Source organism: Eretmochelys imbricata, chromosome 10 (genome assembly GCF_965152235.1).
Source record: "Eretmochelys imbricata isolate rEreImb1 chromosome 10, rEreImb1.hap1, whole genome shotgun sequence".
Lineage (NCBI taxonomy): Eukaryota > Metazoa > Chordata > Testudines > Cheloniidae > Eretmochelys > Eretmochelys imbricata.
The window spans coordinates 68,675,608-68,955,252 of record NC_135581.1 but is presented as its reverse complement, the minus strand read 5'-3'; the positions used below and the strand labels follow the sequence as shown (position 1 = coordinate 68,955,252).

The 279,645-nt window shown below is 42.8% G+C and overlaps 3 protein-coding genes across 3 annotated transcripts; all 3 read left to right on the top strand.

Moving 5' to 3' along the window:
• The first annotated feature begins 67,038 nt into the window (after nucleotides 1–67,038).
• ABHD17C (abhydrolase domain containing 17C, depalmitoylase) lies at nucleotides 67,039–118,928 on the top strand. Its single transcript, XM_077828736.1, has 3 exons — nucleotides 67,039–67,996; nucleotides 111,655–111,834; nucleotides 117,443–118,928. Exons 1-3 carry the CDS (start codon nucleotides 67,434–67,436, stop codon nucleotides 117,660–117,662), a joined length of 963 nt encoding a protein of 320 aa, XP_077684862.1. The 5' UTR covers nucleotides 67,039–67,433; the 3' UTR covers nucleotides 117,663–118,928.
• Nucleotides 118,929–122,873: 3,945 nt separating this feature from the next.
• Nucleotides 122,874–196,254, top strand: LOC144271111 (cell surface hyaluronidase CEMIP2-like). Its single transcript, XM_077828218.1, has 25 exons — nucleotides 122,874–123,063; nucleotides 126,858–127,361; nucleotides 132,916–133,056; nucleotides 133,514–134,069; nucleotides 134,861–135,030; nucleotides 135,301–135,489; nucleotides 135,860–136,029; nucleotides 137,153–137,362; nucleotides 141,186–141,391; nucleotides 143,037–143,106; nucleotides 143,806–143,934; nucleotides 145,077–145,162; nucleotides 146,571–146,702; nucleotides 146,826–146,861; nucleotides 147,774–147,926; nucleotides 150,648–150,825; nucleotides 156,955–157,170; nucleotides 166,562–166,770; nucleotides 180,251–180,433; nucleotides 184,146–184,365; nucleotides 186,670–186,732; nucleotides 187,309–187,410; nucleotides 190,381–190,541; nucleotides 192,458–192,567; nucleotides 195,921–196,254. The coding sequence occupies exons 1-25, from the start codon at nucleotides 122,874–122,876 to the stop codon at nucleotides 196,073–196,075; spliced, it is 4,539 nt and encodes a 1,512-aa protein (XP_077684344.1). The 3' UTR covers nucleotides 196,076–196,254.
• Nucleotides 196,255–206,534: 10,280 nt separating this feature from the next.
• On the top strand, nucleotides 206,535–268,464 carry CEMIP (cell migration inducing hyaluronidase 1). The gene is made up of 28 exons (XM_077828304.1): nucleotides 206,535–206,592; nucleotides 209,683–209,835; nucleotides 210,519–210,657; nucleotides 212,769–213,005; nucleotides 214,398–214,577; nucleotides 220,204–220,274; nucleotides 221,385–221,480; nucleotides 222,124–222,245; nucleotides 224,594–224,735; nucleotides 225,804–225,995; nucleotides 236,228–236,403; nucleotides 237,173–237,382; nucleotides 243,708–243,913; nucleotides 245,618–245,687; nucleotides 246,543–246,671; nucleotides 247,956–248,041; nucleotides 250,880–251,011; nucleotides 253,069–253,104; nucleotides 253,212–253,367; nucleotides 254,829–255,009; nucleotides 256,883–257,098; nucleotides 257,799–258,010; nucleotides 258,459–258,644; nucleotides 259,835–260,039; nucleotides 261,041–261,127; nucleotides 261,456–261,613; nucleotides 266,124–266,224; nucleotides 268,337–268,464. Exons 1-28 carry the CDS (start codon nucleotides 206,535–206,537, stop codon nucleotides 268,462–268,464), a joined length of 4,065 nt encoding a protein of 1,354 aa, XP_077684430.1.
• The last annotated feature ends 11,181 nt before the right edge of the window (nucleotides 268,465–279,645 follow it).

The window sequence follows — 279,645 nt, the reverse complement described above, 5'->3', positions numbered from 1 at the left end:
TTGTCATCTACCTCAGAGATGAAAAACTTTTGCTTGATTGTGAAAAATCTCTGAGTCCTAAATATCTCAATGTGAACAATTCCTAATGCTCCCTTTGAATGGTAAATTTGAAATAGATAATGAAGTAACAAAGACTAACAGAGAAAAGGTAAGGTGACATCCAGTTACAGGGTCTACTGTTCAGTTTCAATGTCTTGCTCTAATCTTAGGTTTCAGAGTAGCAGCTGTGTTAGTCTGTATCCGCAAAAAGAAAAGGAGGACTTGTGGCACCTTAGAGACTAACACATTTATTTGAGCATAAGCTTTCGTTCTCTGAAAACAGATTCAGTATTCTGATTTCTTGGATTCTTGAGAATTTTAGGTCAGTTTGAATGTGAGATTATACAGCATAATATAGTCCTCTCTGACCAGAAGATTCAGCACCTTTTTTCCCCTCTCTTAACCCAGTTAAACTTGAATATGTGTACATTTTAGTACTGTATGTATATCTTGTGCTGTATGATGTGATTTCCTGTATTGGTAGGGTTTTTTTTTTTTTTTTAACATATGAAATGAGTCCATTCCAGAGTGTACCGAAAGGGGTGACAATGTATCGCAGAACTTAGATATTGCAGGATTATGCATCACTTTACTTAGAAATAACACTAATTGGTTAATTCTGGTCATTCTGATTTATGCCATATATTTACTTACGCAAGCTGTTGTTCTTTTTTTCATTGAATTTATTAAGTAAGACCTATATGTGTCTAATTTTCTCACTACCTGGTTTTATTTTATTTTTTGCCGTCTATTATTACATCCCCCAAAAGATCCTTTTATAAAATTACTGTACAACATATCAAGAACACTGTTTCAGCACCAGTTGCATTTCCTGTCTGTGAACCCCTTTGTTATATCTTGTGCGACATTACATTTTGACAGTTAAAAGAGGTGCCCTGTTACAACAGAATCATCAAGGCTCATTTACTGAGAGAAGTGAGCTAGTTTGTTTCATGTGCCAAACAATGTTGTTAAAACTAATTTGTAATAGGAAACAGCCAGTCAGGCCGTTGTCTGCCAAAAACACAGTGGAGTTAACTTGAATTTTTGCTTGCATGCTAAATTGCTGAGCATCCACCTACTTCTGTTTAAACCCACTGTATAAGGGTTTCAGTTCACTGGGCATTTTGGAGACTCGGGCCGTCCAGAAGGGTGCATGCTTTTCCATGGCTCGGAGTCTTGCTGCCTGGCTTCTCCATCAGAAACTTCTAGAATTTCTGTTCCTTTATTTCTTTTATCACATTAGTTGAGTTACAGAGATCTGATATAAAATGAAGATTTAGGGCCAAATAGTCCCTGCTTGGGGGGAAAATCACCCATGGACAAGAAACTCAAAATTCCCACTTGCTGAGCTTCTTTGAAATCCTGTGAAGGTTGCAGCTCAGCCCCCTTGAAAAAGGGGAAGAGGGTCCAGCTGCCTAAACCTGTGGATGCCCTGGGATCCATGCAAATCTCTGGACACCAACAAGAAGCCAGGGCCACACACCCAGAGGCCCAGTGTCTCTACATATTGCCAACCTACATGCTGCCATTGCCTGGCTACTTGAAGCTACCTCTGAATTCAGAGGTGTCTTCCAGCAGGGAGGACTATTGGCATGCACTGTGTCAGCATTGTCTTATGTGGCTAATCACTGGAGGTTCCTTGGGTGGATGACTCCATTGAGAGCAGCCATCTCCCTAACTCATGGCCTGCTCTGACCATGTGGGTCTCATCCAGAGAGACTTCCACAGGCTGGCAAACCAAAGCTAGCAGGCCACAGACACACTGCTCCCAACCCCAATCGTGTGACTGGGGCTTTTCTCACCCTACTCTGCTTTCTGGCAGGTCACAGAGTGGAGTAAGTGGTCTTCAGTGTTTAGTGAGAGTATCGCCTGCCATTTGTCTCTTCGCTTCATTTTCCAGGGCCAGTCCCTAGCCCTACGTGCCATTGGAGGGATGGTTTGTGTATATGTGTCTTTTGCTTGTATTTTTTAATGAAAACTGAATCTAGTTCAAAGCTAGATAAAGAACTGCAGAGGCCTCAGATCTCTGGACTGTACTTGTCTCAGCAGAGTCATCCTGTTTTAAAAATGGGCACCTCTTCCCCTGCCCCAGGGGATGAGGAGAATACTCAGCTAGCTGAGGAAACCGTGCACTTAAACTTTATTTATTTTAATACCTGGATATTGATTCTCTTGAAGCTGCCCCTGCTACCCTTCACTCCCATTGCGCGCACACTGCATGGACAAAGAACTGATCAGTGAGTGAGACTAGAAAAGCTCTGCTCCCTGTAGTTAGCATGTCCGTGGAATTCACTGACCCCCCTAAAAGATGCCTGTGTGGGTGAGTTGAGACATCTGGGCGAAAGGGAATAATAGTAAAAGGAGAGATGGATGATCCTGATTCTGTGACAGGTCTAACAACGGGGGAAGAAGGGAGTGGCCCAGCAATTTATAGCTCTTTATATACTGCACTGGACGTGATACATTCAGGATTTTTTAAAATATAAAAATGAGAATTTCTGTAAAGTGAAAAATGGATTGGTGTTCCTATGTTGCAGTCTACCTGACCGGTGTTCCTATGTTGCAGTCTACCTGACCGGTTGCTCTGCGTGTATGTATACTTTACTTGTTGTTCCTGAATTCAGTCTAAAATAATGTGTTTATGAAAACCTGTTTTTTCCAGCCCAGAAAAGTTTCTCTACATATCACTGTCTTTTTATGCTATCAGTGTGTAGAAGTAGGCTTATCAGTCAGTATTTGGTAGTACAGTTCGAAGTTCTTTGTTAAAAGATATTCAAGCATGTCTATTTTTTTAAAATACAGTATTACTAGTGCCCAAGGCATCAGTGCAAGGTCTGTTTCTTGTCTTCTTCCTCCCCATCCTTGTGGCCATAAAAGGGAATTACTGTAGTGTTAAAGGCCAGTCTAGAAGAGTGCAAGGCTTTCATCCACTTCACTTTGGGCCACAGTATGCCCCTGTTTATATTCTGATATCCTGAGCCAATCTTTCTCCCTGTTTTTCCGTTCTCCCTAAGCTCCCATTCAGCTGATTCCCCGCACAGTATCTTTACATTGCTTTCCCTGCGTTGGAAGGGAAGATGTGGGTGATCTTTTCTGAGGGTGCTGTTAGTTTCACGCCAGCAAGAAGGGAGCTCTTAAAGAGCATTATGGTTGGCAACCTTATTCCTGAGACCAAGTGAATAGTGCTCCTAGGGCTCCTGTCCAGTATGTGCTGCCTCAATGCCCCTGGCTGACTCTTTTGAAATCTCTTCCTCATTCTAATTCTTGTGGCAGCAAAGGCTGTTTTAGCATAAGTGGAGCTATAATCTTTGTTGTGTGTCTTGATGGTAATAAAACAACTTACATGTATAATGACTGAAGTTGCTAAGTGCATTTGAAAACTGTCCTCTTTTTATTTGTGCAGTTAACATAACGCCTGTGGTAGGTCAGCTGCCAGAGTTTGCAGATTTTACATGCAGATTTTTTTCTACCTGCAGAGTTGTGTTTTCTGACCAGACTGTATTGCAAACACAGTGTTTCTGAAAACAGTGGGAAATACATAACTGAAGCATTCTGCTTTTTAAACCAAGTGTGCAAGAAGCTACAAATGATAATGTAACAAGCTGAGGAAGTTACTTCAATGAGTAAGCTTATAGACTGGGACCATTTTCATATGCTGAGGTATTTACTTGTTCATATAATCAATCCTGTTTCCTGACATTAAGTATTTTACAGGACTGATTGTATTGCATAACTTGTTAAAGGCACTAATGGCAGTGCCAACAATTATACTTTAACCAGATGTGTCCATAACTAGCTTTGTTGCCTTCTTTTTCTTGAAGCCCAGTCTGAAACTGTAAATACTTTTTGCAGTACTGCCTTTTTTAACTCCTAATTACTTTTGGCACAGTGTTATATAGTGTTGGATTTACCCAATTGCTATAACATATATTTTTATACATAGGCGTACTCTTTTTCAAGAGTAATACAGCCACTTAATCATTAATGCCTTATCAGTGTCATAATGCTGTTGCTCTTCGGTTGGTTGGTTTGCAAGGTATCCAGTGGGTTAATTTTTAGGTCAGATATTTTCATTTTCATAGCAGTGCTCAAATTGGGGTATAGGGGATTGTGCTGTAACCCCAGTTTTCACTGTTGCCAATGGTGGAGAGGGAAGTGCATGAGGAGAAGGTCCTCCAAAACGGGGAAAAGGAGGAAAAAAAAAAGGGAGGGCGTACCATGACTTAAAATCTATAAGTCTATGACGTTTATGGGGTCACTCTCCTCCTGCTCCAAACTTTGAGCACATTTTCATGGGTTGACAGCTGCATAGATATGGACCAGTTTGCTTAGAGTCGTGCTCTTTTTTAAAAATAATTAATGCCAAAAAAATGGCTTCTGTTGTCAAGTTAGGCACTTGGTTACTTATCTGTTTAAACTCTTTATATTGCTGTGAAATTGTGCTGTGGATAAAGTGTATTTTGTACTTCTGAATGTTCTATATTTATGACTAACAGTTACCGAATCAGTTGTGTGTATGTATATCTAATAACTGCCTTTTTAAATTTCATTAAAATAAAACTGTCATGAGCTGTTATTAATTCATGTCATTATATAAGTAATTGGGATACCTGCTGGCACAAACAGAAGGCTATGTTACATCTGGAGCTTTGATATTCATGCTTACAAATCAGATCTTAGTTTTATAATGCTCAGTATAGAAACACATTTCGTAATCCTAGATCAAGAAGACTTAAGCATGTCTTCCTTACATAAATTTTGGCCAAAAACTACATTTTTCAACCTGTTCTATTTTTGTTCCCCTTAAGCTGCTGCAACTTTCATAGAGGACTTTCTATTGCAAGGGACCCCGCACCAGTGTGAAATTAATCCAGCCCTTTGTGTGTATACATACTTCAGTCTCCCATTGTCTATTCACTTTCTTTATGAACAGATTGGTTAAGCAAGGCTCAGAGTTTGTTTGTGCATTGATGGCACGAGGGAGCTGAGCAGTGAGTTAATGCAGTCATGAACTTTTCGAAAATCATTTGATGCTCATTTTTGTCTAAGAGGATGAGATGGCTCGGGAGATTGGTAATCGTGGGTTACAGAAACTTATATCTATCTCTGAGTCACTAGTGCTATAGCAGTTCAGGTCAGCATTATAATGAGCAAAAGTCGTGACCATCAAATGGCTGTTCAGCGGGCTTTGTGAAATGAGTTTGGTGATCTCAGTACAATACCCAGTGAGCCAGTGTCCAAACATCTCAACCACAACTGTCATTTCCTGGCCCTTTGGCCCACCAGAGAAAACAAGAAGTGTATACAGACTGAATTACCCTCTCACCACTTGGGTGGTCATCCCATGCGAGGGCTGGGGCATGTTGGTGAGTCAGCATAGAGAAGGGGAAGCTTGCATTGCCACTGCTGGTTTATAGCTGTTCTGGGGAAGAAGTGTCAATAGGGGACCTCTCATGAGTGTGAAATTCACACATCAAAAAATGTTTGCTCAGTGCATTACATCACCTACTGTCATTTCTTAATGGGGTTACATAATTCTTAACAAATAGAAGTGCCTGAAAAGGAAACTTGCAAAAGGTATTTTCCTGTTAGTGGAAGTTCTTTGCTTGTGTTCTTGGCTTCCCTCCGTCAGCAGGACTTTTATTTATGCATGTGAGGACTGTTTGCTCAGGAAGTGTTAGTAATGGATTTAGGGTGGAATTTTTGAAAGCATCTAAGAGAATTAGGCACCAACGGGAGTTGGAACCCAAAGCCCCTTAAGTGCTTTTGAACATTCCACTGTTAATCATTTTCGAGCATAGGCATGATGAATGGAGTACTTGGAATGAATGGGTAAGCAAGCGGATTCTGGTGTGGTTCGATTTTCCGATAGTACCGCAGTAGCACTGATTTGGTTTTAAATGATATTCGTTTGAAGGGGTAATATAATCCACGTTCTTGTTGGTTTAGTCAGATTAGTTGGTCAGAATACTACCAAAGCTTCCAAACCTGACTCCCAGACTCATATTTAGACACCTAGATACGAGTGACCTGATGTTCACAGTTCCATCAAGATTGGTGTCATGTTTCAGGAAATATTAGTCCATCGGGTTCCTCATTCTCTTCTCCGAACTGGGTGTAACTGGGACAAATAAAGGGTGAATTCCTCCATCCTGTATGCTCCAGTAGTCTGAGCTCCTTCCTGGTAGGAATTATGTGGCAGCATCTTTCTACAAGCCTCTGATTCTGTCCTATGTCAAATAAAATGGAATCATTTGAACTGTATTAATGGACTTTCTATCAAACCCACAGGTTGATAGGGCATCCTTTCATTAACTCTATGGAAAAATTAACTGTCTAATTGTGGAGTGACACTAAACACTGGTAATATACAAAATGTGCCAGTTTTTTAAATTGTCAGCCAAGAGCCCACACACACAAAATGCACAAGTGCAGGAGTGCCATAGCTATTATTGCTGTGGCAAAATGTAGAGGTCTAAGTATCTGATTGTGCCCACATTGCAGCCACAGTTTGCATGTGCAAATAAAAAAATTAAGCTGCTGTTTAGAACGGTGTCCCAGCATATAGGAAACCCCCTTGTCCCAAGTTAGCTTTTGCGGGTAGAAGGTACTTCTATCCTAGCGCTTATCACAGATTCCCATTTTCAGCTAAGAATGTAGCTTTTAAATAACTGCAACACCCTCAAAAACCCAGATGGATTTAAATAACAGCAGAAAAGTTTGGAGAAGTTGAATTAGTCTGGTGCACCCGACCATCCCTCCCAAATTTGTGAGCAGTTCACAACATTTTTAACCCCATCAGGGTTGCCCATGCCTACTTGCTACTGGCTTCTTCTCCTTGCTTATGGTCCAAAACAGTTAGTTCCATGTGTGGCCTAACAGACAGGTAGCTTTTGGTCTTCAAAATAAAATCATAGTACAGTAATTTCCACTTAAACCTGGAATTGCTGGCTAGACACTGAGATGTATTCTCTCTAAGGAACAAACATTTCTGCTACCACTGTGTTTGTGTGGCCAAGCAAATGACTGAGACCACCAGCTTGCAAAATAAACATACAGGAGAAAATCTCACAACCCACATTGCCTTCAGAGCATGTATTTGAGGGCAGAAATTGTTTGAAAGTATTATGAGCCATACTTAGAGAAGGAATTAGTGGAATTTATGCCAAAGTCAGATCTCCTCTCCTCCTTCAAAACTCTCTCCGTTCTCGTACCTTTCAACTTACCCAGGACTAAATGTGGGACAGTGTGTGGCAGAGACCCAAACTGAGGGATACAAAAAATTTACAAGGGCAACAGACCTTAAATGTTGTGGGATTCCTTCCTTAGTGTCAAATGGTTGCTCACTCTGTCTCATCTCAGGCTATATCTACACTACTAGCTAGGGCATTACCCCCGTGGCTAGTAGTGTAAATGTAGCCTTAGTGTCATGGTTCTTTATTTCTGGTATAAACAGTTCTCAAACCATAGAAGCCAGCAGACACCAAGTTTGTGTGGAACTTGTGGACCATATTAAATGATGTTCCTTGAAATGAGGGATGCTTCAGAAGTATCGCTATCCCTCTGCTGCCTGCCTTCCTCCAGAGCTACATGGAGAGAGATTCAGTGAGTGAAGATGTGGAAATCCTTAGGGCCATTTTGTGATTGGCCTTTGTGTGTGAGGGCAGGATAATAAGGAGCTTCCCACACTTTTGCACACCTGACTTGAGAGCCAGTCACAATTGCAGCCTCTGCACTCATGGACATAAGAATGGCCCTACTGGGTCAGACCAAAGGTCGATCTAGCCCGGTATCCTGTCTGCCGACAAATGGCCAATGCCAAGTGCCCAAGGGGGAATGAAAAGAACAGGTAATCACCAAGTGATCTGTCTTATCACCCATTACCAGCTTCTAGCAAACAGAGGCTAGGGACACCATCCCTGCCCATCCTGGCTAATAGCCATTGATGGACCTATCCTCCATGAATGTATCTAGTTCTTTTTTGAACCCTGTTATAGTCTTGGCTTTCACAACATCCTCTGGGAAGGAGTTCCACAGGTTCACAAGGGCCTGACCCTCTCCATATGTGCTGTGGAGCACACACTGCTGCAAAAGGGTGGCTAGAATAAGAGGCTGCCTGCACCAGCTGGCAGAGCAGGCCAGCCACAATCCTGCCCTGAACTCTCCCAGGGACAGTGTGGCTCTGCACTGCCCCCAATGCGGGGGCCTTGAAGACACAACCTAGCCCTTACTTAACCAAAAACAAAAAAAAGTGTTTTTGGACTTTTGCCTTACAAGGCCCAACTACTAACCGCCTCCCTCTCTCTCTCACTGATGCCCAAGCACAGGTGCCGTAATGGTTGGCCTTTCCAATCAGCTGGGACTTTTCCCAGGTGGCTTCCTCTAACAAATAGCACTTAATCATCAAACTCAGCCCCTGAAGATTCACACCTAGCCTGAAAAAGAAAAAAGTTAGGGCCTGACAGCCTTCATCAAGAGGAGAAAATGTTCAAGTGAAACAGGGCTGGTTTATTCCAGACAGCCCTGACACCAGAGGATTCAGGGCCCACAAAGGAAGTTTCTCAAAAAGGATTTTTTTTGTTTCACTTTAGTTTATTACATTTTTCAACTTCTAAAAAATGGCCCTAAGGGCGCTTTCGAAATGATGAAATTCCTGCAAAACTCTTTATTTACTGAGACTCTAAAAAGAAAGATCAAAGTGGTGCAATGCCATTAAATTATGATTCTATTGATTACATGAAGGTGCTTAAACTAAAGCGGTACTGAGATGAAATTTATTCAGCTTCTTAACATATTCTTCATGGCCTTCGTGATCTGAGGTCAGGGAGTTAATGGATATTGTTGCTTCAAATTATTTTCGTTCTAAATATTCATCAGATTATGTTAGTTAACCTAAATTTGCAGATCCTGCTGAGGGAGTGGGGTTCTGCACTGACCTACCAAATCTGACCTGGATATATCTTTTGGCTAATGAAATACAGTAGTAAATTTACAGAAGCAAGTATAATTTGTAGGAATAAACCTAAAAGGAAAACCTAATTCAGCGTAGAGGAGATACTGTCAGTTATAGAGTGCCATAGCTGTGCAGAAGAGCTCTGTGTAAGTTCAAAACATGTCTCTTTCACCAGTTAGCCTAATAAAAGATACCTCGCCCACCTTGTCTCTCTCTATATAGGTATGACACTTTTACAGCAGACTTGCAACATTCTGCATAGCCACTAAGCTCAGTCAAGGAATTTCTTTTGATGAGCATGTAAAATTTCATTCATTTTTTCTTCATCATTGTGATGGTAAAGGGCAGCTGAGCAGATTTTGTGGCTATGCTGGTAAACTGTCACTATGATTTTGCAAGCCTGCTTTAAAGCCATACATTTTGCTGATTTCTACTGCGTTGTCATCATTGCTGAGATTACGCTGAGCCACATTAATGTTTAATGTCAGATATTTAAATGTTTAAACCAAGACTCAGCCATCATAAGGCAGCTCATTTTTAGTAGAGCTGGAAGTAACGGAAACCAGATTCTTATTTTGTCTTTCTCTAGCTGTAGAATTTTTTTTTCTACTTGCCCGTCTTCCCAGATTTTATGTTACAGAGCCATTCAAGAAGCTAGAGCTAAGCATCTAGCTACAAATCCATTAAGAACTCCTGTCTTCCTGGATTCTTAAGACTGGGCTAAAGATTCCCTCCAGGCTAAAACTTCCTTGCCATTCAGATCCACAGCCTAGAAGAAAATGTGTCTCCAGAAACAATGGGGTAAAAGGCTTTTTAGAGTTTTCTTATTGTTTTTAAATAAGTAAACATGAACCAAAAACTCCATTTGCGAGGTTTCCGAAAAGCTTTGTTCATAGCTAACAAAAACAGCTTATTTCCTCTTGTAGACACCTAGAGATGGGGCTGAACCAAAACCCCACAACACTCGCATCATTTGGGCAATGGAGGCAGGGGTGAGGATTTGGAAGCTAGATATTAATTTCACAGCTGGCCTGTGGTCTTAACTCACACGTATGTCAAGCTGTTGATCAGCACAGCTGAGAGTGGTGGAGGCAAAACTAAACCACTTTGGGTATGCCTACTCTGCATGCTGAGCCTAATCTGTCTCAGGTTTGAGCCCAAGCCCCCCTTCTGTCCACACACACACACACACACACACACACACACACATCAGTCTGATCTGGGTGAGCAAGCACTCAAGACCTAGGTCCTAGGACCTGCTAGGAGACTGGGTCAGAGCCAAAGTATTGCTGTGACTCGGATCCAAGCCCTGTTGTTTCTGCAGTGTGAACATAGGTCAAGCTGCAGAGCTCAGTCAGGAGAGCTGCGCAGTGCAGTATGGATGCGTTAGCATGGCTGTGAGACCAGGTCCAGCAATTATAAGCAGTGCAATGTGGATGCTCAAGCTCAGGCTTGGAAACATAATCTAGGTCCCGTAGACCTGGGTTTATAATACAGTGTAGACATACCATTTTACACTCTCTCAGATCCTGAGCCAGGTGAGGAGGCTAAGCCATCTCCTGGAGCAAGTGAGAGCTGCCACAGGGCTGCTTAAGCATACACTGATTGGAGTGGACCCCAAAGGACTGTTCTGATGGGCAGGGAACAGCTGAGCACATCACATTCCAGCTCTGCTCCCTCTAGTCACTGTCATGTCCCTTTCCCATGCCCAGGTGTCCCTGACTCTCCTGGCTATGTTGGCTTTATACCATCCAAGTGTTCGCTCACAGCAGGGCAATCCTCTGAAGCAAAGTGACCTTACGGGGGTAGATGATCAGGCCCCAAATCCTTAAAATGGCCCCAAACAAAATCCCCTGGAATTGTAGGGGGGTTTCTAATCCAGATCTACATTTAACAGTCAAGGCCGATCCACCCCAATCTGTTTGAGTGGCTCTGTTTTTTTATTACTCTCCCAGAGAAGAGAATGCTTACGAAGAAGAAACAAACCAGCTGTAGCTTGAATTAAGTATTTTTCCTGGGTATTGTCCAATAATCCATCAAATAAAACCATTTTCACTGCACACTAAAACACAAGTTTAGCAGTTACCAGCCCTAACGAGTGGGAGAAGAAGTAAACAATGAAGGTGATTAGTGGGTTAGAGAACAATTTAGCTGCCAGCAAATGCCTCCTACAGTTGGATTAGTTTGATCAGCTGTACCCAGAAGCTATGTGGATTGGTTTCCACACAATTATATAATACTGTCTTTCTGGCTCAAAAATGAAGCCTAATGAATAATCTCCATGCTGTGCTATGCAAAATGGAACACCTGATTCAAAGTTACAAGACTCAGAATAACACTGTCAGGATGGGAGCATACAACCTCAGCCAATGTCATTATAGAGGCCCAATTCAGGAAAGCTTAGATCCCATTGACCTCAATAGGATTTAGGCATCTGTTTAAATGCTTTTCTGAATCTGAGCCATAATTATTTATAAATGAGATGGGGGCTCAATATAACCACAACTCAGAGTCACTGAGTAAGCAATGCACTGGGCATCTGACATACCCGCTAGAGACAGTCATTCTACAGAGAGCACAGCTCGGGAATGAATAAAGAGAATCACACTTGGTAAAAATCGGAATTGGAACAGTCCAGGGTAGACATCTGTGGTCACTCTGTGGCTTCTGCACTCCCATTGCCTGACAAGAGTTTACTAGCTTGAGAATTAAAATTTCTAGCCCCTTAGTGTGCATTTGTGCTTTTTTCCCTGTTCCTTTTGCTTTCTTTTTGTATCATGTGCATATCTAGGCTAAACGTTGTCACTGAAATGGGCTGGCTTTACACTTCACAAGAACTTTGCAAAAATGCAGTGATTTTTATATTCTTTTGCTGTGAAGAGGAATGCAAGCATGGTATGGCAAATGTCCAATCAATTATTTAAATTTGGGGCTGGGTTGGTTGGCTGTGATTGGTCATATATACATTATTTTAAAGTCCCTGTTCAGCTGAGTCCAGCCTTTGAGAGGTGGGTGTGGAAAAGAATTAAATGGAGCCACAGCTGTCCTTCACTGTACAGATTTAGGGATATATTTCTTACCCTCTGAACCACACATGGGCCCCCCTAAGTAAATCCACTCCAGAAAGTTACCTATTTCTACAGCACTTTGCATCTTCAAAGCACATTGCAAACATTAATCTTCACAACATCCCTGTGAGCTAAGTAGGTAAGTATCATTAACCCTATTTTACTGATAGGGAAATTGACATGCAGCAGGATAAGTAACTGGGCCAAGGCTACAAAGCAAATCAGTTGCTGACTGGAATTACAACTTGGGAGTTCCTGACTCCTAGATGTATATTCATTCCACTAGGCCAACTGCCTCAGAGAATCATAGAACTGGAAGGGACCTTAAGAGGTCATCAAGTCCAGTCCCCTGCATTCATGGCAGGACTAATTGTCTAGACCATTCCTGACAGGTGTTTGTCTAACCTGCTCTTAAAAATCTCCGGTGATGGAGATTCCACAACCTCCCTAAGCAGTTTATCCCAGTGCTTAACCACCCTGACAGTTAGGAACTTTTTTCCTAATGTCCAACCACAAACCCCCTTGCTGCAATTTAAGCCCATTGCTTCTTGTCCTATCCTCAGAGGTTAAGAAAAACAATTTTTCTTCCTCCTTCTTCTAGCAACTTTTTACATACTTGAAAACTGTTATCATGTCCCCTCTCAGTCTTCTCTTTTCCAAACTAAACAAACCCAATTTTTTCAGTCTTCCCTCATAGGTCATGTTTTCCAGACCTTTAATCATTTTTGTCACTCTTCTCTGGACTCTCTCCAATTTGTCCACATCCTTCCTGAAATGTGGTGCCCAGAACTGGCCACAATACTCTGGTTGAGGCCTAATCAGCACGGAGTAGAGCGGAAGAATTACTTCTCGTGGCTTGTTTACAACACTCCTGCTAATGCATCCCAGAATGATAGCTGCTTTTTTTGCAATAGCATTCGCTGTTGACTCATATTTAGCTTGTGGTCCGCTATGACCCCCAGATCCCTTTCTGCAGTACTCCTTCCTAGGCAGTCATTTCCCATTTTGTATGTGTGCAACTGATTGATTGTTCCTTCCTAAGTGGAGTACTTTGCCTAACCTGACGATTACTTTAGATAAGCTATTACCAGCAGGACAGTGGGGTGGGAGGAGGTATTGTTTCATATTCTCTGTGTATATATAAAGTCTGCTGCAGTTTCCACGGTATGCATCTGATGAAGTGAGCTGTGGCTCACGAAAGCTCATGCTCAAATAAATTGGTTAGTCTCTAAGGTGCCACAAGTACTCCTTTTCTTTTTGCATTTGTCCTTATTGAATTTCATCTTATTTACTTCAGACCATTTCTCCAGTTTCTCCAGATCATTTTGAATTATAATCCTATCCTCCAAAGCACTTGTAACCCCTCCCAGTTTGGTATCGTCTGCAAACTTTATAAGTGTACTCTGTAAGCCAGTATCTAAATCATTGATGAAGATATTGAACAGAACCAGACCCAGAATGGATCCCTGTGGGACCCCACTCGTTATGACCTTCCAGCATGACTGGGAACTACTGATAACTACTCTCTGGGAACAGTTTTCCAACCAGTTTTGCACCCACCTTATAGTAGCTCCATTTAGGTTGCATTTTCCTAGCTTATTTATGAGAAGGTAATGCAGGACAGTATCAAAAGCTTTACTAAAATCAAGATATACCATGCCTACCACTTCCCCACTATCCACAAGGCTTGTTAGCTTTCTTTGACAGAGTATCAGGTTGGTTTGACACTATTTGTTTTTGACAAATCCATGCTGACTCTTACTAATCACCTTATTATCTTCTTGATGTTTGCAAATTAATTGCTTAATTAGTTGCTCCATTATCTTTGCAGAAGTTAACAGAAGTTAAGATGACTGGTTTGTAATTCCCTGGGTTGTCCTTATTTCCCTTTTTATAGATGGACACTATATTTGCTGTTTTCTAGTCTTTTGGAATCTCTCCCGACTTCCATGACTTCTCAAAGATAATTGCTAATGGCTCAGATATCTCCTCAGTCAGCTCCTTGAGTATTCTAGGATGCATTTCATCAGGCCCTCATGATTTGAAGACATCTAATTTGTCCAAGTAATTTTAGATTTCCCTATTTTAGCCTCTTCTGATCCTACCTCATTTTCACTGGCATTCACTATGTTAGACGTCCAGTCACCATCAACCTTCTTGGTGAAAACCAAAACAAAGAATTCATTAATCACTTCTGCCATGTCCACATTTTCTGTTATTTTTTCCTCCTCATTGAGCAATGGGCCTACCCTGTCCTGGTCTTCCTCTTGCTTCTAATGTGTTTGTAGAATGTTTTCTTGTTACCCTTTATGTCTCTAGCTCGTTTGATCTCGTTTTGTGCCTTGACCTTTCTAATTTTGTCCCTGCATACTTTTGTTATTTGTTTGTATTCATCCTTTGTAATTTCACCTAGTTTCCACTTTTTGTAGGACTCTTTTTTTATTTTTAGATCATTGAAGATCTCCTGGTTAAGCCAGGGTGGTCTCTTGCCATACTTCCTATCTTTCCTACACAGTGGGATAGTTTGCTCTTGTGCCTTTAATAATGTCTCTTTGAAAAACTGCCAGCTGTCTTCTACTGTTTTTCCCTTTAGACTTGCTTCCCATGGGATCTTACCTACCAACTCCCTGAATTTGCTAAAGTCTGCCTTCTTGAAATCCATTGTCTTTATTTTGCTGGTTAACCTCCTACCATTCCTTAGAATCATGAACTCTGTCATTTCACGATCACTTTCACCCAAGCTGCCTTCCACTTTCAAATTCTCAACCAGTTCCTCCCTATTTGTCAAACTCAAATCTAGAACAGCCTCTCCCCTGGTAGCTGTCTCCACCTTCTGAAATAAAAAATTCCAAGAACTTGTTGGATAATCTGTGCCCTGCTGTGTTATTTTCCCAGCAGACGTCTGGGTAGCTGAAGTCCCCCATCACCACCAAGTCCTGGGCTTTGGATGATTTTGTTAGCTGTTTAAAAAAAGCCTCATCCACCTCTTCTTCCTGGTGAGGTGGTCTGTAGTAGACCCCCTGCCATGACATCACTCTTGTTTTTACCCTTTTTATCCTTACCCAGAGACCTGTCTCTTATTTCCATCTCAATCTCAGTCCAAGTGTGTACATTTTTAATATATAAGGCAACACCTCCTCCCTTTTTTCCCTGCCAGTCCTTCCTGAGCGAGCTGTACCCTTCCATACCAATATTCCAGTCATGTGTATTATCCCACCAGGTCTTTGTGATGCCAACTATGTCATAGATGTGTTTGTTTACTAGCATTTCAAGTTCCTCCTGCTTATTCCCCATACTTCTTTCATTAGTATACAGACATCTAAGATACTGATTTGATCCCCCCCACCCCCCCAGTTCTGTTTTGTCTCTCCTTTATCTCTGCTACAACAGCCAACGCAGGTACAAATACATGAAAGGATGGGGGGTTGCTTTACCAAGTGTGAGGTTTCAGAGTAACAGCCGTGTTAGTCTGTATTCGCAAAAAGAAAAGGAATACTTGTGGCACCTTAGAGACTAACCAATTTATTTGAGCATGAGCTTTCGTGAGCTACAGCTCACTTCATCGGATGCATACCATGGAAACTGCAGCAGACTTTATATATACACAGAGAATATGAAACAATACCTCCTCCCACCCCACTGTCCTGTTGGTAATAGCTTATCTAAAGTGATCATCAGGTTAGGCCATTTCCAGCACAAATCCAGGTTTTCTCACCCTCCACCCCCCCACACAAATTCACTCTCCTGCTGGTGATAGCCCATCCAAAGTGACAACTCTTTACACAATGTGCATGATAATCAAAATGGCCCAACTTGATTATCATGCACATTGTGTAAAGAGTTGTCACTTTGGATGGGCTATCACCAGCAGGAGAGTGAATTTGTGTGTGTGGGGGGGGGGGGTGGAGGGTGAGAAAAGCTGGATTTGTGCTGGAAATGGCCTAACCTGATGATCACTTTAGATAAGCTATTACCAGCAGGACAGTGGGGTGGGAGGAGGTATTGTTTCATATTCTCTGTGTATATATAAAGTCTGCTGCAGTTTCCACGGTATGCATCCGATGAAGTGAGCTGTAGCTCACGAAAGCTCATGCTCAAATAAATTGGTTAGTCTCTAAGGTGCCACAAGTACTCCTTTTCTTTTTACCAAGTGTGAGGTCAGTCTAACGAGATAAATCAATTAACAGCAGGATACCAAGGGAGGAAAAATAACTTTTGAAGTGGTAAGAGAGTGGCCCATTACAGACAGTTGACAAGAAGGTGTGAGTAACAGTTGGGAGAAATTCGTATTGGGGAAATGAAGTTTAGGTTTTGTAATGATCCAACCACTCCCAGTCTCTATCCAGGCCTAATCTAATGGTGTCCAGTTTGCAAATTAATTCCAGTTCTGCAGCTTCATGTTGGAGTCTGGTTTTTTTAAGTTTTTGTTGAAGAATTGCCACTTTTAGGTCTGTTATTGAGTGACCAGAGAGATTGAAGTGTTCTTTTACTGGTTTTTGAATGTTATGATTCCTGATGTCAGGATTGTGTCCATTTATTCTTTTGCATAGAGACTGTCCAGTTTGGCCAATGTACGTGGCAGAGGGGTATTGCTGGCACATGATGTCATATATCACATTGGTAGATGTGCAGGTGAACGAGCCCTTGATGGTGTGGCTGATGTGGTTAGGTTCTATGATCGTGTCCCTTGAATAGATATGTGGACTGAGTTGGCACAAGGGTTTGTAGCAGGGTTTGGTTCCTGGGTTGGTGTTTTTGTTGTGTGGATCATGTGATGTGATGTGGTCTGGATGAAAGCTGGACGCATGTAGGTAAATATAGCGGTCCGTAGGTTTCCTGTATAGGGTGGTGTTTATGTTACCATCGTTTATTAGCACTGTAGTGTCTAGGAAGTGGACCTCTTGTGTGGACTGGTCCAGGCTGAGGTTGATGGTGGGATGGAAATTGTTGAAATCATGGTGGAATTCCTCAAGGGCCTCCTTCCCATGGGTCCAGATGATGAAGATGTCATCAATGTAGTTCAAGTAGAGTAGGGGCGTTAGGGGACGAGAGCTGAGGAAGCGTTGTTCTAAGTCAGCCATAAAAATGTTGGCATACTGAGGGGCATTGCGGGTACCCATAGCAGTCCCGCTGACTTGAAGGTATAAATTGTCCCCAAATCTGAAATAGTTGTGGGTGAGGACAGTCACAAAGTTCAGCCACCAGGTTTGCCATGATAGTATCGGGGATGCTATTCCTGATGGCTTGTAGTCCATCTTTGTGTGGAATGTTGGTGTAGAGGGCTTCTACATCCATAGTGGCCAGGATCCATAGGAGCTAACCAGCTGCGTAAACATGTTGAGAGACAAACTCGAATGCCAAACTGCTAAAGCTGTGAAGGTTGCTTCACATGAGTCACAGCCAATTTTGTTTTTAGCCAAAAATCCCTTCTCCCCCCTACACAATCATTTTGCAAATACATCCCAGGCAAAAATTAAAAAACAGAGTAGAGAAGTAAAGAAAGGAAAAACAAAAAAATACCTCTTTGGTATTCAGGGCTAACAGTGACCTCCCCAAGTTAAATTCCCTTCATCAGTGATCCACATCAGTCCTACCAGACTGAACTTTCTGGACTGGCTTTATATTCATGGATTATTTCCAGTGATGGATGAACTGATGTTAGGAAGGCAGAAAAGCAGTGCCTTTGAAAAAACAGACGGTCTCCGTCTTCTCAAAGCTTCGTGACGTATTCACTGTTGGTGTTGAGAAAACACAGCTCAGCTGACTTCAACGGAATTGTACTCACTGACTCATTCAATGGTGATCGGGGCTCATTAGTTCCATTTCAGGAAAAAAAAATCCAAGGCTAATCCATTTTTTCCTTTCTATTTTATAGTGCCTAAGAGCCCTCTGTTTCCACTTCTTTACAGGGGTTCAGGCGTGGTCAAATAAAGAAATCCCATTCATTTAAAATCGCTCACCAAGAAAATTAAAGCAGTACACTTTTCGGAAGCTTTTTAAACGTCAACTTAGTGGTCAAATTTGAGCCATTCTGATATCATATTTCTGTGCTTTGCTTACACTCTAGAAATACAAAACTCTGGAACATCCACCATGTGGCAAATCCTCCAAAACAAGGGAAGGGTCCTGTTCTGAGACCCAGTGAAGGGGTGGGGGGCTCACAGCCCAGGCTTCAAACCCAATAGGAAGTCCTACTTCGCTATTTTTAGTCCTGTAGCTCAAGACTGAGTCAGCTGACCCAGGCTCTGGGACTTGCTGCCGCAAGTCTTGGGTGGTTGTTTGTTTGCAGTGTAGCTGTACCCTTAAGTCACCTTGTTCTGCCTATGCATTGCAAACAGCATGTCATCTTATCCATATGTATTGTATGTGGCACCCAGGTGACCCATTCCATATGTACAACAATAATCATGTATAATACAAGCCATATGTACAGTAACACCACAGCACTGGGAGGTAAACTCAGGCCAGAGTTTTAGCTTTGAATTGCATTCCTATTCTTGATTTAAATCAGACCCTAATACTATTGCAACACGGTTTTTATAATGAATTGCTGCTGTTTTCTAGTAGTAGTAATAATAATAAGAGGAAGTACAGCCAGTGTCATGAGTACAGTGCTATAATGTACACACATTACATATTATAACTGAATGGGGGAGAAATGGATATTGATATTCTTAATTCGGTGTTTTCTTGTTTTATTTGATGCCTTTTATGAGCATTAAAGCTCATTTCTCAATTTCAAACTATTCATATATAGGGAGAGACCCTTTCATCCTCGAGGAAGGTGCAGCCACTTCTGGGGTGGGCTGTGGCTATTACGAGAGTACCAAAAGCGTTGTTTTTTAGATAAGAAATAAAAAAGAAACTTACAGCTATTTAGGGTTTACCTCCGTGTCCTTTGGGTGCTCCACTTTCCTTATTTTGGATATGATCTCTCTTCTGGCTCAGTGAATAATCCAACTCAGTGAATTTAAACGCATCAGAAAGCTGGCTCAGCTAGAGGCATGGTGAGCCCTAGCAACATGTTACAGACCTTGATTCAGCAAAGCACCTCGGCACATGCTGAAATCCATCCCTAGTCAGCAAAATACCTCTTAAGAATGTGCTTAAGTTTTCAATGAGATTTAAGCATGTTCTTCATGGTAAGTGGTTTAAAAGCAACAAAGAAAAGAGCAGCATTATTTTTGCTTTAAATTCAAATTAAAATATAATACATGAAGGCAAGCAAGTGCAGATTGACAACACGTACAAGTGCTTATGTACAAATGCTAGAAGTCTAACGACTAACTATATACTAATTATTGACTAACTATATACTAATTATTGGTTGAAACTGTAGTAAAGAACAAAATTATCAGACATGGAGATGAACACGATATGTTGGAGAAGAGTCAACATGACTTTTGTAAAGGAAAGTCGTGCTTCGCCAATCTACGAGAATTCTTTGAGGGAGTCAACAAACAGGCAGACAAGGGTAACCCAATCAATACAGTATACTTGGACTTTCAGAAAGCTTTTGCTTTCTTAAGCAAAGTAGGCAGTCATGGGATAAGAGGGAAGGTCCTCTCATGGCTCAATAACGGGTTAAAAGATAGGAAACCAAGGGTAGGAATAAATGGTCAGTTTTCACACTGGAGTGACATAAAAAGAGGGACTCAGGCTGTGCCATATATTCATAAATGAGCTGCAAAAAGGGGTGAACAGTGAGGTGGCAAAATTTGCAGACAACATAAATTACTCAAGTTAGTTAAGCCCAATGCTATACGTGCAAAGATTTATAAAAGGCTCTCACAAAACTGGATGACTGGGCATCAAAGTGGCAGACAAAAGTCAATGTTGATAAGTGCAAAGTAATGTATGTTGAAAAGAATAATCCCAACTATATATACAAAATGAGGGATCTAAACCAGTGGTTCTCAACCAGGGGTACGTGTACCCCTGGGACATGTGCAGAGGTCTTCCAGGGTGTACATCAGCTCATCTAGATATTTGCCTAGTTTTACAACAGACTACATAAAAAGCATTAGCGAAGTCAGTGCAAATAAAATTTCATACAAACAATGATTTCCTTATACTGGTCTGAATACTATACCCTGAAATGTAAGTACAATATTTAAGAACATCAGAACAGCCATACTGGATCAAACCAAAGGGCAACCTAGCCCAGTATCCTGTCTTCTGACAGTGGCCAATGCCAGGTGCCCCAGAGGGAATGAACAGAACAGGTCATCATCAAGTGATCCATCCCGTCGCCCATTCCCAGCTTCTGGGAAACAGAATTGATTGATTTGATCCAATTGATTTTGTTTTATAATTATATGGTAAAAATGAGAAGGTCAGCAATTTTTCAGTACTAGTGTGCTGTGACACCTTTCAGAGTAACAGCCGTGTTAGTCTGTATTCGCAAAAAGAAAAGGAGTACTTGTGGCACCTTAGAGACTAACCAATTTATTTGAACTGATGAAGTGAGCTGTAGCTCACGAAAGCTCATGCTCAAATAAATTGGTTAGTCTCTAAGGTGCCACAAGTACTCCTTTTCTTTTTGTGACACCTTTGTATTTTTATGTCTGATTTTGTAAGCAAGAAGTTTTTAAGTGAGGTGAAACTTGGAGGTATGAATGACAAATCAGCCTCCTGAAAGGGGTACAGTAGTCTGCAAAGGTTGAGAACCACTGATCTAAACTAGGTGTTACCACTCAAGAAAGAGATCTTAGAATCACTGTGGAAAGCTCCCTGAAAACAACAGTTCACTATACAGCAGCAGTCAAAAAAACCCATGACCCTTAACAGAATGTTAGGAACCGTTAGGAAAGATATACATAATAAACAGAAACTATCATAATGCCCCTATACAAATTCATGGTATGCCCACACCTTGAATACTACGTGTAGTTCTGATTGCTTGAGCTCAAAAAAGTATATTAGAATTGGGAAAGGCAGTGCAAATGACTAGGAGTGTGGAACAGCTTCTATAGGAGGAGAGATGAAAAAGACAGGGACTGTTCAGCTTAGAAAAGAGACCACGAAGGGGGGATGTGATTGAAGCATGTAAAACCATGACTGGTGTGGAGAACGTGACTTCACAGAACACTAGAACTAGGAATCAACTGATGAAATAAGCAGGCAGCAGGTTTAAACAAACAAAAGGAAGCACAGTAATCCTGTGGAACTCATTGCCAGGGGAAACTGTGAAGCTCAAAAGTATAGCTGGGCCCAAAAAGATTAAGTTTATGAAGGTTAGGTCTGTCAATGACTATTAGCCAAGATAGTCAGGAATGCGATCCCATGCTCCGGATGTCCATAAACCTCTGACTGCCAGAAGCTGGGACTGGGCAATAGGGGATGGATCACTCAAAATTGCCCTGTTCTTTCCTTCTGAAGCACCTGGCACTAGCCACTTCAGAGACAGGATACTTGGCTAGATGGACCATTGGTCTGACCCAATATGGCTATTCTTATGTTCTTAGTTCATCTTTGAATGGCTTGCCCTCGGCCATACTGCAAATTAGAACCAAGGTTGCCATCTTTTGCTCCCACCAGTAGGCATTACTGTCTTGCAACGAAGTAGAATTTATAATCACTAAATGTATGGGATTCAGCATATATTATCAATGCAGTTTACAAGTAACTGAGTTTCAGTGATTGTGCTATGTGTATTCTGGCTCACCTAAGATAGGTAAGTACATTATCCACAGGAGCAGATTGCCACCACACATTTCAGCTTTTGGATTTTGCTAGCAGTCATGTTATTTTTATGTTGTTTATCAATGTAGCATAGTTCACCTAAATATGATGTTGAGGTCCCCCTCTACTTATGAGTGGCTTGGTTTCCATTTGTGTTCAGTTTCTATGCTGTTGATTGGAAGGTAAAAATAAGAAACAATCTTCCTCCATGTAATTTATAACTGATCAGTATTTGTCAACATGGGATTCTCAGTGCTCACTAGGGATTTTTTTTCAGTCTGCAGTCAGAGAGAGAGAAAGAACCAGGTGAAAAAGGAGTCAAGTCCAAGCAACACAAGAGTGCAAACGGTGCTGATTCATAATAAAATAAATGGTGTCCAGAATGGCAGGTGTGTAAACAAAGCAGCAAAACCTGATGCTCAAGGGAAACACATTGGGGTATAATATAGTGAAAGTAAAAATAAAAAGTGCCAGACATGAGAGCAGATTGTTTTCTCACAAAGCAAGGCACAGTTAGGGAAATCATGTGGCTAATTACTTTGTATCTGGGTTGCCTGCTTGGGTCATCCCATCACTTACTCATGGTTTACCTCCCTCATGCCCCTTTTTCTGATTTCTCATTGCCCAACTCTAATTCAAACAGGAGTTAATTCCAGGAAGTCCTGTGGTATGTGTTACACAAGAGGTCAGCCTAGATGATTACAATGGTCCCTTGCCTTATGAATCTATAAACGCAACGGATATAGAATACACCCCACTGGAGTGCTGTGAGGATTAATGAGCTAATAATCTCTGTTTACAGGGAGTTGAAAGGGGAAATGGAACTATAATGCCAAACAGTATTACCACTGAGACTGGACAAACTTTTTGCTCCCCTTACCCAGCTGAGCAGCCCAGTGGATAGCAGTAGGGTTGTTCAGCTGAGTCAGGCAAGTAGGATAGGGTCCCTAGCGTATAGATACTGCACAAGTGTAGAGGGAAGTAGACAGAAGTCACAGATGGGGGGCTAAGGAAATTGCAAAGTGTTTGATTCCCAAAATGACTCCATAACAAATGGATATTTATTGATGGTTTTAGCTGTTGAATGACACTCATGCATATAACTGCCCTCCACATAGTGTATAGACTTTTTTTTTAATTTGCTATAATATCTGAATAGTCAAAATAAGAGACCATATTCTGCTCTCAGTTATTCTGGTATAAATCCAGAGAAAGTGCATTGGGCCAGATCTTCAGCTGGAGCTATGCTGATTTATGCTGGCTGAGGAGCTGGTCCTCTGACGTTAGCCGAGTAACTCTGTGAAGCTCTGTGATGGGGAGTCCACCCCACACAAGCCATGAGCAGGTTGATGTGGGCCTGAAAGGGCCAGTTAACCTTAGATGGCCACCTGGAGGGGAACTAGGGCTTGATAGGATCTAATGGCAGATGAAGGGCACCGGGGGGAGGAGCTAGGCTAGGATTATGAGCCAGGAAGAAGCTATAGAGAGAGAGTTGTCAGTCACACTCTGGGAGTAGAATGGTGGTAAGGAAGGTATTGTGGGGTGGGGGGGGGGATACTAAACCCTGGGCTCCTAGCCCTGAAAGAATGGTCAACTCAGAGAAGTTATGGGGGAGAAAGCCTGAGAAGGCAGATTAGGAAGAAGCCCAGGGAAACAGCAGTGATGAGTGGGACTGGGCAGACCTTAGCTCCTGGTTATAAGGTCCCTGGGTCCCTCAGTGTAGAGGGAGGGCCTGGGTACTCCTGCTAGCCACTGAGAAAGTTGCATGGGACCTGGAGATGTGGAACAGAAGACTGTCTGAGGCAGCATTTGGACAGTTTGTCTAGGGGGACAACATAGTGATGTGACTGGAGGGCTGAGTCACAAAGAGGGAGCACCTTGAGTCACAGAGAGAGAGAGGGAGAGGGACCACAGTGCCAACAACTGATGGAAGGTAATGCCAGCTAAGGCAAAATCTAATTTCCAGACCTGGCCACAAGGAGGCGCACCTGAGGTGAGTGGACCCCTTGACAAGCCCCCATTTAACAAAGTACTTAGTGTGTGTTTAACTGCAAGCAACGCTAAAGTCCCACTGAAGTTGACTTATTGAACTTGGGCCTGAGAAGAGGAGGCTTTGGGCCAATGACTCCAGTGTGTGTTTGTTTTGAAAATGTGACTTCCTGAAGGACTAGATGGGATGGGAAAACTAAAAAAATCACAGTGCTTTTTTCAAAGCATGACATTTAAAAAAAAAATCCTCAAACTAAAACTTGGCTACTGTAGTAGAGCAACAAATACTACTGAGGGCCTGATTCTTGGCCCAGATCCAGTGGCAGAAAGGGGATGAAAGTCTGGCTTGAACAGCTAGCTTGGTATCCCTCAAACAGCCCCAGGCCACCCTCTTCTGGACCCCAGGCATATGGTCCTTTCTAGGGTGGAAAGAGTCAGGAAGCGAGGAGGTGATTTCCGGGTGCTGTGTGTGTTCCAATAATCTTAAGATCATTCCATTGGCCCAACATGTACAAGTTAGAGCAGCCTCAGGGCACTTCTGTAATACAAATAATAATCAGCCGTAATAGGTAATACTGTCTTTCTACAGCTTTTGAGAAAATATGTGGGCCAAGTTAGTGGAGTTCCAAGAAGGATGAGTTTGACCATCTGTTGCCTTCATGTGGTGTCACAGACTGCGGGCTAGCGACAAGTGAACAAATACAAAGTCCCTGGTGTGATGTTAAAGGCTCATTTGATTTAATTAAAAACAGAAACTGGCTATAAATCATCCTCTATCCCCGTCCCTCATTAATTTTGTAGACCAGTGGCAACTTACTATGAGTATATTAAACCAGTTAGTGGAATTCCCAGTCCTATGGCTGGACTTGGACCACAGCATAGATTCTAGCCAGAACCCACTCAAAGTGACTTCAAAAGAAGCCTCCACAATCAAGCCGGTAGCAGCTATGCTGAGGCTTTCTCCAGCTGAAATGGATCCTATGCACATTAGCTTCCTCCAGCTTTGGAAAGAGTCCTTGTGAGATGCTGTGGAGCCAATCCTTGTCATCGGTGATACGGCTGGGACAACCACATGCATAGACACTAGGGAGCCACTAGATTTAAGCTTTCTTTATTACATATTTGTACAAAAGCACTTGAGTTCTAATTAGAGGAGGCTAAAATATCCACTGTGACAGACCCAGACCAGTGGGATACAGGAGTCTGGTAGAAGGCAAATATATTGGCCACTGGATGAACAATTTTCTGTTCCCTGAGTGACCAGAACAATCAGGAACTTGCCAGAACCAATTAAGACAGGCAAGCTAATCAAGACACCTGGAGCCAATTAAGAACTTTCTAGATTCAATTATGGCAGGCAGGCTAATCAGGACACCTGGTTTAAAAATGATCTCCCATCAGTTAGTAGGGGGTGCACCAGGAGCAGGAAGTGAGAAGGTGTGCTGCTGGAGGAGTGAAGAGTTCAAGCGTGATCAGGCTTTAGGAGGAAGATCCTGCAGTGAGAATAAAGAAGGTGCTGGGGGGAAGGCAATGGGGGAGTAGCCCAGGGAGTTGTAGCTGTCATGCAGCTGATACAGGGAACATTGTGGACAGCTGCTATCCACAGGGCCCTGGGCTGGAACCTGGTGTAGAGGGTGGGTCCGAGTCCCCATCCCCCCCCAACTCCTGATCAGACACCGGAGGAGTTGAACCTGGTCTGTGAGAAACACCAGAAGGGAAAGTCTAAATTGGAAAGGGATCTGCCTTGTCCCCAACCCACTAGGTGGGACACAGAGACTGCGGAGATTGTTCTCCATTCCCCCCCATGCTGGCCAGTGGTGAGGTTAGCTGAGTGAACGGCAGGTTTGAGCCACTAACAAGAGTGGCCAAACTGAGGGCTGCGGTGAATCTCTGCGGCGAGCAAATCCTCCAATAAGCTCAGGACCCACCAAGGCAGAGGAGGGACTTTGTCACACTGGTGTGAGAAGTGGGATTGGGTGTACCGCGTGGCGGAAGAAGGAGGGTGTTTTTAAAAAAAAAAAAAAAGAGGGAGAGGGTTTATTTTATTTTTTTCACCACAATGGAGGACATAGTGCGGGCACTGATACAAGCCACGGCTGCTCAGCAGGAGGCTACCCATGTCCAGGCAGACGCCCAACAGGAGGCAGTGCGGCTGCAGCAGGAGACCAATCACTTGTTAATGGACCAGGCCGCTCAATACTGGGCTATGTTGCAGGAACTGGTAAACCAGGTGAAAGCTCTTACAGAGCTAAACCACAGCCATGATGGGATGCGGGTCATACGGGCCAGCAATTGGCTGCAGAAAATGATGAGGGAGGATGGCATAGAGGCATACCTCCTGGCCTTTGAGAGGACAGCCATATGGGAGTCTTGGACCCGAGAACAGTGGTCTGGCATCCTCTCCCCATTCCTGTGTGGGGAGGCCCAGAAGGCCTATTATGATATGTCTGAAGAGGCTGTGGCAGACTACCCCCAGCTGAAAACAGAGATCCTGGCCAGATCTGGGGTAATGGGCCCAATGGTATCATGAGTGGAGGTACCAGGACAACAGAACCCTGCGTTCCCAATTATATGACCTCATCCATCTCACACGAAAGTGGTTATGAACCGAGTCTCGGAGTCCAGAAGAGATACTAGAGATTTTGGTCATTGACCAGTACATGCGAGGACTACCGCCAGACCTTCGCACCTGGGTAAGCCAGAACAACCCCTCCACCTATGACGAGGTGTTGCACTGGTAGAGAGGCAAAGGACGGCAAGGGAACTAACCCGAACAGTTAAGGAAGAGGTGCCCCAGGTTAAACTAGTGGCACCGACCTCCCAGATCTCAGGCAACTGAGCCCCGAGGAAGGCCCAGGTGGAAAAAGAGAGGGACTGAAGGCCCACCAGAGGCCACCAAAAGTCAAAGCACTGAGGGCGAAGAGGATAGTGATGTTAGACTGACCAAACTGAGAGACCGGGGAACGCCTAGGGCCCCATGTAGATGTTACGCTTGCGGGGAGTGGGGACACATAACTGCACAGTGCCCCAATGCTGAGGAGTCTATGCAACATAACCTAGGCAACCAGGAAAACCCATGCTCCCTAATTCACATTGTGGGGCTTGCACTAACCCCACACAAATATACCAGTCCATTGAGGTTAAATGGAGTAGAGACCACAACACTGATAGATTCGGGGAGCGCCATCACGCTCATCTCAGGAAAGCTTGTGAAACGCAGTCAGTTACTACAGGCAAAACGCACAGGGGTGACGTGCGTCCATGGGACAGTTAGTTACTACCCCACCATCCCGGTAAATATTGGAAATCCAAGAGACAGCTACAGAGGTAGAAGCAGGTGTAGTGCTGAAACTCCCAGTGCTCATAGGGAGGGACTTCTCAGGATTTGCTGACTTACTCCCAGTAGGGGGATTGGAGAAAGGGGAGGACCCTGAAGCTAGTGAGGCGTCCACAGTAGACTGTCAACTCCCAATTTTCTCCAAAATTTCCCCAGACATTTTCTCCACTTCCAGGTGGGGCAGAAAGACCAAAAAAAGACAGAAGGGCAGCTAAGGCCTTGGGAACCCAAATACTGACCCAAAGCCAGAGGGTCGCTCTCATAGGTAGGCAGACCTGGGCAGTTGAAAAGGAGGCCGTCCAGGAGGGAGAAGCACCTGAGCCAGACCCCAACCCTAATGCCTCCGAACCGGCAGAAGCAGAGACCCATCCCCTAGAACTCGGGCAGACCAGCCCCAGGAGGGAACATTTCGGACGGGACCAAGCTGAAGATCCAAGGTACGACAACATTAGGAAGGAGGTAACAGAGATAGATGGGGTCCCCGTGGAAGGAAAAACCCAGGGACCCAGCCCCTACTTCATTATAAAAAAAGGATCTCCTGTACCAGGTTGCACCAGTACAAGGACAGAAGGTAGAGCAGCTCCTAGTGCCTCACAAACGCCAGAAGGCCATATTAAGCCTCGCGCATAGCCATCTTTTTGGCAGGCATTTAGGGGTAGAGAAGACCCTGGCAAGGGTCCTATGAAGATTTTTCTGGCCCGGAGTACACGAAGAAGTGCGGAGATACTGTGCCTCCTGCCCAGGGTGTCAGCTGCACAGTCCCCCAAGTAGATTAGATCTACTCCATATTAGTCCTTTGTGAAGAGGGGATGCCCCCAAAGACTGCCTTACCTATCAGAGGATGTTCAAAGAGTGGTGTTGCTCACATTCTTCTTCCTGGTCAGTGGCCAAGTCCCCTCTAGCAGGCCAAGTGGTGGGAGACCTCAGCATAATTAGTAATAACTCATAGACTTTAAGGTCAGAAGGGACCATGACCATCACAATCATCTAGTCTGACCTCCTGCACATTACAGGGCACAGAACCTCACCCACCCACTCCGGTAATAGACCTCTAACCCCTGGCTGCATTACTTAAGTCCTCAAATCATGATTTAAAGACTTAAAGTTACAGAGAATCCACCATTTACACTGGTTTAAATCTGCAAGTGACCCATGCCCCATGCTTCACAGGAAGGCAAAAAACCACCACGGTCTCTGCCAATGTGACCTGGGAGAAAACTCCTTCCTGACCCCAAACATGGCAATCAGATAGACCCTGAACATGTGGCAAGAGCCACCAGCCAGTCACCTGAGAGATAATTCTGTGTAGTAACTCAGAGCCCGCCCCATCTAGTGTCCCATCACCAGCCATTGGAGATATTTTCTGCTAGCAGTTGAAGATCAGTTACGTGCCATTGTAGGCAGTTTCATCACACCATCCCATCCATACATTTATCAAGCTCAGTCTTGAAGCCAGTTGGGGTTTGTTTTTTTTTTTGCCCCCACTGCTCCCCTGAGAAGGCTGTTCCAGAACTTCACTCCTCTGATGGTTAGAAACGTTCATCTAATTTCAAGCCTAAACTTGTTGATGGCCAGTTTATATCCATTTGTTCTGGGATTCACATTGGTGCTTAACTTAAATAACTCCTCTCCTTACCTGACCTTTATCCTTCTGATGTGTTTATACAGAGTAATCATATCTCTCTTCAGCCTTCTATTGGTTAGACTAAACAAGCCAATCTCTTTGAGTCTCTTCTCATAAAATAGGTTTTCCATTCTTGAGATCATCCTAATAGCCCTTCTCTGCATGTGTTCCAGTTTGAATTCATCTTTCTTAAACATGGTAGACCAGAATTGCATACAGTATTCCAGATGAGGTCTCACCAGTGCCTTGTATAATGGTAACAACGCTTCCCTATCTCTATTGGAAATATCTCACCTGATGCATCCTAGGACTGCATTCACCTTTTTCATAGCCATATCACATTGGCAGCTCATAGTCATCCTGTGATCAACCAATACATGCAGGTCTTTCTCCTCCTCAGTCACTTCCAACTGATAGGTCTCCAGCTTATAGCAAAAAATCTTGTTGTTAGTCTCTAAATGCATGACTTTGCACTATTAAATTGCATCCCATTTCTATTACGCCAGTTTACAAGGTCGTCCAGCTCATCTTGTATGATATTCTGGTCTCCTCATTGGAAATACCTCCCAACTTTGTGTCACCCACAAATTTGATTTGCACACTCCCACTTTTTGTGCCACGGTGAGAAATAAAAATGTGACATAAGACTGGTCCCAAAACCAATCCCTGAGGAACTCCACTAGTAACTTCCCTCCAGCCTGACATTTCACCTTTCCATCTGACTCATTGTAGTCTCTCCTTTAACCAGTTTCTTATCTGCCTTTCAGTTATCATATTAATCCCCATCTTCTCCAATTTAATAATTTCCCATGTGAGACTGTATCAAATGCCTTACTGAAATCCAAGTAGATTAGATCTACTGCACTTCCTTTGTCTAAAAAATCAGGTATCTTCTCAAAGGAGGAGATCAGGTTGGTCTGGCATCATCTACATTTTGTAAAACCATGTTGTCTGTATGTTATCCCAATGACCATTCCCCTGCATGTCCTTAACTTCTTTCTCTTTCAAAAATTTTTTCCAAGTCCTTGCATACAATTGATGTCAAACTATAAGGCCTGTAGTTTCTTGGATCAACTTCCCCCCCACCACCCTTTCTTAAAAATAGGGACTATATTAGCAATTCTTCAGTCATAGGGTATGACTCCCAAGTTTACACACTCATTTAAAAATCTTTGCTATTGGGCTTGCAATTTCATGTGCCAGTTCCTTTAATATTCTTGGTTGGAGATTATCTGGGGCCCCCGATTTAGTCACATTAAGCTGTTTGAGTTTAATTTCCACCTCAGATGTGGTCATTAATTCTACCTCCATATTTTTGTTCCCATGAACCACCCTGCCAATACCTCTAAGCTCTTCATTAGCCTTATTAAAAACTGAGGCAAAGTATTTGTTTGGGTGTTGGGCCTTGCCTATATTATCTTTAATCTGTACTCCATCCTCGGTGCTTAGCGGTGCCACTTGTTTTCTTTTTATTTATATGGCTGTAGAACCTTTTACTATTGGTTTTAATTCCCTTTGCAAGGTCCAACTCTGCTTGGCTTTTGGCAGTTCTCACTTTATCCTTACACTTTCTGACATCCAACAGGGACCTCGCCTTGCTGATCCCTCCCATCTTCAATTCCTTGCAGACTTTCTGCTTTCTCTTAATCACCTGTTTGAGATGCTTGCTCATTCAATCTGGCCTGCAGCCCTTCCCTACATTTTTTCCCCCCTTGCTTGGGATGCAGGCTTCAGATAGTTTCTGCAACTTTGACTTAAAGTAATTCCAAGCCTCCCCCACATTCAGATCCTTGAGTTCTTCAGTCCAGTCCACTTCCCTAACTAAGGGTATGTCTACACTACGAAATCAGGTCGAATTTATAGAAGTCGTTTTTTTAGAAATCAGTTTTATATATTTGAGTGTGTGTGTCCCCACAGAAAATGCTCTAAGTGCCTTAAGTGCATTAACTCGGCAGAGCGCTTCCACAGTACCGAGGCTAGAGTCGACTTCCGGAGCGTTGCACTGTGGGTAGCTATCCCACAGTTCCCACAGTCTCCGCTGCCCATTGGAATTCTGGGTTGAGATCCCAATGCCTGATGGGGCTAAAACATTGTCGCGGGTGGTTCTGGGTACATATCGTCAGGCCCCCTTTCCCTCCCTCCCTCCGTGAAAGCAAGGGCAGACAATCGTTTTGCGCCTTTTTTCCTGAGTTACCTGTGCAGACGCGATACCACGGCAAGCATGGAGCCTGCTCGGGTAACTGTCACAGTATGTCTCCTGGGTGCTGGCAGACACAGTACTGCATTGCTACACAGTAGCAGCAACCCATTGCCTTCTGGCAGCAGACGGTGCAATATGACTGGTAGCCGTCATCGTCATGTCTGAGGTGCTCCTGGCCACGTCGGCCGGGAGCACCTGGACAGACATGGGCGCAGGGACTAAGTTTGGAGTGACTTGACCAGGTCATTCTCTTTAGTCCTGAAGTCAGTCCTATTGAACCGTCTTATGGTGAGCAGGCAGGCAATACGGATTGCTAGCAGTCGTACTGTACCATCTTCTGCCGGGCAGGCAAGAGATGGGGATGGCTAGCAGTCATATTGCACCGTCTTCTGCCAAGCAGCCATGAGAGGTGGATGGCTTGCAGTCCTTCTGCACCGTCTGCTGCCAGCCAAAGATGTAAAAGGTAGATGGAGTGGATCAAAACAAGAAATAGACCAGATTTGTTTTGTACTCATTTGCTTCTCCCCCTCCCCTGTCTAGGGGACTCATTCCTCTAGGTCACACTGCAGTCACTCACAGAGAAGGTGCAGCAAGGTAAATCTAGCCATGTATCAATCAGAGGCAAGACTAACCTCATTGTTCCAATAAGAACAATAACTTAGGTGCACCATTTCTTATTGGAACCCTCCGTGAAGTCCTGCCTGAAATACTCTTTGATGTAAAGCCACCCCTTTGTTGATTTTAGCTCCCTGAAGCCAACCCTGTAAGCCATGTCTTCAGTCGCCCCTCCCTCCATCAGAGCAACGGCAGATAATCGTTCCGCGCCTTTTTTCTGTGCGGACGCCATACCAAGGCAAGCGTGGAGACCGCTCAGCTCACTTTGGCAATTAGGAGCACATTAAACACCACATGCATTATCCAGCAGTATATGCAGCACCAGAACCTGGCAAAGCAATACCAGGCGAGGAGGCGACGTCAGCGCGGTCACATGAGTGATCAGGACATGGACACAGATTTCTCTCAAAGCATGGGCCCTGCCAGTGCATGCATCATGGTGCTAATGGGGCAGGTTCATGCTGTGGAACGCCGATTCTGGGCTAGGGAAACAAGCACAGACTGGTGGGACCGAATAGTGTTGCAGGTCTGGGACGATTCCCAGTGGTTGTGAAACTTTCGCATGCGTAGGGGCACTTTCATGGAACTTTGTGAATTGCTTTCCCCTGCCCTGAAGCGCATGAATACCAAGATGAGAGCAGCCCTCACAGTTGAGAAGTGAGTGGCGATAGCCCTGTGGAAGCTTGCAACGCCAGACAGCTACCGGTCAGTTGGGAATCAATTTGGAGTGGGCAAATCTACTGTTGGAGCTGCTGTGATGCAAGTAGCCCACGCAATCAAAGATCTGCTGATATCAAGGGTAGTGACCCTGGGAAATGTGCAGGTCCTAGTGGATGGCTTTGCTGCAATGGGATTTCCTAACTGTGGTGGGGCCATAGATGGAACCCATATCCCTATCTTGGCACCGGAGCACCAAGCCGGCGAGTACATAAACCGCAAGGGGTACTTTTCAATAGTGCTGCAAGCTCTGGTGGATCACAAGGGACGTTTCACCAACATCAACGTGGGATGGCCGGGAAAGGTACATGACGCTCGCATCTTCAGGAACTCTGGTCTGTTTCAAAAGCTGCAGGAAGGGACTTTATTCCCAGACCAGAAAATAACTGTTGGGGATGTTGAAATGCCGAAAATGTATCCTTGGGGACCCAGCCTACCCCTTAATGCCATGGCTCATGAAGCTGTACACAGGCAGCCTGGACAGTAGTCAGGAGCTGTTCAACTACAGGCTGAGCAAGTGCAGAATGGTGGTAGAATGTGCATTTGGACGTTTAAAGGTGCGCTGGCACAGTTTACTGACTCGCTTAGACCTCAGCGAAACCAATATTCCCACTGTTATTACTGCTTGCTGTGTGCTCCACAATATCTGTGAGAGTAAGGGGGAGACATTTATGGCAGGGTGGGAGGTTGAGGCAAATCGCCTGGCTGCTGGTTATGCGCAGCTAGACACCAGGGCGGTTAGAAGAGCACAGGAGGGCGCGGTACGCATCAGAGAAGCTTTGAAAACCAGTTTCATGACTGGCCAGGCTACGGTGTGAAAGTTCTCTTTGTTTCTCCTTGATGAAACCCCCCGCCCCTTGGTTCACTCTACTTCCCTGCAAGCTAACCACCCTCCCCTCCTCCCTTTAATCATTGCTTGCAGAGGCAATAAAGTCATTGTTGCTTCACATTCATGCATTCTTTATTCATTCATCACACAAATAGGGGGATGACTACAAAGGTAGCCCAGGAGGGGTGGTGGAGGAGGGAAGGAAAATGCCACACAGCACTTTAAAAGTTTACAACTTTAAAATTTATTGAATGCCAGCCTTCTTTTTTTTGGGCAATCCTCTGTGGCGGAGTGGCTGGTTGGCTGGTGGCCCCCCCACCGCGTTCTTGGGCGTCTGGGTGTGGAGGCTATGGAACTTGGGGAGGAGGGCGGTTGGTTACACAGGGGCTGTAGTGGCAGTCTGTGCTCCAGCTGCCTTTGCTGCAGCTCAACCATACACTGGAGCATACTGGTTTGGTCCTCCAGCAGCCTCAGCATTGAATCCTGCCTCCTCTCATCACGCTGCCATCACATTTGAGCTTCAGCCCTGTCTTCAGCCCGCCACCTCTCCTCCTGGTCATTTTGTGCTTTCCTGCACTCTGACATTATTTGCCTCCACGAATTCATCTGTGCTCTGTCAGTGTGGGAGGACAGCATGAGCTCAGAGAACATTTCATCACGAGTGCATTTTTTTTCTTTCTAATCTTCACTAGCCTCTGGGAAGGAGAAGATCCTGTGATCATTGAAACACGTGCAGCTGGTGGAGAAAAAAAAAAGGGACAGCGGTATTTAAAAAGACACACATTTTATAAAACAGTGGCTACACTCTTTCAGGGTAAACCTTGCTGTTAACATTACATACATAGCACATGTGCTTTCGTTACAAGGTCGCATTTTGCCTCCCCCTACCGCGTGGCTACCCCCTCAACCTTCCCCCCTCCTCATGGCTAACAGCGGGGAACATTTGTGTTCAGCCACAGGTAAGCAGCCAAGCAGGAACGGGCTCCTCTGAGTGTCCCCTGAAGAAAAGCACCCTATTTCAACCAGGTGACCATGAATGATATCTCACTCTCCTGAGGATAACACAGAGAGACAAAGAATGGATGTTGTTTGAACGTCAGCAAACATACACTGCAATGCTTTGTTGTACAATGATTCCCGAGTACATGTTACTGGCCTGGAGTGGTAAAGTGTCCTACCATGGAGGACGCAATAAGGCTGCCCTCCCCAGAAACCTTTTGCAAAGGCTTTGGGAGTACATCCAGGAGAGCCACGAATGCCAGGGCAAAGTAATCCTTTCACATGCTTGCTTTTAAACCATGTATAGTATTTTAAAAGGTACACTCACTGGAGGTCCCTTCTCCGCCTGCCGGGTCCAGGAAGCAGCCTTGGGTGGGTTCGGGGGTACTGGCTCCAGGTCCAGGGTGAGAAATAGTTCCTGGCTGTCGGGAAAACCGGTTTCTCCGCTTGCTTGCTGTGAGCTATCTACAACCTCCTCCTCATCATCATCTTCTTCGTCCCCAAAACCTGCTTCCATGTTGCCTCCATCTCCATTGAAGGAATCAAACAACATGGCTGGGGTAGTGGTGGCTGAACCCCCTAAAATGGCATGCAGCTCATCATAGAAGTGGCATGTTTGAGGCTCTGACCCAGAGCGGCCATTTGCCTCTCTGGTTTTCTGGTAGGCTTGCCTCAGTTCCTTAAGTTTCATGCGGCACTGCTTCGGGTCCCTGTCATGGCCTCTGTCCTTCATGCCCTGGGAGATTTTGACAAAGGTTTTGGCATTTCGAAAACTGGAACGGAGTTCTGATAGCACGGATTCCTCTCCCCATACAGCGATTGGATCCCATACCTCCCGTTCAGTCCATGCTGGAGCTCTTTTGCGATTCTGGGACTCCATCATGGTCACCTCTGCTGATGAGCTCTGCATGGTCACCTGCAGCTTGCCACGCTGGCCAAACAGGAAATGAGATTAAAAAGTTCGCGGTTCTTTTCCTGTCTACCTGGCCAATGCATCTGAGTTGAGAGTGCTGTCCAGAGCAGTCACAATGGAGCACTCTGGGATAGCTCCCGGAGGCCAATACCGTCGAATTGTGTCCACAGTACCCCAAATTCGACCCGGCAAAGCCGATTTAAGCACTAATCCACTTGTCAGGGGTGGAGTAAGGAAATCGATTTTAAGAGCCCTTTAAGTCGAAATAAAGGGCTTCATCATGTGGACGGGTGCAGGTTTACATCGATTTAACGCTGCTAAATTCAACCTAAAGTCCTAGTGTAGACCAGGGCTAATTCCCTTAATTTTTTTAACATTAGCCCTTTTGAAATCAAGACCCCTAGTTGCAGACTTATTTTTGTTTATCCATCCATTCATGATCATTCAAATCAAAGTTGTTCTCTACAGCCAGTTCTTCTGTGAGGTCCTCACTACTAACTAATACCAAATCTAAAATGGCATCACCTCTTGTTGATTCAGTGACTATTTGGTGAAGAAATCTATCAGCTAATCACATGCATCAGCCAATGTATATTACGCGTGTCACTAAAACAAAAGTTGGTGATAAAGCAAATACCTCAGGATTGTGTGAAAATGGATTTCCCCTTGGGAAATATGAATGTATTAACGCAGCTGAGGTAGAAATGGTCCTAAGCCACCATTTTGAGCCAGATCCGGGTCTGGCTTTACATCTCCAAAATTCCAAGGATATTCAGAGCCATGCCATCAGTTCAGCTCCTTATGGAAGTGAGGGACAGCGGCAACATTTGGCTTCAGATCTGGATGTCCCCAAAGTTCAGGCTTATTTTGCCCTGGGATTTTGATTTGGGGCCATCTCTCACATAAATCAAGGCAGATTTGATTTCTTTCTCTCTAAGGTAAAGAGTGGGTAATGTCTGTTTATTTTACTGGTTACAACCTGTAACTGTAACTCAGGTAGGCATATAAGCAACATGTATAGTAAAGCATCTCCCATTATTTACTAAAGTCTGGATACAGTGAAGGAGAGCTGGGGACTCCTAAGAGAAAATAATACAGACATGAAGTTTTATTTCATTGAAATAATTACTATCTGCTGTCTCAGCCTCAGGAAACTAGGTGGTGACTCCATAAGAAAGGCGCACAAAAAAAAAAAAAAAGGATAAAATGACATGGCCCAGGAAGGAAATTGAATACATTCCCTGAAAAGTTGTTCATTCAGACTTTGTTCAGACCTCATTACCATCTGACAGCCCCGTGCCCTGATCTTAAACTGCAGTAGCCCTAAAGTTGTCTAGTTTTGCAAAGAGCAGGTAAGTTCCAAAAAGTGTGAATGCCCCTTTTGGATCTCAAGCCATTTCTTGCTCATGAGTGAGCGATTGTTGGTAACAGACATTACAAAAGTCATCACACACTGGATGTCAAGTATAGTATAAATTATAGAGGAACCTGATGGCCCATTTATTTCACTGCTCACTTCAGTGAGGTTGGTGGAATCTTTCCCTTAGTTGGTGTAGGAACAAGTTTGCAGATTGGCTGACGAAAGGACAGTACTTAATATCAATACACTTTTTACAGGGGGTTTTTCCCTAAAGGATATTATAATGCAGTTGCCAATGTTCACAAGGGTAGTAGAAGATGATGGCAATTATTCATGTTTATCAGGGCATATAAACCCTGGAGCCCTATTCTCCCTCCAGAGGATGCAAGCTCAATGGGAGTTTCTTGTATCCTGAGAAGGCTTGAAACTGATCAAATTCTAGGCAGCCCCGCCCCCCTCCCCCCCCCCCCAGCCCTTTCAGAACTTTTTGTACCAATTGATTAGTTTTCCTGAATTAAACAACCTTTTAAAAAAATGCAGCAGTAAGAGAGAAAGAGGAAGTCTGGAGGAGAGGATGAGGCTCAGAGAAGAGAAACATAAGACAAAGAAGAGCCAGGGTTGGGAGATCCAGCCAAACCAGTTGTAAATCCAAAACCATGTTTTCTTTATTTTACTCCTCACAAACAATTAACATCATCTATTTATTTTACAAATATGTTTCTGCTGTATTGAGTCATTTCATTGGGGAGAAAAATAAGGGTTCCCCCCCCCCACCAGTGTTTTTATAATGAAATATCCACATTTAAAAACAAAAAATTAAAAATCAAAAGATTTGCAAACTGCAAGCTTCCTCTGGATTCCCTCTTTGATCATATAAACAGGTGCCCGTATTAGGTGGCCTATGCAAACTTGCAGAGAAAGTTGTAATACCCGCCAAAGCATTAAATGCTGATTGCATTTTCACTGTAGTTACACAGGCAGACTGATATGTTTTCCAGCTTCTAGACGTCACTTGTATCAGTGAGACATGCCTGTGTGCTTGCCAATGCATTGGCCTTTTGCCTCGTTTACACACAAACTGTTTGGCAGCAATTGCTAATTTACTAAGCTGCATGCAGTTACAGTGTGGTGTACTGTGGGCAATACTGGCTATCTGCCCCAATGCCTGAATGTCATTGATCTTGGGAAGGGTTCTGGTAACTAGAAGATCGGAGCTCTTTATCTCTGAGCTACAAATGAAAAGCTGAGAATAAAACATTTGAACCATGATCTTTGGTGGTAAAATTAGAAGTCTGCAATGATGCCAATTTACTAGACCTTAGTGTATAATCATAAGTAACAAAAGAAACAAGGAGCCATGTCAGAAACCGGGCCAAGAAATGTGCTGTTCAGTGCAGTAAAAATGTGCAACATGGTGTGTTAAGTGTGCTCTGCTTTTTTAGAATTATACAAAAAACAACCACGTTAGTGGAAAAATAAATAAGACCTTTGAAAATCCCAATTCAATCATTCAAAATCATTGCATATGTTCCTCCTCCAGTGGCAAAACTTCCATTCACCTCAATGGGGCCAGCTTTTCACCCAGTGGACCTCGTTTGTTGGGAAAAAATTCACATCCTGGATCATTCTACACGTTGTTCTCCAATGTACAAGTGTATCTTCAGGAGGAGTTTGTACGCTGTGTGGTCTGGTACTTGTAGTCCACAGTGTATGTATAGTGACAAATTTGGCTTTTGAGTACAACAGTGTACATTAGCTTAATTCCAATAGAGCGAATGGAGTTACTCTGGATTTATATGGGTTTATCTCACAACAATATTTGGCCCCAAATAACCATGCCACACAGTAATAATGATAATTAACTCAGTGGGTGGAAAAAGAAAGGAAGATCTCACTGTGTTCTAATAAATGGCCTGATGAACATCAAAAGGAAGCTACTGCCCCAGGAGACTTTTAAATGATGTGCTGTGCCATGCATGACGTATGCGTGCCCCAGTTTTCTGTATCACCTTCCTTTCTTTTGTATCCGATGTTGACTGTGCTAACAATCAAGTATACTTTGACCTATAGTCTTGTGCAAGGTCTGGTAACATCTGGAAACAAAGTATCATCACGCTAGTTAAAATCAAATAATATACTGAAATGCTAACCTTGAAAATTCAGCCAGGCAATTCATCAGTCAATACCAGACATTTGGACCCTGCAGTCTGTCTTACTGTAAAGTGACTTAATATCAAAATACAAGAACCCATTATCAACAAAGTTCTAGTATTTTGTGTGTTACTTTTTAAAAAAATACAGTACACTGGTGAGTAATTTCCTCAAGCTATGACATCAAGTGGCTGTTTTTCTTACACATTGTTTGTTTTGATGAGTAGCCTTTAGGTGGGTATTCATGTATCAACTATTTTCTTCCTTTGTGAATTGTGGTTTTTTGCCCAGCAGTAAATCCAATTTCCAGAGGTAATCGGGAAACAACTCCTTCCAAACTACGCAAAAGATCTACTGCGTTTCCTGCACCCTTTATGTCTCTAATGCTAGTGGTTGAGTAATAGTTGGAGACATCAGTGTCTTCCATAAAGAAATGTGCTGACAATTGTTGCACAGAAGTTCATAAATTAACCTTTTTTTAAAAAAAAATCTGTTGTGATTTGTATGAGACTGTAATGAAAATCTCTTCCACCAAAAGCTTATTCTTTATAATAGCAGGATGCATTCTGTTTATGCATGTAATCATATTGTTTTCCAGCCGCAGCATATGCTGTCCTTCCTGTCAGTATAGCACATATAATAGTTCATTGTTTATTTACAGATTTCATATACAGTATAGACTTTCTGATAACTTCTGTGTAAAAGAAAAATATCTCTGAAATAATCTAGCATGATCTGTAAATTTACTGGGTACAAGCACTAGGGTGAAATTAGGGAAAAGTAAATGATAAAAGATGTATTGTTCTATTACTGTTGGCAAAGCAATGTATATTTAGGGTCACAGCATGCCCCTGATGGATGTTCAGAATGCCTCTTGACATCAAATTTTGGCACTGGTTCTGCAGTCTTTTCGCTAATAAATTCCCAGTTACCTAAAAGGTAGTCACATGGAGCAACAGCAAGATTTAGCCCACAGGATTCTGGCTGTGGGATTATGAGATTATGCCCCCTGTTAATGATCTGCTGGAATTCTGCCATCCTCCAAAATATAAATATGGCAGCATTAATGTTGATGACTGTGGCTACTTCCCTACCTAGATTAATTTGTATAGTTCATGGCTGTCTTCTTTTCTAGGTACGTGGATTTCTTCACATCAGGCTGTACTAATGAATGTGGAACAGATTCTGGGCTCATTTACACCAGAGTCAAACCAAAGTAACTCTTCTGAAGTCAGTGGACTGGATTTACACCAGTGTAACTGGGATCCAAATGTTCCCCAGAATAACTACCTTTGGGTCCCCCCCAACCCCAGGTCAGGCAAATTCTGAGCTGACATCCTCCTAGAAGCAATTAGCATTTCAATCATCTTTGTGTTTCAAGAATATGTTTCCTTTAATATTTAAGCTGTAAAATATGACAGGCGGTGCCAGGTGCATAGGATCATCTCATGCCTCAAGATTTTGTGAGGCTGTCAGGAGAAGCTGATAGCCTCCCTCATGACCTAAGAATGGCATTATCTCAACACGACCTTGTTAATAAGGGACTGGCAGGGGTTGGGGGCACATAGCACTGCCAGTGATGTCATTGTGAGTGGCACACATGGACCAAGAGCATGATACTGCCAAAGTAAATTCACTGTGATATCAGAGGTTTCTATTTGAAAACAGTGTGTATGGATTTTGATCTTCATTTCTGTTTCATTCAGCCACTAGAAGAAGCCTCAGTAACACACCAATAGCCACACCCTGTGAGGTTACCATACTCCATACACTGAGCTGTCAGGCTTATTTTAGACTTTCTTGAGCGATACCCACCATCAGACACTATGGATCAAATTCTGGCCTCAGTTACACCAGTGTAAATCTGAAGTATCTCCACTTCACTCAAATGAAATTAGTGGTAAAAGACAGATCAGAATGGGCCAAACACATTTAGGTGGAAGCCGCTATAGCTCCCATTAAAGTCTTTGGGTCAAAATTCAGAGGGGATATAACTAGTGCTGTACGGTACACATGCAGGGGTTAGGGAAGACTAGTGAGTAGCAAAGCAGCAAATCTTTTACCAATCTGGCATTCAGTGGGTATTGCAGAAAAAAACCCTGACGGGATAGGGGTATGTACAATGAAACAACCCTTCCCATCCCACTAATTTACATGCTGCTGTTGTTTTCCTGATACACCACAATTTCCCGCTTGTATATAAATCACATCCATTTTGCACACCCACTGCATATCGGATTGGTGGACATTTCATTCCTTTACCACTTACACCCATTTCCCACCTTCTTTACACTCTTGACCTGATCCTTAGCAGGTATAAATCATCAAAGCTTTACTGACTTTAATGCCGGTTGAAGTTCTGGCCTCCTGTGTGTAAATTACGCACCATTTAGGTCACAGATGGGCTTGATGTTCTTCTTACACTGAGGTCAGTGGGTCTGAATCTTTCACCCCAGGTTATGGTTGACTTAAATGAGAATTACTTGCTGGAAGGATAAGGAAGGCTCAATGGAGTTACATCCATGCAAACTCCTAGTGTAAATGAAATAGGATCAGGCCCTGTGAATTTGCCCCATGCTGCTTTAACTCAGATTTTTTGTTTGAAAAGCTTTTGGAGTAGATGAAAACAGCATGTCATAGCCCTGTAAAGATGGTCACATGTTGGCTGCGTCAAGCTTTCATGATACACCAATGTGGCCAAGATGCAAAAATAGTCTTGAAAATTACTAAGAACATAACAGCTGCAGATTATGCCAAAGCGATGGAAATTTGAACTGTGTGAAATCATGGAATTCCCACCCCATAAAATTTGCCTTCCTGCCAAATTCTATTTGCTTGCTTGTTTGCTGGCTTGTGCCTCATAACCAAGTTCATGTTTTGCAAACATTTCCATTCTCAAACCACTTTCCCTTCAGAATGGCTAAAGTTTTGCTCAGAGTTGTGATCGCTGTCATGTGACTAGGTCTCAAAGTCCTGATCCAGTAAAGCGCTTGTGCAACTCTAACTCTGTAAACAATCCTCTTCACGTCAATGGAACTACTTAAATATTTACAGTTAAGCACATGCTTAAGTATTTTGCTGACTCAGAGCCAAAATCTGGCCAATTTCTGCAAGTAAAATGCCCAACTATCCCCAGTTTCAACATTGTAATGGTGTGTAAGCATATGTATAAATTGTAAGCCATTTCCTCATTTGAAGTATGGGAAGTAAGAGTGATTTGTGAAGAAAGATCCTTCTGTGGAAGGGACACAGGGGACTTGAACTTGAATGATGAGGGTCAGTCACAGAAACTGAACAGAGTAAACACATACAATATTTAGTCCATTCCCTTTCCAGTGCAGGATTAATCTCTACAGTATATTCTCCAGTGCTTTGTTCAATCCAGTGTAAATGACTCAAGCAAGTGGGCTTTCTCCATTTCCGTTTGAAGACCAACCCATGTCCAGCAGAGTTTACTGGGAGGAAAACAGTGGGTTGACATGGTACACAGGGGTGTGTTCAACTGTACAGGAAGAAGCAGTCCTGAAAATGCTGGGAACGCAGTAGAGGGTTTTTTTCCCACATTGGGAAGATAATGATTATTAGAATGCAAGGAAGGAAATTTGGCTTTATCCTGCAGGCCTGTACTTTGATTTCAGTAGGCCTTTTAACACGAACATGGATTTGCGTGATAAGGACTATAATTTGTAATTTAGAATTATTTGTGTTCAAGATATATTTCACAGCTATTTTGTTTGGGCATTTGTACTATCCTAATGTACTGAATTGTTTGGGGGAGGAGTGGGGAGAGAAGTGAGGTGATAACAGGCCAGAGCATTGTGTAAATTAATATTGAAACTAGGCAGTTTTAAAATAATGGAAAGAGAATTATCTATGGTGACATTTCAAGATCTGTTCCATGGATTGATTTAATTTTATCATCACTTAGTGCAACCAATAAGTGCATTTGGAGGCATGCAGCAAATCAATTGTAGTACTGATATTCTTTGGGTAGTGATCTTTTCTTTTCTCTCTAACATATTGAATTTTGATTCTACAAGGGAGAAGATTGGTGAGCTAAAAGAAAGTGGAAATCTTAGTGGAATTAACATGTTTTCAGCATCCATCCCCAGAGTTATAACATAGTATTCAAAGAAGATTACAAATTCTTCTTAAACAATATTCTGTAACGGATCTTATTATTTTATTTAAGAAATCAGGGTGACATTGTGCTAGCTGTTCATACATATAGCCATACAGTCCCTGCTTTAAAGAGTTTGGGGGCTCAGAAGAGTTCATTGGGACTACTCACATGTAAAGTGAAGCACTGATATGTCTGGAGCAGAATCAGGCCTCGCATATGTAAGTGTTTGCAGAGTCTTAGCCTCAGTGCACAGGCCCAATGATGTGCAGTTCAAGACCTGTACAATGTTTACATTTGTCTTCACTATTCAATGAGTGGAATCCTGCCTCTTTTATGTGTCCTCCTGATTTTGTCTGACCTCTTTTTCTCTGCTTCCCGCTTTTGTGGTACTTTCCCCTCCAGCTGGAAGGGAGGAATGTACAGTAAGTGCAGCCAAGTCATAGAATCCTAGAATATCAGGGTTGGAAGGGACCTCAGAAGGTCATCTAGTCCAACGTCCTGCTCAAAGCAGGACCAATCCTCAACTAAATCATCCCACTAGGGCTTTGTCAAGCCTGACCTTAAAAACTTCTAAGGAAGGAGATTCACCACCTCCCTAGGTAATACATTCCAGTGTTTCACCACCCTCCTAGAGAAAAAGTTTTTCCTAATATCCAATCTAAACCTCCCCCACTGCAACTTGAGACCATTAGTTCTTGTTCTGTCATCTGCTACAACTGAGAACAGTCTAGATCCATCCTCTTTGGAACCACCTTTCAGGTAGTTGAAAGCAGCTATCAAATCCCCCCTCATTCTTCTCTTCCATAGACTAAACAATCCCAGTTCCCTCAGCCTCTCCTCATAAGTCATGTGTTATCATTTTTGTTGCCCTCCGCTGGACGTTTTCCAATTTTTCCACATCCTTCTTGTAGTTTGGGGCCCAAAACTGGACACAGTACTCCAGATGACGCCTCACCAATGTCGAATAGAGGGGAACGATCACGTCCCTTGATCTGCTGGCAATGCCCCTACTTATAAAGCCCAAAATGCCATTAGCCTTTTTAGCAACAAGGGCACACTGTTGACTCATATCCAGCTTCTTGTCCACTGTAACCCTTAGGTCCTTTTCTGCAGAACTGCTGCCTAGCCATTCGGTCCCTAGTCTGTAGCAGTGCATGGGATTCTTCCATCCTAAAGGCAGGACTCTGCACTTGTCCTTGTTGAACCTCATCAGATTTCTTTTGGCCCAATCCTCTAATTTGTCTAGGGTCCTCTGTATCCTATCCCTACCCTCCAACGTATTTACCTCTCCTCCCAGTTTAGTGTCATCTGCAAACTTGCTGAGGGTGCAATCCACACCATCCTCCAGATCATTAATGAAGATATTGAACAAAACCAGCCAGAGGGCACTCCACTTGATACCGGCTGCCAACTAGACATGGAGCCATTGAGCACTACCCGTTGACCCTGACAATCTAGCCAGCTTTCTATCCACCTTATAGTCCATTCATCCAGCCCATACTTCTTTAACTTACTGGCAAGAATACTGTGGGAGACCGTGTCAAAAGGTTTGCTAAAGTCAAGGAACAACATGTCCACTGCTTTCCCCTCATCCACAGAGCCAGGTATCTCGTCATAGAAGGCAATTAGATTAGTCAGGCATGACTTGCCCTTGGTGAATCCATGCTGACTGTTCCTGATCACTTTTCTCTCCTCTAAGTGCTTCAGAATTGATTCCTTGAGGACCTGCTCCATGATTTTTCCAGGGACTGAGGTGAGGCTGATTGGCCTGTAGTTCCAGGGTTCTCCTTCTTCCCTTTTTTAAAGATGGGCACTATATTAGCCTTTTTCCAGTCATCCAGGACCTCCCCCGATCGCCATGAATTTTCAAAGATAATGGCCAATGGCTCTGCAATCACATCCGCCAACTCCTTTAGCACTCTCGGATGCAGCGCATCCGGCCCCATGGACTTGTGCTCCTCCAGCTTTTCTAAATAGTCCCGAACCACTTCTTTCTTCACAGAGGGCTGGTCACCTCCTCTCATGCTGTGCTGCCCAATGCAGTAGTCTGGGAGCTGACCTTGTTCATGAAGACAGAGGCAAAAAAAGCATTGAGTACATTAGCTTTTTCCACATTCTCTGTCACTAGGTTGCCTCCCTCATTCAGTAAGGGGCCCACACTTTCCTTGACTTTGTTCTTGTTGCTAACATACCTGAAGAAACCCTTCTTGTTACTCTTAACATCTCTTGCTAGTTGCAACTCCAGGTGTGATTTGGCCTTTCTGATTTCACTCCTGCATGCCTGAGCAATATTTTTATACTCTTCCCTGGTCATTTGTCCAATCTTCCACTTCTTGTAAGCTACTTTTTTGTGTTTAAGATCAGCAAAGATTTCACTGTTAAGCCAAGTTGGTTGCCTGCCATATTTACTATTCTTTCTACACATCGGGATGGTTTGTCCTTGTAACCTCAATAAGGATTCTTTAAAATACAGCCAGCTCTCCTGGACTCCTTTCCCCTTCATGTTATTCTCCCAGAGGATCCTGCCCATCAGTTCCCTGAGGTTGTCAAAGTCTGCTTTTCTGAAGTCCAGGGTCCGTAGTCTGCTGCTCTCCTTTCTTCCTTGTGTCAGGATCCTGAACTCAACCATCTCATGGTCACTGCCTCCCAGGTTCCCATCCACTTTTGCTTCCCCTACTAATTCTTCCCGGTTTTTGAGCAGCAGGTCAAGAAGAGCTCTGCCCCTAGTTGGTTCCTCCAGCACTTGCACCAGGAAATTGTCCCCTACACTTTCCAAAAACTTCCTGGATTGTCTGTGCACTGCTGTATTGCTCTCCCAGCAGATATCAGGGTGATTGAAGTCTCCCATAAGAACCAGAGCCTGCGATCTAGTAACTTCCGTTAGTTGCCGGAAGAAAGCCTCGTCCACCTCATCCCCCTGGTCTGGTGGTCTATAGCAGACTCCCACCACGACATCACCATTGTTGCTCACACTTCTAAACTTAACCCAGAGACTCTCAGGTTTTTCTGCAGTCGGAGCTCTGAGCAGTCATATTGCTCTCTTACATACAATGCAACTCCCCCTCCTTCTCTGCCCTGCCTGTCCCTCCTGAACAGTTTATATCCATCCATGACAGTACTCCAGTCATGTGAGTTAACCCACCAAGTCTCTGTTGTTCCAATCACATCATAATGCCTTGACTGTGCCAGGACTTCCAGTTCTCCCTGCTTGTTTCCCAGGCTTCTTGCATTTGTGTATAGGCACTTGAGGTGACTTGCTATTTGTCCTGCTTTCTTAGTATGAGGCAGGAGCCCTCCCCTTTTGCATTCTCCTACTCGTGCTTCCTCCTGGTATCCCACGTCCCCACTTACCTCAGGGCTTTGGTCTCCTTCCCCCAGTGAACCTAGTTTAAAGCCTTCCTCACTAGGTTAGCCAGCCTGCTTGCAAAGATGCTCTTCCCTCTCTTCGTTAGATGGAGCCCGTCTCTGCCTAGCACTCCTCCTTCTTGGAACACCATCCCATGGTCAAAAAATCCAAAGCCTTGTCTCCAACACCACCTCCGTAGCCATTCGTTGACTTCCACAATTCGACGGTCTCCACCCAGGCCTTTTCCTTTTACAGGGGGGATGGACAAGAAAACCACTTGCGTCTCAAACTCCCTTATCCTTCTTCCCAGAGCCACGTAGTCTGCAGTGATCCGCTCAAGGTCATTCTTGGCAGTATCATTGGTGCCTACATGGAGAAGCACGAAGGGGTAGCGATCCGAGGGCTTGATGAGTCTCAGCAGTCTCTCTGTCACAACGTGAATCCTAGCTCCTGGCAAGCAGCAGATTTCTCTGTTTTCCCGGTGGGGGCGGCAGATAGATGACTCAGTCCCCCCGAGGAGAGAGTCCTTGACCACCACCACCCTCCTCCTCCTCTTCGGAGCGGTGGTCATGGAACCCCCATCCCTAGGACAGTGCATCTCATGCCTTCCATTCGGCGGAGTATCCTTCTGTTCCCTTCCCTCAGATGTATCATCTAGTCCACTCTCCGCATTAGTACCTGCGGAGAGAACATGAATACAGTTGCTTACCTGTATCTGCACTGCTGGTCATGGACGCTCCCCTTTCTTCTTCTGGCGGTCACATGCTGCCAAATTTCTTCACCGTCCTCCTGTCCCTGCTGCGCAGCCTGCTCTGAATCTTCAGAACATTGTGCCCATAGAAGCATATCCTGACGTCTGTCCAGGAAATCTTCAGTTTCTCTCATGCAACGCAGGGTCAATACTTGTTTCTCCAGACCTTGAACTTTCTCTTCCAATATGGAGACCAGCTTGCACTTTGTACACACAAAGTCGCTTCTGTCCTGTGGAAGAAAGACAAACATGGCACATCCAGTGCAGGTCACAACACTCCCCATCCATATTACCTTCCTTCTACGAGCTTCGTCAGGAGTTGTAGTAACTACTCAGAGAAGCTGACAAGATGTAAGCCTCAGCGGGCTCTCCCTGGGTGAACTCCCAGGCAAACTCCCTCTGTTAGCCTCTCTGCTGTTCACCGCTCAGCTGGTTCGTAGCTGACTGGCTTTTTATAACAGTCAGGCCCACTCAAGGTTCACCTGGAACAAAGCACTCCCAATTCACACTTTTCAAACAAACAACCAATCAAGCACACTGTCAAAGTGTCCCCACAACAGACATTCAGATACTCACCAACACAGCCTCCCTAATGCAGTCCTTAGAGTACCTCCTCTCAGACAGATCCCAGGCAAACTCCCTCTGTTAGCTTCTCTGCTGTTCGCCGCTCGTCTCACATTAATAATGTTGTTTGGATTGACCAAGCAAAGGGTGCTCAGGGGAAAGTACCATTAGTATCCTCCAGCCTCTTTCCAGCAGTGTCTTCGATGCCAAACTTACATCTCCCCATGATACCGCAACATATTGCCATTAGACCAGAATTCATTTTTGCCAATTACTTCAGACACCAAATGCCCAACTTGACTCAGATCAGTCAGATTACCTGTGAGAAGGAGGTAACTCATCTTGTTAACCTGACCAAAAAGAAGAATTGGTCCCAGAAAGTCTGTTCTGCAAGATGCTGAGAGACCTCATCTCCCATGGAGCTTATAGGATCTGGTCCCCTGTTACCTACTGGTTGTGACTTTAAGTGCCAGTGCAATCTATCTGTTAATTGCCCTCAAACACAGTGTAATCCTCACAAAATTCTTGCAATTACTCTGGATTCATGGGTGGAGGTCAATAGCAGACAGATACATGCTTTGGATTTTATCTACTTGTACAAATCCCTAATCTCTTCTCAGTAAATTACCGAGTAGTTTATCGGTAACTTGGCATTAGTCTTAAAAACCTCAAGACTCTGAACTGAAGATGGTTATTTCTATTTGTATTTCTGTATTTGTTGTTACTACTTTATTTAGCATGCTGGCAGGTTATCAGAATTAGTTTCGTTTGGCAGAATCTGTGGGTTCTAAGTACTTGAGGAAAAAATAATCACACTCCTTATCTGATGCGTTTCAGTAAACAGTGATTTCAAAGAAGCAATAGCAAACCCTTTAATAACACCCATCTGGCATGAAGATGCAGAATAACTATTAAGCTGATTTTTCTCTATTTCCTCTTTCGCTCATTTTGTCTTGTCTGGTTATGTATTTAACATTAATCCATTATCACCCCAAACTTGGATGATTTTTGTGGCTGTTTGTTATCTTCCACATTGCTGTTGTTTAATTTCATTAACGTTACTTCACCAGCAAATGACTGTGAACATCTCTATGTTAGCATATCCACTCACATGATAATAATGTGACTCAGAACACTGAATAGCACACTGTATTTTACACTTCATTCAACTGCACAAACTCCAAAAGACAATCCAACAGAGTTACACAAGGGTTAAATTTGGCCCTAACATCTTCTAGGTGAACATACTTTTCCTCCCAAGATTTTCATGTAATAACAGAAATAATGACAGACTCCCTATCCTTCCATGATTATAGCAGCCTAAATATGGCACTATTATACCTTTGTTTTAATAGCAGAAGAGAATCAGGCTCACTCTCTGTAAGAGACACAAGTCTTACTACAAGCTTAAGCAAGGGAAACAGTTTGCTTATGTGTTTTAGCAAGGTCTTTCATTGTTTTCAGCCCTCAAGAGACAGTAGGTTCAGAAAATAGAAAAGCTACTGGCACCTCCTACCACTTTACACTAGATTGGGATAATTTGTTCAGCTTTTCCAGCAAGTCAACAGAACAGTCACAGTTGTACCAGGTTAGAAGTCCTTTCAAATAAGGACACAGGACTACCCAGTCAAACCAGTGGTCCACCTTGTCCAGTGTGCTGTCTCTGACAGGGACCAGTACCAAATGCTTCAGAAGAAGGTGCAAAAAAACCTTGTAATGAACAATTTATTGACTAGTTTACCCACACAGGAAGTTTCTACTAGTTTCTACCCAGACAATTTAAAAGTTCTAGAGGGTTTGTATCCTATCTGATTCAATAGTGACAGTTTCCAATATCCCTATAAATGTCTAACTTTAAAAAAAAAATCATTCTAAGTTCCTGGCCTCACTTATATTGTTATAGGCTGGGTTAAACCTTGCTGAAAACAGTGGGTGTAACCGCCCCTTGTTACTGATAAATTTAAGAAACAGTTAAGTTTCTTTATGGACTCTGAAACAATAGCAGCCTCCACCCCAAACACATGCAAGGCACAGGTGAGCAGAGGGTTTTTTCTAGATATTGGTTTGTGAAGGTTTATGTTCCTGTAGAAGAAAGATCACACATGGAGACAGAGGCGGAAGCAACAGATACATAAAAGTACTTTGGCACCTAAATCCACGTTTAGGCTCCACAGAGAACCATAAAACTCCTGCTCGGCTGCTGTCTAATTCTGTAGGCACCTAAATTCACTTAGTGCCTAAAATGTGCTGTAAAAGTTCTAAAGGGGCCTAAGTTTCTGCCCTGGGCATGCACACTGCTGCCTCACTTTAGATAGCCAGGTGACTGTCTTCCCTCAGGCCCAGAGCGATCCAGGAACCTGATAGAGGGAAGATAGAGGAGCACATAACTTGCCGATGGGGCCCAATTTGGAAGGCAAGCTCGGCGGCCCCTACTGGATCAGGTCTCATTCAAAATCTGGCTAGAGCAAAGAGTCACTGGAGTAGGATGAAGGGACCTAGGATTACCAACTTTCTACTTGCACAAAACCAAACACCTGAGCCCCACCCCATGCCCTGCCCCTCTTCCGAGGCCCTGTCCCCACTCAGTCCATTCTCCCCTTCCCCCCGAACGCTCGCTCTCCTCACCCTCACTCACTTACTCATTTTCATTGGGCTGGCTCAGGGGGCTGGGGTTCAGGAGGGGGTAAAGATGCTGGCTGGGGGTGTGGGCTCTGGAGTGGGGACAGAAATGACAGAAATGAGGAGTTCAGAGTGAGGGAGGAGGCTCCAGGCTGAGGCAGTGGGTTGGGTGCGGGATGGGGGGGTGAGGGCTCCAGCTGGGGTGCGGGCTCTGATGTGGTGCCGAGGATGAGAGGTTTGGAGTGTATGAGGATGCTCCCAGCTGGGACCAAGGGGTTGGGAGGGCGGGAGGAGGATCAGGGCTGGGGCAGGGGGCAGGGGCGTGGGGGGGAGTGAGGGCTTCAGCTGGGGGGTGCGGGCTCTGGGATGGGGCTAGAGATGAGGGGTTTGGGGTAGGAGGGTGCTCCAGTCTGGGACTGAGGGGTTTCAAGGGTGGCAGGGGGGATGGTAGGGGGTCCTACCATTCAAGAGGCTCCTAATTTCTCAAGTGGCGCAAGGGGTTGGGGGATGGTAGGGGGTCAGGGGTGTAGATTCCTGGAGGCGCTTACTTCAGGAGGCTCCTGGCAGCAGCGGCATGTCCTCGCTCTGGCTCCTACACGGAGGTGTGGCCAGGCCGCTCTGCGCGCTGCCCTGTCTGCAGGCACCACACCTGCAGGTCCCATTGGCCGCAGTTCCCAGCCATGGGAGCTGCGGGGGTGGTGTTTGGTGCAAGGGGAGCATGGAGAGCCCTCTGGCTGCCCCTATGCCCAGGAGCCAGAGAGGGGACATGCCAGCTGCTTCCTGGGAGCCATGCGGCATGGAGGCTAGCAGAGAGCCTGCCAGCCCCGCTGCACACCGCCACCAACTGGACAGTCAACAGCTCGGTCAGCAGAGCTGACCAGAGCCACCATGATCTCTTTTCAACAGGGTGTTCCAGTCAAAAACCAGACACCTGGTCACCCTAATGGGACCCTGGGTCTCCAACCTTCCAGGTGAGTGCCCTAGCCACCAGGCTACAGAGTCATCCTTGTTCTTGCCTAGTGACTCTTAGTAGTTAGCCAAAGTGGAACAGCTTCAACAGAAGAGACTGGTGGAGCCCCACAGCAGAATATTCCATAGCTAAATGGTTAGCGCATGCTTCTGAGTGGTGGAAGGCCCCTGTTCAAATCCTTTCTCTCCACCAGGCAGAGGGGGGAATTGAGTCTCAGTCTCCACATCCCAACCATTGGGCTACAAGTTATAAGGATGATAGAAGCAGCCCCACCTCCTCCTCTGGCCCTCTTGTGCAGAGTGATGCAGGTGACTAACTCGTTCTCACAAGAAACAACTTAGAAGCCTAAGCCCCCTGGCTCTGGGAGGGGGGTTCCTGGCCGTAAAGCACAAGCAGAGCTAGGCACCTCCCAGCAACCCATACTTAGGTGTCTATCTCCAAGAGAGAGGAGGTGCTGAGGACACACCCTATGCACCCTTATCTCCGATTGACTAGTTTAGGTGAAACTCTCCACCTAGTGTTCTGGTTTTTGTGGCTAACATTGTAAGGTGTCTGTCTTTCCCAGTTTATTCTGTAGGAAGCCTAGGAGCCCAACTCAGGCTTTATGAATCACATTGTTATTCCTGTGATTTACTAGGCACCTAAAAGTTAGGAGTTGTGATGCTGACACAACACCTAAATCCCTTTGTGGAATCAGGCCACAGTCACAGAGGCACTGATAGCAAGATGCTGAAAAAGAGAGAGAGCTTTTGGGTTAAGTATTGGCTGAAAGAGGCTTGGAACAGTGAATGAAGAAACTATCTCCTGTTGTTTGATTCCTCCTTTATTCAAGGGAACAGGACTTCGTACATCCTTCATAAATAGGATTACATCAAATAAATACCTGACCTCCTCATCAATTTCTCCTAACAGAAACAACCTGCAGGTCTTTGAATTTTGATTAATCATTCACGTCAAAAAGGGGGTAACGATATTTTGTGGAAATGAGTTTCACAGGCTAATTGTGTCCTATAGAAAGCATTCCTTCTTATCAGTTTTAAACTTGTTACTAGATGTACATAATTTGTAAAGCACTGGAGATCTTTCAGGTAAAAGGTGCTATTTAAAGGTAAAATATTATTACTCCCTTGATGTTTCATAGATCTATGGATCTATGAATTCATAGGATCCTCCTGAGCTGTGGCACAGAGAGAAAATGCCATCCGTCAGTGCTAATTCTCTGCTATAGCAGCCGCAATGCTTGAGCCAAAGAAGCTGTTATTCAACCCACTCATCCCACTCATCAGTGATCTGTGAAATTCCTAGGATGGAGGAAGCTACACTAGGGACTTAAAACTGCAGTCAAAAGCAAAAAGTGTGTTGCGGTATATTTAGCAAATGGTAATGCTCACCAGAGAAAAATATAGAGAGCGGGTAGAGAATGAGGAGGAGGAGGTGAAAAATCCATTCATTCACTGGGAAGTTGTCTAGCATTTAAAGACATAAACAATCTTCCCTGAGTGTGAGCCAACTCAGATTCTGTTATGTAACTGTATAACAAATATTGTGGCTGGAGTAGATGCAACCAAGTGTCTAATACTCACTCTGTGGCTGCCTCCACATGTAAACCCTACAGTAAGCTCTTGTGCTTTATGACAGCTCTGGGGTGCAGCTCCTCAGCCGGTTTGAACTGTCACAGCTCCACTGAAGTTATAGGATCTGCTGAAGTCAATGGAACTATGACAATTTACACTAACTGAAGATCTGCCCTCGGTCTGTTTTGCTGGTCATTTGGTGGAGGAAGAAAAAGAGAGGCAGGAGATGTTTGCACATACCTCATAGTTGTTAATTAAACTAGAAAGCCACCAAAAGCTGCAAAGTTTGTCTCCAGATACAAACATCCCCATAATTAAGGGATCTTCACATCTGGATTTTAGTTTGACCTATTATTATATAAAGATGAGAGTCAGAGGATGTTTGGATTTAGGGATTTTGGTCTAGCTCCATCTCTGAACTAAATAGCACAATACAGAACAGAATGTATGACGTTACTACTTGAAACACTGGTCTCTACCATTTGAGCTAAAGAAGAATCCCCAGTACAGTGAAGTAATAGGGCTTATAGAGCATCCTGTTTGTAGGCCTGTTTCTAGGGTCAGCCAGTTACAAAAACTTGGGCAAGTCTCAAATTCCATCCATCCAATGAAATGTTAAATGGGGCATAAACAGACCAGCCTGGAGGCATTACACAACAGTGTAAGACGTTTTCCATTTTTCTCCTCCCACATCTCAGGCAGACTCATTGAGCTAGTCAGGCTCAAGACTTATAGGGATTCTGCAGAGAAACTGTAATGCAGGTTCCCTTGTTCTATGTGTGGGTCTGCCCCTAGTGTAAATTGAGTGGTCTTGCACTAGCCAGTGCGGGTGTGTACTTGTCACCACTGTCCTCTATGTTATGTTCATGACATACACTCAGAGAAGTTAGATAAAAACGTAACATACTCTTGCTGGAAGGTTGCAACGTAACACAACTTTATTTCTTAGAATTCAGAAGAATAACACACAAGACACCCTCCCACCCCCCAAAAAATGAGACAAAGCAGGGTACTCCCTAAAAGAGAGGCACAACTCACCCCACCTTACTTCAGACTGACTGCTGCTGGGCCCAGATCCTAACCTGCAAGCAAGGTCAGCAAGGTCCCTGAAATTTAAAGGGACAGCCTACAATTGTAACACAGTTTTCAAAACACCACAAACTACAGGATAGAATGTCAGGTAACTCAAGTTTCTGTGAAACACAGAACCCTCCGTTGCCTTATCTGCAAATGGGCTAAAAGCCATATAATTGCTGATGGCAAACGATTCTTCTTTAGTTCAATATTCCCATACAGCGCAGAACAGCATCAGAGATACACAGTGCAGATTGGAGCAAAGACTTTCACCCTAGCATGTATTTAGTTGTGGTTTCCCCATATAAAAGAGAAAAAAAGGCTGGCACTATCATTTGAGCAAAACCCTTTAACTGTCTGTGTCATTCAAACAACAGTAGGATGAACTCCCAAGTTCCTTCACGTCAAACAATTCCATATTCTGTAACGGTTTGCAGACCTGCTGAGGACTTAGCGAATTGTATGCAAAATGCTAGGAAGGACTCAAGGCTTTCCAAGGTCTGGGGCAATTCTGTGAAATTTTTTGTGCTCTTCAAAAGCCAATTCTTGCAAGTAAGCCCATTTCCCCTAAATTACTGCACATACAATAGCAGATGTTGTACAGCACGCTCTGGAGGGGGGGGAAAAAGTAATTTTCCCACTACTTTCCCATCTGATGGTAAGTAATATTTGTTTATTTTATTTTATTTTTGTGTGTGCTGAGATGAGTCAGAAAGAAGAGAAACCTTTTATCCCTTTAGGAGAGCATCAGTATCAACTTCTGCCATTCTTTCTGTAATCAATCAGCTCCTGAAAATTGGGGGGAGGAGTTCAGGAGGGTTGACATTTTGTTGTTCAATAGTGACACCTGCTGACTGCCTGGGAACACCTTATTGGAGGTCTCAGAAAACACAGTTCAGCCCTAGTGCGTGGCAGACAGCCATGGTGATGTGAGTTGTGTCTACAGAGGTGTGTGTGTGCATGTGTGGGAGGGTGTTGAATAATGAGCATACTAAGTGCTTGATAAAAGCACAGAGCTGATAAAAGTCCCTGCAATCAGTGCTGTATCTGTTTGCAACTCTGCATGTGCTACATGTGTAAACCATATTGAGTTGCTCCTCTAGACATTAGGGAGCATAGCTGGAGGCCCTTACTCAGGCAAATCTCCCAGGACTGAGTAAGGACTTCAGGATTTAGCCCTGCACAGAATGCACTATTGCAAAGATAGCGGCTGGGAATTCAAACTTCTACAGCAAAACAAATGGTGAGACAGTGCAGCTCAGCATCCACTGTAAACTGCTCTCAGTTGTTCAGAACTCACCCAAAATCATTCCCATTACTGCCAGAACTTCCTCTCCCTCTCACCTACGGCTGCCACAACTTCTGTCACTGGGGCCAGAGGGGAATTGTTCAAATGTTCAGCAGCTCTCTGCTCCTCCCATCCCTCAGCAGCTGCTTCTCTCACTGGGGCCAGGCTGCTCTTGAGCCGCTCTCCAGTCTCTCAATCCTCCCCAAGCCTGTCTTCCCTCTGGGGATGGGGAGATTTCCTGCAGCAACTTTTCTCTCTTGGGCAGTCTGTCCCTTCCCTTCAGACTCTTTTTGCCCAAAAGAGCATTAATGGCCTTCCTTTATCTGCTCCCCTTGAGCACTAAAATGGAGACTCAACAGGAAGGACAGCAGGTCATGACTCCCACTGAGGCCCCTCTTGCAGCCTGACACAGAAAAGGCTGAGAAGGGACAGGGAAAGGGAGAGGAGACAGAAGCTGGGAATGGGCGACATGGGTGGATCACTTGATGATGACCTGTTCTGTTCATTCCCTCTGGGGCACCTGGCACTGGCCACTGTCAGAAGACAGGACTGGGCTAGATGGACCTTTGGTCTGACCCAGTATGGCCGTTCTTATGTTCTGATGAGACTGACTATCACAGGTCAGAACGAGAGTTGGTGATGGAAGTCTGTCTGGCAGCACACGTCTTAGTGTGAATCTGGTGAATTTGCATCTCAGATTTACTTATGTTTCAATGAGTCGAGCAATTGTCTTTTTATTATTAGTAATTGGTGATTTTCTGTTTCTTATTTGAGGAATCTCTAGTCACCAGGTTTTCAGTTATTTTGGGAAGAAAATATACACATTTTTTAGACTAGAAAACCCCCAAGTCTACTTTTTTTTTTTTTGCACACACTTTTTAGAATAAAACTTGATTTGATGACAGTAGATTTACACCTAGCAGAATTTGGCCTAAAGTTCAAATGTGGAGTCTAATTTTCCTTGCTTTTAAGCATCTAAATGTCAGTGTGGCTGTTTCCACAAGAGTCAGCAAAGCTTTGTTGAATCTTGATAGACGGGAGTCTGCGTAAGCCTAAATGCACACTTCTGTTTAAATTACATGACTGTAACATATGAATGGAAGCCCGAGACTCATCTCCACTGACCGTAAAAACCTCCTGGAGCTGATTTAATGATGAAATGAAACAGAGTTATTCAGCGTTTTCCAAGAAGTGGGGGAAATGAAATGGTGCAAAAAAAAAGTAAGCCAATTGTCTCGATTTTCTCATAAAAACAATGTGACATATGAATGTGACTTCCACAGTTCTAAGCAATAAAACAACCCATTCTCCTAGTTTTGTGCTCTCAACAGGTAGGGTGTTGGCTGTTACATGCAGGTACAGAGATCGGAATCTGGTCATTGAGATCCACCACATATATCTAACAGAAAAAGGTTTCCCTATTTTTATGTGTGCAAGCTACACTAACAACAATTCTGGCTGTTGTTGACAAATCAGGCCATCCCCGATAACGAGCTGACATCTAGATCTAAGAGTGCTTTTCGTTTTCACTGTGGGTTTGTATTCTCTAGGGACTTAACTCAGGACTTGTCTTCACGTACAGTGCTACAGCAGCACAGGTGCATGGGTACAGCGATGTCACTGGAACACTTTAGTGAAGACGTTATGCCATTTGGAGAACCTGAAGTCTTTAAACCATGATTCTGGGGACTTCAATAGCTCAGATATGGGTTAGGGGTTTATTACAGGAGTGGGTGGGTGAGATTCTGTGACCTGCATTGTGCAGGAGGTCAGACGAGACGATCATAATAGTCCCTTCTGACCTTAAAGTCTATGAGTCTAACTTCTCCCATCAGCATAGTTAATTCATCTCCCCAAGAGGCAGTAGCTATGCCAAGGGGAGGAAACCCTCCTGTTGACATAGTGCTGTCTATATGGGGGTGAGGTCGGTATAACTACATCACTCAGGGGTGTGGATTTTTCATTCTCCTAAACAACATAGTTATACTGATATAGGTCTGAGTGTAGACCTGGCCTTAGTCACAGCCACAGGTTTCCGCTTAATGTGCTCTGTGTTCACACATCCATGCCCCTCTATCAGTGTTACTCTGCTTCATTGCCACCACTCCTGAGCTGTGGAGCAGGAGCAGAGGTAGCTATTAATGCTATTAACCCCGTGGTAACTGAACTAAAGACTTGTAGCCACAGGCACTCACAACAATTGAGACATGATGGTCCTCCAGTTCCTTCCCCTAGGCCTTCTGATTGGACCTGGATAGGGCCCTACCAAATTCATGGCCAGCAAAATGCATCACGGACTGTGAAATCTGGTCTCTCCTCGTGAAATCTGGTCTTCTGTGTGCTTTTAGTCTCTACTATTTCACGGGGGGAGACCAGCATTTCTCAAACTGGGGGTCCTGACCCAAAAGGGAGTTGCAGGGGGGTTGTCAGATTATTTTAGGGGAGTCATGGCATTGCCACCCTTACTTCTGAGCTGCTTTCAGAGCTGGGCAGCTGGAGAGCAGCGACTGTTGGCCAGGTGCCCAGCTCTGAAGGCAGAGCCCCGTCAGCTGCAGCACAGAAGTAAGCCTGGCAGTAGCAACCATGCCATCCTTACTTCTGCGCTGCTGCCTTCAGAGCAGGGCAGCCGGAAAGTGGTGGCTGCTGACTAAGGGCCCAGCTCTGCAGGCAACAGCCTAGAAGTAAGGGTGGCAAAACCATACCAGGCCCTCTTTACTTCTGCACTGCTGCTGGCGGTGGCTCTTCCTTCAGAGCTGGGATCCCAGCCAGCAGCTGCCTCTTTCCAGCTGCCCTGCGCTACCAGCAGCAGCAGCATAGAAGTAAGGGTAGCAGTACTGCAACCCCCCCCACAATAACTCAGCGACCCCCACAACTCCTTTTTCGGTCAGGACCTCTGAAATTACAACCCCCTGAAATTTCAGATTTAAATAGGTGACAATAATGAAATTTACATTTTTTGAAATCCTATGACCATGAAATTGACCGAAATGGACTGTGACTCTGTTAGGGCTCTGGACATGGACTATCAATCTGCCTCCATTTAGCTCCCCCCTCCTCTCTGCTCCGCTTCCTGCTTGCAGTTTTTCTTGCTTCACACATCCCCAGTGTTTGATACAGCAGAACAATATCCACTAACAAGCCACGTATTAGCATGCAGCCACCTGGCCACACGTTCAAGTGGGCAGACACATTGTCTCAGGACACCCTGAGATTGAAGAATGTGTTGTGCTGCTATGAATCTTGGGATATGTGCCCGGGTAGCTGCACTGCTTGTCCCGGCCAGATACAGCACCAGTGAGGATGCAGGGCAGGACAGCACGGTAATATGGTTGTGTTATTGCAGGTTAGGCTACCATGGCTTGACGTACCCTGTGGTTGCTTAGCCCATGCTTAACATGCAGTGAAGACATAGACTGTGCATTCTCTCTCTCCTGAATCTACATTCTACATTCAGATCTATTTATTTCTCACTTCTCTTGTTCTTGAGATTTTCACAAACACTTCATCCCAATTCTTCTCAATCTAGCCTTATAGATTTGTAGTCCCTTAAGTTTCATTTCCAACTGCATTGCTTACATTCTTAGGTCTGTCCTTTGTTGCTAGGATGCACGGCCATCCTCTATTACCACCCCTGAATTACAATTGTGTAGAACCAGGGCATGACTCCAGACTGCTGTTCTCTTGAGCGCTAAGCCAAGAGAGCAACTGCTTTGCTAGACTGGGGCTTATTAAACTCTTAGCTCCCCTGCCTGTTACGGTATGTGGCCATAGGCTATAGGTACTAAGGCATGCTGCCCATTTTTAAAGGCGCAATAAGCTATACTGCAAGTAGAGTGCATTGCCCCAGGCCCTCCTAAGCTATCTTGTCCTGTGTCAGCAAGATGCCTTAAGAAGACCTCTCTACAGAGCTAGTCCTGCTCCTCCTACCCCCACCCTGTGCAGCTCAGTAGAACAAGGAGAGGATTTTGCTTTAATTGAAATTCCTGTCATCAGTACAGATAACCTAAAAAAAGATATTGACATGAAAAAAGCAATCAAGAGCCCATCTTTAAAATGCCAGTTTGCCTGTGACAAGCACGAAATGAAGTCACTGCAAATCAAGATCTAAACCCTATTGTATATCACACAGCTGGTCTTTTCCCCCCTCCCCCACCTCTCACTACAAGTTCTAATGTTTGCACATCTTTGTTTTCCTGTTGACATTCTTCTCCTACTGTATTCACAGCAAGTTTGAGGATAGCTGGGTTTTGATTAAGCTCTTGCAAACCTCAGAGAAAGCTCTTTTAAACCCTGAACAGTGTACTTTATCTTGGACTTCTACCCTTAAAAGAAAACAGTTATACAAGTTTTCTAAATAGTTTTTCTGGTATTTTTTCCTATTTAACTCATTCAGATAAAGTGTGCTATGCACTTCTTTCCAAGTAGATGCTTGACCTTAGTGTTACATGTATTTACATTGCATCTGCAGATAAATCTCTGTGATTTTTTAAGAGTCCATGAAGGAGAAGCAGGAGATGCAGATGCCCCCTCCTGCCACAATCCACCTATAGCAGGGACTCTCAAACTGGGAGTCGGGACCCTTCAGGGGGTCACGAGGTTATTACATGGGGGGTCGTGAGCTGTCAGACTCCGTCCAAACCCCGCTTTGTCTCCAGCATTTATAATGGTGTTAAATATATTAAAAAGCTTTTTTAATTTATAAGGGAGGGTCGCACTCTGAGGCTTGCTATGTGAAAGGGGTCACCAGTACAAAAGTTTGAGAACCACTGACCTACAGTATATACTCTAAGGACAACCACTAAAATTTCTAAAGAGTGGCTAGGTTTTAAAACCACATAAAGTCAAACTCATCCCTAGGGTGATTGCATTGAAACTCATCTAGCATTACATCATGGGTGAATTTGGTTCAGAGAAATGGTGGCATCCCCCAAACTAACTAAGCACCTCTCTCTAGCGGTTGCTCAGCAATATTTCTTTTGCATTATAGGGTGATCTTGCCTCTCCAGACACATTTAAATTGCATCTCTGCATTCTATTCCCCCTGACTTAGTGCGTGAATATAGTACTGGTCCTGTGTTTTCTATCACTTCACTGCATCCCGGCTTTAGGTTTTTGCTCTGGCAAAATAACTTGCAGAACACTACACAGTGGGAATACTGGCATTTTTAGGCAAGTAACTCAGGAGTGGTACCGAGTTGCTTGTAAGCCTGAGCCAGGAGCTCAGACGTTATGGTGATGGGAAGCACTTTAAAAGAGAACAGATTACTTAACTCATTCTTGGATGGCAGTGGAAGCTGTACAGAAGGGGATCTATTTTTAATGTCTGTCATTATTGTTTATTTTAATATGCTTGTTTTCTTTCATAATGCTTTCTTTCTTTCTTTCTCATAAGAAATCAGCAGATTCAAGAGAATCACACACCAAGGCAAACCTCCACGAGGTTTCACACGATTCTATCAGTGCAGTGCATTTCTGTCTGGTCTAACTTACATCCCTCTTTTTATCAGATGGGCTTGAATCATGAAGTTTGGGTCCAGATCTGAATTGGACACAAATGTTCATGAAGGTCCAGAGTTGGGATTATAGCTCAGATCCTTCAAGATAACTTTGCCCCATAAAGTTCTGATCCAGATTGCGCCTTTCACAGATTTTAAGGGTTCGCATCCAGCATTCTGGATGTGTCCATTTCTATTTTATAGCAGAGCTTTTAAAACTGTCCAGTTCATGTCTTTCACTTTCCTTCTTCAGGGAAGATATTGACTTCCTACATTTCATTCAGATCTAGTCTATGTGGCCTACATTTCCAGAAGTGACTACATTTCAGGTGCCTCAATTTTGGGTGCCCAATTTGATACGCTTTAAAGGAAATGGATTATTAGAAAGTGTTGAGCACCCACACTGGAAAAATCAGACCCTTTTAATGGTTAACTCATTTTAGTTCTGTCTTTGTAATGTGTCCAGTACCATGGAATCTAGCAACTAAAGTTGTGTTATACACATTGGTTTAACTTAGTTTGAGGTTAGAAGAGTGTTTTCTTTGTTTCAGTTTGCATGGGTTCATGCAGCCTGAGTTTTGTTTTGGGGATTAGTTGAATCCTCAAACTCTTAAAATGAAGCTCATTGGATACCTGTGCTTCCCATTTGTGTAATACAATTACAGTCTTTTCACCATAAATTGGCCAAAGTTCACGCATAAGGTTCTCAAATTTCAGAAAGCACCTAATCCGCATTTCAAGTTCGTAATAATTGAAATCAGCTGTTACCACTCAAAAAAGACATCTTGGAGTCACTGTGGATAGTTCTCTGAAAACATCTGCTCAATGTGCAGCAGCAGTCAAAAAATCTAACAGAACGTTAGGAGCCATTAAGATACTATAAATAAGACAATAAGTATCACAATGTCAATAGTTAAATCCATGGTAGACCCACACCTTGAATACTGCATGCAGTTCTAGCTTCCCCATCTCAAAAGAGAGAAATTAGAATTGGAAAAGGTACAGAAAAGGGCAACAAAAATGATTAGGGTTATGGAACAGCTTCCATATGAGGAGAGATTAACAAGACTGGGACTTTTCATCTTGGAAAAGAGATGACTAAGGGGGATATGATAGAGGTCTATAAAGTCATGAATGGCATGGAGAAAGTGAATGAGGAAGTGTTATTTATTCCTTCACAAAAAGAAAAGGAGTACTTGTGGCACCTTAGAGACTAACCAATTTATTCGAGCATGAGCTTTCGTGAGCTACAGCTCACTTCATCAGATACATACCGTGGAAACTGCAGCAGACTTTATATATACACAGAGAATATGAAACAATACCTCCTCCCACCCCACTGTCCTGCTGGTAATAGCAGGAGAGCAGGAGAGCAGGAGAGTGAATTTGTGTGGGGGGGTGGAGGGTGAGAAAACCTGGATTTGTGCTGGAAATGGCCTAACCTGACGATTACTTTAGATAAGCTATTACCAGCAGGACAGTGGGGTGGGAGGAGGTATTGTTTCATATTCTCTGTGTATATATAAAGTCTGCTGCAGTTTCCACGGTATGTATCTGATGAAGTGAGCTGTAGCTCACGAAAGCTCATGCTCGAATAAATTGGTTAGTCTCTAAGGTGCCACAAGTACTCCTTTTCTTTTTGCGAATACAGACTAACACGGCTGTTACTCTGAAACTAATTCCTTCACATAACACAAGAACCAAGGGTCACACAATGAAATAAATGGGCAGCAAGTTTAAAACAAACAAAAGGAAGTACTCCTTCACACAATGCACAGTCAATCAGTGGAACTTGCTGCCAGGGGATATTGTGAAGGCTAAAACTATAACTGGGTTCAAAAAAGAGTTAGATAAATTGATAAAGTATAGTTCCATCAATGGGTATTAGCTAAGATGATCAGGGATGCAACCCCATGCTCTGGGTATCCTTAGCCTTTGACAGCCAGAAGCTGGGAGAGGATAACAGAGGCTGGATCACTCAATGATTGCCGTGTTATGTTCATTCCCTTTAGGGCACCTGGCATTGGCCCCTATCGGAAGACAGGATGCTGGCTTAGATGGACCATGCATGGTCTGACCTACTCTGGCTGTTCTTATGTATGTGACACAGTTTTGGGTGTTTGATGTGAACTGTTTGCCCAGCTCTAACAATTACATTCTTTTGCTCGGACAAACCAGGTGTGATTATTGTGTACGATAAATATTCTACACATTACTGCTGCCAGGCATCTTCTCTGACCTCATGTTCACTGTTTCTTTGCCTGATCTTTCTTATATCTGATGTTACAAGAAAGAGGAATGGGAATGGCAGGTATTCTGCCTTTGTAGCTGGCAGGACAGGACCAGAGGAACACAAAAGAAATAATAAATATCTAGATAAGAATGATGTGTTCTATTTGTTACTAAGGGAAGTAATGTAACTGTCCTGTTGACAGCTGTTTGCGGGGGCTCACCTCCACTCTTCCTGTGGCCTTTTACTGCCACCTTCACCAGTAAATAAATCTGACAGAAGTTCCGCAGACACAAATTTTCCAGTGGGCTACATCCCAACTCTAGGGGATTTAAACAGCTACCCAGTTATTAAACCCCAGCACATATCACTGCTGCAGGTCAATTATTAAAGTTCAGCAACGAAGCTGTGCTCTTTGTTCAGTGAATCTTAGTGTCGTGCTCGTTACAATGCGCAGCAGTGGGAACATCTTTGTTTACAGATCATTATAAAGACAAGCTCTGCAGTAACAAGCAGAAATATTTGTTTTTCTTGAGTGTTTTCCACAGTATTTGGTCAAGTAAAAATTATGCAGATACCTGCTGGGTGGAATATGAAAGAGAAAAGAAACAAACCAGGGCAAAGGAAATGCTGAGGGAAAAAGAGAGAGAAAGCACAAGAGGCAAATTGCTGAGCTAATAGTACTAAGAGGAATACACAGAGGAAAGATCCAGTAAAGCAGCTCTTCAAATAACAATTTCAGCTTTTGAGAATTGTAAATGTTAGCAGGGCACCCCCTGCCCATCACCCTTCTGCCCCTGACACCAAGGTGGAAGTGCAGGAACTGGTGTAGCCCACCCGCTGTATGCTTTCTGGGGACTCCCTTGCACGAGGGAATCTCCAGCATGGGAGCTGCAGATAGTTTCTGCTCCCTTTGCATTGCCTGAGCTCTGGTGTCATGAAGCAACTTTAACGCCCACACAACCCCAGATGGGGAATCCCAGTAGAGTCAGTGTAGGGGTTTTTACAAGAGAGCTCTATATCTGTGTATCTGGAAATAGTTAATGGATAAGGTGCTCATGAATATGTAGTGTCATTTCTGGATTTTGTAGGACCAATAAAACTTTTTCTTGGGCCTGCAAATGGTTTTCTCTGTGCAGCTCTTTATGTTGGCTCTTAACAGATGGTGTATCATAGGCATAGCTTGGGGTGAGGGAGCATGGCCACAGCACCATTGTACTCTGGCAATCCCAAACTGCTAGACTGGTCCTTTGGGGCCTGTTGCAGCCTGGCACAACTTAGAGGAGCTTTGAGACTGCTCTAAGTTGTGCTGGAGGCCTAACCAAGCCGCAGTTGGCCCTAGGATTAGGTAGGGGTATGTGTGTGAGCCTCAATTATGCAGGGTGCTGCACAACCCTCTCAGCATTGACTGCTATTCTGGGAAGATTAGGGTCATAGCCACATTTTGGCCAGGTGAACGGGTGCACAAAGGTGTGGATTAGGGTGTCCCTTGGTCTTCACACCACCATTGTACATGCATGCAAGAGAAGCTACAAGTCTCTTTTAGAAACTCAGGAATATTGGTTATTTGCCAAGTGAGTGATCAGTTTAAGTCCCAATCATTTTATTCCATTGAATGTTATATTAACTTTATCCTGTGCATACAGCTTGATGTGATATCAGCAGTATAGTATTACTGTTTGCCTTCAGAACTGCTTTCTGCTCCTTATTCTCCACCCTTCCCTTTTCAAGGTGATTTCCTTTTTTAGCTCCTTTTTACTAGTTCCTTCACTCGCCCAGCCCTATGCAATTGTTGTTTTTCTCTCGGAGACACCCACAGCATAGGAACTACTTTTTTTTGTACAAGAGATAGAGTGGGATTATCCTAAATGGTAGAGAATTTACAAGAAGAACAATGAAGAACTACTAATTAATTCCATGTACACAGACAAGTTCAGTGGAGGAGCAAATTACATGACACCTCCCATTTAGAAGAGGACACTTGACTTTCACTTTTATAAATATGACCTAAGGAAGGACTCAGGGTGGAGTGTGGGAAATGTTAGAGAAGGTTGGTGAGGTAATATCTTTTACTGGACCAACAGAATTTGGTCCAATAAAAGACATTACTTCACTCACTTTGTCTCTCTAATTTCCTGGAATCAACACAGTACAACAACACTGCATATGGGAAATGTTGTCTCTTTAATTTTCTTCTGTTTGCAGGAGTAATCTATTTATAATGTAAGTGCTCAGTCTTTGCTGCCTAGTTCCTCGCATGTCATAGCCCCTTTTAGATGTTTTAGTGATATGACGTGGTCCAAGAAATTTTACACTGACTTATCCCATGTAGCATGCCTATAGCTTAGTTGGAATCCAAACTTCCAACTTTTACCCTAGTTTCGGTGTCACTCTAGATGTGACACAAAAAGGCATTGCTGGACAGATTTCACCTTATTCAGAACTCAGCAGCCAGGTTACTTATCAGGGTCTGATGAGCCCACGATACCATCTCTGCACAAGAATATCTGCATTGTTTTTTTATAGGGCTTTGTATTATGAGATGCTGCTTATGGACTTCAAGGAACTGCACAGGATAGGTGCATTTAGTTATTCTGAATTTGCTAAACCCATACAGTACCAGCTATATACATTTTTCAGAGCAGGAGTTGCTTTTTATACTATCATTTAATAGCTGTCCTGAGTCTGGAGCCTGGGCTCCTGTGATGAAGCTGGAGCCTGGACTCATATGCTGCTTGAATCTCTCATTGTCTGCAAGATTACACTAAAGATTATTTGGTATTTATCAGTTTCAGAGTAGCAGCTGTGTTAGTCTGTATCCGCAAAAAGAAAAGGAGGACTTGTGGCACCTTAGAGACTAACAAATAAAGCTTATGCTCAAATAAATTTGTTAGTCTCTAAGGTGCCACAAGTACTCCTTTTTTTGGTATTTATCGTTTGTGGTTCTTTCATTCTAAAGGCAAGACACCTTTGTTTACATGTTTTAATTACATTTCTTAATGGAAATAAAACAAAACACCCCCCTTCCCCCAACACTGCAGACTTCCCAATAGTCCCAGATTTCACAAGACTGTCCTGCTTCGACCCACAAACGCCCATCCAGGTTGAAGCAGAACATTTCAGGTATTCAGGGTGGCCCAGAGGTTTGGCCCAGCCACCTCTCCATAGATAGGTGTCTGCAGCCCAGTTAGCCACTTGAAGGGTTCAGAGGTGTATGCCATTGACTTCTGCCAGAGGACTCATGTACTTAAAAGTTGAGCATGTGTGTAATATTTGTGGGGAGCTTTTAGAGATGATTTAAGGGCCTGTAACCTATTTTCTTTTTCTTTTCAGTGTCTCACCCTTAATTGCACGTATGCAGGGAAGCTGGAACAATTTTTATAGTGGGGGTGCTGAGAGCTATCGAACCCAACTGTATACTGTGCATATGCTGGAAACCACTTCAAGCCAGTTCCAGCACCTATGCATGTATTTATTACTGGGCTTGTGGGCCCTGGTGAGAGAGTCCAGAGGCCGCAGCTTCATTTAGGGGGATGGGGCAAACTCTACAAGCAGGAGACCAGGCAAGAGCCCCGAGCACGGGCAGCAGGATCCGGGCGAAGCAAGTCAGCCCTCTCCATGAAGAATCCCAGCGGGGGGAGGGGAGCCGCCGCCCGGACTGGGGCAGAGCTGCTGCCCAAAGCACCCTTTCTCCAGCCGGGGGGTCACACGCCAGCCTTGCCGCGCATGCGCAGAACGGATGGGCCGGGGGCGCGCGCGAGAGAGAGAGAGATGGGGGGGGGGGGCCTCGCACGTGACGGAGGCTCTCGTGGGGTTCTCTTAAAGGGCCAGGAGGCGGGTCCGACGCTCCCCACGCGGAGGGTCCGGGTTCTCTCTAGCGCTGCGGCGGCTGCTTCCCCCCCCCCGCCCCGCGTCTGTGCCCTCGCGCTGGGTTAGGGGGCGGCAGCGAGCCGCGCAGCGGGGCCTGTGGGCGGCCGGGGCCGGGCGCCGTGCCCCGCTGGTGTGCGCCGCTCCGCAGGTACCGGGGCGGGCCGGGCGGCCCCTGCCTAACCCGGAAGCGGTGAGGGGAGCCGGGACATGGCCGCTGCCCGCTACTGTCTCCGCGCCGCAGCCGGCGTGGCCCTGCCCGGGGGGAGCCGAGGCTGAGCCCGCTCCACGGCCGGGCGCCGCCTCCCAGCGCGGGCCGGGGGGGCGGGCCCCTTCAGCGAGGGTCTGCCTGGGGCGGGGGGGCGGATCCGCTCGGGGCTGTGTGTGGGGGGGGGGCCGGTCTGGCGACCGGTTGCAGTGGGTCGGTGTTTGGGGGTGGGGCTCCACTGAGGGGTTGCAGGATTGGGCCAGGCACTGGGTGCAGCGCTGGGCGGGTGCACTGGGCTTGGGGTGATTGTGAGGAGTTGCGTTTGGTGTCTCTATTATTAATTATTATTATTTATTGTTTTTGCAAGGGGGGGGGATCTTGCATTTAGTGGTGTCTGGGGGAGTTGTATGGGGGGACAGATCTTATTTCAGGGGGATTAGTTTTTAATCTTTGGTTTTGGGGCACTGAATCAGATGTAGATTTGGGGGGCTTGCTTATTTATTTATTTTTTTTTTAGGTGCTCCAGAGTAACCTGGGCTGTGTGAAAATGACTAAGTGATTTCAGCCCATTTGATGGGGTTGGATTTATTGTAGGATTAGTAGTAGATTTTGAAGGAGAGTTTCTTGCACTTGAGATATATTTTGTATTCCTTTCCCCGCACACTAGGTGGATTTCTTAGATTTGGAGGGCTGGACTGGTTTTGGTGGCTTACAGTTTTGGGGGGACAGTTGTGTTTTGGGGGTATTGCTCTCACAAGGCTGAGAGTGGGTTGCTGTGGGTGGACTCTGAATCCCCCTCCCCCCCCCCCCCCAGTGTGAGTAAATTTTTATCCAGTGTCACTGATGCCAGAACAAGGCCCCAGAATGAACGGTTTCTCTCTGGGCGAGCTGTGCTGGCTGTTCTGCTGCCCACCTTGCCCTAGCCGCATTGCTGCCAAGTTGGCTTTCTTGCCCCCGGAGCCCACGTATACCGTGCTGCAGTCTGAGCAGCAGCAGCAGCAGCAGGAGGCTGGGGCTGCAGCAGCAGGGTCTGGGACTGTAACAGGGTCTGGGACCCCAACAGGAATGGGCAGCTGCAGTCTGCATTTGAGTGAGCGGGCGGACTGGCAGTATTCACAGCGGGAGTTGGATGCCGTAGAGGTTTTCTTTTCTCGCACATCACGGGATAACAGGCTGGGGTGCATGTTTGTGCGCTGTGCCCCTGCCAGCCGGTATACGCTGCTCTTCTCGCATGGCAATGCTGTGGATCTGGGCCAGATGTGCAGCTTCTACATTGGCCTTGGCTCTCGCATCAACTGCAACGTCTTCTCCTACGACTACTCTGGCTACGGGGTGAGCTCAGGCAAACCCTCTGAGAAAAACCTGTATGCAGACATAGACGCAGCCTGGCAGGCCCTCAGGACAAGGTAAATTGGTGTTGGGGACAAGGTACCAGGGCATGGCTCTTGGCCTGCTAAGGAATATGGGTATTTCTGCATACAGCTCTCACCCTGTTAAACTCAACATCTGTATACTTAACCTGCTAAGGGGTGGGAGGAAGAAGTCTGTATACACTTCTTAATCTGCTAAGAGGTGTCTGGTTGTTTTTGATGGCCTCTTCAGGGGCACCAGTAACAGTTACATGAGGAACTGCATGGCTTGGATTGGTAATGAGATTTTGCTTATTGGGTCTTCTCTATATGTAAGATTCAGTCATCAGTAGCCAACAACCAATGTCGCCACACCACTGCCTATGTCCATTGATAAAGGAAGCTGTGATGTGCATTGGTTGAGCTTATCTCACCTTGACACCAGGTTGAGCTTAGTGGCTGCAAATCACAACTTTGTCTATGATTGGGGCTTGCATTGGTGCACTTACAACATTTGTTGGCCAGCAGTGGCTGAATTGGGGCTAATCCCACATATAGACAAAGTTTGGGTAACAAGTTTGAATGTAGATCAGGTTAGTGATGACCAAAAAAACAGTAACCATCTGATGGGAATTCGAGGTTGGGAGCCCCATGTTCCATGCAAACTCTATAACACAGGCCTTCCTCTTTAGCAGTAGGGCAGGAGAGAAGAGGAGAGGACAACTTGTAGCTGAATTCCCTGCCTGGCATCCTGAGGTCTTACAGCCTGCCAGAGCAACCTGGCCAGTGTGAAATGAGTAGGTGGTTTCAGCCTATTTCCCTGGGGGCAGGTGTCCACCTCACAAACCATCACCAGAATTGCTACTAATTGGATCTCCCTGTTTGCAATGGAGCATCCAGGGATTAAATAGGCATAGAGTCCAAACTATCCTCTTGCCTCTGCCAGTGACCTGTCTTGGTCAAGTTTTAAGCATGCTGTTGGGTGGGAAAGTAGGTGTAGGAAAGCATACTCTTTTGCTGTATGTACTGTAGCTGTTGTTTGGTGAGTTAACTGAGTTGAGTTCTCTCGGGCAACTCTTGAGAATACTGAAACTGCTTGAAAAACTGAGTTAGTTAATTTGTAAAGAACTACTAGGGCATGTGATGTTGCCTAGTGTAATGAAAGAATGGATCAAATGTGTTGTAATACTTAGGCACATGGTGGATAAGATCTAAGGGAGGAGAAGTGCTATATAAGAGCCAAGTGTTAAGGTGACTGTGGTTTGTTTTCCCCTCTCTAGCCCCACCTTTAATATTGTCTAAATCAGACTTGAAAAATTGCCATGAAAACCTACCAATCTAGGGACACATTCTCTTTGTCCATTCTTTTAGATCGTAAGACTAAATATTTTACTTGCCACTTAAAAATGATTTGGTTCAAGTGACTAGAATTTTACAAGACTGATCTAAACCTGTTTTGTGGCTTTATTTTACCCACAGGTAAAAGTGCTGCTTTCTTACTTTATTTCCTAAGGCAGACAAGGTGATACTTGTTCAGTGAAGGAGGACGCTCCTTGTTGTGTGTGTGTGTATGTTTCAATTCTTAACATTACATTAACAGATTCAGACTTTATAACATTTATTTTGACTCCTGAGAGCCGTGACAGTTATAATCAATGAATTTGGTGCCTTATTGACATGTTGATTCTGGCCATGGAGATTTACATGATTCTGACAGAGATATGTGTGCTTAAATGTGTGTGCATGTGTGTACATTGAGCACTGCTGGTGAGGAGGAAGTTTTCTGTAGTAAATGTATGTACAGTATTGATGCCAGCTAAGGGATCAGTTGCTACAGAATGTAAGCTTTTATCTTTTTAAAAAATCTCTGGCTTCCTAGTTGTAAAGAAAATCTTTTAAATATGAACCAGCACAAAAGTGTCTTCCTGAGCCTGCAGACATTTCCTCATATATTTTTCTAAGCAGCATATCAAAATTAACAAGATTCTGGTCAGTTTCACAGCCACTATTTAGAATTTCAGGCAGCATTACAACTGAGACACACTATCTGTAAGAGCTTTCATTATAAAAATGCAAGCCTGACCCGTAATATGTTAAAATACATGTGTTATACTTGTGCACTATAACATTACAGTAATAGTTAAGGCTCATTTGGACCTGGTTTTGTGTCAGTAAAACTGCTGCAATGGAGTCTGTGATTTCCACCTCAAATTCACAATACTTAGACATATTGTAATGAAGTGCAATGCTAACTTAAGTCATGTCCTGAAATATATGAAAAGTGCCTCATGCTAACGAGGCCCCGGGAAGCATTTAGGTGTTCCTATAGGTTCTTCTGAGTTCACCAAAGACACCCTTAGAATCTTCAGCTTGAAATGTTATAGATCTGGAAGAGTCATTTGTTGTCTATGACTACCAGTGTTGGTGGCATCCAAGAAAGAAGTATTCAGGATGACTCTAATTAGCCTGAAAGGGTAGACGTGAAACCCAAAGATGATGTTGATGACAAAACCAAACATTTTTGCTTAATCACTCAGGCCCCTGCTTTGCTGCAAGAGGGGAATGTTCAGAACATTTCTGAATTTTACTCCATCTTAGTTGCACAGTTCCCCTGTAAAGAACTACTAATTTTAGTAAAGTTAATACTGATTTTTATCAATATATATTTAATATTACCATCAGTAGTCAGGCAAGACTGGCATTAATTCTTAATTGGAGTGTGGGGGAACGGTTCTCTTTACCCCTATGTATTTGTACCGTGTTCATTGAGCTGTTGAACGTGTATACAATGAATTTATGTTAACAAATTGTTTTTAATATTTTGTCTGTAATAGGCAATGGATGGAAAATAAACCATATAAAAAGTAGTTTTAATATGTGTTCACTAGCTGCTATTTGTAAATATACAGGAGTTCCTATAGTGAGTGTTGCAACTGTGCCTATTGGGGTTCCCAACTATATAATAATTTGAATAATACTGGGCCTGATCTTGGAACACAAACCTGTCAATTCTGAAAGTGATAACTGGGAATTCTTAAGTAATCAATATAATTAATCTATAGATCAGGCTACATAAGCACCTCAGCTTTTATTAATTCTTTACTCCATATGTGAACTAGAACAGTGTCTCTCTAACTGGGTTCTGTGACTTCTCGGGGTCTGCAGGCCCCGCTGATCAACTCCTCCCCCTCCCTCCCAGTGCCTCCCTACCTGCCCTGGTTCCGCACCGCTCTCAGAAGCGGCTGCCACGTCCTGCAGCTCCTAGGCGCATGGGTGGCCAGGGAGTCTCCATGCGCTGCCCAAGTGCCGGCTCTGCACCTCCCATTCTGCACCCCAATTCCCTGACCCAGCCCAGAGTCCCCTTCCACACCCAAACGCTCTCCCGGAGCTTGCACCCCCCTCAACCTCCAGCCCTGAGCCCGCTCCTGCACCCCAAATCCATCATCCCCAGCCACACCCCAGAGAACATACCGCCAGCTGGAGCCCTCAGCCCCCCTGTGCCCCAACCCCCAGCCCAGAGCCCCTTTCTGCACCCCAAACCCCTCATCCCCAGCCCAGAGCCTGCACCCCCTGCTGGGGCCCTCACCACCCCCCCATACCCTAATCCCCTGCCCCAGCCCTGAGTCTCCTCCCGCACCCCAACTCCCTTCCAGAGCCTGCACACCCTGAACTCCCTCCTATATCCCAAACCCCTCATCCTTGGCCCCACCCCAGAGCCCATATCCCAATCCGGAGCCACCACCCCAAGCCTCTTCCCCAGCCCAGTGAAGGTGAGTGAGGGAGAGTGAGCAACAGAGGGAGGGGGGGATGGAGTGAGTGGGAGGAGGGGTCTTGGAGAATGGTCAGGGCAGGGGCGGGGCCTTGGTGAAGGGGCAGGGCAGGGGTCCCCAACATTTTTAATCAAAAATGGGGGGAGCCTCAGGTTGGTAAAGTTTGAGAACCGCTGAACTAGAAAATATATTAATCTGTCATTTTTAAAAGAAGAAAGCCAAGGAAAGTGTGGGCCCCTTAATGAATGAGGGAGGCAACCTAGTGACTGAGGATGTGGAAAAAGCTAATGTACTCAATGCTTTTTTGCCTCTGTCTTCACGAACAAGGCCAGCTCCCAGACTGCTGCGCTGGGCATCACAACATGGGGAATAGATGGCCAGCCCTCTGAGGAGAAAGAGGTGGTTAGGGACTATTTAGAAAAGCTGGACGTGCACAAGTCCATGGGGCCGGACGAGTTGCATCGGAGAGTGCTAAAGGAATTGGAGGCTGTGATTGCAGAGCCATTGGCCATTATCTTTGAAAACTCGTGGCGAACGGGGGAAGTCCCGGATGACTGGAAAAAGGCTAATGTAGTGCCCATCTTTAAAAAAGGGAAGAAGGAGGATCCTGGGAACTACAGGCCAGTCAGCCTCACCTCAGTCCCCAGAAAAATCATGGAGCAGGTCCTCAAAGAATCAATCCTGAAGCACTTACATGAGAGGAAAGTGATCAGAAACAGTCAGCATGGATTCACCAAGGGAAGGTCGTGCCTGACTAATCTAATCGCCTTTTATGATGAGATTACTGGTTCTGTGGATGAAATGAAAGCAGTGGATGTATTGTTTCTTGACTTTAGCAAAGCTTTTGACACGGTCTCCCACAGTATTCTTGTCAGCAAGTTAAAGAAGTATGGGCTGGATGAATGCACTATAAGGTGGGTAGAAAGTCGGCTAGATTGTCGGGCTCAACGGGTAGTGATCAATGGCTCCATGTCTAGTTGGCAGCCGGTGTCCAGTGGAGTGCCCCAGAGGTCGGTCCTGGGGCCGGTTTTGTTCAATATCTTCATAAATGATCTGGAGGATGGTGTGGATTGCACTCTCAGCAAATTTGCGGATGATAGTAAACTGGGAGGAGTGGTAGATACGCTGGAGGGCAGAGATAGGATACAGAGGGACCTAGACAAATTGGAGGATTGGGCCAAAAGAAATCTGATGAGGTTCAATAAGGATAAGTGCAGGGTCCTGCACTTAGAACGGAAGAACCCAGTGCACAGCTACAGACTAGAGACTGAATGGCTAAGCAGCAGTTCTGCGGAAAAGGACCTAGGGGTGGCAGTGGACGAGAAACTGGATGTGAGTCAGCAGTGTGCCCTTGTTGCCAAGAAGGCCAATGGCATTTTGGGATGTATAAGTAGGGGCATAGCCAGCAGATCGAGGGATGTGATCGTCCCCCTCTATTCGACATTGGTGAGGCCTCATCTGGAGTACTGTGTCCAGTTTTGGGCCCCACACTACAAGAAGGATGTGGAGAAATTGGAGAGAGCCCAGCAAAGGGCAACAAAAATGATTAGGGGTCTGGAACACATGACTTATGAGGAGAGGCTGAGGGAACTGGGATTGTTTAGTCTGCGGAAGAGAAGAATGAGGGGGGATTTGATAGCTTCTTTCAACTACCTGAGAGGTGGTTCCAGAGAGGATGGTTCTAGACTATTCTCAGTGGTAGAAGAGGACAGGACAAGGAGTAATGGTCTCAAGTTGCAGTGGGGGAGGTTTAGGTTGCATATTCGGAAAAACTTTTTCACTAGGAGGGTGGTGAAACACTGGAATGCGTTACCTAGGGAGGTGGTAGAATCTCCTTCCTTAGAAGTTTTTAAGGTCAGGCTTGACAAAGCCCTGGCTGGGATGATTTAATTGGGGATTGGTCCTGCTTTGAGCAGGGGGTTGGACTAGATGACCTCCTGAGGTCCCTTCCAACCCTGATATTCTATGATATGAAATGGTCTGTCTCTGAGTTAGAGGTAAGCAAAATATGGTGGATAAAAATTAGGAAGTGGATTTTTTTGTTTAAATTAAATACAGGTTTTTAAAAAATAAACCTATTTAAAATTAAATTAGAAATTACAACAACCTATGTTCGTCCTAATCTTATTATAATCTATTAAAATAATTTATATTAAAATAATCATATTAAGCTGTACATGTTTGCTGAAGTTTTAAAGAAAGTCAAAGCACTGAACTTTTGGACGTCAGTGGCTAAGCACCTCTAACTACTGTTACAATTAAAGATCTGAAAGGATTTCTATTACAAACTCATTTTAAGGGATTAATTTATTTTTAAACATCTGCAGAGGCTGAAGCATGGGGTTTGCTGTTTGTAAGTTTATAAATGGAGAAAAATTGATCAGTATTTCCAATTATTTTGCTTCAGGGTGGACTGGTTTAAATGAAAGCAATTTAAATCACTGATTTTTAATCATGATTTAAATAAGCAGACAGGAAACCTTGATTTTAATAATTAGTTTTAATCTTGTTTTATATTTGTACTTTTTAGGTATTTTCCTAAAGAGGGGCTGTTTCTCCCTGGTTGGTAACCATTAAAACATGTTGATTTGCAACTAAATATAGGCTTTACACTAAACTTGGTGCTTTTTTGCTAATAAGGATACACTATCTTGATGCACATTTATTTAATCAACTATATAGCTTAACTGAAATTTGTATAGATTCTTAATGTTTACGTTTTTATTATGTTAAAAAATGGTGAACGATGCAATTCTTACTAGATGACTGATTTTTTTTTTTTTTTTTTACTTGTGATTTGTGTCCAGATCGTTTTGGAAATATGAATTCAACAAATAATGCACAAAAATGGCATTTTAAGATTGTTTATTGAATAAAACTACTTCATATGTGCTGGATACATAAAAAAAGTTTATCAAAAAGTACTGTACATGAAAACATATTTTGCATTTTAAATTAACTGATTTATTAAACAAAGTATTATCCATACTAAGTGAATTGAACAGATTGTTTTCTGGTCTCTGTTGTCCTATTAGAACTAATGGATCTCATCTTCTCTCACCTAGTTTTTATTTATAGATTGGAGAAGAAAAACAAGTCTTCCTGCTTTTTCTACTCCCAACTGGTTTGTTAACTTTGGATAAACCAGTGATTGATCTGAACTAATTGAATAAGCTGAAATGAAGAAAATATTCTCTCTGCATCTGTAGAAAAGACTACTTCTGTCCAAAGCTAGTTCAGCACTTTAACAAACAGTTGTTTGCTAGAGCCCTTATAATTACTGTGTGCTCATAAACTGAGGAGTTCAGGCTGAGATGAATCTGCTTCTAGTTAATTAACACACACCCATCAAGCACCTAATCATTTTCTGTTGGTAATTCTTGGATTTATAGGTCTAGGTGACTTTCTGTGAGTTAGATTCTTTGTTTCAGTTTGGTCCGTCTATTTTGCTTTAATTTATTTTACAAATAGAACTGGGCATAATAGAAAGTATTTGAGACCCTGTGTCTTTTATGTCAAGATCTAATTGGGGTCAGTGCTCTTTGCGGTGATATAATTAACTTTTATCCTAATATTTGATTGACTGAGACAGTGGCTGATTTGTAGGATTCCTATAGCTCGACTCCCCCCCACCCCCCGAACTACTTGTGCAAGATTAAAAACATTTCAACAATCCTATATTAAGGTGAATTCTGTTAGCCTTATGAATAGGATACACATTTCCAATCATCCAGTTTGCGTATTCTGTTTAAACTCTTGAGCATGACCACAAACATTTTTCCCATCATTATTCTTTGATATTTTTCCTACTTCTATGTTCCTTATACTTGAGTCAATTGCAGATTGTGTAATGCTTGGAAGATTCTGGTAATGGGTATAGTATTCTCTTACTGTCATCATGATATTTAATTAAATGTCTTTGTTAAATCTGAGTTAAATTCTACATACAGTTTCACTCAATAGAAAATAAATTAGATAAAATCGTAAACTGATCTCCTGGGCTGTGTGCAGTTATTGATTGGAGTTGATGGGAGTGAGTGATGGATAAATCAGAGCCGCTCCCCCCCCCTTCATATTTTTTAGCTTACGCTGATGTGCTTCAGACATGTAGGAGTGATAAAATCAATGTATGCATTCCCTAAACTCTCCAGGAAAGATTTGTGAAGTGATTTTAAAAATCCTAAATGGATGAAAGAAGGCATCACTTCACTAACTCTTTGACTCTGAAATACAGTATCAAAGTGCAACTCCTCAGTCTGCTATCTGGATGCTGTGAAATGGATGAAGAAGTTGTAGCTGGTTATGTCTGAATCCTTGAAAGGCTTGAATATCAAAAGATCTACGGAGTAATTTATTTAGGTATGACCTCTCAACGCATAACAGAGCATCAGAACATTTCAACTTTGATTTATACTTCATAGTCAGTAGAGATCTGCTAGTTCTCTCCATTGATTCACCACCACTGAAGGAGTCAGACTTCGATATTACACAATAGGATCCAAGCGTTTCTGGTGGGAGATTATTTTCCATTGATTTAGGATTCATGATGAATCAATCCAGGAACTATTTTTCCCCAAACCATGGGGATTTTAAAGATGTCTCTTCTATTCTGAATTGTCACTTTATGCAAGCTACATTAAGGGGAGGGGAAGGAATAGAGGTATCTGTTTTGTTGGTGTTTTCTTCCCATACCCCATTCCCACCCAGTACAATTTTCTTTGCCAAACTTGTCCAAAAAAAAAAAAAAAAATTACAACTAGTTTTCATTAAAGTCAGAGCGCATAACTGCTTGAATTCTTGCAGGGAGGGTAACTAGTTACCTGAGGACGTCCTAGCACTTTTCTAAATCAGAGTGGTGACTGTCTGAGTAGAAAGGTATAGCCCACGTTAATTAGTATATTTTTTCAGAGATGAAAATAGTAGTTACTATTTTTATCAACATATTTAAACTGCCACTTTAATTTTCTTTGACATAATCTTGCTTGCGCAGCCCTCTAGCATAAAATCTTGTTCCAAAGCATTCAGATCAAATCATTCAGTTGAGTTGAATATTTGAACAACTGACTTGAGGTTTGTTTAATTAGCATAGTCTCTAAAAGAAAGGACTTCAAGAGCATCAGCCTTGTACTTTCATCTTTTTCAGGAACCAGTTAGTTGAGCAATTTATATTATGTACATTTGAGGTGAAGGGAGTTAAGATTCTTGAAACTCCTCAAACCTTCTCCCAAATGTATCTCTCTTTGGAATAATTTATGTCCGGAGTAAACTCCCACCCCAGATACACACACATGCTCAAACAGTATGATCCAGGTGTGACCTACTAATTGGTATAATTTATCAGCATGTTTCCATTAATTTTTTTGTGTAATAGTTCTAGTACTTGCTACAAATCACATTGTACCTGTTTGTATCCTAGACTTAATTAGATGTGCATAATGTAAGAAAAATGGACCAGTTAATAATGTTAAGTAGCTATTGCCGATTTTGTTCGCTACCAGTGTAAATCTATTCAGTATAATAAACGAATGCGTTTACTGTACAGTACTTCCTCATTTTTGCTGTTTCACCTGATAGGCAATTTTAGTTCTAGTTCCGTTTAAGCTTCACATATTGTGGTTTTTCAAAATAGCATAGGAAGAGAGAGACTCAGAAAAAGTTTCCATATTAGTATGATGTTCCTTCATTCCTTAATATGGTTGCAAAAGTTCAAAAACTATTTTTTGCTGGCTCTTTTGGCATCTACCTGCTCCGCATACACTTCCTTGGAATCTGACTTCATAAACTGGAGTCTTCATAAATATGTTTGGATTTGGAATTTTTCCCAAGCATTCTCAGCGTGACTCTTGGATTTTACTGGGTGGTATTTCCTATTTTTGGCCCTTTTAAGGAGATTATGGTGTGAGGCCTGCAAGCGGTTATGTAATGTACACTCTTTATTTTTGGAGAAATGGTGGGGTTTTTTCCCCCTAAAATTTTGAAAGTATGCCCATATATCCTGGTGAACAGTGCAATTAGAATCACATGGAACGCAAATTTGATCAAAAATATGATTGCAAAATAGGGTAATGTTACTTTGTGCAGGAATGTATTATACAGCTAACTGCACAACGAACATATGTTAATGCAAATGATTAGCATGCCACAGACAAATAGATAGCTGCCCCTGGTATTCTGGTAAACATTTTTAACTTTGTGCATCAGATTTAGGTGTCATGTTATGTAGATTGCTTTTTGTCTTTAGTAAAATTGTAACATTTAGCAAGAATTGTCACTGATGTCAGGACTGTAAGACCAAAGCAGACTTGGAAGCTAAATTTCCATATATTTCATTGCCAAGAATAGTTTTAAATTAGCTTTGTTTTTAGCTACTCTTGGTGATATGGACAACAAAATAAAATTTGATTTTTGTTTTTTAGTTGTCTTGGGTGTAAACAGTCCTAAAATTCAGCTGTCCAAACTTGGACATATCAGTTTTTTGTTTACCCTCTCATCATAAAAGGTTCTGGGGTATAGTTCTGACTTAATTACAGCACTGGATATAAAGAACTCTACAGTGGAGGCTGGGCGAATGGTCTTCTCAAGTTAGCATGGTAAAAATAGCAGTGTGGTTATTGTGGCATGGGTGATGGCATGAGCTAGCTGCCCAAGTACAAACCCAGTGGTCAGGTGGGTTTATGCTAGAGCGGCTAGCCAGTGCTGCTGCTCGTGGCACAATGTCCATACTGCTATTTTTAGCATACTAGGTTGAGCGGAGCAAGTGTGTTTGTCTACTCAGGATGGGTGCTCACTTCCAGGTGCAGTGTAGACATACCCTAAGTGGTCATGAAGTGTGCCCACATTCGTGTTTAGGAACTCAAGGTATTCTTCTGCTTTCAGTGCCATGTAGTAGATTAAGTACCATGAGATATTTGAGAAAGGGAAAGGCTAAAACCATTCTTTCTCCTTTTCGGAGGTACGTGATCTCTCTGGATACTTTTCTACCTGCCCATTACCTGCCTTAAAGATGCTGGCTTGCAAGATCTGATGAGTGCATACTACGGGAAGCATTTAGATCAGTGTGAAGTAGGCACAATTGGGTGTTTTTGTTTTGTTTTTTTAACTATAAAAGTGCACCCCCCAGCACTCCAAGTTACCATGGTGTGTCTTTAAGTGCTAGGCTAAGTTTACAGTAGCTCGTTACTTGTGCACTCAAGTAAAACACAATTAGTAATGTTATCTGGGACTTCAGGGAACTAAGGGTATACATGTCATGAATAAATTATATGGGGGAAAATGTTACAACTACAAAAGAAATATGGGTCAACTGTCAGCAAACTTTGTGGGAAAACTTTGACACTGTTTGAGTAAATGGACTTTAAAAGACTGAGTAGACTAAAAGAAACAAGTTTATTTTTTTCCCTAGCTAAGTCCATTTCAATTCTAAGATTCTTTTAATGACTTCCTTGCTTAAGTATACAGTAGTTTAAAGGAGATGTTGATGGCACTGCCTTGTGGAGTCCAGCTTGCTTTAATTTGTTTTGTTTTAAATTCTGTTTTAGATTGCCACAGGAAAGCCGGGACGTGAGGTTATGGTAATTTTCACCTTAAACCCTTTTGCAAGTTTGTTTTAAGAGGATCAGCAGAAAATTAGTCTGTAAAGTTTGAGTTACACCCAGCAAAGAATGTACCTATCTCAGAACTGTGCAAACACTAATAAATGGGTGGTTAAAGAACATTGTTTTTCTCAAGCCAGTGATCCATTTAATGAGTAACCAGCACTTCCTCCACAGGTAAAGATGAATCGTTTCAAGGCAGTGTTTGGGAGAAGTTGAGAGAGCTCATGAACGAAGTGATTCTTGTGCCAGTTTAAATTAACATACCAGTGCCCATACTCAGCATTGTTTGGCCTCTGAGTCACAAAAAAAAACTGCCTTTTTTTTTCTTTCTGGATGTTGAGTAACTCTTGCGATAAAAGAAAAGGAGTACTAGTGGCACCTTAGAGGCTAACCAATTTATTTGAGCATAAGCTTTCGTGAGCTACAGCTGAAAGCTCATGCTCAAATAAATTGGTTAGTCTCTAAGGTGCCACTAGTACTCCTTTTCTTTTTGCAAATACAGACTAACACGGCTGCTACTCTGAAACCTAACTCTTGCAAATATCCTTAACTGCCATTGAGTCCAGAGATGTTGAAGGCACTCATCAATTTGCAAGATTAGGCCCCATATGTTTGACAGAATCTCTTTAGTGTGGCATGTACAGCTCTCACAATTGAGTACAGTGTGTATCTGTGGCCACTTTACATTAACTTCTTGAAATATTGACTGCTGATTTTATCTTTGGGATGTTCTGAATAAGAAAGGATGGAAGATCTAGACTTATAGTATATATGTGTGTTTTATGCATTTTGGAAAAATATCATGCTACTCCATGGGAAAAAAATTTTCCCCAAATTTGTCAATCAGTTAAAATCAAACTGCTGAATCCCTGGAGCAGCTTACAGGTGTCTAATACATATCTGATACATAGCTGAGCTAAAGCTCTTCATTAGGCATTACGTGGGGAATTGTACTTAAGATAGTACAACTATCCGTCTCATGGCAACTGCAACATCCTGCTGTATGATGCAAAATATTGAGTGACTGCTGTAAAAAGCTCATTAGTTGAGTGCTGTCAATGTACAGTCCTTTGCCTATGGAGCTTGCACAGGTTGCAGAACACTAGCATGATGCACAAGATGATCAGGTCCAGTGTCTGGAAAAATCTCCAATGCTAGAACTGTGGAATTTACATATTAATTAAAAGGAGGGATTTGAATGGAGAGGATGGTTGGAGGGATAGGAAGGGAGCGGTAGAAAGAAACAAGAAGAATTTGGGAGGAGTTCAGGCAGAGGGAATCAATGGAGATGGAGACCAGGTGGACAAGTGCAGGGCCTTGACGTGAGGATGAGAACTTGAACTTGATGTGAGAGCGGAGGAGAGAGTAGCAAGTTTAGCATTCCAGTTGTGATTAATTGTTGTGCTGAATGGGAACTGTTTGTGAATAAGCAATTTTCAGGAGCAGATGGTGGTTCTTTCATCTTCTGTGTTAACTGTTGCTCTTTGCTTTTTAGATTAATGACCAGAGACTTTGAGGCAAATTAACAATTGTAAGTGATACAATGTGGCATCAGTTTTCTTAAGTATGTGCCTATTCTGAAAATTGCTTGTAAAAAAGGGGTATGGGGCAGGGTCTGTATGTCCTTGGATCAATTACAGCCATATCAGATTTGTTCAGTTGGCAAGAGAAATGTTTCCCCTGACTGCCAGTCTGTCCCTCTCAACCTGGCATCTGATAGTCAAACTGGGGTTTTGTTGTTCTTGCATGCAAAGAACCCAGCTTGATTTTCTTCTTCCAGGTTGTTTGCAGGGCTAGCAGTTGAAATGCAGGATTTCTGTCAAGTTTGCTGAGTTTACAGATGTAATTTGAGGGACAAGAAAGTTGCTTTTCAATATAGAATTGCCCAGTGGGAGGAGCGGAACACAATGCAAGTTTTAGGTGCTGGGAAGGAGCGTAAAGCTTGTATTACCCTGTTCCTATGGCTGCTGTTGGCCAAGCAGGTCCCTTGGGCATTAAGTTAAGATGCCCTAGTTTTGGCTGGCCGCAAACAATTCCAGAAAGGTGCACACAAACAGATGAGTTTGTGTAGCGCAGTGGTGTCCTGGTGATGTCCCTCTTTCACATCCAATGCTTAATTTGTAATGAAAGGTGCTGGGGCTCAAGCAATTTTTCCCTTTCATAACTGATGCGGCAAACCCAGAGGTACCAGGGCTATGAACTGCCAAGTCTAGAAGTGCTGGGGCTCAGCCCTGGCAAGCCTTGGCACAAATAAGCACTGTTCCCAGCTATGTAGGCAGTAGTATATGGTGGCGGGAAGGGGCGGGGGGTGGGAGAAGAGTGGCATAAGAGATTCTAAATTGGCTTTATAGCACCAGAAGGTCTTCCCTTTGCACTGGAGTGAGCCTCCTAGGGCTGAATATGGCTCCTAGGGCTGAATATGTGGGCTTTAAGACCAGATCATGCAAAGGCAGAAAGTAGTTGTACTAAAATGGCAAAATCTGGCCCAATAACTTTATTCCTGCCAGTACCATAGCAGTTAGCTGAGATGAGCATTTGAATGTGGGAGAATCCTTGCAGTTCATGAAATGTTTTTGTAACAGTTCAACAAAATAATTATTTGCAAATTAGGAAACTCCCACATGGGTTTGAGTCCAGATGGGTTTGAGTCCAGATGAGTTCATTAATTAAGAATACCTCAGACTGCAGAGGGAAGAATTTAGAGTATCCTTAATCTCAATGCATTTTCTCTGGTAAATTCTTACTGTTCAAAAAGAAAAGGAGGACTTGTGGCACCTTAGAGACTAACCAATTTATTTGAGCATAAGCTTTCGTGAGCTACAGGCATCCGATGAAGTGAGCTGTAGCTCATGAAAGCTTATGCTCAGATAAATTGGTTAGTCTCTAAGGTGCCACAAGTCCTCCTTTTCTTGCGGATACAGACTGCTACTCTGAAATCTTACTGTTCAGTTTGTTATAAGCTTGGTTTTTCACTTTCCTCTGTGAAATCCATTGGATTTTCTTCAGACACCTTGGTTTATTTGTGAGGGGGCTTCTGTTTCCAGGAAGACTTTGGGCCTGCAGAATGTTTGAGCTTTACTTGTTGAAATTCTGCATTAGAAACTTTGACCCCCTTGCTGCATGCATCTGTGTCAGGCAAGCTTCTCTTTGCAAGGCATGCATAGTCACCTAGGAACTCTCCAGTGATGACATTTTTTTAACAGAAAACTACTTCAGATATTAACATGTTATGACTGCTAAATCAAATTCACTGTTACATGGTAGATCCATTTTATTTGTATTTGCAACAAAATAAAAAATAATTTGGATTGCTGTGTAATGGGACACTCAACTTGAATCTTTTGAAACTAACTTCCAAAATCTTTTTTTTTTCTGACAGAGCACCCTATAAATGGCATGTTCTGAGGTTTTTTTAAAAATTCCTTTTTAATTTTAAATAGGATTGGTTGAAGGGGTTTTGCTCACATCATAAGACTTTCCTCCACCTTCCCTTTCTCTCTGCACACAACTGCCTGCTTCTGGATCAGGTTCTGTTTAGCTATTGGTGGTAAACACCTTCTTGAAGAGCCTGGGGGAGGGAGGGAGTCCGCCAGCAACAAACAGTGAAACTGTGTACAAAACCCTGTCCAGTGCACAGCCTGGAAATAGACACTTTGAAAATTCTCAAAAAGAAAAGGAGGACTTGTGGCACCTTAGAGACTAACAAATTTATTTGAGCATAAGCTTTCATGAGCTACAGCTCACTTCATCGGATGCATTCAGTGGAAAATACAGTGGGGAGATTTGTGTACATAGAGAACATGAAATAATGGGTGTTACCATACACACTGTAACAAGAGAGTGATCACTTAAGGTGAGCTATTACCAGCACGGGGGCGGGAGTAACCTTTTGTAGTGATAATCAAGGTGGGCCATTTTTAGCAGTTGACAAGAACGTCTGAGGAACAGTGAGGGTGGAGGGGGTGAATAAACATGGGGAAATAGTTTTGCTTTGTGTAATGACCCATCCACTAACTAGGGAGTTATAGTAATCTCAGATTTCAGAGTAACAGCCGTGTTAGTCTGTATTCGCAAAAAGAAAAGGAGTACTTGTGGCACCTTAGAGACTAACCAATAACCAATTGGTTAGTCTCTAAGATGCCACAAGTACTCCTTTTCTTTTTATAGTATCTCAGGAGTTACTTACAGAAAGAATGGGTGCAAAAGTTTCAGAAAGAAATAAAACCTTCTTTCTCTCAAGTGGAATATGTCTCTCTTGGAGTACTAGATTGTGCAATCCATTGCAGATAATGTAATATGAAGCGCAAAAAAAGCTTGAGATGAATGGCTGTTTTCTAAATTCTTTCTCTTGTTTCTCAAGCGTGACTTTAGAGGGCTTATTTGGAAAATTCTGCTTCGGCATACTCTTCATTCACTATGGCTATGTCTTCACTGCCAAAAGTGTGGCTTTACATTGAGATAGGTAACTTGATGTAAAATCCTTGAGACTAGGCAGAGGTAGCTTTTAGCTCAGTATAACTAATAGGGGTAAACACCAGGTAGGTGGGGATTCTGGGTTGAACTCAACTAGCTACACCATGGTAAAATCTATCTGTTCCTTGTCTGAACAACGATTTTACATCGTTAGTTGTCGTGATGTAAAAACTCACTTATTTTTTGTACTGAAGTCAGAGCCTTAATGTTGCTAAACTCGTAGCAGAACTCTACTGTTGTAGCACTCTAGGTATGAATGTTCTATTTCAAGTTTAACTTCATGAATAGCTCTCTAAGTTGTTACATGGAGAGGTCCCTTTGTTTCAACACCAGTTCTGCTATTTTTATGTACACTAGTTACATGCATATGACCTTTGCCTCAGACTGGTTAATAATTACACTGTGACTCTTCATACGTTGCAGGAAACTACTGACACTAGAATCACCCTTTGAGATGTCAGTAAGGTAGTTAAAATAGCAAGTTGTGGCTTGTCTGGAATTTGGCCAGTATATTGTAAGGTTTACATTTACAGTAAACCTGTAGCCACTTGTTACAGTTTCTAATATGGTAACCCTCTGACCCCTTCCCTGAGCTCCCTCTGGACAATTATTTGAAAAATGTTCATTTGAAAAGCCCCTGACCTGCAAAACCAATAATATAGGAGTTCTACAGCCTCTTCTTAAGATCTCTACTAAAATGTAGTACAAATATAGAGGATCCTAACTTTGAGGGAATACAGAATCAAATACAATTGCTTCCTCTTAAATAAAATTCCGTCAGAATTGTTTCTTGGCTTGAAAGCCAAATGAGAGGTGGCTTAAAAGAAAAATGTGGCCTTCTTTCGAATGTCACTTATCTGAAGTTTTATGGTCAGTGGTAGCATTTTCACAAGCACTCAGTATTGGCCGAGCTCCTGCTCCCATTGAAGAGGGTGGGCATTTTACCATTGACTTCAGTGAGTTCAGAGTTACGCCACCACTGAGCACTTTTGAAAATGGTAAAAGAGAGACCGCCTTTAGGAGCTGAGACTGTTGTTCAGTCTCTGTGGTCCTTTACTTCTGTGCAGAAAATGCCAACAAGGACACCAGCTTGTGCCAAATACAAATTTAATTGGGCACCTTTCCACCAGAGCAGACCTGAGACCTCAAATCCATTTCACATAGGCCACTGAGTGCACACTACTGACCTAGATTGGAACTGTCCAGCTCTCTGTCCCACTTAATCTTTCCTCTCCTCCCAGAAAACTCTTCTTAAATATGCTTCAATTTAACAACTTTCACAATGAATAGAGGACTTTTGGGTATGCATCTGGGATGCTTTTCCTCTGGATCCAGTTCTAAATCAGTCATGGGTCAGCAGCTGCAGGGACTTAACCCAGGATGTTCTGTCTCTCTGATGGGACAGTCACAGTAATTCTCACTAATGGGTTTTATTCTGAAAACAGTGCTAATTCAGGGAAAGGAATCTGTTAAGTTAAATTTAGCTCTTTTCCTTTCCCTACTGGAATTAACCAGCTATTCTCCCCTCTTCTTTCTGAGTTTTGAGGTAAAGCATAGGCACACTGTATACATCTCTGCCACTCATGGTGTTGTCTGTACAAGGAGATGCTGTTGCAACACTTCCATTGTGCCTTTCACCCTGAAGGCGCCCATTGTGCTAAGGGAGGAAAGAAACAGTTCTTCACCCACCACTGAAATTCAGCCACCTCTGGGGTTAAATGTGTGCACAGCAACAGCTTGGCTCTAGAAGTGAGTCCATTATTTAATTGAAACCACAGAGAATATGCATAGGCAGAGTGTATTTCCCAAGCTGGAATGTGGCTATTTTGTGGACATTAGTGCATATACTCTTTCAAAAAGTGACATGGTATATTTCACTTTTAAAAAATTATCAAGATTTCAATTTTAGTTCTTATTCAAGAGTTGGTAACTTCTAACAGCACAAGGCTGCTTAATGACATGCTGGTGTAAATGAGTGGTACTTGAATAGAACTGCTAATGCTAGCTTCTTGTAACATCCCGTTGTTGCACAGAGATGCCCCACCCAAGTACTAGGCCTGTTTAGATTGTTAGAATCACAGCCTGCTGGGATCCTAGAAATGGGTGGGTGGAGCCCACCCACTGCTAAAGGACCTTCCCCAACTTAAGGGGAGGATCCACAAGGTCTGAGATCTCAATTAATTACAGGGGATAACTAAAGATATTACAGGGACAGGAGTGAGGTGACAGGGCTAAATGAAAGTAACCTGGCGAGGACACCGAGCATCAAGGGAGCCAGTGGAAGCCGCGCAGAGGAACTCTGCCCAGATGCATGAGACCAGGGAGGAGTGGAAATAGGCCCCAAAGTTGCAGAGCACCCCTTTGTCTAACATCCTCCTTCTGGTGTTGTAGATGGCTACTTTGGCTAGGGCCAGGAGGAGGTTGATGAGGAGGTCTCACGATTTAGTGGGGCCACCAATAGGGCGTGCAAATATAAACAAGTGTGGGGAGAAGTGCAGCCAGAACCTCAGCAGGAGGTTCTGGAGGAGCTAGAATAGGGGCTGCAGATACACATGCACCAGGGTCTCCCTCACGCCTCAGAAGGGGCAGGTGTCTGGGATGGGGTGAATTGCGCCAAGAACATGCCTGTGCTCACGGCTCCGTGAAGGAGCCACCAACTGATATCCCTGGCGGGCTTTAGGACCAGGGTGGAATATAGGCTGGCCCACTGGGGTTCCTCACCCTCCAGAAGTGGTAGGAGGTCCCACCACCTTTACGAGGGTGAGGATGTGAAGGGAGTGGAGCACGAGCGTGTACAGGTGTTTCCTTGGCGTGGTCCGGAAGGGTGAAGGGGTGGGATGGCTGGGTGGGTCCCCAGGGCAGGGGCCCGATGAAAAGGTCCGGAGGGCCTGGGGTGTAGGGTGGGCGGGGGGTGCCCTCTGCAGGACCCGGTTGAGGTAGGCCCAAGCAGTGGCCAGTAAAGCGGCCCTCACCTCCTGAAGTATGCGCCAGGGAGTATGAGGGCCAGAGAGCCTCATGTGCTAAGCGAGCGTCAGGGGATCCAGCCAGTCTCCTCGGTCGTAGTCCAGGAGGTCTTTGAGTCTGGTGACTTCTGCCAGGACCAGCCTCTGTCACACCGAGCGGGACTTCGCCACCTGCACATGGAGCTGGGGGTCGTGTAGCAGGGGGTCCATCAGGAGATCCTCCCCTCGGTGGCCGCACAGGGCAGGCATATAGGGCTAGAGGGAACACCAAACAACTTGAAGCTGCAGAAAACTGCTGCCATTCCTTCTGTTCCATGCTAGTGTATCTTTAAATGGAGAGCCTTTGATGTTATGCCCTCCAGCCCTCCTGACTAGCATCTGTTGGAGTGCACCACTTAAGCAAATATATTAATAATCCTTGAGCTAGAGCCAGACAGTGCTGTTGCTACTGGAGTAGCTGCATGATAATTGGTAGACATGCTATTATCAGAAATTTGACCAGTGAAACCTTTCACCAGTTGCTTTCAGTACTAACAGCAGTCCTGTTACCTAGATACAGTAGCTGCAGGAGGAGTACATGGTAGGCAGCATAGCTACTTGACCATTTAAACCCCTTTATTTTTAAGTTATACTGGCAAAATACCTTTTACTCAGTAATAGCTCAAACAGTGAAAAGGAGCTGTAACTGGGGACAGAGAACAAATGTGCATGGATTTTGTTTTAGGACTGAATTTTCTTACCAAGAAACATAGTCGCTTTCTAAATTTATAGACCAGCATGTTCCAGCAAAACACCCAACAGCCCGCCCCCCAAACCTGCTCCATGCCAAAAAGAAATGCTCTGTTGATCACTTCTTTTCTTAATTAAACTTATATTTCTTAGTTTAGTATCTGATATTGTAATGTAATTATATTATTAAACTTGTGGTATAAAACTTGTTTGCCCAGCAACCAAATGCAAATGCTAATCCCGCTGGCCTTTTAGTAACTGATTTGTTCTGTCCAGTGTTAAGCTGTCATGCGCCTGGAGAGCACAAAGCGGTTTTCAGGAACACTTTCATTTGAGCCAAGCAACTTGATGTTAACTTCCTAATATTCACAATTCCAAATATTAACTGAAAGAAACAGATCAGTTCCTGGCTATGTGAAGATAAAACATTTTGGCTGGAAAACTTGATTTAAGCTCTGAACCAGTTATCCAAAGCCTGCTGTTTGTTGCTAGAACATCTGGTGCTGCTAATCCTGCTGATTCTTAATCTAATTTTTAATCTATCTCACTTTTGTATGTGAGTGTAACTGGGGCCTAAACATTTAAGATGCCAAGAGGTCATTAAAAGAACCAGTGTAGGAAAGAATGCTGCATGGATTAGCTTAGTGGTCTAAAGCATTGGCTTCATATGCTTAGGCTCCCTGAGGCCATGGATTCATATTCTGGCACAGGCAAGATAACCCATCATCCTTCCAAGATAGTAAGAATAGAATATTTTGCAATTCCATATATGCAGGTTTTTATGTTGGTTCCCATCACTATAGTAGTTGAACATCTCCCATGAGTATATTCGAGCAACAAATATGTTTAATTTCCTGCTGGCAAGAAACAGGTTTAGATTGTTAGTATGGTTGTGTATTATAGTTGGGGCTGGTAGCATGGACTATAATAAAGGTTGTCCAACATTTTCCATTCATGTTCCTTGTTTTCAGTTGCTTATAACTTGTCCAAACTTAACTGTTTGGGCTGAAATTTTCCATTCCGGTGTATGCCTGAAGCTGAATTTCTTGGAAAACTTCAACCAAAATGATTCCCACATTTCTGAGAATGAGGCTTGGGAAAATATTATATTGCCTATGTTAAATACCCATGGCATTTTTTTGTTTTAGAAGCTCTGGCACCTCCATGATTTGGAGCAGTGCCTTGATATTTTGCAGGGTTGAGAGGGCCTTTGTGTCAAGGGTGTGCCTTTTGCCATATGTAGCCAAAGAATAAGCCTTTGAAAAACTGCAGATCGCACCTGCTCAGCTAAATTCCCTGGAGATTTTATTACTCATGGGCGAATTCTGCACCAGTGCACATGCACAGAGTTTGTCCCCCACAAATTTCTTTGCTTCCCCACAGAAAAAAGTGACTTTCTGACTGGGAAGCAAAGGGAAGCCACAAGAGTGGTTATGCGACCGTCCCCAGCAATATGTTTTGGGTGCCCAGGGCAGCTGGCAGAGGTAAATCACTGTGGGGCAGAGGGCGGAACTGGGGAAGACACAGTTGGTGACTCCTACCCTGTGCTGGGCTCAGCTGCTGGTCCCGGCTGGGCTGGGGAGGACAGGACTTCCTCTTTCCCCTGCATGGCATCCGGTGTGGGGTCAGACCCACCCCCAGATTTCTCCCGCAGCTGCTCTGCAAACTCCCCTCCCCCCAGTTTCCTGCATCTATCACTCCTCAGCTGCAGGGAGAAGGATCCCTGTACAGGGTACTGTCCCCCTATCTGCCCAACCCCCGTGCATCCAGACCCCCTAATACTCAGATCCTCCCACCGAGCCTCACCCCTCCCTCGCACTCAGAACCCCCCTGATGAGCCCCATCCCCCGACACCTGGAGCACCCTGATGAGCCACCCGGATCTGCACCCCATTGACCCCCCCAACCAGCTGCACCTGGATCCCCATCCCACTGAGCCCCCATTCCCCCAGCATCTTGATCCCCCACTGAGTCCCCCGCACCCAGACCCTCCCTGCTGAGTCCCAACCACCTTCACCTGAGTTGAGCTTTGAAAGACACCAATGTGAGGGTCCTGGAGGTGGAGGAATGGTTTCCCAGAACAGCTTGGCTACTGTCTGAGAAGAAAGACCTGGAAGATTTCTGTTCATTCCTGTGCCTTGATCTTCACATTGTCAACCCCCGTACTGTCTTGTCTCCAAGTGCTATTCTCAGTTGCCTACTTTTCCTAAGCAAGCTAAGAAATTGGGTTTTTTCCAGCTGGTTGCTGTCAGGTGAGGGTTTCATTTAGTATGGCTTGGACAGTTTTAATAACAGAAATGTAGGGCCAGAAGGGATCTCAGTAGGTCATCTAGTTCAGTCCCCTGCACTGAGGCAAGATGAAGTGTTATCTAGACCAGTGGTTCTCAAAGCCAGTCCGCTGCTAGTTCAGGGAAAGCCCCTGGCGGGCCGGGCCGGGCCGGTTTGTTTACCTGCTGCGTCCGCAGGTTCAGCCGATCATGGCTCCCACTGGCCGTGGTTCGCCGCTCCAGGCCAGTGGGGGCTGCGGGAAGGGCAGCCAGCACATTCCTTGGCCCGCGCCACTTCCCGCAGCCCCCATTGGCCTGGAGCAGCGGACCGTGGCCAGTGGGAGCCGCAATCGGCTGAACCTGCGGATGCGGCAGGTAAACAAACTGGCTCAGCCCGCCTGGGGCTTTCCCTGAACAAGCAGCTGACCAGCTTTGAGAATCACTGATCTAGACCATCCCTCATAGGTGTTTGTCTAACCTGTTCTTAAAAACCTCCCATCATGGCAGTTCCACAACCTCTCTAGGTAACTTGTTCCTGTGCTTGGCTACCCTTACAGTTAGAAAATTTTCCTAATGTCTAACCTAAATCTCCCTTGCTGCAATTTAAGCCCATACTTTCCCCCTGTCCTCAGTGGATAAGGAGAACAATATGTCACTCTCCTTTTTCTAACGACCTATTACATAAGTGTAGATTTCCCACCTCAAAAGAAGTGTTGCTCATATTTGATAGAAAATGCTATAGCTGCTTACTATCAGGAGTGTTAAAGCTCTTTACAAATACTAGTGAATTAATCCTTTCAACTTCCCTGTGAGCTAGGTAAATATTGTCCCCATTTTATAGTTGGGGAAATAACCCAAACGTTAAATGACTTGCTAAAGACCATATGGTACACTGGTGGCAGAGTTGGGACCACCACCCAGGAATCCTGACTCCAGTACTGTGATAAACTGAGTGCTGTGTAGTTTTCATTCTATCAGATGAGAACTTAAAAACCAAAGACCTCTCTCTTTTCCATGAGAATTAAAGATCCGACTGTCCACTCCATATGAGCAAGAATTTGTCCCGGTGTCCTTTCCCAAAATTTCCCCTCCTGCTTCTGTTGTGTAGCAGGCACTTAGTTGATTGCTGCCTTCCACCATAGGTGTATGTAGAGAGAATATTAAGAATTTTGGGATGCTTAAAGATGAAATATTTTACATTTAATAATATTTTACATTGATAAAAGTGATCCAGAAGGCCTTCATGTCCCAATTTTTGCTGAAGCTATGCTTGTTACCTGCTTTGTGCTTCAGTTGTAGATAAGCACCTCACCTACAGTTAATACAAAGGAAGGCTCTTCTGCAGTTGACCTCGTATAGGGTGGTTAAGATCTGTCAGTGGTAGGTTTTGCATCAAAATAAGATGAATGCTTATCTGTCCATTTGTTTGTAAAGACACTTTAATCCACTGTTTGTATCACCTTTCCATTTTAATGCTTCATTTTTATTATAACATGGCTATAAAAACTCACTCTGGGTGAAACTCTGTATATAAGGATTTTAGCATCAAAACAAAAGATTCCTAAGTGAGATAGCTTGGATTTAAATGTCAACATAAAAATGGGGGAAGGAGGGAAGAGAGAGACAGAAACAAAGAAGTCACAGCCTTAGGAAACTTCCTTGCTACCATAAAGGTATAGGAAAATCCTTTCTAGTTCTCCCCAATCCTGAAAGCTTGTTTTCCCAGAGTTGTGAATTCATCTGGCTATCTTCTTCCTTTGGCAGTATCATTTACATGTTCTGTTTGAATTTAATCAATGCCCTAAAAGGAACAAGCTGGGAAAGGGTAGCCAAGAAAAGGCAGGAAAGAATCATAAGGAGAGTGGCTGTGTTCCCCTGTTAGGCTCCGAATATTTTCTGCCTCTTCCAAAGCAAACACTTGTGTGAACAGCTCCTCACTGTAACAAAGTTCATTGTGTTGCAGTACTTACTAAAGTTTGTTCTTTTTCACTTTTAAACCGCACGTGAGTAGTAATGTACCTGGATAGAAAAACACAATTTACTATAAGGAGATTGTGGAGTGCCTTTCAACTAGTGATACCAAAGCACTTTAGATGCAAGTGATTATGCCTCAACCCTGGGATGTGGTGAAACATTATTTTACGGGTGGGGAAATGGAGGCAGATGTAGGTTAAGTGAGTTGCCCATGGTTCATATGACAGATCATCACTGAGGCAGATTTGGTTCCTCACTTTAATCACAAGACGACAGTACCTTCCCACTCCAGTTCTTGGGATACCTTGTACATTCCTTTGATTTTTTTCTATAACTTGGTTATAGATTTTAAGGTCAGAAGGCACTATTATGATTAGCAAGAATGACCTAACCCAGGTCATAACATTTCACCAAGTGGCTTCTGCATCAAGCCCCTAAACTTGTTTCAGCTCCAACGTATCTTTTAGAAAGAGATCTAATCTTATTTAGTAACTTTATTTGATCTTGTATTCATGTGTATGTATAATCTTGTGAAAACCTAATTAAAAACTTGCTTCTAGTTGGCTCACCATGTTCAACAACCAGTGTTGGCTGATTAATCAATCCCCAATATATTAATATATTAAGTGCATGCATCTCTTAACAATTAAGAGATGAATGGTTAGGCTAAATGCTGTATACATAGGCACCGATGTCACATAAGGATCCACAAGCTCAGACCCTACTGATTTATAGTATATTAAGTACCCTTAATTTTAAAATCTTTAACTGTTGGTGAGCCACCAATCATGAGCTAACAGAGCTGCATTTTAGAGACTAACCAATTTATTTGAGCATAAGCTTTCGTGAGCTACAGCTCACTTCATCGGATGCATCCGATGCTTATGCTTATGCTCAAATAAATGTGTTAGTCTCTAAGGTGCCACAAGTACTCCTTTTCTTTTTGCGAATACAGACTAACACGGCTGTTACTCTGAAACCTGTCAGAGCTGCATTGATGCTTTTGGATGGAAGGAGGCCGTGTAGCCTATTTGTCCACCTACTTGTAGAACTTTTTCTGATTCTGGCTCTGACATAGACCCATCTTATTCAGTTTCTCCAGCTGCATATTTATTATTACATTAGTGCATAAAGACCTACTTCACTTAGTTTATTAATGTTTATAAAGGACTTTTAAGTTAAAGTGCTGCATAAGTGCTAAATATTTCAAGTTCAATAGCCTGCGAATGTCACCGATAAAATCTTGCTAAAATAATCAGTTAGCATTATTTATCACTATTTCTTTCATTGCATCCTAAAGTTCATTATGTGATTTGTAGAACGTTTAGAAGAAACATCCCTGCCTTTAAGACTTTATAACCAAAATAAAGGCCTGACGTAACAAACAGGTAGAAAGAAAAATGAAGAGTGAAAGGAAGGAAAGAGTTCCAAACGACTGTGGTTGCTTTTGAGTTCAATGGAGACTGCTTATCTGCATAAAGTTTAGCACATGCATAAATCTGTGCAGGATCAAAGAGTAATATGCTCAACTTGATGGGTCTCAAGTTAAGTGTTCTTGGAGAATTTAAATAAAACTGGTTATTCATTACTAGAAATGATGTACCGGTTGTACACACTCATTTTACAGATTTCAGTCTACATCTTCTGTGTCCTGTGGAATGATATATTCCAGTTTGTGGGCCTTATAATTGTCCTATAATAGGTGGAGATGGGAAATAAAAATAACTTTGTAATGTCAGCCCCTAAAGGGTTAGTTCCAGTTAGGCAAACCATTTAACTTCTTATGTCTGGCAGGTGGAACAGCTCTCTGCTGCTGAGCTGGGCTTCTGACAGTCTTTAACATTTCACACCCTTCATTTACAGTTTTTACTTGGCAGGAGATAGTCAGTCATCCAAGGAAGGATTTTAAGTTTATTTTTGTTTCTGTCCCTTGCTCCATGAAGTGCTCATACGCTTTTAGTTCATTGAAATTTAACACACACACACTAGCTGTACAAACCTACAGGCTTGAAATTTCAAATACATTTCACAGTTTAATTGAAACTTCCGTCCACTGTGACGGTTGAATTTCACTGTTTAACTCCATATACATTAACATTAAAGCCTAGCACTACAGTTCACAAGGAGTAGGTGACTAGTGTGCTTTGGCTAGCTAACTTCATGACTTGGCCACTTACGCCCCGCCTTGACTGGCAAAAAAGGTTGTTGTGGGTTTTTTTCCCAGTTGAGTCAGCATAACATATGAAAAGCCCTGTCAAAATGCAGGCTGACATGTTGGAAGTTCTGTTAGCTGTGTGTTTGTTTTCTCAGGTCTAACTCAGATTATACATCTTGAGTTAGCCTTTCTTGGCTACACTGTGAAATAACACTCGAGCTGCTGTGTCCATACTGATGCTGCCTCACTCATGTGTAGCACTAAGATGGCAGAGGCCAGACCCCAGGATTCTTGGTGCTGCGGTAGGATGAGTTGCACTCTGAATTATTTTGCATTGTATTGTGGGAGAACTTGTCTGTCCTTTCTGCTCACATGCGGGGGAATTGTGAGTAGGCATTACTCTGTGTCCACACTGCAAAGTGGTCATGTTAGCTGCTGACAAGTGGTGCTCACTTGAGCACTGGCCTGTGCTCCCTCTCGGGCTGGCCAATTTGAGTAAAAAGCACAACAATGCTTTAGTTAAAGATTTTTTGTGTGTGTCAAGTTAGATACAAGGAGTCAAGTTAGAGTCAACACGCGAGTTAACTTTTCAGTGAAGAGAAGCCCTTAGGCCTGGTCTACACCTAAAACTTGGGTCAATCTAGCTATGTGGCTCAAGGGTTTGAAAAATTCACAACCCTGAGAATCAGTTAAGTCAACCTGCACCAGTGATCTCTGCAACAGGGCTTAGAAGCCTTCTCTTGACCTAACCACCTCTCAGAAGGGTGGATTAACTACAACAATGGAAAAACCTCTTCTCTTTCTATAGCTGTGCTGTTGTAACATCTGTGGCGTAGACATAGCCTAAACCTGTACCTTGGCAGGGTCTTTCTGTTGTGCTAAGCAAACTCGGTTGAGCTAATGCAGTTGAAAAACCCACAATCTTTAGGCCTACCAAGACAGGCCTAATGGTAGCCTAGATAAAAGCTTCTGAAAGCCCAGCACCTTGCCAGAGTGAATAATTAATTTAAGCACCCAATTTGAAATGTCTAAATACCCTGGGACCATAGGTTGAAATTGCAGCCAAATTTACAGGTTTCAGAGTAACAGCCGTGTTAGTCTGTATTCGCAAAAAGAAAAGGAGGACTTGTGGCACCTGTAGCTCGCGAAAGCTTATGCTCAAATAAATTGGTTAGTCTCTAAGGTGCCACAAGTCCTCCTTTTCTTTTAGCCAGATTTATGTAAACCTACGTTCTTCTTGAGCAATTTAAACTGCATTCAGTGCAGTTTAATGGGTGACTTTTTTTTCAGGTGAAAACTTAAGATTCAAAGTCCTGTCCATCTTTCCTGGACATTAAAGATGACCTACTGTGTTACGTAAGAGCAGGAGTCTAATCTGATGGCTTTGACCAAAAATTCTCTTGCTCTGTATGCAATAGGTTTGGTGATCACATTCTGATCCCAGTGGACAATGTACACAGTACAAAAAACACTTCCACAATTATCACTCACTGAAGCCTTCAACAGAAATTAAGAATTCAATGAGCAAGGAGACTGAGTTACAACTCATGCCTAGATCAGAGCTGAGGTACACTGAGTAAGTGAAGCGTTCAGTGTCTGTTTTGTAGACACATCTGAAGATTATAGTCTCCAAGGCTGTTAATCTTTTTTTTGTGAGCACAAAATAAAAAAAATGCACTTAAGAAATTGACTAGAGCTGGAAATCCTAGAGAAATGACTCTCGTGCCCATGATTATTGTCTCATTAGTCGTTTCACAGTATCATGTATCTTGCAGGTCTTTAATTTTATTTCTTGGAATAGGGAGCTCTGCTTTCCTCCACCCAATCTTGCAGGTGGGCAGTGGGAGAGGAACTGAGAAAAGAAACTTGGAACGGATATAACTTTTGACGTGAATATTTCAAAATGTTATCCTTTCTTGTCATTTGCCCCTCCCCCCATATGTTCTAGCCTTAACCTTGCCTCAGGTTTCCACTCTCCTCACTGGGGAGAGGGCTGCAGCTGCTGGACTAGGTGGGACCAAGACTATCCCAGGTGTTTCTTTCTCTGGGAGGGTCTCCGTGTTCTGTGGCATAGTTTCCTGTCTGTAGGGTAACCCCAGGCAGCAGAAATGTAGACACAAAAAGTGATCAGGATTTCTGGAGTTGTGCACTGCTGGGACATCAATAGGATAGTGAAATGTTGGGCAGGGCCTACTTCAGTCCCCACCTAGTGATTGTACTTATAGTGAGCTGTGTAGAGTCACCCACCTGTCTGGGCCTGGCTGAGATCTTTCCACAAATGAGGAGGTAAAGGTTGGTTGTTGGCACAGAGGGGAAACCCTTGGAAGAATTTGTTGCTATAGTGCTGGCTCCACCAGCAGAGGATCTGTCTCCACACAGTAAGCCAGGCTATAGTTTAGGGGTCACTTTTTAGACCAGCGGCTCTCAAACTTTAGCAACCTGAGGACCCCCATTTTGATTTTAAAAATGTTTGCGGACCCCCCAATCCACCCGCTCAGCCCCAGGCCCTGCCCCCGCTCCACCCTTGCCCTTCCTCTTCCCCTGCCTCTTTCCGTCCCCGCGCCTCCCCCTACCTCCCAGCACCTCTTGCACACCAGGGAACAGCTGTTCCATGGTGTGCAGGAAGCACTGGGAGGGAGGGGGAGGAGTTGGTCAGTGGGGCTAGCAGCCCTGGACATGATTCTGCCCCCTCCCCTGAGTGGGCCTCATCCCCACTCCTCCCTCTTCCTTCCTCCCAACGCATCCTGCACGCTGGGGAACAGGGGGAGGAGTTGATCAGCAGGGCCCACGGACCCCCTGGAGTAGTGTCTGGGGACCCCAGTTTGAGAAACTCTGCTTTAGACTTCTGGCTGATGCTGGATTCTCACATAGCAGTATCTGCAAGGAACCCATTTTGCTCCCTCCAAATGCTAGAAACTGCATCCCATTCTTGGCAGTGAAGACAAAAATATGCATGATCAAGGGTAGATCAACTCCAGATTGGATTATTGTAATGCAATTTACTTTGCTTTGAAACCATCAGCTGTGGGGGGGAGAGGGGGGAATTACATGTGGTACAGAATGGTGCAGCTTGCCTCATCAGCAACACAGGTTGCTGAGTGCATACTATTGCTGTGCTCTGCCGGCTCCGTATTGAGTCTTGTCAGACTTAGCCTTGGCCTTTATTTTTCAAGCTTTTAGGCTTCCAATATAAATTCAAAATGCACTTCTGCCTTGCTTTCTCTTAAAACGTGTAGTGTATCTGTATTCTTGAGAAGGAAAATGCATTGTTTTACCTTAGCAGAACAGTGAAGAGGGAAACCCCACTTGACAGATGTTAATCCCCTTGTTCAGTTAATTCTCTAAGCACCCAGATACCCTGATAATGAGAGTGGAATAAGATTACTTATTGAATAATGTAGTGCTCCTCTGTAAAGGTGCAAAGGAGCATCGGGATTTCAGGGAGAGGGGAGACCTTTATTCCTGCTGGCCTACGAGCCTTCAATCTCCCACTACTGAGCTGAGGGTGGTATGCAAGGGGATACCCTGAATGACCAAGGCAGCCTAACTTTGAGAAACTGAGCAAGAATGTTGTAAATACCCTGGCTCAGCATAAAGACTTCCAGCCTTTGAAGTAGGGTAGGGTTCTCCCACTTTGAAGTGACTGAAATTTTAGAAATGGCTATGAAAGAGTACATCTCGGATTGCACATGCAATGTAAAGCCTTATATTTAGTTTGTTACGATTACCTTCTAATGTTGGTGGAGGGATACGGCCCACTTGCTTTTCTTGTAACAGTGTTCTGGGATGCATAGACTTGTTTTGACATTGTCTAAAATCTGTTTTTATAATATACAGCATTTTATATCGTGGCATTAAAAGATCATTGAAATATATAAAACTCCCTTTGTTTTCCTTAATAGCCTAACAAACTTTTTATAAGAGCTAGTTTTTTGGAGACAGTAGTTCATCTCATTTTCTCTTGGTTCCTGCTTCTGAGTTTAGGATTCAGAGTATTAAAGTGAAGGCTTTCTGCAACAACAAAAGCATTGTCAGATTTCTAATTGTCTGGCATTGTAATCAGACACCTTGTGAGGCATGTACCAGAATATTACTCAACTGTTTTGTATTACACAACGTTCAGTGCAATGTGTGCAGCTCGAATAGAAATAAAACAGGGTAAGGATAAGAGTATTAAACTGGGAATGGAAGTAATGAATTCCTCATTCCAGAAAGCACTGTAGGCTTTGTTCCCTGTGAAAGTAACATCATCTCCTCTGATGTCTCAGATTATTTAAATATACTCCAGAGACTGGGTTGTATAGATTTTGTACACTGGTTACAATAAAGCATATCTAATGGAATGTAGCTGGCTGGGTTTTTGTGAGTTATTAATGCTGTGGTCAGTGAAGATAATTTTTAGCTGCCAATAAAGGCTTCCTGTCTATGATAAATAAAACGTAAGATTTCTGTCACATATGCTTGTGTACTACAGAGCACCTTAATTAATTTGGAGTTACTTAAATGCAAAAGGTAACTCCAAAGCTGTAGTTTTAAACAAACCAGTACAGAACAGATACAAGGTGGAATCTGGCTATCTCATTGTTAGTCTTCCTATATTAAGTCCAGAAAGTGTCATATTCTTCTAAAACAAATGCTAATCAAGCTTGTATTGCAAAAGACGACAAAAGGACTTTTTACTCTATAGGTTCATAAACGCAACGAGTATTCCAGAAGTAGTGTGTATTTACTGCTAGTTCAACTTTCCACTTCTGTTGGCTTCTGAGGAGCCGTCATAGCAGCACTTCAGTTTTCTTCAGAAGCCAGTTTTCAGTTTTCTCCTTCCAGAAAATCAGTGTTCAGACCTCTTTTCCACTGAGTTGGACTCACTACTTTGTATTTCTGTGCTCATGTTCTGTAACCCTTCCCTCTCTGCCTGTACTGTACAGAATGCTTGGGAAAATGGGTGCAGATAAATGCAGTCTGAGAGAAAGCATAGTGTGCTCTCGTTTGAGAATAAATATATTATAAACTTGTTGAAAATGGATAAAACACTGGGATGGGTAGAACCTAGAGCACAAGTAATAGAAGACAGTTTTTAGAACAGAACACACTGCCTAAGGCTGCTTGGGATGGCCTATTAGCCTGGCAATAGAATGTTACTTAAAATATTTGGAAAATCATAAAAATCCCTACAGGAAAGACAAGAATGCCAGACATGCAGTCTGTATGTGATCTGAATCCCAGCGTAATGAAGTTTGCTGGGGGAGGGGAGGGAAGAGAACCACATGTATGTGAAGATAACTCAGGGTATCCATTGATGCTGGGGAAACAGGTATGTGATTGGTTTGTTTGTTTGTTGAGACCAAGAATTGGAGATTATTCTTCTCCCAGTCTGGTTTAAGGATGTTATGTTTAGAGGTGGTAAATGTTTTTTGCAGTAGCCTGATCCTGATTTTGAAAGGCAGATAAGTATAGAATAAGCCATGAATTATTTGTGAAGAACGAGCTAGAGTTTTAGTTCTGTTCCCTTCTAAGTTTTAGAAGAAGTGAATTATTTAATTTTTGCTCTTGGATCTAGAAATTTTGTGCCAGGTATTTTTAGGAATTACATATATAGCTCAGGGTACGTGCATAGAATTTATAACTTCACGTTCTTTATAGTTTGCCAAAGTGTGCGAGCACTGCCCCAGTAGTAAGTGTTTGTAGGTTGAGACCCTTAATTAAGAAAATACTTCAGTACAGTCTTAAAATGTAAGAAACCAAAAACTGTCAACTGAGAGAAGCAACCTCTCACGTACTAGCTGTGTAACAAATGAGATTTCTGTTCATGTCTCAACATCACCTCTCTCTTGAAGCTAGGAGTACTTCAAAACTCTAGCGAAGTCCAGCTTTGCAGTGCAGAAATGAAACACTTGAAATCTAGGTCATAGTTTCATCTTGCCCTGATAACACCCTTGAGCCAAGAGGAATGGCAGATGCTCAGGTACTGTGATGGTGAGACAGCATATAGGTACCTAGATGGAATTTCCACTAGGAGGACAGTGATGCCGCATTGTGAGTCCTTCAAAATTAATATTTAAAAGGACGGTTTATTTTCATCATGTGCATGCACAATTAGAATCTGGAGGGCATTTCCTCACCAGATTTCAAAATTCAGGGTACTTAATTTCATCTTAAAACAGCCGGATTTTTCTCTTTAAGAGTCTAATCCTGCAAATGTTTGTTTACTAATGAGTATAATACTTCCTAATGTGTTGTGTATGGGGATTTATCATCCTGGTATTTGAATGGAGTACCAACTGCACTGCTTGCAGTTGGGTTAAATTGGGGGTGGGGTACAGGCAGAGGCAACACGTGGGGTGGGCATGCAGGATCATGAGCCCCCCCAGATTTCTGCCAGGCTCTGCGTGCCCCACTCAGTCACGTGGTGCAGCTGGGCCCCCTCCCTGTGTGCCAGCTGCCTGAGCCAGCGAGCTACACCCCGGGAGGAGAGGCAGGAGCAACAACTGGGAGCTGCAGGGAGGGGGCCGCTGCTTTTTGGGAGGAGAGACTGAAGGTAAGGGAGGGGCCTGTTGGGGGTGGGGGGATGACTTGAGCTGTTCTGGGGGCAGCAGAACCTTTAAATTGTGCCCCCCCCCCATCAGCAGGTATGGGTCATCTATTGGTGGAGGTGATTCCAAGCTTCACTCACATGACTTGCCAAAATAAGACACCACTTACAGTAAATTGTGAAAACATTCATAGTATATGTGCCGCTTGTCTCTGCTGGGCTACGTGGGTACTCTCCCCATTGGTGCAGCTTTTATATGCTCATGGGTTCTGTTCATCTCTTTTGACTTGGCTTCTCTTTTATGCAGGAAGGGGGTGAGGTGGGGAGAAAATGGTCATATCTCCCAAGCAGCACCCACTTTGCGACTCCAAAATTAGACTTCACCCAGAGTCAGTTGTATAGTGCTGTGATCCTCCCCGTCTGCTCTTAAATGAGGGATGAGATAGGTAACAATAAAATTAACTCTGCTGCCCAGTGATGGTAACATCTCCCTGAGGGTTTGTCTGTCTACACAGCAGCTGGGAGGTGTGATTTCCAGCTGGGCTAAAAACAGCAGTGTGACTGCAGCAGCATGGCTAGCTGCCCAAGGACGTACCCAAGGGGTCAAGTGGAATTTTACTCAGCTAGCCTGAGCCACTGTCCTTGCTGCTGTGACTGCACTGTTATTTTTAGCCTGTTAGTTCAGTCAAGCTAGCCTGTGTATGTCTGCTCTGCCTCCAGCTGCTTTGCAGTAAGGTAATGGGCAAGTCACACCTCCATTGTTCCAGGCTGTTTGCAGACCTTTCTGCATTGGTCGTGCTCTGTTTGTTTGTATTTCTGAGGTTTTCGTCAGAACTATTAACAGCCAGAGAGTGACTCTTAAATCACAACTATGCTACCGGGATTATAGCAGCATGGCTACAGCACTGGAGTTAGGATAGCATCATCACTTAGGCCATATCTACACTCGCGAATGTACAGCTGCACAGCTGTACTGATGCAGCTGTCCTGCAATAAGATTGTTCATGTAGCCACTCTATGCTGAGGGGAGAGAGCTCTCCCGTCAACATAATAAAACCACCTCAGTGAGCAGCGGTAGCTGTGTCGGTGGGAGAAGCTCTCCTGCTGACATAGTGCTGTGCAAACAAGCGCTTATGCCAGCGAAACTTCTGTTGCTCAGGATGGTTTTTTTTACACCCCTGAGCGGCATAAGTTTGCTGACATAAGTGGTAGTGTAGACGTGGCCTTTGTGTGAATGCAATCTACAGCGACAAAAGGGATTTTTCCATTGCTGTAGGAACACTATTTCCCGGAGTGACAGTAGCTGGGTCAACAGAAGCATTCTTTCATAAATGTGGCTGTGTATCTAACACAGGTTGGTATAGCTACGGAACTAGAGGGTTTGGATTTTTCACATCTCTAAGCACCATAGCTGGGTGAACCTACATTTTAAGTGTAGACCAGGCCTTAGATTTTTAAATGAAAGTTCAAATTCCGGACAGCAAGGTAGTAGCTTCAGAGAAATTCCAGGATGATATATGGGCATGTACACGCTGTTTCCAAACCCTATTTACAGTAGTTAGCATTATGTCCAGTATTATGCTTTTGCAGGATTGGACTCTAAATTTGCAAAAATATTGGCTTCAGAAATTGACAGTCCTAATTCTTACACACATTACAAAGACCTTTCTTAATGCTGTGTGTAATCTTACCTACAGTTAGAGTGAAATATTTGATACTTGTGCATGCTTTCTCTTTATCTTTTTGCAGGGGAAGATGATGAGCAGTGAATATAGTCTTGAAATATATTACTGTCTAATGGAAATCACTGGTACATACATGCTTTTTTAGAACTAAATTTTAGACTAATATGGGAGGGTCTCTGAAAATATATTTATGTAATTATAAAAACTATTGAGTACCTATGCCATAGCTGCTTCAAAGACTAAACAAGCAGATGTTGTTATTAAAAGTAGCTTTATTATTCTTAGGTCACAAATTTTGACCAGCCTTACAAAAATTAAACATTCTTATGTTAGTGTGGACTATCCATTGGATTCTGAATGTGGTTAAAAGACGTGCAAATACAAGTAAAAGTTCCATCAACTTTGGAAGAATAATATTCTCTTTTACATAAATAGGATATAAATCTAACTTTAAATGTAATGTACTGCAAGATTACACCAAAAACGCCGTAAAATGTCCTTTTCTTACCTAGCCGGGCTGGGTAGGGCAAGCTCTACACTGCTTAGTTACTCACCACTCCATAGATCACCTGAAGTTCTTCATTGTTGATTTAACAAAATAAATAAGAAATAGAATCCATTGTCGCAGTTGGGGTGAGATTGATGAACTCCACCCTGAGGATCTGAGGACGTGTTGCTGTACTACCACAAGGAGTTGACTCCTCTTGTCCTGAGGAAGAGTGAGTTGCTGCAATACTGAAAAGAGTGCTCTTTTCTTCCTACCCAGTGGGCTGGTAGAGCCATGGCTCCTCCCACTTCTTGTCCATTGCCTTGTGGAGGGAAGTAACTGGGTGTATCACAGGGGACTAGTGCCATAATCCAGGCAGCTCTAACAAGACCATATGATCTGGTGTGGGGCCTCGCTCCCTTCTCTGCTATGCTGCCTAACTGCATTAGGATTGGACAAAACTAGCCCTTGGGATATAAACAGTCAGTATTTTATTCTGTTTCTCCAGCATGTAGCAAGATCTATCATATGTTGTCGATTACTTAAGAATTCCCAGTTATCACTTTGAGGATTGACAAGGTCTTGACCCGAGATCAGGCCCAGCATTATTCAAATTATTATATAGTTGGGAACCCTGATGTGCACAGCTGCACACTCACACTATAGGAACTTTTCTGTATTTACAATTAGTTTATTAATACATTTAGCATAATCACAAACACCTCAACTCAGTAAGGTAGATAAAGATACTACATAATGTACATCTGCACACCCATATATTCACACCATCCCTTGTAGAACTACCTGAAATGTTAGCCGTCATCTTCCTCATCACCATCACCTTCCCCCTCCTCACCAGTGGCCATCATTCTGGCACCTCCCAAGGACTATATCTCCTTCTCCTACTGACCCGAGGCTGGGATGTAACTTTTATAATATGATATGCTGAAGCCACTACGCTTGCATATTCAGTAGGGGTATTTCCCCTTTTCCTTATTTATATAGCCTCACCTTACTAATGTTACTAAGGTTAGTAAATGTCACTTACTAAGAAGCATGTGCTTCTCCTATAGGTTAGTACATGAATGGTTTCAACTTACCATATACGGCAATTCATTACCATGACCCTCTTGTGGTTGGGTATCTGTGGGTGTAGCTCATGTACCTGTTATGTACATCATGACATTCTTGTGGCTGGACTCTTGGACACTGTGGTTGGTTGTTCCTGTGGTCAAAAATTCCCCTTAAACACTTTATTGTCAGCTCTCCAATACTTGGGGTTTGGGCTGTTTTATCTGTTCAAAGTTTATTTGCTAACTTGCCGAAGCTAACTTATGCTAACTTGGTGAAGCTAATGTCTTACAGGATACAAACCCATAGGTCCCTTGCATTACTGATGAATATAATAGAAGTAGCTAAATATAATGAAGGGAAGGCAGTGAATATATAAAGACAAGCTAGCAGCAATTAATTATTCTCTTTTCAGGGGCATAATAAAGGGAACGACATTTATTTCCTACTCCATTGGGAACACAAGGATAAAGATCAACTTTTCAAATGGAAGAGAATTAAAAATTTTTAAGCTTCTAAGAAATCTTAGAAATAAGAGAGCTTCCAAAATAGCATTTTGAAACGGTCTGTAAAAGGCTAACATGTATTAACTAATACTACAGTTACAGTGTGTGTTAATGTTAATTAGCATCGGGATTTCCCAGCACCATAAGTTAATGATAAATGGCAATTTTATCAAATCATCAGAAATAATCTAGGCTTAGTGAAGTCAAGCTGTGTAAGATCCCTTGATTTAAATATTTCTGGCCTCTGTTTGAATTTTTCCAAGTGTGAACACATTCACATAGCAACGTCTTGTATTTTGTTTCAACTGTTGTCTACTTTTTGTCTGCCTCTGTTTCAGTATGTTAGGCTATATGCCAAAAAAAAAACCCCTAACCCAACCACCACCGTTTGGTCATTTTTCATATAACTTCATAAACCAGGCTATTGTGCAAACATTTTTTTGCTCTTACTGCAGTGGAACAGTAAAAGTGATGAATTAGTGCAGCCTTAGGTTCTATGGTAGCATACACTTTCCATTACAGTGAAAAAAAATAGAATAGCATAATGAGAATCAATTTCCATGTTTTACTATGCATGTTAAGGCTTTTTAAAGTGAAGTCGAGGAATCTTCCACCAGTGACTGGCAAAAAGGATATTGCTTATGTACTGCAGTTTCAGGTTTTCTGTAGTGCTCAAAATATTTTAATTTTCTCATTTGAAGATTGATACCTTTATAGTGTGGCATCCCACCCCTTCCAAGCCAGAGATTCCTTGCAGTGTCACTGTTGGCATCTAGTGAGGGACTTAAACCTGTGGTATTCTGGTCTAAATGCAAGAGAGAGATCTGCTGAGGCATGACCTGAAATGCAGTCTTTTTGTGTCCAATCCTGCAAACACTCACAGACTTCAAGGCCAGAAGGGACCATTGTGATCATCTAGTCTGACCTCCTGCATGCTGCAGGCCACAGAATCTCATCCACCCACTCCTGTAGTAGGCCCATAGCCTCTGGCTGTGTTACTGAGGTCCTCAGATCTTGTTTGGAAGATATCACGTTACAGAGAATTCACCATCTTCTCTAGTTCCAACCAGGAAGTGATCCTTGCCCCATGCTGCAGAGGAAGGCGAAACTTCTTCCCCCCCACCTGCCTCTGCCACTCTGACCTCAGGGAAAACTTCCCAACCCCAAACACACTGCCTGGCGTAGTATTTATTTAGTGGTATGAGTCCTCTTATTGAAGTTCTCTGACTTAAAAAATAAAATAAAATCAGTGGGACTAATCACTAGTCAGCCCAATTCTGAAACAGAAGTCAAAGGTCTATCTCTTCCCCCATTGTAAAAATAACTGACTTCCTCTGGATTTCTCTATAGACTGGTGAGGCAGTTCTATAAAGGATAACTCTAGCCACCAATTTAATTTTTTTTATAAGAAATGGAAACATTACCTAAGTACTTCCAGATTCTGAAATTTAGAGCTGATCCAAATCATCTGAGTTTTGAATTCCATGCTATCTATTGACCCTAGGTCTTTATACTAGTTTGTACTGTCTAAAGATCCTAGATGCTTCTACAAAAACTCAGAAATTTAAAAACAAATATGCAGGATAACTTTGTTCTAACTTTGTAACATGAGACATATGCTCCTGCGGGCATTCTGTTTCAAAAACTTAAAAATTCTGTGCATAATATTTTAAAATTCTGCAAAATGTATGTGTCAAATGTGGAAACTCCAGCATGGCATTGGGGAGCACAGACTACTGGCTGCACAGAGTGGAGGATCACTGTGAAGTCCCCCCTCCTTCACCCCATCCCCCACAGACTCAGTGGTGAGGCTGCAGCCACCCTGACACAGCACAAGGGCCAGCCCTGCCCCTCCATACCAGATGCACCAAGCGTGGGCAGGCAGGCTCAGCACGGCAGGATCCAAGTGAGAGTTGAGAGGGTTTTGTGTGGGTTGAGAAGCAATCTGGGTGCAGGTGGCTCAGGGATCTGGATGCACAGGACCTGTTTGTGGGGTTCTTGGTGCAATGGTAATGGGACTCTGCAGAGGAGTCCAGGTGAAGTTGATTTGGGATCAGCTTGGGGGGGGAGGGTCTGGGTGTGTGTGGGATAGAGCTCAGAAGGGGGCCTGAGTGTGAGGGGCTCAATGGGGTGTTCAGATGCTGGGAGAGTAGGGTTCAGTGGGATGGGGATCCAGGTGCAGCTGGTTGGGGATTGGTGGGGTGGGGATCAGGGTGCGGGTGGCTCATCAGGGTGGTCCAGGTGCAGGGGGAGTGGGGCTCATCGGGGGGGTTCTGAGTGTGGGGGGGTGAGGCTTGGCGGGAGGGTTTGGGTATGAGGGGGTCTGGATGCATGGGGGTTGGGCGAATGTGGGAGCAGCTCCCTATACAGGGATCTCTCCCTCTGCAGCTGAGGAACGATGGATGCAGGATGCCAGGGGGATGGGAGTTTGCAGAACTTCCTGCAGCTGCAGGAGAAATCTAGGGGTGGGTCTGACCCGGCCCCAGATGCCGTGCAGGGGAAGAGGAAGTCCTATCACTCCCCAGCCCAGCCAAGACCAGCAGCTGAGCCCAGCACAGGGTAGGAGCCACCAGTCAGGTCTTCCCCAGTCCTGCCCCCTCTCCCACAGTGATTTACCTCTCTGCCGGCTGCCCTGGACACCCGAAACATACTGCTGGAGAGGATTGCATGACTGCTCTTGTGACTTCCCTTTGCTTCCCTGTCAGAAAGTTATTTTTCTGTGGGGAAGCAAAGAAATATGCAGGGGACATAAATTCTTCACATGTGCAGTGGCGCAGAATTCCACAAGGATTTTGAGTAGGCATAGCAGTTACCTTGAAAAGTAGGTGCCTTGAAAGGATCCATGCCAAAGGTTTGTTTTTTATATAAAGGGGAGCAATAAAGTCTTTAAAAAAGGAAGTAGGTTATGAGATGTTTCGTAGGTTAGGAGATGTGCTCTAATAAAAATGTTCTAGAAATCTGTAAGCATCTCTAAATATGGCCGGTTTGTCTATTTAGTTGAAATGTGCTGGATTTATTTTACATATTTGCAGACTAAATTATTTAGTGTTACTTGAAAACGGTTTACTGGAGCTCCCCGTGAGAGATGGACACATAATGCTATCAAATTCCAAAATTGTTCCTTTTGAAAGGGACTTACTGTTCTATACTTCTGAGGCTCTGGAAAAAAAACAGGGCAGCCTCTGCTTACAATTCAGGCACTTCCATTTCAAACTATCCCTGGATATAGTAAATATGAAAGCTAAATGTTGGGTATGAGAACGGTGGGGAGGGACTAACCAAAACTGGTTTTTCAAACAGACTGACCCCACCTAAAAATAGACATGTTGAGATGGCCTGAGTCTCTGTTTCAGAGTTTGACCTATTGATGTGTCTGGGAACAAGCAGAGTAGTCACCAAGTTCAGTCTGTTTGTAGCCAGCAACTATGTCCTCTCAGTAGTGGTTCTCAACCTTGTTGGGCTCAGGACCCATTTGTAAATGTTTATGGCCTGTCATGACCCAGTAAATAGTTTGGTGGTGGAGACCCTGGGGTGGTTTCAGGTGGGTCCTTCCCCCTGGGGGTGTTGGATCCTGCACGGCATTCACCCCACAGTGGCAGCTCCTGTGCTGTGGGCCTGGCTCGGCTTGGCCCTCCACTGTGGGCATTGTGACCTAGGGGATTGCAGTGCCACTCAGTTTTGGCCCCATCCCCCAACTGGACCAAATTTGTGAGAGGGGCATTGCCACTCAGTCAAATTTGGCCTACCTGGACTCCTGGCGTCATGATGGCTGGGTCAAACCTGAGTGACGCTGGAACCCCAGAGGTTTCAGTCCCTGGAGCAGGGAGGCAAGCCCAGCCAGCCCCGTGGGACTGGAGCTGCCATGCAACCCTTTGAAAAAACTTTGACTCAATTTTGGGTCCCGACCCATGGGTTGAGAAACCATGCTCTGGTGGGTGTATTGTGATTGCAAATACTTGTGAACCTTTCCATCTATGAGTGGCATCAATAAAAAAAATAAGTGTTTGGTTATTCTCGTGCAGAAAGATGCTATGTTTTGCAGCTGTCAACCATTTTTAAAGTAAAAGATGTGGTCTCTTTTTTTGTATGTGAAGCTACATGTAGTCTTTCTTGTGCCTATGTAACTTTTGTAGATGCTTCAAGATTTGCTCCTTTCTCCAAATTGCACTGTTCTCCTGTGCCGCACTCTTCACCCCAACGGTTTTGAGACTTACAGGCAGATAAGATGACCTCCATAGGAGCAACACATTTGCATATCCACAAATTTTAACTTGGGTCTTCCATTCAGTCACATGGACTTCTGTTTCCACAGAGACCAAAGCTCACTTATTTCATGGAGGATATTTTTAAGAGCCATTCTTTAGGTGGTGGACTAACATTCTTCCTTTAAGAAGGAAAATGAGTGGTGACAGAATCCTGAGGAAAAGAATTAGTCTTTTCAAAATATGATTTTTTTAAGCTCCCCTCCCCCGCTGCACTCTTTCTTGCCAGGTTGTTTTCCTCACTCTTCCTTTCTTCTCTTCATGACTCCAGGTTCTACTCCGTCTGCTCTCTTTCCACCCATGCATGTCCTCTCCTGTGTTTCACTTTCCACCTGACTACTCCCTTCTTATAAAATGTTTAATATTTTAAGGAGTGGAGACATCACGCTAAACCCAGGGTTGTGAGTTCAATCCTTGAGGGGGCCATTTAGGGATCTGGGGCAAAAATTGGGAATTGGTCCTGCTTTGAGCAGGGGGTTGGACTAGATGATCTCCTGAGGTCCCTTCCAACCCTGATATTCTATGATTCTATTAAATCAAAACTTAAAACTGCAGGTGTTTAGATTCTGTTTCACCTTGGACCTTGCTCTTGAATCATCAAACGCCCTTTGGCCCCGCAGTAAATGTGCAAAATATAAGCACGAGTGTTTTGTTCAGCTGTTCGGAGGTGAATTTGTCTGAGAGATGTGGCACTCTTCTGATCAAAAGGAGCAAGGGCAAAGGGAAAGATAACTTAAACTAGTTGTAGGAACTTCCACTATCTCATTGCTTGATGCTGATTAGCTAGAAGTGATGTAGAAATGACAACTACGTAACTAAAACAATCTTTAGTTGCCCTTCCTGCTTTGTGTCACAGTTAATTCTGGTACCAGTTACACCCTTGTCACTTGACTCATGTTTCAGCACTTGCATGCTTGCAAACTTGCATGTTTCAGCACGTTTCACTGTATACCTTAAAGGACAATATTAGTCTTAATTCTTTAAAGACAAATATAGCAAAAATGCCACTTCACAGCTATGATATAATCAGAACTAAACTTTTAATGGCTCTGATACTTAGTCAGTGAAACAGGGCTGATTGCAATGTAGAGATCCCCAATGTTTATAGCATTTCACACGGCATCCTACTTTAACTGATTTGCTTCCTGCGAAATGCAGATTGTACCTTAACTTTTTTGTTTCTAGAGGGCCTATCACTGTGGTAGCTATGTGCTTTGCTGACAACACAAATTACATAAACCACTTACAGAAACAAAATAAAACCAAAAGTGGTGAAAATGAGCGAATGGGGAAAATCCTAGTCTCTGGGCAAAGACAGGGTTGCAAAGCTCACACTCTAGGGAGCAGATCACTGTTGCATTGTGCTTCTCCTTCATCTACCTGCTGTTGTCTTCACATATGCTTAGATTGTAAACTCTTTGGAAGAGGGACATCTCTTCACTGTATGTTTGTACGTTGTCTAGCACAGTGGATGCCTGACTCGTGCCTCTAGGCCCTACTGTAATATTAATAATCTGTGGAATGCTCCACACACACCCTCTCACACATCCACACCACATAGTGACTGCGGCTACAACTTTTAGGTTGTGGTGGTCTCTGCTCCTACTGCACCTATCTCTGAGTAACAGGGTGAAATGGCTGGTAAATGGATCAGCATAGTTAGGTGCACTGCTCCCAAATCTCTCGGCTACACTGTACCATGAAGTGAGTGCAGATTATTTTCAAATGACTTCTGGAGAGAAATCCTGCCCTCCTTTAAGTCGGTGGGGCCAGGATTTCACTCCTCGGAGTCTCTTCCTGTGCAACAACCATACAGGGTTTCACTGCATCCAGGACCCTCTCTGCCAGCCAGGGAAAATTTGCCCTAAATGAGCTTTACATCTTGAAAGACATCAGACTCTGGCTGTGACAGACCACTAAGAGGATAGAGTTCACTCCAGGGACAAATTTTTATTATAGTTGCTTACTCATGTTTCAGTAATGTTACACTGTGTTAAGCATTGCACAAACATCTGGGAAGGCGCAGTCCCTGTCTCAAAGAGACTACAATCCAAATAAATCTTGCTCCATTATAAAATTAAATATCCTACTGTAATGTGTCCTAGGATGATTAGTACTGTGTTTCCCCTTCTCAGTAACTTTTCTTCCCTATCCCTTTTGCTGCTGCCATAGGAGCAGCTGATTGCTTGCTGGTGGGTTTCTGGTAAAGCAGCCAGTCACGTGTGCACCAGGCTGCTGTCCATTTCATATCCAAAGGGACTGAAAACCTGCCCCATACCACCTGGTGGAATCCCAGCTGTAGGTTCTGACTTCCAGTGTCATGGCAATTGCTGTATTAGTGACAATGGGGCCCATCATCATTGGAAAAATGCACTCTTACAAACCGATTAAAAATATTTCCTACCAGAAGCGTGCATTCCTCTGCAGTGAATTATTTCTTTGTGCCTCTTGTAATAAAGTGACATTGAAGATCTGTGGGTAATATCCTGTGACTCTCAGAACTGCTGCTGTAATTTGTGTTTTCAATATTGTGGTTATCAAATATTGTTTATCCTAAAAACTTTAGATTACCCTGGAAAGTAATTTCATATTTTCAACTAACTTTTTGATATTTCTGAGTATCTAACTAAGATTGTGATATTAGTGATACTTTGTAGCAGCAGATTACTATACATCAGTCTGTAACTTGAGCTATAAGTAACTATCTGAAAACTATACAGCACACCAACTAGGATGCTAACAGAATGGATGGGAATAATTAAGATCCATCCATCTTACATTTACTAAATATGTAAATGAGCAATTGTACTTAATTTCCAGTTTGTATGATCGTGATTATATCTCCTCTTGGGTTGAATCTGACTCCTTTTATAGAACAAAGTTTTTTTTTTAAACAGGAGACTGAGGGTCAGCATTAAGATAGCTTTTTGTCAGTGTCAAACACAGTTTACTGCACTGTGTTGTGGAAGATAACTTAGATTCCTGAACATTCACAAGTATGGTTGGGAGTAACAAGCATGCCGATAATCCTGAAAGTGTTCTAATTACTACATAATACTTCGATAATGATTTACTCTATTACATACAGACTTGATACTTTCCTATATACTGGGAGTAGATTTTGGAGAACTGCAGTGGGTAGAATGTGTGTTTTGTTTCTGTCGCTGTTCTTCATTTGATCTAGGTTGTAAAAAAAAAAAAAAAAAAAAAAAAAATTAAACGATATATTTTCTAATTCTCTTTGCAGGTATGGTGTGAGTCCCGAGAACATAATTCTCTATGGTCAGAGTATTGGAACTGTCCCAACAGTGGACCTGGCATCTCGGTATGAGTGTGCAGCTGTAATCCTTCATTCTCCTTTGATGTCTGGATTACGGGTAGCTTTTCCTGACACCAGGAAAACATATTGCTTTGATGCTTTCCCAAGGTATGTGCAAATATTGCTAGAGGGATTGCTCTATGGTCACCTTAAACCTTTCTATAGTGTGTTCTTTTATTTGTATTGTGATGTGCATCTTGAGCTTTGGACAGGCATATCTTATAAATCAAAACAGATAATAAATATATTCATTTGCCACTGAGTAGCTTGTAGTCTCCAACTGGGATGTTAGTTTGCTAAATAAGCAAATAAAACCCTACAATCTTCACAGCTATTTATCATTTCAATTTTTAGTGCTTGTACACAGTCCACCGATCCTGTGTATGTTAAATTTAGACTGGTAACTGTTAGCTACGGTTGCGCTGTCAAGTGCTTTTAGCTAAAAAGTAACACTCCTTTAGAAGTGTACATTGTTTAGCCAATTCTGATTTAAAAGGAACGTGGTATCAACAAATATACGTGAAAGAATTTTAGGCTTCTTGTTAACTGCTGATACTGCTGTACAAAAACAATAGACTGAAAGTGCTGGATAATGTCTGCTACTGCATAAAGGAAGAGAGGAAGGATGGCACAGTGGTTAGGGCGCTAGCCTAGTACTCTGTGACCTGCTCTGCCACAGGCTTCCTGTGAGTGTGTCTGCCTCAGGTCCCCATCTGTAAAATACTTCCTTGTCTCACAAAGGTGTTGTGAGGATAAAGGCATTAAGATTGAGGTGCTCGGATACCACCATAATGGGGGGCACCTAAGATCAATTGATGAGTTATGTGGTACACTTCAGTTGTCGTCTTTAAAATGAGCTTAAAATCTTTAAAATGCCGCATTGAAAGTTTAATGTGATTAGTTTCTGGATAACGAATACGCTTGTCTATATTGTTGGGCTTTTACATTCTGTTTTAGGAGGTACGAAGATATAAAGAGAGACCAAAACATTTGGATGCTAACAGCTGTTCCAGGAATCCTAAACTGTATCAAACACTGAGTTGTAAAAGCAAGTGAAATTTACATTCTAAGAGTGAAAATCAGTGACCAGAGAGCACCCTTCAGTGTTGCAGTTGTTTTTGCAACACTTACAAATGTTTGTAGGTGGGATGTCCACAAGGATTCCATGTTCAGAGCAGAAACTGCATCTTCCAGAGCACAATCATTCTTTTTTTTTTTCCTGAGTGGGGGAGAAAGGTGGAGGCCCAAATTCCACACATTGGAACCTCAAAGAATCAATTTTGTGGGGCTACTGTGACAAAGAAGCCAGATGTATTTTAACTCCTACTGCTTGAATAATTAAAACTTCATACTAATGAACACACTTTATCTAATTTGCATCTGAAAATTGCTTTAATAAACCAGTACATATTACAACATTTTGATATAGTTTTACTACACTTCTAAAGATGTAAGTGTAAGAAAATATCTTAAACTAGTGGCTCTCAACCTTTCCAGACTACTGTATCCCTTTAGGAGTCTGATTTATCGTGCGTACCCCAAATTTCATCTTACTTAAAAACTACTTGCTTACAAAATCAGACATAAAAATACATGTTACTGAAAAATTGCTTGCTTTCTCATTTTTACCACATAATTATAAAATAAATGAATTGGAATATAAATATTTTACTTGTATTTCAGTGTATAGTATATAGAGCAGAATAAACAAGTCATTGTATGAAATGTTCATTTGTACTGACGTCACTAGTGCTTTTTATGTAGCCTGTTGCAAAAACTAGGCAAATATCTAGATACGTTGATGTACCCCATGGAAGACCTGTACGTACCCCGGGGTATGCTTACCCCAGGTTGAGAACTACTGTCTTAAACCCCTGCTGCTTATTGCAGTGACTGTTAAGTGAGAAGTCAAATTTGCTTTGACTAATAAGCACCAGATTCTCGTTTGACTTCTCTGGGAGGCATCTCTCCAGTACAAATAGTTCTAATCCTTGTCTAAATCTGAGCTGTACAAGGCCATGTGGTGGAAGCGGTATTGTTTAACATTTTACTACTATGACGCTATGCTGCAGAGTCTACTTTGCAGCTACAGAAGCCATCCTTGATTCTCTTGTTACTTGAGTGTTTGCTATTAAGTATTCCGTGCAACTTTCTCCAGAAAAAGGTTCCTCATTTGAGCTTAGAAGTCATATATAGTAGCATTGTCTTCTGAGACTGTCATGAAGTGCTTGTGATACTGATCTTCTGACAATGATGCATGCAAAAGTCTGAGAGGAAAAAATACCCCAAGTAGTTTCCTGCAGCCAGGGAAGGGAGAAGACGAGCAAGCTCCATAAAGGCTTGTGCAGAGTTGAGCTCTGTGATCTGCTGCAGACTTTGGGTACATCTACACTGCAAAAAAAAAAAAAAAAAAAAAAATGGCACAGTGAGTCTCAGAGCCAGGTCAAGTGACTTGGACTTGCAGGGCTCCCACTATGATGCTGAATTGGCCATGTACACGCACGTTCTCACTCCGGCTCTGAGACCTGGCAAAGGGGGTGGGTCTCAGAGCTCAGGCTCCAGCCTCAACGAGAATGTCTACGTTGCTGTTTTTAGGCCCGTAGTATTGACCTGGGCTCGCTGCGGGGATGGTGGGAGGAGGGTTCACCACGTAGGCAGACCTTTTGCAGCTAGGATATAGCAGTGGAATTCATTCTATTAATTATGTTTTATCTTAACTTGATTGAAAGAGCTAACATTTAAAGAGAGAGTTTTAGGAAGACCGTCTGTAGCTAGTGAGACAGCTGCTTCTTAAAATATATGATCTTCAAGCTTATAGTACTACAATTTTTTTGTGAAGTTGTCATCCTTAGTACACTTCTCAGAAAATTAAAATACGAATTCACTGAGGGTATATTTAGTAGTTTAAAAGCTCTTGCTCTTAAACTTGTGCATCGTTCTTCTATTAGAGTTTTTAAATATCTAATATTTATGATTAAAATTAATACTTCTAGAGGAGAAAAAGCTAAGGTTTTTAATTACTTTATTTACAGGATTGTGTAGCAGTGATTAGATTGAACGAGCCAAGTCAAACAGTTTAAAAAATAAATAAGTGTGTATGGGGGAAGGGGTGTTTAAAGCTTGACAGCAGAGATGTTGTACGGTATTTTTTTATTACTCTTCTACTGATCTGTTCATTGCTCTGACTGACTTCACTTAAAACAAGGGAAATAAACATTTGTGCATTTTCATTAATGTGTACAGCACATCTGTCTGCCTTCACTGTAGGAAACAATGTTTATATACACTTTTGGAGAATGGCTGTTGTGTGTGTTTTATGTTGGGACCTCATGAGAATGTAGTCTCTGTAGATTTCCTAGATGCAGAGTGGTGTGGCTGAGAATACCAAGTAGGCTAATGTGCAGTTTAAATACTGCTTTACAAGTAGCTGAGTTGGCAATGGGATGCTGTCCAATTTTTTGCAAAATACAAATATTTTTTTCTTTAATGACAATTCTTCATCTGTATTCACAGACTATTAAGCTAGTTACCTGAATGCTGCAATGATGGGGATTTCCCAATTTTCTAAAATATATTAAAAACAGTAGCTAGCTAATAAGAGTGATATATAAAAAGACTTTTGTGTACATAACTGCACATAGCTGACATGCCTATTATGAAATCTTTACTCAGTAGCAGGCAGTCCATTGGGTTTTAAGACTTTAAACTAAATTAGTCAATATTTTGCTTATTTCACATTGCCATTAATTATGGTATTCTTCACCTGGGGATGCAAATAAAAACTACAATTGTACATCTTATACTGACAGTCTCTCTTAAAGTCCTTATCTGTATTCCACATGGAAAAAGCTAAACCTGACTAGTCCATATTTAATGTTTTCCTGCCAGAATCTAATTTTAAAATCAAGTCTTAACTTTTTACTGTTTTAAGCTTGTACAGTCTGTTTTGAAGAGATACTGGGATGTAGAGAGACCAAAACGTTTGTTTAGCAATAAGTGTTACCTAGAATTCCACAGTACACAAAATGCTGAGCTTTTACACGCGTGAATTCCATTCAAAAATTTAAATGTGAACTGGAACAAAGAATTTATCAGTATTTTCAAAATGTTGTATTTATTTGTAAATTGTCACATTGGCTTGCCTTTTTGTTTTTTTTACTCATTTTGAGTGACTGGATAGATAGTTTCACTTTTGTGTTGTCACTTTCACATCTAGATGTTTCACTTCTTTCACTTCCTCTGAGAGTATCAAAATCCTGACTCCCTTTAATTATTGTTCAACTTTATTTAGCAAATCATAGAAATTAGAGGTGGGAAAAAGTTGTCTAGTCTAGTTATTCTGTCAGTTCAAGATTGTTCACTACAATAGATCTTCTGATGTCTTATTTCAGATGTCCAAAGCGATGGAGTTCTCACTACTTGGGGAACTGTTCCACAGTGTAATAGATATCACTGTTAAGAAAACTTGCTAACAAGCAAGCCTTTTCCTAATTTCATCTCCTTATTTCTAGTCCTATCCCCTTGTACCACCCTAAATAGTTCCTTTCTTTCCTTGGTGTTCACACCCATCAAATATTTGTAGATTGAGATGTATTTACCTATTATGAAAAGAATAGTATGTTTAGTTCATTCTAGTACTTGACGGGGAAGCAACAAATAATTCTATATGTAAACTGTTGGCTAAATATGGTATATTGGAGCTTAGAAAATAGAGTCGTGAGAACTACAGATACTGTAGTAGCTTAATCATTGTCCTTTCCTCCCACCCTACTCTCCCAAAAACAAAAAGTCCAATAGAAATACTATACTGCTAAAGGAAACTTGCATCTAAGCTGAATGTTTACTTTAAGGTCAAAATTTCCCCAAATTTAGGTGGTGAAAAATAAGCCTTTTCCAAACCCAAGATGCACATAAATGTTTCCATGAAACAAATCCTGTGTATGTTTTTGTTGTTGTTGTTGTTGTTGATTTGCCGTTAAATATGTCCCTTTCGTGTTTTCAATCCTAACATTGCAATATTGTGCTAGTGCATATGAGAACCTAGAAGTGAAAATGACTGACCAAAAGTATAGTGTAATTGTAACATAACCCTATTATTTTTTTCATGGTGCGAGCAGAAATGCAAAATGAAAACAGCCAATTTAAATAGAGAAAATTATATTTTAAAATTAATCTTAAAATGAATTAATCCTTTAAAATAATCTGTATTAACCTCTGAGGTCAATAACATAGATAAGAATGCTTTCTAAATGATTTTTCAGTCAAAGGGCCATAATGAATTAGGGAACTGAATGGCTCTAGGCTACATTGGTCACTAGTTCAAATTCAGACGTGGTGACTTAAGTTTCATCCTCTGTGGGAACGCATTGGTGGGCTCAGGTTGGTTCTGAGGTAGACAGATGTCCACATCCTAGCTGGTATGATGGGCACTAATAAGCCAAAGATTTGACCAGGCAGGAGAGTGGACAGATTTCTTGCCATTGAAGAGATTGGTAGCATGATGGCAATAAAAGGGGAGGTTGCACTGACCGTTATCTTTGCCTGTTTTGTGGATAAGTCAGTGGGGCATCAAGGGGGGGGGGGCATCCATTTAAAAAAAATACAATATTCCTTAAATGTGTTTAGTAATTAATTCAACTTCGTTTTCTTTGGTACTACAAATGTAAAAACTAAAAGCCTGAGTAACTTCTTTTTTCTTTTCCATCCCCTCGCCCAGCATTGACAAGATATCTAAAGTAACCTCTCCTGTGTTGGTAATTCATGGTACTGAAGATGAGGTAATAGATTTCTCCCATGGCCTGGCAATGTATGAGCGATGTCCACGAGCAGTGGAGCCCCTCTGGGTGGAAGGGGCTGGGCATAATGACATAGAGCTTTATGCACAATATCTAGAAAGACTAAAACAGTTCATATCTCATGAACTCCCCAACTCCTGAAGAAGCCTACTTGATTTTACCTCAGTTACTGTGAATGGAAGAAACTACCTGTTTTTTGCACATGCTTTAACTGGATAGCTGTAATAGCTTTATACTATGAAGAAATACCTGTCTTGAGGGTGTTCTAATCAAACATCTGATGAAACTTGTCTTTTATATCTGGAAATTATTCTACTAATGCACACAATATGGTCAACTACTGTAACTCCAATGATTTTTAGTTTCATTACTCTGGAGGACAAGGGGATACTAGCTGAATATGGGGACACTTTTAATCTAGTGCTGTATTAATATTCTAAAGTCAGTTTTCTCTACCGTCTGATCATTTATAATTCTGTCCTATGAGACTTTTTTTTCAATGTTCTCAGTATTTGGAACACAACTGTTGTGAACTACAGCTTGTTCTTAACAATCGATTCATGGGTTCAATCTAAGGGAGTACTTTCTTTGTAAATTTCTAGCTGTGGTAATGTAACTGGCAAGTTGTTGTGACGAGGTCTTTCCTCTTAGTGATCTTTATTTAACTTACTAATCTTCCCAAGTAAATTTATTTAAGATGTCCTACTCTTTCCTGGAAAAAAAAAATTTACTACATGGGGCTAAATTCTGTAACAACCTCTCAGCCATCTGTATAAACATAACTGGAATATTCTTAAGGAAAAATTAACTGAATTGTTTTTGTTTAATAAAAATAAATGTGTAAATTCATTAATAGAAAACTCCTTTTAATATTCAGAGGGTCTGAATAAGAGCCATAACATTTCCTTCTGTAAAGCATTCCTGTAGACTTTTTAAAAGTACTGTACATATTTGAATTTACATTGTGCATAGATTCTTAATTGGTAGTTTTAATTTAAGTCTAATTACAATAAACTGCAGAATTCTGGTTTGTATATGATTGAATACATTTTGTTAAAATATGTTTTTATCCCTATATTATTTTGCTATTAAAATTTTATAAGATTTCCAGGACAAAAAAATTAACATTTTATGTTTTTGATGAATTTATGTAACTAAATTTTCATTGAACTAATCTTTTTAGTTTAGAAGTAATTTGATTCTTTGACACTGGAATCACACAGAATATGCATCAGAAATGCAAGACACTTACAATTGTTACACTACTACCATAGGTCTAATTTTTTCCAAATTTAAAGGCCTTAAATGTACTGTAAGCCTCAGATTGTTGTAAACATTGATTGCGGTTGATTGCAGTTTGTGTACTGTTGCTAGAATGCAACACAGTGGTTGTAATGGAATAAAGGATGCATGGATTAGAGCATATTGAATCGTGAATCTCATTTGTACTGTCGTTTTCATACAAAAGCAGCAAACATGAGGTATGGAAAAATTATATTTTGGAAGGAGGGGAAAATACCAAATAATCTGGTGGCCTAACCTTGCATTTTAATGTTAAACATTTACAAAAAGGCACAAAATAATCCTAAAGAGCAAACCTGCCATTCTGCTCAATATTTTATGTAAACGGAATGTAAACTGGTGTTGTTTGGTAAGGATTCTTGACTTACTGTTTAAATATTGAAAATCATGGCTGGGAACAATGTTTGAAAATATGGTCATCGCGAGATCTTGTGACAAGGATGCAGTTAACTAACGTGAGCACAGCAAGTGTGCATGCTATCTCGGAGATTGATTTAGAGTGGTAGTGCCCTAGGAATTAAAGTAAAATTGAAATTTTCATGTTTATCCCTGAATCCTAGAAATTAAAGCTAGAAAAGGTCAGTTAGATCATCCAGTCCCTCTCGTCAGTCCAGGCTGGTTCTTTGCAATCGACCTTGTGCAGTCAGATTTTAAATAGCCCAAGCAATGGGGCTTCCAGCAGTTCGCTTGGTGACTATTCCACATGCTGTCAAGTGAGTTTTTGCTTCATCTTCATCTTAAATTACCCTTTTTGTTTCAGATGACTGAGCTTTGTAACTGAGGTGTGTTCGTGTCATCTTTTCATCATATCCCTTTTATACAACCCCTAAGAATTCCTTTCCATCTCCGAGGACAGCAGCTCCCATTATTAACATCTGTGGGAGTTGTTCTGACCCTGTGATGAAAGAGTGGGGCCCCTGCTGTGCATACTCTGTTTGTAGATATAGGCCTATGCATTCAAAAGTGACTAGGGACTTTCAGTTTCTCCAGTTCTGAGTGTCCAACTTGAGACAATTTAGAGGCCTGGTTTTTCAGGAAATGCTTACCACTTTGTCACTTCTGAAAATTTAGGCCAGATTATCTCTTCCCCTCCCCTGCATAATGCAGTCACTTTTAAATATTGCTTAGACATGTTCCACTTAGCTCTTTTAATCTTTCCTTTATAAATCACTTCCCCTAGCTTCCTCAATCACTTGATACAGTAGTCATTGAATTTGGTCAAATTTGTCAGTATCCTAGTAGTGAGGTGCCCATAGCTGAATATAGTTCTCCAGATGTGGTCACATCAGCCCCATATAGGGTTGGAACTACTTACTATCTCTTTGCTGCTCCTTGAAATGATGTGTACCTATTCAGCCCAACCTTGCAATAGTATTTTTCACTGATATTTGCTATTGCATTGCAGACATGTCCTGGGTACCCTCACCACTAGATTTCTTTCAACATGACTGTTTTCCAGATCTTTGTCTAACACTTCCTTCAGATTTTTTCCATTTACCCAAACTTTCTGCCAATTTTTAATATGTATGGGTCCCTTGATATTTCTCTGTTCTGGTCAATGTCAGTAACTCCTTACAATTCCATATAATCTGAATTTCATTAACATGTTTTAAACTTTCCCTGTCATCAATGAAAACATTAAATAATGATCCTTGCCATGACCCTCTATGATGTTGCCTTCTCCCTTCAATTCAATAAATTTACCCTCAAAGAATTTTCAGTGCATTCAACAATGTTCCTATCCAAGCATGCTTGAATCAGTTCTGTGAGTTGTGTGATGCTATCAAACTCTTCGGTGAAAAAGCATATATAAAATATATTGACCTCTCTCTTCATTCCAGTAATTTTGTAATGATCATTCCCTGACTTTGGGCATTTGAATATTTCTAATTCATACATTTAAAAATCTCCCACCTGTTTAAAAAATTGATTTATGGGATGTCAGAACTAAATTTTAATTAAAAATCCATGACTGACTCATGGAACAGCTTAACCAAGCGCAAATCCAGGACACTCTATATTGAAAGAGAATAGTATTAGCATAGGACCTTTTGTATCAAGAGGCGTAATGGAGTCAAACTATGGGAGAGGGGCTTTGAACTATTGTTTAAAATGCTCTGGGTTTGCAAAAAATATAATCAATGGGACTTTTGCTAAACTCCAGCTGACAAAACAAAAAATTTGTAATATAATTTTGTTCTTAAATTTAGATATGCCCTTACCATAGTGTAAGCATGTTTTAGAGCTATCACGATGTCTCTGAAAATTAATTGCTGTCTATATGCTGTTTTGTAAACCGTGTTGCTGGAGTACTTAGATGGTCTTTTAGGGTGTAATGTTTCCTAACTTTTTTTTTCTTAGGTGTGTATGTTGCTTCCATTTATTTTTCACTTGGGACAGCTGTGAAAGCTTTATGTAGTAGAAATTTTGGGGGTAGAAAGATGGCATGGAGCACGACTGTACATCTAAATTTTTTTTTCTTGACTTCTCAGTTACAGCTGGTATGGCAGCATTTGGGAATCTGATACACACTGTTTACATTTCTAATGTAGTCATTGTGGTTCTAATGTTGGTACCCTATCCCTTAATTTTCAGACTCTTCCCTGTATATCTGTTATATTATACCCCTTCCACTGCTTAATTACCTACTGTGATATAGGCTAATTACTTACCTTCTACTCTTAGGGAGATTGTTACTTTCTGCTGGAATTTGTCCAGGCCCTTCCCCTAAATCGGGGCAATCTTACATGGGGTACTGACTTGTTAGCCCCCTAAATAAGCACTAAACTCTGTTTTCAGATTAGTGCTTTGGATCTGCAACACTTTCTATTCCTTATTTTGGAGGTGGAGGTGTCTCTCTACCAGCCAGGTATGATGGGGGGGACTGGCCAGTCTCAGTGAGAACCTAACTCCTTCATTTTGGATTTCCCTTGAAGGCAGCTTTAGGAGCATCTTCCTTCCGCTGCTTCTTGCTGCCTCTTTTCTGAACAGCCGTAGCTTAGAAAATAACAGCTCAAGGCACCTTTGCTCTTGATCTACCTAGGCCCGGGGCTGGGGGAGGTCCTATGCTGCTGCCTGGCAACTCCACGTTCCCGAAGACTTTTGGGGGGGATGGGAATAGGACCTCCAGGGCCGGCCTGAAGTGCCTGGTGGTGCATCCTCTCTGCGCCTCGCTTCAGCCACTCTGCGCCGGCCCGCTGCATCAGGGCCGGCTCGGGGCGCAGCAGGGGCCCTGGCGGGGTGGGTGGCTTTCGGCAGGGGGTGAGTGATTTGCATTGGCTGCTGTGCCCCGTGCGCTCTGGACGCGTTCGCAGGGAAGGCGGCTGGGGGCGGAAGGGAGTCCCCGGGCGCCGGGCTGCCAGGTAAGAAGCGCAGAGCAGCGGCCGGGGGGAAACCCGGCAAGCACCGAGCTCGCCCCGGCTCCGTGCGCTCCCAGTCCTACCCTGGGCCGCGGCGGCAAGGAACCGGGCTGCTGCCCCCTGCAGCCCCGTCCCCCTAGGCGCCGCCGGGAGAGGGCCCTGGCGCTTCCTGCACGGAGAGGGGAGCTAAGCGCAGCTGGGGCTGCGGGGCTGAGACGTGGCCTGGAGGTGCCAAGCGGACTGCGGGGGGCATCGTGCGCGCCCCAGCCCGGCGCCCGGCGCTGCGGAGAGCCCCTCCGCGAGCCAGGGGGCTTGGTGCAGAGCGGAGTGCCCGGCTGGACGGAGGAGAGGAGCGAGGCTCAGCCACCCAAAGGCCCCGGGCAGTCCCGGGAGGCTGGTGGGTTGCGGGCCGGGCTGGTGTGTCGGGGGTCGTCGGAGCTCTCTGGTTCCCCCGCTCGGTGCTCGCTCGCAAACACCGCCCGGGCTTGTGCTGCGCGGAGTCCCGGCAGGGGGGAGCGGGGCTGCAGGGGAGGACAGCGGCTGTGCTGTGTGGGGGAGAGCGCGAACGGGTGGAGACCCATCTCCCCTTCGTTGCAGGTTTAAAATCCCAGGCCTCTGCGCCCCTCCCGCCTCCACGTCCCTTCATGCAGCAGCGCCTCCCATTAGCAGAACTGCCAGCTCGCCTGCCGCCATGGCTTCAAGGTCAGCCCCCCTGCAGCCGGAGAGCAGATCAGAGGGGCTGCGGCCATCTGAGCGTCGCCCGAAGAAGAAAGCCAGCAGCGGTGTGCGTCTCTCAGCACCCAGCCCCCGTGCCCTGGTACTTGCCAACCTGCTGCTGCTCCTGTCTCGTTGCCCAGGTTCTCAAGCGACAAGTTTAAACAGTTAGTAAAACGTTGTCTGGGGCTCCCGCAAGCGCTCCGCAGTGGGTTGGTTAATGTAGCATTTTGGTGCAGCTGACGCGTGAGGTTGGCTAGAGTGACATGAGGACCAGTAGTTTGCAGCTCAAATTACAAATGCCGTGGACGGTGCAGAAGCTTTCCAATGGGCAGTGCTAGCAGCAAAGCTGCTTGCTTTATCTGGCTTTCAAGCGGAGGCCTGCAAAAGTGCTGAATCAGCAGTTCTTGGGCATTTAAAACAAGAGAACCCAGAGTTCTGTCCATTTTGCCCCAGCATGTTGAGTACACGCTCCCATCTTTCCTGCTGTTTGGAAATTCTTCTGGACTTCCTCAGATCCACATTTCCCCCGCAATTCGGGGCCACCGGGGGTCCAAAATCAGCATCTAGATCAGAATGTTGTGGTTTGATTCCATACCACCTCCTTAACACATACTACTGTAGCCCCTGGGAGAAGGACCAATACATATAATACTATTATTTGATGTTTCTCTTGCTGGTATTGACTTACATTTATCTCCTTTATTCTCTCCAGAATCTGAGTTGCATTTCTCCCTCCCCAGCCCAAAAGTGAGCACTACTTGGGTTCAAGCGTGTACACACAGGCCATGTGCAAGTTTCCATTACACAGCTCTGCCCCTCAATGCGCCTCTGCCCCTCCACTTCCAGTCCTGGATCTCTGTTGAGTGGAGACAGCGAACCCTGTTGGTGCTTCTTCCCTTTTTGAGTTACAAGCAGGCCCCTAATAGGATCTTTAGTTTATCTTTCAGATGATTGCTGGTAATAATTATAATATAAAGATAAAGTCACAGTCGTAAATACTTTATCTTTAACTCTGATGCTTAGAACACATGACATAGTGCAAGGTTCATTTGAAAAAGTTAGCAGATATATGTATTGGTTAAAACAAAATATTGCTTATTATTAGTACATATAGTTAGGAAATGTTTTGAGTTTTCCATGGGGAAAAATGACTAACATTTTCTACCAACGCTTTTTGGGTTTTCATTAAAAAAACTCCAAACCAGAAATATTTTAAGTCTACAAAGTGTGATGTCATGGCTGCAGAATGCAACCTATTTACATAGTGTCCCAGAGGTTTTGATCCAAAGCCCATTAAAGTTAATGGGAGGCTTTCCATTTACATCTGTGAGTTTTGGATTAAGGCCATACTGGTTAGAACAGGAAGCTGGATTCAAGACTCGTAGGGACTAACTGTCTAGTCATTTGATTTCAGGGGGAGCTGTGCACATAGTTAATAGGATAGTTAGGCCCCAGCTGAATTCTTTGTTCCTGGCTCTGTGACTGACTTTATCATCTAATCTTTGGCAAACCTCCCTGTACTTCAGTTTGCCCATCTGTAAAATGGGCATAGTAGTTATCTATGTCACAGGGGTGTAGTGAGCTTTAATTTAACAAAGTTTTTAAGTGCTTTGAGATCCTCCAGATGAAAGATTCTATAGAAATGCAAAGTATTGTTATTTACTATTATGACATAATAATTCTGAGATTGTTATACATTCCCACCACCACCTAATAAAACAGTCATATCACAGCTATGGTGTAATAAAGGGTTATTCAGCACTGCTATGAAATTATGGCCCTGGATATGCTTTTTTGAAGTTTAAAAAACCCAACAATTTTATAGAATTTTTACTAATAGGATTACTACATGCAAGTCAACCTTCTGATGATTGGCTGAGTTTAATGTTGCCATCCACCCATCCATCCAGCAATGAGCTGTTAACCATTATCTTCAAATCAAATACATTTGAAGCTTCTAAAACATGCAAGAGGACAGAGCCATTTTGGTAAACATAAAACCCCTTAAAATCTTGTCATTTCCTTCAAAAGCATAACAGAAAGGAAACTGTGGATCAGGAAGGCTCCAGGTTTATATCTTGATATTATTTAAAATCCTATTTCAAAGGCCTTTGGGGTGGCACAGCTGGTTGGTTTAGTTTTCTTATTCCTTTTAATTATTTCAGTGATCGTGTCTGAGATTTTCAGTCTGATAAGATGTATTATTTATTGTAAAGACAGAGGGAATTTAATTACATTTAATTGTTGTATTTATTATTGTTAGGGGGCTAGATTGAGCCTTTAGGCCCAGCCTGGAGTACAGGGTGGTATGTAACTTGCTCTGCCTCAGGAGCAAACCTGGAAAGTTTCAGGGAGTCATGATTCCTCCCCTGTCTCTCTATTGCTCCAGGGAGAAAGTAGTGCACAGATTCTCAAAGGTATTTATGCTCCAAACTCCCACAGATTTCAATGGGAATTGGGCACCTAAATACCATTGAGGATCTGGACCTAAGTGATTGCAGCTCTTGAAAAGGTGAAGCTGGATCCTTGCATCTGGCAAGTGGAGGATAGTGGGGTGGAGCCAGAATGCTGCCCACTTACGCACTGGGAAAACATTCTAGAGCAGAGTTGGGCAAACTATGGCCCGCGGGCCACATCCAGCCCGCGGGACCCTCCTGTCCTGCCCCTGAGCTCCTGGCCCGGGAGGCTAGCTCCCAGCCGCTCCCCCACTAATCTCCCTCCCCCGCAGCCTCAGTGTGCCACGCCACTGGCACAAGGCTCTGGGGGGCCGGGCAGCGCAGTTGCAGAGCCATGTTCTGACCCGGTGCTCCAGGCAGCGGGGTAAGGGGGCAGGGGGGGTTGGATAGAGGGCAGGGGAGCTTGGGGGTGTGGATAGGGGTCGGGGCAGTCAGAGGGCGGGGAACAAGGGGCTTGGATGGGGCAGAGGTCCCGGGGGGGCAGTCAGGAATGAGAGTGGGGGTTGGATGGGGCGGCCGGGGACAATCAGGGGTGAGGGGTCCAGGGGTGGACAGGGAACAGAGGGTGGTGGATGGGGCAGGAGTCCCGGGGGGGGGGGGAGCCATCAGGGGACAGAGAACAGGGGGTTTGGATGGGGCAGAAGTCCCAGGGGAGCTGTCAGGGGGCGAGAAGTGGAGGGGTCAGATAGGAGGTGGGGGTCAGGCCACGCCTGGCTGTTTGGGGAGACACAGCCTCCCCTAACTGGCCCTCCATACAATTTTGGAAACCAGATGTGGCCCTCAGGCCAAAAAGTTTGCCCACCCCTGTTCTAGAGTGCAAGGGCGAACTCTACAGCAGGGGCCCTATCCAGCTCTCATTCAAGTCTGTGTAAAGATTCCCATTTACTTGAATGAGAGTTGAATCAGGCCCCAGATCTGGGCCCAAGAGCTGAGTAGGCTAAGCAGGGGGAGTGAAAGGGGCCTTTCCCCCCTCTCAGCCAAGTCAAAAAAAGGGCCAGTCTACCACAAAGCCACTCAATGCATGTGGGGGTTGGATGGGGCAGCAGGGGACAGTCAGGGGTGAGGGGTCCAGGGGTGGTCAGGGGACAGGGAACGGGGGGTGGTGGATGTGGGTCAAATTGTGGGTCTGTAGTAGATACCACGGTGTTTGCTTGCAGACATTATACAGAACGGAATGTATTGTCATGGTCACTAGTTCTTGTTCGTAAGTAAGATACTAATTTAGACCAGAAAATACCCAAAATGGGTTCTTAGATTACAATCTTTGACCAGAGTAAAGCACCAATAGCTAAAATACATGAGTCATCATTGAAGTCTGTTAATTTGGCTATTAAAACATACTGTAAGCCTAACAAAATACATTTATGGTGCAGTAAACCAAAATATATTCAGTAATACAGTGAAACATTCTTAAATGTATACTTTTATAAATCTGGTAGGAGGAAATATGTTCCTCCCTCGTTATGCCTAATAGGTTTTTACTGTATTTATGATTATTTCAGAAAATAGCCTGAATCCCAACTGTTCTTTATGGGATATGGATTATGAAGGACTATTTCACAGTAAGAAAATTCTCCCTGGGACTCCTGGTTCATATAAACTCTCCAGCCTTCTTAGAAGTAATGCTCTTGTAAGTCATGAGGAAAGAAGAAGGTTGGTAACAAATCGGAACCTGACCCAGAAATCAAAAGAAGAGCAGGTATCCTGTGACATGCTCCTTAAGCTTTACAGATATGTTTTTATGGATGCCTTTGGACGTAAACATGCTTGGAGAATCTTTCGATTTCATAACTGTGATAAGGAAGTCAACCCACCCAAAATTCAGATCAACCCTCTCAAGCTGCTGCAATCCAAACGGAAGCCACTGTTGCTATACTGCGTGCTTAAGCTCCTCAGCGACATGGGAGTACTGGCTGAAGCCCAGCAATCCAAAGCCTTCTCGCTGCTAAAGAAGCAAATGCTTAAAAGAAGGAGACTGTTGTTTAAGTCGGAAGTGAAACAAAGCGGTAGGTATATAAGGAGAATGCACGTTTCCTGTGTTCTTGACATTTTCTGCTTGCATCTATGTTTACCAGCCTCATGTGACCAATGATGTTTAATTGTTTCACCGATGAGCTTAAGGATACATGTTAGAATGGTGGCTTCTAAGTGCTGGTGCTTCCAACTTTTGCCATTGATTAGTACTTGGTTGCCCATCTTCCTCCCCTCTTTCCATTTACTCCCGCACCATAAGGCCCGATCCTGCAATGCTTACTCGCCGGCTTCAGTGGGGTTAATGGCAGGGGTTATAGGATCAGCCCCTCAATGAAAGGCTTGACGTTCTGCCTCTGTTCTGGCACTGCTGTCCGCTTCTCATTCCCTTATCTGACCTATAACCCACAGTGGAGCATGGGCTGCTGTAAACCAGCCTCCTGCAATCTGGCCTGCTGTGCTGATAGTTTGCTACAAGCAGACAGGATCATGCAGAATCCAGTAGGAGAGGGTTATAGGAGTCTCACTGCGGCCCTGCAAAGCCTTGACCCAGTGTTCATCACTAAATGCCCAAACCTGCAAAGTGCATTGCGAAGCATCTCCTGCGAAATGCTGATCACCTGAATTTCCATATTGACTTTAGAGTGAGATGAAGGTGTTCAAAATCTAGTAGGAAGAGATCCTATTAAGGTAGGTAGGAGAAAGGAGAATTTGCTGGCTGCAGAGTAAGGGATGCTAGAAAGATTCTGGATGCAGAATGTAGAGGTCAATGGCTGACAGGTTAACTGGTACAGTTGCCTGGAAAGGTTGAGTACCATTCTGTTAGAAGACCACCTCTGAAAGTCAAGAACCATTAAAGGGAATGTTTTGGCTGTGCAGTGTCCAGCACAATACCTCCCCAATTCTGTTGCGGGTCTCAGAGTTCTACTTTAATACAAATAATTAACAATAATTTGTTGTATATTATACAAAGCATTTCTGGAGGAGGTTGTACTAAAGGTTTTAAGCCATTAGAACAAATTTGAATTACTTTGATGTATTCTGATTTTCTCAAGACTGAACTGAATGTATTTGCCTACAGAGAGATGCAAGTAATATAACTTTTGTTGAGAAAACAAATATCAACACAGAATACTCAGTAGCATTTGCAGTTGGGAAGAGGCAAGTTTTATATTTAGTTATTGAAAATATGTTGTGTTTTAATGGTGGCGTATAAGTTGGAGCCTCATGTTATCCATTTTCAGGATAAAGTGTCACATTATATATGAATTCATATGAAACGGATTCCTGCTTTGATCCATTCCAGCCTAAACCGGCAGTCATAGCAAGTATAGTCATTTAAGTGATCCTTGCAAGCAGTTAATTCAGTACAAATCCTGGAATAAGACTTACTCAGTATTGTTCATGAAAAGGACCCTTGAGAGATGATCGGAAGGATATTAGGACCTGAGTATGCTAATCATGTGCAAGGGTGACCCCTGTTGGTAGAATTTAAAACCAGATGTGGACAAATCTCAATTACCATCCCTATCTGGTAAACCAGTCTATTGGCTTTTCTGTAGCTTCTAATTTTATATCTATGTAATTAAGAAATATTAAAAAAGAATCTCAAAACAACATAGAGATCAAAACACTAATTCTCTCTCTCTCTCTCCTCTCCCTCTCTCTCTGTATGTATGTGTGTCTATGTATATATGTAATTTGTATGCATAGATACATACACATATATCGCCCAAACCATTTACATAATTTATGCTAATATGTATCTGTAGTGTATGCATTTGAAAACAGTCCTGAGCATCCAGTTTTTATTTGAAGTAGACAGACTGGGTTGTGTTGTAGAAATAGGGACTGCTTTACGTAGGGTACTTTTGTTCAAACTATGCCATGGGAACTACTTAGTGAAAACTGACCCTGCTTTTCCTTCCACCCTTTGCACAGTATTAAGGAAACAGGATATCATTCACAGAGGGAGTTTACCAGGGAGGAAAGCACTTACAAAGGAAGTACCATCCCTTTATTCCTGTGTGAATTTTGTGTCTACTGCCAGAAGAAAGTCAGGGTCATTGTGGGAACAAACTATTAGTAAAATTGTCTATGTTATGAATCAGCTATTTTTTGTCATTCCCTTTAAATGAGACCTCACTAGATCCCAGTCAATCCAAATAAAATTTTCATGCAAAATATTACATTTATTGCAACATGTTGGGGCTTGAAATATTAAAGTTTCCTAATATCAGGGAGTCCATTAGGAAAGAGTGGCATGACCCATTTTGTTTTTGATTAGCCTAAAAAAAAAAAAAAAGTGTAACAGTAACAGCAAAATGAGGTCCTTTCGTTAGGAAAGGCTGATGAGACAGATGTGAGGATGTTCACATGGTTGGAAATGTTCTTGTGTTGAGAAAGCATCTTGAGTAGTTGAAGAGTATTGTGTAAACTTTAATTGGAGTTTATTTGAAAAAGAAAAATAATCCTGAAAATGAGGTTTCTCAAGGGTGAAATCAGCCCCATTTCACCTCTTCAGTGTCAGCTCTCGCATAGTAATAGGCCTCAGCTCATTTTCCTAAATATGCCTGAAGTGGATTCTTAGAAAAGCATAGAGATGTTTCTAGTCTAATTTGTTCCACAGTTTTGCCCATATGCCAGTTAGGACCTTTTCAATGCTGGGAGAAAATTACCTCTAAATTGCTCACCTCAAGGCAACCTTTTCCTCAGGAAAAGGATCAAATCACGATAGCGTGCTGCTACTAACACCACAGAGAGAGAGAGAGAGGGCTTTTGGAAATTAGTTAAATAATATAAGAATCTGGAGATCTCCGCAAGCATACGGATAAAGATTTAAAGGCTGAGCCTGCAGTTCTTCCTCTGGCAAAAGTGCTACTGAAATATACATTTAGTTCCAGTATTGATGTATTAGCATAATAGATACAGCTTGAATATAATTTCTCAACCTGTTATTTTTATTTTTGTCCAGTCTATTAACCTTTATTTTCCTCTAGAATGAACATTTTAGTTGAAGGTGAATAAGACAGTCGGGGATGCAACGGACATTTGGATAAATGCCTATGGAAAATAAGTTCTAGTTCTCTTATACCTGAAATTCTGCACATTTACAACAGGTGATCTCAGACTCCAGAGATCTACAAACAATTTAATTGGCCCTGACCCCTCCCTCAGAAGAAATCTTGCCCCAGAATAAAATTGAGGCAACAGATTGAAACAGTGTGACCAGATGATGGCACATGAATGTATCTCCCTTCCCTTGCTGTTTGTGATCAGCAGCACTTATGGCTTTGCACAGTGGGCTCCCCTTTAGCCTAGGCTCTGTGTGGTATCTGTGGCTGGTATATTTGCCTCCTCACTTCCAGCTGTCCCTCTCCTCTGGAGTGAGAGTTTTTAAATGGGTAGTGTGGGATTTGATGAGGGAATGAATCAGCTCAGTGGCCACAAATCTGTGCTTTAATATATTTATCCGTCACCTGGCAGAATCTCTGGTCTTTCATGCTGCATTTAACAGCATAAGAAATACTGATAACTTTGATTCAGAAAAAAATTGGAATCTGAAATGGACTTTTTACTCCAGTCTAAAGACTACTGCAATCAATGGGAGCTGGAGCAGACCATTTAAGAGCAAGGGACCTGATCCAAAGCCCATTGGATCAGGCCCAAGACTTGTTGGAATACCCCCTGAAGGTACTTTTATAGCATTACAGTGACTGTTGTGGGACAGATGACCTCTCCATGGGTGTCTCAGCCTCAGAGCAGTGGTATCCTACCTCCTGTGATTTTCATGCATTCTTGTTCTCAGTCCTCCCCATCAGAGTTCTTTAAACAAATACTTGTTCCCAGCTGCCCTCCGGCTACACATCCCAGAGAAAAGGGTGAGGCTGATTTAATTAGACTGATTTTGCAAGATTGACAAATGAAGAGCTTTCTGTAAGCTCCAAAACTTTTCTCTCACCAACAGAAATTGGTCCAATAAAAGATATAACCTCACCACCTTGTCTCTCTAAATTATCCTTAGGCATCCAAATCTGGTCCTAGGCATTTCCAGCTACTTTGCCCACAACCTTTGCTTAGGGTAGAAAGGGGAACACACCTCACTCCTTAAGCATGTAGTCTGGGGCACTGGGATTTCCCAGCCTGTGTGCCTGGCAACAGCTTTCCCTTTACTGTTCACCTCCTCTACCAATTTCCCTGCAGAAAGTTTAGCTCCCTGCCGAGGATCTGGGGCCCCAGATAGCTCATGCCCCCAGTAAGGGGAAGCCTGTACTTTGCAAAGGACAGAGGCAGTCCAAGTCCCCCGTTCCCTCTGTTGATCTCCAGACCTGTGTGAACCTCACAGAAGGTAGCAGAGGCTGCAGCTGCGACCCGTAGGGGACAGTCTGATGTTAACAGGGACTGTGCACCCCTCTCCCACTCCCCGGCATTTCAGGGATTTCCTTCCAGCCGCCTGACAGGTCCAGCCACGTGCGCGGCGAATGCCCGGCGCGCGCCCCCTCGAGGCCCCGGCGGGCCAGGCGGGGATGGATGCTCGCCGGCGGGAGCTCGGCTCGGCTCCTTGCATCTGGGCGCCAGCAGCTGGGGAGCCGCACGGCGGGTCCAGGAGGAGACGGCGTCACCGGGGTGGGCGGAGCCAGCGGCTCCGCGGCTGTAAACAGTGGGGGCAGCGCCGGAGGCCGGGAGATGGGCTATAAATAGGGAGGCTGGGGAGTGGAGAAGCAGCCCGGCGCTCAGGAGCAGCTTTCACCTTAGCGCCCGCGGGCTCTCCCTGGTCCGGTGCCGAGCCCCGCGTCTCCGAGGGGGGACTGCCCGCGCCTTAGAGCGGCGAAGGGAGCCCTGCCTAGCCGCTGTGGCTATAGCACCCGGGGATAGGTAAGCGGCTCGGAGCCCGTTGTTCCTCTGGCGGCTCTGCCCCGCGGCGGCCGGGCCGGAGCCGGGTTCGGGCCGGCGCCGGGTTTTGCCGGGGGACGTCGCTGTGTCTGCGCCGGAGCCCACGTGCCTGCGGGGCGGGGAAGCGTTTACCCAGCGCCGCTTTACTCCGCAGGTGGCTGCAGAGGCGCGCGCCCCGCCTCGGGGGGCCGGAGAGCGGGGGCCGGTGGGAATAAAAGGCTTTGAATGACGTGTCTCGGTGTGTGTCTCTCTCTCTGGGGCTCGGAGCGTCCATCGCCACGTGCGGGGCCATCCCAGCCGGCGCCCCCTTCGCCTGGGGGATGCTCGGTCCTGGGCAGCAGGTGCCTCCAGCTGCTGCTGCTGCTGCTGCTCCGGGCTCGGGCCGGCAAAGCCCCGCCGCGAGCCGGGCAGGGCTCCAGGACCGGCCGCTGTGGCGGATGGAGCCGCTGCTCTCCCGGGGCGCACGAGTCCGAGAGCGACCAAGGAGCCTCCGGGGGCGTCTCGCCAGTGCTGCGGCATCCTGCTGCCGAGGGCTCTGCTCCCGGCCCGCCTCCTCGCCTGGGCCCGGCCCCCTCGGGAACCGGAGCCCCCTGCGAGCTCCAGCGCAACAGGTGCGTATCCTCGGGGCTGGGAGCTGGGCTGCGGGCAGAGCGCGGCGGGCTGCACTGAACCGGCGTGTGCGCCTGTGTGTTGCAGGCCGGTGTCCCGAGCGCGCCCCGCACCTGGCTCCCTGGCGTCCCGGGCACAACAGCAGCCGCTCCGTGGTCATCGGCAGCGGGGCGGCCCTGAGGCTGGAGAGCTCCGCGACTCTCCACTCGCTGCGCATTCAGGACGGAGGTAAGGAGGCCCCAGGGGCTGGGCGCCCGCCTTCCCCCCGAGCCTGGCCGGCCGCTCAGAGCCCTGTCTGGGGGGAGAGCTGCAGCCGGGCATGGCCAGAGCCTGGGAAGGGAGCAGGCACCTCCAGGGAATCGCAGGGGCCTGACCCGCTGGGATGATCCCCTCCAGGAAGGGGGTGGGTCACTGGACGCTAAACCTGGGCGCCCCCCGGCTCGGAGCCTAACCCGAGGTCTCCCGTAGTCTGTATGTGGGGGGTGGGGATCAGAGCAATGTCCTGGCATGTCGGGGAGAACGTAAATGGTCCTGTCCGCTTGCAGCCTCCATGATCCTGTGTGCCACGCCGGGCCTGCAGGTGGCCAAAGGGGGCTTGCGCCCTACTAGCCAGGCTGCCCTGTGGCCAGGAAGGCGGGGCACGAGTCTCTGGCGTTACGTGCGAGTCTCCCCACTTCCCTTTCAGGGGTGCTGGTGTTTGCAGATCGGCACCAGCCCATCGCCTTAAGGGCCCGCTACATCCTCATTCAGGATGGCGGGGCGTTGCACATTGGCTCCCAGCAGTGCCCCTACAGCTCCCGGGCCACCATCTCGCTGTACGGGAAGGCCAAGGAGGGGCCGGAGGTGGAGAGCTACGGAGAGAAATTCCTCGGGGTGGACAGAGGGGGGACCCTGGAGTTACACGGCAGAAAACCTCGCTCCTGGACGCTGCTGGACAAAACCTTGTACGCGGGCGGGCTCCGTTATGGATCCTACCAGTCCGAGAAGCGCTGGAGCAGCCGAGGCCTCAACATCCGGATCATTGATGCGGACACCGCCCAGGTGGTGGCCGCTGGTCGCTTTGACACGCACCTGCTGGCCGATGAGAGCAGGCGGCTGCGGGAGTTTCTGGCCACCCAAGCTCCGGGCAAGGTGGTGGCAGCCGCAGTAGGAGACTCGGCAGCGAAGAGTTTGACTCTGGAGACCCGACTCCTCCTCAAGGAGCTTCTTCATAGCAAACACATCCTGCATCTGGGGTACAGGTGAGACGGGGGGGGGTATTCTCGTGGGGATTTGCTCCAGTCCCGTGCAGAAATCCTGCACGAGCCCAAAACCTTCACTCCTCGCCCTCTGGGCAAAGAATATTTAATCTGCTGTAGCCTAGTCCACGTGCCCACATGGGATCACAACACAAGCTAAGCGCAAACTAGCCCCAGGTTTGCTGATTCTGCGGGCGGTCCGCACTAGTGTGTGACAGCCAAAGAGAGGGGGGACACCGGGCTAGAACTAACTTTTCTAGTGCCCGGATCAGGCTTTTCCAGTCCGGACAGACGCCGTGTTCATGTCCTTGTGGAGAGTGTATGTGTTCCAGGGCTGAGCTTTTATTATTGGACATGTGGCAGGAAGGCGTTGGAAACCTGTAGCACCACCATGGACAGCTCCTGGGCCTCTTTCCTAACAGCTGACAGCTGTCAGCTCCAGATTGTAATAGTAACTCCCTATCATCTAAGGGGGTTTTCTAATTCAACATTACTTTTAACAAGCATGATCACCAAACTATATATAAACTCATACCCATGTGCTTAGTGTACTAATAAGATCAAAGCAAGCAAACTTCTGTAAATAGGAAACATTCATATTTTTCAAGCCACTGGTGTATAAAATTAAACCATCATTAAGGGAGCTGTATAAGAGACTATTATAGAATCCAGGCTTGCTTTATTTTAAGAATACTTTCTGTAACAGGGACTCTGCATACAAAGGATCTTTCAAGGTTGTAGGGTACAGGGTCTATTTCTGTCAATATGATCAGACTCTTCTTGATCTTACTCAGGCAGCCCTGGGCTCTGGTTGGGATCCTTGGAGGTGGTCAGTTTTCAACAACAGAAGATACAAAACCGTATCCAGGGAATGGAACAACTGAGCTAGCAACAGCAGGAAGAGATTTTCAAACCTATGAAGGAATCCATTTTAGAGTCACTGCTTTCAGTGGATGGGAAAAAGGTGTAGTGTACTCTTTTTTTTCTTTTGCCATTAAAATCTGAACTAATTTAGACTAATATTATAGAACTTGGTCAGATGCATGGAGATCATAGACCAACATTGTCATGAAATAACAATTGGGGACGGTCTTTATGTCCCATAAAAGGATATAGACCTTGAATTATTTCATTAAAATTGGTTGAGTAGGTACTCTTTGCAATTATCCAAAATGCACTGGTACACAACATAAAGAACTACTGACTGTCTTAGTTTTTTTTCTTTTCTCCCTAGGGATTCCTCATAATGGATTTAGAGTGAAAGTGTCCAAAGGCATAATTCTTAACTTAGTGGATGAGGTTACAAGTTGGTTACCTGGTGATAGGATAGTCATTGCTAGCACTGACTATTCCATGCATCAAGCTGAAGAATTTAATCTCCTTCCTTGCCCTGAATGTAAAAGTAATCAAGTGAAGATTGATGGTATGAAATATGTTCTTAAGCTATTTCTGTGCAAAAATTATTTTCACTTTTTAACTCCTCTTTAGCTGAAGGTTGCAAAATTGGGGCCCAGTCCTGCAAATACTTTAGGCATATAAGTTTAAACAAAAGAGTGTTGCCCATTGAAGGCAATGAGACTACTCAACTGTGTTTGCTGGCTGGTTGCTCATTGATTTCAACAGAAGTGCTCAGCACTTGCAGAATCAGACCCTTCACAGTTGTGAAACACACAGGAAATTCATTATAAGTAAAATGACTGACTGAATCTTGTTAGAAACTTGTGTATGTGTTTAGAACTGTGTGGTGAATGAGGGTCATAAACTTAGTTATATTTAAATATTTTTTTTCACAGGCAGCCCACTTTATCTTCATATTGGGGAAGTTGTAGATGGCATAGACATGAGGGCAGAAGTTGGTCTCCTGACTAGAAATATACTTATTCAAGGAGAAATGGAGGACTCTTGTTATGGACAAAATCAATGCCAGTTTTTCTCCTATGACACATTTGGAGGACAGATTAAAGTAAGTGTCTTGCACACGCTCGCTCTCTCTCTCTCAACTTCAGATATCTATTTACTATCCAACTTTATACATGAGTAATGTAAAATGACAGTTACATATTTTCCCCAGGTACAGCAAGTATGTATTTGTGTGTAATGAGAGAGAATACTACAAAGGTTATTGAGCTATTTGCAAAACTTGATCCACAATGAAATTACACCTCTTGCTCACTTCTAATATAAAGGTTAAATATACACTTCTATCCTCCCCTGGGTTAGTTTGTTTTTTGTAAGCCATAGGGGTCATTATGAAGTTACACTACCCAAAAAGGAGACTCTACTCCCTCCAGAGGCACAGTTTGCTTTATTCACTGCTTTCCCCCAGGGCATCAACCCTGCTTCACAGGCCCATGTGGTGGTGAGGTGGGTCATGACCCCACCTTCATATTCCTCTTCATTTTCAGTGTCCTAATCTCTGTAGGATAGCAGGAGCAAGCATTCCCTGTGTTTCCCAGAACACAAGGCCTACTATTGTGAGCGACCCCTGGGCAGCTGTTCAAGGGAACAAGGATCATGCTAGAGCTTTACCTCTGTGCAGCCACGCAGGTCCCACTCACAGTCTGGGCCACTGTGGTTTTTGGAGAGGTTTTTCTCTTCCCCCTCCCCTAAAAATAACTGGCTGGACCCCCAGCTGATGTAAATCAGAGTAGCCTCAGTGAGGTCAGGTGGTGAAATTAATGGGGCTAAGCAGAAAGTGAAATGCTACTGGGCTAGATTGAGATGTAGCTACCAGGAAATATAGACTTTTGGTGGCACCATAAAGATGTTAAATATGACTCTTTGCTAGCTGGCAGTAGTATTTTTTTTTTTCCTCTATAGCTATTACATAAGTGTGTATATTGCCAGGAATAAATGCGATAAATGGTTCATTGCTGTTCCTTTTGGACACCACTACCCATTCGGTATTTGGGAAGTTGAGTCATATGTAGAAAGATGCAACCTTTGGGCCTAATCCTATACTGAAGTCAATGGAGCAGATTAGCACTTTGCAGGATCAAGCACTTGTTTGAAAATTTGTTTCTTTTTTGCTGTCACACTCTTGTACTGCAAATTTTTTTTCCTTAGGTCTATGTTTGTCTCAATAGATACAAAGGAATTTTACCTCCGTTCACATGGCAGGAGTGGAATTAAAAAACATGGGGCAGCAAATACTAGGCAGCTATCCTGTTCATTTTCACTTGACTGGAGACGTAGATGAGAAAGGAGGATATGAATCGCCTACTTACCTTGATAATCTGGCTATACACCACTGTTTCTCTAGGTGTGTTGCCATACATGGAACACATGGCCTTCTGGTAAGAGATACATTTTACTGACAAACTACTACCTTTATTTTGCTGAATGTTAAAAAATGTGTAATATGTCCTGCGACGCTTGAACACCATACAATTAAGTATTTTGAAGCATGACTCTTTTTTCTAGTGCATCTGTTGGGTGGATACCTTGAAATAGTTCAGTTTTAGAATTGACATTGTAGTGGCCCTACGAGTCGAAAGAAATGTCAAGTTCTGTATATTATGTTTAAGCATGATGAGATTGTTCTGAGCAATCTGTGATAGCGTGGAACTTTCACCAGGTAACTGTTGTCTTCATCAAACACATGGTGAAGTTACCAACCTTGGAATTTGCAACAGAGATACAATCGAGCTATAGTTAAAGCCAGGAACAATGTTAGACTAAGCCAAAGATATTCATAAAGCCAAGGGGAAAGACATGTGAGCAATAAGGGCCCAAATGCCCGCTGCAAAGCCAGCAAAGCTTGGTAATTTTGGCTTTGGGTCAAACTCTCTGGCAGAGGTCATTGTGGAAAGGGGCTCACCAGAAAATGTGTGCCCAACAAAGAAAGTGCCAAGATTTGTTCAGGAAACCTCTCCACTGCATCTCCATGTTCTTCGTATCCCACTGGCAGGGAAGTACTTATGGGTCATGTTACCCGTGTTTAGTCATAATCCTCCCCCACCCTGATCTATCCATGACCCATATGCACTCTTCATGAAACGTTATTCTTGCCCCTGTACATAAAGCTGCTGCCAGCTAGAACACAGGTATATATTCATACTGCTTTTGTAGTAAGTGTGTAAGGGGCTGAAGGCACCCTCTGTGGGCCTGAGGATCTGTTTGCATTGTCCAGATCTCCTTCAAAAAGGGCTGATTGTCACTTCCTGATATCTTAAGTGTTTGTGTTGGCAGAACCTCCAAAAGTTGATGGAATAAGTAGTGTCTTCCTTTTCCTTCCTCACAAAATGATCACTTATTTATATTAGACCTTTTGAATCAGGTGAACAATCAGAGAATAAATTAATGTTGACCTAACTGGAACAACTTGTGCTCTTGAGACTTGTCAAAAGTGTAGTCAGACAGCTCCCTACTGACTATGAGATTCCACATATGTCAACTAAATTAGAAAATCTAGTCCTGCAGGGGATAGCATATGGGTTTGCAAAGGCAATGAGTCCACAAATCAATGAGTAGATAAATGTACTAGCTGAATCTGTGAATGAAATCATTTTGTTGCAGTGCAGTAATTAAAAATAAATCTGTAGCTAGTCCTCCCAGACCAATCTGAGATTTCAGCAGGGAACATATATCTCAGTGTATGAACAACTGAGTAATATGTTTATATGATATGGCATGTTAATTTGGCCTTATGTTGTGATGCTTTAGAGTTCAGAGCAGAGAAACTTTGATACAGGGTTTTTCCCCAGTTTTCTGCTACTGTGAATGAACAAACTGGATCACTTAACAAAATATGAGGTGGGATGCAGCATTTTGTGACACAACTGTGTACTTGTCAATGAGATGAAAGGCACTTCAGCTATCTGCCTTTGTGTGTGCCATGACTGTGCCATGTCACAAGTCAGCAGCCTTGCAGCACAGTTTTGGTTACTTATCACAGCTGAAAAGCAGGTTGTGACATGCCTGCTGCTTCACTGACCTGCACGACACATGCCACCGAACCCTGTAGTCATTACTGTATAAAGTTGCAGTACATGAAGGTCACTTATATTGTATTGCTGAGCTATATATAATTCAGTGTTTGGAGGCATCCTAATTATCTGATATTGGAAACACTACTGGAGCACAAGGCTGCTGAGTGGACAGAGTTTCATTCCTAAGCATACAACAGTCTGCTACCCCTAATATCACAGTGTGATAGGTAGTACTTCTTTTCCAAACCTTTGGCTTCTCTCTGTAATATATGTTAATGGCTACACCAGGGTAATCAGTCCTGCAATCATAATTTTGGCCTATTTTCTTTTGACCCTGATTTTTTTTCAGTGCAAATATAAATGATCTTTAAACAGTGCTATTCCCAGTTAGGTGGGTGGTCAGTGTCCTTTCAGATATGAAAGTTACTATGGAGCTCCTGTCTCTCTCTTTTTAAAGCCAGCACCTGGATTAAAAATAAAATAAGACCCAGGGCCAGCTTTTGGCTCCTCATTCACCATGTTTCTAAATTCCAGGTTTGCAACCCTTAGCCAGATCCATGAAAATCCAAGGATGTAACTGAAATTCTGTCTTTCTGGCATGGAGAGATTTAGTGTTGATCATTATTTTCTTCCAAAGAGGAGTATTTGGTCTTATGTGTTTATTCCTTAGCCCACTGCTGATTGAAAGCATCCTCAGCACTGCTCCTGCCCATCACACTAAAGGACATATTTAGATAGAGCATTACCATTCTTAGGAGGTTGGCAAAGACATGTGACGCTGTTAGCTCAGAAATGGGTTTAGCTGTCTCTATTAGCAAGGCTGAACTGACCAGCACACTCCTCAGTGCCACTGCTTCTAGATTGGTCAGGCTTGTGGCAACTGACCCTCTCAGTCTGAGCATGTGTTCCTGAATTCTGAGTGGGAATATTTTCAGTGGACTGCAGTTTTTGGAAGCCAGTAGATGAGTGGGGTTTTTTGTTGTTTGTTTGCCTGTATATTAAGTGCTCTCTAGACATCTCATTGAAACAGATACAAAAGCTGCTGATTCCAATTTAGAGAGTTATCAGGGGAAAATGAATGCCAGTGGGAATTGGCAATACGATACCCATACAGATTGTTATACGTGTGTAACATACAATTATCATATCACTTTCCAGATTCATATACTGTAAGTATACTTGTATACAATAGATGAATACTGAATACAAGTATACTTACAATGATAATCATCCTTTTTTCCCAGATTCACATACTGTATCTGGTTTAACTAGCCCTCTGTACCTAAAGGAAACCAAGTAGGTTCATATTATTTAGTCTTGCAGTCTTTACATGGACATTACTCAAATTGATGTCAGTGGGAATTTTTGCTTGTATAAGGAGCAAGTGAATGTGCTGACACCATTTAAAGTGTAGCGTTAGCTTAAGTTTTATTGAAACCTGTCAAATAAGATTTGGCAAAAAAGACTCCGTATTTTAACTGGTCTGATTTAGTATTTTCAGTTATGAAGACAAATTTTAGAAATCCTCACTAATGCTGTACATCAAAGCAGGCTTATTATGCTAAGTCCCTTCGGTCAAAGTATGTTTTAATGAAATATTTTTGTGCACGTGTCCACTTAATCTTAGGAAGGTGGAGAAGATGGATTGCAGTTTCTGCAAATATTAGGAGAATTAATAACCAGAGAATATAGGCAAAACATCTTATTGAATTTAGTAGTGTAAATTATTCTGCAGTAAAACACTGAATCTCTTTTCCTCCCCCCAAATTGAGAAGTATCTCAAAGAAATCTAGAGTATCTATGAATAACATAGTCATGCTGATAAATACCACAATTCTGTATCAAATATTCTCACATAGACTCCAGTACAGTTTCAAATCAAAATTGTATTATTTTCTATTAATTATGCATGTGATCCTACTCAAATTAAAGTTTAATGGGAGTTTTGCTGTTGACTGCAATGTGAGGAAGAGCAGGCCCTGAATGTAGTAAGGGCCAAATTAGCTCACCCTTACTGAGTATACCTTACTCTGGATTTAGTTCCAGAACTACTCTCAGATGAAAGTACCGTTCAATGTGAGTGAGGGTGGCAAAATTGGTCCTTAAGGTTTTTGAAGTTTATCAATATTAAAAACCACATCTTTGTTCGTAGTTAACATGTAACCCACATTTTGTATAATTGATTCAGGTGAAAGATACTATTGGCTATGATACTTTGGGTCACTGTTTTTTCCTTGAAGATGGGCTGGAGCAACGCAATACTTTTTACCACAATTTGGGTCTCCTTACCAAGCCTGGAACAATCTTGCCTTCAGACCGCAATGAAGCCATGTGCCTCGCAATGCGTAGCAATGTCTATGGGAATTATGTACCTATACCAAGCACCGACTGCATGTAAGCCCTAAATGAGTATAATAGGTCTTCACTTTTATATAGCATCTTGCATCTGGTCTTGAAAGTACTGAATTATGATACTGAGGTGAAACTAAGGTGTTTACAGAGTGGGTTTGTTTTCCCAAGTTTGACACATGCTGCTATTGGGATCGTGACAAATTTTAGCTTCTACTGTAACTTTCTATTTTTTAAATAAATATTGGCTACTAGGTAAAGTGTGTTGAGGGTGAAGGCTCATGGAGGTCTCTGCTAATAGAGACCTGAATCTCAGTCAATTAATATTTATTGAATTCCATTTCTGTCACAGTTTTCTAGTGTGTGAGAGAGAAAAACAATATAGTATCTTGCTCGTCTCTGAATCCTTTTTAATTGGGATAATCAAGGCTCCATGAAATCTGTCTGATAAATCGGGTTCACTTCAGCCTGGCATAAGCAGATATAAATCCCATTTACTTCAAAGGGAGTTTTTTTGACTTTTTGGATCATAGCGTCTAGAGTAAATTAGCCATTAGCACATGAGTACATTAGGGGATCAAACGTAAAGATTAGCATAAATTATAATTAGCCATGTTTAGTTGCACTTTGCTCAGAGGGGAAAAAATCATTATTATTGGTGGCTGGAGTACACCTCCAAACTGAAGAAACGGTCCATTGTAATATGGGTACTAATATGATCCCATTGACTCAGCTAGGGTTGCTCATGAGAGTGTAGTTTAGCCCAGGAACCCGGTACTTTTCCAGGATAGAATTTAAAGGCCACATCTTGCTAATTTTTACTCACACAAGTAATCCCATTGACTTCATTGGGATTACTCCTGTGAGTATACTAAGGCTGCTTTTGTGATTAGCACAGTTATATTGCAGGTATCTGGGCCATTCCTGCAAACCATCAGATCCAATAGGATATTCATGTTGATTTAGGATTGTTCCCATGAGCATGAATACACTACAAATGTAATAGGATGGTTCAGAAATAAATGTATGTTAGAATTTTCTGATTAAAAATTATCAAATTAGCTGCTATGAGTAAATAGGGGAAAAAATTAACAGAACTCTTACATGTGGTATATATTGTCCATCGCAAGTTATTTTCTTAAACAATAATTGCATAAATATAACTAGCTTTTGTCTGTGCCACCATAAATCCTCCTGCTTGATAGTGTCCTTAATCTGAGCAAAGGAATTCGTATCACTCTTTAATCCCATTAATAATCTGTTAGCAGCTTGCACAGGATACTTATTCTGGTATCCTTCTGATCATAAAGCTGCAGGGAGTTAGACCTTCCTCCCTCACTCCAAGTTCTATAGAGGAACAGAAGGTCATTTTTTAGACATTTTCCATAGCTATTTAATTCTGTCCCTAGCAAATTCTTGAAAAAATGACCTCAGGTTTACTAAACTTGCTTTTAACAGAGCACAGATTTTTGTGAATAGTCTCATATAGCTTCCAGTATGTAGCTCCATAAATGAACATGTCTGACATCATTGCTTTTATTTTTCATGAAAAGTACCTGTGGAGTTTTAAAATCAAAGGGAGTGTGGTGGCTAAAATGTAATGCAATGCTATAAAAGCTTAGCCCTTCCTGTTTTGTTACTCCTTAGGATCATTTTCTTTTTTAAATTTTATTTTATTTTTCATTTTCAGGGCTGTCAGCACATTCTGGATTGCTAACCCAAACAACAATTTGATAGAGAATGCAGCAGCTGGTGCTCAGGTAATATCATTAAATAGCAAGGACCATATATCACCTTCAATCCACATGCATGCACCACTTACTGATGTCATTGGTGTGGAAGGCATCTTGTTTTTATGTATCATAGAATCTGGGTGCCTATTGCTGCATAAGGCCAAAGGCAATTAGGTAGTTATTGGCCTGGTACAATAAGACTGCTTGTGAACTGGAACGTTCTGTTTGTGTCCAGAGATCATCCATGTGCACAGAATTGATATGTCATACCAGAGTTTCCGCTTATGTAAAGCAGGAAAAAAGTGTGTGTGGGGGGGGGTGTTTTTTTTTTTTGGCAAATGTTGACTCTTTAGTGGTGACCACTGTATTTAATAATAATGTTTCATATAAAACTGGAACCCCAGCTATACATGCAAATCATGTGTATGATTAATGGCATGTTCCCTAAGCCAAAATTTCATCTACCCTTCTCCTTCATACCCCCAATATATGTGCATGCAAAATCCACAGGTGTGTGCCCAGACGAGCACTTGTGCATGCAAGTGGAGTAAGCTTGTGTAGACAGATGTGTTGGTTTTGTATGCACAAAGTGGTGCATGATCATTTTGCAGGCTGTGTAAGAAGTTTCTTTGAAAATTTGTTGGTGCCACTAGCAAAGCTAAATACTATAGAGTCTGAGAATTTATTGAACTACCCCATAGTCTCAACCTGTTTATTGTGTTTTAGGATGTTGGGATATGGTACATCTTCCACCGGGTTCCAACCGGACAGTCTGAGGGACAATACCCAGAGGCACAGGCGGAGTTCACTCCCTTGGGGATATTTTACAATAACAGAGTCCATTCTAATTTCAAGGCATGTAAAAGATTTTCATACATTTGCACAAATGTAATAAGATTTAGCACTTACTGTAGGTAGCTCTCAGATCGCATGGGCTAGAAACACTTTCATAGTGCTGTTTTAACATTGACTAAACAGTTGTCTCAACATCTCTGCAGTGTACATGGGTGATATTATTCCTATTGTACAGATGGACAAACTGAGACTGTGGGCAGTATGCTGCTCTGTGCCACACAGCATGGAGGAATGCATGCAGCAGTAGATGTTGTATAGACATACGGCACATAGCAGTAGATGTAGTGTTACTCTCTACTGCAATAGTGGGTGGGTGGGTATGGAGGGGTGTGGCCAGAGCCCTGCAAAATAGCTGGAGTAGGGCCAAATCCTGATCTGCCATTTTTTTTTTCAAAATAATTGCGATAACTTTAATCTCACTTTAAGGTAATTCCATGAAAATATTTTCCCTAAATGTAGGCATAAAGACTGAATCTACAAATAAGAATCCTTTTTTCATTATTGCTCAGGATTCCAGATGGAGAGGAGGCAAATATTACTGTATCAACTTGGGGACGTTTTTGTTTTATTAGGGTATACTTTAGTAGATAAAGAGAACTTCATACAACTTTAACTTACTCTATCCACGTATGTGCTGGCTCATCTCTGCAATAACACTGCATTGCAATCTTTAAGTTCACTACACTGGATCACGTTCTTCTTTGATTGTAGAGAAATTACAAGTCCAAGAGGAATTAAGGCCTTACCTCTCAGCAGGAGCACTGTTCCCTCTCTGCAACATTATTCTTTCAAATTGTCTCCCTGGGGCCAGCAGGAATGCTTTATTTCCTGGCGTGAGGCAGTTTAAATTCTTTGCTCTGGCTCAGAAGCCAACTTAAATGACTATGTAAAGGGCATAGCACTGTAGCATTCTGCCCTGACTTTGACGTATTACACGAAGGCCACTGTAATAATATGACAACATCCAAATGTCACCGAGGCCAATACTTGGGATGGAAAGCACAGGCATGCAGAGGGCTTACAGTCCCTTAAGCATGGGCAGCCACCATGTTTGTGTTCCATTTATAATACCCTTTGATCTTCTTTAGCTTGTGCTGTGTGGTCTCCTTGTTCAAATAATTGAACTCCTATGTATTTTTCAGGCTGGCTTGTTTATAGGAAAAGGAGTAAAGACGACAAAAGCTAGTGCTGAAAATCCTCGAGAGTATCTTACTGTAGATAATGCCAGGTGAGTAAATACTGAATGGATAAAAGTGTTTTCAGAACCCTGCAGTATACTCAGCAGGTTGCTGGACCTTGTTATGGATGGAACATCCTAGGAATATAGACGCACAACCTGGGATATAAAGAGGCAAATATTTCAGAACTGTGTGCTGATCATTTGTAGGATTGCTTAACAATGCTAAACGTGCACTTGGAGCTCTGAGATGTTGGCAGAGGAGTCCGTGAAAAGAATGGAATTAACTATTTTTCTCAATGACTGAGTTGAAATCTAGATGATAAAATCCATTTCACAACATAATTTGTATCCAAAATCATAGGCACTATCTCCGCCATCGGTTACATAATCTATTTGCAATAATCTTCACACGTGGGTGTCTCCTTTTGCCTATACATTTATGAGGGGGAAAAAAACTTCCAGGGATTCATGTCACAGAGAGGGAAAGTGAGTACTTAATGTCATTGGCTAACCACTAGAATCCTGTGGGCTTATGCGGAGCAATGCTGCAGAGATCAGCCATTCTCTTCTGCTGTGTCCTGGCTAGTCCCACCTCACGCGTACATTGTGAGCTACACAGAGCACTGATAGTCTCCCATGGAGTTGAAGGATAGGGACCACAATGCAGGAGAAGTGACACTTCCCCTTTCTGTGGCTTCCCTCGGTCCCCTTATTCTGGAAGCAGAAGAGACAATACAGCCCAATGAGTTTGCAGAAGGATGAAACCGAATATGAAGATGGACTGGGGAAGAATAAGGGGCTTTGTTTTGTTTCTCCCAAACTCAGCAGTGTTCAGTAATCAGCAAGTGTGGCAAGAAATATTCTGAAAGTGATTGGAAAACGTATAGATTCATGCTTAGTGAAGCTTTCAGACATGGGAGTCCCACTTTAAGACTGAAATGATAGCTCATGTATATCACTTAATTATCTTCAGTTGGCATCTTGTTCTTGCAGGGTGGGAGTTTCAAAGTGCCAAAGTGATTTAGGAACATAAGTCCCATTGAAAGTCAATGGGGCTTGTGGGTAGGATTTCTAAAAGCAGCTAAGTGACAGGTGCTTTTGAAAATGTTACTGTGTGCTCTTAAGTCTAGTAGATCCTTCTGAAAATCCATCCTGAGAGAGAAGTCCTGACTCCATTGAAATCAATGGGTGCTTTACCATTGACTTCACTGGAGCCAGAATTTCACTCTTAATGTTTATTCTGTGTTAGCCTTGCAATAAGATGCAGTACCAAAATGAAGCTATTGTTTTGAATGTGATCCAGAATACATAAGTTCAGCTGAAAATAGAAACAAAATGACTTCTTTTAAACCCATCAGTTCAGTATGTGGAAACAATTAGCGGTGACTGACAGGACCTCCTGTGTTTAAGGTTATTTCCCATTGCTCTGGTATAATAACTAGATTCCTTGCTTCAGGTTCCGCCCACATCAGGATGCTGACCCTGTAAAACCACGAGTTCCTGCCTTAATTGATGGCCTCATCGCTTTTAAAAATAACGACCATGGGGCCTGGGCCAGAGGTGGTGACATTATTTTCCGCAACTGTGGGTAGGTGAATGTAATTACAGTTTATATCATTGTGCTCGTTACTGACATAATAAGTGGATCTATAGGACAAATTAACATCAGACATTCCTAGTAATTTGCACATTCGTGTTTCTTCTTTTCTAGGTTTTCAGACAATGGAATTGGACTCACTCTAGCTAGGTAATTTCATTTCTCTCAATATGCTGTGTTTTTCAGGGTTCTCCACAATTTAAAACGTTAAAGAATGGAAGGTGAGGAGAGCTTCCCTTCTGATCACATTAAGATGCAAGAAAATCTCACATGTCCTTCCCAAACCACATCAGGTCTCTCCCATAATAGCCATTAATGAAAATGGCAATATGGCATTTCAATTTCTTTGCCTTATCATGTCTGGGAAATATGTCATAATGTCTGATTTCCTTTTGGGCTGTAGATTCTAAACCCTTAGACTAAACATTCTGGTGTATGCTAAGGAGATTTGTATTCATTCTAGTCAAGGCAAGACCAAAAATGTCCATACCTTTGGTATATTTTCATGCAGAAGTAGCAGGAAAAGGCCCTTGGTGTGGTTGTAGAGTGGTTCTTCTGACCACATTCCTACTACTTTCAGGTAATGGAAAGGTTTGTTCTGTTGTAAACCAGAAACCTCTCCAAGATTAAATTTGATTTAAGAGCCTAATCCAAAGCCAGTCGCAGACAATGGGAATCTTTCCATTGACTTCTGTGAGCTTTGGATCAGACCCTGGCTGTGGGTTTTTTTTTGTTTTTTTCTCTTGTCAAAGAATTTGTAACTTTCTAATTCTGAACTAGAGTTTGGCTCATGATTTGTAAAATGCTTTAGGATGGAGGAGGCTATATAAAAATCAGACCTAACTGTAGTTGCCTGAACCACTGAATTAGCATTATTACGGGTGTTTAATACTAACTTGCTGATTTCTAAAGACTATTTTTTAATTCCTGCAGATGCATCTCTTCAGATTAAAAATGACTGTTTCAGAAGTGCAATTAAAAAGTTCTTTCAAATTATTCCTTAATTTATTCTTTTGAACTATGTCACATAGTTACCTTCCATTTTTCTTTGTCTGATTCTAGTGATGGAACTTTCCCAACAGATGAGGGTTCCAGCCTGGAAGTTGCACATTCCATCTTTGTCGGAGAAAGCAACAACATTGGCTCCCAGGGAGGACAAAACAGCTACTGGGGTAGAGGGGCAAATGGAGAATATAGAACACTACCCAGAAACAAGTAGGTTATTCATCTAGCATTTACCCTTGATATTAGCATAAGAAAAATGTGATAGAATAAAAGCCTTTGAAATGAATGTGGCTACTAAAGGGTAATGTAAATGGATGTTTAAATTTATTATACAGGCCATAACCAATGAATATCCAAATAAAACCCATTCTCCAGACAAATGCGGTGAAAGCTTTAACAACTGGATGTCTTTGATGTAATTTTTCTGCCTAATTTATCAGTCACTGGAGAGTGGATTAGAAAGTTTGAAAGAAACCAAGAACTATTTTTCAGGGCTACAATCACAGCCAGTGTCCGGGCTGATTGGCTCTCTTGGTGGGACACTAACTCAATTGTAAATGTTGTTCTGCACCCAGACATGCCAGTGTGGCATCAGAGGCAAAGCTGGATAATTTCCATTTGAAGTGAAGAGGTGGGGAGACAAGGCTGCCTGTACACCTTCGCATCCAACTCCAAAGAGACTTTAGCGCGCATATTTGATCTCCCTTAGGGTATGTCTACATTGCAATTAAACACCCGTGGCTGGCCTGTGTCAGGTAACTTGGGTTCATGGGGCTTAGACTATGGGGCTCTAAAAGTCTGGTGTAGATGTTTGGGCTCTGGGACCTCATGAGGAGGCCCAAGCCCAACCATCTATAGTGCAATTTTATAGCCCTGCAGCTTGAGCCGGAGTCAGCTGACGTGGGCCAGATGCAGGCATTTAATTGCAGTATAGACATACCCTTTCCTGAGTCAGCACCTGATTCTTCATTCCTGACACAGGCAAAGCTCCCACTGAAGTCCCCAAACAAAAGACAAATAGTATCCAGTTCCTTGATTTTCCTTTTCTAGTGGGTGTATGTTTACTTCCTTTCTGTCCGAACAACATATGATCCAGTTTGACAAAGAAAGCAAAAGAAAAGTCACTCAGGATCTCACTTCTCTTTCTGGGACTGTAAGTTAGCTCCCTTTACAGGCAAACACCCCCCGCTTCAACAGTCAGTGCACATATCCCCCCCCCCCCCCCCCCCCGCATATTTCTACAATTTCTCACACCTTGAGCAAATAGAAACTCCAAAACAATTGTCATTCATGACAAACCTCTATTAAGGACAGGTTTCAGAGTAACAGCCGTGTTAGTCTGTATTCGCAAAAAGAAAAGGAGTACTTGTGGCACCTTAGAGACTAACCAATTTATTTGAGCATGAGCTTTCGTGAGCTACAGCTCACTTCAATGTTTTAGAAAAGCAACAAGTAACAATAGATGGAGTATTTGCTGGTTGGTTATAACATGCCTTGCATGCAATTAGCCCTTAGACCTGTATAGCCAGGAATCTCTTATTGTTATGAAATTGAATCTCTGCAGAACACCCTGAATAATTAGAGCCACTATTATTATCAGGCAACTCTTTGGAATGCTCCATTGCATTTCAGAGTTCACCTTTTAATAACCTGTGTTTACTGGTAGGAACTGCGAAGCTGGAAAGAAGGACTATTGCTACCGGACACAATGTCTCATCTTTAAATAAAATACAATTCTAACCCTAAAGCGTATTTAGTCCCATCTGCTGAATAGCTACAGTACAGGCACTGGTATTGTAAAGGCTTGACCCAAAGCCCATTGGTTTCAGTAAGCTCTGGATCAAGGACTAGGGTTTCCCACATGGCCACCACATGTACCTCTGATTTCCCATTGCACTATATGCTAGGGTGCTATTTTTTTTTATGTTTTAATTTCGTGGGTTATCCCAGGCTGTAGGTGCTTTAGACACTTACAGTCAAATTCAAAGAGAGAGAATCTCACTCTTGCATCTCCCTGTATATAATACAACACTGCATGCAGCTGTGGAGTCCATAATCGATAAGAGGGTACACGTGTGCGTCCTGTTTCTGATGCTTGAGCAATCCAGCTTTACCTAAGTTTCTGAACAAATTAATTGCAAACATGTATCTACTGGCCCCCTTCGTTCTCTTTTATGAAGGTACTGTAGGCCATTCATTAATCAAACAGCACCTGGGTAACACAGAATTCAGTTCTGTAAACAGGAAAAAAGGGGGATCAAGACTTACTTGAGACCCCAATGGCATCTTCTAGATTTTTGACATCCTGTGCAACATGACCATATTCCACAGGCCAACCCTGAAGATGTAATCTTACAACTATAAAATGTTATGGGCCATATTCTTGGGGATGACCATGTGATGCCTGAAGCAGCTTGTGGGGAGAGGAAAATCCAAGTTGTTCTAAGTTGAATCAGCTGGTGGCGGCCATTACAGCGGTGGGGGATCAGACTGATATAACAGTCCCCCAGCTATGCCTATGGCTGGGCTGGGCTGGAGAAGTAGCAAAGGAGACACTACACTGACCCTACAGTCCTTGGGATTTCTCTGACCGAAGCTGTTGAAGGTGTTTTGCCCCTGCTGACGGCCGTAAGGGGCCATAAGGTGGGGTGAGGCCAGATCCTGCTCTGGACTGGGATTTTGTTTCTGTGATCACTCACTTAACCACTGCTCCTCTTCTGAGCCTTAGCTGGGGAGAGCTGGGTGCCTCTTACAAGGGGATGAGGCTGTTCAGCACCTCATGGCTTAGAGCAGCGTGATCTTGATTTAGGGAGCGTGAAGAGGGTGTAACTGCTAGATACAAATGTAGTGTCTTTCTGTGCTTTTGGAGGAAAGCACTGATCTAGCCCACATGTCTAAAATGGATTTCTGTTCATTTTGAAACTTCCATAGGACGTTCCCTATCCGTGGCTTCCAGATTTATGATGGGCCTGTTAGGCTGGTGAAATGCACTTTCAGAAAGTTTACTCCCACTGCGGACCGATACTCAAGCGCCATTGGCTTCTTCATGAAGAATTCCTGGCAGATAAGCCCTCAGAACAACGTGTCCCAGATCAAGATGGAGAGAAACGTAAGTGAGAAAAATAGGAGTGCGGGTTTTGTCTGAGCTTGTCTGACTTGCAAAAGTCTTTAACAGTGCTGAGAGGTTTACTCAAGAGACATCTTACTTCTGGGTGACCAGAGATGCAAAATCTACATTGGTCGTTAACATAGAGGCCCAGATCTCAGCTGACGTAAGTCATTCATAGCACTATTCACCTTAACGGAGCTATGCTGATTTACTCTAGTTGAGGATCTGGCCCAGTGTTTGGGAGCCACACAAATCAAACTTCAACAAGCACGAGTGCCAGAAAGTTGTAGTACAATTCTTAGATACATAGAGAGAACCTTGGGCCTGATCCTGGGGTCTTCACTGAAAGTTCTGTGGATCACAATGATGATTGAGCCAGAGTAAGGACTGATGAATAAGTTCCAATATTTTTGTGCTGACAGGAGTTGTAAAATGGTTTACCTGTTCTAGCCTTTCTCTTGGATTCATGTGGCAGTCACGTCTCTTCGAGTTTGGCTTTTGAGGTTTTTGGTTCATCTGAGTCCGTAAAACTCAGAACCGAACTCTCACACAAAATCACTACAAGTTGCCTGGGTTGGGCTGAAACCATGAAGAAAAATTACTGACTTCCAGGTGGCTTCCTTCCGGGGATCGTAACAAGGCCCAGGCCTGCCCGTAACAAGGCTCAGGCCCTCTGTGTGATTCATGAACCTCTATAACCTTAGCTCAAGGTTTGGGTTTGTTTGTAGGGAAGTTTCCACGGCTCTAATATTGACAGACCTCATTTTCTTTGGCTTAGTAGGCAGGTTTTCTGCCTTTCCTCCATCACGCCTTATCCACACAACAGGAGCATATTTTATGTAAAGGTTGTGTTAGCACAGTCACTCCTGTGGTTGCTCTTGTGAAAATATAGTGCACTTCATCCTTGTGCATTTAAATAAATTAGACCTCTGTATTTACCCATGTATGTCACACCTGAAGCCAGAACGCGGGTAAGGGATAATTTAGTTGTACATTCTTTTCATCCCTCTGGAGAACTAGCCACAATGAGGATGCAACATTCAGCATGGAGTGAGGAGTGTGCTTAGAGGGAAACATAAAATGCACAGGTCTGATCTTGCAGTGGATCTGAGGAGAGTGGGAATGTAACCTGAGTAAGGGCTGTCAGATGGTTTTTTTTTTTTTTTTTTTTTAAACTCCAAATGCATGTGTTTGCAGGCACGTTAGTGAATCATTACCTGTGGAAAAATTTGAAAATGCAGATGTGTAAAGTTGTAGCACCTTTTGAGGTCTCTGAGCCTGTTTAATCTCACTGCACCTTTTCAGGTCTGGGAGACAGTTTATTACAGGAACACCTTTAAGATCTGAGGTCTGCAAGGCAGAACCTCTCAGAGGAGTTATTAAATGCTGCTGCAATCTGAATTAAAGACAAACATGCTTAAATAACACATGCTAAGTTTATTATAAAACATTTGGTTACATTATCCAAGTAATTACTTCCTGTTTATCCATTCCCAACAAATGTCTCTTTACTATTCTAATATTTTGCCAACTCTTTGCTTTAAAAAAAATAAAATTAAATTGAAAAAGTTAACCACCTCTGCCATAGCAGTAAACAATAAAAACACCTTTCACTTCGATTCTGCTTTATCCAGATTGAATCCAGATCATCTGATCCTGAAGTAAAACTGTAAGGGCTTCTTGCATATTGCTATGTGGCCAATTGCTTTATTGGATAACATATAATTAACATAGCGCCCCTAAACTGTTTGTTAATTTTCATATTTAGGCTTCTTTTTATTAATTTTGAAAAGTTCCCTAAAGGATGGCTTATTTTTACAGTCACTTCAGAAGATGCAAGTTGCATAGCGATATTAAAGCTATTAGTCATGCTGGGTGCATAATCATATTGACTGTTCAAGCTAATCAGCTCACTGATTAGATGACTAAATAATAAAACTAGTCAGGTCTTGCTTAATTACAATATAAAAAACAATTGTTAAGTGGAACAGAAGAGCTAAACATTACACTCTACAAAAGTATTTTATTTACATTTCTGGTGACAAACACGAAGCTTGCATATGAGGGAAGGAAAATGTGTGCATTTACAGATAATAAAATGAATAACAAAGCCTTTTAATAGCACTTTATAAGCAGTCCTCAAAACAGTCATTGGTCCTCTGCCTACACAAGATTCAGATGGTCATGTAGTGCCATGGGTTTGTGTTAGGGTGACCAGATGTCCCGATTTTAGGGTCTTTTTCCTGTTACCCCACACCCCGTGTCCCGATTTTTCACACTTGCTGTCTGGTCATCCTAGTTTGTGTGGACATATCTATACTGCAGCTGGGACCAAGCCTCCCTGCCCAAGTAGACAGACTTGCTTTAGTGGGACTTGAACTAGTGCACTAAAAATATCCATGTGGATGTTTCAACCTGGACACTGAAGCCTGAGAGGCTGAGTTCCAGCCCAAGTTGGAACATCCATGCTGCTGTCTTTAGCACAGTAGCTTGGGTCCTGCTAGTGCAAGTGACTCCCCAGCTGGGACATTTGCTCCCAGCTGCAGTGTAGACATACCCTCCATGTCCCATAGCTAGAATCTAGACCGGTAGGAGGAAATATCACCTTTAGGTCATATGCAGAGTTTGTGCATAGTTTCCTAGGAAAGCTTTACATTGGACTATTCATAAATGAGGGAAAATTTTTTAATTAATAATAAAAATGTCAGCCCCAGACTTTGGGTCTGTCTGAGCTGTGCCAGCTCCTGGGGGAGACAGATAGTGGTATGTCACCATTTGAGCTCAAATGATCGTTCGGTAGCCCAGGACTGGTTCAGTCTCCTGAGCATGTTCTAATTTTGACTGTTAATGGCTCCTGTGGTGGTTTTTCCAGCTCCCAGGAATAGCTGGAGTTTAGAGATGGAGCTGGGCCCATTTACAGCAGGCTGTCAGCTCTTTACCATCTATGGATTTGCCCATGCTAGGCGAATCCCCAGCTCCCTGTTCAGGGCAGCTTTATGTCTCTTTGCATTACTGGAAGTGCACAGATGAGTCATATTTGGAGGAGGGGCCTGGATCCAGCCTAATGACTCCCCATTATTGCGCACAATTGCTGAAAGGGAGTTTACGCTGACAGGATTCATGTAGCCATGTAGATAAGAGGGGAGCACTTCGTAATATAAGCAGTTGCCTTTATATTTAGACTATTCCGTCTTACCATGGTGTTTCCTGAGTGCCAGGCAAAACAGAAGTTTTCATGCACTTTAAAAATTGCAATTCTGATAGGGTGGATCCAAGCAGACAAATCCAGATTCAAAAAAACCAGACAAAAACCAGGAAGATAAATGTGTTGCCTCTTTACTTCAGTGGGATCTTTATGTTGACTCCAAAGGAAGCAGAACTGAGCCCTCAACTCCACCGAGTTCAATGGGCTTTGGATCAGACCCCATAGAAACTGATCCCTTATGTTGTCAGCCACATTTTTCTGTAATACGAGAGAGATTGTTCCTTCTTACCTGATTTGGGTCCCAGTCCTGCAAGCTGCTCCATGCAGGTGGACCACCACCCTCTAAAGCTACAGTAAATTCAGGGGGGCTCTGCATGCGTATCAGGGTCTGCCTGCACTGATCAGTTTGCAGAATGAGGACCTTTAATCTCTGCTTCAAAATGAGAGTTTGGAGTTGTGACTGTAAAACAGGGGTAGGTCCACACTGGTTGACAAATTTCCCTAGTACCCTGGCAACCCACTTCTGTAAAAATATTAATGATTATGACAACGATGATGATGATCGTAGTAGACAGGGATATTATTTCTAGGTGTTTTGCACCATCCCATAGAATTCTGTTGAAAAGATGCAATTCCTTTTCAATTCCACTGGTTAATTTAACAAAAATCTATAGAAAAGATACAATTTTCTGTTGAAGCCTATAGGGCTTTTCTATAAGGGTGTGTAGGTGCATGTTCGTTCATTCGTGTGTGTGTGTGTGTGTGTGTGTGTGTGTGTGTGTGTGTGTGTATATTGTATATGTGGAGGTGATATCCATGTGATAAATTGGAGAGGCATTTGGTGATTAAATTTGTCACATATCTGTGACTGCATCCTCCGCCTACTAATCCATCTCCCTATAGTTGCTATTCTAATATTCCAAACCCCTGAGTAAAGAGATCTTTATACCTATCACCCACCATGTATTCCATATAATTTATCACTCTAAATAGTAAATATGTATGTGAAGATCTTCAAAATGATGTCCAACTTCTATAGTCTTCACTTAGACAGAGTTCCCACTAAAATCTGTAAGAGTCATGACAGCTAGAGATAAATCAGTCTTGTGCCCTTTATCCCTGTTCCCAAAACTTTATTTCTGGAAGCTGATGCCTTTCTGTGTCTACATCTTTTTACAGTACAAAAGAAGGTATTTCCCAGTGTTGGGTCATAAATTAATACTGACCATTTCCCAGTTTACAAGTTTAGCAGTGATTCTTTTGTCAACATTAGTGTAACCTTTAATTTGAATTTTTAGAATAGCCATTTTATTTCTCCTTCTCAAAGTTTACAGGAGAATGTAGGAGAAAGATTAGGGTTTAAACAATAAAACCTTCTGTGTTGTGTCTGGAAAAACTTAGTGTGCTAACTAAATGGAAGCTGTACACACTGTACTTTGTTTTGAGGCCTCTTTTCTCTTACCATTGGAGTGTCCATATTTAAACCCAGGAATGCATTGGTGCAAGGTATTTATAGTAGAGCTTTGAACTGCAGGATAATGTTTACATTTTACTAATGTTGCCTCTTTTAGATATTACAAAAAAAGTACCCATCGGGATCCTTCTTCTTTGCCAAATAGCTCCTTTGGCAGAGGTTTCCAGCGGGGAAACAAGAAAAAAGTTGAAACTGCTCAAAAACAAAGATTAAAATTCAGTATGTTTTGATTGGTTGGTGGTGGGTTTTTTTAAAGGACTGATTCAGTAAGAGGCTAGGAGTTAGACTAGGAGAAGGAAAGAAAAGTGGTTATAGGATCTGATTTGATTGTAAAGTAATAGGAAAAACCTAGACTAAATAAAACATAGTTTAAGGGCCCATTCCTGCAATCTTTACTCATACAAGTAGTTGTTACCCCTTTGAGTAGTCCCATTTAAACAATAGGACCTCTCATGTGAGTAAGGATACTGGCAAGCTCTTATCCAATGGGCATTATAAAATTGAGCTTTCAAAGACCATAGTAGGTTTGCTGCCTTACCTGCAAACCCTAGCTCAATGAGTAATTATTTCTTACTCATGTGAGTAGTCCCATTAAAGTCAATGGGACTAATGGAAGTAAGATTACTTCCTTGGGTCTGCATGATCAAGCCGCTATTGTCTTGTGTAGCGCACATTATTACTCAGGGATTCAGCAAAAAATACCTGACCTAAAACACTTACCTTCACTGTCGCCTTGTGACCTATTAATTTGCTTTTTCTACAGACACGAAAATAGTCAACGCCTTTTTGCTTAACGTCCGCAGGTTCCCTGCTTTGTTGTATTTTTGTAACCGGCCTTACGCTCTTGCTTTGTTTAGCCATTTCAAAAACTGGGGTTACGCATAGGGAGCGCAATTGAGGTTTTAACTTCTGTTTTGTTTTGTCTGCTTTCCAAAAAGACGTGTCCAAATAATATATTGGAATATCTACAAAAGGGAATTTTGAAAAGAGCTGCTATTTCACACAGTTTTATGAGATTAAGTGGGAACATTTTAAAAATGTACTTTCCTGACATTTCCATGTAGAGGATGGTTGTTCCTTAATCATTTCATAGGCTTCCAGTGCCGCTTTATCCCCTTACAGTCAAATTCTTCTGTTTATTACTTCAAGGAGTAAGCAGCAGGAGCAGATGAACTTCTAAGAACTAAAGATCCTGTTTTCATGAAAACATCCCTCAGCATTAAGAAACAAGGGAAGACAAAAATCCCAGTAAATAAACTTTATACTGTCAAAATTGTTTCTAAATCCAGGATGCCTCAGTAGCTTAAGTCTTGGTGTGGTGATTTGAACCCATAGGACTTTCTAGTTTAAAAGTGTTCCTGACTGAGCTATATTAACGTATGTCCCATCTATCCCCAATAATCAGTTATGGCTATACCAGTAACTTCTTTTTTGGCTCTCTCTCTTATAGGTAGGACTCAGGGTGTTTTTTGGCAGATCAGGCCAGTGGTTTGGAGACAACGATAATGATGGTGACAAAGTTTCTATTTTCCATGACCTGGATGGTTCAGTGACGGGATATCCAGACACCTTCATAGGGAGGGCAGACAACTACCTGCTTCGTCATCCAGGATGTCTTACTGTCCCACGGTGGAATGGAATGATATGCCGTGGCAAATATGCACAGGTAACACTGGGAGATTGTAATGGATCTGGAGCAGTTGGGAGAGGGTGTTTTTACTAATGGTCTGAATCAGGGCACTAGTGGCAATGAAGCATTTTACCGTCCCCAGTGCAATATTTCAGATCAGTCTTGCTGCAAGCATTAGTACCGTGGATCTGGTTTAGGTAGCGAGAGGAGGTAGCTATGTCAGCGGGAGATTAGCTCTCCCGCTATCTACACCAGCTCTTAGGTTGGCATAAGTACGTCACTCAGGGCTGTGGATTATTCACACCGCTGAGTGATGTTGGTTATACAGTAGTAATTCTGTAATGTAGACCAGGGCTTTGTTTAATATCTGGGGAAAAAGAAAGCAGACTCTCTATCCACCTCTCCATGCCCCTCTGTCGCCTCTAGAGAATATTTTTACAGCCATACAGCAAAGTATATAACCTGCTTTAAAGTTAGTAGAAAATCTTGCCCGGGCCCTCATGCTGAGCATATACACCCTGGTATGTCCTGTGACACCCAGCTAGGGTACTAAGGGAAAGCATGGCATTAATAATGTAAAAAACTTGTTTAGATTTGGACTGGAAGCCAGGTTGGAAGCCAGGTTTGGACTGGAAGCCAGCTGTCTAAGAGGCCTTGACTTAATCACTTAGTCTCACATGATGCCCAATCCTGGAGCCCTTGCTCCTTGTGAATGGGGCTCCAGAATTAGGCCCTTGACTTCAATTTCCCTATCTATAAACGGAGGCTTAGTAGTACTTATTTGCTTCTATAACAGGAAGGTTAAAACGCTCATTTAGTTAGTATTTGTAAAGAGCCCTGAAAACAAGAAGGCCTGTCTTTGTGCTAAGTAGTAGTATTAATCATATTTGACCTAAAGAGAAAATGAGAGAATACAATTTGCTTTATATTGCCATTTCAGTGAATACAAATGTATGGGTTATGAGGGGAAATCACTAGTTTCTTGCATTCCTAGGGCCCTTTTGACTAAAAACACATTAGTCACCCCAAATGTTGTCATATTTATTATTTACATGGCAACTATTAGATGCTCTGCAATCACATGAGAAACGGAACCATGAGGCAGCAGATGTACCTGGCATGGTGTGGGTTGTGTTTATACAGCTGGTATCTGAGCCCGTAAGATGAGATGTGGCTCTCGAAAGGAGCTGTAATATTCTCCTCTGCACTTATGGGGAGATGGGGACTTCATTTCTGCAGTGGCACAGGGCAAAAGAGACATGCCATACGCAAGAAGAGTTATACTGAAAATGCCTGAGCCATTCATTAAAGTGACCTGTTCTTCAGACAGAATATCTTCATTTTGAATGATCAAAAAATGTGATCAAGACTGCCTCCCCTAGTGTTCCCCTCTCCCAAAATAAACTGATGGATATAAAAGACAGGAAAGTATATTTGGGAGCTGGGAATAAGGTCTTACAGGCCACAGTATGTACTGTGAGGGGACATGTTTCTTTAAGAAGATTCTTGTATGTCTGATGGAGAATACTGCACATGCACGTCTCCTCATGCATTCATTAGTCATCACGATGACAGCCAAAGTACAGTATAGCCCAGAACAAAATCCTGCTGAAGTTATTCAAGACTGTGCAGTGTTAGAGGTGCCCCCATACAGCACTGATTAATCAGGTTTGTTTTGTCAGTGGAGAGCAGAGCTATTTCAAAGGATAAGCCTGATCTTGCCCCATTGAAGTCCAGTGAGTTTTTGTTGCTGACTGCAGTGGAAGTAGGATTGGGCTCATATGTATTAACCACATAAATCAGATTTACTCTGTGTGCGTGTGTGTGTGAGTGGCATCCCCATCTCTGGTAACTCCAGGGTTAAATTCAGAATGATAAACAAGTTGGAATCTATATTTTTATTTCTATTTATACTCTTCCCATTATGACAGGTTTCAGAGTAGCAGCCGTGTTAGTCTGTATTCGCAAAAAGAAAAGGAGAACTTTTCTTCCCATTATGGCACTCTACAGGGTGAGGTGGTTTTTCCACCATAGAAACCTTCCTTGGCTGAGTTCAGGCAAGAATAAACATTCACTTCCCTGGGATCTGTCCCTTTACCAGCTCCTTTCACCCAATCAGCATCCAGTTGGGTGAATAAAGTACATACTAAAAGCTTCACTTTATGAGCCCTTAGGTGGGGAAATAGATATGAATCTGAAATGAAAGCAGCGAAGATCATTGGTTCTGCATAATAGGAACTGATTTAATTTGCAGAATAGTCATTTGAGTACTTTACTGCAACACCAGAGTTGCTGGGTCTGATGATTTGTGTGTGCTAAATCTGGCACTATATATTTCAGTGCAAAAGAGTAAAAGAATGAACCCAATCATGGAGAAAGATGAGGAGGCCTTTGGTTTACTTTAATCTTAGAAACGCCATTACAAAATGTGCTTTTCTTTCCCCTCCCACGTAGCTCTCAAAGACAGGACATCCTATTCATCCATGGCATAAGCAGGTGAAAGTGCCATTTCAGTCACAGCTGAACTGAGATGAAGGTATTTAGCTTAGGGACGGGCAAGCTAGGTCATATGAAATATGAACCAAACCCTTCCTTCAGAGCTTAAGCCAAATATTTTTTTGAGAAAGTTTTGATAGTTCACTTCACTGCTTTTTTGTTTGGCTTTTCCCCCCTTGGCTTTGAGCACCCGAAGTGGAAATACTATAGAAAAGTCCATTCCTTCTGCAGTATTTCTAACTCACCCGATTTTGAGGACAACCTGGAAGCTTTTCATTCCTGAGAGAGTTCTCTGGTCTGATTCTCTCCCCTCATGTTGCTTTTCTCTAGCCTACCTGACGCATCGCTGTGTGAATTCCAGAGCTGTCTTTGTTCCTAGATTCCCTTACTCCCACCTGTAAGCAGCCAGCATCACAACCCCTTCCTTGGCCTGGTTTCAGATTGCTGCCTGGAGAGGGCTGCCAGCAGGGGTCCCTGAGGAGCACCAGCACTTTCATTTCCAATATTGCCAACTTCACATGCTCAAAAATCATGAGATTAAAAAAAAATGCTGGAGTCTTTTATTTGCTTTCTAAGTTTTGAGCCTTTCGGAGTCAATGTTTTCATGCTTTACTCTGCTGGAAACCTCCTTTCTGTTTTTAATGAAAACTAAGCTTCTCCAATAATATGATTCCATGAGCTAGGGGTTTAAGAAAACTACCAAACCTAACAAGACTCTCAATAAAATCATGAGTGTTGGCAACTCTGAGTTTCCTACAGAATCTCTAGGACACACTCAAATTCTGTTGGTCCAAGAGTGACTTGGGCGCTTTAAAATTGTTAGACGTTCTGCCTGCCCAGTGCCACGCTGACTTCAGCTGAGCAGTTTAATCCAGGTTTTTATTCTCTTCTCACATGCCTTCCAAGCAGCACCTGAGGAGTTAATCAGAAGAAGCTGGGAAACCTTTTTTTAAAACTACTAATTGGCAGAATAAGCTATTTTCTGATGTAAGCACTAAAAGATAGGGGAATGCAGCAGAGTTGAGGCAGTATAATTTATGGGTTACACTAAAATAGATGTCCTGTTATAAAAATTTAGAGCAATTATTTATTTTTAACAAATTCACCCCACTTGGTACATTTTTCTTCATTCTGTTGGGGTACTCATCTAATAGAGGCAGGAAGTCGTTCCATCTCTCTTAATGCTTTTATTTTGTCAAACATAATTCTAGAGTGGATATTTGCTATTGCATCCTCTGATTAGTTATATATATATTTTTCCACTGGCATCTGCTGACCTATTCAAAACCTAGTTATCCAGTTATGACTTTGATATTTCCATCATCATTCCTGAATGCATACACTATAAAGCAGCCAAGAAATATTGCAGGTAGCTGCTCTCAGAATTTTTCTAAACCATGCTAGGAAAGGTTGCTTTTTGAGGAGATAGAGAAGTCTGTAGAATCCATTAGGGCTCAATATGAATCATTGGGATTTGAGGAGGCTTAAAACCGCCCAGGGTTGAGTCCTTAGAATGAAAAGTCAACAAGCTCTTTCTAAGCTAGTTTGTGTCTTAAGGTTCAATTAAGGGATCCCATTCTGATCTCAGTTACACACCAGTGTAAATGCAGAATAACTCTGCTGACTTCAGCAAAGCGCCTCTGGAGTCATGCTGGTGTAATAGGTATCAGAATCTGTCCCAGCATGTTTTATGGAACTAAAAAGAGATCTTCCAAAGGAATATTGAGGTCTTCAGTATCACTGGCCATTGCAAGCTGTATAACTCCCTCCGTAGACTAAAATTCTTGTCAAGGGAAATAGCCCTTCATTTGGAAGTTGCATGATCCTGGAAAGCTGGTGTGTATGGGGTCTGAAGAAAAACTGCACCTTAGATCTGACCCAAGGTTTTGCCCTTAATTTTGAACTTTGGATTGAGGTTTGATGCCCAAACCCATCAGTCAGCACTATACCAGGAATAAAAACAGTGGCTGAATTAGATCATTAGAAAGGAAACAGATCTTGCCTCAGTCCAGAAGTCAAGAATTTAGTGTGTGTGTGTGGCTTATCTTCACACTCTTTACCCAGATGGATAATAAATAACGTGAGCTGTAAAGAGAATTTCTCAATAATTTCACAATCTACTAAGTAATCTCTCAATGTATATTGAGATGGGACTAAATCCTTCTGGATTAGACTGTTAATCACAGCTAAATGAGTCATTATAAGATTCTCTTTAGGATTCTTCTTACAAAATAGCTGCCTCTTCCCCTTGTGCTAGACCAGGCTCTCATCACTCCTCACATTTTAGAATATTTTGCCCACTTCACTTCCTGCTGTTGGATTTTTTTGTTTGTTTGTTTTTTTTTTTGTTAGCTGTAAACATATATGCTGGAGCGAAAGGAAGCTGGGTTTCTTTTATTCTAGAACAAAGTTCTCTTGCTATGTCTCTTCTTCCTCCTTGGAGAGAGATGATTAGTTCACATATACCAAAGTTCTTGCTCCAGAAATGTATGGAATTTTTTTTTTCAGTTTCAAGAGTTGAGAGTAAAGATATCCTGGAATAAAGAACTGAAGAAAAGGAAAGGGACTCTGTCATGACACTATAAGAAGAGTAGGCAGATATCTGTGTCTGTGTCAAGTTTTCAGGAGACTGGCTGCATTGGGTAATGATATGCAGTCTACAGATATGTCTACACGGCAAAGAAGAACCCAGGGCTGGCCCGTGTCGGCTGACTCCGCCTCGCAGAGCTCAGGCTGTGGGGCTGTTTCCTTGCTGTGTAGGCTTCCGGGCTCAAGCTGGAACCTGGGCTCTAGAACCTTTTGAGGTGCGGCGGGGTTCCAGGGCTTGAGCTCCAACCTGAGCCCAGAAGCCTACACAGCAAGGAAACAGCCCCCCTCCAGCAGTGTGAGTCAGCTGGCACGGCCCAGCAGTGGCTGTCTAGTTGCTGTGTAGACTTTTGACTTCAGCCAGCTCAGTAGTAACCAAAAGTAGCAGTAGTTGTTGTTGGCTATTTTGGGGCTATATAAAATGGACTAAGTTCAGTCCACAGAGAGCAGGCTTCCAAATCATGAAATCACCACTGGAACTAGTGCTCATCAGCATCCTGGATGGCAGACTCGGCAAAGTCAGGGATTGAATAGGCAGAGACTTAGGTTACGTCTACATTACAGACCTTTGAGTAGCACAGCTGTACCGCTGTAAGGTCTTCCATCTAGCCACTCTATGCTGACGGGAGAGAGCTCTCCCAGCGGCATAATTAAACCACCCCCATAAGCGGCAGTAGCTGTGTTGGCAGGAGAGCTTCTCCCACTGACATAGAACTGTCCACACCAGCACTTTTGTTGGTGAAACTTATGTCAGTCGGGGGGGGGGGGTTCACACCCTTGACCAACAAAAGTGCTAGTGTAGACATAGCCTTAGCTCCCGTCTTTTCCCTAGGTGTGATCTATTCCTCCAGGTCAGGGATGAAGTCCACAGACAGGGTGGCATGGGGAAACTTACCTTGAGGCTTCTTATTCAGTCTTGTGGATAAAAAGAGGACTCGACTGTGAGTCTGAGACTTTAACTCCCGTGCTGCAATAAACTCCCCATGGGCTGTCCCCTACACCTGTGTTGAACCCCGTTGGCATCAGTGGGACTGCACATTAGTGCCAGGATCGGTCTGCATGGATTTCGTTGCTGGATGAGGACTTTCAGCGTTTGATAATTAAATAATAAAAATGAACAGGCAAGTTTCAAAGTATCCAGCATATATAAACTCTGTCCTGTGTAGCTAAAAAGTTAATTGATTACAATTCTGGAAATCCTGCATGTGTTGGCTGGAATGGGAAATGAAGTAAGTTTACAAATATTTGTAGCTAACCACAAGGCTTGCATTTTCATTTGAGAATGATACAGTGTTTATAAAGCAACTGTAATTATTATACTTTTAGTTAAGCCTATAACTTTGTCCCAAGACATTTAAGAAAATTTTACTGCCAGATAACTTATCTGACACAAGATGATAAAGAACATATTTTGGAACATATTATAAACTCTTCTATCCTTTCTTGAACCCATTAACAGTAAGTGCAGTGGACAGCCTAGTTCACAACCCTTGATGACTTCTTTTCAACAGTTAAAGAATTTAGGATGCTTTTCTTTTCCGTCCTGGAATGTAAGGATTTTCTGCCTATCCTTGAATGTATTTCATTGTTTGGAAGGCTTATTTTGTTACCTTAATTTTTTATTTTTCTAATATGTGCACTTCAGCTACTACCTAAATATTATCTGATTGCCTGAGACATGTATTTGATAGGGGGAAAGAGCATGGAATATAAAGATTAGAATGACATGATGAATACTACTGACTTTCATGCAGAAAGAGGTCTAGACTAGTATTATTTTGCAGCGTCAGACATGATTCCAACATTCCTTTTCAGAAAAACACTATTCAGTTCAAGAATAATACACAAATTCAAAGACTCTAAGGCTAGAAGGGCCCATTATGATAATCTAATCTGACCTCCTGTGGTGTGGGTTCTACAGAATTTCAATCTGGTGGCAGTGACTGTGATCAATACTGTTTTGACCTCCTGATCTGGGGCTTGTATGTAAAGGGAAAGTGGATTTTCTTTTGGTTTCATAAATTAAAAAGAAGTCTTTCATTTGAATTTAAAAACCATTCATTTTTCCTTGGGCCGTTGAGGAGTGAGCAAATGTGCTTCACTTGGGAAATTATTTTCCTAAATGATACGATTTATGGTTTCAACAGTGAGGGGGAGGGAGAACGAGTTAATTCTAATATTTGGTCTGATCCTAAAAGGTGCTCGGCCCCCAGTGGTACGTCATGTACCGCCAGGACCAGGGATGTAATTACTATTACTCTGGAGCAATCCTATCCAAGTCAATGTAAGTGAGAGCAGGATTTGACAAATGTCTAAAAATTATGGATCAATTTTTTTTGAATGATCTCTTGTGACTTTAGGCCAATTTTTTCAAACTTAGGTGCCTACAGTGAGGCTGCTAAACCCATAGTTATACACTTAACCAAATGTGGTCTTATTTTCGGGGGCACTGGGTATCCTCAGCTTCATTGAAGTCAAGAGGACCTGCAAGTGAAAATCAGGCCACTTTTTTTTGTTGTTGTTATGGAGCTCAGAGTCTATCTATAGACACTCAGGCATGAAATCTCAAGCTGAGACACTTCCAAAAATATCATGCCACAAAGCAGACCAGAGGTTACATAACCCCTGTGCCGGACACCCCACCACTGTCTCTTGTCAAATCAATTTTGTTGTCACCAAGAAGTTAGATTCCAAGAAGGAAGCAGCAACTGGTTGCAACATATTGAGCTGTATGTTATGCCAGACAGAAAAGTGAGGTGCAGGCCACAGCCAGTTTCTTGGCTATGGTTCTTCACGTAGCCTGTGTCATGTCCATGGAGCAACTCCTTTTAAATACACTAGGTTCTCTGTTGAAGAATTATTATTATTATTTTATTATTGTTATTATGTTAGGACCTAGAGATAAGATAAGGACCCTGATGTGCTTGATGATGTACATATTCCTAGTAAGAGACAGTCCCTGCCTTCCTTGAAGAGCTTACAGTCTAAATAGACAAAGCAGAGAACAGATGGGAGGGGAAAAGAGGCACAGAAAGGTGAAGAACCTCGGGTCTCACAGTTGGTTAATGGCAGAGCTTTGATCAGTATCCAGGTCTCTGACTCACAGTCCAGTGCTCTGTCTACTAGTCTTTGTTGGCCCCCTCACATTCTCCCCAGTGATAGTAAAAGCTATTGACAGAAGACTGCCTCCATTTTGCTCTTCTTAAAAGTGTGAAATCTTTGTTTTAGAAAAGGTAGTACTAAATGAATTTTCTTGTAGAAACAGAAGCGTATTCATGTGTGCTTTTTCTTTTAACATTTTAAAGTGCTCGTCGGCTGAAGATGGGTGCACTTTCCTTTTGACTGGTATATGAGATAGTGAAGCAAGATTGTATGTGTCCTAAGCTGCTCCCAATTTACTTTAAATCTTCCAGGGAGTGTGGCTGCACTAAACAATGTTTTAAAGTGCTAACATTACATTAGCAGATCTGAATATACATCTAGCCAGCTACTGCCTTGGTATTCCCGATATGGGAAGGCTGCTGTACATTAGGAGTTCCACCTAAAGGCTAAAATAGCTTTTCAACAAAAATTGGCCTTCACTTGAAGCTAGTGTCAGGGCAAAAATTCATTCTTAGGAGTTGTTTCAGAGTAGCAGCCGTGTTAGTCTGTATTTGCAAAAAGAAAAGGAGGACTTGTGGCATCTTAGAAACTAACCAATTTATTTGAGCCTAAGCTTTCGTGAGCCGATGAAGTGAGCTGTAGCTCATGAAAGCTTAGGCTCAAATAAATTTGTTAGTCTCTAAGGTGTCATTCTTAGGAGTGTGCTGAGGCAATCCACATCCTGATCCCTGTGAGGGAGGGGCACACCTGTTAGGCTCAATGCAGAAGAATAGTGCTGTGGACTAACACACAATTTGAAATGTGAAAAGAGTGGAATAGAGATGTGGATTCCACAACAGATTGTGGGTCTGATCCAAAGTTCATTGAAGTCAATGAAAGACTTCCAAAGACCTCAGTGGGCTTTGGATCAGGCCTGTGGCCCTTCATTTAAAATGTAATTGTTTTGCATTTATAAGGAAATAAGCACCTAGTAATATTTTCTGAATCACCCCTTTTCGCTTAGAGTTTGAGTTATAAACATTGGTGCTCTGGTCCTTTTGTACACCATGAAATGACATGCAGACAGCTACAAAATCTGGTTTTGATGTACTGCATTATTTGAGTCAGAAATGCTTCGGTGGCTTGCAGAAAGTGCTGATGGAACGTTCAGAAAAGCCATTTAAAGGAAATGATGATCAAACACACATGTTAAGGTGAGACCCGGATGGCTTAATGAATGTATGTTTGTTTTTTTCACCCCCAGCTTTATATTCAGGCCAGACGTCCGGAGAATCTGACCTTATCAATTGCCAGAGCGACATACCACTCTCATCCCCTGAGGCTGCAGGGAGTGAATAAAGGAGTACCATATCAACAGTACCAACCTGTAGTGATGCTGGAGCAGGCCTATACCATTCATTGGGATGGGAGAGCACCCGAGGATGTCATTCTGTACCCAATCAACTTCAACAGGTACCACCCAAGATTTCTTTTGAGAGTGTTCTGTCTCTGACATGAGTATTACTACGATGCTTTTCCAGGGTCCTGCTGATTTTCTTTTGGCACAATATAAGCAACTTCTGAGAAAGCTCCAGTAAGTTGTTTATGACGGACACAATTACAAACAAATGCCTCTGTGTTCACTTTACTGCAGCCTTTCTGATGTGCAGAGACTTTTCTCCTTCCAGTAAGTTCTGAAATAAAATCCAGTTTACAACGGGCCTGCTGTCCCTGAAATCGGATCCAAAGGAGCCCTCATGTGCTCTCTCATTTGTTCACTCTAGTTGCTGCACACCCAATTTGTTTCCCATAAATATAAAGTGTAGAAATGTATTTGAATGGAGAGTCGCATTTTCTCTGTCCTAAACACTGCAATTTCATTCTTTATTTGTATCAAGTTTAAAAATACCAGGAGTCTGCTGAAATATTTCAAAAGTGATAAAACTCTATTCTGATCCAGTTTCCATTTTTTCTTGCACTTCCTCTATATAAAACTGGGACATATGCACTTTAGACTTATTTTTCCCCTGCAGGTTGTTCCTTTTTTTTAATAGATCTTTCCTGTTTTGACTATTGGGTAAAGGGACTGATTCTTATCACATGTATATGGGTTTTACATTGGCATGCTTCCATCCACTTCAGTGCAGTTACACCTGATTGGCACTGGTGTAACTGAGAGGAGAGAGAGCCTCACAATATGTGAGGCATACCCATTATTTACATTGTCAAAATAGATATTTAGGTACTATAGTGATAAGCAGCATAGAAAACCCTATAGTTGACACACAGGTTCTTTAGCACACATGACTTCTTGAGTCCTGTTACGATGATAAGAGCAGAGTTGTGCAAACAAACCCTTGCATTATTACATGTTGCCTAATCACATAGGGCAAGAGTCCCGAAGTATTTAGGTGCCAAAGATGTAGGTAGGCATGTAGTGGGATTTTCAAAAGTCCATAAGCAGGTTAGCAGTCTTTGCATCTTTAGGGGGTGCCTAAATACCTATGCAAATCGAACCCATAGAGAATATCTAACTCAGCTCTTCCAAGACAGTTAAATTGCAAAGTTTTAGCTGAAGGTAGCACTTTTGGCTCCGTTTTGAATGGTGTTTGGTTTCCTTTAATTTTTGTGCTGAAAATTTTGTGGGTCAAATTCTGCCCTTCGTTACACATGTGAAACCCCACTGATGTCCATGGAATTGTACGAGGGGGAGGATTATATCTTTTTTTTATTCCTGGTGCAGTGGATAGCACTGGAAATGTATATGACGCTGTACAGTGGGTATTCCACCAGACAGACATTCTGAAGCAGATCTGTTTGATGCCTCTGCTTTGGTTCCTTGGAACTCCTGGGTACGGGTGAGATTTTCTTTTTTTTTCTTTGGTGGGCAATGCATATACAGCAGAGGTGTTTATTCTTTTGCCCAAACAACATCCATTTTGAATACCTGCTGGTAGCTTTGTCCAAATGGCTCACTGCTGCTGCCAGAGAAGGACGTTCCCAATCTCCAGCATGGAGATGCTGCTCATAGAGATGATGTATCCCAGCATGAACTGCTCCATTGTAATCCCAGCAGCCTCCCCCCATGACTGTGCTGAGAAGGTGAAGGTATAGGTCTTGGGGGGGTGGGGGGGTGTATGCATGTCACACCTTGCACACTCTCTTGCCATGGAGGAGCTATTAATATGTCTAAGAGTTTTCAAGGTCTTGTACTTTCACAGAGAAGAAAAGTCAGTATGTCATCTGCGGACACAAGCCCTAGTTCTGTCATTTATTTTCCTATTTTAAAAGTAATTTTCCTTGCAATTATAGAGCTAAATCCTCCGCTGGTGTAACTTGTGACTCTAGGGAAGCCATGCCAGTTTTTACTTCAGTTCAGGCTCTGGCCCACAGTATTAAAACAGATTCAAATTTATAAGCAGCCCTTGGGTCTCTGACAAAACCCAGCCAGAGATCTGGGCCTTTATTCTGGCAGGACATAAATGCATCACATAATCAAAATCCTACAGAGTGTGGTTGGTTTCACAAAAGACAACAAGAAAACCACAATCAAATCATTTGAATGGGGGAAAGCTGTCTGGTTTGAAGAAATACATAGAAAGAAAACCACAATTTTGCTTCATATAAAACTTCTTACTAGCAAGAGTCTAGAAAGAAACAAGTGCAGCAAGTCCCTGTTTGTTCTGAGTAGATTAGATTCTCTAAGTAGGGCAAGAACTCAAATGATGTAATGGGAATGATGAAGAGTTTAGGCTGCACAGGAGAAGCACTGAGAAAAGAGGCTCTCATGGAAGGGCAAAGTAACTGAGGGGAAAAGAGAATTTTGATTAAAAACACTGTCTCTTAAGCATTTCCAAAGTGACCGTTACTTCAGCACAGCATTCTTATTATTTTTGGAATGGAAGAAACAACAAATTACCAAGATAGAGACAATCCAAGTTAGACCCCTTGGGAAGTTTCTACCTGCCTTAACAGGTCTTCCTGTTTGTGTGTGTTTTTTAAACACACAGCACTGTGAATAATCAACCAGAAAATGAACACTCTTGACGTAGTGAAGAATGTACAAACTGCATATTGAGCAAAACCAAGAAGAATGATTGATAAGCTTAATAGCAGTGTCTTGGGAGTAATAATTGCAGTGCAGCTTTATTAAATCATTAAATTATTTTTACCTGGCATTGGTAGAGCAGTGGATAGCTATATCAGGGATACTGATATTTCAGCTAGGCAGCACTGGTGTTTCTGGAATAACTATTTTGAGTTGGCTAAAAGAAGGTCAGGGGGGAAATAAAGAATTTGACAGTGGGATGTGTATCAGGATTTGGATTAATAGTGATGCTGAATACTTGTATTGCCACCAGAAGTTCTGTTAAATCCCAACAGTGGTAATTTAAATTTAATTCAAACATCTGTTTAAAACAGTGATACTTAGACCTCGGTGGTTCAGGAGCCAAATTAGTGATCAACACTGCCCAAAAGAGCCACAGTAGTGTGGATTCATAGTTTCATTTTGTGTGTGTGAATGAATGAATGAATGTACTCAGAGCAAAATGACTGACCAGGTATTCTACAATTGGCTAATAATTAAATCACACAGTGAGTGGCAGGAAACACAGTAAAGAGCCACTTGCAGCTCCTGAGCCTCAGTCTAAGTATCACTGGTTTAGAAGACTGGCGCACTGAAATTCACTAGTTGGTCCAGAGGGGTAAATTGACATGCCTCAGTTGGAGTCAATGTGAATTTACTCCAGGTGAGACTCTAACCCAGTGTGTCTAGCAGCACTGCACAAGCATGTATCTAGGATGCGATTTGGAGCAAAAGCATTTAAGAGGAGCCCTTCCTTTTATCTGTAACTAACTGAAGGCATATCATGGATGTACCTATTCAGTGCTGATTTCAATGGTTACGTGAGGATTACAGTAATTGTGACCCCCACGCACCCTCAAAATTCCTTCAGTTTCCACTAAAAGAAATAAAATGGGATTAAGGAAATCAAACACGAACTTGACCTCTCGAACCACCACTTGCTGCATTTATGGCTCTGCTGTGGAAACTCTTGTACGGGCATTTTGCGTGAAGAAAACTGATTTCCTTTCCAGTGAGAAGTACATGTGACTTATTGGGTATGGCAGTTGATTTGATATAGAAAACCAAGTCATTAAGGTCCGCAGACTGAGCTTTAAATTAGTGGTGCGCATGTCCAGGTTGGCTCAGAAAGGAACTTGTTTGTTTGTTTGTTTTTCTAGTGTATTGGGTTGTCAGATGGATGTGAGTTTTATTATAAGGATAAGATGAAGGTGTGCTATTGAGGTCTCTTGAAACTGTTAACATAGGACCTGGTAACTTGTAAACATTTTGGCAATGAACAGAAAGAGAATACCAACTGGAATTTTAACTATAGGGAATAAAGTCCTGTAGAACCTATCAAAATATTCTGAAGCCTGTTCTTGTCGAGCATAAATTGTGTGTGAAAGTTTCATGAACAGAGACCTAAGACCCCTCCACAATGTGTCCCATCTCACTGTTGGCCGATGTTCTTCATCGAGGCTGTTTCAATGTTCCCTTGGTTTTTTTGTCCTTCATGGAGGGATGGAAATTAAAAACTAGGTTAAGGGCTCTGCTCATTATGAATATCCATTTGTGAAGCACAAAAAACCATAGAGAAGCTTGTTAGGTGAGGGAAAGGGAGGGGGAGAGAAACTGGAAAGCTAGGTGGAGATTATAGGGAACATTGTGTGTCTTTGGTAAGTGTCTCCTCTCAGACTCCGGAGAAATGGTCCAAAGATTGGCACTTCATACAGTAGTCAAAGTCCTTCAATTTAATGACCTAGCCTTTGTCTGTGTGCAGAATCTCTAATCTTGGAAGAGGCTAAAGCAAAGATGATTATCAAATACATGGTGCAGTGCAGTAAATCAGTAGGGTTTATTTGTGTTATCAGGAAAATCTAAAGAGGGCTCAAATCACCTCAAAATAAATGTCTAAAGCATCATGTGGTAAATTGTACTCTGGAAATAGCCTGAAAAGCAAGAGCAATTAGGCTATACGTTCAGCATTACTAATGAGCACCAGCTAATACCACTGTACTTGGTCTGTTAATGCTTAGAGAGAAACACTTTTCCTCCATCCGCTGTGATTCAGCTGACTGAGAGAAATACCAGGGTGTATCTGAATAAAAGACAGACATAATAAATTGATGAGGTCATTTATAGTCAAATCATCACAATCCCCCACAAAACCTCCTTGCAGATGCTCTGATCTGCCTTACTGCCACGGACTGTGGAAACACGCATGGCAGTCTTCATAATGCTTTATTCACCGGTACTGTCTTATGGCCTGCTGCTAAGTGCCCACTGAAATCAATAGAAGCTGATGTACTCAGCACTTCACAGGAGGTGCTCAGAACTTCGTTGCACCTCTGCAAAGGTTTTAGTGGTGGGGAAGGACTGGAGAGCTTTGGTTTTGTACTATTCTGATTGGAAGTGAATGAAATTGGATGTATTCATGTTTTCTTTGCACTCATACACTGGCATAGGGAAGGGCTGAATATTTACATTTCTGTAGAAATGGGCACAGGCGGCCGTGTTTGGATTCTCATTTGTATTAGACTGGGGTCTGAAGGTCGGGTTCCAGGCTGTACCAGAGCTAGGGTTTGTGATCATATTCAATAACGTTGAAATCTTCTGAACAGAAACCAGGGAGAAAAGAGTTATTTTGAATCTGACCCAGAACTCAAACCACAGAGGTAGGTTCAAATCTCCTCTACACCTCCCCTCCCCCCCCCCCCCCCCCAATCTCCATGCCCCAGATTTGAGGTTCTGATTTGAGCCCATTACTAACTTCTAGATGAAAAGGTGGCACTTTACCACTTTCTCCATGTTTAGCAAAGTGAGATCTGGATGAGTGTTTTGATCTAAATGACCTCAATTATCATCATGTGCCCTTCTGTATAAGCAAACTATCTATATTCTCCAGTTCCCCAAATGAAAATCCAAGGCACTAATAATATTTGGCTTTGTATGAGCTGGTTTCAACTTTGAGGGGATTATTGTCTACAGCGGCTTTTTTTTTTTTTTAATATGATTCATGCTTGTAGCTACTTATCTTGTGTACAATTAAATTCTTTACCAGTGATGCAACCTGGAGGAAAACAAAGAAAATAAGACCAGGCTAGAATGAGCCTGTTGCAAACATCCAAGCTGATGGAGACTTTTTTTAAGTTGTGGTTTTATTCTTTTATATATTAACTAGTATATGAGCAACACTTTGCTTCTACCATTATTACCTGGACTGATAAATATACAGGCAGATGAAAACAACTTTTCTGCAAATCAAATTGCTACTGGCTACTGAGGGCTGCAACCATCTTTTTGTTTATATATATATATATATATATATATATATATATATATATATATATATATATATATATATATATACACAGTAATTAGCACGATGAGTCTCTGATGGCTGGTTGGGGCCTCTAGTGCAGCCAGGATACAAATAATAAATAATAATGTGCTATTAAATGTGAGTTAGGGTATCCTAAATCTGTCCCTAAATATGCTGATTATATCCCAGCTCAAATTCAATTATCCAAATAACATAAACATTAGTAAATATATTTAAACTCCCTGTGTCTCAAAAATAATTTTTCTTACTTATCTTTGATCCATTAGGCTAATCAAATAGATTGGCGCTGTAGTGAGCTGTTTGACTGTTAAGAAAGGAGCTGAGATGTTTACTGGAACTTCGGAATGCGAGTTGCTTAGCTGTAGTTACATACGACTGTAGTAGCATCTGTGAAGCTGTAGTAGCTGTGAAACAGCGTTTGTCACCCTCTGTCCCCGAACCTGCCCACTTCTATGCTCAGGGCTGGCCTGAGGATATTGGGGAAGGTTCGCGAGGTGACTCTTGACTGACTCCATTTTACGTAATAACCCTATGGAAAGAATGTGTGGCTCAGGCAATCTGTAGATCCATCCCTACCCCCAGCCTTCCATTGCAGATGCAGAACCCAGCTGCTTGTTCTTTTCTATCCTAGCAAGTGATTTAGTTGTTTCATTTTCAAGGCTGTCTCCAGGAGGAAAAGGGCTAGACATGTTACTTTTCTTTTCTCACCCACTGGAAGCTGAGATTTTTCTTTCTTTTTTTTTTTTTTCTCCCCTTCCCCCAAACCAGCGGGTCTTGTGACTGTGAATTTCACAGGGCCCACAGATTAGTTCTCACCATATGTGTATGTGACATGTTCACAGAAAAAATAGTAATACAGTACTGGATAAACCAGTTAAGGAGAGAAAATTGGGAAAAAAAATTGTTACTGTCAAGAAAGCCAGTGTGTTAAGGAAAAAATATGATGTCAGTGAAACTCCTAATATTACAGGATTTCTTTTTAGTCTGAATGTAAGGCTCTATGAGCCAAATACTGTGCTGACTCCTCCTCAATGCCTGCTAGCTATCACCAGTAGGGTTGGAGCTTTAATTTGTTGGACCTCAAATATAACCCCCTCTGCCTAAAGTGGCATAAATGTGAAAATGAAACTGTGTGTGTGAATATTAACGATCTCTGCATAGATAATGCACAAATTTAGGCTCTCTTAGCCTCCAGAAAGGCCATTTTAAGTTTGGTTCACACCGCTCTGGTAACGTAACATGCTCTCCCTTTGTCACTAGAACTGTAGCGAGTTGTTTTCAGAAGTGGCTAGTCTTAACAAGGCCTTGAAAAGGAAAATTGCTGGCTGTTTGCCTGGTAGCTGTCTTGTCCCTGTGAGGACTTGACTTGAATGTGCTTAATGGACTGGAACTGAAGAAAAAGCCTGAAAAAGAAATTTGAGAGGAGTGGGATGGACCGCTCTAGTGAGCCAGTGGGACTCAAGGCCAGTCTGCTGAAATGTAAGGGGTTTGAACTGGGAGAGGGGGTGGAGGGGGGGCAGTGAAGGTACTCTCCAGTTTGTTCTCAGCCTTTTTTCCAGTCATGAGAGTGGGGAATATATCACACTCCCCTTTCCAAGTCAAGCACTGGAGTGGAGTTAGCCTTCAGGAGATGGCTGCTGTGTTGTTAACTTGGCTGAATGTGAGCTTTTGGTGGACAGATAACGAGCCTGCAGCCAGACAGTTCACTGTATCTGAAGACTCCTAGGAGACGTGAACCGGTCACTCAAACTGCCTTCTCACTGAGGTCAATGGGAAATGCAGATGCTGAGCACCTCTTGGGATTTGCTGCTAAAATGGAATGAAAACTTTGAGTATGATCATTTTTTCATCGTATTCACTTCAGAATTCTCTCTGTGAGATTGGTATTACCCATTCGGATATTAACTTTCACAGGAGTGCGTGAGGATTTATATTTGAAATTTTCCTATTGATGTGAATAGGAATCAAATTGCTAAGCCCTTCCACACGCTTTGAAAATACATTTAATTGTGCTTGTATAGGTTTGGGGGAGTGGGGAATTAGAGGGCCATTTTTAAATCAGAGTAGCAATAGTTTGGGGAAAACTGACTTAGTGAGCAAAAATCTCCCATTCTCCTAACTTTCATATTTTGGAAATCAGTTAATCTTTATTAATTCCCAGCATGTGCTGCAGGCAGCTCTAACCATTGGATTTTTTCCCCTCTGATATTTAGGCTATGTCTACACTACAGACCCTACAGCAGTATAGCTGCAGCTGCACCGCTGTAAGATCTCCCGTGTAGCTGTTCTATGTTGCCAGGAGAGAGCCCTCCCACCAGCATAATTAAACCACCCCCAACGAGTGGTGGTAGCTATGTTGCGGAAGAGCGTCTCCTGCCGACATAGTGCTGTCAATACCGGTGCTTTTGTCGGTGAAACTTATGTTGGTCAGGGGTGTGTTTTTGTGTTTTTTTTTTTCCACAGGCCTGACTGACAAAAGTAGTACTTTTATCAGTAAAAGTGTAGACATAGCCTAATTCTCTAGCCACATTCTGTTCTGCACTGGTGTAGAGTTACTCCAGTTTTAAACCAGTGACATCAGGATTTGATTTCTAGATTTCATAGTCATCAGCCATAGAACAAGTCATGTCAACAAAATCTTCATGGTTGTTTTCAGGGGCAGAACTCTGCATCTTTTAGAACCTCCAGTAGCTAGGACAGTATCAGGGCTCCTTATGTTCTCTTTAGGCCAGCAACTATGGCTATGTCTGCACTGAGCAGCTTATAATGGCACAGCTCTGCCGCTAATGCCATGCTGCTGTAAGATATGCAGTGTAGCCACTCTTTGTTGGCAGGACAGAGCTCTCCTGCCGACAAAATAAAACCACTCCTAACGAGGGGCTGTAGCTTTGTCTGTGGGAGACGCTATCCCGCAGACAAAGCACTGTCCACACCAGTGTTTTTGAGGGTAAAACTTTTTTTTGGTCAGGCGGGGCGGGGCGGTGTGCGTGTGTGTGGGTTGTTTTTTTTTCCCTCCCTCCCCCCACTCCCGCCACCCTTGAGCGACCAAAGCTTTCCTGATGAAAGTGCACTGTAGACATAGCGACCAAAGCTTTCCTGATGAAAGTGCGCTGTAGACATAGCCCCAGGGACATGTTCAAACACATGTTGGTCAGATCTGACATTCCATCCTCTAGAGGGCAATGTTCCACCTAAACCTATATGGTGCAAGAGCTTTGTAGGAGAGGGCAGCAAGCAGATGTACGCTCCTGTTAAACTTACTTTAGCCGAACCTCTTGTCTGTACCACTCCAAGTTATACCATTCTCACTTCAGAGGCAGATTTATCACCATGCCACAAAAATCAGGCATTACTGTATTTCCTTGTTTATTCCTAAAAACTACTGGCATCAGTTATGCAAAATCTAGAAACTGTGAATATAAGATACTTTGTGTGTACTAAGGGAATATTTCAAACTTTTTCCTCTGTGTATTTCATTTGGGGCCTTAGGCAGTCCTCTGGGTCTTCTGGAGCTGTGCTTTGGACTCAGCTGTAGAGGGAGGTTCAGCTTTTGCTGGAATTACTATGGGACTCAACAGTAGTAAACTATAGATCTATCATGTGTCCAATAACAGGAAATCTCTGAATCGCTTCTCTTTCCTTCTTCCACTTCCCCCTTGTTGCTTCCTGTAAATTTGATCAAAAAATTCAGCAGCTGGCAACAGCGAAGAGAACTTTTTAAACATTTTGGTATTTTTGCTTCACTTGGGGAGTCAGAACAGCAAATGTCAATACTGCAATAAAAAAGGGTCACAAGACCGCCATTTCCAAGAGAAAATAAACAGTGCTAAGCAAACTCATTTAAAAAAAAAAACCATGAAACACACTGTGTGGACTGTTGAATGACAGTAACACAGGAGCAGAAGCTGCAGCGTTGAGATATGCCTGTGCCAGTAGACATTTTAAATATTCAGTTTAATATTTGAAAATATTTGGTAGGACTCAGTAAACCTTGACTTTGTACCAGTTCTTATTTAGCTTTGCTTCTTCAGGTGCCAAAAGTCTGGGGAAAAAACAGAGAGGAAACTGACCTCCCAAAAAGTTTTTTTTTTTTTTTAAATCCCCTACTGTGAGAATGAATGGAATAATGTCACTAGTAAATGTTGTAAACACAGCTATTTTCTCTTTCATTAAAGCTTCTAAAATATGAATTTGATTTTAATTTTATTTTAAAAGGTCAACTCCAAAAAAATCAGACTTTCTGCTTGAAAATTGTTAACCCATTGTTACAAGTAAATCCCCATAACTGAAAGAAAAAAAAATCTGTTTACTTTCTACATTTGACAGCATTTTATCTACAGTTAGTTTCACTACTTCCTTTTGTACAGTCTGTTAATCACCATCACCTTTTATTTTGATCTTTCATTCAACATGAGGGAGTCTAAAACTGCAGATTCTTGCAAGTGAAGTACCAAAAGATGAATTAAAATCAGTGGCATCCCTTTACAGATATAAAAAGATAATATTTGTAAATGTTTCCCTTTATGATAACCAGAGCAGATCAGAAAAGTGATGGAGGAACACAAGCCCTATTGGCTTTCAGTGGTCACTTAGTGGCTTTGGAAAATCCCAGCTGATATTGCTTACATGTTAGGAAAGGTGGAACATGGCCCGTTTGGCTCAGAGATATATGCCAGTCTAAATTTAGCTTGATCCATCTGTGAGTTCTAGCTGTTACTTCTCCAGCTGAAAACGAGAGTCCAAACAGAGAGGTTTAAGTTCAGAAACACTGAGGAGCCATAATTTAACTGCTTTCTCTCTCTCTCAAAAAACAAGGGGGGAGGGGGGGGGAGAGAGTAAGGTTTCCTGCAGCTAAAGTTCCAGCCACAAGGTTCCCTACATTCAACACTCCACAGTGAGTAGGAATAGCTCCCATCTTTTCTTTTGCGTGCAGTCATCACAGCCTAAATCTTCTGCTGACCCGTTAAGCTATCTTGTCTGATTGTTTACAGCCACTGTATCAGGAGGCTGCATTTCCCTTGCAGTTCAGGCAATGGTTGCAGGGGGGCTCTGACCTTGTAAATCAGAGTGTAAATTTCTGCTCACCAAATGCAATGCAGGGTCCTACATATCCTCTTCTGATACCCTTGTTATCACTGCTTTGCTTGTCCTGGGTGCCACAGACAAGCAAAGCAAAATGTCTGGATGATAGTCGTCAATGACTCCTACGAAACAATCACCCCACCCCCTTTACAGAATAGCCCATGTAGCTAACATGAGAATTAAAAACAAAACAAAACTAGGATTAAATAAGAGGCTGTTTTATTGCATGCTGTTTAAATGTATTTAATCAGTTGTTTTTGTTTTTATATTTGACGGACGACTCCAGACTTTTCTTCCTCTCCCTCTCCCTGTTCCAATGCTTTGTTGTGGTAATATCCTTAAGGCTTATGTATGCCTGTGAGAACATTCCAAAAGAGAGGTTTGTTTTCATGAAGATATCTCACCCTCAATAAATTTCTTCCCAAAATCCAGTCAGCCCCATCATGTTGGCAAACGACTTTAGCAATTATATTCCAATGTGCCCGGGGACACTCAACCGTCTCAGCTGTTCTCTCATGTGTCTTCCTTCCCCCTTCGCTTTCTTGTTTGTATTTAGTGCTTTTCTTCCCCATGGGACTGTAACACTGCACAAGAGTCAGTTCCCAGCCTTTCAAGGAGGTGTCAGGATATTTCTGTGGCAGCATCTCCAGGGAACCCAATGTGCCAAAGCAATGCAATGGGGGGTGAGGGGGGGAATCACCCTTAAGAAACAGCTATGTGTCTTGGGACACTATCGTAAAAATATTCCATGAACATGGCTTTAGTGTAGCTCCTCTAGTTGGAGGCCAATATGTCTGAAAATATCTCTGGTCTCCAGTTTTGCTGAGTTGTGACACAACTGGAGTTGCTTAAAATCTAGAGGGCAGTATTTGGCTCAGGTTGATGGGGCTTGTGTATAGGAATGTGGTTTATTATTCTAGAACAGTTTGCCCTCTATTCCACCTTGTAATGTGTGGTGTGTGTTCGTTTTAAACCCATAGAGCAAGATGGAAAAACCAGGAGGAGCTTGAACAGAGCCAATGGGATTGGCTTTTGCCTTCAGTGCAACTAATGCAGATACACTTAGCGAAAGTCTTGGCTTTTAGATTCCCAGAACTCCATAACCCAAATCCATTTGCCTCCATTTACTGTTACATTTGCATGGCTAGCTGGCAACTCTACACTGTATAAGCCATAGGGCCCTCAAAGAGCAGCTGAGTGGAATAATAAATTTGTTTCTACTCCAAAGTGGTATTTAGTGCTTGAAAAGACACTGGAGGATATGCAGAGTTTTCTCTGTCTCTGAACCACATCCCACCTTGTAAACAGGAATCCAAGTATTCTTAAAAATATTTAAAACATCAACAGACAGAAATCCCAGAATCCCATCTTCTCTTTGGGACAATCAGTAAAGTTAACCACAGAAATGGTTCAGATGCCTATTTGTGGCACACTGAATAGGAGAACCAGAAACAATGAAAGCTACACTTTTTTTTTTCTGTCTTCCCTGCCCCATCTTATGTAACCTTTCTGTGACTTTCAGCTTCTTTCTCTTGTTCTACAAAAAATTCTCTAGGCTAAATGCATCTGGAAACCAAGCTTTGTTATGATTTGCTGGAAAATTCTCCCCAGTCAGTTTCTGAACTGTACTGTAACACTTTGCATGGCCCTGCTACTTGTAGCATAGGTTTACAGGTTTGAACCAGTTTTCCTCTCAGCAACAGTGGCGGTGGAAATAGCCCTGGTAGAGCCAGGGTGTAATGTCAACTCGCATTCTTCTCAATTGGCTGTTATCAGCACATTGCTGAAATTCTGGAAGACAGGAGTTAAAAGACCCTCTGACTACAGCCCTATTTATTATAAGTTTAGTATTGGAGAGAGGGATTTTAATGGAAACCACAATAATAAACTTTGCTATAAAGTGGAAGAAGCAAGTCTCTTTAAAGTATGGCTCTGGTTCAGCTCAGAGATTTCGATATAATTCCTGTATCCGTGCCCTTGTTGAAATGTCTGCTTGAAACCGGCTCCTCCTGCTAGATGAACAAAACCAAGCCTAATGGTCCTTCAGGAGATGAAATTGGACATCATGAAAAGAAATTCTGTTCTCCAATAAAGCCTTGGAGAATTGCTGTCTCCAGGCCATGTTGGATGATGAGAGCAAAAAAAAATTTTTTTAAGCAGTTCTGGAGACCAATTCAAAGCCCAGTGAAGTCAATGGGAGTCTTTCCTGTGGAGATAGCGATCTTCGGCTTGGGCCCATAGTGAAAAGAAGCAGTTGCTTCCAAACAAAGTGAATGCACAAGTTAGTTTGGCTGGGCTTTTTCAAAAGGGGAGGGGGTGTTGAAAACAAAGACACTTTCTACCCCTTGAATATCGGGGTTGCAGCAGGAGACCTTTTCTCATTTCTTTTCAAGTCCTTGAACACTTACAAGCATATATTTTATTTCTTTCCCCTCTCCCTCGTACCATTTTGCCAACAGAGGAGACTGGCTGCACGTTGCATTATGTTATCCCAAGGAGGCGGTTTTCACCATTGTGGCAGACGTCTACCAGCGGCAGACGGGGAGAGTGCACAGTGTAAAACACTACCTAGCAGCCCCTTCCTGGCCAAGCGTGCTCAACAGGACGGGCGAGCGGCTCTTCTACTTTGACAGTGCATTGGGGTGAGTGGGACTGTATAACTGACTCCTAACCACAGGCCCCAAGACTTGCCAGGACAGCCATCTTAAGGAAAGAGCATCCCACATTAGGGACCCTGCTCCCTCATCTGCCTTCCCTTATCTCCCATTGCGGCCTGCTCCCTCTGTGTTCAGTGCTTGGCTCCTCACTCTAATGTCTTTCAATCATGTTTCTGAGAGTAAAGAATGTATTGGTGATGAGCAGCTGGACATCACTAGGGTGAGGAAGCGGGAAGTTGGATCGTTAATAAGAGTAGGAAACTGAAATGGGGGCGGGGGGGAATGGCATCAGTCCTGTCAGCCATCCATCACCCTCCAAAAAAACTTCCTCAAGCTTCTGGGCGGAACTTGGCAGCACTAAGTTACTGCCGTTTGATTCTCAAAATTTGGCATTGATTCCAATAAGAACCAAATCCCAAGCCAGAAGTTTTACAAGCTTATCTGCATTCTCTGAGCTTATATCCTGCCAGCACAGTCTGTCTTGTGCTATTTTGGCTCTCCCACTTCCAGTTCTGGGTGCAGAAAATATAAATTAAGGAGAGAAGATAACCAAGCATTTACAAACTTCTAAACTAGTTAATCTTGATTAGACTTTTGGGCAAAGTTTCAGGGTGTGTGTGGGTGTCTTATTTTATCTGACCTCCAATGCCCAGGTCTGCAAGTTGTATTTATTGTGGTGCTATCTGCAGAAGCAATATATTTTAGCCTTTTGCTGGAATTGACAGTCAAGTCAATTGACAGTCAAGTCAAAACATAAATATTATCATTGTGATTTTTAAATGGTTACTCAGACTGATACATGACAGACACTAGTAGTGTATATATCTCTGCCTGACACCATACCTGTTCCATCTTCACTCTGCAAACCTTTTGTGCTCCTTCCAAAAGAAAATTTAAGACTGGGGGTCAAGCTATGCTCTGGTGTAAATTTGGAATAACCTCTTGGAAGTCAAGAGTTGTTCCAGATTTACACTTGTGTCAGAGAGAGCACAGTTTGGCCCATTGTCTGTATTAAAGGTATATAAAATGCAGGGTTATCAAGAGCATCTTTGTGACAGGCTGGGAGACCTTGAACTGTCATTCATGAAAGCAAAATTAAAGGGAAAACATGAACACAAAAATTGTGCTGAAATTCTACTGCTCAATGATTCCCCCCCCCACCCCATTGAGAAAGTTGCTTCTTTCTCCCCTAAGCTTCAGTCTCTTTGAAAGTGCTGGGGACTACATCCCCCACGCTGGTGTCCACATCACTAGAGTGGTGGTCACTGTGTTGATATACATATTAAAAGCCATCACACCTCAACAAACTGACTATCTGGAGTGGGTGACCATCATAGGGTGGTGATTCCAGTGCAGTGTGTCTGAGAGACTTAGAACTACCTTTCACAGTCTGTGTGCCTGAGCTGGTTAAAAAGGGGAAGCCCTGGATAATTCTCACATTTTGATAGTGTGAGGCAAGCCTTAAAGAAGAGGCAGAGTTGCCCCTCAGGTATCTTTTTCAAAAGAAATTCTAGGGGCAGTCGAAATGTGTTCCTGAGCCCAAATCCTCCCATCTGTTTATAACCGTGTGGCTCCCATGGCTGGCAGTGGGGTTTCACAGGTATGTGAGAGGTTTCACAGATGTGTGAGAGCAGAATTAGGCCCCCAGTATTGAATTTTGCAGAGCAGTGCTTGTGGGAAACAAAAACAAAAAAAAAGTGAATTAAAAACAAAACAGTGAACAGAAACAGCATTAAGAATCACAGGGAAATGCAGGATCTTCACAAGTCCAAATGTTATAACCTCCCTTACCCTTCTCCACTTTGCTGAAACTCTTCCGAGCCGCTAAACTAATATCCTTGGGATAGACATGTCTTGTGCTTAAGACACTGGATGGGGGACTCAGATAATCTAGATTCTAAGCCCAGCTCTGCCACTGACTTCCTGTGTGACTTTGGACAAGTCATTTATGCTCTGATGCAGTTGCCCCTCTATTAAATAGGGAAAATAATCCTTTGTCTTGTCTATTTAGATTGTAAGCTCTTTCGGGCAAGACCTCTCTCTTACTGTGCAGGTATAACGACCAGCACAATGGGGCTGCGATTTTCGAGACCTGTGGGTTCTACTGTCATACAAATAATGAATAGTAGTAATATTAATAAGACCCAAATACCTTCCATTAAAGAAAAATAGAGAAACCACAGCTTAGTGTTCTGCTAAAATATTTGCAAAAAAGGTACAATGTGTGCCATACGCATCGCCCATTGTGCCTAACCTACCAATGCAACGAACACTGAAGTCAGGTCAGACATGTCAGATTTTAAAATAAAAGCAGAAAATAGTCATTCATTCAAACACTGTATGTAACCAGTCAAATCCTGGAGTGTATATTGTGCCATGTGGGACTCAGCAATGCTATAAATGTGTTCTCATGATAGGAACTGTGAAATAATTATTTGCTCATTTGTTCTCCCTTTCAATCTGTACAACATGTTACCCAAATGATGCAAACAGTTTATTTACCAGGGAAATGCATGCTAAAATAGTTACTCATGAGGGTGTGCAGGGGACAGCCATGAGCTGCCTGCTGTTCTTCTCGACTTTGAACACGCAGATTGATGGGCCCTGACCTGACTTTGTTCTGGAACTATAGGGCTGTTTGTTTTTTATTTAGTGAAGCTTTGCTTTTTTTAGACTGACTGAAAATAGACATTGAGTTTTTGGAGGCTTTATTAGCTTTTATTTCATAATCTGTGGGATGCTCCCCCTTCTCTTTTCAGCCATGTGTGCTAGATCTCTGGAGAGGAACCAAGTGTACTTATTTGTTTTCATTTGCCTAGAAGGAGTATTAAAATGAACCCTTTTCAATAAAGCTTAGGTATTTTCCTGATACTGTAGCTGAGCTGTTTGTCATTTTAATCCAGCCTAAACTACAAAATAGACAAAGTGGAAAATATACTTAGAACCGCTAGAAAAATGAGCCTAAGGGTCAGAGAATTGGTACAGTGGCTGCTCCAAGTGTTGTTGTTTCTGCCCACTTTGAGATGAATTTTGCCTGGAAGGGACGGTCTGGGATGAGGCAATGCAAAGGCAGAGAGCCCCAGTGGGAGCTGCTGGAGTCCTCTGCCAGGCATAATACCTCCAGGACTATAGCGAGAGCATGGCTGCTACTCCATTCTCTGGCCAGATGCAGCCCAGCTCCGGTAGCCCTCTGGAAGGGTGGTGGCTGGCTCCCTCTAGGCAGTCTAGTGGTAATGCACTTGGAGTACAATTCTACACAAGTATAAGGACAGCAGTTGTTCCAGGCCTCCACACCAAGTCCCCATGACGAGGAGCTGTTTGCACCCTCATGCAGAACCAGGCATAGGTGCTGGAACTAGGGGTGCTTACGGTGCTACTGCACACCCCTGGCTTGAAGTGGTTTCCATTATATGCAGGGTTTACAGTTTGGTTCAATGGCTCTCGGCGCCCCCACTAAACAAACTGTTCCAGCACCCTGGGACCAGGCAAAACCTGACTTTCTGGTTTGTCCATAGTGTGTGCTGTATTATGGGTTACTAAAGAGGATGAAGGTGTTGCTGAAGTAACTTTCCTCAGAAAAACATTACAAGGGGGAGTTTCATGCAGTACAGATCCTGTCTCTTGCCAGATACTCCTCTGATGGCTCCCTGGGTAGCTCTGATCCTTTCATTCATTTTGTAATGGTCTCATTTGTTAGGTACCTATTTGTCGTCCTCCAAGCTCATGAAGCTCGAAGAGGGCACAGTTATTGCTCTCAGCGAGGCTGTGAACGCATTAAAATCGTCACACGTATGTCCTCGAAGGATTCCTGGAGTTGTGCCCTTAACCCTTTTTTGGAGAATAACAGGAGACCAGCTACACAGCACTCAATGTCTCAGCGACTGACTGTGCCTTGCAGCCAGTGTGGGGCCCCACAGGTACAGAACTGACTACTTCTTTGCAATGCTAATCAGAACTTCCTCTGTAGAATGTAAGCATCTGTAGCAGGGTAGTTACCGGCCCCGGCCCCGGCCCCGGCCCTGGCCCTGGCAGGGATGAGGCCAGTCCTGGGAGAGGGCAGGGCTGTGGGGAAAAAGCCAGGCTGATTAAGGGAGCAGCCGCAGCTGTGGCTCAATCCGGCCCAGCTGGCCCCTATAAGAGGCTGTGAGCCAGGAGCCCACTCAGTCTCTCTCTGCCAATAGAGGGAGAAGGGCTTGGTTGCAAGGTGCTGAGCAGGATACCTAGATTGGAGCAGGGCTGGGGAAAGGCCAGAGGAGCTGGGAGCTCCGACCTGGAAAGCCTCAGGCTGAATAGGTGCAGGGTTGCAGAGGGGCAGCCCATGGGTAGGCGGAGGCAGCAGGTCCAAAACCCCCTTGCCTGCGATGAGTGGTGTATATACTACAGTCTGCCCCCGATACAAGGGGCTAAGTGGGGTCTGGCAGTAGCCCAGACTGAGGCAAGGTGGGGTTAGAGGGTGGGGGTTCCCCTGGGTGGGGAGACCCAGAACCTGAGAGGTGGGGGTACTGCCAAGGAGGCAGCACCCCAGAGAAAGGGGCCCTGGGCCCTGGAAGGGACACGGGGGCTGGCGGTCAGGCAAATCACTGGCCTGCAGAAGATGCTCTGGTAGCTGGAGGAGCTAATTCCCGATGACTACCAGCAGGAGGCGCCGCAGGGGTGAGTCTGCACCATTACAGCATCTTTATAAGAAGGTAATTTACACAAGGTATGCGGAAGGCCCTTAGGCAATTCCCTCTGCTCCTGAACATGACCAGAAGGTAGGATAGCATAGTATGAGGTCTGGTTTTCTACAGCATTTTATAGTATGCTGCAGAGACAGACAACTTCTTTGAGGTCCGTTAACTGGAAGCAAATGAAGCATATATTTGTAGCAACTCAAGTTGTCACTGGGATTGTTGAGTTGTATTTTAGCTTTGAATTTAAATGTACAATATATATTTTTGCTGTTCTTCAAGCTGAGGCATGATGATCATAGTCTATCTGTATTTTAAATAAATTAATAGCCATGCAAATTCTGATCTCACTTACTTTGGATTTACACCACTGTACATCCTGTGAAGTCATCCCAGATTCACACTAGTGTAACTGAGAGCAGAATCTAGTCTATAATGCACAAACAAGGCATGTGCATCCTTAACACTAAGATGAAGACAATGTCATGTAGTCAGTTATTAGCTAATGTGACGAAAGTCTTTTGAAAAATGACTATTGCCCAAGAGAAGTATACGATTCTAGTATACATGAATCAAGTATTCTGATTCAAAAATACAATGCAATTAATTTCAGAATCAGCCAAGCAGACCAGTTCATATGATTATGAAGCCAGAAGGGCCCATTGTGACAATCTAGTCTGATCACCTGTATAACAGTCCGTAGGACTTCCCTGAATTAATTAATGCAGGGGCACTCCACGCAGATCAGAGGACATCGTGGTTTTCCAGATCTTTTGGAAATATCCCTTCCAGAAGGTGGTAATTCCAGGACACTAATCACCATGTTGGCTAATCATTGTTACGTGATCTGATTCCTGGAAAAACCTCTTTCGTTCGTGAATGGTACCTGTAGAACTGACTGTTTCTAATGAAACATTCAGAGGCTCAATATGTGATCTAAACATAAGATGCAATCTGGATGGCTATGCCTTACTTAAACATTTAATAGTGTAGCCAAAAAATGTACAGTAACTCAATTCTACTTTCTGTGGCATCTTTAGGTTCACACTAAGTAGTTCCTCATACCATGACCCTGCAAACACCTATGCATGTGCTTATCTTTTTAAATGGATCTAGAATTTGCAAAATTCAAAGGCAATGACATTATCAACACTGAAAATTAACAAAGGATGACATTTTTACAATAGTGATTGAGTTGGTTTTTGCCCTTCCTTTTACCAGAGTTGCCCCTCCCCCCCCCCCCAAAATTGGCATTCAAAATGTTTGAAAATTGTCCCATTTTCCATTCAGTTCTAGTACCTTTTACTCACATAAGTAAAATTAAGCATGTGCTCTTATGCTTACTCTGCAATGAGTGCCATTGAAATCAGTGGGGCTGCTTACAGAATAGCACTAATTAATAGGTATGAGAATGGTGGAATCAGGCCTCTTGTCAATAAAAGTCAGACATATATGGTGCTGGACATAAGAGATGAATCAGAATGAAAAACAAATAAAACAGCGGAGGGTTAGATTATTGAATCCGTCCACTCCCCTTTGCATATCCTTCAGCAACAAATGATCAGTTTTCTAAATGCATTCTTGCACCAAGTTTCCATACAGGAGGATGAGAGGGTAAGAAAGAACTGGAGTTTATAGGCAAGTATAACCATGGTATCTAGGCACTGACAATCCTGTATTTGGAGGTATTTGCTCTCAATTTAGATTGATTTTGAGTAACTCTTATCATTTTTATCCTAATCTCTTCTTATCTAGCTAAATGGATAAATTCATGGAGGTTAAGTCCATTAATGGCTATTAGCCAGGATGGGTAAGGAATGGTGTCCCTAGCCTCTGTTTGTCAGAGAGTGGAGATGGATGGCAGGAGAGAAATCACTTGTTAGGTTCACTCCCTCTAGGACACCTGGCATTGGCCGCTGTAGGCAGACAGGATACTGGGCTGGATGGACCTTTGGTCTGACCCAGTATGGCCATTGTTATGTCATTATGTTTTAATGAGCTTTACATTGTTTGTGATTAAGGTTCATAACCTGCAAAAATATACACTTTGGAGTATTTGCAGGATGGCATTCCAGGGGTGCGTGGGGGATGGAATGGGCAGTTGATACAATTTTTTTTGTTAATGAACAATTGTTTGTGAGCCATTTTTCCCCCCCCCACCCCAAGCTTCTTCCCTTCATATAATTACAGGTTGCTATCACTAGTAAACCCTCAATCAAATATGTAAGAATCCAGATCCAGTCTTCCAGTAGAGCTGACATACAGAGTCACTTGAAGTCAGCTTTCATTAAGGTATGCTTTCTACCAGACTTGAATTAGTGATTTAAATAGGGAAACTCCCTTTCCTGTAAAAGTTACTGCAAAATCTTTAAGACCGTGAAAGCAATAAAAATGGGAAGCTAGACTAGAAGATTCATATGCATTGTTTCTCTTATTTATAATTATGGGGACTAGCATTTGGCTCTAAATAAAATCAGTGGGAGTTTTGACTGTAATAGGACCAGTATTGGGGGCCTTAATAAAGAAGACTTTTATTGGATTAAAATCCACTATTCTGTTTTTGAGAAAGTAAAAACAAAAACCCAGGTCACTCTTTTGTAGCTGATATAAAGCAGATTACCATTTAGAGCTGGGCAAATTTTCACACATTTTCAGTGGTTGTTTTTTAAATGCAGATTCACTTAACAAAATCATGTTTTTGCTGAATTGTTTAATTGGAAATGTTTTGACATTTCTTAACTGAAACCTTTTGATGTAGCTTGAAATTTAAAAATTAACTTTGAATTTATTTTTAAACATTTTAAAATGTTTGAAAATGAAAATAAAATTGACCCAGACTGAATTCACTTTTTACTAGAAATTTTTCAAAATTTAATTTTCCATTATGACCCAAAATTATTATTGTATAACTATTATGCCCAGCTCTATTTAGTACTGTGGGGATTGAAAGATGTGCAGATATGACTGCATAGCTGTAAAGGTTTCCTCATTAGACAGTATGCTTGCGTATGTACTGTCAGAGTGTACCTGTGCATTTGAGATGCTGTTACTGCTAATGAATGCCAGCTCAGGCAGTGTGGCATTCTTATGGATTCAAAGTAGCTGGGATTTATTGTCCGCTGCATTGGTTCCTCTGTCCCCCTGCCCCAAAAAAGCAAGGATGAGTTAACTGAGGCTGCATCACCAGCTGTACTGAACTGTAAAATGCACGTATGTATGTATCAGGTGTTCCCACACAGACCTACTTAGAGATGATGGGAGAAGCCAATGGCATTTTGTAAAACTTCAGAGTTTTCCAAAGCTTTAATTCAAACCATTACTTTTCAAAGGAAATTTAATTGTGAAAACGTGTATATGGAAAGCAGTGCTGTGCAAACAGTATGGATTCCTGTTTGCCCTGCTTCTCTAAAGGCCTAGAGAATTGGGGGAAAACACCCAAAAGAACAAGCTATGCAACAGTCCAGAACTCTTGTTTTACCAAACAAAACTCAACCCTCAAGTGTGGTTCTTAATTTATAATCTGCTGTTTCCAAATTTGGCAAAATGAACTCTCCCAGGTCTAGGAAGCTGACACATTCATCTGTTATTTGTGTCAGAAAAGTCCCAGTTCATATTAGCATCCTAAACAGCTTCTCTCCACCATTCCATGACCCACAATTAATTCCTACCCTTGACCCTGTGTTATCCTTGCCTTTCCTTTTATTCTGTGACCCTGCAGTGGCCCTTTCCCAATTCTTTTTTCCTGTTGGAACTCCCTCCTCCTTCTACCCCTGAAATCTCTCTGTGCTCTTAACTTTGAATATCCTGTTGCAGGGAAAAGCAGCCCTAGCAGTCTTTGTGCTGGGTTTTGGCCAATGTATATCCAGGCGCATCCACCTTGGGCCTGTATTCCCTGGAGAGCACACATCAGAAGCATGAGATTTGAACTCATTGGTGATTAGGGTTGCCAACCCTGCTGGATTAATTACTGGAGACTCCAGATCAAAGATTAATCTTTAATTAAATATTGTCATGTTGTTAAATCTCCGGGAATACGTCCAACCAAAACTGGCAACCCTATAATGGTGATAAGCATCCAGAAGGTTTTGAACCATCTGAGCACTAGATTCACCTCATGCCATGTTATGCCTCTTATGCAGAAATCCTAATAAAAGCTATCAGGCACTTACTGTATTGTTTTTAAACCTGACTTTAAGAATAACATTGAAGGAGCAAAGAAATTTAGAGTTAATGCTTCCATTTCATCAGTGTGCCTAGGTATCTAATTCCATAAGGTATTAGTACCGAAGGTCACCCATAGTTAAGGTTACAATTCTGTCACTGAGGTCACAGATTCTGTGACCTTCTGCGGGAGGTGTCAGCCCTGAGGCTGTTGCAACAGCAGCCGCCAGAATAGCGGACTGGCGACCAGCCCCAGGGCCTCCAGAACAGCAGCTGGGGCTGGAGCAGCCTGTTGGGCTGGAGCAATTGCAAGCCCTGGCAGCATTCCCCCAGAGTAGTCTTAGTGAAAGTCAGACAGGTCACAGGCCTCCATGGATTGTTGTTTATTGCCTGCGACCTGTCCGTGACTTTTATTAAAAATACCCATGACGAAATCTTAGCCTTACCCATAGTTTATACAGCTCCCTGATGGAGAACTACATGAGCTTCAATACCACGCCATGATATGGAGTAGTCTTAGTTCTGAATTTCCGTTGAGGAGAACGGGAGCATGAGATACCTAAACTGCAACTCCCACGAGGCCTGGCGGCAGCATTTCCCAATTAAAATACTTCAGTTTGACAAATTTCTTAGTAATCAAATTTCCACTGAAAAAATTGCATTTGTCCAGAGAGAGAATCATTTTTTAAAGCCAGGTACTGAGACCTCTAACTGACCTTAAATGCACCTGTGTGAACAGAGGCTTGATTAAAAGTAGGCTGAAAACATGACCACCAGTGGATTGTGTTTCACAACTCCTACTGTTTTAATTTAGCAACGAGGCTCTTTGAGGCACAGACCCTGACTACCTCTATTTTCATATAGCACACAGCTCATCAGACTTAAGTTAAACTATTATTCATTTTCTCCAGTGATGAAAAACCTCTTCAGGAGCTGGTACCTCTTACATGTTAATTATAAATGTGTTATGGAGTATAAATGCTTGATCTCGCCTGTCTGTGAGAAGGGAATTACAAAACACAGGAGATAGGCAGCTTTAAACTCTGGTCCTGTTAGTCCACAGACTGTTTCAGCTAATCCTATCCTGTATTTTGGTTGCAGATAAATGATGAAATTTTCCTGTTCAATAGCCAGGGGATATTCTTCTTGGTGCTAGACGCATGTTCAGGAGCAGTCGTGAGTAGGCGGCACTTTGACACAGTGAGTGCTATAGATGCTGCCAGTGCAATAACTGATTATGTTCAAACATCTATAGAAGAGAGGTAAGCAGGGTGTTAAACTTTAAGTTCATGTAGCAACATGTGGGTGATAGACAAAGAGGAAAACGACCTACTTTTCATAGCTGATCTTGTGCCTGGTGAAATCTGACCAATTGAGGCTTTTCCAAAAATCAGATTTTCTCCAGAAAATAAAAAAAAACCCGCTATGCGCTCTTAGAGGGTTACACAGACTGCAGACGGAGACGCATTTTCTGGAAAACTGGCACTTCCATTTAAGTTAACAGTTTGTTTTCCACCCTGAGATACATAAGGCCTTTTGCAATGACATTTGCAGTTTTATTCATTTACGCTGGTGTCCAACTGAAACGGCAGCAATTTCCTGGCAGGGGATGACTCATTTTTTTTTTTTTTCCATTGCTGAAAAGGGGGAGAGTTTGTTTATTCTTGCCGGTGGCTGGCTGTTTGCTTTTTTTGATGGAGAAGAATCAGAGGTGTGCCAGACTCTCCCGCAGGACTTTTCTTGGGCAAGCCAGTTAATTGACCTGCCGGCTCTGTTACCTTAGATGTGCTTCAGCAAGGAGCTGGACCATCTCTGTGTCTGTTCCACATTCCTTGTGGTTTTCTGTGTCACCACATAAACATGGAACAGCAGAGATTTATAGAAAAATTCTTGGCTGCTGGTAAAGGCAGGTCAAATAACCAGAAAACAGACTTTCACTCCAAGGCATTTCTGAGCAGTTCATGACCATGGATACAAACGCTGCTGAGCTATCCCATGTGTGTTGTCACAGGAGCCACTCACTGCTAGGGGTGCCACCTCCTGGTCCTTCGGGGGATTAGCTCTTTCCAGGTGCTGTGCCCTCCTCTAAAGGTCTCTGTACCATCATTCTCTCTCATCTTGCAGCCCCACTCACTCCAGCTTCCTCTTTGCGACTTGGCCCTCTGGCCAGGTCACTATGGTCCTCCCTTCTGGGATATCAAAGTCTTCCCATGCAAACTGTCCAAGGCAGTCTGTTCTCCACTGCCTGCTCTGAGCCACTTCCCCAGTGGCTGGTAGGAGAACCCTGATCCACCCTCAGGAGTAGAACAGTAGGTTCCAACTCGGACCCTCTACTCAGTAGCCAGGGTCTGGTCCCTCCTGGACCTTACTGCCTCTCCCTAAGCCTCTTCTGGCTTTCCCTCCTTTTCTGGGTTTGCCAGCCCCTCACATCTCTCTTTTCCCAGGGAGCAACTGCAGACTGCTGCTGTCAGCTATTAGGCTTTATAAATGCCCTCTTTTTCCCATCAAGCTGAGCCTTATCTAATTAATCCTTGCTCCCAGGCTCCTCCTCCAATTAACTGAGGAGTTAATTGGCCCAGGTAGCCACCATAACCACTCCAGAGCTTGTGTGGGGTGGATACCCCATCATATCTATATGTGAATATATGAAATAATCTACGCACACATACCCACATAGATACATGCATGGTCTGGGTTCATATTTCACAGGCACAAACAGTTAGTCAGTCACTTGAATGCTACCAACTGTGCCGATAATTCATTGCAGGTGCAATTCATTGTGGGCTCAGAATTGCATCTGTGAGGTTAGAAGCCAGCCTCTGGCTTGACTGAGAATCAGATGCAGTATGCAGGTGGTATGAATGTGTATGAGTTTGGGACTATATTTTATTTCAAGTGAATTTTTTCCTGGGGATAATATTGACACCCTATGTAGGGTATGCTTTTTCAATCATTTTTGCTTTGTTTTGGCTCAGAATGAAATGAAGGTGACATTGACAAGGTAAAGCCTTGATTCAGGAAAGCGTTGGAGCATATGCTTAACTTTTAAGCCTTGTTATGTGAGATTGAAGTCAATGGGACTTAAGTATATGCTTAAGTGCTTTCCTGAATTGGGGCGTAAAGATCCAACAGACACTTAGCAAGAATATTGTGCTATAATAATTGTCCTTCTTTTCAGCTCAGTTGTTCTTGTGTGCTCTAAAGACGGTTCAGAAATGATGGGAAGCTCCGAAATGTCTGTTTTTACAAGGTTAGGTTCTGCAAAGCCTATTGTCTTCCACAAAAAAGGTGACTATATTTATGTGAATTACACTGCCATGCCTTCTTTGACTAAAACTGAAAGTGCATTTGTCTAGCAAAAATGTGCAAGCACCACCTTCTGAGTTTATAAATACATACTGTGCTATAAAAGATACCAATATGATCTCAGGAAAATTGTTGAAAAGCTTGAGCCTCAGAGCTAGGTGGAAATTTGAGGAATTTGTACCCTTGTTACAAATCTAAAACTGAACCCATCTCACCAATAAATAGCCACATTTTGTCCACTTTTCACGCCAAAAAACAAAACAAAAAGAAGTCCTGTTTGTTCAGAAACAGATTCATTTCCACTGGAAAAAGGATAGACTCCAACATTAAAATTCAAACATTTTCCAGAGGAAAAAACAGCCATGAAGTTAAGTTTAATAAAAAGAAAAATACCCTGAAATGAAATTCAGATGAGAGCAAAATGTGGATCATGATGGGGGGGGGGGGGGGGGAATCACCAGTTTTGGATGACCTTACTTATACTTGATTTTTCCTGCAAGATCATTTGCAGTAGCAAGAAATTTTACAGTGGTCAACTAATCTATAATAAAGTGCCCCTTCAGTTCAGATAAAAATAAGAAGCTGAACCTTTTTCTCAAAACTGAAATGAGATCATTGGTTTTAGTGTGTTCTTGCAGCTCTGCACTTTCCAAGACTAGAAGCAGACATTCCAAAATACCATAAGAAGGGCTTTTCTCACTGTAGTCACAACCCGACTGGGAGATGAAGAAACCCAGATCTCAAAAGTTTCTTTTTTCCAGGCTTATTTCCAGACCAAAAAACTTGAGATAATTTTGGTTGAACTAGATTGCAATCTGGAGTAGGGGTTTGTCCATCATTCCCTGTAATGGTGGTTGCTAGCACTGTCTTTGCTGGGGTACCTATTCCACCCTCATTACCACTTCAGTTTCCAGTCAGTGGATTGACTTCTTCTGCAAGGAAGGTGAAGTGCCTTTTGGTTGGTTGTCCAGAGTTTGTTGCCCTCCCGGGATGGGACCTCATCCAAAGCTCACTGCAGTCAATGGATTTTTTTTCCATTGGCATCTGTGGTTTAATCAGGCCCATCTACAGTTTCCTTTTTGCTCCTTTACAAAGATCTTTATTGATTTTAAAACAAGAAAGGGAGGGAATGTAGTGATACAAAACTGTGGCACAATCCTAATACCATTAATTGGTCCTTAGGCAGGCAAAACACCCGCTGTCTTCAGACTGAGAAAACATAGCAAGGTCAGAACTTCTTAAAGTGCGCTAATGCCGGACCCTGCTGCTGCTGCAGATAAAACTCCCATTGACTTCCATGGGAGCAGAACAATCAAATGAAGGGACATCCAGATTTACATCTGCACTTCCGTCCTCCAGATCAAATTCTGCCCTCAAGTGCATACAATTTCCCTTCAAAGGGAGTTGCACGTACTCACCTAAGGACGGAATTTGAAACAGAGTACCTACCAGCACTACCGAGTGCTGAGGAACTGCATAGCTCCAAGAACATCAGAGGTACTTGATTATGCTGTAGTGCCCCAGACCAACAGACTTAATCTTGAATTTCCTGTCTCTTGTTGCTTTTAGATGAAATGCTTGTCAAAGGTTTAGTGTGAATGTAGCAGCCATGTGCACACTGTACTGGCTGTGCCATATTTCCATACAGTAATCCTGCTGGAAAATAGAAGGTTGGCCAAGTACCACTTTTGTGGAGTAATTCCTTTAGTTGATAAGAAAATCAGCCAGCCATCTGTGATTTGGTTTGATACCTCTTAAGCAGAGGTCAGAAGTGGAGTTGGCTGTATTTTCAGTCACGCTTCTTTCTTTTGGCATCTGTTTACAGCAGTGAAGTAACTTATCCAGAAAAAAAATATTTTAAACTTATTCTGCTTGGTTTAAGTGGCCATGTTAGCTCACTCATATTACTCCTGAAAATGAGTGGAGAGCATACACTTCAGATCAAGGAGGGCAGGTTTGCCTTTGTGCTCATTTTAGTTACTGAGCAGCTGTGCTGTTTTTCGTTGGTGGTTTGTTTGTTTTTTGACTTTGCAGAAAGTAATTTTCATTTTTTAGCCATTGAAACACTAAAAAAATCAGTCTTTGGCAGAAACCAAATGTTTTCAGTGTTTTGATGAAAACAGACATTTTTGAAGAAAGTTGAAAACTTTTTGTAGTCTTCTTAGGATCTAAAAACCCTTCCTGATCAGCTGCATTCAGCGTACTTTACATGCATGATTCTGTCCTCCACCATGGCTCTCAACATCACTACTTTGGTGTAGAAAGAAGTGGGAAATGCCTCACACAGAATACCCCTATCTTAATGAAAATCCATGTTGCTGCAGGAAGCAGAAGGTGCTGGTAGTTTGGTTGGTAGCATTCTTTGAGCCAGTAATGAACTGATACTTTAGCATGATGCTAGGCGACAGTGTGCTGCTGCTCTCTTTTGGATGAAATAAGAAACCAAAGAACTGGCTTTTCAGAAGCACCAGGGTGTTTGACCAGATGTCCATGACAAAGTTGAATCTGGGTAATTCTATTAAAATTCCCCCGATGCTTCAGTTGTATGCAGAATTTGACTCCACAACTCTGATGTTGTCTGGTCCCTATTTTAACAGTGCACAATCCACTCCAGAGGTGGTTATATGGGAATGAGGGTTGAAACATTTCCTCTAAATGTATGTGGTTTGATCCTGATGGCACAGAAGCCACTGTCAAAACTGCCATTCACCTTAGTAGGAACCGGATTGGGACCTTGTTGCCTGGAACTGCAACTCTTACTCACATGAAAAGTGTTTACATTAATAGTCCTGTTGCATGAGTAGGATTGAGCCCATAGTTGGCAAATAGCCTTGAGATCATTTACAACAGAAGGTATCATACAAATGTAATCTATTATTAAAATAAAAAGCCACATATGACTGTGCAGCACAGCCCTATGGGAAGTCAACACAGGGAACAACAGCTTAGGCATAGCCAAGAAAACTGATCTAACCTAATAAAATAAGGATTCAAAATTCCCTAGCCAATTTCATCCAGTCAGATATGAAAAAATAACAGCATTTAAAAACAAACAGAACAATAGTCCCACTACCTCAAACCTGGGACCTCCGTCACAGTTAATTGAAATTCCTGAGGACAGTGCAATCAAAATCCTGCTTCAGTGTGGCTTATCTCAGGCATTGTTACCCTCCTTCATCCTTCCTTATGTTTTATAAAACATTATGTTACTGTAATCCAAGCAAAGAAATGGCCAGAATGTTTCCTTGATCTGTGCAGTGTGTTTGTGTCATGACAATGGTTATTCCCTTAACCCAGTGATACAGATGGTCACTCTTTTTGTCTCTCCTTTTCAGGGAGTTTTGCTATGCTTGGATATAAAGGACAGGCCAGACCCTCCTGGATTAAAATCCTTAACCAAGCTGCTAATCAGAAAGCTGCTTTTCTACAGCATTATGTTCCCTTGATGTTGAGAGAATACAAATGTTCAGCTAACTCTGCAGAGTTTTAGGATTCTTTCTGTATCTGAACCACTTCCAAAACAACTCCAGAAAGGCTAGGGAAATCAGACAATTTAATCTTGCTACATTGTTGTTGGCTTAACATCAGCCAGGAAAATCCTACAACTCAGTGTAACTTTGGATGGTGGTGTTTTTGTGGTTTGTATCGGGCTGATGTTTTTTCACTTGTAAAAAATACAACTAATAAATATATTCTGATCTTACAAAGTGTGGGTAAAGCTTTGTTTTTTCAAGCAATGTGTGGATGGAATAGTTTTGCTGGGTTGGGAGATGGTTAAAGGCTACTTTTTCCCAAGGAAACCAGAACATACCTGCCATTTGGTACAATCTGGTGCATTCCAAAGGGGAAAATTTTCTCCTCAGAAGCATATAAGCCAGGAATGAAATTTGGCAAAGAAAAGTTCACAGTATCCAGGGAAGGAAGTGAACCCCATCAGAGGTAGGCAACCCTTACCCTTCATTCTGCCTTTAATTTGTACTCAAGAATCCAATGACTTCCATTCAAATCTAGGTCTGCTTTAAAAACACAACTCAAAACAAACAAGAAAAAACATCTCCCGCAGCTCCTTGGATGAACTGAAGTTAATAAAATCAACGCACATCAACAGATAAGCTCCCAATAATCTTGTAATAATATCTTCTTTCTCATCAGGCTTATTATATACAACTGTTGTGCAATTGTTTCTATCTGTAGCTAATGACTGGTAAAATCATGTCTACTCTACTGGCAAGAAAATTTGATTAAAGACTCCCAAGTATATGAATTGAGAAGTTGTCCTGGTGTGGTAAGGTAACTTCCTCAGGTGATACTCACATGGACTTTTCTCCTGCTGATGTCAATAGCAGTTTGGTTGAGTAAGGCAGAGTATCTGGGCCACTGCTGGCACATACAGGCTCTTTCTCTGTGTTTTTGCTTTAAATTGCTGCTTCTTGCAGTAATTGAGACATAATAGCATTGACTGGAAAGTGGGGAACAACTGGTATTGACAACCAGCTATTGACTTATCCTGTAGTGGCTGCACTGAAATTTTGGTTAACATTATGCTATCGATAATAACAATAAAGGAGAGGTCATTTTGAAACCATGGAGGTAAATATCTGGTTTTGACAGGTGCAGCAATCCAAAATGCTGAGAATTTTAAAAAAAATTGAACTAAAATGTGAAACATATTTAGATTTGGTTGACTGCTAATAATGACAGGATTGTCTGTAAAATGTTCTCCAAAATCCTTCAGGGTATTAGACCTCTAATTAAGGACACATTCTAGGTGCTTCACTGATCTTGGTGGTGGGCCTGATTTGAACAGCAGGTGTGTGGATGCAACAAGGAAAGGATATTATTTGGGAGAAGGGGAAAAGGTAAAATCCTGCTCCCATTTGAAGTCAATGGCAAAACACCCATTAACTTCAGGGGGCCTAGGACTTCACCTAAAGACTCCTGGGTCAGCTACTGACTAGAGTAAACGTGCAGTGTAAACAAATGACATGATGATTTTGTTCGTGTTATTACTAAGGGGTTGAGGGAATGGACTTATCTGAGATTTTTACACTGTACTGGATGTCAAAAGCTGGACAAGGGCTTTTATCATTTTAAACTGAAGTTAGTGTTTCCTGTGTCTACGTACCGCAGAGTGCATGGAGAGTTAGGTGCCAGGGGACTCTTTTGATAACCTTTGCACCCCAAAAAATAAATCAATAACTTTTATTTGATTTCTTTTTCTTTGTTTATAAAATGATTTGTTCCTCCGTGCGTTTTCTAGGAGGCAGTTGTTCGTAGAACAATCAGCAATACAACTAGCACTAATTAACAACTTTGTTAGCAGTTTTGGCTGAGGCCAAGAACTAATGGATTTGTGTCATCATCCAGAATATTTTCTCATCCCTGGGGGTTATCCTTCTAGTTCCAGATCATTGGCAGGTCAGTGATAGGGAAGGTTGCAATACTGTTATCTTTGCTGGTCTCCTCAGCTGTCAATCAACACTAAATTCCCAGGAAAGATAGATAAATAGATATATGGAAAAATTTCAATTACAGATAAAACTGTTCAAGTAATATGTCCTTATTGTGAATTAAAGATCCTGTGATCCTCAGCTCAGATCAGAGAACTGACATCCAGTGGCCTAAATACTGTAGTAAGAACTTAAATGCATCCTAGGTGCAAGCAGCAGAATCGCTTCTCATTCCCATTTGATCTTTTCCAAATGAAGCTCTGTCACTGCAGTTGATGGACACAATTTAGGTGTTTTCTAGAGATGTGAAGATGCACTCAGCATGGGTGGGGTTTTTTAAACGCATATGATGTGGTTCAGTGGTATGAATGAAGCACTTGATCTGTTGTGGAGCAGAATGAGTGCATTGAGTGAGAGCGGCAAGAGCTTTCCCATAATTCAGTGGGGAAAATGGGACTTGCTGTATCAGCAGGTGTTTGTCAATGAACAGTAATTTTTGTCTTATTAGTGACACACAGTTGAAATATAGGTTGTTTATCTGTTTATATTATCTTCATCACCATGGTATACGAGCTCCTGTCCTGTTGGCCCAGATGATGCCTAGGTTGGATAGAAAGACTTAGCAATGATGCAGCATGTTTCTCAGCCCCATTGAAACAGTTAATTGTCTGTCTAGCTGTGTGACAATTTCAGCTTCAATGAGGGGGTCTAACAGACTGAATGAAAGGGAAGATAGTTCAGAATGAAAGGCCAGACCAAGGGACTTCAAACTCTTCCCTTATGTGGTGATCATGACTTCGTCTTGCTTTGGCATCTCCCTTGCCTGAGACTGAAGGAGGTGAGTGAAATTCTGACTCACATGGAGTCAGTCCTATCAGAAATGTTAATGCATAGATGTTGACATCGTTTTTATACTACATATATGTGAATGTAATGTCTGTAAAGTGTGTGTATAAATCCATGTCAATAGATACCAATTTATCCAAAATAAATTCTATGAGGCTAAGTTTTTACTAGTCCTTCTATAGAATTAACTCCACTTCTTTCCTCAGTATATTAAGTAATGGGAGTCTTGCATATTAACGCTAAGCCTTATTTCACTGGGTAGACCCATATTCTACACTACAGCTTTGTTTCTCCTTTTTGAATTTTTGATACACGTGCACAAGTTATTTTGGCCAGGGAGGTGAGGGCTGCATTACTAATATCTCTTCTGTGCTTTGAAGACCTCACAGCTGAAACAACCAAAAAGGTTTTTACATGTTGAGGTGAGTGTTTTGTTGGCTAGATTCTTGCTCTCTGATGAATGGCTTGCCCGCTCGCTGTCCAGTAACACCATGCCACTGACGTGGGACCAAGCCATTGTGCTACAGAGCTGATGTGATTCAGAGCACTCTAAGTGACTTGATCCCTTGAGCCTATGAGGTAGGAGACCTGAGGTGATCAGAGAGAAACTGCCTGAGGAGAGGAGTGGAATGTGGATTCGTTGCCAAAACAGGTAACCGTGTTTTGTTTTGGTGTGGTTTTTTTTTTTTTTTTTCTGGATCATTAGCCAGACTGAGGAAGACCTCAGTGAGGTTCAAAAGATAATGTACAAAGTGAAGTGATGAACTTTATGGGCCACTGGAGAAAAAGGAAGCAGGATCAAGCTCTATATAACGGGGTGCTTGTTCTATAAAAACCGAAATAAGATGGGGACTGAACCCTCCAAGCAGCACTGTTAAGTCCTTTTGAACCTCCCGTTATAACATAATTCTGTTTTCTGAGGCCATAAGAGCAAGAGCTAATTGGCTATGAGTTTGAGCCCCCACACTGGAGCAAATCACTGATGGTTCGTGCTCTTTATTGTCCTGGAGATGTATTTGATCATATCAGACGGGTCCAGATCCTGAATCCTAGTAGTATAACGCAGAGTTGGGGGGAGGGATAGCTCGGTGGTTTGAGCTTTGGCCTGCTAAACCCAGGGTTGTGAGTTCAATCCTTGAGGGGGCCATTTAGGGATATGGGGCAAAAACTGGTGATTGGTCCTGTTTTGAGCAGGGGGTGGATTAGATGACCTCCTGAGGTCCTTTCTAACCCTGAGATTCTATGATTTATTGAGTCCTAAACCCAGTCTGAGGCTAACAACTGGTGAAGGAGAAGCTGGGGAAAAGAGTCGTGTACCCAGCCTTCTGAAGAATACCTTTCCTCCCAAAATTAAGCCAAGTGGCAAGTGTCCAAGAGAAATGGGCGAGAAGTTAAGGTGAGCCAGACACACAGAGTAAAGTGCCACAAAAGAAAAATGTGTCCCAGTGCAGAACCCTGGGTAGTGGTGTGTGACCATCCCATTGGGCTGCTGGAAACACTTTCCTTCTAGTCAGGGTAAAAGAGACCCCCAAAACAATGAACATTCAACAAAGGACACTATTTCTACCTGGACACTCAGGATACTAGAGACCAATGTTTCAAAAGCTGCTTCTGAATGTCAGTGACGCAGGCGCTAAAAACTGCGTAGATGAGTGTGCAGGTGCAAATGGAGACACTGGCTTAGAGCTCTTCAAATCTTGGCCCCATTTGGTCCAGGGCACTTAGCAGTGTTTGCAAAAAATGCTAGGCTGCATCTTAGCAAATGGGTAAATGCACCCACCTCCAAATGCAGCCAATATGCACGTTACAGGATGCCACCCGTTGCCAGTCTGAGACAACTGGCCATCTTCCTGAGTAATCCACAAAGGCTTTTCCTTCTCCTTTACTGGCAAAGGATAACAAATTTTAAATCACCAAAGTCTCGTTGACTTTTTGAGATGTAGCCTCCTTCATGCCTAAATCACTTAGGCTTCTAAATGACCTAGGTGTTTTGAAAAATGCTACCCAAAACTTTTGAGGCCTGCAGGTCTGATTCTACGAAGTGCTGAGCTCCTTCAACTTCCACTGAAATTGGTAGGAGATAAAAGCACTTAGCACCTCCCCAGGATCTGCCTGGAGGAATAAGAATGAAAACTTGCAGCAAGTATTGCATAGAGAGGAACTTGACTAAATCCCCTTCCCAGTAGAGGAAAATGTTAAATTGATAGGGAATCCAGGTTCAGAGAGAGCGGTCAGGTTCTGTTTCAGGCTCCAGTATTAAGACCATTGTAAAGAATGATTACTTCAACTATTCTACTTCCAGAGCATCATCTTTCTTGGTTCCCTTTTCCCTTGCCTCACCACAAAAATCTGGCTAATGTGCAGATGGCAAAAACAACATCAAATGCACGTACAGTACCATTTAAGATTTAATGATGCATTTATGTCACTGGGGCTAAGGTTGTGCAAACATTTGAATTGGAAATCCCTGGATATCTGTTTGCATGGTGACAGGGCTGGATCAAGGCTTTTAAATAACTACAGAAATGTACTAGCAGCCAGGTGTGCAATGGTTCACCCTAGTTCAGGAACGTCAGTGTAAAGAAAGGTGGACACGTCCAAGGTGAAGAAAGCCAAATGTACTTGTCAAGTCAGTTTTCCCAGCTTGAGTTAAGATGTGAAATGGCCTGTTACAGGCACAGAGCAATATTCTCTCAGCATAGGGAATGTGAACTCATCACAAGTGTGATGGGAGTAAAAGGACTGCATGGGCGCTAATTAAACCTCCCATTCCTTCCTCAGAAATCAGTTTCCTCATCGGCCCAGAGCGCTTTGCATAGGAACAAGGACGCTTCCAATGCACTTTTGAACTGGTCACCAACAGCACTGAAATCTAAATATGGGCTCAGACTAATCTTTCCTAAATATAATGAAAGCTCAAGTTTTCAGAATAGCTATCTACTTTCCCATGTCCATTTTCCATTCTAGTTTATAAAGGTTCTTCCTCGACTTCAGTGTGAGAAGGCTCTGGCCCATAGGCCAACATTTCCATCAGTGACTACTAGTGACTTCAGGTGTCCCCAGCCATTTTTGGATGCCTAACTTGAGACACCCTAAAGGAGCTTCATTTTCAGAAAGTGTTGAGGGCTCACATTCTAAAGGTCAGCCCCATTCAAGGTGTATTATACTGGCTCCCAGAATCTGAGGTATCCATAATCATGAGTCACTTTGGAAAATCTTGGCTATGGTGTCTAGGCTACTAAATAACGATCTACCTGTCTTGGTACTTCTATGGCTTCAGCACTTCAGTAATAACCTGAATATCTCATAATCAGTAATGAATACTATCCTCACAATACCCCAATGAGGAAGGGAACTGTCCTTTATCCCCATTTTACAGAGGGGAACTGAGATACAGAGAGACCAAGTGACTTGCCCAGGATCATGTAGGAAATCCGTTACTGAGTCAGAAATTTAACCCCAATCTCCTGAGTCCCAGTCCAGCGTCCTATCCCTTATACTGTGAGAGGACAGAAAAGAAATGGAGCTCTCCTGTTTAAATGCTTGCCATTTCTGCCCATTTTCCACTTTCCAGTCACTGTGGAGATTACAGGCTTCTTTCAACTGAGCATGTCCATCTACATTGTTACCCATTTAATAGCACTAAAGACCTCTAACGTGAAATGGCTTGCAATGTTATTTGCAGTCATCAGTCAGATTGGGCTATTACCGTGACAACCACGAGATGTACCAGTGAGGAGAAGAGTAATTCTTCCCTCCCCTACCCCCACCCCACTGACTGAGGAACTTTAGGGAGCCCACACTTATGATTTCATTATGAAATTTTTAAAATCTCAAGCTGTCTTTAAATGTATGTTTACATTTTCCCCCCAGCACCATCTGTTCTCTGTCTGCTTCAGCATAAAACTACAAGGAACTAGCTAGATCAGGGGGCTGCTTTTTACGGAATCCTTTAATGCTTTCTAGTGCATTATGACCATTGACACCTGCAGTAGCAGCCATCTAAGGACTGACTAATGGCTTCCTGTATCTACTTTTAGCATTGTCTGCTAATATTCACTCTTTTTGAAATGATTCCCGGCTGTTGGAGCCTTCCAAAGAGTGTGTCTTGCCAGACTTAGGGATATGAATCCCACTCTCAATTGCCAGGTGGCTTTTAACAGCTAAGCAAAAAAGCTTTTCTCACCCAGCAGAGAATTTGCGGATGGAGTTTGAGAAACATTAAAGATTTATTTAGGATTCTTTCACAGCCCTTACACACAGAGCATTTCAATATATATGGCCATTTGTTGACAGAAATTATTACATCATAGTTGAACTTAATAATATGGCATCTGTTCAAGTAAGATGTAGCTTGATTGCTTTATCCCCACATGACTCTAAACTAACAAAACAACCTGTTTTGTAGCAGGCACTATTCTGAAACCCTCCCTCACGGAAGGTCATGAAAAGAGTCATTTTTCCTCTTCTTAAATTTTTTTTTGTATTGTTTGACTCTAGCACTTGTGAAGGGTGTTGAACTGACACCCACAGAACCTGAGATCTTCTGTGTATCCCCAGAACAGGAACTGTATTTTTCCCACATGGCTCTGTCAGTATAACTCAAATCTGGCCCAGCAGAGGCACTCCTCGTAGTGGGAGCAGAATTCGTTCTCCTTGGCCTCTCTGAGACATCCAACAAGGATGCCCTTTCATACTAACCGTAATAGTGAACACGGGAACCTGAACTGAGCCCCCCCCCCTTCCATTTAGCCAGAAAACAGGAAAGAGCTTGTTTTAACCACCGCAGTTTAGATTCTGCAGAAATTATTTGGGCCCAATACAAAAGTGGCACCTTCCAAAAATATCTATGTTGGGGTTTTGTTTTTTTTAAGTCTACACCATGTTGCACAAGCTTGAGGACAAAGCCATTTGGCACTGGCTGGCAGTAACCCATAGCTGTTGTCTCCAAAGGAAGCAATGGCCACAGGAAGTGACAACTGTCCCTGCATTCTAGCAAAGAAGTTTCTTTACTACCCAATAATGAGATAGAAAGTGCACCCTATCACTGTCAAAATTCATACCTTTTTGTACCTAACCAATGTGCTATAAATGAAAGACCAAACCATTCGTTTTAGAAAGTATATGCCTTCAAACAAAACTGTGTCTGTCGTCATTACAAAACAGCTTTCCCATGTACTGCTCTACCGCGGTATCCCAGCAGCGCAGTTTGTACCTCTACTTAAAATAGAGAATAACTACCCTACTTCAAATCCGATTGTGTCATAACAGTGGGCAAATGTTGACTTTTTAATGGTCGCTGTTGTACTTATAAAATGTTGACACTGTTAAATGGTCAGACACGTGCTGCTTAGTTCTGACCCCAATCCTTGAACGGTTACTACTCGCTGAAAATGTACATCATTCAGAGATTAAGCCATTACTGAGTAGAGCTAGGCAGACAATAGATTTCCCATTTTGCAGCAAATTTCATGATTTTGAAATTTCACCAGTTCCAAAACAGAGTGAATTTTTTTTAATTTCCAGAAAAATGAAATTCTGAAAAATGTCATGTTTTTTAGACACCTGGGGCATTGTTTTGATAAAACGGAAACATTGCACTTTAATTCTGACTATTTAACTTTCTTCAAACTGTTTTTGTATAAAAACACTATTTTGTTTGGAAAAGTCATTTTGAAATGAAAAATCAAAGTGTGTGTTTGATACTGAAAATACCTAAACAGGATGTTTCAACATTATTGAAATGCTTCATCTAATCTTTTTAACAAAATTTTGACAAAGTTGGCATGTTCTTCAAAGCATTTTGATTTTGATGAAAATGGCATTTATTTTGGGGGGGGGGGGGGGCGTGGAGGAAGGTTTACTATTACTATGTATATTGCTTTTTCTCTACTGTCCTGCAATATCCTTTTTAGCACTGAGTATCATGTGGCATGCTGTCTGTATTGTCACATGGATAGAATGTTGCTTTCACGCAGTGGGCATGAGCCATGTGACCAGCAATCCTAATGCCACTGTGCCCTACAACTGTACAAGCAAACATATTTTCTGTTGATGTTTCTTGACAAATTTGGTTGTAATGCTACTTTTTAATAAAATGCCCTAAATTTCATGGCAATACATTTTGGGTAAATAGTTGTAATTAAAATTGTACCATTTACATGCACGGCGCGGACACCTCCTATATTTATTTCCGCTGTGGAATTTGTTCCAGACTAATTCTTGGGTTTTTTTAATTATCAGAGGATAAGTACAATAATTGAAGTTTTCTTAGGTAAGAAATTGGAGCTCCCCGGAGTTTTTTTCTTTTATTGCTTTTACCTGTTTAACTCCAAACCAATGCAATTTTTCTAAACAAACATTTGACACTCCATTACTTTGCAATATGAACAGGTTCCTTGTGTCTGCATAGGGAGGTTTATTTAATTTGGAAAAGAACCTAATGGTCTTATTTGCAACCAAACATTGTGTTTGAAGAGACTGCCCTCAAGATGCTCTCACAGCTATCAGTGACTTTAAAAGCAAACATCTGTAAATACAAAGAGGAGCCTAAACTGGTGTGTGTTGACATGTAGAAGACCCTATGGATATAACAATCTGTCTCATCATATGCTGACTCCGTATTATGTTATAGCCATTATATGGCCATATGGATTAAAAACAAGTTTCTTTAAAAGTCCATCACTACAGAATTGCATAATGAAATGTAACGGCTCCGAATACTGTACTGGATAAATAATACGAATTTTAAACAAATTTACAAATACAGATGAGTGAACATTTTACATAAGTAGTATACACAGAAGTACATAACCCTTGACCTCCAGGGGAATATTCATACCCATGAACTCTCACCACCATGAAGCAGAGTTGCATAATCAGACCCGTTCGCATATGGGCTGTAATCACAGTAATCCTAGACACAGTGGGATTACTTAAGGACAGCGCTCCAGCCCACTCCAAATCTAAATTTCATGACACTGAAGCTAGGTCTTCAGGGGGGAAATCTCTAAAAGCAGCCTTTAGCTTTGCTCCCAGAACTGCAATTTGGAGTGGCTGAGTGACTGAGCACCCAAAAGTCCAGAAGGTGCAGATTCAAAACAGCAACTGTGAGCACAGGTCAGAATTTTGGGATGCACAGAACATGATTGCCAAAAGTTCACACCCAGAACACAGGCATACAGTTTAGGGTACTCACGTTGAGGTCACTCTGAATTTGATCCTAAGTGTTTTTATTTGGGAGGGAGGAGAGGGTTGGCTTTTTGGTTTTTTGTTTTTTTGCACATGTGAGTATGCAGCCATCCACTGTCCTGATACCATATGTCTTTTATACTGCATTCCTAAGAAGTTTCCTGTCCCATGTTGTGATTTCCTTCTGTGTACATGTTTGAATATCTGAATATTAAACCTAACAAAGGGGAATATGTTGGGTGGGTGGGGGTGTGTGTGTTCTTTTCTTCTCTAACAAGTCAGGAAGGGTTAAAAGTGAAAGCCTGCTTAGTCAGAAAACTGGATGTAACCCTTTCTCTGTGTCATGTGTAACTTTTTGCATAAAATATACTTGAGTTGACAACGATCTAATTCCTGCCGTGGCGTTCTTTGTCACAGGTCTCCACAGAACTAAGAATATCGAAAGCAGCCTCCCTTCCCAGGATGGACCTGGTCATCAGTTTTTTTTCTCTTCTATTTGTGATCTCTTTCGTACGCACAGGTAAGTTTCCACCCAACAGACAGTATATAAATAACAGTATTTGTAACTCGGGAAAGTGCAGCTGTAGGTCAGGTGTCTTTTCAGCCCTTAATCCAGTGTCTGCAGGGAGCTTATAGCACGAGCAATGTGCGGAAATACATAACAGAATCCATTTCCCAAGTTCCCCAGCCTCCCTAATTTAGAGCAGCTTCATTAAAGGCAAAGGGGGAAACTACTAAGCAGTTGAAAATGCTATGTGAAGTGAAGAAGCTGAATAAGACAAGTTTATAAAATAGCCCAAGAGCTGTTGTTCTGAGACGTGCTTTGAGCCTTTTATTGCATTGTCCTAGCTCTGCCCTCACAGATAGAACACCAGAAATTATGGGGAGAGCAAAAAAGCCATCCTGTCCCATGATGCTTCCTCAGTCCTTCTCTGGGTCTTGCTGGTAAAAGCAAAAGCATTTCATGCATTATGTTCAGCCTCTCCAAGCTACTTCTCTCCTCACTGTACTTTTCTCTCTATTCTATGTATGGTGGATTTGTTTCTGACTTTTTTTAGTCCCCCCCACCCCCCAATTTAACCCCCAAAGCTATCATTAAGCAACAACATGAGGTACACTGTCATTGCTGTGCTTAGGGAATTTTAGGCACAAAAGAAAACTTAGCTAATTCTGCAGAGTGCCCTGAAGGGGAGCTGGCATCTGAGTGCAAAAAGACCAGGAGATTCATAGATAAGTCTGAAATTTCATCTGTGATGCAGTAAATGGGTACTAGAGAGCCAGTTAACTCTTTAGCTGTTTCAGTCCTTCTGTGGCTGACAATGGATGTCTTGCTGGAGAACACAGACTAGGATTGGACTGTAGAGTTTCTGCACTGCTCTTGGAATGAATGGGTTAAGAAAGGAGCTTGGACCTTTAACTCTGAATGATCCTGGCTTTTGCTAATTTAAATCCAAGTCATAAGAGTAAATCCCCTCCCCCTAACTTCTGTCTACTTCTCTGCCTGTCGTTAGACTATGAATTCCTCAGGTCTGGCGTTGTCTTTTCTTGAATGTTGGAAAAACACCCATGATAAACAAATAATAATGAGCTGACTTCTACCCATCCAACTTAGCCTGTTTGGAAGCTTATACCTTTTAAATTTGACTCAAATGTCAGTGTCTGTGACTGATTTTTATAATCTCGATGTGAGCACGCTTCCAATTCTTGTCCTTCGTAGAATCCTTGATCATTCCTTTTGACTGTTGTCTATTCAAATTAGTGTTGTTTTCAGGCATCTGGTTACAATGCAAGTTCCATTTACCACCTGAATTATTTATCTTTTTCAGTCTACTCTTATTGATTCTACATGTCTGCCAATAGAGATCAGGAGCCTGATTCTGATCTTTTCTTCTCCAGTGTAAATCAGGAGGAATACCATTGATATCACTCCAGTTTGAAACTGGTGCACATATCTGATTTGAGCCCTGGATATTTTTCAGTATTTGAATCACTGCTCAACAATTATTGGCATTCTTTACATAGAAATGCAGTGATCAAGTCAAAGAACTCCTGTAGATCCAGGACACATGTTGCACACATGAAATGTCACTTGCTACCCTGGGTAACTGGCCCTTTGGAATCTCAATAGAGGATGTCCTTAAGAGACACCAAACCAATGGCTGATCTAATTCTATTGTTTTCTTAAGAGTTGGAGTTGATTTGGAATCTAACAGGAAACTGAATGCAGATGGACAGATTTTGTTCAGGATGTTACAGAATTCTAATTGTCCTTCTGGTTTTCTAGTGGCAAAAGAATACAGAATATATAGCTCCCTAATTGTGACAATATTTCTTGATGTCAGCACTAAAACATCTTGACGGTGAGAGAGTCTTAAAACTGATCCACACTGGCTGCTTTGTCCATCAGTTGGAATGTATTTGTATCCATTACAAAAACAAAGACCTTCTCATTGGTCTAGATGCCTTGCAAGAAGTCCTGAACCCCTTGAGATTTGCCATTGACTTCAGTGGGGCTAGGATTTCACCCCATACCCATTGTCCTAGATATTCTGTGGTCTTGCAGATTGACCTATTACCCCAACAGAGTTGCATTTTTTTTTTTTTAAAAAAAAGGGAAAGAACAACATGTGAATCGCACTGGGCAAAGTACCAAGAGCTGATGAGAACCTGCAACTCCCATTGATGGGAAAGGGTTCATTGTTCAAACTCCCCGTTGTCCTCAATCTTCTTTAATTAGGAAGTTTGTAACAGTCATGAAATATTCTCTCACACACCCCTCTCTTGTTGAACTAGAGTAGATGTGGGGCTAATGTGTTGGGTAAGATTAAAGCAGAGAAATATTTTATCTTGTAACGTGAGATGCCCTTGGATTTGGTACATGAGCACAGTTGAGAGGTATGTGTGTGGAAACCAATGATGTGCAACTCTTGAGTGGGTGGATCCTTCTCTTTTTTTCTGAAAGATATAATGAAGCCAACCATTCTCTCATGAGATTTCTAGCTCTTCCTGGCTTTGGCCAGACTTGAATCTCCCTGAGAACTATCTTTTAAATACCATAACAACCACTCATGCTTCCCGTCCCAGCTGAAGAGCAAAGACTGTAGAAATGTATGGCTTTTTTCCCCTTTAAGTTTACCAGACCTCACAGGTACTGTTTTGGCATTAGCTTGTGTTTAGGTGACTGTTCAGGTTGGGTCTTTTCTCCTTTTTCATTTGCTCCCTAGAGCAGACACCTTTGTGCAGCTCGTGACAGAATGCCCACATTATAGCTTGGACATTGACAGGCAGAGCTGTAACATTAAGGGCAAAATCCTCCCCTTTTCTCTACCACTGTCTTGATGCGGTGGGACCAGTGATGTTTTGCTGTGCAGGGTAGTAAGGTGTTTTTTGTGCTTTGAGTCCAGCATAGCATGTTCCCAAAGATATCGTTCATTTTCCCTTTATCATGACCCAAATACAGCCCAATCAAGGTGGAACATCTTTGCATTTCAGGGAAGAGGCATCCTCTTCGAATGTAACTTATCGAGCATGACAGTGTCAAGGGCATAGATGTGGCATTTTCTTTCTTGAGTGAAGCCAGGATAATTTTATCTCCCTTCATCTCTATCAGCAGAAGCAGCCTCAGCATGTCCTGATCAGGATCCTGAGCTGGAACCCTGGAATGCTGGTCACGATGAAGATCAACACATTGAAATCCGCAAAGGGAGGAAGCTCCTTCTCGCTTCCTCTGCAACCGTCCACTCTATCCACATTACAGATGGAGGTAAATCCTTCTGCCAGCCTGAGAGCCAAGCCAGGGGACGAGGACTCTCCATTAGGTCTACTTAGATCAGCATATATTGGTACAGGGACAGCTTCCTGCAGGGTGCTCTGAGTTAGAGCAAATATTGGATAATGCCAGTTCAGTTTCATACCAGGGTGGGTGGTGGTAGGGATGATATCCACTCTGGGCAACTAAGAGTAGCTTGTTTGTCCTCTCTGGAGAATTGACAAAAGTACATCAACTTGCTTAATAGTTCTAGTCCTGCAGTTTCCTTTGTATCCTAGTAATTCGCTGTACAGATAATGTCCTAATGAAGCAACGATATTCTTAGGATCTCAGGACAAGTCAGATATGTGTTTACTCTTTGTCTGGAAGGACAGTATCCTATTTTGTTGCTGATGACTGCTAGCATTAACCGCTTTTATTGAGCATTAACTCATAAATCCTCATGCAGTCTCCTATTCAGTCCTTCTCCATGCAAAACTCCACTGACTTCAGTGAGTTTGCCTGAGTAAAAGCCAAATAAACACTTTAGGATCTGGCCCTAAAGCAGTTTTGGGGAATATGTTTGGCATTTCTCTCTCATGTAACTGGGAAAGCTGGCCCTGCTTTTTGCACAGTCGCACCACTAACTCTGATGACTTGCTGTGTTTTAAAACTTCATACCATTATTTTTTCCTTAGGCAAGCTGGTAATTAAGGACAATACACAGCCTATAGTTTTGCGAACTCGACATATATTGATTGAAAATGGAGGAGAACTACATATTGGCAGTGAGCTATGTCCATACCAAAGTAACGTGGTGGTCATCTTATACGGGCGGTATGTACCTAAAGAACATGAATCCCCTAATTTAGTGCTAGATCTCTATATTGCATGTTCCATTTCACAATGCAGAGATACAAAATAATAATCGCAATTAAAATTTCACTGACATTAAACATAAATCACCCATGCAAACAATGCTTTGTGGGAGGCTTCTTGGCCTATTGAGATGATTAACTTTACAAAACAAAAGAGAAACTTTGGGACCTGGTTTTGAGTCCTGTTTGACACATCACAAAACTGCCACATATTTCACAATCAATTGATCTCATTAGATGTCTTGCTCAAGAGATTTTTGTAGCCTATCCATTCTTTCAAATATTTTAAAGTCCCAGGAAAAAAGGCCCCACATTTCCATTATTTTCTTGCAGTTACCTTGGTCTGAAAATGTTCATGCCTAAATGGGACGGGGGGAGAAGGGAGGGAGAGACACAGAGACACAGACAGACACCCTGATGTAGCTCAGGAATTGCCCAGCGCTCAAGTGCACACCCACTCTGGAGTGTAAACCCAAATTTGTATTGTCTTGTGCTGCACAGAAAACTGTACAGTTTAAGCTCGTGAAAGTGTCTCCCTCCCTCAGTGTGGAGGAAGATCTGCACAGCTTTTTGCCCCCAGTTATGAATTGCACAAACTGGTTTATAGAAACCAAAACCAAATTTATTAACTACAAAGGATAGATATTAAGGCATAGCAAACCAATCAAAGCAGATTACTGAGCAAATAAAGCAAACACGCAAACTAAGCTCAATACACTAAAGAAACTCGCTTCAAGTAGTCATTTCTCACCCTAAATGTTTTAAGCAGGTTGCAGAGTTTCTTACAGACAGACTGATCTTGCTTGCAGTTTAGAACTCCAGATATTCCTTTCACAGGCCTGACACCTTCTAGCCTGAGTCCAGTCCTTTCTTCCCCAGATCAGTTTTAGGAGTTTTCCAGCAGTTCTTTTAGGCAGGTCTTCACTGAAGAACCAACCTAGATTAACTCACTTCCCTACCTTAAATGGGACTCACATATGGTGGGAATCCTTTGGTTTTCCCCGTTAGGTCTCCACCACTATTAGTGGAAAAATACTAGTGGGTCAAGATGGGGTCCAGTACCAGGTGACATGATCACATGACCCTGCGGTGTCAAAGCAGCATCCCAGGAAGCTTCTCAGGAAGGTGGGAGATCTTCAGAGTCCTATTGTTCTCCCTAATGGCACATCCAGGCTGATTGCCTACTGTCTGGTGGGCGTTCCCCAGGTGTAAACACAGTTGTAGTTGTTACATAGGCAATATTCTTAATTTCAGATACAGAAATGATACATGCATACAAATAGGATAATCATAGTCAGTACATCATAACCTTTCCAATGATACCTCACATGATCCATCTCGCATACAACATATCTTAGTTATGCCATATTCATGTCATATAATATCTCGATGAAGAATATGGGGCATAGTGTCACAAGAGGTAACTCGGTCAAAGAAGTACTCTTCACTTTTGTGCAAAGTGCTCTAATGTTTCAAGTTGGTCAATATTACTTTCTATTCACTCAGGCCTGGTTGATACACCACTTTTGTACTGATGTAACTACTTCAGCTAGGGATGTGGTTTGCTTTTTGTAAAAAAAAAAAAAAAAAAAAGTTATACAGTTACAACCTCTAGTATGCATGCAGCTATACCAGCATAGCATATTCCCCTTCCCATATGGGAAAAGCTATCCTTGTGTAAGCCCATTTATACCAATATAACTGTATCCACAAGAGGTGTGTTATACTGCTTTCCTACCAGTACAACTTTTGTGTGTCGACAAGCCTCCAAATGTAGTAGTGGAATGTAGATAGTAATCTAAAAGAACAACAAAGTAGTGATGATGAGTCAGCTGCCATGTCTGTCCTAAATTGTCTCTGACCCCTGTTGTTAGTGGTATTTCAGACAAAGAATTTATTTTCTATAGAGTCCCAGCATTTTGCATTCCTTAGGATCTCTTGAAAGAAATACATTCTAAACCATGTTGCTTCCTCTCCTGTTGGGCAGTACCAGCACTTGGTGGGAGGCTTCTTGTTGGCTTGATGGTAAAATATTCTGATTCATATATGTGTGTATTTTTTACCCTACAGAGCAGATGAAGACATCCAGCCAGATGCTGAGTTTGGCCAAAAATATATTGGGGTCAGTCGAGGTGGAACCCTTGAGATCCATGGTGAGAAAAAGTTGTCCTGGACTTTTTTAAACAAGACTCTTCACCCTGGTGGAATGGAAGAAGGTGGCTACTACTTTGAGAGAAGCTGGGGGCATCGAGGTGTCATTGTCCATGTTATTGACCCAAAGACAGGGGCAGTCATCCATTCAGATCGGTGAGTCAGTTTAGAGCCATCAGTATCTGGGAACTTTTGACATTACCTTGAAAGCAGCATCACCATCAGATCCAAGACTGGCAAAGGCAATTTCCAGTGACATATTTATGTAGGTCTCATTGTATGCCTCACTATAGCTCTTCTCAATTCCATAGGCTCCATAACCAAAGTAGGGCCCAATCCTTCAAGATGATGATTAACTTCAACTCCCTGCAAAGTCAGCAAGAGTAGATGGTGCCAGCACCTTGCAGGATTGGGCCTTTAATGTGGTTCAAAGACAGTTATACCCAGGGCTTTGGAGCGGAGCCCGGAGCTAGAGCGCAGAGCAGCTCTGGAACAGTGGAGCTGCAGGTTTTTGCCTGGAGCTGGAATGGAGCCAGAGCACAGCTCCAAAGCCCTCAGCAGTTTACCCAGAAACTTCCTTTCTCATGGATCATTAGCAAGTACTAGATTTATTACATACAAAATCATTGTTTATTTCTTCTTGTGGTGGTTCCTAGGAACTTTAGTCGTGAACCAGGACCCTATTGTGCTGAGAGCTGTAAAACACAGAACAAAAAGATGGATTGGACCCTAGCAAGTTTACAATCTAAGCCAACTAGTATCCAAACCAGGTCCTGAAGAACTGCATCAGACAAACCTCTCTTGGACTTCAAAGGGGATGCAGAGTTGTTGGCTGAATTCCAACTGAAGCAGCACTGTAGTCTTACACCAAAAATAAGTGATGCATTTTTCTTTGTGTTCACTTCAATCAAACTTGGGTCCCTTCTCTACGAAAATATGTTACCACGAATTAAGACAATTAACAGTTTTAAGTACTTGAAGCTTTAAAAATGTTTATGAAGAACTGCTGATTGTCGGGGGTTTTGTCTGAGAGCTAGGGTTTTTTTTAAATGCAGGCGTGCATCTTATTTTTAATACAGTGTCACAAAAGGAAATGACTGCACAATAAATAATGTATTACTCAGAGTGGCACGCTTTGTTTAATTAGGATAAAAAACAATCGAGCAAACAAAAAGCACCCAACAAAAACAAAACACCATCCTAGAAATTATATCCGTAAGGAAGAAAAAATCTTTATTCTCTCTTCCTACATACTTACCTATTTTCTTACTTTTTTCACCTGCCACTATTTCTCAAACGAGACCATTATTGTTACAGTTTTGCTGTTTCATTATCTAGATCTTAAGCAATTCTCTGAATTAGTTTTATGGAAAACCATAATGTATTCTTTTAAACCAAACCAGTATAATCATCATTCCATTTCACTATACTATTAAGTAGCCCTTTTGCAAAGGATGATATCTTTAGCAATACAAACCTGTAGATCTTCTATAGAATACCTATAGTGTGCTGCTCCCTGGTGTAAATGCTTCTTTTCTTTCCGTTTAGGTTCGATACCTACAAACTGAAAGGGGAAAGTGCCCGTCTTGCCCAGTATTTGAGAGCAATTGACAATGGCATGATCCTGTCAGTAGCAGTGAATGATGAAGGGTCTAGAAACTTGGATGACTCGGCCAGGAAAGCAATGACCAAACTGGGCAGCAAGCATTTCCTCCATCTTGGGTTTAGGTATGTGCCTGTTCTGCCAGCAGAGCCCTTATTATGCTTTTCATGTACCCAGATAATTCCACTCCCTCAAAGGCACAGCGTTCTTTCATGCTGTGAAAAGTTTTCCTTTTTTCTGTGCGAACTTTTAGCAGTTAATTAAATAGCCTAAGATGCATTCAGTGTCTATATTGGGCATTTTTATTAGGAGATTGAGGAGTAACACATGATTCACGTTAAAAGGCATGTATTTTTCCATGATAACCCCATAAGTTATCCATTCTTGTTTGTTTCCATGCCATACCCTAGGGATTTAAGATGTATGTATAAAATATATCCAGTGTACTGTAGATACACTAGCCCCGAAGTTTGTTTACCCAAGAGAACGATATGTAACAGCCATATAGCCCTGGCTAAATACGTAGACATTCTGGAAAATATTTTTTTTTTTAACTAAGCAAATGTATATTTGGGATTTCTGCAGCACATCATTTAGTATGCATTATATTTACTCTGTAGACTGTAAAACTCCTTTGGCCACTATACAGTATATGTTGGCACACACAGTGCATATTCTCTAAATCCGTATTTGCCCAGTTGGAGTCCTAGTTTATCATGCTGCTCTGCATTTAGGCACTTTTTTAAAAAGTGGTTGTTACCCAATAGGTCATGGTCTATGTCCAGTCCGGAAGGGTCAACGTGGACCATTTTTTAAAAATCCTTCAAAAACGGAGCCAAAGGCCAATCGTTGTGAGCATGTGTGCGACAATTAGGAACCTGCAGGTGGAGAACATGTTCAGTGTGGTATATAAGGAAACTTAGCCGTGAGAGTCCCTTATCTGTTATAGGGACTTGGATGCTCTGTGTTGAGAATTCCGAATGAAATAACCTCATCGGCAAAAACAGGACAAACTGAACAAACAAAAACCCCCGTATTTCCTCCCAGATACCCAGAGTCCATGTGATGGCCCAATGGCCTGCCAGATTTCTGGTTCTGTAATTCTAGTTTTGAGACACAGAAAGAGACTTTGAAAATCCTACATCTTTTTTCCAGTCCTGCAACAGGGAGAAAAGATTTTTTTTTTTTCATACTTTTGTGAAACTGCTTCTAGTATTTTTATCCAACACTGGCATTTTAATGTTCGTTTCCAGCTCCTTTACAATAGGGACTTACAATGGGAATGCCTAGAGAATCTGATTCATCGTGTTATGACTCAGCTCTGCCATGAACTAGCAGTTGCCATCAAAAAGTTAACACTTGCCATGCTGCTACTTGAGCTACTGCAGCATTCTTCTATATTTTAGAAGAGGAAACAGTGGTGCCAACCCAGATATTTCTTGGGTAAGAGGGCAACTTCTCCTTTCCCCACTCCAGCCCCCCACCCCACTGGCTGGAACTCATTCCAGTGCCCACTTGTCCCCCGCACAGGGACCCTGGATTTCCCTTGGCTGGGGAGTCTCCCCCTCTTACCCACACATTGCATGAGTCAGTGCTGCCAGGAGTCAAGTTCTCAGCAGGCTCCCCTGCACTCCACCCCACAGGAACAGACTCCCCGTGCACCACATTGCAACATCAGTTGGCATGGATGCCCTTCCATCTGGATAAGGGGGTGGCCAACCCAAATTTGAGTGGCGTTGTGACCCTGTGCACCCGCCTGCAATGCCACTCACTGAAATTTGGCCTGGCCACAGTTCTGACTGTATAGAGGAGCAGCCAGGTCAAATTTCAGTGGTGGTGTGACCACACAGCCAGAGTGCTGCTCCAGACCACTCAGGCAGCAGCCTTACTGATTTAGTATAGAACCACTAAAAGTTGTCTGGCCACAGTCCCCCCAGTTCCATTTACATATGTAATTTTGAGCAAGTGCAAAAATCTGGAGAGTGTGTGGGGAGAATGCACCTCTTCTTCTTGACCGGAAATTAAGGTGACATCTTGGGTATTATGATGTAATAATTTTTGGCAAACGTTGGCCCTTTTATGTATGTTACACAGTGACCACCACTGTGTAACATACAGATTTGTAAAAATACTCGCATCCCTGTGTACTAGTTAGGTGCGTCCGCCACTTTTGAAAACATCACCTCTGAAGTCCCCAATGACTTTTTTTGGTCTCCTGTGTCACTTGGGGTCAGATTTATAAAAGTATTAGGTGTCTAAAGAGGTAGACAAAACCCACTAGGCACCTGTCTACATCTTTAAAAACCTCACACTTTTTCAATGGGAGTTAAACACCTAACTTAGGCACTTTTTTGAAAATGTTATTTTAAAAATAGATCAGGATAACAAACTAGCAAAGATTCTCTGTTCCAAATTATAAACTAGCAAAGCCTGAAATCCTTACTCAGACAAAATTCCAATTGAAGTCATTATTTACTGAGGCCACTGTTCTGAGTTTTTTGTCTGAGTTAAGGATTGCAAAGTTTGGTCCACAACTAACAAATTACCCACAAACACCCTGAAGCCTGGGGATGCCTTTGTTACAATATAATGGCCTCCCCACCCCACCGCCACCCCCGGAAAACACCTGCGTAAGCAGTTAGTATATGTAGTGGAGTGGATTGTGGGAAGGGTTAAAGGTGTGAGTGGGGAGTGAAAGGTTTTTTTTGCAGGCCAAAGAGGCCAAAGGGGGAGGAAGGGAATGAGTTAACTTGACGCTTTATTCAGAACCAGATCCCAATCTGCGTGACTGGCTCTTTTCTCTACACCAGCCTGAACTGGAACACCCTCATTTGGTTCTGAATTCTACAGCTTGGACCCATCTCTCCTCTGAGCAGAAACTCAACTGCAAATATATATTTGTACCAGAATCCGATAATAACCAAGATCATCCTATCTGACCCCTTTCTCCTCTGCAGTGCAGTCGATAGTGAGGGAAAGGGACTGGATGTTGTTTTTGTTGTCCTTTTTGAACCTCTGCCTGGATATTGCATATCAACAGCTACATAATCATCAAGGAAGTCTGAATGCCACGATGCCTTGTGTTGGGTTTTTACTCTGTAGTAGAGTTAGTGATTTTCAGTGCACTGTACACTTAAGCACATTTTTAGTACTGCTAAAGTAAGGGCCTGTCAAAGGTTAAAAAGTCCCTGCTTGTTCTGGACATTATAAAGAACTGTAGCTTTGTAAAAATTACTCTGGGCAATTTGCTAGATTATATATCCACCCTCTAAACTACACTGCAGAAGAGGAGTCAGACAATGGGCAGTGGATTGATTGGCTCTCTCTTTCTGATCACCCTAAAACATCTGTTGGCTTGATGACGGGCTGACAATACTAAATCAAACACCTGTGTGCCAGATCTGCACAGCACCATGTCCATTGCTGCTTGCGATGTTGCTGAGACAATAACTGATGCAACCCCAGCTAGTAATTTTTGGGTCAGATATATTTGTTTCACATTTTTGAAAGTGCCAAATGAGTCAGGTTACTCCGTCACTGCCTGGGTAATTTTCTTGTACTGCAGGCTACACAGGGATATTGATAGATAGCGAGAAACCATCTGTCTCCCACTTCTGTCACGCTAAACCAGGTCCTGAGCTGCCATAAATCAGCATTGCTCCATTAAAGTCAAAGGAATGATGACTTACACCAGCTGAGCATCTGGCTCACAATGTCTGTTCCCGTTGCCCATTTGCTGAATCCAGAAAAGTCAGAATGAATAGAAGAGCTTCCCCTTCCTTGTCTCAATGAGAAATGAATGTGCCCTTTAAATACTGAGCTTTCTAAAAAAAACAGTCTTTCAGCACTAGCTGCTGACAGTTGTTCTGATCAGAACCTCACACTGGCATCAGAGGCGCTACTCTGGGCTCATACAGGTGTAAAAGAGTGAAATTCAGTCCTCACATTTCACACCATGAGGACATGTTACGTGTGGCCACGTGCATTAGGATGAACTGGCTTAACCATGCTGTTAACCATAAACGAACGCGGGGAACCAAATACTGGAAAGAATGAAACGGGTGCAAATATTAGTTTAAGAACAAACTGAACTGTTCTGAAATATATTTTTGAATGCTCTTGGCCTTGTTTATTTTTTTAATCATATTTTTGTCATTTGTTTTTATTTTTAACCAAAAAAAAAAAAAAGGAAGTGGGGAGGGGAGTCCGTCCTGCCTGCTGAGTGATCAAGTGTCATTTCTTCCACCATCCCATCCCTCTTTCTCTTTTGGATGGAGATCACAGCACTCCAATGCCTTTGGCACTCTGTGTGCAGGAAAGTTTCCAGCAGGAGCATCTGGCTCCCTGGCAGATGCCTGAGGCAGTTGTGCTGGCAGCTTTGCAGCTTCCCCAGGGTCTGTCCTGTGGTCAGGCCACTGATGAGCAGCTGGAGCTGCCTTGATTTGTGAGAAGCCATTTTCTTTAGATTAACGGGGTGTATATGTCACCCCTATTCTCACCATGGGACTATGCCTACTAAGAGTCTGCTCCTGCTGAAGTTCAGGGGAATTTAGTCAGTGACTTCAATGGGAACAGGATTGAGCCCTAATAAAGGTGAGATGGCTGGTAATACCTAGTGTGTTTTTGATAATTGGCTCTTAGCGTCCATATATATTTTCCATAGAAGCCTGAGGGCTGGTTTTAAAGACACCTACATTCCAGTTACCATCAAATGCAATGTGTGAGGTACTGGCTTGGACTCCTAGCATAAAGTCCTGACTTTACTGAAATCAATGGAAGTTTTGCCAAGAGACAGAGGATTTCTCTAACTGGGTTTTTATTTGCTAAATGTTGGGGCCTCTCAACTATAGAGAGAGTCCCACAATGCCCTTGTTGTTCTGTTGTGATGCATGTGATTAATAACATTCATGGCCGATGTCTATTTAGTCACATAACACTAAATCACAGGCAGCAGAAGGACAAAACTCCCTGCTCTGACCCATTAGTGCCCTTCTCTAGAGGGTCCATCTCCAAAGGTGAGAGGGCAATTTACTCTCTATTCCACAGACCAGTTCAGTTCACATGCTAGTGTTTCTAGCCTTGCTGATAACTCTCTAGTAGATACGGACGGATTCCACCTGTGACCATCAGATAGTAACAAACTCTACTTATTGCTGACCTGGGGCTGGAGCTGAACCAGTGATTGTGGCTCATAAACCCCCATTCCTGATCAGTTTGAAGTGAAGAAAATATATTCTCGTAGCATATCTATGCACTTTTGATAGCAGTTTTTGCCAGAAAATCAATAAAACAGAGTCCTTTATAAATCCCCACAGCTCACTACAGGCTGAAACCTGACCTACAACATTTCAGCACACATTCAATTTGCTTAACCAAATTTGGCTGTTTTAAAGTTCTTTTGTGGGGGGAGGGGGGGAGCCTTTGCAGCCACCCAGAGACATTGCCAGTGTCCCATGTTGCTACCACACAAAAGCCTCTTTAGATAGTCCATAAAAAGTGAAGTCCACTGGTGACATTTATACAACGCTATGATTAATTATTTCAATGAGATATTTGTCTTTTGAACCTCATTTCTCTTGTTGCATATTTAGCAAAGAAATAGAAAGTGTTAAGATATTGTCAGTGTAAAACAAACTGCAGTGTCTCATAAATCTGTCTGTTTTGAAGATGGTGCACCAGGGAGGAGAAAACAAATGATGCATACAAGTGCCAGATGAAATAATATGATCATTTCTCATTTTGATTTCTCAGGCATCCTTGGAGCTTTATTACAGTAAAAGGAAACCCTTCCTCTTCGGTTGAAGACCACATGGAATATCTAGGTAATGCAGAATCCTAGACTATCAGGGTTGGAAGAGACCTCAGGAGGTCATCTAGTCCAGTCCCCTAAATGAAACAAATACTTGCTTGGAATTGCCTGGGCAAGTTCCTCCCTGGTATAATTCCATGGAAGTCTGTGTAATTACATAAGGGATAAACTTGTTCCTTGACGTTTGTACTGTCTGACACTACACTACATTGAAGCTGTGAACAGGAGTCTTGCCCTCTTACATTATCCCCATGCTGTGATGCAGCTGGATGGGATCTGACATAGGCCACTCGTACACAGACATACAGGACCAGATTCTCAGCTAGTATATACCAGTATAGCTCCATTGAAGCCAAATTATCTATCCACCTTTTTGACATAGTTCCACTGATTTATCTCCATCTAAATCACTACAAAAGGTTCTCCTCCCCCCCAGCCCCAGCTCTCCTGCTGGTAATAGCTCACCTTACCTGATCACTCTCCTTACAGTGTGTATGGTAACACCCATTGTTTCATGTTCTCTGTGTATATAAGTCTCTCCACTGTATTTTCCGCTGAATGCATCCGATGAAGTGAGCTATAGCTCATGAAAGCTTATGCTCAAATAAATTGGTTAGTCTCTAAGGTGCCACAAGTCCTCCTTTTCTTTTTGCAGATAACATGGCTGCTACTCTGAAACCTGATTTATCTCAGTTAACATGAGATGAAAATCTAAGACATGATATTGTACCATGATAGTCAAAACCTTTCAACCTATACTAGTTTTTGAGGCTATTTGCTGTGGAATACCATAGTACAATATTATCTAAATAAAGATAATGACCTGGTTTGTCACAATGTAAACTAGCAAACAAAAAATGCAAAATTAAAACAAAAACCATGATTTCCTTAATTCACTTTTTTTTGAGAATTCCTCCTCTACAAAGGCAAAGTCTGAGCAGAAGGAAAGAGTCTGAAAAATCATTCCAAGAGCAGGTGGAACAATTTTGCTAGAAATTTTGCAGGCAATTACTGAATCTGCTCTGGTCTCCCAAGAGACACAACCACAGGCTTGCTCCATTGCCTATTAAGTCTTAGCTTCTATCACTTGTGAGCCATGAAATTGTTATTAATTGTTTTACAGGACACAAAGGATCAGCTGTGGCCAAAGTATTCAAACTATTCCAGGCTGAGAATGGAGAGCATTTTAATGTGTCTTCAACCAGTGAGTGGGTTCAAGGTGAGACCTCTGTTTGTGTGCTAGCAGAGTGACAAAGCTTAAACCGTGCTAATCGCTTTTTGAAATATTCCTTTTTATCACACCAATCACCATTCCTTTGTTTAGAAAAAGACGGTCTGATATCTGTTAAGGTTGCCTTTTAATCCAAACAAGAACATAAGCAGCCTCTCTATTTCCAAGCCCTACAAGACTCTCTCTAATTTGAATCCTTTCTTTTTTGCATTGAATGTGACCGTCCACGTGTTAAGATCAAACCAACATGCGTCCTCCTTTTCTTTTGATTATGTGGTCACCGCTTGTCAGAATGGTGTTTCATTCATTGTAACAAACAGCAGCTGATTGCAAGCTGACTTGAATACATACAGAGGGCTCGAGGGAGAAGGGCACAATTCAAGTTCCATAGCTGTTAGAAATGCTCATGCTACATACTCAAACCATGTAGTTTTTAAATAACTCCATGCTCCCTTGCCTTGCTACACTTCATAGCATCAGTAAAGCAGCTGCCAGACTGGCAAGGAGAACGAGGAACTAGGCAGTTATTGAAGAAATTTGTTAATGGTATTTGAGACTAAATTCTGGTAGGTGCATTTTTGCTGCATTAAGCATGGCTTTCTATAAAATGGCCTTTCCTGTTTGTCTCCAGATATAGAATGGACAGAGTGGTTTGAGAAGCCCAAAAAGGCAAGATCCAAAGACACGGAGAAACTTTCTGACCTCAGAGCAGCAAACCCAGGCAAAATCTGTAGTCATCCCCTTGCTATCCAGGTAGGACAAACTCTCCCCATTTTCCCTATAGGTTAGCTTGCCTGATGTGCAATAGCAGTATAGTAAGCAACCAACTGCAGCATCAAAGTCAAGAAGGTTCTAGTAGACCTTAGGCCTTCTTGGTGACAGTGTTGTGAGCGGTGAATGCATTTAGTTTCTAGATGTCTCTTCATGCTCTTGCATATAGACTGGCCACAATGCTGGCAAATGTTTAACACTAATGGGAGGCTTATAAGACCGAGAAACTATATTCCTCATTCTGAGTCTGATCTTGCAATCCTTATTCACACAACCAGTCCCAGGTCAGTCAATAGGACTACTGGTGTGAGGAAGGCTTGTAGAATTGGGCCATTTATGCTGTCCACAAAATATGTAGTTTCCTATAGGAAGATTAAGAGGGGGTTGGGGGGAAAGAGAGGGATGTAAATTTTCCAAGGGTCTAAAAGGGCCTTAGAATGGAAGCTGTCTGAAAAATTAAGCACAAAATGTGACCATAACATTAAAACCACAGGTTGCATTAGGTTATGGGGGAAAATGTCTTTGGGCTTGCAGTCATTTTTTTCAAGTCCATTGCTTTTTCTTTTGTAGAAAGAAGTCTGAATTCCATTCAGTGTGAAACATGTAATCAAATCCTCGAATGCACATGTTGAGGGGAAAACATACACCTTGTTATGACTGCAAAAGCTACTTAATGTGTGAAGGAAAAATTGCTTTTATTGGCAAATTCCTGCTGCATACTTAAATGTCCAGTGGATAAAATTCTGCAGCTCAAGTGCTGCTTAACAGAAGACCATAAAATGACTGGTACTGTAGGGTTTTTACAGGGTTGACTTGAGCATTAAGGCATCTAGGAATGGATCCAGCAAACTCTTACTCACCTGGGTAGCCCTTGCTCACAAGAATAGTTGCATTAAATTTAATTGAACTACTCATGCAATGAGGATTGCCTGTATGAACAATGGCTTCCAGGACTGAGTCTTCAATTTAATCTCATAGTGAACAATGACGGGGGGAAAAACTGTTCCACAATTACTTGCCAGGTCAATGGTAAAACTGACTCCACATGCGTTTCAGCTTTTGTTCATGCGTTGGAAGAGGGATTTCAGTTCAGAACACAAGAGCCACTAGACCAGATACTAATTTAACTAATAGTTGCTTTTGTTCATGTTCATATGTATTAAAAGTGAAACAAGAAACACAATATTTTTCTGTTACTGAAAAGTTATAAATCATGAGCTTCTAAATCCTTGGCTGATGTAAATCCATGTAGCCCATTGACTTCATCAGTTCACGCCAACTGAGGATATCGAAGAATCAAACTACCCTGCCCCAACGATGCTAAGCACAAGAAGAATCAAAATAGAACAAGAAATTTTGTAGCCAGGGGCACATTTCCCATTGATTGCAGTGAGCGTGCCTATGAGTGAGTAGGAGTTGCAGGATCCAGACCCCTAATTTAGATGGTGACTCCTTTAAGAGCCTAGTGCCTTTTTAAAATGAAGGTTATTTGGCTGGTCCTATGCAATGCATAGCATTTTTATGCAGTGGCAAGAAGGGTTGCAAACCTGAGGTCTAGACTGTGGTATTGAATCCCAGTCTTGCGAGGGGGATGGGATGGACTGCACTGCCCCAGGAGGAACGCATGCTGGACATGTTGAATCCACCCTTGGGGTGGTGTAACTTGATCCCCTTCCAGCATACCCAGCCAGCTCCACAGGCTGGTTTGCATGTGGGAGAGCAGAGGCCCACCTCCTCTTGCCCCCTTGGGGCAATCTGTGACCTCAGAGTGAATGGGGGAGGATTCCTCATGATCCCTGCGTATAGAGATAGCAACTATCCCGGGCCCTTGCAAGGGAGAGAGAGAAGACTCCCACCACTTTCTCCTGCAAGGAACAGACACAATCAGGCCCCAGGTAATGAAATGAGCAAAGTTAAGATGCTTGAAAGCCATGAGTTTGTTTGGGCCCATCCATCTGCATTCAGAGTTTGAATCTGACCTCAAACTAGTGAGATCTAAAATCAAGGGAAACAAGGCGGGGTTAGCAAAGCTCAGAGTACTGTTTCCAAAAAAACAACAACTCTGAGTCCTAATATAGATGTGGGAGTGACACGATTCACTTAGTGATAAATCCATGTGGTCTGCATATAAAAAGCTATTGTGCATGAACCAACTAGAATGTATAAATGGATTCTACCCATGATCATTCATCCTGTTTTATTACATGATCATTGTGCATCATCTTAATGCTAAGTGATCACCCTCATTCCATGCACAGAGAGAGTAAGAGGGTGTGAACGCCATTCATGTTTTAATGCCCACCCCATGTGCATTTCTATTCTCATCCTAGGCAGCTACACTTTCTGGAGCCAATTTAACAACTGAGGTTTTCTACAAAAGCGGACACGATTATAGGTTTATGTGCCATGGTAAGGATCAGACAGACGAAGGCTGCCAAAATTACCGAGTGCGGTTCCTGTGTGGCAAACCTGGTATGTGACTCACTTTTTAACGTCCATCTGCCATTTCATTCAGAGCAGAAATCCCATTTTGAATTTTCCTCCTCCTGAGCTGGCTATTTTATAGGAAGCAGAAATCTGATACCAAACACAATAATTCACTTGGGAAACCCTTTGATTTCTGTGTTGCATTCTTTGCTTTCTTCTGATGTCCAGGTCCCCTGAGTTTCCCTCTCTGAGCACTTAGCCACAGGTAGACAGGATGGGCCAAACCAGATCTGGTGGAGCACCTCCTACTGATGTCAATGGGAGTAACCTCTCCTTACTGTAGAACTGAATTTGGTCCAGTGTAGTTCCTCAAGCTGAGGTTTGGCTGGGATATTGGGGTGAGCCCAGACAAGTCTTCAGTAGAGTATCTCAAGAGAGATTCTTGAGCACTAAGTGGAATGATGTGATGGTGTCACCAAAACCCAGTAATACTGTACAGATACTTGGCAAGACCTGTAACAATCTCCATGCTTTCTAAAGCATTTCAAGATGGGGCAGGATTATTCCTTCAGCAAGCGAGGAGACTGTTTCCTGCTAATGCTGTTGGGAAGCAACGTGTTTTTCAAAGTAATTTTTTCTTTTACAATTATTCATTTAGCAACCTGCCCTCATACTGGTCATTACATGTGATTCTTTAACAATCATTTAGTAGGGAGATAAAGATGGAATGCAGTTATCTTCGTTGGGGGAAAAACAGTCATTATGTTAAAGACCACTTTTGGGAGGTTTATTGCTTCTGTAAATAACAGTGCAGAGCAACACTAACTCCTGGAGCTAAGTGAGTGGTAAGTTTGAGCCACTAAGGGCTACATTTAAATTTAGTTAAATGGCTAGTGAAAATACACTTGCCAATAACTAATGAATAGGCCTTTTTTGTTTGTTTTGATTTCACAAATCAAACCCAACCAAGACCATACTTGGGATAGCTGTATCATATGTGTTGGATCAGTAAACTGCTAAATTTTGTTGGTAACAAAAATGCCCAGAAAAGTTAGCGGACAATTTAAGGTTCAGTGAGCTGAATTCTCTGCCATCCCCTTTTTTGCTTCCTAGTGAGACCAAAGCTTACTGTAACCATTGATACCAATGTGAACAGCACAATCTTGAAGCTGGCAGATGATGCACGATCATGGAAGGCTGGAGATAGACTTGTTGTTGCCAGTACGGATTATTCCATGTACCAGGCGGAAGAATTCCAAGTCTTGCCATGCAGAGCCTGTGGGCCTAATGAGGTCAAAGTATCAGGTGAGGATTTATCTTGTCATTCACATGTTACTATGGGCACATTCTTCTCTCCTTCATACCCAAGCAGCTCCATTTAAATCAAAGGTGTTGCAGAGATGTGAATGAGAGCTGAATTTGGCCTTCAGTTTGTTGATGCTATTGTGAAATCTGTACCTTTTGCTATCTGAAAATCACCTGACATCTGTAAGTGATGATAGTGCCTTCTGGTTTATCTGTGGATTTTCCATCTTTCTTCCCTAGCATCCTGCTCTTGATCTTATCTCCCAAGCACTTTGCAGGGCAGGCCTGAGTTTGTAGGATTTGAGGGATGCACATACTCTACAAGAGGATCACCTTCTGAAAAGCATAGGATGAAGTCCTTTCTTATCAAAAGGAGAAGAGGAGCAGGTCATGAGAGATTTTTAGGGTTCTGTATTATTGTAGAGCTGGTTATTTATGCCATGCAGATATATTTAGGCAGAAACACAGCATCACATTTATAAAATACTACTCTGTTAAAACCATCTGTTTTTAGTATCTATATATAGAGCACATGCCACAATGGAGATGTGTTAACTATAGATCCCTACAGTCACATGACCAGCCATAGAATCTCAAACCACAATGCTTGAGTAAACCAGAGTTGCTGTAGAATGCTGAGTGAATTGATCTGAGACAGATGAAATGGGAAGATGGGTGTAGCGATAATAAGATACAAAGTTTTGTTGGTTTTTTCTCTCTTCAGGAGGACTAGCTCAAATCTAGAACAGGCTGCTGGCGGTGAAAAATCATTGCTGTCTAATTGTTCTTCAATGGTCTTTGTTCTAAATCCAGTTAAAAAAATACAGCCACCACAAAGCGACCCCTTTATTGTCCATTTCAGTAGAGAGGCAAAGATGTCAGGGAGAGATTTTCCAAAACCACAAATGGCTTTTAAATCTTCCCCTGAGTCTGTGAGGTCCTCCTTTTTTCCTTCCAGAACTTGGTTTCGGTACGTTGATGGGCAGTATGGAGAAATAGTGCATTAGCTACCCATTCTGTCAGTAGGTGGAGGACTTTCCAGTACTGTCCTTTACAACAACAAAAATTCATATAAAATATGCACCGTAGCTGATTGCTTATGGTGGTAATTCAGACATGTTACATTGCCAATGAACTGCCAGCGTTTAAATAAGAGATAAGAATGGTGAGTCAGATTAATCTGAGGAGAGATTTTTAACATACACTTAATGTAACTTCATTTTGAGAAAACATATTCCAACTCAGAACAATCAGTGCACCAGACAGTTGCTTAGCTCTGCAACATTAACTACTTCATGCACCATTATCTTTGATGCAGCCCTTTCTGAAGGATACAAGTGTTTCCTCTTGCACTGGTTTTTTGGAAGGACTCTAGTCATTCATTGTTCAACCGGGAAAAAGAGGGATACTGGTTAAGCCAAAAAAAATATTATTGTGACTTTGAATTCATCATAGTCTTATGACTTAAGATGACAAGCACTTTCCCAGAGAACACAGCTACCAACCGAATATTATTCTCGTGAAACACTTGAGCTATTGGAAAAACTGCATCAATGGTACAAATGTACATTGTGAGAACAATCTTGGAAAATAGTCAATAAAAATGAAGACCATAGATTACTACATTTCTAAGACTCTCCTTGTATCTTCCTGGATCTCTAAAATTTTTATAATTTAGATTCATCTTCTACAACAATTTCCATTGAGTTAATATTAGGAAAGTGAACAGACAGGAAAAAAAGAAGCCATGTGATTTCAAGTAGAGATCTAAGTGGAAATACTTAAAGTATTTGTGCTCTATGTTTCCAATTAGTTGTTAGGAGAATTTGGACATCCCTTTTTATTACCACAGATGACACACACTGGGGCCAAAGTCCGCCCCCCCACCCCCTTACATCCCTGCAACTCCATTGACGTCAATGGGATTTCACTGGTTATATAAGTCAGGGCACAATTTGACCCAATAATAACTGCATCCAACTTTCTTGTAGCAAAATCCCACACACTAAAAATAAAATGGAAGAATCCTGCATGACTGACATAGTTCAGTCTAGTTGAAGGGAATAATGTGAAAGATTGAAATCTCCTCCATCCTCACAAGAAGACAAGTAGGTCAAGGGAGTGTCCTGTATACAATCAAGTTGAGAGCTCCAAAAATCTGCCCATTGGAAATAACAAACGATTATAAAAATAGTTTTACTGATCATAGGTTTTGTCCTCTCTAACCAGTTTGGTTTGTTGGGGTTGTTTCATTTTTCTCTTTTTTTAACGAAACATAAACAGGACTAAACTACTCAAGTGTCCATTTAACAATATGGCAAAAAAAAAATCCTCATGCTGTAAGGATTTTTGTGGAACATCCATTTGGCAGAGCAAAAGTCTAATTATCATCAATGTTCTAATGTTTTAACAGATACAGCTTTGGATATTTTGCCAGATAATTTAAACTAGTTAGCCAACTCATAGACTATTTGACACTTCCTGCTGAGAAATCACACTTGCTTTACTGACTAGAAGTGGCTTAAGTAGCAGTAAAAAGATGAATATTAGAGCACTAAGGCTGAGATTTTTAAAAGAGCCTAAGGGAATTAGGTAGGCACCCAAATCCTATTGAAGTCCAATGGGAGTTGGCTAACTCTTATGGTCCTTTGAAAATTCCAGCCAAAATAGCTAAAGCAGGCACCTAAGGAGCCATTCTTGCAAACCCTTACTTACTCAGGTGAGTAGTTGTATTGATTTCAAAGTTGTTACTTCCATGAGGCTCAAACTCAGAGGTCACCAGTCCCAGTAAAATGGTCATTTATTGAAATGGAACTCCTTCCCCCTCCCTCCTCCTTTAACTGTCTTCACTTGTCATTTTTATGTCTAGATTATTTTCTGTGAGGGCATTGATTAAAACTGTTTGATGTTTTATCTCTGGACTCTGCAAAACTGGGGGAACACAGTGCAAATCAGAGGAGGGAGAGAAGGAGGAAGGAAGGGTTGTGTTATTACAGTAGGATAGGATGAAAGATCAAGTATTTCTTGTGGTTTTCCCCAGGAAACCAGTCTTATCTGTATCTTTTTGTGTCTGTATATGAAGTTACTAACAATGCTGATAAGTTTAACCATGGATGGGATATACATAATGAAACAACCTTTTGTGCATATACTGTACTTGATAAAGCATGATTTTAAAAAAATACCCTACTTGTGGTTGGCCTAATAATTCAAATTATCCCACCCATTAGTAAATCTGTGATTACAACTGCATCACACACACATCTGGAATCCAACTGGTACAGCTGCAGAGACTGAATAATTGTGGAGCGTTACTGAGTTTGCTACCTGGTAATGCTAAAATGTGAGAAAAGCTTTAGAATTAGGAACTTAGTTAAGAACAGATGTGGGGACAATTTCTCCATTCCAGCTCCTCCATGTGAGTTGGCTTATTGATCTCTTCTACACTAAGCTAGTAGGAAAATTCTTGATCTCTTGTCTTCTAAAATATGCCAGATTCAGCCATCTCCTCAAAAGGTGTTGAGCTGGATTCTCCATTGCAAATATTTATACCATGGCAAAGAGTGTAAAATGCTACCTTTCTTGTTTTGGTAGCACTTAGTACTAGCTTTGCCCTGTGAACGACTGCACAAAGTGCAGGGCAATGGAGAGTTGATGTCCAGGTTTATTATATGCACCCAAAAGTTTAGGTGCTGATTTTAAACTCTCCATACCTTCTACAGATGTGCACCGTTTAGCTTGGAAACCTCAGGAGACCATGTTTCTTGTAGGATTTCTGGCACGGTCTGCTTTGGGTCAGGCAGGAAACATCACAAAAAAGGCCCTTTCCAGCCATCTTTTAATGCTTCTTCCTCTAGTCCTGGCCATTGTCTGGCAGCATGTGTAAAGAAAACACCCTAAATAAATGTTAACGCAGCATTTCAAAAAGGGTGGGAAAGGTTTGATTTTTAGAAATGGGGGAGAGGGAGAAATTCTTTAATATTTCTCAATCAAAACTCTATCTTTTCCACCGCACACTCCCAAGCCAGGTGCAAGTGTCAAGGGGAATTAGAAAAACGCAGGCTGCCCTCAAGAGGGAGGCATATTGGGTCATGGACAAGTGCAGGGGAAAAAACCCTAATATTTATAGGAAGAACTACCCTGTCAGATTTATTAGCTAGAGCAGAAAGTACTAATGAACAATTACAGGCAATGAGATGAGCACCTGCACACTTAACCCAACAATGGAAATTAATCCAATTTATTACAACCCTCAGGAGACTAAATTATTGTGTGCCACTGGCAGGGAATAGAAGGCTCTGAGGTGCACCAGTGCCAGAGGCCCCTGCAATGTCAGGGAATTGATTAAGTGAGAGATTCCCAGATGATCCAGGCCCCACATTGCAGAGGATGGAGGGAAAAAATGCAAGGTCACTGCCAATCTGACTAGGGGGAAAATTCCTCCCCAACCCCGAATATGATGATCAATTAGACCCTGAACAGGTTGAGGAAGAACCATCCAATCCAGAACTTGAGAGAGAGAATTCTCTGCACCACCTCACATAGCACTTAATTGGTGCGAGGGCTTGCCACAGCTGAGCCCCGGTGTCTCTAGGCTTGGCAGTTCATAGCCCCGGCACCTCTGGGCTTGCCACGTCTGTTATGAAAGTGTAAAAAAAAAAAAAAAAAATTGCTTGAGCCCAGGCACCTCTCTCTCTCTCTCATTACTAATTAAGCACTGACCTCGCAGCACTGTCCCAGTGCCAGCTGTGGCCATCTCGGATGCTTCAGAGGAAGGAGATTTAAAAAACAAAACAGATACACTGGGTGTGGGGAGGGGAGGATCCCTTTCTGACCCATGCACATGGACAGCTGAAACCCAGAAGCCTGAGATTTTAGGAACATAAGACATGAACTGTAAGAGACCCGCAGGGCTACTGAGCCCTGCCCCTTCCCAGCACAAGCAATTCCGTCCTACAATCCCACTCATACATTTGTCAGGCTCTCTCGTAAAACTAATTAAGTGGCTGCATTCTGGGTGTGTGGTTCAGGTGAATTCTCAGCTGGCCAGCTACAGCCAGAATAAAAATGGGAAACCCCATCAATCTATTGCAGACCAGTGAGGATTCTGTAGGAAGATGGATAGCAGGAAAGAGTATTTGTTTGACATTAAACATAAGCAAGATAAAGAAAATGTGGATCCAATAGGCAAGATGGTGGGCAGCATTTGCTTTATGGCTGTGTCTACCCTTGGAGCTAGGGGTGTGATTTCCCAGCTCAAGTAGACATACTCACACTGGCTCCTACTGAGCCAGCAAACTAAAAATAGTAGTGTAGCCACGGCACGGCAAGCAGCGGCCCAGGCTAGCTGCCCCGAGTACAAGTCTGCCTGAACCCCCTGGGCGCGTAATGGGGCGGCTAACGGGTGCTACTGCTCCCCACTGCCTGTGCTAACACAGCTCTGTTACTATTTATAGCACTCTAGCTCGGTGAGCGCATGTCTGCTTGAGCTGGGAACTGCACCCCTTGCTCCAAGTGTAGGCACAGCTTAAATGACGTAGCAATCAATGGGAGCTGTTCCGCTGACTTCAGTCTGGCTTTGGATCAGGCCCAGGATATGTGCAAGATTAGACGTTTAAAAAAAACCAAATATTTTGTCTGAGAGAAGAAACGGCCAGGAGCAGCCTTGAGAAATAAAATCTCTGGGAGGGCGTAGAATGCAGATCTAGAGGAAGTCAATTTTTAATATTGTTCTGAAAGAAATGACAATCCTTTCACATCTGGACGATTATAAAACGTGATAAGTGGGGAAAGGCTTTCAGCCACATTAGAACAGACTGTAGCTAATGTTGTGGTTGTAGGTGCTTTGCTTGAATGCTAGAAAAATGGAGAATTTAAATATTCCATGGTGCCAGTGGTGGGGGGGTTTTCCCCAAAAAAACTGAAAACCAGGGAGACTTTAATCCCCCCCCACAAAAAAAATCTATGAAAATGAATTTAATTTGAATATTGGTTAATTTAAATAGCCAAAAATGGCAATATGTACATCAGTGAAGTATGGATTTTACCGATAGAGAGGTTGATGGAGAGACCCAAAATGGAAAAAACAGGCAGACAGATCAGACACTGTCTGTCTGAGGCTGCGGTGTTTCTATCAGATTAGGGGTACAATTTTCAAAAGCACCTACGTGATTTAGGAGCCAAAAATGCCGTTGTCAAAAATGACTTAGGGCCAGATTGTCAATAATATCTAGGCCCCTAAAGATCCCATTGGGAGTTAGGTGCCAAGGTACTTTTGAAAATCCCACTAGGTGCCTAAAAATACATTAAAAAAATCTGATCCCCAGGTTCCTTCTGGTTTTGATTCGAACCCAGAATCAAAGCTTGAGGGTTATGTTCTGATACGAAGCTCTGAATATGAACCTCCATAGAATTTAGAGTGGTTCTGATTTGCAGTTCTACTTTGGCTTCTGTCTGGCCCTGATGCAGCAAGCCATGCCTGTTCACCAAAGCACATGCTTGCCTTTAAGAATGTGCTTAAATCCTTTAATGGAATTTAAGCACACATTTAATTTTAAGTTTGTGATTAATTGCTTTGCTGAGTAGGGATGGACTTAAGCAGCTGCTCTGCCAAACCGGGGAGGGCCTCAGTTAGATAGACACACAGACTAAAGTGATTTATTTCTGTGTATATTTGTATTTTGTTAGTTTAATTCTCTAGCATGATGGCACATGATAAATCAAGCGAGTTTTTTATTCTGCCACACTGGCCTGTTACATAGAGATGCAATGTGACTGACCACATCGCTCTGGTTATGAAAATAATACGGCTCAGCTGCTGAGTGCTATTGGTGACAGCCATGTAGCTGATACTTGGCATCACTTACAGAGGGATGTCAGCAATACGGAGCCCATGAAAACTGATTGTAAACTGCTTTGCATCTGGCTTTGCTAATTTTTGGACAATCACAAAAACAGCTCTGGTGTTCAAACAATAAAGACTATGCTATAATATTCAAAGCAGCAAAGTTCTCTCTCTTCTTACCAAACGACAGTGGAACTGGTTTGCAAGTCACTGACACTGGGCTTTCCTATGGCAGGTGTCACACATGTCACTTGTCCACCATCTGCCTACCTCTAGCTAGCAACTCTCAGCAGGCCGGCTATAAGCAACAACTTAATTTCAAACTCAATTTACAGTGCTATAGAGGGAGACGTTCTTGTCTCCTTGCGAACTCTCGAGCAGATTTCTTTCACAGCTGTCTCTGAATGTGCCCCATGAGCTGCTTGCATACCAAGCATTTAATGGGAACCAGCAGTAAAGCCCCCATTATCATAGAATATCAGGGTTGGAAGGGACCTCAGGCGGTCATCTAGTCCAAGCCCCTGCTTAAAGCAGGACCAATCTCCAATTTTTGCCCCAGATCCCTGTATGGCCCCCTCAAGGATTGAACTCACAACCCTGGGTTTAGCAGGCCAATGCTCAAACCACTGAGCTATCCCTCCGCCCCCAATTACTCTGTGCCTACCTTTGTTTTCCACATGGAATTTACAGTACATGAGGACTTTGGAGCAGTAGTCTCCTCCATGAAGCAGGCCTACCTTTCCTGCAGTATAGCCCTACTATTACATTGTTAAAGGGGAGTTTGAAGTTCTGGCTGCTGTTACAAGAGGTGGTTTGTTGTTGTTTTTCAACAGCCCGTTAAAGGCACCATTTTAGAACTATTATGTGAAATACACTTACATTTTAAAAAGAGAGACTCAAGGAAATTTTCTTATCTCACATCAAGCCAAGTGAGCAAAAGCATACACCCAACAAAATTCTATTTAGAAGCTGGTTAGTGAATATTTAACATTCTTGTCAGTGCTTAAATTTTGTGCATGTCTGTGCTGGTATTAAATACATGCAATCATGCCATTTATTATTCTAGAGCTCAACGCTCTCTCAAATAATAAAACTGTCTGTTTTAATTGCAGTGGTGCAAATCCAAGAGCTGCTGTTCAAAATCAGATGTTCTTATGATTATCTGAACTTCTTTGTTTCAGTGAGTAAGGGAGAGGCCAATTATGGGAGATAACTGAAAATAGAATTCAAGAAATCAAGGGGATCCATGGATTTGCAGGGTCTCAACCATCCACCATATAGTCTCCTTGTGCAGGGGACAGTGACAGTTCTGTGCATTGACTGATGTGCACAAACAAGGGCAGTAACACCCCTTTTCAGTTAGGGTGTTCCTGCTCCAGCTGAGTGATCTTGTGAGGCTAGTGGGTCCCAGACTGATCATATGCAAGAAAACACTCAGCCCGTGGCCTTGTGACAACAAAAGAGAACTGAGGCTAGGGTCCAAGCTTGGGCCCTTAATCCTGGTCTATATAGTCTGGGAACACTGTAGAAGCAGCACATTCATCACAAGGGTGGAGGAATTACCTTAGTTTATTATTGAGCAACCCTTCCAGCTGACTCAAGGAGCACTACAAATGGGCTAATCTGTTCCACATGTAGGCCTACCACTATGATGCAGATTTGAAGGGGGTAATAACTGAAGGGTGAAGGTGGTTCCTTTCTTTCTTGGTTAACATCCCGTCAAAGGATTAGTCCCTCTGAGTGTTCGTCTACGCTTCCTTTTTCCTCTGAACAGTGTGTAGTTGGTCCCATTCTTCATTAGAAGATTAATAAAGTTACTAGACATAGTGGGTAAAAGATGCCCTTCTTCTGATAATCAGGAAGCCTGTCCTGTGTCTGTCATTCTAATGCTTCTTTGTAATAGCTTAGCACTTTTCATCCAAGGACTTCAAGGTCCTTTACAGATGGGGAAACTGGGGCAGAGAGAAATGCAAGTAATTTAGCCAGTGTCAGAGCCAGAAAAAAATGTAACTCTCCTTGCTCCCAGCACAGTGCCTTATCCCCTAAACCACGTTACCTCCCACTGGAAGGCCAAAGGAGGATAACCTGTATCAAACTGGTGTCTATTTATCTTTACTACTGAGTGAGAACATCCTGTTTCATTTAAAAAGAGGCCATGTCAATATTTTTTAAAACTCCTCTTCCTGCATGATGGTTCTGCTCAAACAGAAAGTGCCTCTCAGAGATCTCTCAGCATCAAGCCTGCCCTTTGTTTCTACTAACTGCTGTGTAGGTCTCTGCTGAAATGAAATATATGCCAGTGTAACATTCTTTATAGCACAGTGTTTACTGAACGAGTTTATTCCCTATTTTTACTGGAATAATGTGAAATGTAGTCAGTCAAATAAGCCTTTCCCGCTTTTTCTTCAAGCGAGCTGAGCCAGGAAGAAGGAGTGCATCATGCATATGTTTTAATGAAATTACAGTGCTGAGATTATTTTGCTTTCTTGTTGTTCATGGTGGCTGGAATTCAGCCCCTTCTGGCCAGCCCACGCAAGTCTTTCTTTAATTTTTTGAACCCTCAAGATAGTTAGGTGCAGCATGGCCTGGCAGGGGGGCCACCGCACTTCTGCGTGCAGAGCTCCCCTCCAGTTCGGACGAAGCTGGCACAGAAGGAAGCATTGAGTGTGGGCTGAGGGAAGGGCCAGTAGATCAGCATTTACATTGGTCAAGTGGCTTGGAAACCACATGTGGGTTCTTCTAGCCCATCCGTTGGATTAGCAGCTGGGATGCTCACACGCTGCGGTTTATTCAGGATTTCTGCACAGAGTGGCCCAGTCTGCTCCTGATGAAGGTAGCGTAAAGCACCTACTGGTTTCTGTGGAATTTGGCCAGCCGTGGCCCAGGAGCCATGTCATACACCCCGAGTCTTTCCCATGTCCCATAATTATAGATACAGCTATGAAAAACGAATTCTGTGCTGATACAGTGGAAGGATTCCCAGCATTCAATAGACACCGTGTCGCTTGCAGCTAAACTTTTCCCGATGCATCAGGCTACATACAAACCTAGCTGTGGTCCAGGCAGTGTAAAAATTTTTCTTTTTAGGTTACTGTAGAGTCTCTCTTGAAGGTGGCGAGATTGGGACACAGTTAACAGCAGCTGTTACTTTAAGGCCTACTGAAATGACCCAAACAAACCCCACAAACCCTACATCCTCTGTAGAGGATATCTCCATCGGCCTTTGTGACTCTTGTGCTCTGGGCTTCCCCAGCCTTGAGGTGCCTGCCGACAGCTTTTGTGGACTCAGGTGCTTAGTTCGTTACTGCCCCAGCCCCCACCAGCAGTTAGTCAGCTGGTATGTGCGGTGTTTACAGAATAAACATGGAAATGTATCTTGTTCCCTTAGGGAGAGCAGCCTACCTTCACACAGGAGAAGTGATCGACGGAGTGGACATGAGGGCAGAAGTAGGGCTGCTAAGCCAAAACATAGTGGTGATGGGAGAGATGGAGAGGCAATGCTATGACTATAGCAATGGTTTATGCACCTTCTTTGATTTTGACACCTTTGGCGGACACATCAAGGTATTGTATAAGTCCTTTACTGATACCCTTCTACACAGAGCCAAACAACATTCACCTAGTAAGGGGGCCATGACATGGCAGGGCACATCCGGTGAGTCGAGGCCTGCAACATAAACAAGCCCCTCCTAGAGTAGACCATGGATTCACCTCCTGCTTCTCTTTTCTTCACAGGGCTCCCCCACACCCATTCAAACATTACCTTGCTAAACTGGCTGGGGCTCAGCACTCATAGGCTGCAGAGTTTAGATCCAAAATCCAGCTTCTTTAGGGTTTGGTAGTGCTCAGATCTGGGGCTTCAGTTCAAGCCCATCTTCCCACAGGATTAAATCTAGCACAATTGCTTTATGAAAAGCATTAAATGCAAACAGGTTTGCCTGAGTTTGCAAACTAGGAAGCATCTGCTGTGCAATGGTTTACCCCCTCTGTCAACCATCATAGTCTAAGACTTGCTCTGCCTGACTAATATAAAACAGAGAGACCAGAGGGGTGAGGTAATATATTTTATTGGACCAACTTCCGTTGGGGAGAGTGGCAAGCTTTCGAGCTTACACAGTGCTTGAAGAAGAGGTCTGTGTAAGCTCGAAAGCTTGTCTCTCTCGCCAACAGAAGTTGGTCCAATAAATGATATTACCTCACCACCACCCCCTTGTCTCTCTAGTATCCTGGGACAGACACAGCTACAACAACACTGCATGCAACAGTGAATAATATGAAACAAGCCACCAGATGTTCCTATGGCCACTTGACTAGTGTTTTATTTGTTCTGCAGATTGGTCTTGGTTTTAAAGCTGCCCATATTGAAGGTTTAGAATTGAAACACATGGGCCAGCAGAGAATGGGACACTATCCAATTCACTTCCACTTGGCTGGGGATGTGGATGAGAAGGGAGGCTACCACCCACCATCCTATGTGAAGGGCGTCTCCATTCACCACACCTTCTCGCGCTGTGTCACAGTCCATGGCTCCAATGGCTTGCTGGTAAGAAACAGCGGTTTGATGACTGCCTTCCTGATCAAGATGTCTTTTGATCCAGCCCATTTGCTGTCCCTAATATCATGAAAATGATTCTGAGGCCCCTGAAACAAGTCTGATTACTGATAGAATTATAGAGTTAGACCAAATGCTCTTCTCTTTTGCCCCAGATTTATTGAGTGATATTAATATGAATATATTTCAACATGTGTCTAAAACACAAATCCAACATAAGAATGTAAAACCAGGGGCCAAATTTTATACGGGACTCAGAGCTGACAGGGCTTTCACAATGCCATTGTATTCAGAGATTCCTGCAGACAATCCCATCTATAATGGGTTGTTGAATCTATCTAAAAACAAATAGTTTACTGCTAAAGAAGGTAATCACCAGAGCTAAGGTTACTTCAATTTGCTAATAAGAATTTTTGTTTGAAATTCCCATTCACAACACAAGCAGTCAGAGACCTCTGATTTAACCGAACGGTTTGTCAGAACACTAAGGTAATCCTGTAGGTTTCCTATAGTACAACAGCTATTTATCAGGTAAATTACAATACAGGAGAGCACATAGTGACAGCAGTAAACTCCCTGCAACCCTGGGCACTCACTCTACTTCAGAATAAAGAACACAATGAAAAACTTCTCACATTTTCATAAGACTCCATCGGTTCTGCTTTCCTGGGGGCATGAACAGTACGTGGACTGGAGCTGAGTTTAATTCAGAAAGGCTTTGATCAGCAAATGCACACATTCTGTATCATTGTTATGCTAGCTCCGATGGCTATGTCATGTTAGTCATCTTAGTGCCTTCTCAAATAGACACAGGTTCTGTTGATCACATTTTCCTTTAGTGTGTTCATCAACTTTAACGTTCTGTTTTTAAGAATATTTTGCAAGCCGCGCATGTTAGAAATTAGAGCTAGGACCCCATGTCCACTCCACCCAAGTGCTTGTGTACTTTTTGGCCTTGGGCCTAGATATCCAATTTGGACGTTAGTACTGAAACCATATAACTAACCACCATATACATTCCTTTTGTGAATGTGAGAAAGAGAAACCTTGGCCCACGTTCAGAAAAGGTTCAGAAATGTGTTTTGAAAGCAAAGCTTTTAAAAGCATGTAACAAACATCAGGACTGACTTCTCAACTTTTCCCAAGCATCAATCCAAAACAGTGGCCTCAACATGCCTGTTAGCTCCTCGGAAATCCCACATTTTTTCTGTGTTGGCACCACATGTGAAAAAAAGAATTGGAGCCAACATACAAAAGTGTTTTTAACAGGTCTCTAACCAGCCAAGATCTCAACCCTGTGCATAAGAGATCAGTGTTTTAATATGAGACCACCAGCATGCCACGCCACTGGCTGTGTCAAATGATGGTAATTGAGCACTAGGAATTCTCCCAGTATATCACTGGTATTTTAAAAACACCTGCACTAACTTTTCATTGAACCATTGTAAGAGCTTGCAGTGTTCAAGCTCAACATTTTTCATCCCTTATTTTGTATTCAAAGGGATCCTAAAATCTGCTGTCGACTTGGTTTCTGAAAAATCTGTTCTTCTTTACCTTATCTAAATTGTATTAGGCATCCGGAGATTTATGACTGCTTTCCAATTTAAAGCCATCCATGTAGCAGCTCAGTGTAGCTAAGAATGTAAGTAAAAAACAGCCTGGAAGAAGAGAATTGCCAGGAGTCTTTTTGTCAAGTAATGAGAAGGTTCCTAATAATGGCACCCTAAACACATCCTCTAGCTATGAGGCGGTTGCACAGCTGTTGATTAGCGGAGGGCTGACTAAAACCTCAGCTCTGATTCTAATTTTAAACCCTGTGTCTTGATTTATTGATGCTCGCTCTTACTGCCAAACCAAATACCCAGAAAGTGGTATTTCACGGGTCAGCTGGGTGGATTTATACTGGGTATTTGGAAATTTTCAGTCCCTTGTGCCTTTTCCAAATGAAAACCATGTCATTGTGACTAGAAAATACTGTAAGGATCCCTGTTCTCAGGCTTTTCCAGCCAAGACAGCAATGATGAAATGCAGACAGGCCGATATGATTGAAGAAAACTGCTTAATTCTGGTGGTGTAACTCAACAACTGCAATTCTTTGAGGGGCCTTGGAATTTGTTCCATGGCAAGTTATTTAAAAGAAACCTCCACTAAAAGAGAAATGCAACTATAATAATAATAAAAAAAACTACATTGATAATTTAATCCGTTTATTGTTTTACTTTTAAAAATGTATAATTTACTAATCTACACTCATTACCACCAAAAAATTGATTTTGCACATTTGATTTCAGCTGCATGTTTGTTGCCCTTTGTTGAAATGAAATGCCCAGTGAAATAAATTCCATGCTGTGCAGTCTAGCTGTTTGGCCCACTGCATCAAAAAGAGGATTTCTAAAAGTTTGATAAACTACACAGATGTAGTTCATTTCAATTAAAAATGCATTCAATCTTATTACCTATAATTGGACGTATACCCCGAGCAATTCCTCCTTAGCTGATCCTGCAGCAAGCTCTTCTGCTATGAAATCTAGTTTCCTTTCCCCCTTGAGATACTACATGAAGTCACAAAAACAAGCCAAATCTTCAATGAGGAAAGTACTGTTGTTATTACATGTGCTTCTAAGATGGTCTTCACTGTAGTATCTGGGCACCATTTATTTAAGTTAGCTAAGTTCTCCTCACATATCATTCAATGCCTCTGTGAGCAGATAGATCCAAGGAATAACCTGCCAGGAGACCAGTTGCCTTGGTGATCTTTGAGTGAACTAGCCTCTTAGTAGAGACACACACACACACACACAGACACACAAAATTTGCTGGAATATTAGGCCTCAAACCAGCAAAGCACTTGATCAGATGCTTATCTTTAGGTATGCGAGTGATCCCACTGACTTCCAGTATTTCCATTGGTTTCAATGGGACAACTCACAGGCCTATAGCTAAGGGCTTGCTTAATGCTTTGGTGAATGAGGGGGGAGGCACTTGGGTATTTTGTAACAGTTAAGTAATTGTTAAAGCAGCTTAGAGGTTCTCATACAGGCTCCTCACTGGGCTCTCAGGTTACTAGTGTCACAAATTATTTTGCTTTTAGCACTCTTGGCAGCAGGCTCAGAAATGTTAACGCTATAAAATATTAGAGGTAAAAAATAAACAGATGTCACTGTTTGCTCCTGGGGGCAGAGTTGTCTTCCTGTGCATTTACACACTGATGCTGAAAGCCTGTCCCTGGACAATAAATAAATAGCTATGGTTGGCTCGAACCAAACATGTTCTATGCTTGTCCACAAGCATATGTTCACTTTAAGGGCATAGATGGCCCTTCTCAAACCAAACTGCTTGAAATGGCCTTGTTGGCGTAATTACGTAATTGAAAATGTCCATGATTGCTGCAATACGCTGGCCAACTTTCCCTCTCCATTATACCACTGCAACCCCATTGATCAAATTCTGCTGCTACTTACACCCTGGTCAGAGCCCCTGAACTGGCCCATAATGTGTAGGCTGAAATGGAAGTTGTTATCAAAGATGGACATTAAATGAAGGCTGATTAAACTGTCTGCCAGAACTTGAAAGAGCTGTGCTGCTGGGGATAAGCAGCAGTGTTCTCTAACTGCTATAGTGATATCTGCTCTCAGTAATCCAACTGCGCTACAGGGCAATTGCTTTATGTAAAGGGCACTGTCAAATCTAGCCACATATTACAGTTAAAATAAGCGTATAGACTAATTGTAATGTTTCTGTGAAATTTAATTTTTCCCCCAATGCATTTTTTTAACAAATAAACCCTGTCCAGCAGTTCCCAAACTTTTCAGCACTGTGATAGTGCATGAGAATCTGAAAACGAAACAGTTCCACGTTTGTCCGTTTCCAGTCTGAGTAATCCCAGGGGCCAGAAATAGGAAAGATAATTAATCAAGTAAAGGGTGGAAAGTAAATCAGCTGGTGTAAATCAGTGTAGCTACTTTTTGACTTCAGTGGAGCTATTCTGACTTACACCAGCTGAGGATCTGGCCCCAGAGCCACAATCCTACATTAGGATATCTGCCAAAGGAGATGATACAGTACAGCATTCCAACCTGTGCCAATATATTGGCTTCCCTCTTACATTACTGGCAGATGTTTTCTACAATGGTACTGAATCTATACAGAGATTTGTTCCCTAGCCATTTTCTAAGCAATACCTCAATTTTTCGCTTTTCAGTCCTGATGTATTACACCAATACAGATCTAGTTCCAGAGTTCACTGGCGTAATGAATTGGTGCAGCAGGTAGCTGAGGAATTGTCTGAGATGTCACTTGTCAGCTTTCAGCAGCTAACCGGTCCAGAAACAACATATATGTATCTCTAAAGAACTGCCAGTGTGCTCAGGGAAAAGAATAGATTTACACAGCTGGTCAGTTGCAGTTTTGGCATCCCTGTGACTAAAGGCCTTGCTGAGGTAAAGGTGTGGTGATGCTCTTCAGGAAAATGAACCATCTTCAAGAGATGTTCTAGTATCCAATAGGTGTTTCTAATTGCAAGGCTTGCAAATTTCATGCTTTTCAAGATGGGATTATTAAAATAGCGCAGCACACTCATTTTACACTGAAATACTGATGGTGTCAGACTTGCATGGCTATCTAATTGAATCGAGAGAGTTAGCAGCAAATTTCGGAGAAGTAATTTAATAGAATGTATTGCACTGTATGTCATTTTAACAGTTTAATTTACTGTGATGATTTGTGTTCAGAGGCTTGAATATTTACACTGGACCATGGTCTATGCATAATACATGTGTTTGCAGATGGCAGTGTGAAATAGATCTGGCAGTATTCTGTCTGAGTGTATATATTTAACCATTTCAAGTTCAGCCCTGGAAATTGATTCCCCTTGGCTGTAACCTCTGAGATAAAGATCAGAGAACACTTCAAAAGTGCCTACATCCATTATGAAAAGTGACATAGGTATTTAGGAGCCCAAGTCTCATTCCAAGCCAATGGAACTTGGACTTCCAAGAGCCTAAATCAGTTCTGAAAATGGGTCTTAGGTAGAGCTGATTGCAAAGTTTTTAACAAAACTTCTTCCTACTGGAAAAACTGTTTTGTCTAAACCAAACTTTTTAGTTGAAATGTCTTGGTTTCCACACAAATCTCATCAGGAAGGTTTCTCACATCCAGGGTGGAATATCTGGCTAGAGATGGCAACCCCAGAATAATCAGTAGCCCAGGGGTTAAGGTACTCACCTGACATGTGGGAGAACTATGTTCGAATACCTGCTCTAAATCTGGCAGAACAGATACTTGAGCCTGGGTCTCCCATTCCACTCTCCAGAATTCATTTCAGTGTCTTCTGTTTGAGCTGCTCCACTTTATATAGACAAATGAGTATTCATTGGGCCGGAGATTGAGAGCAGGGATTTGACCTTGGGTCTGCCACATCCCACAGGAGTTTTCTAATCACCTGGTTGTTGAGTGTTCTAGAAATCTCTTGCACTGTTCACAAAGAGCTTTGAAAGGTCTCAAGTTTGTTCCACATCAGAACAAAAACCATTTCTGAAACTTCAACATTTTCCATGAAACGGAAATGTTGTTTCCCACCCTGCCCTGGTTTTAGGCTCCTAAGTCATTTACTTGCTTCTGAAAATTTTACCTCAGATCTTCAACTGGGGTAAATCAGAATAGCTTTGTGAGAGACAATAAGGCTGCAATGTGAACTACATGTGAACTGCAGGGTTTTCAATGGAGCTACACTGATTAACACCAGCTGGCTTGTTTCAATTTCAAGTAAAGCTCTTGTCATCAGTTGGAAAAAGGGTCAGGTCAGACTTAAAACAATCCAGCCTGTCCAGTAAACAACTAGCAGCATCTCTGATAGCCTAGAAAAATATTTTTTTTTCACTTCAGGAGATATATTTTAGTCCATCAACTTTGCTGTTTGTGTAACTGCACAAAGATGAATAAGCCCAGATGTGGCTTAAACATCTGATGTCCCCGTCCCCCCCATTCCTGTCTCTTCGTCTTTTGTCTTTTATTATGATATTATCACTTGCTCAACATGCAGATTACAGCAGAGTGTGATTAGCATTTCATATGAAATGGCAAATTCTAATTAAATCTTAAAAGCTTACACTATCACTTAGTATGTAAATTCATTGGGGCAAGGACCGTCTTTATGCTGAATGTGTTTGTACAGCTCCTGATACAATAGGGTCCTGGCCTCTGACTGAGGCTCCACAGTAAAATAATAATAATTAATAGCATTATTATTATTATTATTTATTATCTCTAAGTGGCTAGAAAACTAAAACTGAATGCAGCTCCATTTTTGTACATGCAGATTAAGGATGTTGTGGGCTACAACACCCTGGGACACTGCTTCTTTACTGAGGATGGGCCAGAGGAACGCAACACATTTGATCACTGCCTTGGACTGCTCGTTAAACCTAGCACTCTCCTGCCATCTGACCGAGACAGTAAAATGTGCAAGATGATTACAGAAGGGGCATACCCAGGGTACATCCCCAAACCCAGGCAGGATTGCAAGTAAGTGGGAAATCCTTTTTGTTTTGTTTTTTTTTTCCCTTGCCTTGTAGGATTTGACTTTTTTTTTTATCCATGAAACACAGGATTGGGTGTATATAGTTAAGTATACTGCTTTCAGGAATATGGGCCATGTGCTCAAAAAGATAGGGTGGCTGTCTCTGCAGGATGTTTCCATGCTATTTATACATTTACACATGCAGGGTATAATTTTGCTTAGTATTTTTAGTGTAAGGTCAACTAAAGTGCTTGTTATCGCAGATATTATTGCATGCATCCCTTTCAAAGTGCAATATGAAGACAAATGGCCCTGACACTGCATTGCCTTGCATCTCATTTATACCACCAATATGTGCGTATAAAATGCTATTAAATTCAGAATGGGACAGACTCTGCCATCTTTATTCATATTGAGTTGTACTTTATTCTGCAACTAGTCCCATTGATTACAATGGAATTCCTTGTGGAGTAAGGGTACTACTCAACGTGAGGAAGGGTGGCAGAATCTGTCCTAACAGTTGTATTTTGCATCCACTTGACATATACTGTACAGGGAGTAAACTCAAACCAAAGAGTTGAATTCAATGTAGTTCAGCAAGACCTTTGAACATGACTATGGAATATCAAAGATTGCCTAAGCATAGAGTCCCGACTACTAATCCGTACATAAGTGAGTGCATGAAAGTTCTTAAAGCCCGTTTCTATTTGAGGCAAACTCTAAGCCCAGCCTGGCAAACCGCTGAGTGCCGACTAGAAGGTGCTAAGCAACCTCATCTCCCATCTTGCAAGATCCAATCCTCTAATATGCCTTTTCAGATCCACAAAACCTCAACAGGGGCAGATTTATGGGATGGATCTCTGTAGTGGTTGAAATGAAAAGGATTTAGTAAGAGTTCTTTTTGCAGTTTAGCGCATTACTCTGTAAAGACAGACTTAGGTGAAGTATAGGAGAAACATGAACCCCCCACAATCAATGCACACAGTCTGGAGCTAGAGTTTCACTGATAACTACGACTAGCTAACAGCAAGTTGTAGGCCTTGTGACATCAGAGGGCTAACTCTCTTTTTTTTTTCTTTTTCTTTCCTTCTAGCTTCTTACTGAATTTTTAAAATAAAATTATAGGGCCAGATTCTGTCCACTTTTACCCATGTTTCCTTGTACCTTACTCTGTGAATAGTCCTATTGATTTCAGTGGGAATATTCAGCCTAAGGATGGATATGAGAATCTGGCCATGGATTGAGAAACCAGTGGGGGATGGTAGTGAAGCACAGTAGCATGTGGAAAGAGCAGATGCTAGGGGGTTGCTATGAAAAGCCCATAGAAACACTTTGTCAAATCCCTGGCTAAACCAGTCTCCAGGGAACCTGGAGCCCCATTGTAGGGCTTTTCTTGTCTATGACACATTCACCTTATCATGAAATATAATTGACAGCTAACAGCTTCACACCAGGTTTGGGATTTCAGTAGAAATTCTTCATTTAATTCCTGAGGTCTTTAAAGATAAGACCATTTTGCTGCATCTGCAGATGATGGTAACAGCTGTGATATGATGAGACAAAAAGAAACCCCAGTTGCTACACCCCGTAGGGCAGGAGCTTATCTGCTCTGTGATCTGACCTGCCTGTACTGTATGCACTGGAATGCTAACTCCTTTGTGTGCGCTTCAGGTGTCATTTTCATGGTCATCTTTGTTCCCCATCTGCAGTGCTGTGTCCACCTTCTGGATGGCCAATCCACATAACAACCTTATAAACTGTGCAGCTGCAGGATCCGAAGTGAGTATAAAGGTTTCTTCTTTGGGAAAATTCAGAGCAACTGTAGTAGCCCTGTAACTTTTGGTTCTCGCTGTTTCCACTGCTCAGGCCATATATTGATGCAGCTAGTGTTTCAAATGCAATCTCCCTCGCCTTCACTTCCCCACTTCTGGTCATTTGCTGTAGTTCAGGCTTGCAGATCTGGATTACTTTTAACAAAATTCCCAAACCAGAGCCAGTATAAATTAAAGACCGAACCCGCCTACTCCCATTAGGTCAATGGCAAAGCTCCTATTGACCACAATGGGGACAGGCACAGTCCTAAGCCCAGTACATGAATGGTATGTAGGGCTGTGACATTTAAATCCATCCTAATGGCAAATCTACAGAAATTCTAACTCAGCTCAATTGTCTTTTATTTTTTTCAATTACAAAATAAACAAACTAAAGTATTTGGCCCAAAGTTTGCAAATCTCCAGGCTTAAATGTAGGCATCTATCTCAATTTTGGGCACCTAAATCAGTGGCCTGATTTTTCAAAGGTGCTGAGCACCTGAAGCTCTCAATGATATAAGTAGGGTTTGTCGGTGCTCAGCACATCTGAAAGTCAGGCCAGTTTACATTTAGGTGCCTCAGTATGGATGTTGGAGGCTAACTTGAGGTGCCCTGAAAATGCTGGCCCTAACTGCTTTCATATATATATGTGTGTGTGTGTGGGGGGGGGTCTTTTGTATATAGATACAGGGCAATACCAGCTACTGTTATGTGTCCTGAAATCTGCTGGCTTTCACCTTGCATTATTTCCTGGTAAGCCCCCGTACTAATGTAGACCTGTAAAGTTCAAGTGAAGGCTCACGCTGTGTATTCCCTTTTGCAGGAAACAGGGTTTTGGTTTGTTTTTCACCATGTGCCTACAGGCCCCTCAGAAGGAATGTATTCTCCAGGCTACACTGAGCACATTCCAATGGGAAAATTCTACAACAATCGGGCACATTCCAACTACCGAGTGAGTCCGCACGCAATGAAAACTATCTTCCTGTCTAAAAACACCACTTGATCTCTCCAGCTTTCTGAGTCTGCAAGCTATTAAGTGCTGTGATTTCTGATTCACTATAAGCAATTGCAAACTAATTTTCAGCATTTGTATCTACAAACAAAGTGGCTTGTTTGCTGGGATAATAGAATTACAGATTCTGTTTACATTGGATTCACTTTACTATTCTTGAGCTAAAGGCTAAAATTTCTCATGGGACGTTGGGAGATAAGAGGATCTTACTTTCACTCCTTTCTACCAGGTCATCTGTCTGTTTTCGCTCTTCTAAAATGGTGCCCTTAGCCGCATCTTTTGGCAGCTTGGCTGATTATAGATCACTGCTGCCTGTGTTAGCCATTGATCAAATAGCATCTGGTACATAAAATAATATAAGATCAGTCTAATCACTTCCTAAATCTGTTTACTTATTCAGCCCAAACATACTACCCTGGGAAACTGTACACTGAGCTCCTGAGCCTTCATCTATTACTGAATGTCTTTAGATTGCAGCATGTATGTAATTGGCTAGTTAGATGAGCTGAACAGGTGCTGGAAAACACAAGGGGCTTTTTAAGGGGCTGCAGACAGAAGGTGGTAGAGTGGACAGTCCTCCTGTTTCTCATGCCACTTGCAGAACCAGTAACCTTGAAAGTGGTCCATGCTGAAATGATGCATTATAGGACACAACGAGTGGCTGATACTATGACACAATTTTCAGATGCACGTCTTCTAGGAGCAGCACTTCTGGGCAGGATTTCGCAGCCAGGTTTCTTGAGTATCAATGGGAATGGATTTTTACTCAGCAAGGGGCTGGTATTTCAATTCATCTTCAACTGGAGTGGTAACAACTCTAAAGAAATACAAATATTTTTCTGGAGAGCCATGTTGTTAGCTAAAGATTCTCCAAAAGCATAAGGCACCTGGATTGGTACCCAAGTCAGAGAGAGCTAGTGACTTTGAAGAGAGTGACGTTTTGCTTAAATGATCAGGACAAGTTTAACAAAAATTCTGATCCATCTCAGAAATCTTTGCCATGTACTTTAAATGCTGCACCATCTTTCACTGGTGTTGGTCTAGGTAGTGTTTTAAATGTAGAAGGCTAGATCCTCAGCTGGTGTAAATCAGGATAATGCCTTTGACTTCAAAAAAAAAAAAACCTGGTGTTTTACAACAGCTGAAAATTTGGCTCAGAAACTTTAAACTACGTCATAATTTTAAAGTGCATAAATACATCACAAAGTTTCTTTTCCTCCTCAGGCTGGCATGATCATTGATAATGGAGTCAAAACCACACCAGCATCTGCTAAGGACAAAAGACCTTTCCTGACACTGATTTCTGGGAGGTAATGCACTGTCCATGGTTTTATTTGGAAAGTTATGTGTATAACGCAGTTTGAGGGCTGGATCCTGCTCCCCCTGAAGTCAATGGGAATGTCTTCATTGTTGTCAGTAGGTGTTGTATAAAGTTCTTAATGAGCAAAAGGCTCCACTTTCTCCTTGCCATTGATGGGGTGTGGCCTACCTGTACCATTGCAGTCCGACACTCTCCATGAATCTCATTGGTGGGTTTGGTACTTAGAATCATAGAATATCAGGGTTGGAAGGGACCTCAGGAGGTCATCTAGTCCAATCCCCTGCTCAAAGCAGGACCAATCCCCAATTAAATCGTCCCAGCCAGGGCTTTGTCAAGCCTGACCTTAAAAACTTCTAAGGAAGGAGATTCTACCACCTCCCTAGGTAACGCATTCCAGTGTTTCGCCACCCTCCTAGTGAAAAAGTTTTTCCTAATATCCAACCTAAATCTCCCCCACTGCAACTTGAGACCATTACTCCTTGTCCTGTCCTCTTCTACCACTGAGAATAGTCTAGAACCATCCTCTTTGGAACCACCTCTCAGGTAGTTGAAAGCAGCTATCAAATCCCCCCTCATTCTTCTCTTCTGCAGACTAAACAATCCCAGTTCCCTCAGCCTCTCCTCATAAGTCATGTGTTCCAGACCCCTAATCATTTTTGTTGCCCTTCGCTGGACTCTCTCCAATTTTTCCACATCCTTCTTGTAGTGTGGGGCCCAAAACTGGACACAGTACTCCAGATGAGGCCTCACCAATGTCAAATAGAGGGGAACGATCACGTCCCTCAATCTGCTGGCTATGCCCCTACTAATATATCCCAAAATGGAATTGGCCTTCTTGGCAACAAGGGCACACTGTTGACTCATATCCAGCTTCTCGTCCACTGTCACCCCTAGGTCCTTTTCCACAGAACTGCTGCCTAGCCATTTGGTCCTTAGTCTGTAGTGGTGCATTGGATTCTTCCGTCCTAAGTGCAGGACCCTGCACTTATCCTTATTGAACCTCATCAGATTTCTTTTGGCCCAATCCTCCAATTTGTCTAGGTCCCTCTGTATCCTATCCCTACCTGCCAACGTATCTACCACTACTCCTACTTCCCACACAGCCAGGTACAACCAGAGTAGTTGATTTTACAAGACCGTTGGTGAGGAGTGTAAGCTCAACCCATTAGGATGATTGTTTTAAAACCCCTGACAATACCTCAGAATTCTACTGAGAACTGTTCTACACTAGAAAGTTAAGGTACCCGAGTTATGTCGCTCAGGGATGTGAAAAAATCGAGGAGGGGGGAGAGAGAGAAAAGCTGACCTAAGCCCCAGTGTAGACCATGCTAGGTCTACAGAATAATTCTTGGTTGACCTAACTACTGCCTCTCAGAGAGGTGGATTTACTATAACGACAGAAGAACCCCCTCCATTGCTGCAGTAAGCATCTACAGCAGAGAGTTTGATATTGCCTCTTCATATACCAGAATATGTGCCTTGGAAAACTGGCTGTGGCATATATGCACAGGAGCTGATTCCAAAAAGTTCTTATGTTTTTATGACATACACTGGTGTAAATGAGACCAAATCCATCCCAAAGTGAATGTTTGTTAGCGTCTCATGAATTCACCAGGATCTGTGCTTTCATCATGAATACCAAGTGACTTCATAATGATGAAGCTGGCGAAGTGATGTTCATTTGCTGGAAACTTATGATCATTATGCTCAATTTAGGTTGATGTGATGGCTTATTAAGTGAAACAAAATGCTGTTGAATATCTGTTAATGATTTGACAGCCTGGCCTCGCTCCCCATTTCTGACCCATGAATTTTAATCTCGGTGCTGCCCATTGCTGGCACCGACGGGGATGCTAATCTGCCAGGTTTTTCTGAACTGCATTGTATTTGACAGAAGACACTTAGTAATGATAAGGAGAGTTGCCCCCGAAGAGCAGGAATAAATGACACCCCAACATGCAGTGTCGTTGTTGCCATGTCAGTCCCAAGATATTAGAAAGACAAGGTGGAGGAGGTAATATCTCTTATTGGACCAACTTGTGTTGGTGAGAGAGATGAGCTTTCCAGCTACACAGAAGTTGGTACAGTAAAAGATATTACCTGACCCACCTTGTCACCCAACTTAACATCTTTCTATCCAGGCTTGCACAGATAGTGTCACCCAAGTGCAGGCTGACCGACAGCAACTGTGGAAATGCTTTACTGCCGTTTCCATTTATCTCTGCCTTTTTCCTCCGTGCTCACCAGGCCATCATTTCATCATATGTGAGAGCTTGTGAGCTAATAAATCTCATTATTAGTGGCCTGGGTGACATATGGTAGGGGCAGCAAAGATGTCGTCATGGTCTCCTCAAAATGCTTCCACACAATGTGCAGTTAGCCTGCGGAACTCGCTGCCACAATATATACATGTGGCCAAGAGTTGAGCAAGATTAAAAGAAAAGAATTGGACATTTGTATGGATAATAAGAATATTCAGAGTTATAGTAGGGAGGATTTTAAATAATCCCAAGAGTTTTAGAAAGGATACAATGTCATGCTTCAGGACATAAACGAACATTTAACTCAAGGAAGAAACTTTTCCTGGGACAAGGTTATTTCACGACTGACTATTGGAGCATTTCTTGCACATTCCTGGTAGCTGGTACTGGCCACTGTCAGAGAGAGGCTACAGGACTGGATGGTCCATTGGTCTGATCTGGCCTGGCAATTCCTGTGTTTAGCAGAAATAATCCCACCAAATGTTTAACAAGTCAGTACAGCAGTCAAATCTCCCTGGGGTAGACTGCTTTCCACTGACAAGTTTCTGCTCTTCTTGTGTTTACAGATACAGTCCGCACAAAGACGCTGACCCTTTAAAGCCTAGGGAACCTGCGATAATTGAGCACTTTATTGCGTACAAGAACCAGGATCATGGGGCCTGGCTGAGGGGTGGAGATGTATGGCTGGATGGCTGCCAGTGAGTTTTGCCTTATTTCAACCCTAGAAGTTCAACTCCTAGTTTATGGCAAGCATAGTTGTGGTTAGACTATTTATATCGCTTTGCACCTTGCATATGGTCATGATTAAAATAAAAATGAAACATTAAGAAAACACAGGCATTATTTTACACAAACAAACCCTGTTTTGTCCAAAGCAAAGAGTCTGTTGAATTGTTTTTGAGTGTGACTTTGTCCAGATTTTCAAAGCGGCAGCAAAAATGGACTCAAATAAACCATTCTACGTGAAAAATGAAGAGCTTAAAATAAACAAAAAACCCCATAAGTTTAACCAGCCTCCATGGCTAAGCTTAGGTCATGGTTCAGTTTTATGTGGTTCAGTGTTGTGCTGAATAAGCCAGTACCAAGGAAGCAGACACAAAACTATGCATCACAGGAAGAAGGGAGAGGAATTGGGAAAATGCACATTGTATGCTCTTTGAAAGTAGTTTCCTGTGCTGCTCAGAACAGACTCTCTTTGCACTTGGGATACTCTTCTGATCCAGTATCTTGATAGCAACCTCAATTAACCAAGGCAAAAAAGTAAAAAGCTACAGGGTACAGTGCACTACGCTAGTACAATTGTCTGCCCGTATGTGGTATCCATTTGCCTGCAAAAACTGCCTTACCTTAGAATAATCCAAGCCTTTTAAAGTGACCACTGGCTATAAACTGGCCTTAGTGACTCAGTGAGATTCGCAAGAATGAAAGTAGGTCAGAATGGACAGAAATATAATATCAAGCCGCCTTATTTGTCTTTATGGACTGTGTTAGCCAGAAATGTTTAACATTCCTGTCTTTTCAGATTAGTTGCATGTTATTTCGACATTCGCATTCATTACTGAGATACCATAGTTTCTACATACTGCACAAATTTCTCCATCTTATCAGGTTTTGGCAGTGTCCTTTTGAGTGCATCTGAGGCTGCAATCTTCAAACTGTAACTTGTTTTCATTGCCATAATCAGAGTTAATTTTCATTTCTGTTGCTACAGTAAGACCTATGCATTACATTAACAAAACAAACGTTAATGTGGCATGCAGTACATAAACTACAATGAACATTTCATGGGGCTGTAAGAATCATAAATGAAAAGTAGATAGCATGTAATATACTACCACCTACTGACTCAGTCAAGGAGATTGCTTTTGTTCTGTTCCTAGCTTTACATTGATTTTTGTCTTGTGCTTGACAGTTTAAATCCTAGCACCAAGTCGTAACTGTGGTGTTTGTGTCAGTATACAGTAGAGATGGGCTCAGACTATAACATTAATCTCTGCGTCTGGATTCCATCATCCTCAAAGTTTGGGAGTGTTTGGAACTGGCATTCTGGTTTGACCCGTTATAAAAATAGGAACCATTTGTAAAATTAAGATCCAGGTCCAGATTTGGAGTTTGAATCTCACCGAAGCTCAGTAGCATTTTGATCCAAAGTTTTGATTCAGGTCTCTTTCTAATCTGGATCTGATCACTGATGAAACAGAAGTCAGAGCCTTCTACCCCCTTTTTAAGCTACTGCATAGAAAGGCTATATGACTTGAGTAATAAACACAGAGCTACATGAGGGGGAAATGTGTGTAAGGCAGAGGATTATTAAATAACAGAAAATAGTTTGTGAGAGACAAACAGGACCTCCTTAAATAACTTTGAAAGGATCATGGTAGACAGAGATGGGGGTGGGGGGAAAGACTGATCACTATCCAATAAGTAAATCCTTCCCCCTACAATGGCAGGATATAATCCCAGTTAAGGATCTATCAAACTACCACTACACTTGAGCTATACACCTTATGAGCCATGCTAGAAAACTTTTTTTCGCAAACCGCAATATGAACGAAATTGCTAAAGCTTTTAGTTAGCCCCACCCTCCACTTAACATAAGGGAGCTTAATTTTGTTAATTAACCCCAGCCCTCCTTTTCCGTATCCAAACCAGTAAGGATTTTAATATCTCAGTTTGGCATTGCCTACCTTTGGGAAAGCAAAGGCTCTGTATTGTTGCTTGTGAAGCATCTCCCCACTCTTTTCTCTCATTGCAGGTTTGCTGACAATGGCATTGGCCTGACCTTGGCAAGGTAAGCATTATTCGTTCCTAGTTTGCCATCCTCCTACTTTTGCCTATGATTCCAAGACAGAGTTTGCCGTAAGCAACCCCTTTAACATACAGTCTTGCCTCTCCTAGCGGTGGAACTTTCCCACATGACGATGGTTCAAAGCAAGAAATAAAGAACAGCCTGTTTGTCGGTGAGAGTAAAAACGTGGGGACAGAGACCATGGACAACCACATTTGGGGGCCCGGAGGCCTGGATCACAGTGGAAGGACTCTCCCCATAGGCCAGTAAGTTTTGCCCTGCACAAGTGAACAGTTCCCATCCCTTCTGTTTGTTTCATTTTACATATTTTTTCAGCACTATTTGGTGTAATTTAAACTGAAGAAATTATACACAGAGGATTTTGTTTCATGTCTCTTGTTCCCAAGGTCCTCATTGTGCAGCTGCTGCTGGCAGGCATGTGCTTGCAGGCTGCCAGGACAGCATCAATACCCGCTTCGTGAACTGGGCTGGGGGGATGGCTAAAGTAGAGGAAGAGTTTGCTAACTTGGCAGGCTTTTCAGCTGTGTACATGTAGTCAGCAAGGATCGGGCAATGCAGCAATCTCCACCCGTATCAGCTGCCAGTCACCAAGGAAATCTTTCAGGACCCCTGCCCGGGCTTTGGACCAAGCAGAGTTGCTGCTGGGTTCGCATGATCTTTGTGCCCTTGTTAAATGTTTTACAAGCTGCCTGTGAATTTCGTGGGTGACTTTGTCCGTGGTCTTAGTGCTCTGAGTTGGTTTTGCAAATGCAAATTCTTGTTGTTTTTAAAAACGTAACCACCCCAAGAGAAGCCTCCAGTGCACAAAGAGCTTGAATGCCATATCTTTCTGCATGGCATTCCCCAATTCTGCTTGTCAATGGAGGCACAGTAGGCCTATCCTCTACACCAACAGTGAAATGATGTTTTTAGTACCCCGTTCTATAGTCCTTTGTCTTCAGTGGAAGTTGTGTGTAAGAGCTCCCAAAGGCAAGGAGCACTCACTTGAATGGGAAATTCTTGTGTGAGGAAGGACCACTCATGTGAGTAAGGGATTGTGGTCTTGTTTATTATGAGCAATCTTTGACATGTTTTATCCAAGCCTGTTAAAGGGTTAAAACATCACAGTCTCTCAAATCAGAATGTGAAAAAGCATGTGTCTTCTCTACCTTTCCACTGGTATCTAAACGATCTCTGGGTTAATGTGCTCTCGAGTGTGCCAGCTACCTTAAAACTGTATCCTAGACAGTGCAACAGTATTTTGCTTCTTTAAAAGCCAGTTTTTATTTTATTTATGCCAGACGGCTTATCTCCATGCTCCTATGAAAGCTGCCTTGGGATTTCAGCCCTGCAGTGATTCAGAATGAGGAGTGCAGATCTGATCGGTTACAGGTTTTGCGGCTGCTGCAGAACTTGTTTGTGACTGCAGCATGAATTTTTTCTTTTTAGGTCAATGCCTTGGCATTATCCAATGTTCCTTGCCTTTAGGAGTACAGATAAAGATGATCCGCTTAGACACGAGAGACCTTGACCGAAGAACTGAAGGATTACACAGGCTAAAACAAAAGCAGCACTAACTCAGAGTTATCCTGCTGGCTGGGCACAATAATGTCCGCTACACAGCAAGCATCATGTAGCTATCCATTATTGAAGATACAGACTGATGAGTTACCGTAGGCATATCTGACCAGATCTCCCTCTCTCTCTATTTTTCAACTATGTTTTAGGAATTTTCCAATTCGAGGGATTCAGTTCTATGATGGGCCAGTCAATGTCCAAAACTGTACATTTCGCAAGTTTGCTGCACTGGATGGTCGCCACACAAGTGCCCTGGCATTCCGGCTCAACAACGCCTGGCAGAGCTGCCCCAATAACAATGTCACAGACGTTCTATTTGAAGACGTTCCCGTGAGTTATTCCTTAAAATGGGCTCCTGGTCATTTGGTTTTGGACTTGAGTGTGATGGTGAAAAATGTGATTCAGGGAAATGGCCACTGGGAAAAACCAACATCAGAATTGGAAACCTAACAACCTAGTCCCCGTGATTGCCACCTTTTTAGCAAATTAGGGATAAGAAAACTGGTTTGGATAAAAAAAATAAACAAGCCCAACTTTCTCACAAACTCAGAGCAAATCAGAACCAGACCTATTTCCCCAAAAGTTTGTTTCACATATAAATAAATAGCATTTCTATTGCTGTGAGCCTCTGTACTACCATAGGCCTGATTCCATTCCCATGTACAAGGAGTAATCCTACTGAAATTAATAGAATAAAACCAGTATAGGTGAAAAGAAAGTAGGGCTCCTTTGGTTCCAGCTGGGGTAAGATGTTGAAGTGCCAGCCCTGTGTGAATAGAAAGGCTGTTCTTATAAAAGTTCCAGCCCAATCAGAAGGAAGAAATACCAAGAAACATGCCTGTGAGCAGAATCAAGGTTGAATTCTGTTCTTATTTACATCTGGTAATTCCATTGACATCAGTTCCCCAAATGTAAATCAGAGCAGAATTGAGCTAAAAAGCTTCTGATCTGCTTTGAATAAGCATGTGAACTTCTGAGTGCTTGTTTGAACCTAACCAAGTAATTAGTTAGAACTAACCCTGGTGAGAAAGAGAGTGACAGGTATTTTTGCATCTGCTTTTACAAATATATGCCTGCTGCTCCTGAGAGCGTCCCTCTTCCTGATGAAATGTACCTAGCAGCTGTGTAATCTACTTAACAAGCCTTGCAACTCTATTTACCGACATCTGTGTATTGAACGAATTATTTTGATTGCCTCATGTTTACTAAATACCAGATATGCTAAAATTTCATGAGAGAAGTTGATTAAAAATCCTTGGCCAACTGTCTGGTAGGGAGAAAAAAATCCCCCTAAGTGTCCAACCCAGCCTCAGCCACATTGCATCAGGCTGGTTTTTGACATTCAATTTATTTAACTTGGATAAGAACCACTGGTCAGAAGTCACTTAAGCAGCCACGTCCCCTGGGAGTCCGCTGATTGTTCCCAGTGTAAGTGCAACTTTATGTAACATACACATTTAAAAAAAATGAAGAAGTAGTAGGAACACATGAACTGGGTCAGATAAAATAAAAACTTCCCTGAACCTCCCTCCAAAATGTGAACCCCACACCCCAGGATGGAGGCCAGGAGTAGCATGCTGGTGGTTTTGTCCTCTACCTTTTCCGTTCATGGTCAACAGGAAAGGGCTTATGACCAAGCAGACTTTTGCTGTGCATGATTTAGCTCTGCTTTAGCCTCAAGCACTGACCATGCATGCAGTATGTAGACAAGGAAGGGGCAACTCAAATATTCTAGCAAATGTCACTGACATTCCTGCTAGCTGACAAGACCAACACTGCCAAAAGTGGCCACGGATTTTGGGTGCTCCTTTTTGGGGGGCACCCAGCCTGACTTATTCAGAGCCTGATTTCCTTCCACAGGTGCTGAACACCTAGAAGCTCCATTGACTTCGGCTGGAGTTGTGGGTGCTCAGAGCTTCTGAAAACCAGATCTAAGATGTCTCAAGTTGAGGACACAAAAACTGAGGCACCCAAAATCAATGGCCATTTTTTAAAAACATTGGCCCTAATGTACAATTAAGTTTCCCCATCCCTACAGTGACTAGCAAATCCAAATGCAGCTTCTTGTCCAAACTATTTTACAGTGCTTGTTAAAATCAAACAATTCAAGCCATTCCAACAACCACAGAATTGTCCTTCACTTAAAATGCTAAGCAGTGAATTGCTCCTCTGGTATGTAAATATATGTCACTGTTCTGTTTAGATTACCTCAAGAGTGTTCTTTGGTGAACCTGGACCCTGGTTCAATGACCTGAATATGGATGGTGATAAAACATCAGTTTTTCATGATGTAGATGGCTCTGTGTCAGAATATCCCGGCTCATACCTTATAAAGGAAGATAACTGGTTGATCAAACACCCAGACTGTATTGATGTGCCAGACTGGAGAGGTGCCATCTGCAGTGGGCACTATGCACAGGTACAAAGAATTTACATTACTTCACTGGCATTGCATTGGGAGTACAGGAATAGAAGGTGATCGGTTTATAGCTATTTTAAATTTCCCAGTAAGGTAGGGCTTAACGTCATCTTGAACTCGGAAATATGCACTTTTATAGGACACTCAGGGTGTCATAGCATTTGGCAGTGCATCTGCCTGAATGGTTTTACACGCAGAGATGAGTTTGCCTGTCAATATTATGGCACATTTTCGGAGGCACTTAAAAAATTTAGGCCATGAATATGAAACAATGAAAAGAACACTGCACTTCTGTAGCAACTTCCATCCAAAGATCTCCAAGCATGTCAGAAGCATTCATAAATTAAGTTTCACAGACTGACTCTAAGGTAGGGAAGTGTTATTTTCCCCATTTTTATGGAGGAAATTGTGTCACAGCTGAGTTAGGTGACTTACCCACAGTCTCATAGGAAGTCTCTTGTAGAGGCCAGATAGAATCTGGATCTCCTAACTTCCATTCCTGTGACTTAACCACAAAACTATTCTTTCTCCCACAAAAGCACCTGGTACCACTGCCTAGAACCAGTCCTTCACTCTCTATGTGCAGTGACTTTTTTTAGCTTTATTTTAAGTACTGCAACTGTTCTCAGAGTAACATACTTAAAGCCAAGTTGTAGCCATCTATCTTATTAAACCGATTGTGACTGTTTCCCTAATCTAGATATACATCCAGGCCTACAAGTCAGCCACCCTGAGAATGAAAATAATCAAAAATGACTACCACAGTCATCCACTCTACTTGGAGGGGGCTTTAAGCAAAAGTTCTCCTTACCAGCAGTATCAACCAGTTATAACGCTGCAGAAAGGTTATACCATCCATTGGGACAAGACCGCACCTGAGGAACTGGCTATATGGCTCATCAACTTCAACAAGTGAGTGATCCCTCCAAACCCTACCCCATGAAAGTAGCGTCCCAACCCAGTAAGTTAGCTGTAAATGGTTAAAGAGTGATGTTACTGAAATAATCATGAGGCATTCTTTCCGGGTTGACATCATTATTCCATGAGGACCACTCTGAACTGCCCCATCTTTTAATTTGTCATGATTACTTATGTCCCCCCGGATACATTTTTTTTTTAGATGCCTAGGATCAAATTAATCCCTGGTGAATAGATGCCAATGGTGTTAGATCAGGGATGAGTGTAGCCCATATTGCTTAAGTAGCACATAGATGTTCTCTTAAAGGCTAAATTATGTTGACCAGCCAGGAAAAAATTGTTACATTTCAGAGTGAACTATTTAACTTGGCTGATGACGTGCCCAGGAAAGTCATAGTCATGTGTCTATTATTTGTTATTATGTGGCTCTTTGCTATTTTAGGAATGACTGGATCCAGCTAGGGTTGTGTTATCCTAAAGGGACAACATTTTCCATTCTCTCAGACATCCACAATCGTCTCTTGAAGAAAACATACAAAACTGGGACCTTCTATAGGACCTTGCAGATGAACAAATTGGAGTACCGATATCCTAACAAGGGATACTATTACTGGGATGAGGACACTGGGTAAGGAAATAGCTCTTGGTCAACTAGACAGATATGAGAGAGCCATATGAACCAGAAAGTGGTTTGGCCCAGACCAACAAACAGATTCCTTGAGACCTGATCAACTTTTCGTTTCCTTCTGACTCATTGTGGCTGCCACTCATTCGTGTGCTCCCAGCCACAGCCACTTGCCTCCGATGGCTCCCAGTGCCAAATGAATGCACAGCAGGGTAAAAGGAGAAGCAGAAAGAGGACCCAGTTCATAGCACTGAAGTTACACTAAACAAAAAGCATAAAACCCTTCTCATTTCAAAAATTTGATCTAGGAATCTTAAACCACAATCATTTATGAGCATCAAAAATATTTGATGCATAGCTGCCTAATGGATTTGAACAGGGCGAATTTACCCCTTGGGAGATAGGACTCTTTCTTATAGGAAATTGAGGCTGCTTTTTATATATAGAGAGAGAGAAAGTGATGTATATTTATAATAAATACAGGGAGGCTAGCACTCCCTCAATGGATATGTTCGGGATATCTATGTTTCCATCCCCACAATATCTCATGGAGGAGGGACTGGAGTGGCTGTGGGGCATGAGATTGGACTGACCACTGGGGAGCAGGAAGAACTCCTTGGCCCAGCCTGGTGCCACCTTCCAGTCACCATGAGTCCCAGTGGAGACACCTGGCCTGATGGAGGGGCAGGAGAACATGCACTAATTGTCAAGGTGGGGTGGAGGATGGCACAGGGGGCGACAGCGCAAATGGCACCAAGCACCTGGTGGGGGAGTGCAGGGCACCAGACATGGAGGAACTGCTGTAGGAATGGCCGTCAGAGCTACCGCGAAGGCCCTTCCCAGCCTGGATGGGCTGCCCACCTTCCCCTGCTCCCCTACTTCCATTCTCATTACAGTAACTCCCTTTTGCTCTCCCTCCTATCCCTCCACCCCTGATTGACAGGGAATATCCTCCCCCCTCTGAATAAAAATATATATTCACACACTGATTTATGTAAAAATTACGGACCTCTAGAGCTATATAAGTACACAAGGTGTGATGTGGTATAAATATTCTATTAGCATCAGTCTAGGATGGCTGTCTTACATATTTGTTATCACGAAGCACCAAGATGTACTCTATTATAACCTGGACCTATTCGTTTTGGTGTGTAACACCCCATGACTGGTGCATTGTCACCCCCGGTCTGCAGGCTGCTGTTTCTGAAACTCAAAGCCCAGAATGAGAAGGAGAAATTTGCCTTCTGCTCAGTCCAAGGCTGCGAGAGAATAAGGATCAAAGCTGTGATCCCAAAGAAAGCCGGAATCAGTGACTGTGAAGCCGTGGCCTATCCAAAATACACAGAAACTCCAGTGGTAGATGTGCCAATGCCTAAGAAGCTCTCTAACTCACTACTGGTAAAGTACCTTGGTTGCTACTACATTTCCATTACCGCTGTTCTGTTTGCTTGTAAATTTACAAGCTTTATCATGCATCCTTCCACGTAGCTGTGGAGACCCTCTCTATAAGAACTACTCTACCCTGGGCATAACTTCCTGAATGGTCCAGAAGTGTAAAGCAATCTAAACCAGCCACCAGCTAGTACAGAAAACCGAGATTCATAAAAGGAAGAGAAACATAAAGCTGCAGCAGGTGTTCCCTAACCGTTACTTTTCGATACGATATGCCTTCCTCCTAGGATAGGTGCTGGATAATCATGGGGCAATGGGGATAGCTCTGGGGTACTGAAGACTGCATTTCACAGTAAGAATTTGATCTCCTAATGGTCAAGCATGGAGTGCTGTGCACAGAAACATAACACACAAAGTGATGAGCAGGGCAACAGGTTGCTCAGGAGAACTTGATCCTGCTCTGATGAGAGTTCTGCTGCATGGCTGCCAGCCATGCCTGCCTAATAGCAGAAGCCATGCCAGAGCGGGGAATGCATAGCTAAGGGTATGCCTATTCTGCAAAGGAAAACCCATGGCACTAAGTCTCAGAGCCCAGGTCAATTGACTCAGGCTCGCAGAGCTCAGGCTGCGGGGATGAAAATAGCGACGTGGACATTTGCACATCAAGGATTGTGCTGAAAGACAGATTCATGTTCTGCGCCCAACCCAGCCCTTTTTGACCTTTCTCACTTGGATCAGGCATGTAGGATCAAAGCCTCAATGAACTACAGATCACTGCACAAAACAAAAATGTCCTTGTTGTGAAACTAGCAACATTTAAATGTTGACAGGATCAGCTCAGAGGTTAAGATTTTTCCCAGATTTCTTAAACAATGTAATTTGGCAGGTGTCAACATATTAGGTACTTTTTTATTGTTGATTAAACTGCTAGGAAGCTCTTGGTTTAAAATAAATAGCATTTGGGGAACGTACAAAAGTGGTAAACACAGTTTTCTATTTTTGAGCAGAAGAATAAGGACCATTTCCTAGAGCTGAAAGTAGAAACCTTCAAGACCAGATACTTCCACCTCAGGGATGACTTTGCATACATTGAGGTAAGCGGTTCCTTCTCAACCACATTTGTTGGACTTTTAAAAATACATAGGTTAAGATTCTGGAGTTTCAACCAGAATTTACTGAGAAAACTACCACTGATGGTTATTAGGAATTAGGTTCATTCAGGCTATGTCTCTTATGAAAATGAGTAGTACTACAACATAATAGGCAAAGATTCAAGTTGATCCAAGGTAGGAGAGAGGGAATCCTATTCCTTGAAGCAAAGGGCAGTTCAATGCTGCCATGCCACAATCATGAAGCTTTGTACAGTTAACTGTTATGAACTTGGATTTCTTTGGCACATCAAGAGTTTTTTCTTTTCTGCAGGTTGATAATAAGAAGTTTTTCCTCACTGATGATGGTATCCAAGTAGTTGTGATTGATGGGAAGCATGGAAAAATTGTTGACCAAATAAGTTTCAAAAACCCTATTCTACAGGGAATCCCAACGCAGATAGACAATTATGTCACCAACATCAAAAACAAGTGAGTGAGTAATCCAGTGTGTAATAAAACTTTAGCACACAGGAGTGTTGCTGAAACACTGACCCCTTTTCTTAGCCCAGGTCACGTGATATGGTTTAGAGTTACAAAATCTTAATTGTCCTGTTCCATGACATGGTTCAGTATCAACCTCATCAGAATCCAAATGCTGAGTTTCAAAGTAGCTCTAAGGCATGCACGGTAAACCTGTGAAAAAAATATTCATGATCAGTTCCTACACCACAGTGCTCCTAATCTGTTTTCATATTGCCGGAGTAATCTGTTTTTTTATCAGTGGCATCTGATGAGAACTATATGCATGCTACGTGCATGTGTTCCATCCCTAAACACACGTGCAGTGTGTTTTGATTTCTGTAAGCATGCTAGCCAGAGATCCAGAGCAATGAAACTAGACTGAGTTCCAAACACATGTTTTGAGCAGCTGTATCCTGGAGCACAGTAGTCTAGCCAGCCTGAAATACTAATAGAAACCATATCAATGCTGCTTAAATTAAGGATTGTCTTCTCTGCTCATATTGGTTTGTAGAGTATTAATACATGTAATTGTTGTCAGAGGCATTTATTCTTACCTTTTATCAAGTTACTGATCCATGAGAGAACCTTCCCTCTTATCCCATCACCTTACTTTGCTTAAGAGCCATTGGTGAGGGATCTTGTCAAAGTAGGTCTGAAAATCTAAGTACACTGTATCCACTGGATCCCCCTTGTTTACATACTTTTTGACCCCCTCAAAGAATTCTAGTAGATTGGTGAGGCATGATTTCCCTTTACAAAAACCATGTTGTCTCTTCCCCAACAAGTTATGTTCATCTATGTGTCTGACAATTTTGTTCTTTACTATAGTTTCAACCAGTTTGCCAGTACTGAAGTCAAGCTTATTGGCCTGTAATTGCCAGGATCACCTCTGGAGCCCTTTTTAAAAATTGGTGTCACATTAGCTATCCTCCAATCATTTGGTACAGAAGCTGATTTAAATGATAGGTTACAGACTACAGTTAGTAATTCTGCAGTTTCACATTTGAGTGCCATCAGAACTCTTGGATGAATACCATCTAGTCCTTGTGACTTACTACTGTTTAGTTTATGAATCTGAGGTGTCCTTAGAGGAGGTTTTGGAACAATCTGGGACAGTTCCTCAGATCTGTCACATAAAAAGAGTGACTCAGGTTTGGGAATTTCCCTCACATCCTCAACCATGAAGACCAATGCAAAGAATTCATTTAGTTTCTCCACAATGACCTTATTGTCCTTGAGTGCTCTTTTAGCATCTTGATTATCCAGTGGCCCCACTGGTTGTTTAGCAGGCTTCCTGCTTCTGATGTACTTAAAAATTTTTTGCTATTACTTTTTGAGTCCTTAGATAGCTGTTCTTCAAATTCTTTTGGCCTTCCTAATTATATTTTTATACTTAATTTGCCAGAGTTTATGCTCCTTTCTATTTTCCTCACTAGGATTTAACTTACACTTTTTAAAGGATGCCTTTTTGCCTCTCACTGCTTCTCTTACTTTGTTTAGCGACTGTGGCTCTTTTTTGGTTCTCTTGCTTTGTTTTTTTTAATTTGTGGTATACATTTAAGTTGAGCCTCTATTATGGTGTCTTTAAAATGTTTCTATGCAGCTTGCAGGGATTTTACTTTTGGTGCTCTACCTTTTATTTTCTGTTTAACTAACCTCCTCGTTTTTGTGTAGTATCTGAAATTAAAGGCTACTGTTTTGGGCCACTGTGGTGTTTTCCCCACAGAGGCTCGTTTGTGGGGTTCCGGGTGCAGGGGCAATGGGACTCTTCAGAGGCTTCCAGGTGAAGGTAGTTGGGGTTCAGCAGAGGGGTCTAGGTGTGGGGGTCTCAACAGGAGTTTCTGACTTCTGGGGGAGTGGGGCTTGGTGGGATGGGGGTCTGGGTGCAGCTAGTTGGCTGTCAGTGGGGTGGGAGTCTGGATGTGGGGGCTCAGGGTAATGTAGGGGGTGGGGTATCAGTGTTGGGGTTTGAGTACAGGGAACTCAGTGGGGGTGGTTTGGGTGTGGGGGCAGGGGTCTGGGTTCAGGGGGGCTCCAGATGCAGGGGTTGAGGTTCAGTGGCATGGGGTTCGGGTATGGAGGGCTAGGGGGGTTGTAGATGTGCCGGGTGAGGCTTGGCAGGGGTCTCTCAGTATGGGAGGTTGGGTGGATGGGGGAGCAGCTCCCCTCCCCCCACAGCTGAGGAGTGATGTGGGGAGGAAGCAGGGGAGGATGCTGAGCTTCCTGCAGCTGGGGGAGGTTTCTGGGGGTGGGTCTGACACAGCCCAAGCCACTCCTTGCAGGGGAAGAGGAAGTCCCATCCTCTCCTGCCTTCAGCCCAGCCAGGACTAGCAGCTAATCCTGGCTCAGGGTAGGAGCCACTGGCTGGAGTATCCCCAGCCCCACAGTGATTTACCTCTCCGCCAGCTGCTCTGGGTGCCTGAAATGTTGTACCTGGGTTGCTAGGGAGTTGTGTGTGACTGTTTTTGTAGCTTCCCTTTGCTTCTCTGTCAGAAAGTCATTTTTCTGCGGGGAAGCAAAGAAATCTGCAGGGGACATGAATTCTGTGCATGTACAGTGGTGCAGAATTCCCCCAGGATTAAATTAAAGCAGTACAACTGTGGGGAGGGGGCAAGGTCTATGAACATGATCTTTGGACCTGCTGAGCCCTCAATTCCCATGGAAGTCAATAGGAGTGAAGAGCAACTAGCACCTCACAGATCCTAATTTTGCATAGGGTAGTAACCTTGGATTATTCTCCTGCTCTTCTGAAATGTTCTCTTAGCCCTTTACTCCATTCTCCTACCTGCTTTCTGGAAATGGCCAGACATTTCAGCTATAGCTGTTAAACATACCATTTATCCAGGAAAGAAAAATGGGGTCTGCTGTGATGAATCTGTTTGAATTATACATTTTTAATAGTTTTTTTTTCCTGGAATGACAGAGCCTATTAGTTCACTCTAGGAATTTACTGCAGGTCAAGTGTCATATTTTGTGTATGTTCATACTTTTGTGATGAGTTTCCCAAAGCAAATAGATGGAACAAGTCGAAGCTATTTTTTGAAAGCTCCAAGACAGGAAAGGCTTAGCGGAAATAAATGATTTTTTAGTAAAGTGAAAGAAAAAAAAATCTAATATCAGATCAAGAATGTAACTAAATACATGCTGTAAACCCAGTTAGTTTTCTAACAGTGCAAGTATTAAACGTAACATCTGAGGTTTAAGCTAAAAACAGACTAAAGGTTTGTCTATACTACAATGGCACAGGTATGATGCACTGTAGTGTAGACACTTTCTACAGTGATGGAAGATGTTTTTACATTGCTGTAATTAATCCACCCGCTTGAGAGATGGTAGCTAGGTTGATGGAAGAATTCTTCCAACAGTGTCTACACCAGGGCTTAGGTTGGCTTAACTACATCTCTCAATAGTGTGAATTTTTCAAGTTTTAGGTGGAGATCAGGCCTTAGTGACTATTAACCCTTTTGTTCCTGGTTTTTCCTTGGAATTGCTATATTGCCATTATCCCATTACAATGGATTTTAATGGAATTGTTATGTTAAGATGTAGCTAGTCCATTCAGCGGCACAGCAGTTGCATTCTATGTAGTAATGTCTGGAAAACAAGGAATTCTTGGGTGGCTAATTATAGTGACAGTTTGTACTACTGTAACACAATGGGGCTGCATCTGTGCCTCATTGAAGTCACTCCCATTTTCTTCAATCGGGTCAGGATTTCTTGGTGCAGTCACTGGAGAGGTCTGGGCACCTTGCAGAAGAATAGGGGTGCTAATCTCATTAACCTGCCTATACTTCAGCTTGGATGGTTCTGTCTACAGAATGCCCCTTCCAGGTTCAATGTGATAGGGGATTTTTCTTCACCTTCTGCCCTAACCTATTTTATAGTGTTGCTTAGACAGTTGCTGAATTTTACCCCAGAGATCGCTGCAGATTTGTGATAGGTAAAATGATCTGATCCCTGAGCCATACATCATTTGTACTTCAGTCTGAGTTTATAAAGCACCCCAGGACTTTTGGAAGACACATACTATTTATAAGGACACTAATAATGCACTTTTGCATCAAACGTGCAGTCAAAGAGAAGGAAAATTGTCAGACCCTCTGCACAGATTCCAGGGAGGTGAATTTATTTGAGATTTAGTCTGTTGCTGATATGAAAACAAAGCGTTAATTGAGAATTGCTTAGTGCATCCCAGATGAAGTACATTCCACTCACTGAGTGGCATGTGATAGAAATGCTGATTTTGAAAATATAAACCGCTCTAGAAACTCAGTGTAAAATGAGCAAATTAAATATGCTTCCTAATTGATTTTGCATATATGGAAAAGTGAATATGTGGCTAAGTCATTGGAGAACATCGATGACCTGGTTCGCAGGTGTCCCAGTGTCACACTGATGGCAGACACCAATGTTTAAATCAGACAAGTGATAAAGGTTTAACTATTCATTTGTTTATAAATGGCTTTGTTTTCTTTAGTTCTATAGTGGTGATGGCATCCAAAGGCAGATTCATTTCAAAAGGACCTTGGACTAAAGTACTGGAAAAACTTGGAGTTGAGAAGGGTTTTAAGTTAAAAGGTAAGGAATTTTAAAAACGTAAATACAAACTTTTGATTTGTTTACCTGACAAGTTAAAAACCTTTAATATATCAACTCCTGCTAGTAAACTGACCTTGCACAAATGAGTGGGCACTGTGCTTCTCAACTGGACTCGTGTTGGTGAGAGAGATGCAGACCTCCCTCCTTGAGGACAGTTTGGGAAAGACCTCAGGATTCCTGTCACCCAGGCTCACTGGGATATCTATCATTGGGGGATATGGCATAAGGAGAAGCCACACTCTTACAATATCCTGGTGCTGCATGGATGCTAAGATGGCATCCACAGCAGCTATAGAGAAGGCAGTGCATTTTGGTTCCCTTCTTGGAAAAAGTGCCCAGATAGCACCCTTCCAAGTGGTGGGGAGTGAAAACACCAAATTAAAGACCATCTGAGTGTGTCCAGGGGTCTCCTAAACATCCAAACTGTTAAACCAGAGTGCCAAGTATCAGCAATACTAAACAACTATTTTAAACAAAGGCTTATTTAATCCTCCAAACTTCCCCCTGCTTTGCTTGCGTGTGCCTACTCCTTCCCTATCTACCTAACAATATTCTGTGCGTACAGTGCTACGATTAACACAGAATTGCTTTGAGTTCCCTCCTGAAAGTACATCCTTTCTAAGGCAATACGTCTCTGCACACTGTCACAGCAATGACCATTGCTAAAGGCTGTTCCCAAAAGTAATGACATAGTTTTAGAGAAAGTAGAGAACTTACTTCATGGGAGATGGAAAAGAGGTGCCAGAGCCATCTCTAACTTCTCTAGTCCTCTGATTCCACTAATGATTTCCTTTAAGAGGACCATTGGTTCAGAGAGAAATCATATATTCAAACTACCACACCTAGCCCCAGCATCCAATGTGTCTGTAAGTGACTATATAATATTGTCATTGAAAAATTGTTGATCGATATCTGCTCTGGAATTGCACGTATTTACATTGCATCAAGGTGCGCACCAACCCCAGAGAGTTTACCATTGGAAGCTACTGTAACTTTAGCAAGTATTTTCTTTGAGATAAAGGAACCAGTAAGAGCTGAAAGTGGAGTCTCCAGCCAGAACCATTACATACAAGATGGTTCAAAAAGATCAGAGTGCATCTGCAGACCGAGGAAGAGTCCAATTGGTTTCGACCTAATTGTGAGGTTCCAGTTTATCAAGAACCAAATTTACCATGTTGTTTTGGCTAAAACAAGTCATTGTGAGCAGAGCTGTGTGGAGGACAGAAGTTTTGTTTTGCAAAGAATTTCAAGATTTTCAAATTTGCCTTTGTTTAAGATAGGAATGAAAACTAAAAATTTCAAAATTCTCTGCAAAGGACAATTCTGAAAAGTGATATTTTGGGCCATTCATTTTGATTCTGACTTTCAAAATGTGTATTAGATTATAACACATAATTTCATACAAAATGTGAAACAAAGGATTGTTTCAAAGCTAAATGTTGAACCATTTTATTTGGAAAATGTCAAAAACAGGACCTTTCAACACTGTGGTGTTCTTCTCTGCATTAATTAATTAACCGATAATAGCTCACATGACACACAGCAGAGTATGACCTTACAAACATCCAACAAGTACAACAGAAAATTTTAGAGCCAGAGCACCCTCTTTAACACAGGTAGAGTGCATAGTGGTTAGCTCCATGAAGTTTGCATGTGTGTGAGTGGCATGAAAACAAAGAGAAGTTTAAGGGGTGACTTGGTTACAGGCTAGAAGTATCTACATGGGGAACAAATATTTAACAATGAGCTCCTCAGTCTAGCAGAGAAAGGTATAACACTATCCAATGGCTGGAAGTTGAAACTAGACAAATGCAAATTGGAAATAAGGCATACATTTAATGAGAGTAATTAACCATTGGAACAATTTACCAAAGGTCATGGTGGATTCTCCATCACTGACATTTTTAAAATCAAGGTTGGATGTTTTCCTACAAGATCTGCTGTAGGAATTATTCTGGGGGTGTTCTATGGCCTGTGTTATAGAGGAGGTCAGACTAAATTATCTCAGTTGTTTCCTCTGACCTTGGAATCTAAAGTACTTCCACTTGTTTGCAGTTAGCTGCACTACAATTTATTGCTGTTGGTTTTCAGATAAAATGGCTTTTGTCGGATTCAAAGGCAGCTTTCGACCAGTTTGGGTGAAACTGATCACCGAGGAGGATGCAGCTAAAATCTATCAAGTTGTGCCAATCCCTGTGGTGAAGAAAATGAAATTATGAGGACACCATCCTTTGCCTTCCTGCTGTTAGCACTGCCCCAATAGAAAAGGACTACTGACTGCTCACAATAGGCACCATGCCACAGCTCTCCAGAGATGTAGCATTTCTTTGTTGCTGTACATGAAGAAAGCTTTATTGCAAGTGGGTAGATGGCCACATGTGACAAACAGCATTCCTTGTGCTGCACATCTTGTTTGATCCTGCCCTATTGATCTGCTTGCTGATACCAGATTTACCTTTATTTTCTAAGCTAATATCTGGGGCAAAACTGTTTTCAAATAGTGGGGGGAAGGGTGTCAGTGCCTTTTACATGGCCTGGTCATGTTCTGCCTCTACATCTCTTGTGAGCCTCTCGAGTATGAATGTTAAATCTAATTGCCGTACAAGGCTCGGAATTTTCCCATGGGACTGATTGCATCCACACTCTGCTGTTTTTGAGAGTGCAATCAGCTGCTCGCACAAAACCAGGAATGCAAATTCAGAGGCTGGCTGAAAATTTGGATCAGAAATCATAAATTATAGTCAGTATCTAAAAGCTGCAAAACATGGTCAAACAATGAGAATTTATTTGAAACCTTCTGCACTATTCTGTCAAACTGCTGCAGAATCCTGAGACTAAATTGTACATGCTGAACCACAGGGGAGTTATCACATTTCAGCTGGTGGTACGTAGAATCATAGAATCATAGAAGGTTAGGGTTGGAAGGGACCTCAGGAGGTCATCTAGTCCAGGGGAAAGAAATGGCATAGGAGTGATTTAACACATTGTGATGCTTTGGGGTTCACCCAGACCAAGAAGGGGTTGTCACCACCTGCCCTGCAACCCTGGGTGCTTCTGTGCTATGCAGCTGTGGCTCAGAACTCTGACACCAGCAGCCTGCACAGAGCTCAGTGATCTCACCCTGGCTTCCACCTGCTTGATTACTCCTTGCAGGGGGACACCAACAGCCTCTTCTGTCCTGAGCCTACTCAAAACAGTCTCCCCTGCAGTGCTCAGCCCCTCTCTCTGTAGCATTCACCAAACCTTATCAAGTTTGCTACTCCTTTGGCAAAACCGTATGCAGCACCAGCCTGTTAGTGTGGTGGAGGATTTTACTCGTCAGTTTGAAACGCTGCACTGAGATGGTGGTGTACTAAAACAAGATTAAGTTTATTAACAAGGAAGTGATATTGAAGTGATACCAAGTAGACAGAACTGGGACCAAAATGGCTACAAACAAAAGGAAAAATACCGTTCTAAGACTAAAACCTAGCTTAAACTAGAGTCTCTTGTTCAAAGTAGTTTTCTCACCATGGTTGTTCTTCCAGCATGGCTGCCCAGTTCTTAGCCCCGAACCAACACAGAGCTCAAAGCACTTCATTTCTTCGTCTCTTCAGATGAAGGATGCCAAAAAGACTCTTTCTCTCTGCTTATCTCCTCAAAGTTTTATCTTTGTTTTCAAAGTCAGGAAGCCCGCTTGAGGGCTCAGCTTGCTGTGTCCATGTTCAGGAGCTGAGACCATGTTCATTTTTGCAGTCTCCTCCTCCCGTCATGATAGTTAAGTGGCTATTTCCTCAACTCACTAGTTTGATGGCTTTGTTTACCTTTTTTGTAAATGTACTTCCATTGTCTCTCTTGGCTCAATTGACATTGGAGACACATTTGTGCAGGCTGGGACTATGTTCCTTTGTCAAGGGTGGGGTGACTTATGCCCTACCTGCCAAGCATGTTTTAAGAACATATTTCCAGCACACATTTATACGTTTTCATACATCGTGCATCCATGCACCAGCAATAATATTAATGGCCAACTTGTTACCAGTTTGCCCATATCATCTTACATGGCACCTTGTAGATACAGTAAATTGGGGTACACTGAACTGGTTAGGCCAGTGGAGGCTCACAACTAGAAACCAGGGCACCCCTTGTCTTCTGGCGTTGGGGTGCTCTTAAGGTCACATGTGCAAACCAAATATGGTCATAATGAAACCTGCTATTTCTGATCAATCCCATAACCAACAACTGGCATTCCCATGGTTATGCTTTTAAATAGGTGTTGTCATGATTCTGTGTTTTTTCCCAGGCAAGCAGCCACAGACTGGTGGAAAAGACCTGACAGCCAAGGACTACACACTTACTCAGACTTTCCCACACATTCCTTCAAATATAAATCTTCAGGGCCAGCCCAATGGACTGGTTGTGCCTACATGACACGCTACCGAGAGGATCCACACTTGGGTCTCTCGCTCCTAGGCAGGGAATGCTGGGGAGTCATCTTACTCTATCCCTAATCAAGGGTGAGGATTCAATTGTGCTTCCCAGAAGACACCCCTCCTCCCCAGATAATGTAATCTTGCACATTTTCTGCCCCCCTTTCCTTCAAAACATAACATTCTAAGTTTTGAAAAATGGATGATGAGCTAAGCTGAGCATACACCAGAGCTGCTTGCCAGCACACTTCATTAAGCTGGGAAATTTATCTTAACCTTATAAAAACACTGTATATTGTTCAGAAATGCACATGATGAACTGCTGTGTGTTTCCCAAAGATGTCATGCAGGTGTCTCAAGTGGCTTCTGTTATTCGGGTAACTTTCCGAAAAAAAAGTGGCTTCTTGAAATAGGCAAATTGTCCCTATGCCAGAGCAGCTATGTTTCCCTCCCCCCCACTACCCCCCGGAAAACCATTGTTGGTTTCTTTTTAAATCTGTCGTCGTCTTTTTTCCGAGTGTCTCTTTTTTTCACTGTATCTAAAGTGTCAGCTCTGGATTGGAATGAAGCAGCCATGAATCTGTGTGTCATTGCGCAGGCTGTCACTGTGCAGCTGTTGAATTCCACAAGACCTTTCTGGCACTGTTTTCAGACCAGGTTGCTGTGTGAGTCAGTTATGAGTGATGTTCAGGCTCTACTGTAGGTATGTGCCTCTCCAGCCCTTCCTGGGTTTTAAAACTGGAATTGCTTTTTTCTATACTGTTTTTATATACTGTTTTCCATTAGCGGAATTTCAAGTGTTGCATTTTTTAAAAGGATCCAGGGTTATTTTTCCTTTTCCCTGGCTTCTTTTCAGTCTATTAATGAAGGATTTCTCATTCAAGCAAAGGAATGTCCTCTCTAAACCATTCGTGCCATTTGGGCCAATTCCACTGGATGCAATGTGAAAGGGCATAGCTCTCAAGCAATATACATTTCTCTGCCAATGTCTTATGATGATTTGGGTCCTTTCCACCCCCCAGATCACAACTATTCCTTAAAAAAAGATTAGTCTCACTTACAGTTCAACCTCGATTATACAAATCTCATTTATTTGAAACTCCCTGTTAGCCAAAACAGGATCCTATCCCTTAGGTCTAATAATTACATTTAAAAATCCTTGATTAGTCAGAACCCTGGCTATCTGAATGGATTCAGTGTCCTCCACAACATTCCCATAATCGAGGCTGTCCTGTAGGTACAACTGCATCTATTGCTCTGTATTAGCAGATCATACGTACGATACAATGAATGAAAAATACTAGAAATGGGCCAAGACCAGAAAAAAAAATCTGAAGGTTTTAGGAGAGGAACCAGGATCAAAACACCTCTGGGTTTGGATTTGGTTTTTCAAAAACATCCTGTTTTTGCCCTTTGCTATTCTAGCCGACTAGGTCTTTATATTGGAGGAGCTAAGCACCTGTAGACTCAGTACAATCAAACCCAATGGAGCAGGAGTTGAGTACTTTGTTTAACTAATACAAAAAGGCAAGTTGCATTTGTACTGAAGTGTAGCTTCTAATTTTCAAAATTTTTGGAATTCTCAGGGTGAAATCATAAGACTTGGCTCTAGGAAATATGCTTGTTTTTTAAATCACATCTTATCCAGGAAAAAAAAAGTCCATTTTGTTCTGTCATGCAAGGATTAGTCACATGAGCCTATTCTGGGGGAAGGGGATGGATCTTACTCTGTAAATACTTAGGATAGGATCACTGCAACTTGTTAAGCCTAGACAGAGAACATGGCATGGCGTAATAGGCCAGATTCTCTCCTGAAATGCAAGCAGCTCCCATTGACTCAATGGGAGTTAAGTGCATGGAACTGATGGTTGAATTTGGCCTAATATCACCAACCAATAGTTCTGATATATCATTTTTTAAATATTTGTGGATTCTAGAAGTTGTACATGTGTTCCTCTGCAAGTAGTGAGTTGACTGACTCCTTGTAGCTTGTACATTCTTTAAACTGTCCATTCACAAACTGCAAATATCCTGTCTATAAGGTTTAATTGCTGCAAATATTTTTACATTAGCCTACATATACAGTTGTCGTCATTAGGGCAATTTTGGGGTGGGGGTGCATCAGTTCAAATGCTTGTTTTACCTGTTGCCGAAATAGCTGGTCCTTTTTCGGAATTAGATGTATAGTGTTTTGTACATTTTCCTATAGACTTCAAAATGAAAAAGATATATTTTCTATTTATTTATTACAAAGGCACTATGAGAACTAAATTTGCAGAGATTTGAAGACCTGTTACTGGATTTTAGCATTGTCCAAGCTGTTAAGGAGGTTGGAAATATGTCTTTTCAGATAATCTGCTTTGCACTTGAAAGTTATGTCCACAGAATGTGGCAATGCATTGACTGTCTAGTTTATGCTGACAGAAGCTTTTGGAAGATTCATTCCAAAAGTTTTTGCTTACAACAGAATTAATATGTAGTAGTTTGGAATACAAAAAGGTTTATCAGAATAAATATTCAATGCCAAATTATTACTGTGTCTTGTACTCTTCATTATAACTTTATGGCAGTGAACTGGTATTTGTTTACATATCTTTTTGACTGTGTGCCTGGTTGTTCACACCATGCTGTTTGCTTGTTCTAGAAGAGCTGTTAACCCGCACCTAGAGTACTTTAGGTGACAATTATTTTTTACATTCGTGAAATGTGTGTGAGTATACAGCAGAAAAAAAGTCCTGGTTTTATTTTTTTCATGAGTAGCCATGTATCCCTATGAGGTTCTGATAATCAGGGCAATCATTATATTCGCTTGTTACATTTTCCATTGTGGGGTTGAGCCAAACAAACTGTCTCTCTAAAAGGCAGCATTCCTAAAATGAGATTTTGGTGGCAGGAAATCAGTATTTCCAACATCCAAGCACACATCCAAGTCTCATGATAGTAATTAGCATTTTAAAGGACATGGTATCATCCTCGTAAGCGATTCAGGCAAGGCAGCTACAAACTCACTCCTGGTTGAAATCAATGATCTGTGTGAAATCTCCAAATCGGTTACATGCAACAAATTGAAGATGAGATCAAAGGCAACACTGAAGCCATAAGACTTCTGCTGAGGAAAAAAATGCAACATGTTAAGATAAACTTGATGGTGACTATTGTAATCCCCTATGTTTTTTTAAAAACTTAAATTCATCATGGAGAACGATACTGACTGCCACATGTGCCACCAGCAGGTATGGGCTTTTTGCCTCTGCCACGTGAGCTAACTGAACAATAAGTAGCAGTAGAGGACTGTTCTCTTCTATGTGGACCTGTCACATAGAGAGAGACGGAGCCACGCAACTTGCCAGTGGGTTTCAAAGCTATTTTCTGGACAACAAAGGAACATTGAGACTTTGGAAGAATGGGTTCCATTCCAGGTGTGGCGGGTGGGGGAGAGTCTCTTGTCTGGTAGGCTACACACCCTTCTTTCCCCATCCCCCTCTCGCTGCTTGTACCACTGTCCCCAGCTTCTGCTCATGCCCCAAATCCTGCTCCTATCCTCCCCCTTCTGCAGCTCCTGTCCCCTCCCTCCCTGTCTTCTGCCCCTCTGCTCCTGTCCCTGCCCTCATATCCTCCCTCCCCCCCGAGCATGTGCCACCATCATCCCGCATCTCATGCGGGGAAAAAACCCAGCACTGCCTTTCAAAAAAAAGCCCATTTCAGAGAGAGGGGAAGTGGGGGCTGTGCTTAATTAGTAATGAAAGAGGGGCTGTGGCTCAGCTCCGGCAAGCCGTGGCACAAATTAAGCACAGGCGGGGCAGCTGGAGAGGGGAGGCTGCTAGCCGGACAGCTGGAGAGGGGCAGCTGCTAGCTGGGCCCGCAGCTCTGAAGGCAGCGTTGCTCCCAGCAGCAGTGCAAAAGTGAGAGTGGCATGGTATGGTGTGTTGCCAACACACAGACATTATCTGACAAAATTATATTTAAGAAAATTAATTCTGCCAAGCCTACATAGCAAACGGTATGTTCATCATGTGATGCTACAAAGTACATACGCATACCCTGGCGAATGAGAGGGAGGAGAATACATTCCCTCGGGCTTGGCAGCAAGTGATCGGGGAGAACCAAATATCAGAACTGGAGGAGGGCTGGAGTGGCAGTCCCTTTGCTTTCCCTTTCACATTCAGTGACTTGCATGGCACACACCAAACAGGGCAGGCACAGTGAGAGATTTTCCTCCTCGGGCTTGGAAAGGAAAAACTCAAATGGTTGCAACAGGGTTTAACCAGGGCAAAAGGGGGGTGGGAACTGACACAAACGTCTTTCCAAAGTCAACAGCCAACCCCAATGAGGCAAGATCTCTCTCGCCCTTTGGATTGCAAAGCCTGGCTGAGGACGAGCAGGGTGAACGCTAAGCTCTGCTAGCACACAGAGGGAGAGCCGGGGAGCGAGCAAGGGGCAGAGGACAGCACTAGGATAGCTAAGGGAGGCTGGGGAGGGGGAGGCAGTGGCAGGGGGTCATTTTCCGGGTGACTGAGCCCAGCCAGCAGGCCTCATCTTCTGCGGTGCAGGGGAATAGAGGAGGCCGCAGCGGGGGGCAGCACCTGTCCCAGTTGGTGGTGGCTGGAGGCAACAGCGGCTCAGCAGGGCGGTGGGCTCGTGGACCTGGAGGTGTCTGGATCCCTGTGTAATGGGTAGGAGCATTCTGGGCTGGCCGCTCTACGCTCCCTGCAGAGAGGGTGGGGTCAGGGTAAGTGCCTGGCAGGCAGCAGGGACTCGCTGGGCCCCTGTCCCGCTTTCTGGCTAGAGCTGCTGCTCTGCCACAGGTCTCAGGGCCCATTGTGCCCTTCTGCCACTGCCCCCGCACCCCGGGGTCACCCCCTCTTCCCTGCGACCGACAGCAGTCTTCCGTGCCTGGGCGTACGCTGCACTGGGGAAAGAGCTGGTACTTCACCCTGGTGCAAGGATGAAGCATTCACATGCTTGTGCCCCCGCCCCTGGGGCAATGCGGCCCCTTCCTCGGCTGGGTTTGTAGGACCCTCTGTAATTTGCTAACCTTTATGCATCAGTCCAGCCTAAACACTGGGCCCGGTCCTGCACTCTGGCATCTACTCCCTGAAATCAATGGGTGACTAGCCTGGGTCAGGCGCACCGGTGCCGGCTCAGGTAGTACTGGGGCCACTAACAGTTGGGTAAGTGATTTATTTTAAGTCCGTGCACAGTGCCGCTAAAATTAAGCATGTGCTTTGCTGACTCGGGGCCATTAGGCCTAGTTTTGAAATGGCTATGGAAAGCCTTACCTCCGGCAGCAGCTTTGGGGGTATATCTGCAGCTGCCCATCACTTAAGGTCACAGATGAAGCCAGCTGGGTCACCGTGCAGCACTAACTCCAAGTTAACCAGCCATTGGAGAATTCCCCCAGTGCAGGCGGGTCCTCGGGTACAGTAGCGTTGCCATATCAACACATAGGCAATCCCGCTCTCACCCGTGGTGCAGGGGCAAAGTCAGGCAAAAAGAGGTGTGGCTGGGGAATCCCTGTCCAGGATCACTGTGCCTGTCCCCGAATCATAGCCTCAGGAGGAGATGCAAAGAGGGCTTAAGGCAAGGGCACCGGAACCTTTGTAGAACCAGGGTGGATGGGGGGGCACCAGAACTGGAGGGGGCCAGGATGCCATGCCCCACAGTTTTTAACATGGGTGTGGTTTGGGGGGGGCAGGGGCCAGCATTGCTCCCCCAAACTGCAGCCTTGGGTAGGCACGGAGCAGTGCCAGCGGGGGCTGTGCTTCTCGGTGATCAGCCCCTCCACCATGCAGCACGGCCCCTGCCAGCAATGCTCCGCGCCTGCCCAAGGCTTGCAGTTTGGGAGGGGCAATGCCCCCCTTCCTCCCCCCCAAACTACACCCATGTTAAAAAGTGAGGGGCATGGCCATTGAGGGTCCGGCGCCATTGTCTTTAGGCCATGTTTGCCCTCTGCCTGCAGGAGTGCCAAGCCCACCTTGGCTGGCTGAGAGAACTGGGGCCTTGATTTTTAATAAAAAAATGTTTTGGGGTGCATATAAATAGGTTTTTCACTTTTAAGCAAAGCTGTTCCAGTTCAGACTCAGCTGAACTACTTGCCTGCTAATACCAACCTCACCTTGCAGTGTAAAGCGGAGGACTTCCAACGCCCCTAGCTCCTGGTGCCTGTCCTGGCATTTGAGAGCCTGGAAAGAGCCTTTTTAAAAAGTTGAAGCATAAAAAGGGCAGGGACCTCTGGAGCATGAAAGGACATTGGCCTCTAATAACAGCCAGCTGGGATGAAAACAAAGCCGCCGAAGGCAAGTGGAGAAAGAAGGAACGAGTGCCGAAACAAAACCAGAGCCAGAAAGACTAGTTGGAAACGTACAGGGAAAAACTTGAAAGCGTTTGATGAAAGCAAAAGGCAGTACAAGATCCTGTCAGCAGGTCTAAAGCAAAGAGACCAGAAATAAGTCAGCTACTAGGCGCATGACAGTGAAAAATTGAAGCCTCTGCTGGGAGAGAAGTAGACAAAGAAAGAAAATAAACCCCAGATACAATGGAGAACGGCAGGGTGCCAAATCTGAAGCAGAGCTGGAAAGAGGAGCCAGGCCCTGAGCATAATTGGAATCCAGAGAAAGGAGAAAAAAGGACAAACTGAAGCCTGGGAAAAAAAACAAAAACCGGCCTATATAAGTCTGAGTAGAGAGAAACCACAGACAACTAACGCACCAGAGGAGAAACGCGAGGCACTCTGGGGAGTGTGGACTTAGCTGAACTTTTGAACTGAAAGTAGATGAGTCTCCATTCTTGGAGGGTGGGATGGAGGAGAGATAAGTGCTACACTTAAGAAGCCTACACTCACCCAAGGAAAAATAGAGATTTTATGAGAGTGTAATTCTGAGCCAGGACTACGGCTGGTGATCCAAGCAAGCCAGCTACCTTAATCCTTCAAACTGTGAACAAAGCTAGTGACTGTGTTTGTATCACCATTGCCCCATCCTCCAGACCTCTCCTCTTGGTTGATGTCACAATTTGGCTTACACTCTGACTGTACGCTGTTCAGGCAGAGACTGTCTTTTGTCTGCCCTGTGCCTGGCAGAATAGTTGGGACTGCTGAGTGCTGCAGGATAATTCTTACTCTTCATTTTTTGTTATGTAGACAACGGAGACATGCCCATGCTAGGGATCTTTGGAAGGTGTGAACAGTCTACGCCTCTACCAGGTGGATTCCGCTGCAAAGCCCTGTATCTTCAAGGCGTTAGTTAGCTGCTGCTCCCTATGAGGAGCCGCCAGGCAGGGCATGTGGTAAAGCTAAGGGATGGGGAACCCCCCTGCTCCTAAAGCCAGTGGCACTGTGGCTCAGGTGGGACAGGTAGCACCCCAAAACCTTTAGCATGATAGTTCCCCAGCAAGATCATGCGAGGCTTGATTCTGCATAATCCCCAGCATGGAGTTTCTCTGAGCCCTGGCTTTGGATTCTGTGGTGCTCCTTTGTGTGCTCACAGGGTTGTCACTGCCGTGCTCCTGCTCACCGCCAGACTCTCCGGCTGTGTCTACATGCCAAAGTTTGGCTGCCTGAAGTTATGTCCGCTTACAGCCGCTGATGTTTGTATGTCGCTGGAGTGCACACAGGCTTGGCTGCTGTGTCAGTACTGCCCTCAGCACAAGCGGTTGTGTTGACAGAAGATGTGGTGTACAAAGGCTACATAGCCCAGTGTGCCCTGGGCTGCTTCCAAGGCAAAACCTTCTGGGACATTTTTGAAGTGCTTTGTAGGCTATCAGCAATTCGCCCAGGGCTTTCTGGGACCTAGGGGTCAAGTGCCCACAATTTCACTTTCTCATCCTATAATGTTTATTCCAGCCCATCATTTTCAGGCCTCTTTTAAAATTCCCACCGTTCTATGCACCGCTTTTAGGTCTCTGCAATCTCTCCAACAGGAACCTGCGCCCTGCACAGGGCCATGCTCACGTCCATTGCTAATACAGGATGCAGGCTTCTCCTGTGTTAGTGGAACGTCACCAGCTACCACCACAACTGGGTGGTGCGGTGACAAAGATGAGCTACCCAAGGAGGAGGAATGGCTGAACACTGGAAAAGCAAACGGCACTTGTGCTATGGAAGCTTGCAACGCAGGATTGCCATCGGTCAGTGGCAAGTTTGGAGTTGGAAAATCCACAGTGGGGGGCTGTTGTCATCCAAGTGTGCAAGGCCATCAAGTGTCTCCTGTGGCACAGGACCTTGACTCTTGGCAATGTGCAGGAAACAGGAGATGGGTCTGAAGCCATGGGGGGTCCTGCACTATGGTGGGTCATAGCCTTATTCTGGCAGCACCAGACCTTGCTAGAGAGCATGTAAACCAAAAGGGGTCCCATGGATATGCAAGTGCTAGTGGATCATCATGGATGCTTCACTGCTGTTAATGTGGACTGGTCAGGGAAAGTGCATGATTCTCGCATCTTTAACACACAGGACTTTTCCCAAAGTTGCAAGTAGGGCCTGTCTTCCCTGACTAGCATATTACCGCTGGTGATGCTGAAATGCCCCGTGCTCCCACAGCTCCTGAACCTGTATGCTGGAATGAGAGTGCCACTTCAACAGAACCAAGGAACGATTCAATTACCGGCTGAGCAGATGCAGGATGACAGTTGAATGTGCACTTGGTAGACTGAGAACTCACTGGCAATGTCTCATGACTAGCTTGGACCTCAGTGAGACAAACATTCCTAGCATTACTGCAGCGTGTTGTGTTTTATTTAATATTTGTGAAGCAAAGGGGAAGGGTGAGATGGACTGGCTGCCTGCTGCTTTTGAACAGCCAGACACAAGGGCAAGTAGAAAAGCCAACTGTGAAGCTATCTGGCTGACAGAGGTCTCAAGAGATCGTTTTAGCAGTTGGCCACGGTAGTGTCGTGTGACGCTTTTGAGCACTTGCTGATTCCGTGTACAGAGACATTAAATATGGAGGGGGGGGGCTGATGGCTGTTATAAATGGTGTGTATGAGGGGGCGAGG

What these genes read in the sequence shown, in the direction of transcription:
- ABHD17C (XM_077828736.1), top strand. Translation starts at nt 67,434, where the DNA reads ATGCCAGAACAAGGCCCCAGAATGAACGGTTTCTCTCTGGGCGAGCTG. An exon ending in TGGCAGGCCCTCAGGACAAG is followed by an intron (nt 67,997 to 111,654) that starts GTAAATTGGTGT and finishes TTCTCTTTGCAG; the next exon opens with GTATGGTGTGAGTCCCGAGA. An exon ending in TGCTTTGATGCTTTCCCAAG is followed by an intron (nt 111,835 to 117,442) that starts GTATGTGCAAAT and finishes CCCCTCGCCCAG; the next exon opens with CATTGACAAGATATCTAAAG.
- LOC144271111 (XM_077828218.1), top strand. Translation starts at nt 122,874, where the DNA reads ATGGCTTCAAGGTCAGCCCCCCTGCAGCCGGAGAGCAGATCAGAGGGG. An exon ending in GAGTCCATTCTAATTTCAAG is followed by an intron (nt 143,935 to 145,076) that starts GCATGTAAAAGA and finishes TGTATTTTTCAG; the next exon opens with GCTGGCTTGTTTATAGGAAA. An exon ending in TACTTTGACAGTGCATTGGG is followed by an intron (nt 180,434 to 184,145) that starts GTGAGTGGGACT and finishes CTCATTTGTTAG; the next exon opens with GTACCTATTTGTCGTCCTCC.
- CEMIP (XM_077828304.1), top strand. Translation starts at nt 206,535, where the DNA reads ATGGACCTGGTCATCAGTTTTTTTTCTCTTCTATTTGTGATCTCTTTC. An exon ending in CCTTTGGCGGACACATCAAG is followed by an intron (nt 236,404 to 237,172) that starts GTATTGTATAAG and finishes TTTGTTCTGCAG; the next exon opens with ATTGGTCTTGGTTTTAAAGC. An exon ending in GGGCACATTCCAACTACCGA is followed by an intron (nt 246,672 to 247,955) that starts GTGAGTCCGCAC and finishes TTTCCTCCTCAG; the next exon opens with GCTGGCATGATCATTGATAA.